The sequence below is a fragment of the Anas platyrhynchos genome, chromosome 2, assembly GCF_047663525.1.
Source record: "Anas platyrhynchos isolate ZD024472 breed Pekin duck chromosome 2, IASCAAS_PekinDuck_T2T, whole genome shotgun sequence".
NCBI lineage: Eukaryota > Metazoa > Chordata > Aves > Anseriformes > Anatidae > Anas > Anas platyrhynchos.
In genome coordinates, this window is record NC_092588.1 from 77,074,856 (window position 1) to 77,318,648 (window position 243,793).

A 243,793-nucleotide genomic window follows, 5' to 3' on the forward strand; every position below is an offset into this window, starting at 1 on the left:
AGGACTCCACTTAAGGAACAGGAAGCCTGATACATTGTCTTAATACTATGTTCCACAAATGAACAAACTTAAAAGGCAGAACAGTTCACATAGCTTGGGCTGAGTGAGGATGCGCTAAAAATTACATCTAAATCTGGGTATGTGTGTCAAAACACATGGAAAACGACAATCTTGTAAGATCAACTGAAACAAACTAACAAAAACATGCTTTTCAATGCACAGACCTTTCACCAAGTCTGAAATAGAACTAGGGATGTAAAGCCAAATATAGATTGAGAAGAACTGCTCAGAGCTTAATTTGATTGTATTAATTAATCTAAGAGAAAAGATTATTGGTACCAGCAGGAAAGAGAAGAAATATTAGTAAGGGCACAGATGGTAAGATTTGTAGCACATTAGACAGATGGGCACACAATTGCCTGGAGAACACTGAGGGCTAAGTTGAAGGTGGGAAAAATTACAAGGTATTAGAAAATCAATAGTGTTAGGATGGCAAGAAGTCCCCTCTAGGTTTTCCCTTGCCAGCTGTGGGGAAAGGATCCCAGGCCCTCCTGACCTTGAAAGTAAGTCATACATAAGAACTGTTAAAACTAAAACAGATTTATAGTCCTGCTCAAAGCTATATTTATCAAACAGAGGACTGCTCATCAGGGACCCCTAAACAAACCTGATCAGAAAGGTTTGTTTAACTGTATAGTGCCATTCCTCCTGCCCCTCAAGTAATTTCCCTCCCTTTCCCTCCACTTCCTCTATCCCCTTCCAAATACAGTGCTCACCCCTGAGACCTTCCCCATTGGCTCTGGTTTTGTTGATTTTCTATCATAATCTATTATTTATGATATGGTTGCCCTGTTAATATCTGTGTTGGGTATTAACTCTGTTAAACTAGAACCCTGCATACACTTTCTATAGTGGTTTTCTATAGTATCCTGCCATTTTCATCTCACTACTTTGTTGGTGATGTCATAGCCATGGTGTACTATCTGCATATATATCACCGTCCCTTTGTAATCTGTAGAATCCTCATGTTGTTATCTTGTTAGTGGTGCCACAGGTCAAGGTTAGCCATCTGCACACAAATCCTAATCCATAACTCAAGTGAGTTCCTGAATTTTAGAAGCCAATAAAAGCATGTATTTCAGTTTCAAGACTCATCTCTTCATATAAGTCCCTTGAAAATTTGGACATAAAGGTCAACAATAGAGGAGGTGTTTGTGAAAAAAAAAATTAAAAAATCTAATTATGTATTAGCGGGTGTTTAAAACATCATCAGTAGCCTTATGCAGGTGATGTTGAAAGATTTACCACCCCACTGTTGCCACTCCATTTTTTTCTTCCAACACATTGAGCTTGTTTCATCTTGTTAAAGACTTTCCAGTTTCCTGCTTAAATGCAGTTTACCTTACTTACAGACAGTATAAAGATACACAAAGATCCATCTGACTCAAAAAGATCCATTCACATCATTTTGAATGGAGAACATGCTAAGCATTGTTTTGCGAAGTTTGGGTCTAAATTTTGTGGTGATTGTTGATACTTTGATGACTATAGCATCATTTAACTGAGTTAGCTTCCTTAATATTGACTTAATTCTATGTCAGTCAATTGCTGATAACCTTTATTATCACAAACTGAAAAAGTGTTATTCTAATTATTGAGAGAGGGTTTAAATACAGTTTTGATTTTCATACACACTCCGATCACCAGTTATTTTAATCAGTTGTTCCCACTCTCTATATGAACACAAGTCTCTTAGTGGAATTAGAATTATCAACCTAAAAAACTTGATTAATAAGCAAACAAATATAAATACAATCAGTGAAAATCTTTTTAAATTTCTCAGACTCGTATTGAATATCAGAATAAAATCTACTTGGTAAACCCACCTCAACACCTCTTTAGATCTCTTTTATCTGCCAATTCTCATCGTCCTTTGTGCAAATAATGTTATAGTTCCAAAGAACATAAATACATTATCACTCCAATGTCTAAAAAGTGAGAAAAAAAAATGAAATTTAAGCAAAAACTATGAAGCATAAGGAGTTGCTACCACACATTTTGTTTGTTGATTCTCTCCTTTCTGAAAAGTAGTGTTTGACTTGTTAGTAATGGGTTATAGAGCTCTCCTTTTTTACATCTCTTGATGAAGTATTTTCCATTTGTTTAGTAGCTGGAAGTTAATATGGAACAGGTTACTCAGAGAAATACTTGTCCATGTTTCAGGCCAAGCTGGATGGGACTTTGAGCAACTTGGTCTGGTGGAAGGTGTCCCTGTCCATGGAATTGCTGGAGTGATCTTTTATATGTGAGTAGATTAATATCTTCTTTCAAAGTATATCTTCAGTTCCTTCAATATCTATTTTACTTAAGTTTCAAGACCTGAGGCATGGGATAGTATTAGGACCTCAAATTTCACAAATCTTTCCAGTCCTTGTTACTCAGGAAAAATTAAGGTGAAGAACGTAAACTCAAATAAAAGAGCCACAAAGAATTTTAGTGTTCTAAAACTCTCATCAGCCAAAAATGTCTTGAACTCTCAAAGGAGTGGTATCTGAAATAAGATCTTACTCTCCAAAAATGTCAAGAATTTTCTCAATGCTGAATACAATTTTCCAGAACATACATGGGGGGCAAGAAAGGGGAAAAAAAAATCATTTCAGAAGAGTGCAGCTCAGGATCTTAAATGACATTTTCTAATATGATGTTTTTGTTGGTTTTGTACATGTATAATATATTATTAAATATTATGTCACAATAGTTGCTGTTAATAATAATAATTATTATTATATATTAATGTATAACATGTTATTAGATGCCTTCCCTCTTCTCATTATTACTTTCTCCCAGACATTTCTTGTACTTCTGCTTACCTTTAGAAATATATTTTTTTCTTTTGATAACATGATGAATTACATAAAAATTTTCTCTAATGTACTCTAATACTATTTATTTTCAGTTGTTAAGTAAGATTGTGGCTTGGCAGCTGGAGGGAAAATGTCTTTTAGCTTCACTTAAGCTGCTGCACTCTGGATTGGGCTGAAATCCCTGTAAAAGGAGGAGATGGCAACTTGCTTGAGATCAGGTAAACAAAAGGTGACAAAAGGACTGAGAAAGCAGGGAGATAGATGAAAAGACAATGTCAGTCCAGGTAAGAAGGCCATGTAGCACTAACACAGGTTTATATACTTTACATAGACTTGCTTGTTCAGTTGCTATAACATCTCTTCCAGTGCACCTGGACCTCCTAATTTCTTCCAATTCCCACAGAAAGTGTTTCCAAAGATATTGCAACAACTAAGCAGGTAACCAGTCTTTCATCTTTCCATTTTCAAGTCAAAAGACTTTTGAGCTAGCAGTAAGTTCAGCCCTTGAGAAAAGGTTATGCTTTTGGAAGCTTATATCAAAGCTGATAAATACCAACAAACAACAATAAAAAAAAATTTACTTCACACTGCACACTCAGAGAATCATCTCTAGTGTCTATAGAGTTGTCTCATGTCTACATTTAATATTTTTTTTCCTTGAGCTCTACATGGATCAACTTCTGTAAGTTTTCATTTTGGAAGCTTCCTTAATCTGGATGGAGTTTTGCTTTCAGCTTCAGAAAAGACTCTGAGTATGCCTAGTAACTACCAAAACTTCCTCTGTTTTGGGGTAACTTTATAACACTTTTTGGTACTTCCAGATAAAATGTATTGCCCATGATTCAGTGAGATCCATAACTCACCATAAGTAACTGCAAGTTAACTCCCTGCAAGTTAACTCAGAGTCAGAAATATTCACCATATCACACACATAAAAACAGACTCTGATGCTTTATTCAACTTTTCTGAAAACCAAAGAATAAATAATGTTTTCATTCTTTTACACCTGTTCCTGTTCTACCAGCACAGAAAAGAGTAATCAGCTGTGTTCCCCAACATTTCCTAAATCTGATACTATTAAACAGTTTTATATTTCGGATTATGAATATAGTTAAAAGTTTTTTTGTTGTTGTTTTTTGTTTTGTTTTTGTTTTTTTTTTTAACAGAAACTACACAGTTTTGTACTATGAATCTTAAGGATAGTTTTTGAGAGCACAGATGCTAAACTTAAAAACTGCTCCATTATTACTAGTTTTAACTATCCAGCCAAATGGTTCCTGTCATGGCTCTTAATCAAGGTATGAACAACTGTACTGTGTAATTACACAAGGGTCAGTACAGGTGAAATTTTTGCTTTATTATTATTATTGCTTCAAATTCTGCAAGTGGCAACCACACAGCATTTATCACTGTCTAATTAACCGATTTTAGGGGCTTGGGAGTATCCCAAACTTAGGGAAGGGAATTAAGATGACAAACTGATTTATTCTGTGGTTCATTACTACGCAACCTGCTTTCAGTTCATCCATAATAAAGATAAAAAATAAAATAATAATAATAATAATTCAAAAAAAAAAAAAAGGAAAAACCTACACTGTAATCCAAGACGGTATTTTAAATTGAAACAAAGGGAAGAGACATTTCATATAGCTGTGGGCTGTGTGTGCCACCTGATGAAAAGGGACAGGAAAAGGACTAGAAGATTGTTCAATCTGGATGTTCCTGTGGCTGCATGCAATCCTAAAAAGAAATACAATACCTCTATTAAGATTATGAGTTTGATATTTTTTTCTCCATTTTGAAAAAGAGCTGCAACTAGACAAAAGATTAAGCAATTGTAGAAATCATTTCTAAACAGAGAAGAATACCATATATAACGGCTAAAGAAAAGCATAAAATAACATTAAACCTCATGGAGGTTATTCTTGTTCGAAGCAGCCTAATACAGGCAACCTCCTGAAAAGGAGATGACATGAAATTAAAAGGCAAAAAAAGAGAAAATATGTAAAAGAAAAAGCACACAAGTAAAAATGCATCTATATTTTGCTAATTCCATAATAAAACCATGGTCTAAAACATACTGCAGTAGTAAAGAAAAACTAAAAAGAAACAATGAAAAGGTACTGATAAAGTAAATGTAGCAGGTTAATGGAGCAATTCAAGGAACCTCACTGTTTCCATAATTCTTTGTGTTCTATTCATGAAAACGTTATCTGGTCCCTTGTTGATAATGTTAGTGATCTTTCTTCTCAGATATAAAAGTCATCAAAAAATGTTTCCCCTGTTTCCTTTGTGAAACACAAAACCTGCCCACTTACTGATTGCAATATAAATATGCATTTTTTGTTCCCAATCTCTACATACAGAGAGGAAGGGAAGGGGAGAGGAGGGGAGGGGAGGGAAGGAATCAGAAGCAAAACATAAACAATATTCAAAATATGCTAGGTGAATTATTTACATGACTATCCAAAGCTCCCTATTAGCTAGGCAAAATACTTTTGTCTTGCTTTTAAAGGCATTAATGGCTGTTTGTTTGTTTGTTTCTTGTGTACAGAAATATTTTGCCTATTAGAAATCTCTTTTTCATTGAGACATATTTTCATTTCAGACATTAATTCCTTTCCAGGAATTAAACTGCCTTCATTGTAAGTTGCTATACAAAAGTATATTACACATATACTGCTGCAGAACTCAATAGTTTATCTATATCATGATAAAAGTCCCCTCCTGGAAGAAAGGGATGCTATTTAAGAAAAAGATGACCAGGATTATAGACTATGACACTTCAACCACTTTATCTCAGGACAAATGAGTTAGAACTTCTTCCTTTTGCAAGGATTTTCTTAGAATAATATTAAAAGCAATAGAATTTCTAAGAGTTTTCCTACAAATTTGATATTTCTCTCTCATTGATATAATAAGCAAATGTGGAATTTGGCTATTAACTGAAATGACTACACGTGTACTAATCTACTCACTTCTCAGAATACAGAAAAGCTGACTGAAAATTCATTTATTTATTTGTCTTATCCATAGCTGCTCTTCTAAACTATAAATGAAGCTACTGAGGACTCAATTTTACATCTGTATCATTGCTAGAAATTTTTGTCGCAAATTTTAATTGTCATGACATCATTTTTGTAGAATTAAGATAAATGTTACACATTCAGCAATATTTTATGTGTTTTACAACAACACGTACAGATTTCTGATTTCTTATGTGATCTCCATATTTCCACAAAGCTTTTATTACATACATCATGAGCACAAGAAATTTACAGTTCATTTGTTTCATTAGGTCAGTAGCTAGTTCCGTGGTACTATTCCACTAAACGTGAGAATAGAATGTATCAACGTCAAATCATTAGACTGGAAAAAAAGACTGAACACGCCTAGAGAGAATCTACTGCATGGCATCCAGATAATTTCTCTGTTGAGAAGAGATATTTGACAACTCTTTCATAAAATGGTTGTTGAAAACAGCTCAAAGTTACTAAGCAGAGCAAACACTAGCCAGCCCTCCATGGATTTGTTTGTTTGTTTATTGTTTTCACTTCCCAGGTGGAATAGATGGCATGTAAAAGAGAAAAGATCTACCTAATATAGTGTCCTGGTCACAGGCGTGGTTAATTTTACATGTAATAAGAACCAGTAGAAAAGAGGCAGAAAGGGCTCTGACCTGTTAATAGTGGCAAAGGTCTGTTTTATAGAAAGACAGATTTAGATTCACAAAGCGTACAAATCAGAATTAACTTTCTCTGTGCAGCTAGCACATTTAACTTTCCTGAAAGAAGTGGATTTGTTTTAATTGTGCTTCAGTATTTTAGAAAATAGGGTTGAGCTGAAGCAAAGATGAAATCCTTTCCTTTGTCATACTGATTTAAAAATAATAATAAGCATTCAAATTTTTTTTAAAGCAGGTAAAAGACTGATTTACACAACAGCACAGGGACAAGAGATTCAGGTATCTCAGAACCCATCTTAGAGACTACTCAGCCAAGTGAAGTTGACAAAGATGACAAAAGTTGACACCAGTTAGTTGACAATAAATAAGTGTAGTCTTGGATCCCACACACATCCCCCAGGCAGGACAGCTAAGCCTAGGAATGTGTTTTCATAACCAGCATAGCATAACGAGCAACAAGTCATTAACCAGACTGAGTTGCCACAAAAATAGTGGTGGCTCCAGCAACTAGCTTCACTTGCAACACTGAAGATAGAGCACTGGGACACTTCTCCATGGTATGCAAATACCCTTTATGTAAGTCATAGCTGAAGTCATTCAGAACACGGGAGCAATAGACCAAATTTTCAAGGTCTCTTGCAGATTTCACTTCCTACAAAAGGCTGAAGAAGGCTCAGCCCACTCTGTTTCAAAGATTTTAACAAATTTAAGTTAATCAGAAATAAATAAATAAATAAATAAATAAATAAACCACAGTATTCATGAAGCATCTGATTCTATGAATAATATTTTATGAATATGAATATTTTTCCATGTTTTGTAATAGTTTAATTCCAAGCCACATGAAGAGTATCTTTATAAATACCCCAATGGCATTGCATAACTGAATGCAACTAACATCACAAAGAACAGCTAAATAATTAAGCCACATGCTCTTCTAGAAAGAAAAATATTTGGGTTACTTAGATTTTGAAGAAATGCTTTTTACCTATTCCCTCCTCTCTCCATCAGCATGTGTAAACAGCAGTATAAAAAAACATGACAAGAACAAAGAGAATAATATATTGCTACCAAAATAATGAGTTCTAGAGATCTATGTTTAGTTGTAATAACGTATTTACAAGTGGAAAGAATATTTCCATGTAGATGAAAACCACATGAGGTTATTAATTCTCTCTCTTGTAACATAGATCATCGTCTATCTGTAAAAGCAAAATGTCTTTTACACAGTGGGTAATGAATGCAAAAATTAGAAGGCACCAACACTAAGCAATTTCAACAAGGTATTTTTAGGTTATTTTTAGGACAGCTATGACAGAGCTGGTTGAGTCAGACATAGACTATAACTACAAGTACCAGTGTATTCTAGCAAATGAACAGTAGGGATTCCCCTTTGTTAGGCAACAGAGAAAGGAAAAACATTGATAAATTAGGAAATAGTATAATTAAATCCCAAAAGGTAAATAGGAAATGATGATAATTCAGTTCATTTGGTTCTGTGTATTATTAGTGACTGGAAAAAACTTGAAAGAGACATCTACCTTACTGTATACATCTACATTTTGTTTATCTGATCATACCTCAAGGGCTACTCCACAGCAATATATAATACTGTACAAAATGCAGTTCCTCATTGTAACCTGTTATTCCCTGTAGAAATTAAATCTCAAGAATGTATTCTGGCATGTCTCATGTCTTGTTAACTGGATATATTCTGCTATCACCACTTATTTTTTTCTGCACTCTGCTCATATCCGTTCCAGAGGTTAAGATAGGAATGAACTGTTCCTGTTTGTCAAGCATGAACAGAAACGGATGTTTCCCAGAACTGAAGATCATGTCATAAGCATCATTATCTGAACTGTGGAAGCTACCAGAAAGTGTTTCATTCATAACCAATATAACATTCATAGAAATAATAACAGATCTCATAACAGTGTTTTTTAATGACACCAGATTAGTAAATAGTGTGAGACAACAAACAGAAAAGAGTAGAACCTTCTGAAACTCATTACTTTTCAATCGCTACATTAAGAGAGACTCTTAGGCTGTTTAAAAGTTTCCTATGCTTTTCAGTAGCTGGTGAATAGAAGGTGAATATGGCTCAGAAATAGGGTTCAAAAATATTCTGAAGCCTGCTTATGATTGATTGCCATTAAACTGTGGCCATTACATTGACTACCCTCAATGCATATTAACATTGTTTTGATGGAAGTCTGAACTGATTAATTCTGTTGCTCACTCATACTAATAATGTAATGATTCACATAAAGAGTAAAGGTGAAATAACAGCTGATTTTCCAGCACACAGGCTTTCTAAGTTCTACTAGGCCACCAATACTATTTAGATGCATGCTCTGCACCTTACAGCAATTAGGTGAATGTCAAGTTCAAAAGATGTCACCCTGTTCTTCTAAAAGTTGTGACTGACCAGAAGTAGGTTTACTGAGAGATTGCCATATAATAAAAATAGGCAGCAGAGTGGCAACAGAATTTAGCAGCTATTTGGACAAGAAGAGGCCTCATTCTGTCTGGCAAAAAATGTCTTAAGAAAATGTTGGACTCCAGCTATAGTCTTACCTCATTAGAGTAAACCATACTGTTACAGAGCCAGGCAATAGGTGTGCTGTATCCTGATCATCATCAGCAGAGATCAATGGAAGAAATTTCACATCGCCCTAGAATGTTACATTTACCATCATGTAGTTGTCCTTCATTTTTCATGGGCTGAAACTTGCTTAAAATAGTCCGCAGAATATATATATTTTTTTCATTTTGAATTGGGTATGTAAAGGAAAAACACCTGTATTCATATGGAGTGTACTAGTATTTTTCTCCATCTTTCATAATTAATTGTTTGCATCAAGCCTTCAGTTTTAAAATCTTTTAAAAGTTTGGTTTTACTTTTTTATGACATAATGAGCAACTCCTGCCAAAGATCTGTCTTTAGTAATTAATTTAGATTTAATGTGACCTTTCCACCTGACAAAGGTGGAAAGAGGGAGACAGTTGATTTCGGCTGCACAACTTTGTTCCATGTATTGACTTTAATATTAATTCTGGTTGGGAAAAGTCTTTAAAACTGTTACTAATTTAAGCAATCTCTAATCAGAACCATGGCCAGCTATCAACAAAAAGGAAATTCTCTCATTTAACGATTCAACAGCACACTAAAGAATAATGAAAGACTTGCCAAGTAAGACTGTAGACAGAATTATCTGTTCATAAAATATAAAAAAAAAAATTAAAAAAAAAAAAAAAGAACATTTGTTATCAGGTGAAGTAGTAGTAATAGAATTAAAATTTACAGAACCAGGAAAATATTTTTTGGAAGGCACCCGTAGTGTCTCTAGTTCTGTCTCCTGCTCAAAGTAGATCTATCCCCAACTGAGGTCAACTGGGGCTTTGTCTATCAGTCTTGAAAAGCTCTGAGATCAAGATACCACTACTTGTTCCACTGCAGCACTACTGCTCTAGTAGTGCAAATGTTCATTCATACTGCGCAACATGAACCTCTCAAAGTGCAATTGTGATGTGCCAGTTATTTCCTCTTATTTGCTGTCATACAGAGATATGATATGAGTGCAGTCTGTCTCATGAACCAGGGCAGTGTTTAAGATACTAAATAACTTGGGCCTCAGTATTTACTCCTCGAGCATTCTGCTTCTTACCAGCAATCAAATGGATGTTCATGTATTGATTACTACATTTTAAACATGGATATCCACTCAATGTTCAGTCCACTTAACTACCCATATTTCCAGTTCATATTTTCTCAGCCTCCAAGAGAAAATGCTGTGACAGATGGACTAACTAAAATTAAGGTATGTTGCATGTCCCAGTTTTTCTATTTCCCTTCCCTTATTTCATTGTAGAAAGCAATTATGTCAAGCATGATTTACCCTTCATAAATCCATGCTGACTATCCCTGATGATCTGTTCACCCAAACAGCCAAAACTTAGATATTAAAAGGATGTGAAACTATTTCATGCAGAAGCTTACTAAAAACAGGCTGAATTTGCCATTCATTGCCAAAGTGTGGACAATCCAGACAGGCTCTAAACACTGAGAACAGAAAACTAAACCATGAAATCTGTAATGGACTTGGGGGACATGGCTATTAATACAAGATTGTTAAAATGTATATCACCTGAGAGAATACTTTAATGCTAATTAAGTTTTATAGCACACCATAATTCTAATGACTCATGGCTCAGTTACAAGGAAGAGCATTTTCTAACACAGACACTTAGTCATTCTAACTCCATTGCTCAGCTTAGAATCAGAAATCATTTATCACTACCAATAATTATAAGTTAAATTCTCTCTTTTCACCCTAAATTCTCTCTTTTCACCCTAAAATACCAGTTTCACACATATGGCTCTATGGAAGGAACATTATTCCAGACAAACACCCCTTGCTGCAATTCCCAGAGTTCCCAAATAAAATATTTGTTTCATACAATTACACACATTCTTCTCCTGAAAAAGGTGTTTTCGTTTTAAACTAGATCTTCCGTAGAAGGATACTATTTCTCCTGTAACAGTGATGTTAATAAGCAACAATTAGAAAAAGTTCAAGTCCAACTTTTACTAAACTTCCTGACTTTGAACTCAAAACTTGCTATCTTATGAAGCTCCATGGACTATTCCAGAGATTTTTGACTGATTTGACTGTGCAGACCCTGGACCATTTTCATTTTCTGTTATGCTCCGTAGTGGAGACTGAATACACTCAGGATTATGCCATCAGACAAAGTGATCTCCCTGGTAACTTAAGATAATGAGTTCTTTTCAAAACAGCTTAACTATTACTCTGATGGTGCACATACTCCTCTGCAGCCCATTGGTATAGCTCTCTGGGAGCTCATGGATGAGCTATCATTTTGTTGCTTGGTAGACTTGCGCAAAATCTGGGGGTGAACAACAAAATAAGAACGACAGCTTTCAGAACAGAAACCAAAAGAAAAGAAAGACAGAACAGAACAAAGGATTGCAGTTCAAGAGAACTACAATAATTCAAAAAATGATGCACCTTTTCTAAGACTAAATGAAGCATAATAAATATATTAAAATGAATAATCTATTTTTCTCATCACTGATCAGCAGTAGAGATTCACTCTCCTGTGAGCAGATAAAGGACAGGACAATCAAGTGTTAAACCTTCCACAGAGTCAAAATCTCTTAGTTTTCAGGTATGAGCAAAATGAGTTTAACTGAAACATGACAAGGCCAGCCAGGTCAGAATACACATAACAGAAATAGCACCAGAACAACAACATGCTGAGTTCCAGAATGAGAATTTGTAAGATGAAGAAACAAGAGAACTTAGAGTGGAAGCTGGTTTTTTTACAGTTTTTTGTTTGAGTAATTTTAAGAATTTCTTTCTTTTTTTTTTCTTTCTTTTTTTTTTCTTGATGAGAGAGGAAAGAAACCACAGCATTTTTGACCAGAAAAATTTCCAACACTAACAGAAAACCGTACAGAATGGATTAATGGATTCTGGGCACTTAGCAAGGCATGAAAATGCATTTCAGAATCATCTGTATATTTGATCTTCTAGGACGTATCTATTCTAATTGTCTAGTCTTTTATTTTCATTTGTTAATGAGAAAAATTTTGCATGTCAAAATGTGATAGATTCTTTTAAAAGTCCAGAAATTAGTTTATTTTTCTAATCATCCTTACTTAGGCTTTAAATATATAGTTTCAGCGAGCAAGACTTTAGCAATCAATTTGCAGTAATCTTACAAGATGCCTTGTGAACATTCTGTAAGAAAGAAAAAGGAGTGGACAGATGAAGAATAACAAATAAAACTCAAGTAAGAGTTGTGAGGAAAAGTTCTGGGATAGAAAATGGTCCAGAGTTGGAAAAGGCATTTCAAATACTTGTACTCTTTTCAAAGACAGGCAAATGACTAAAACTTAAGTGAAAGATTGGACAGGAAAGAAGAAAGTTTCACAGATTTTAGTACAAATAATCAGTCTCTAGCAAAGAGTTACATGCTGCACTGTATTCTGCAGAGTAACATATCAAATTATATATATTCTATTAAAATAACTTTGAGTCAAACACAAAACACATTATGTCAATTATTAGTCTGACAATTGTTAGATTTAGATTTCTGTTACCTTCTCAGAGACTCTTAATTACACTGGGAAATCAGAAAGATAACAGAAATTACCATTAAAAATTCAGGTGTGATGGTAACAATGTTTACAAATTTAGACCATAATAACACAATCAATTGTATTAGTGATGCTAGCACACATATTTAATATAATTGGCACCATTTACATGACTTATCAGCATTAGTCTACTAAATCTTCTATCAAGAAATAAAAAGACACTATGCAAATAAGTACTTTTGTTTCATATTTTCAAATGAAGAAGGACATGGAGAGCTATAGTCTGCACCAGGTACTCAAATTGAACACGTGTTTTTTGGACATTTTTCTCCCCAGTTGATTGAAATAATACCCCTCCTCCACAACTCAACCTTACTCTTCTTTCCCAGAACTCAAAAAATAATAATAATAATAATAATAATAATAAAAAGGAAATCAGAGGGGAAAAATATATATATATATATAGAATCATAGAATCATAGAATATCCTGAGTTGGAAGGGACCCTTAAGGATCATCAAGTCCAACTCTTGACACCGCACAGGTCTACCCAAAAGTTCAGACCATGTGACTAAGTGCACAGTCCAATCTCTTCTTAAATTCAGACAGGCTCGGTGCAGTGACCACTTCCCTGGGGAGCCTGTTCCAGTGTGCAACCACTCTCTCTGTGAAGAACCCCCTCCTGATGTCAAGCCTAATATATATATATATAATTTTCTTTGAGTTTCCTCTACACCTTTCAACAAAACAAAATATTCCATCATAAGAGACTTGAGAAAAAGCCTGAGTTTTGTGGAAGAGATAAGACTCTTATTTCCCAGATGCCACCATGCCAATGTCCATTCCTTCCACAGTATTTTTCTACACTGCTCTCCCACAACTTTATGTATAGGTACGTCCTTGTAACACCTCCCATTCAACTATATTTGAACACTTTCCTACAATAATACCTCTCAAGTACAGTTCTCAGCTGAAATGCATCTAATTGACAGTTCGCAAGAATTATTGCCATTCCACAGATACTTCTTTACAGCAACTCCAAGGTATACCTGCACATGCCTATGGTTTTTATTTCTGAGAAATGTCCTCTAGTCACACTAATCTTCTTCATAACTCATTGCCATCCATAGGACTTGCATACTCATTTGGAAAAAAATAGTTTTATAAATGTGTTTATTCCTTTATTTCACTAAAAAAAATAAATATATTATTCCTCAAGCTAGCAAAATTCCATGCCTACTCTTCTAGAGCATGGATTGGTCAGATAAACCAGGACAAGATGTCCCTATTACTCACCAGAATTTCTTTTATTGCACATTGGTTTCTTTTTGTCATTTTTACTTTTCTTTATTGTTATAAGCCATTTTTCCTAATTAAAAAAAAAAATCTTTTAATTATTAGGAAAAGAGAAAACATAATATAAAGGAAATATTACTGTCTACACTTGACAAGACATGGGAGATTCAAAATTATATACAACTAGATGTTAGTTATATACACACTAACAACTGTGAAGAATTTGGAGTACTCAAATATGTACCTGTGTACAGTAGTGTCTCCAAATGCCAGAACTTTTTAAACATACCATTTTAAACATACCATTTTTAAACATACCTTGGCAGACAACCTCTGCCAAGGATACTGAGGTAGTTGACATGTCTTTAATATCCCACTAGACAGATTTTTTTATTCCATCCATAATGTTTCAGTTCACCTCAGAGATTACTTCATGACTCCAAAGTCACTTAAATAAAAAGTAACATTTTGTCAGATCAAAAAAGACCAGTTCTCCTAATTATCTATCAATTTAAAGCATTTGAACATAGTAAAGAGACTATCATCAAATGTCACAAATGATCCCTTACTTAAAAAAAAAAAAAAAAAAAGTCAACATTTGGGCAGTCCTAATCCAAGGAAACCAGTATTATCTCCTATTTTGCTTCTCAGACATTTTCCAGTGTTAGTATTTTATCCTCTTAGGTTTTAACCAGAATAAGTAAAGTGCCTGCCTCACAACCTCCATATTTCATTTAAGAGCATCTCAGTCTCCATCCCTTCTTTTATCAAGGGAGTACTAATGTTGTTAAATTCACTTAATTAAGTTCACTTAATTCCATTATGTCTGTTAATCTGTATGTTTATTATATGGTATTTAAGATTTTGTGTAGCTGTGTTTACATTCTTTCATAACTTCCATTAGCTTTAAGAATGCACAATTATCTTAACCCTTGTACGTTTAAGGCTTCTTTTAACCAAAACTGTAGGATTCATTTTAAAATAGAATCAAGAAAACAATACAAGTGTAATGGACAGTCACAAGACCCTTCCTAATTCAAAACAGAAAAAAAAAAAAAGAGAGAGAGAGAAAGAGAGATAGGTAGACAAACAAGAAAGAAGTTGTACAAGCAGACACAATTGATTAGTAATAGAGCAGAAGGGAATGCTTGACCAACCCCATAATCTTCTGTGATGTAAAAAATGATTTGATGGATGAGGGGAGAGCAATGGATATTATCTCAACTTCAGCAAAGTATTCAGTGATCTCCCATAGTTTCTTCACTGAAAAACTGAAGTACTAACTAGAGAAGTGACTGGTGAGATGAAATGAAAACTGACTGAGCTGTCAGGCCCAGAGTGTTATGACCAGTAACACAAAACCCATCTGGAAGCTAGTCACTAGGAATGTACTCCAGGGATCAATAATGGGACCAATACTGTTTTGCCTCTTTATTAACAATCTGAATGATGGGAGAAAGTGCACCCTCAGCATATCTACTGATGACACAAAACTGGGAGGAGCTGCCAATAAACCAGGTGGTTTTTCAACCTTTCAGGGGAACTCAACAGGCTGGAGAAATAAGTCAACAAGAATTGCTTGAACAATTTGCTTTGCAAAGGAAATACAATGCTCTGCAGCTAGGTGGGAATAACCTCATGCACCTTTACAGGACTGTGGCCAACTAGCTGGAAAAGTGATTTGCAGAGAAGGACCTTGGGTCCCAGCAAACAACAAGCTGGGTATGAGCCAGCAAGGCACCTCTGTGGCAAAGAGTGCAAAGGGCATCCTGGGCTGCATTAGGAGGTGGAAGGAGATGATTCTGTCCCTCTAGGTGGCACTGATGAGGCCACATCTGGAGTACTGTGTCTAGTTATGTGCTCTCCAGTACAAAACAGGTATGGACATGATAGAATAAATCCAGTAAAAAAATAAAAAATAAAAAAATATTAAGGGTCTTGAATGTCTGACAAAGGTGAAGTTGACTGTGACTATTTAGTCTGGAAGAGAGAAGGCTCAGTAAGGATCTTATCAGTGTGTATGAATATCTGAATATCAGATGTGAAGGAGATGAAGCCAGGCTCTTCTCAGTGGTGTGCAGTGACAGGACAAAAGGCAACAGACACGAAGAGCTTGAAATTCACAACTGAATTTTTTACTTTAAGGGTGTTCAAAAACTTGAGCAGTTGTCCAGAGAGGTCGTGAAGTCTCCCTGCATGGAGATATTCAAAACCCAATTGGACTTGGTGCTGAACAGCCTGATTTAACTGGCTCTGCTCTGAGCAGGTTGGTTGGACTAGACTATCTCTAGAGGTCCCTTCCAACCTCATATATTCTGTGATTGTACCATCCAGCGCAGATAATTCCTACCTGCAACATATACATGTGTGTTTTATATATATGTGTGTGTGTTATTCTTAACGTGAATACATTAAAAACAACATAAGCCCCAACAGAGTTCTAAAATGTTGGTTTTTTATACTTTGTGAGTCATTCAATAAGGGAAAAGAAAGAAAAAAAAGTTTATCTAACCTGTCCGTTAAGCTTTATGCAGAGTCCTTCACATTCTTTCCCATCTTCAATATGACAAAGCATATGCAGTGAGTTAATATATAAAATGTTTCAAATGGCAACATTTATTAACAAGTACCAATACAAAGATCGAAACCTTTTTATCTGCTGTTCCATTATCTAGAAAGATGTGACAAAAATTATTTTATCTATTCTACCTTCAGAAACACCTTCCCAAATTGCGGGAAGGTAAACATCAAAACTCACTGGGAGGTGTATTAACATCTTCAGAATGATTCTTTGGCAACACAAACAGTCTTATAAAATAAAAATAAAAATAATTTAAAAAAAAAAAAAAATCCTTCAGTTAGTAACTGCACAGTTTACCAAAATAAGGCATTCATTATATGATCTAAAATCTTCACAGTGATAAAGACTGAAAACTAAAAGCTGAGCTAGACACAAAAATTCTCATGGATATAAATAGTTGAGAACCAGTGAAAAAAATTAGTAAGGATTTACCTTTTGAGGTAAGAAGCACTGCTGTTGCAGCCTTATGAAAACCCAGACAGACATATCACACACTGATGAAAAAGATCACTTTCATTGAGTACCATTCTAACTAGAATATTGATGTTCACAGGCAGAAGTACTTAGCTAGCTTTTTTTCTAGTACTTAATAACTAGTATAGACCTCTACCATCCACTTTTGATAAACCAGAAAAATGAAGTAACAATGTCAAGTGTGTTATTCAGAAGCAGTAGATAGTAATAGGAACAACTGCCTGCCTGCCTGTTTCCTTATTGCCTCCAAAGCACTGCTTCCCATAAAGTGATAGCCAATTGGGATTTGACATGTGCCTGAAACTGCAGCTCACAAAGTACCAAATATTTGAGAGCTGGGATAAATATATAGAACATATGCAGAAAAAGCCTGATTTTAAAACCACAAGGTATACAACACAGTTGGAAAGTCTGAACCTCTGTTTTAAAACCTAGACAATATTACTTAGAAAGCATGTGGTTCTTTGATTTGATAAAGAACCAGTGATTTCACCTTAACATCATTCAGTATTCCTAGCAAAAACATGTTTGGCCATACATGCAAAAATATTAAATTAAAATAAATAAATAAATAAATAAATAATAACAATAATAATAATAATAATAAAGTAAATTCATCTTCAACCTCAGAGAGGTTAAGCTGCCCTCACTAATGCTTACATTTTCTGAAGTATAAAGCATATATATCTTCCTGAAATTTAAACAGCACTCTTAGTAAATAATTAAATAAATAAATAATGGACAGATAACAAAGACAGCCTTTTAGCATAAGTCCCTAGAAATCATCAAACAACTTTAGTAATCATTTGCCTAGAACACTTCTGTCAGTTCTAATGAAATTGTCAATCATGCCATGAAAATTGTAAGAAGAAAAATCAATTTGTTACTACAGCATTATCCAGCAAATCTTGTGACTCTGATTTCAACTAAATGATCATTCCTAGGACTGTATATAATTCATATATCACTATGGTGGCTTGATCTTTGCTGGCTGCTGGAATCCTAACCAGTTGCATTCTCACTTCCCATCCTCAACAGTACAGGGGGTGAAAATAAGATGAAAAAACTTTTGGGTCAAGGTAAAGATAGGGAGATGACTTACCAGTTACCATCACAGGCAAAACAGAAAATCTGGAAAAAAAAATCATCTCATTTATTGTTATTTTAAGTAGATTTGGATAGTGTGAAACAAAGACAAAAGCTAAAACACCCTTCCCACACAACCTTTTTCCTAGGCTCAACTTCACTCTTTTATTTCCCACTCCTCCCCCAGCCCAAGCAGTACAGGGTGGATGGGGGCTCGGTGTCAGTCCATAACACTTCCCCTCTCTGCTGATCCTTCCTCCTCACATTTTTTCTCTGTTCCAGAATGGGTCTTTCATTGGGCTGCAGTCCTTCAGGATAAACCTGCTCTGTTTGTTGGTCCTCCATGGGCTGCAGAGTGGATATCTACTCCACTGTGTTCCTCTCCACGTGCCACAGAGGAATCTTCCCTGAAGCACCTCCTCCACCTCCTCTCATGCCATGGTGCTTGCAGGGCTGTTTCTCACACTTTTTGCCTCATTCTTCACTGTCAGGAAGCATTTTGCCCTTTCTTAATTACACCTTCCCAGAGGCCCATGACCGTCGGTGCCCACAGACACCCAATACAGTGGCACAAGAACTGTTTGATACCTATTACTTCTTTATGGAAAACCCTAGAAAACAGCAGCCCATGTGCTAACTTGCAACAAAAACCTCAACATTCCTGACATTTAGACATTGAACAGAAACATTTTAGAACGGGGTATTGTCAAGCACAGTCTTTATAAACTTTATTTTAAAAGAAGTCGTCTGCTGTCTCACAAAACATGCCATAGAATCATTTAGTCAGTTATTCCAATGAGTAGCATAGCACTTGATTAGCATAGTTCCTAATTTCTAAGTAATGCCTTATATTTCATAATGGTATATTAGAATTCCAAAACACTTTGGTCATGGAATAAAACTTACTCCTTTCCATCCATAAACCCTTGTCAACATAACACGTACAGCTTCACAGATATTCCTTTTTGAAATCTGCATAAAGTGTATTCTGTTTCAAACGTCTAAGGTAAATTCATGTACTTTCAATTTCTGCTCTCTTTCCTTAACAGGTAGTACAAATTCAAATTACGTAAAAGATAAAAATAAATTATATCTAAATCCTATATATGTGTTTCACACATATAACGAAAATAAATGTGTTTTGAATATGTATGATGTTAAGGAAAGCATCTAGGCCTATTATACTTAAGAGGAGACGTATCAGCGGTTATTTATCCTCCAATTTAAAATTCAATATAAAAGTGCAGTCAAATATTTACACATAATTGAAAAGGGACTGCTTCAATGCAGTAGTAAAAAGCATAATGCGGGGGAGATGGTGTATTTTTTCTAAAGAAGACTAAAAGCATGCATAGAAGAACAGTTTGAAGTACTAACCTAATGTTTAACTGTATCCATATTAACAAAACAGTGCAGCTGAGGCTCTTGTGTCAACTGCCTACTCAAGGACATCATACTTATTTCATTCAAAACAAAGCAAAACAAATGAAAGCTATAACTGAAATTCAAACATACTGACTAGGTAGGTGACTAACAAGTGATCTTCACTTTGAATTTGGGAATCTAAACTTACAGATCTGATGTTTAATTACCATTGTTTATCATCTTATGTAAAACACAAATAGCCATAATATTTACTAACATACAATTTTATATGTTCTCATACATATATTACACATATTTGCATATATTCACACATAAAATTAAGCAAAAAATATCCTCAGCTATTCTAGAAAATCAGCTGGAGTGTATATTTCAGGAAAATAAACATTTAAGCACCCCCAGTGATGAGGTTCCACATTTTTTCACTCTTAGCTAGTTAGTGAAAGGGTATTTGAGGCCAACAGCTGACCAGTTGACTCACTCCAAAATCAGATTAAATATCGTATAAAAACTCATTACTGGAAAAAGAAAGATAAATTTGTGTATGTCATTACTAAAAATGTGGGCTAAAATTGAACGAGGCCCACACAATCCTTGTTCTGTCATTTTGTCTTCAGTATGAAAATTTGGGGTTGAAATCAACTGCAATTTCTTAGTTAGTACTTGTGTTCTGGCAATACCTAAATAAGAGAATTTTCTTCTGCCATTTTCATTTAATCAGACCTTTCAAATCCAATGTAATCTCTCTATATATTTCTTTTTAAATTTTCCACATTACAAAATGAAATAAAATAAAGAAAACAGTTTGTTTCCTGGATCTTATACTGTGCAACAAGAATTGAAGCAATCAAGTCAAGTCTAACAGGAATTACTGAAGAAGGACACATATAACGTGTGAAATCTCATAACCTTTAATGGCTATCGTAAAGCTTTGTATGTGCACACCTTCTTTCTCTTTACATATGCTTGTAAATAGTTAGGTATACCACAGTGCTCTAACTGTTTAACAGCAACATAAGGTAATCCATTATTCCTTTAGGCCCCTACAAATCAAATTATGATTACCATAATTTCCAGTAACTTTCCTAGTTTTGCTTATTTGATGGGTCTATAAAACACATCAACTCCATATTTAAATGAAAATAAAAACACTAAGTAACACAAAATCACTTTTGCTGTCTGGAAAAAGGTAGGGGAAGTCCATAAATGTGAATGCAAGAACAAGGCCTCTTCAGAGGCATATAGCTAAAGTTGGTCCATGGGCTGCTTCATTTCCTATCAGTAAAATAACATAAGCCACTTAACAAATGACTTACTTTTTCTCCCAGCTCTTACAACACCACAATAAAGCCTCAAGAGTAGATGCCAAGACCTTTGTACTCTCTCCAAGAAAGATAAGAAAGAGTGGAAAATCAAGGTCTTCAGAAATATCTGGTCTTTCCAAGTGTGCTTTTAAGGAACGCACATCCAAGTGGTGAAAACAGATGTTTTTTAGTTCAAATTCCAAGGTCAGCACAAAAGTTAAACACAGATGGACCACCACATTAGAGACAGGTAGGTGGGTGACAAATTCAGTAACTTGCCAGGAGGATGGAAGCAGACAGTTTCCAAGGAAACATTTACATGACTGCAACTACAATGAAACACTGTGTGTGTGTGTCAACTCCTCTTGCTGTTGTTATGGGCCATGTAATTTACTTCATAGAATCATAGAATCATTAAGGTTGGAAAAGTCCTACAAGATCATCTGGTCCAACCATCCCCCTACCACCAATATCACCCACTAAACCATGTCCCTAAGCACCACGTCCAACCTTTTCTTAAACACCACCAGGAATGGTAACTCCACCACCGTCCTATGCAACCCATGCTTATATTTGGCCATACCAAGTTAATATAGCAATTTGCATTTTGTGGCTAGTTGCCTTCCCTTTTCATTTGAGTTACCATACTGTTCTATATGAGCATCCTGACTTACCACAAATGCAGCATTTCTGATATCTTATGCAAATATTTTATGCTTGCCTGACAATGGTCTATTAATCCTCCATTTTATCCGTACACAAAAAACACTGTCAGCTCTTACTTCCTAAATTACACCTCAGCAGTCTCAGGCTGTCCCCCATTCAAGAAAGTTAGTACCAACTAGCAGGATTTTAATCCCTCACTGGCTTCCTGGTGCTTTCTGAGAGGCCCACTACTTAGTCTGGTGCCATAAGACTCTTTGGCCTTGCTGGTCAATCCAATTAGCACTTCATACTAATATTAGTATACATTATATATATAGCTCAAAATTTTGTAACATTTGCTTTACAACTTTAAACACAAGATTTTTAAAATAGAGAAAAGAATTTTAATTCCAGGTAAGAATGTACCCTGGGCCATAGATTACTCCAGTGTACAGGAAGAATTTCCATGTTTAAAGGTATTAATAATTTTTTTTATTTAATATAGAGTCTAAATAGGCATCCATGTCTGCAGTACAAACTGACACAGTAGAAAGACCAGATAGGGACATAAAATGTTGCATGTTGTGGGCTTTCTTTCTGAATTCTATAGGAAAAGAAAAATATATATATATGTATTTCCAGTAGGAGCAATCAAGGTAGAAATTTACCATATAATATTAGAATAAAATAAATCCACAGTTGAAAAAAAAAAAAAAAGAAAAGAAAATCTGGCGGCTGGTAGTCTGGTAGTTATGCTTTTCTTGAAAACTGTAATCCAACTACGGCAGTGTTAAAACCACCAGAGACAATGTTTCTCTGTTTCCTACATGGAAAATTCTAACAAGGCTCAGATGTTATTCACCTTCAAACGAGAGGAAAAAAATATGGTTTCATTGATTTCAGGATAAAGGAATGCAGTTCATGAATGAAAAAGACTACATTGGAAATTTGAACCTAAATACAGGCATGTGAAGCAATAGCATTGGCTTGTGTCAAAAAAGAATATCAGCCCTTTAGAGGTCCAGGTCAGGGAACAGAGAACACTGACTGAACATACCGGGGAACTAAAAGGGACAGGTTTGTGAAGGCAGCAAAGGCACCCACAAGATATTGAGAACCGAGAACATGGAGGGCTAGGAGATCAACAAGACCAAAGAGACAGATCCAACATGTCAGATTCAACAATCAGAAATTGAAACCTATGAAAAACTTCTGTTTGTTTTTTTTTTTTTTTTTTTTTCATTTAGCTCCCAGGAGCCAAGAGAACACTGTAGAGTGAATACTACCACAGATTCCTAACAGTTTAATTTTTCTTGAATATCAAATTCTTACAGGATAATACAGATATTGAGAACTGAGATCTCATCACCTAAATAAAGCAAAAATACTTCAGATTATCTACGCTCAATTTAAAAATAGTTGTTTTGCAGCTTAACCACAAAAAGAGCTACGCATCTACTTGATGTTTCATTCCATGAAAAAAAAAAAAAGGCAGCCAAGTCAATTTAAACAAAACGAGTGATTTTCCCAGAGAAATAAGAAATGTTTTAGAATTAGTAGCAATTGAAGCCATGCTCTAGCCTTTGTAAATTTTGTTTTGCTGATAATGCTATCATAAGGTTGCCTTAGGATATAGTCATTCCTTTCTTTTTCTCCTCTAATCATTTGTTGCAAGCCCTGATGAGGAAAAGTTGTCAGATTCTAAAGGTGTTCCCAGATAAATTTTTATAGGCTCTTTCCAAAGAAAAATGAACAGTGAATACGGCAAAGTTAAGTGTAATACAATATATCTAGTGAATGCATGAGAAAACAACCTTAAAGAAAAAGGTTAGCATTTTAGCAGAAAATACAATTTGGCAGCAGGAATTATAACAGTTCACAATTTTTCTATTAATTGCACTAGAATATGTAATATGTTTTAAATGATTGAGAGGGACCACAACATTCTGAGCAATACTGAATGATTTCAAGAGGTGCTATAATACATCATTACTTATACAACCGTGTTTCTCCTAGTTTAAAGCTTAAAGAAAATCCTAGAATAGCAAACAAATGCCTAAACAGAAATAAAATTTGCTGAGTGAAAATTCAGGTACAGATCTGGAAATCTGCTACATTTGATGACAACGATAAACTTGCAGATTATAAAAAAAGTTTTATAAAGTAACTGAATAGGTGGAAAAATAATGTTTTTGAGTACTTTTTAAATAATTTTGTCTTCCAATGATAAATGTCAATAGCAGGAAAACGAGTAATGTCTTTCAAAAAAAAAAAAAAAAAGATAAGGAAACGGCACTGGCTGATGCTCATTAAGTTAACAGATCCTTTTTTTCTCACAAGGTACAACTTCAACAAGAAAACAACACTCATATTCAAAGTCTGAAACACACACTCATAAACTAGTGAATTTATAAAAAAAAATTAAAAGGAAGAAAAAAGAAAAGAAAAAGAAGCCTTGAAAAGATAAAGGTATTAAACAAGAATAAGGAATAGTGAATGGTTTAAATTTCTATTTCCTTCTGAGTTTAGCCCAGAACATGTCATCTAATCTCAGGGCAAATGAAATATGTCCCATTGGAGGAGAGTACTCTTGGCCAGGAAGAGCCTCATCTAGTCTTCACTAGTTGTAAGAAAAGAGAAAGTTTCAAAACTTTGAAGCAATCAATGGAAGAAATAAAGGAAACATTTATCATCCATTTAGATCAGGCCACAAAGCTGGTGGATAAAATAAACAAGTTTCTCCACAGCGATAAACATACGTGAACTCAGCCAGAAACAACTTCAAGGTTCTTTTGTGGTAAATTTCATCAAGTTTTTCTAGCTGTTTTTTTCTATCACTTTTGTTTAATATATAATTTACAGACAACCACACTACAAAGAAGAGTGCTGCAAATACCACTTTACCAAATAATGTCCCAAAAACATACTAAATATTAATGATTGTCCCATTCAGATATCTAGGTGTAAAGGAAAAGGGGAAAGGGACAAAGCAGAGTTTAAAGTGAATCACTATCCAATGTTTAAGGGAACAGTAAGGATAGTTTAGTCTAGAAAGGATGAAAATACCACATTTCTTCTGAAGAGTGGAAAAAGTACAGAAAGCAGCATGTAACATCTTTTACTAGGAATAACATTTGACCTATTAAACTACCTGTTGTCTTCCTACCCTGCCTGACTCCAGCTGCCCCACCCTGCCAGAAGGCAGCCTTGCCATGTTTACCAGAGATTGAAAGCAAACCAAGAGAGCTCTCATGCATATTTATTCAGTGGCATGTTACCATGCCCGAGACTTGTGTGTTTTTCTCTGCTATTCATTCCACTTTTTGCCATGCAAATAATTGCCATTATTGGCTAATTACTTTTACCTTTTTAGATCTTTTCCCTCTTTGTTCATTTCCCTTTCTTTTGCCAACTTCTCTTTTCATGTTTTCTTCATCTTCTTAATGTTCTCTTCCCTTGTTCTCTCTTCTCTTCCTCTAGAAAGGTCAGGTGTGCCTGACCCTCTTCCCAATTGCTTCAGTAATTGGTACTGCAGGTCAGACTATGCTAGGATAGAAGTTATAGTTTTGAAGCCGGGAAAATTAGGTGGAAATCAACACCAGAAGTAACTTCCAACTCTGCAAGACTTGAAGGAAACTTCAAATTTCAGAAAATTAAAACTAGCTCTGAGCCAAACAGCAATTTTCTTGAAACATGTTCAGGCTTCTGCTTGTTCCTTAGCTTCCCACTTCATCTTGAGGAGCGACTGCTCCCCCACCTTCAAGGAAAGAGCAGTCTGCAAGGACATAGGGAAGAATTCTTTTTTCTAGCCTTTGTCCTGGAAGTCTCAGGTTCCCTAACTGCAATCTTTTATTGCAAAGTCCTCCATCCTGTGATTCACAGCTGGAGAGTCACATGTGGATGCTGCAGAGCACATATCTGTTCTTGACAGAGATCTGAAAACAAGACCCGTGGCATGCACATTTTGATGTTTTCTTCTTTGCCTCAGAACTTCCTTTTAGCCCCTGGAAACAAGATCTTTGCCACAGACAAAGCAAGGGAGAGGCAACACTGAGAGATCTTCATCATTTCCATCTGGAAGGCTTCACTCAGCTGTGCTTGAAGAAGCTTTTCTTCACACATAAACACAGGCACTCCAATATATTATGAGAGTATTTCTACCTCAGCATCTGTTATATGCTGATATTTCTCATACCACCTCCTGAAAAACTTATGTGATCCTCTATAGGCAGAATTTTAGTACCATGGTCCAGAAGCAGATATAACAGAAAGGAACATCACAATGACTTCCTAAAATGACAGTGGTACTATCCAATGACTAAAAGAAATGCTTTAGTATCAATCTTCTGCAGCAGATACCAGTGTGATAACCACACCTTTGTAAGACAGAAGGAAAGCACAGCATTTGCCCACATCATGAGGATGCAGAGGCTTAAGGGATACCTTTCAAGCCATTGATATACGGACAGCATGCCGACAGTATTGCACACTAAAATATCAATGCACAGTAATACTTAGTGGGAAATAAGCAGTTAGCCAATTATATTTTTTCAGCCCAGCAATTTACTTCAAAAATAAAATTAAATGTGCAAGTCAGATATGCCCAAGGATGTTAGAGTTGCTGCAAAAATAGTGAACAGGCCTGAAAAACATCTTAATTTAGATACTGAAAGAGTTATTAATTTGTGAGCAATCAGCATATGTGACAGAGTGAGATATGCCTGTGCTGAGTTACAGTTTCTATTTGCATTCTGCTGAATACTAGTCTGACCTTGTCCAAAGAATCTACTGTACTGCATTGCAGTCACCCTGCTGGAAATTCATTGAAGGAATATAACTAAGAGGCTTTGGGGGCCATCAGCTTCACTACTGGCTCACCTCCAACAAACAATTTATTTTATCATCTGGATGAGTCAGTAGGTTAAAAAAAAAATAATAACCTTAGTGGAGCTTTTGTTTCTTAAGTCTCAGCATGTAATACTAAGAGGACATCCTATCTAACAGTGTAGTTCTTCTGCAACAGTGGCAGCCATTGCTACAAGTGAAAAAGACCAACTTGAAAGAAAGAGGACAGAGGAACTAGCTCAAAGCTCATACTCATCAAAGCAAGTCATGCTAAAGAGCAGCATCTCCTACGATTTTAATAGGTTTCAAGTGTACACCTGAACATTCAAGTTCAGTTAGATATCACGAGTAGAAAAATTCTGTTTTAAATTCCACCAATTCTGTCATACTTTTTCAAAATAAATTGTAATAGAAATTCAGAGTATCAACACCTTGAATGTAACATCTTTAGACAATGTAAAGACTAAGGAGTTTCCAACCCTAGATTCAGGTGATGTTGGTGTCAATATTCCAGAGGCAGATCAGTCAAAAAAGTGTGACAGTGTCCCAAAGCTATCCACAGTGATTGCACTTTACTGAAAAGGTGAGAAAAGTTGACAGACTGTACAAACATAAAAACAAAAGGTAGAAAATATACCTGAAATCAAGTAACTGAAGCATCCAAGATTGCATTTTCCAATGCACTAAGGGAGGAAAAGGATGTACTATAGGAATATGATATAATTGACAGCCTGACTTTTTACAACATTGAATTTGTTGAAGTAGTAGGGCTGGCAGAGGTGGGACTGAACTATGGAAGTTTAAATGAATAGAGATGGAAATGCAGGTTTGGGAAGCCATGCCACAGAAAATCAGGAACACAAAGGTACTTGCTTGCACCTATCATCAGTCTGGATTTCATCATATCACATAATTTCTAAGATTCAGAAACCTTTTTTGACTGGCTTTAATCTCCATGTCTAACTTCAAGAAACAGTCACTTCCATAATTCCCTGGCTAACAGACCCTCTAACGCCTGATTGCAAGCTCAGGTAGGTTCATAATTCTGCATCTCTCAAGTATGCTGTTGTTAGTTAAGCCTATAGGATTTAAACAGTTTTCTTTTATGGCACTTACACTAAAATAATGCAAAATAAGAGTCTGACTGAATAAAAAGTAGTCTCAGCTACTTTGCTGAGAGGATAATATACACGCATGACAAGGTTTTTGATCAATAGTTTAAACATTTAACACTTTCCTCCACACAAAACATTATCACAAGCTGCTGCATACCATTATATAGGAATATCAGTAAGATCTTTCCAAAACATAGTGAAAAAAAATCCCAAAGCTGTAGACAGTAATTTATGGAGGACCAAATGTACAGTGTACATTTTGCAAAACATCAAACCTGTCTGAAGGCAACTAATGGCATAAATGAAGTCTGTGCTCTGTGCTGCAACAGAGATTCCATGAATAAGGAAAAGCAGTAAATGAAGGAATTCTGTCCTTGTTTCCATGGAAGGAAACCTCAAATTTGCAGACTTTCAGCCATACAATAAATTTCAGAATTACAAGGTCTTTCATTAAATTAAAAATAACAACAAAAATCCATAACCTAAACAAAATAGTCACTTTATTAAATTATGAGACCTTTTTTCACTTAATATACAGAAGAAATTAAAGACAAAAAGAGAATCCCATCAAAATCTCTCCTTAGCTGGTCAAAGAAACTATAACTGGCTAATAATAATTTCCTCTACTGCAGCAATCTGCAGTCTGATATATTTCCTCCACCAAGATCCAGAACAAGTTTTATAGAAAGGCTTGAATATTGCAGTGAGATATATTACACATATGGACCCCTCTTTTTGTCCTGAGGCACACTGTACCAACAATTCTTCATTACATGATAGAATAGTACTGTGGGTGCCTCTTCCAAAAAAAATTTAATAGTAGATGTCAAGGTAAGTCTACTCTATATTTATGCTGGAGGTGATGTGCTTCATTTAATATCTGTTTTTAAGATGTATTTCTACAAGAGGTTGCAATAAAATTTAAGTGTTTTCAAAAGTTATTGTCACTACCTTCTTGCAATTTGAGTGCTGGCAGGCTTAATGTATGGCAAAATAAGTTTTCTTTAAAAAGCATTGGTTACACAGAGAAAATGCTGTATTTTAATTTGAGGATTAATGAGTTTTTACTATCCATTGCACTAGTTGCTATTTTCATGACAATTCAAAAAAGCAGAGGTCTGAAGAGATGCTAATCAGAAATGTAAGAATTAATATAGTGCTACTCCTGTATGTTTCTGGTATTTCAATTGGTCTCTCCTCTTTTTGACATAACAAGATTATGTTTGTCATACTTCACTATTACTAAATCAACCCATGTGTCCATGTAACAACACAGGAAAATAACTTTTTATAAAGCAGAGTTTACATTCTTGAGTTAGAGTCCTTTGCTGCCTGAGCTGTCATTCTGAGTCCTTTTCTAGCTCTGCTTTCTACACAGGAAGGCATAAATAGATGATTATGCTACTTTTTGCTTCCACTGTTCTCTGGAAATTGCCATGAGAAACTATTTTTTAACACTGCACTCCTAACTCTTTATACCTCATCAATTTGGAGAGCCATATAATTAGGAATAGGGTTACTACAATATCTGGCATCATTTTGGCTCTCATTTGTCTTAGAAGTCATATTAATTGTGAGTCGATAGTACTATTTCCCTTTTGTGTTATCAATCAACTCAGATATCAATACAGTCTGTTTAAGCATATTTTAAATATAATGATCAACTTCATGGCTTATGCAGAAGGCAAATCCAGCTTCTCCCTCATTTTTCTTTATGGTCAAGAGCCATAAAAGTTTTCTCATTCTGTTTCACCAACAAACCCTAGGATCCTGTTTGTGTCATTTGATAATAGTCTAATTTATTTCTCTTTGTATGTTGTTATTTTATATGTTAAATAATATAATTTCATATCCTCATGCTTTAATCATCTATAATATTGCCAAACTTTAGCATGATATTAAAAAGTAAAAAAGAAAAAGAAAAACTTTTCAAAAGGCAAAAGTTCTCCCAAGGAAGATGAAGAGAAAATAAAAATACAAGCAGTTCATACAGCATCTGAAATACTTGAAATGTTTGATATTTCTGCAGTATCACAGCTGTTCCCATACAGGGCAATGTATAATTTTTCTGGAGGAGGATTGTCAAGGCTGACTGCATTAACCTTGAAGTATTGTTCCCTTAGGTTATAAATTTCTGCAAATCCAAAGCATGGAACTGTTGGAAGAAAGGGGAAAAACTCAGAACTTGAAGCTGTATTAGTAGTCAAGGAGACTGTTGCCTGATACTAGCCTTGAATAGACAGTACAGGGAGAAATGCAGCCTAGAATTAAACTGCTCCATTACAATCTTGACAGTTCTGAAGCTGTACACTTCATATAATTGATGTCCAAGTATTAATGCCAATGTCAATTAATGCTACCTTTATGAGGCAGGGTCTTGAAAGGAAATCAAACCATGGTGAAAATGATAGAGTTCTCTAAAAATCAGAAGTCAGAGATGTTTGAAAAAAATATCTCAATTTAAAAAGAACTTAGCAATCAAGCAAGATATGATGACACTGAAGCAAGACAGCCCTTATGTAGCCCCTTCTCAGATTCCCCGTAGCATTACGGGGGTACAGAAACAGCCTTGGAAAGTATGACATATCAGAGGTCTTTCTTTTTATTTCAAGATAAATACAAATGGATCTGTTCAGTTTCTCATAAGTCACTTAAACCTGTTAATCTTTATTAGTAGGTTTACTAAGTAAGCTACAGTGGACCTAACTTCCAGAAGACTCCACTTAACAAAATCAAAATGCTTTGGTTAGTCAGCTGATTGGACTTTGGGAAAAAGAAGATACTGTGGGGTATTAAAGAATACTGCTGTTCAAAAGCTCTCCCTCCTAGAAGAAGGAAGAAAGAAGCTGTCTCTGCTAGGCCGAATACTTCTAGCAAGCCCACTTATACACTGTTCTTTCTTCATTTAGTCCCACTACACAGTATTATCCTTTTCCACCTTCATTTTTCTGATCAGAAGATCCCGTGTGTCAACTAGTATTACTGGTAGCACCAATTAACTACAGTTTTAGACCACAGTTTATTACAGTGTACCAGAATAACACTTTTAAGAATGCCAGAAGTGAATGTGGCATTTTAAATAACTAAAGTCAAGTTTTACATGCAATATTACAAACACCTAAAAATTGGTATTTGGCAAGGGACCATAACAATAATTGCCCTTGGGAGACAGTTTTTTCCTAGAAGAGCTCCCTCTTATTCTAAATTTGTTCATTTATTCCTGTTCTAAATTGCATTCATAGAATGGCTCGGCTTGGAAGGGACCTTAAAGTTAGGGACATCTAACTCCAACTCTCCTGCCACAGACAGGGATGCCACCCACCAGATCAGGTTGGGCAAGGCCCCATCCAGTCTGGCCTTGAGTAGATTAATTTAATTCACATAAATGGGCATAGCTTGACAAGGATGCCACAATAAGGCGGGCAGAGAAGAATCTTGAACAAGGAATAGGGGACCAGAATTGGAAATGGTCTAAAAGCAAAGAAAAAGAGATCACAGCTTTTTTTTTTTTTTTCCTCCACAGAACAGGACTAGATACAGCTGGAAATAAAAACTTGAAGTTGAGGAGGAACATTACTGCTTTGGTTAAGATACTAGCCCCTGTGACTCCACGGAGAAATGACTTGTTCCAAAGTGAGGATTCAGAACAAAAGCTGCAAACAAGAAGACGGAGGAGGCAGCCATTGGACAGTGAATAGCTAAGGCGCTTGCTTCTTACCAAAGCCCTGTGTCCTCAGCTGCAGAGGGATTGTGCACCCATCCTGACACTGAGGTAGGCTTGAGGAATAAAGCAACTTCTGACTCTGAACAGTGCAGTCAGGATTTGGCTATTTCAGCTAAAATAGATTTTCCTCAGATGATCAGCAGCTGTTCTGGGTACTTGCTTGAGAGCTCTAGTATACAGAAGTATGATATACTTTCAATGCAAAATGTTACAGAACACTAAATACCTTCCCAGAGCAGGTTCTGGTCTCTTCTAGAAGGCACTCCAATAATTTTGAATATTTTTAACTCAGTAAATTGAGAAGGGCAAAAATTGAGAAAAAAAAAAAATCTTCTAAGTGCATCCCTACAGTCTCTTTGATGAATGTATCCTTTCTTGTTCTTTTCTTTTCTTCATTAGATGTCACATTTAATGCCCTTTCATTCTCCCTCAGTAATCACAATTTTGTATTAGAAGTACAATTATTCCAAAAGCTCACATGCTGTGGCACTCAAAAAATATATATAAAAATAAAAAATAAAAAGATTTGCCATTGCCATTTAAAAGTCTGAAACAGCTACCAAATATAAAGGGTAAAATCCAACTGTCATTCTTGTTCTAAGTTGTTATTATACTCAGCACATAAATGGCCAATAGTTCGTAGCTGTAGGACAGCCCATTAATGTCACTCAGGGAATTTTTTTTCTACCTGGTAATAATCAGTATAGCCTCAATTCTCAGAGGTGACAAGAACTAAGGCACATCATCACCGGAGCTTGCTTCTGCTGACTTGACATGACCTGCAAGCCTCTATTAATTATTGAATGATGCAATACCTTCTATGTATCACTAAGCCACCACATTTCTGCTCCTCAGTAAAATTCTGTTTTACCCACTAAATTATTTATCAACCTTGGGAAGGGATGGAGTGCAAAAAAAGCAGCAATTTAACCAAAAGCATCTCTATTTTTAAGGAACATACTGAGACTCTTTTCTCTACTATCAATTGTTACAGCTTTGTGTGCAATCTTACCTTGGTTATGTCTACCACCACGAACAAAGTACAATAATTTGCCCTAATACATGAACTGCCTTCCCTGATATTGTGATCTAAACCTAAAAGAAGAAAGTAATTTCTTTACATTTTTCACTTAAGGGGAGAACCACTTTCATCATCAGCTGATGATTAGATGGCTTAAACTTTTGGCAGATATTTCACAGACATTTGAAATTGATTTAGTGCATTACCTAGTGCATCCAATGAAAACGTAATAAGGTATAACATTTAATGTTCAAAGTGGGAAACGCTGGTCAGGGAGAGATTAGTAACTGATCATGGAAAAGTTTAACAAGTAATGTGAAAGAATGGACCTTGTATTAAGTTTTCTCTTAAAAACAACAAAAAAAAAAAAACATCTTAAGAAAGTATATCCTAAATGTCACACTTGCAGTAAATGTTTTGAAATAATTATTTCTCTTCTTAAAATTAGGTGTCTATACCACTTAGAAGCTGTTAAAAACACACTTTCCTAACTTTAACCCCTACATGTAATGCTGAAAACTCTGCCTGAGCTCCTATAACCTACATTACATGGGAGCTCAAACTAAGGGATCAGAAACAGACACAGACATCTGTAAATAGTTAAGGCGCATCAAACCCTGAAGCCCAGTTGATGTAAAGCTACTGCAGCCCCGTGTGCTCAGACCTAAATGGTGGCTTGGCTGAGCATGCATCACTGGTACTGGGGCACTGCATTGCTTCTGTGTGGGGTGATGCCGGGGCTGCCCCGTGACAGCCCCAGCTGGCTCCAGCGGCCCCACCACAGGGCATGGCTGGGCCCAGCAGACAAGATGGCGGTGCCTCACCTCAGGGACAGCCTGGGGAAGAGAAGGAAAAACACCAGAGGGAGATGAAAAAGAAACAGTCCTGCAGAGAATTCACACCAGTAAAGGATGTAAAGGAGGAGGAGGAGAGAGCAACGACCATGACCTGACCACAGCCCCATCCTGCACTGCTCTCTGCCTTGCTGAGGGTCTGAGTGGGACCTGTGGCAATAACAAAGAGTTTCCATCCTTAAAAGCTTGCTTTAAATATTCCAGCTTACATCCATGAAACTTGCTGTCTCATTTATTTTTTGTCGTAAAGGGTGTCCCTTATAACTCCTTTATATATCCTCCATATGAGGGGTGCCTTATAAATCATACATCAATTTTTGAGAATACTTTGGTATCATTTTTCTGCTGCCAACTTGTTATTCTTCTTTATTGCAACTTGTGTTGGGTTACAGGGACATTTTTTTTTCTGATCCATTAGGCTTATTGTACTTTTTTCTGCTTAAAGTTCCTATTTCTTCATAAATCTTGGTTTGGGGCATCAAGAACCTTTATTTAGAAAAAAAAATATATATATATATTTTTTTTTTTTGCAAGTTCTGTTTTTTTTTTAAGTGATATCTTTCATTCCAGTGATGACTGCCTCATGTTTTGTCCAGTATGACAGGTGGAAAAAGTACTTCATTTTATAACTTTCAAATACTTTCAAATCTTCATACTAGGTGATATTTCCCAACTCTAGGATCCTACCATTACATAAACTATGTACTTCTAGACAAGGATTGAAACAGCACAATAGAAAAAAGGAAAAAAAAAAAAAAAAAACACCTTTTTGGGCTTGAACACAAATTGTAGTACCCACTGGATTGTAAAGAAAAGTTTTTTTAAAAGACTGCTTATTAAAAATGCCCAATCAATTGATAATGCTAGATCATACAAAAACATACTACTGTTCTTCATTGCAAGTAATGCACCTATGCCTATTTTTCACCAAAGAGACAAATAAAATAAAATAAAATAAATAAACCAACAGATGCAACCAATCACATCTTAAGTAGAACAAAGATGACAACATATATGTTTTCTGTACTTTATGTTGTGCAGACATACTTATGGTGTAGGTACATTTTTAATGTTTCCAAATTTATAGGATCAATACTTTTAAGCCTGCAGAAACTATTTATTTGGCATACAACTGGACTGGATTATACATTTATTGAACAATGAAATAATAAATTTTACAGGGTAGCAATCTTTTATTTTTTCATATTACTCTATTCAATAGCAATAGTAATCCAAAGTTGGACGTGTTGTTCAGAAGAGCCTCTTTCTATTTTCAAAAGATCATAAAATGCTATTATTAAGCAAATGTGGAGAACCAAAAAGCTTTTGCCTTGGGGCTCCCTGTCTTCTTTTTGATCAGTGAAATTAGTTTATCTTTGCTTTTTCTTCTCTTTATGTATGTTGAAAAGAATTCGAATAAAATCATGTAGGTCTGCTGGTGGTTAAAGAACTATCTGTTGATGTATATAATGCCTGGACATCTTGCAAGTGAATGCCTAGAATATGTTCTTTATCAGTGTAAATTTAAAATGATATTTTTAAGATCTAAAATCAAGTGAAAAATAAAATAGTGGATAATAAAGGCTTCCTATGCTCCCTATCTCACCAGGCCCAGTCAGTAATGATCACTAATAAGTCCCTTTCAGTCTCAATGCTTGTAAAAAGCCTGTTTCATCATTTCCATTTTGCAAAACAATTACCTATTTTTCCCTCCACTATTTGTAATGTAGTTCAAGAAAACCATCCCTAGGAATCTGATTTACAAAGTGCTTAAAAGAATCATCTAAGATCAAATACTGTTTTCTTCCTCAGTTAAGAAAGCTTTTTAAAAGCCAGAAAAATAAGTTTCTTTCATAGTTTCCCTTTCAAACTGAGGCTTACATACAAGGGGAAAAATAATAAAAAGAAATAAAAAGAAAATAAGAGAATGACTATATTAATGTATGTCACCTAATAATAATAATAATAATAATAATAATAATAAATACCAAATAAAGAACAGACCTGAAGTTTAAAAATTAAACAAATTTCAGCAGCTCATTTCATTTCATGTCAGCTCATTTCATTTCATGTCATTTGGTATGAAATGACATTAACTTGTGGTAAGGGATACTCATGAAGAAGAGAATAAATTCACCTGAAATGCACTTGAGCTATTCTCACAGAGGTACCATCAAATAAATGCAATTACAAAAAAAAAAATTAAATAAAAATAAAATAAATAAAATTTTAAAAGGATCAATGTAAGAATTTGTCAACTATTTCTGATAATGTTTAATTTGAAACAACTGTAAGCTATTTCAAATCCATCCACAATGCACATCACCAAATAACCTTTTGATTTTTGCTAAAATACATCACATATCAATTCAAGTCAGTTATCATTGTAACATTATCTGAAACCCAAATAATTACAGCAACAAAAAGATAACATTTTTTGAGATGTTAAAATCAGGAAATGGGAAAGTGACATTACTTTTTCAGCTAACAGACACAGAGCAGCTAAGTAGATTTTGTGCAGAAACTGCCCAAATAAATGGGTACAGTACCAGAACCAAAAATAATTATTCCTTCATTCTTTCACAGAACCTCTGTAACACTGCATTTCCAGAGCAATGTAGAAAACACCTCCACCTCTGATTTCCAGAGGATTGTGCTGAAGAATGAAAGCATGTACGAAGCAAATATTATAAAACCACCTAGGAGCTACCTACATCACAGACATTTCCGGAAACAAATTTCTCACTGAATTAGTAGTAGTGAACACAGAGTTACAATGCAGTCTTAAGTTTAACATGTTAATAAATCTCAGAAAAGGAAAATTAATTCTTCTCTAGTAAGCCTCAGGCTAGTCTGTTTTACCTCTCTTTAATTTTTTCAATGTCAAAATTAAATTTCATGTGGAAAACTATCCATGTCTCATTTCTTAAGAAGATCTTCATCACAAGAAGGATCAGCCCTTCGATATTCTTTGGCTAAAATTCTGTTTGTGACTACAGTTTGGGAGAGAAAAATTGAAGGGTCAAAATATTTATAAGCAAGGAAGTTGTTATTTTCAGTTAACTCCTTGTGACAGACTGGGTTACCTTTCCTAACAAAAAAATACTGTTAGTTTTATTATAGGCAGTATTATAGGCAACTGATTTAATAAGTTATGTACTTGGTCACTTACATGTTTCAGCTGAAGAAAAAAGTGCTGCAGATGGTGAAACTACTAAAACCAGTAGCAATATCCAATCCATGTAAAACAGAAATACCTAACCACAATGCAATTACTTTCAGACCTCTTTATTATATATCTGTAAGCTCTTTGATCTCATCTTCAGTGACCAAGACTGATATATTTATGAAAAACACCCACCATCTCTTCCTGAGATCTCTGTGCATCTCCTCCAGCATCCCCCAAACAAGCTCTCTTCTCAGAAAAAGTAAAGTCATTAAAAAAGCATTTGGGAATAAATTAAAGATGCCAGTTGATAAACTTTAGATATACAGTGAACTAATTTTTACATGGATTACATCTGAAATAGTCTTAGCACTTCCAGAGTGCACAATCTCATAATTAATGTTTCAATCACAATTGGAATATGTTATTATTAAGACTGTCAGTAGTCTTCACTTGATTGCAAATTTGTCAAACTTGCACAGCCTGGTGACCTTTAAAACACCCTTTCCAAAATGTATGTCTGTATGTTTTAGCAGGTAACCTGTTTCTCTCATTGAGGCACTGCGGAAACCAAAGTAATGCAAATAATGCATCAAAATGAAGGAAAGTTCTAAACCTCTCTGAACAGGTTAGTGGAGCTAGCAAGGATAAACACATCAGAGGAATGCCCATGAATCTCGAGGTAAGCAGGAAGCAGGAAAATGGGTTTCACAGAGTGACTTAAGCCAACTCCAAATTAATGGGACAAGAAGAGAGATGAGAGGGAAGACACAACTTACCTTGTGAAGAAACAAAGTATAGACAGACATACAGATATTGCAAGATGCCTGAAATCTGGAAGAAGAGGCAAGAGTTGAACCTATTGGAAGCAGAACAGAAAGGGTCAGTCAAAAGGAGAAACATGTCAAAGAACATGCATGCAACAGTCCAGTGCCTCTGGAGTCAGGGGCTCCCGTTCAAATAGTCTCAGCACTTTGCTAATGCTGGTAATCATCAGTGCAACCTATCACTTTGTGTCACAGTGGAAACTTTGATACCACTTACATTTATTAAAACTTTTCTGAAAAGATATTTAGTTGTATTATGGAGAAAAAAAAAAAAAAAAAAAAAAAGAAAAAAAAAAAAAGGAAGAAAAACCCAACTCATTTCTTCTCCAAATAAAAGACACTGCGTGGGAGGAAATGAAAAATGACACTATTGGACTCAAGAGTTTGAATGGCTTCTAGACAAAACATCCTACATGTCTGACAAAAATATGTTCTGCCATTGTATACTGTGGCAGGTAAGAGAGGAAAATTCACTGTGATTTTTTCAATTACACTGTCATGCCTACAATTCTTTGCACAGTTGAAATGAAAAGACCTTTTTTTTTTAATTATCATCATAGAATTGTACTACAATTATAATTGTAATATAATTAGAATTCTATGATAGAAACTGACAAGATTAATAAAAATATCAAAGTCGTTATTGCTATATCACTATCCTTACTCTGTCTGCTCAGTTTTTGGGGGATATTTTTCTGTGTGTGTTTTGCTTTTCTTTCAGTATTAAATTATTGGAAGATGCACTGTATCCCTTGTCATGGAAAACAACTGTTTTCAGCACTTTATTCACCTACCCACCCCTTTTATTAATTTAATTCTAACTAAATTTGCCTTCAACCTCATATATCTTAAGTAGTATAGAATCTAGCTCATTCTGTTGACCATCTCTTTTCCCTCAAATGTAGATGAAGTTGAGAATTTCTTGAATGAGACCAAATCATCAGAGTTGATTAACTGAGGATAAAGCTGGTATAATCATTTAGATGACTGATAGGTTCTGTTTCAACTAAGTCAGGAATGAGCGAGAATCAAAACTTAAAAGCTGAGTGAGAAAAATAAACAACTATACATGTATATAGTTTTACAAATGTAGGACCTTATGTTTCCTTATTTTTCTTTTATTATACAACAGCACATTCTGTCTCACAAAATTAGTTGAATAACATTTTAGGTTTGTTTCTGTTTTTAATAAACCATAATCACTTAGTCGTGTGAAGTTCAAGGATTACTTCATGTTTAGTATCATCTTGGCTTAAGTCCGTAATGGTTATAAAATCACTACAAAAAGCACCCCACTAGAAACTCTATATTCTATTGCAATATTTCGAAGCTAAACTTTGAAATTGCCATACCAAGTAAACCTTAATTTCTAAAGTGCAGCTGACAAGATTAACATAGTATCTTTGCATCTTGTGTACAGTGTAAGAGTTGAATAACCACAGAGTCAGAGAGTATCTTTATCACCTCTCTCCAGTGATTTAACTATTAGGGGCTTACATACAGCCAAAGTACTATTCTATAAACCACAAACAAAGGAATGAGAACTACCTTCTGGTCCAGTAAGTACAATTTTCTGTTGTTCGGGCAAAAAATGAGAATCTTTTTCATTAACAACTCTTTCTGCATTTGCCTCTTCTACTATCACCAGAAAGAATTCCATGAATCCACGTACTCCATTTTCAGTTCCCAGACTAAAATTATTCATAGTCACAAAGATCAGAGGGGTCTGTAAAACTGTCTGAGTAACTGAATTAGCACCTGGGTCATTTTCTTCTCCTGAACTCTGAGATGCTTCTGTGACACTTACTTCCAACATTATTAGGATTTGCAAGAACTAGCATATACCTACCAAAGACACGTTCACAACTGACAGAAATATAACCATATCTTCAGGTTTATCATCCTTCCAAACCTTTCCTACACCTGTTCCAATTTTAATTCATTCCAGTGCCTTACAGAATGTCATTAATACTTTTCCATTTTACCTGGAAACACCTTTCCTGATATAACTTAAGGTTACAATTACATTTTGCAAAGACATATGTCATGGACAATTCAGCCTCATTAGGTAATTCAATAAGAGCATTGAGATTTTAAAACCTTTAGTTATTTCCAAATCAGAAGCTTTCTTCTTCTAGTAAAAATTCTTCTTGTCACCACATGAATGACCTTGAATTTCATACTACTCAATTTAACCTAGTTTCTAATATCCTGTTCCTTAAAATGACTCAATCCATCATGTCTAAATTTCAGGCATTTTCTTTATGCATGAGCTTTCTAACTTTATTGAATCAACAAGTTTGATTAACCTATTTCTAATTATCTTTTTCTCCCCTGCAGGTGTGGTCAACTTGCAGTTCTTAAGGAATTTTGCTTGTAAACCATGGTCAAATCTGCCACATTCTCTCTTCAGCAGGTGTGTCTTGTTACTGTTACCCAGTAAAACAAGTTTTCTAATAGTATTCATTTCATCTAATTTGAAATAATATTTTCATTTTGTGATAGCATATGAGATGAATTAGTGAAATTTCAGTGATTCGGATCTTCCACATTTCTTTCCTCCTGATAATCAGTTATATTTCAACAGATGACAGATTAGGCTGATACCATCTACAGTTATGTGTATTTAATGTTTGCTACTGTTTCTCTTTTTCCAAGTTCTTTCATCTTATATTATACTGAATTGCTCCAGTTCCTTTCTCTTCACTGCTCCTGCTTATATATAGTTACTGTATCTGTTACTTTACATTCATTCACCACCACATATGAAAGGATCTAAATGTAGCTACTGCAAGAACTGCAATTTCACATGCTCGTAAATAATATATTTGGTCAAATCATAATTTATTAGCTAATAACAAAAATTTTAATGTCTGTCAAAAGCATTTAAAATTGATTTGCTGCTGGATACTTTAATTTCATACTTGAAATTAAAGGCTGGAATTTTGACTAGGAATCACCGGAACAAACTGAAATTGTTAAGAATTTTGAAGAGGCAGATTCTCATCTTGTTTTCCAAGCTGATGAGAATAAATTATATTTTATAAGCATTGAGCCTTGGTGCCTTTAGCATATGCTGAAGTTCCATAAAGGTTTCATAACACGCAAATATGTTCACATCACACACAGGAATACTGAAAATATTTTTCATAAATATCTACCTTAAGGATCAAAATCTGTTTATTGCATTTCATACCCAAGAACCCAAAGCCCTTCCTGTAGCACCAGTCACAGAGCCAATCATTTACAAACTGGATCCTTCTATTCCATCCCACGTCATCACCCCATAATGGAAGGAGGGAAAAGAAAATGATTTGTGCCCCAGACTCTCAACAACTGTCCCAAGGCTTTGAAATCTTTCTTCATTCCCCTCAGACTATGGGATGCAGCTTCCTCCCCACCTATCTGAAAGATCAGTAGTGATCAGTAGAGAGCATCCTGTGGGAGGGACCACACATGGAGCAGGGACATGTTCCTGAGCACTAGAAAGAGGCAAGCATTGGGACCACCTTCAAGACAAGCAAATAAAAGAGTCCAAGAAGCAACCAGCTGACCAGCCTCTCCTCTTTATCTGGGAAGCTTAGGGGCTACATCTGCCTGAAGATCTCTGAGTGGCACACCAAGAACAAGGTTATCTCTGGGAACATCCAACCTTGTTCAGTTAAGTTCAGGTGTCCCCCAGGACAGAGACTGTGCTGCCTATCTGGTCACCTCTTCTATCTGAGCACCCTTGTGGGAACAATCTGTTCCTTTTATCCATGGCCATGTCTCCATCAGCAAGCGTGGCCTTGGGGGTACTTGTCTTTCCACTGAGAAGTCTCAGGCTTCATCCTCTCTACACGCTCTCAGGAGGCAGCTATAGGCAGCAGTTGGGTCCACCCCTGAGCCTTCTCTTCTTAATGCTGACCCAAGGAGTTCCCTCAGCCTGCCCTTGTACGCCGTGTGCCCCGGGCCCACGCTGTCTTGAATGCCCTGGGCTGAGCACACTACACTACACACACTGCACACACATCAGTATCTTTCCTCTACTGGGAACACCCAGGGAAGGGGATGCAGCAGTACAGACGCAGTCGCTAAATTGTCCCCAAAGAAGAAAGTGGCTCTCTGTGATTTTTTATCACTTTCTTATTTTATTTTTCATTGCTCTTTATTGCCTGGTGTTGGAGGACCTCCTAATGAAGCTCTTATTTGTTCTCTCAGTGAACAGTGACGCTGCGCTCCAGCACCTCTTCCCGGCAGACGAGAAGTCTTCTGCTTCTTCAGAGGAGCAGCTGTCTCCCTAACAGCTTTGATCTGCAGCTCTTCTTTGTGCTTTGCCGTGGAAGGTGCGGCTTCCTCTTCAAGCAGCCATGGGGCAGCCTTCTTGTCCTCACACAGAGACATCGCCGGGCTCCTGGTCCCAAGGTCCAGCGTGGCTCTCTGAGGGGTTCCTTCTGCCGCCCTGGTGCAGCATCCCAGAGGAAGCCAAGTCCCCTCTCGTCCACTCCTTGAGACTCCCTCCGTGCAGAAGAGATGACACCTCTGGACGAGGTGGGGGTGGGGGATGGAGGATGGGGGAAAGGGAAGGGAAGGGAAGGATGGCCGTGCTATGAGGCACGGCGGCCGGGCCGTGGATAAGGAGCTGGTGGTCTGCTCCTGCGGTGCCGCCGATGGATCTTGGCAGCTGGGAGCCCAGGCACATCGATCTCCATTGCCTCATCTGGAGGTGGATCCACCTCCATCAGGTCTTCATCCGGAGGCAGATCCACCTCCATGGGCTCCACAGCGCCGGGCACCGCTCCTATGCCACGACCGCCGGCCCTCTTCCACTTCCTCACATAAGGCAGTGGCCGCCTTCTCTTTGCGTTGAGGACTGAGTCCTCTTTGGACCCACGCAAGCGTGGGCAGCCTTCACTCCAGGTCCTCTTCCTCCCATCCATGATGGCTGTAAGAGGGCCTGGAAGCTCAGCGAGTGGCGGGCCCTGCGCAGGGGCCTTTTATAGGGCCCGGCACAATCCGGGGGGCAGATGCCACTGTGACATCAGGAAGCCTCTGTGACGGTGGCCAACGCATGGCCAGACGTGGCTGTGTTGGGAGAGGTGTCGGTGGCCTGAAAGACGCCCTCACGAGGCGAGGCAGGAGGAGGAGGGTCGGGGGGCAGAGGGCCCCTCTCCTGGGGGTGGCTCTCCCTGGCCATTTTGCATGCCAGAGAGACAGGCTGCCCCTCGGGCACAGGGCCTGCCCTCCAGCCCCCTCCTCATCCTGTGCCTGGGCTCCCTGTGCCACAAGACGCTGGCAGCAGTGTTTCTGCAGGGGCAGGGCCTCCACTACCCCCCTGCCACCGACCGGGCTCCCTGCGAGTGGCAGTGGCGCAGCCCCCCATGCTGACAGCAGCTGAGAGGGGGCAAAGCACCCAGACAGCCTGCAGATGGGCAAGGGAGGCACGGCCAGGTGCTGCCAGGTCTCCCAGCAGTCAATAAAAGCTCTGCTGACACTCAAGTGCTGCGGGAGCCCTTCCTCTATTATTAAACCATTCATTAATGTGCTAGATAAAAACTCCGTTGCACTGAGAATCTGCCATGGCACCACAGAAATCAGAGAAGCGTAGCCTCATTTAGCTTGGAAAAGACTAAGATCATCAAGTCCAACCATCCACCTAACTATCAAGTCTACTACTAACCCATGTCCCTGTGCACCACATCCGCACATTTCTTAAATCCTCCAGGGATGGCAACTCCACTGCTTCCCTGGGCAACCCATCCCAATGCCTTACCACCCTTTTCTTGAAGAAAGTCTTCCTTAGACCCATCTAAACCTCCCCCGGGGCAACTTGAGGCTGCTTCCTCACGTCCTACCATTTGTCACCTGAGAAAAGAGATTGATACCATACTTGGTTCAACCTCCTTCCAGGCCATTGTAGGGAGTGGTGAGGTCTCCCTTCAGCCTCCTTCTCTCCAGTGTACCCTGCTTGGAAATGATGCAGATATGCCATGACAGGAAAACAATCATGCCATGCAACGTAGCATTAGGCTTTTCAACTTGTGGAAGATTTCTCTTGTGCTGTTTAGAACATACACCACAGTCAATTTCCGCTTTAAAAAAATCCTTTTTTACCAAAATTGAACCTTGGCACTGCCGTCTATGAAATGAGTACTACAACATGACGGAACACAAAGATGAAAAACTCTTAGTGTAGCATTCACTGCACTGACTCCGTGTCATTTGAAGTTCCTGATACACTCGTTAAATGTGCCTGGACAGCTTGAACTGTATCTCTGGTACTCAGCAAATAGCAAATGACTGTACTGAAAACACCTGAAACTGCACCAGCTTACATACAGAGTGCAGGGAGCAATGCACTTAGGCATGAAGGAGGCTGTCACCAGCCTTTTATTTCTTCAATATAATGCAGGAAAAGCCTATATTTCCAAAGCTAGGCTTTATAGCTAATTTCTTATACTACTATTGCAGTGTTGAAGCACCTCACAGCCTTCACCTCCTCTTGGAGTGTCTCTGTAAGATAGAAGAAGACACCTTGGACACTGAGATCAAACAGAATCACAGAAGCAGAGCATTCCTGAGTCTGGACGGGACCTCTGAATATCATCTCGTCCCAATTCCCTGCTCAAAACAGGGTCAACTAGAGCAGGTTGCTCAAGGTCATGTCCACTCAAGTTTGGAATATGTCCACAGAAGGAGACTCTACAACTGCTCTGGGCAAGCTGTTCCAATGCTCACTCGCCCTCCCAGTAAAAAAAAAAAAAAAAAAAAAAAAACAAAAAACAAACGTATACACATTGACAAGATCCCTCTGATCCTTCTCTAAGCTGAATAATCCCAGCTCTCTCAGCCTTCATCATATGAGAGACGCTCCCGTCCCTTAATAATCTTTATTACTTTGCACTTCACTCTTGCTTCAGGAAGTCCATGTCCTTCTTGTAGTGCAGAGCAGGGGAGGAGCCAGTGCTCCAGGTGGGGCCTCACCACTGCTAAGTAGAGGGAACATCATCTCCCTTGACCTGCTGGCAACACTGTTCCTGATGTAGCCCAGGGTCCTGATGGCTTTCTTTTTTTCAAAGGCACGTTACCGGCTTGTGTTCAACTTGGTGTCCACCAGGACCCCCACGTCCTCCTCTGCCAAGCTGCTTTCCAGCCAGTGCTGCTGCATGGGCTTATTCCTCTCCAGGTACAGAACATCCTATTTTCCTTTGCTGGGCTACTACTCTAAGAAACTTCCAGGTCCCAGGAACTGGGATCTTTTCATGAGTAAACAATGCATTAGCAGAGCTTTGGGAAGTCAGCGTTGGGCTTTGCACCTTAGTGCCCACTGGCATGCAAGATGCAACAAAGCCTGTGGGAGCATTTTGTTCTGCCCAGGCTAATTGGATTTGCTTGTCACTTCAAGTTGTGCCGTAGCAGAAGACAAGACTACCCGCTATATGACAAGGAAATCCTGGAGGAAAACCAACTTGTTTCTTTGTGCTTTCCAAAACATTAAATAGAAGGTGTAAAATGAAGCCACACGGTGGATTTCTGGTTGTGACCATACACAGAGGGGACATACTTGACAAGCAGAGTATTGTGGTACCAGTACTCTGAAAACTTCTGATGCAAACCTTGGAAACATTTAGTTGTGACAATCGATCACTTATTTACTGCCTTTTTTAATTCTTCAAGAAATTTGACAAACTAAAGCTCTGCTCCTCCCTATCTAGGAAAAAAAAAAAGTAAAAAAAAAAAAAATGTAAAGGCTAAGTATATTTCAAAAAAAAAATTGTTTTAAAAGCAGGAACACAGTTGAGTAGTACCTGAAGAGAACAAAACCAAGGGCCTGGGGTGGTTGTCGGCTTCTGTCAAACATTTATAACTATTCCGTCAAGACGCAGTCTTAAAATACAGAAAGATTATGTAGGATCTAATATTTGTCATATTATAGCATTTGAGCTATAATGATCTTAAAATTTAAAGAATCCACAGTATTTATTTAAACTGATTTTTATCTGCATTACTACTTGCAGAATCCTCGGGGAACATCTCCCATTTTCATTGCAAACACTGAAAATAACATCCACACATCACAGGCAACTGACTTAGCACCATTTGAGGGACAATAGTTGCAATAGTTAGTGGAGGATTATTGAGTTTATCACCAGGCAGACTCGAAAGAGAAAGTTAAAGCACATATGTAATACGACATAGAATTGTAGAGAACAAGACACGGTTTCTTACCACATCATGTGTATACTGATGTTCAAGTTAACAAATCTAATTGCATTCACTTTTCTCTCTGTTTGCAAAATGTAGGGCACACACACTATTAAAAACATAACTGTGTCACTGTAGCAGAATTTCGATTCTGGCAATATCATAACTCCATTTAATATCCTTAATTTAGTATTTTATGTTTAACACGCAGCTCTCTCTGGCTTAAAAAGATCTTCAGGTAGACTTATTAAAATTTTGAAACTGCATCTAAAACGGGCACAGATACTATAACATAAATAAGTTATTGTGCCCCATACATGCTATTATTCTGCTCATATTATCTGCAAAAACAAAGATACTTATGTGCTTATATTTTATTTGGACTTCCTGAATATCCACAGAGTAATGCAATGAAACATGAATAACCATAAAATATATAGTAATACAAATTGAAATTTTAAATTTATATGTGTTTTGTATTTTGCTAAGTCATTTCGAGTTATCTCCAGCATATCCAAATTGTCTTGAACTGTAATAGCTGTGTCACCCAGTTTAATGGCAGAAAAGTAGCAGCTGCTGTGGGTTTGGTTAGTGGAATTGTTAATCTTAAATCTCAGAAGAAAAAATACCATGGAACCTATTTTGTTGTTGTGGTTTTGTTTTTGTTTTTGGTTTGTTTTTTTTTTTTTTTTTTTTTTTTGTTGTTGTTGTTTGTTTGTTTTTTTTACCCAGAGGGATTGCTGAGGGACTGAAATTTGATTAAATTGTCTCTGAGTACAAAGAAGTTTTGCTCGCATTTGAAAAAAAAACAATAAAGACGAACTTGGTGTCAGATAGCTTTGACTTCTGGTAGACTTAGTCCACTGACAACTAACCATCAGCTGTCTAACTAGATGGTTAGGCTGAAGCTAGTCCTTTAACTGCAGGAGAGGGGGGAAAGTGGAACATTAAAAGTTGACCTCACAAATGACAGCTGTTGAAGCTCACATTGCAGGGGGCAGGTTCTCAGAGTTTCCTTTCTCCTGTCCTATCAATTCCTACATCTAACAAAGGTAAAGCAGTCAGGAGCTGCAGCGAAGCCTCCCACTGCCATGGGCCTCCTGGGGCTCCCTGCTCTCTGCGACACATTAGGTCATGTCCTGGGGCTGCACTCATGTGAGCAGAGAGGTTCAGAGGGGTGTGTGGGCCACACAGCAGGGAGATAGGCTCCTTGTCAACCAAGTTGGGCTACAGGGCACTCCCCAGGGCTGCCAGGTCTTTTCCTTGTCTGGAAATCACCTGGTAAGATCCAGTTCAACTCTAATTTCTGTGTGTGGGCCAGAAGTGAGAGCAGATGACATGAAGGATAGACATGGCCCTTCCCACAGCCACAAAATACTGTCCACTGAAGAGCAGTAATGCCATGGGTGCTTCCTCACTTAACCCCATTGCCTAAATCCCCTCTGCTCTGTCCCGCGGAGCAAATACCATGCAAGGACTGGCATGCATACAGTTGAACCCTTCCTGCAAAAAACAGTGTGGCCTGACCCATCATGACGACCCATAATGCTGAGTAGTTGATGATCCTTGCTAGCTCTAGACTGTGTCCTGGCACTTTCTCAAAGAGTACCAGCCAGTGCTAGCAGAAACTCTGGACATTCACCAGGCAACATCCTGGGAAGCTGTGTCCTTCCCCCATTTCACTTCTTAGCCAGGGTGCAGCCCCATTTCCTGCTAATCTGTGCAGGTTCACTTTGCTCAGCAGCTCTGGCTGCCTGCAGCATCAGGCTTCAAGCACAGGCTGCTGCGTCCTTGTAGCATTTCTCCACGAAGCTGCAAAGCTGCTGGAGTGCTTAGCTTTGAAGGAGCTTTAGGCAGAGCACACTGGAGGATGTCTTACTCCAAGACTGGCTCAGCACCATCAAGGCACGCTAAGCAGCATGTTGAACCACCTTCCATGCTCATGGAGACGGGCCAGCATGAGTCTGAAGGACATGATCTGTTCCCGATTTTACCTCACAGAGAGAAACTCTTTCTTTCCTTACCTATTTGTCTGTACCAAACAGTTAGTTCATATAAAAGATTTAAATTTCTAGATAGAAATGTTTTGGAATATATAATTATATGCATGTAAATCTACATTCATTTTACAAGCATGAGGACTTGATTTTTACAAAGTACTTTTACAAATGAAGTAAATTAAGCATCACCTTGGAAATGAGCATGTAGCTACCAAAATGAGAGATCCTGTTTCTCTACTACAGAGTACGCACAACCTAATTCAAACACTAATGAACACTAATGTTGTTAATCCCATTGCTACCTCACAGAGCTCCCAGTTACCCCAAGCAAAGGCTTGTAGGATAACCCGACCGAGAGCCCCGGGACAAACGGACACAACGACCAGCGTTCTGTGCCGTAAGCCAATTTCTTACAGCGTGACATTATCTTATCTAGTGTCAAAGCGTCCCACCCAGGAACCCAGGACCCCTCCCACTGTGCTCGCAGGCACCCCAGACCCCTCCTTGCGTGCACGCAGGCACAACCCAGAAGAATCCCACAAAGGCTTTCATGTTTCCAACCTGAAGTGTTACTATGGTATGTTCTGGGGCACTGGCAAGACCATACTAAATCAGTTGGGCTGGGAGCTGGACTGGGTTTACTTGGTAGCAGGAGGGCTACAGGCTTGCTGTACAGGCTCTCAGGAGGCAGCTGGAGGCAGCAGTCGGGTCCAGCCCTGAGCCTTCTCTCCTTAATGCTGACCCAAGGAGTTCCCTCAGCCTGCCCTTGTACGCCGTGTGCCCCAGGGCCACGCTGTCTTGAATGCCCTGGGCTGGGCACACTACACTACACACACTGCACACACATCAGTATCTTTCCTCTACTGGGAACACCCAGGGAAGGGGATGCAGCAGTACAGACGCAGTCGCTAAATTGTCCCCAAAGAAGAAAGTGGCTCTCTGTGATTTTTTATCACTTTCTTATTTTATTTTTCATTGCTCTTTATTGCCTGGTGTTGGAGGACCTCCTAATGAAGCTCTTATTTGTTCTCTCAGTGAACAGTGACGCTGCGCTCCAGCACCTCTTCCCGGCAGACGAGAAGTCTTCTGCTTCTTCAGAGGAGCAGCTGTCTCCCTAACAGCTTTGATCTGCAGCTCTTCTTTGTGCTTTGCCGTGGAAGGTGCGGCTTCCTCTTCAAGCAGCCATGGGGCAGCCTTCTTGTCCTCACACAGAGACATCGCCGGGCTCCTGGTCCCAAGGTCCAGCGTGGCTCTCTGAGGGGTTCCTTCTGCCGCCCTGGTGCAGCATCCCAGAGGAAGCCAAGTCCCCTCTCGTCCACTCCTTGAGACTCCCTCCATGCAGAAGAGATGACACCTCTGGACGAGGTGGGGGTGGGGGATGGAGGATGGGGGAAAGGGAAGGGAAGGGAAGGATGGCCGTGCTATGAGGCACGGCGGCCGGGCCGTGGATAAGGAGCTGGTGGTCTGCTCCTGCGGTGCCGCCGATGGATCTTGGCAGCTGGGAGCCCAGGCACATCGATCTCCATTGCCTCATCTGGAGGTGGATCCACCTCCATCAGGTCTTCATCCGGAGGCAGATCCACCTCCATGGGCTCCACAGCGCCGGGCACCGCTCCTATGCCACGACCGCCGGCCCTCTTCCACTTCCTCACATAAGGCAGTGGCCGCCTTCTCTTTGCGTTGAGGACTGAGTCCTCTTTGGACCCACGCAAGCGTGGGCAGCCTTCACTCCAGGTCCTCTTCCTCCCATCCATGATGGCTGTAAGAGGGCCTGGAAGCTCAGCGAGTGGCGGGCCCTGCGCAGGGGCCTTTTATAGGGCCCGGCACAATCCGGGGGGCAGATGCCACTGTGACATCAGGAAGCCTCTGTGACGGTGGCCAACGCATGGCCAGACGTGGCTGTGTTGGGAGAGGTGTCGGTGGCCTGAAAGACGCCCTCACGAGGCGAGGCAGGAGGAGGAGGGTCGGGGGGCAGAGGGCCCCTCTCCTGGGGGTGGCTCTCCCTGGCCATTTTGCATGCCAGAGAGACAGGCTGCCCCTCGGGCACAGGGCCTGCCCTCCAGCCCCCTCCTCATCCTGTGCCTGGGCTCCCTGTGCCACAAGACGCTGGCAGCAGTGTTTCTGCAGGGGCAGGGCCTCCACTACCCCCCTGCCACCGACCGGGCTCCCTGCGAGTGGCAGTGGCGCAGCCCCCCATGCTGACAGCAGCTGAGAGGGGGCAAAGCACCCAGACAGCCTGCAGATGGGCAAGGGAGGCACGGCCAGGTGCTGCCAGGTCTCCCAGCAGTCAATAAAAGCTCTGCTGACACTCAAGTGCTGCGGGAGCCCTTCCTCTATTATTAAACCATTCATTAATGTGCTAGATAAAAACTCCGTTGCACTGAGAATCTGCCATGGCACCACAGAAATCAGAGAAGCGTAGCCTCATTTAGCTTGGAAAAGACTAAGATCATCAAGTCCAACCATCCACCTAACTATCAAGTCTACTACTAACCCATGTCCCTGTGCACCACATCCGCACATTTCTTAAATCCTCCAGGGATGGCAACTCCACTGCTTCCCTGGGCAACCCGTCCCAATGCCTTACCACCCTTTTCTTGAAGAAAGTCTTCCTTAGACCCATCTAAACCTCCCCCGGGGCAACTTGAGGCTGCTTCCTCACGTCCTACCATTTGTCACCTGAGAAAAGAGATTGATACCATACTTGGTTCAACCTCCTTCCAGGCCATTGTAGGGAGTGGTGAGGTCTCCCTTCAGCCTCCTTCTCTCCAGTGTACCCTGCTTGGAAATGATGCAGATATGCCATGACAGGAAAACAATCATGCCATGCAACGTAGCATTAGGCTTTTCAACTTGTGGAAGATTTCTCTTGTGCTGTTTAGAACATACACCACAGTCAATTTCCGCTTTAAAAAAATCCTTTTTTACCAAAATTGAACCTTGGCACTGCCGTCTATGAAATGAGTACTACAACATGACGGAACACAAAGATGAAAAACTCTTAGTGTAGCATTCACTGCACTGACTCCGTGTCATTTGAAGTTCCTGATACACTCGTTAAATGTGCCTGGACAGCTTGAACTGTATCTCTGGTACTCAGCAAATAGCAAATGACTGTACTGAAAACACCTGAAACTGCACCAGCTTACATACAGAGTGCAGGGAGCAATGCACTTAGGCATGAAGGAGGCTGTCACCAGCCTTTTATTTCTTCAATATAATGCAGGAAAAGCCTATATTTCCAAAGCTAGGCTTTATAGCTAATTTCTTATACTACTATTGCAGTGTTGAAGCACCTCACAGCCTTCACCTCCTCTTGGAGTGTCTCTGTAAGATAGAAGAAGACACCTTGGACACTGAGATCAAACAGAATCACAGAAGCAGAGCATTCCTGAGTCTGGACGGGACCTCTGAATATCATCTCGTCCCAATTCCCTGCTCAAAACAGGGTCAACTAGAGCAGGTTGCTCAAGGTCATGTCCACTCAAGTTTGGAATATGTCCACAGAAGGAGACTCTACAACTGCTCTGGGCAAGCTGTTCCAATGCTCACTCACCCTCCCAGTAAAAAAAAAAAAAAAAAAAAAAAAAAAAAACAAACGTATACACATTGACAAGATCCCTCTGATCCTTCTCTAAGCTGAATAATCCCAGCTCTCTCAGCCTTCATCATATGAGAGACGCTCCCGTCCCTTAATAATCTTTATTACTTTGCACTTCACTCTTGCTTCAGGAAGTCCATGTCCTTCTTGTAGTGCAGAGCAGGGGAGGAGCCAGTGCTCCAGGTGGGGCCTCACCACTGCTAAGTAGAGGGAACATCATCTCCCTTGACCTGCTGGCAACACTGTTCCTGATGTAGCCCAGGGTCCTGATGGCTTTCTTTTTTTCAAAGGCACGTTACCGGCTTGTGTTCAACTTGGTGTCCACCAGGACCCCCACGTCCTCCTCTGCCAAGCTGCTTTCCAGCCAGTGCTGCTGCATGGGCTTATTCCTCTCCAGGTACAGAACATCCTATTTTCCTTTGCTGGGCTACTACTCTAAGAAACTTCCAGGTCCCAGGAACTGGGATCTTTTCATGAGTAAACAATGCATTAGCAGAGCTTTGGGAAGTCAGCGTTGGGCTTTGCACCTTAGTGCCCACTGGCATGCAAGATGCAACAAAGCCTGTGGGAGCATTTTGTTCTGCCCAGGCTAATTGGATTTGCTTGTCACTTCAAGTTGTGCCGTAGCAGAAGACAAGACTACCCGCTATATGACAAGGAAATCCTGGAGGAAAACCAACTTGTTTCTTCATCAGCTATATTATGAAAAATTTCTTTACTGAAGACTTGTTCTGGTGGGTTTACGTGGCAAGGTTTTGGTAGCAGGGGGACTGCAGGGGTGGCTTCCGTGAGAAGAATCTAGAAGCTGCCCCCCCGTTAGATAATGGCTCCACTGCTGGCCAGAGCCAAGCCAGGAAACGATGTCGCTTGTTCCTCTGTGAGAGCGTATTTAAGAAAGGAGAAAAAAAAAATAACAAAAAAAAGCTGCTTCCCAGGGAGAAAGAGAGGAGAAGCAGCCCTGCAGCCCCCCAGGTGAGTGCAGCAGGAGGCAGGGGTTGCTCCAGGCAGGCAGCAGCAGTTCCCCTGCAGGCTGTGCAGGGAGAGGCCCCCGGTGGAGCAGGCTGTCCCCCTGCAGCCCATGGAGCAGATCTCCACGCTGCAGCCCCCCCGTGGGTGGAGGAGCCCCCGGTGGAGCAGGTGGATGTGGCCTGGAGGAGGCTGCGGCCCATGGAGAGCCCCCGCAGGGCAGGAGCAGGCCCCGGGCCGCAGCTGCAGCCCCCCCGTGGAGAGGAGCCCCCGCAGGAGCAGGGGGTCTGGGGGGAGCTGCCGCCCAGCCGTGGGGGACCCGTGCTGGAGCAGTTTGCTCCTGGGGGATGGATGGATGGAGCCCGTGGGACGGAGCCGTGTGGGAGCAGTGCTTGAGGAGCTGCTGCCTGTGGGCAGCCCGTGTGGGATCAGCTGGGGAAGGACGGCATCCCGTGGGAGGGACCCCACGGGGAGCAGGGGCAGGGAGGGACCCTGAGGGTCACTCTGCTGAGTCTGCTTTGCCCGTCATGATACTTGTTGAGCCACCGCCCTGTCCTTATCTCAGCCCTGGAGCCCTTGGCATCGTATTTTCTCCCCCTTTCCCTTTGAGGAGGGGGAGTGAGAGAGCGGCCGTGGTGGAACTCGGCTGCCCACCCGATTCAGACCAGCGCAGTTGCAAAGGACTGGGAAAGATTTCTTTCAAGAAATTAAACAAGGTGTTTAACAAAGAAATGCAGAGTTTCCTTTTGAAGGCTTCCTGGAGAATTGGGCTTCTTTCCTATTCCCAGCTCAGAGGAAGGGAATTGTTGATTTCACCTTCTTTTTTCTGACATGGAAATCAAAGGTGAACTGCTCTACAAGGACGGGCAACGTCTCAGAATCAAGCTCTTTTGCTCTGTAGTCCTTTCTCAAGGAAAAGATTGATCACACACCTTCCTTCCACAGATGTAGGGGAGCAGGGAATAATGTATGAACTACTCTAATTCAAGGCAGTTTGGGCATAGTGGTACTTCCCTAGCTGTTTCTGAGACAGACGCGTTAGCAACAGAGAGTGTTGTGCCGTCACTGGGAGGCGCCTGCGGTGATGACTTCAGAAACAGAACGGAATTGTGTCACCACAGCACTGTGGCAACAGCTGCCTCCGTGCACGTTTAGCTGGGAGGCACAGAGAAGGGTGCTGGATGCGATGAAACCACGTGAGGATTTGTGCATCTCCCCTTGAGGTGCACAGAGAGGGACCATGCCCTTCTGTAAGTGTTTTGATGCTTGGCTGAGGAAAAAAATGGGGTTTTGTTGTGAATGCTTCCTTGTAGTATTCTGTAGTTTGTGTCAAGTCCTTACAGAAGCCTCAAGGTTGGTACTTTGCTCAATGATGGAGCTGCACAGAGTGAGAACAGACCCAATGTACGGGTGAGGGCCTCTGCACGCTCTCTTCTTCCTACAGACGATCAACAAATAAGGGGAGACAGAGAAGAGTGTGCTGTGGTCCTCCCATAGACCGCAAGTACTGAAGCATAAACAAGAGGCTTAAGAGTCCCCCTGTCACGTTAAAATTCAGGACAGCAATGGACTTCCTCACACGGGCTGGCCTGTCGACTAGTGTCTCAGGCTGTGGCGTATGAAGATGCACTCCATCTGCTTTCAGGGTAGCAATGGCAGTGGGCAAGCTGCCTGACCTTAACATTTGTCATTTCATTTTTCACCTGAGTTTTGGTGGTTCTCCACGATTCAGTCTTGGTCTAGGAAAAAAAAAAAAAAAAAGTGAATTCGGATCAAAATAAAAGGATTTCCTTTCCATTAGTTACGTGTTCTTAACTTGACAGATTTGATTATCGACTTAGAAGGCAAATATCTGGCCAGACTGCAAGACTTGTGCTCGCAGCGTGGGACAGCTCTCGTAAAGGTGAGTCAGGGCAGTTTCTGGAAAACAAGACATCAGATCTCCAAAACACTTTCTTTGTGCTAATGTAGGAAGGGTGAGTAAGTGTAAAGGTAAGAGCCCAGATACCGTAAAAAGCAGAAAGTGTGAAGGAAACTTCCTTCTGGCTGATACAGCTCCATATCTAGTTGTCAAGTATGAAGAGAGCAGTGCTAAATTTCTTGGGGAGAGGTAAAAAAGAAGAGACTGGGAGATTGTAAAAGGAAAAAGTGGGATTCCCTGTTTCAGGAAATCCTAGGAACTGGAAATAGAGATTGGAAGAGTGCTTTAAGCCAAGACAGACATGTTTTAAAACTAAAACCTAGGAGTTGAATGAATCATCAAGAAATGAATCCATTTTGATTATGCAGTTGTGTCCAGTGTTATCTTGGGAAATATGGTTTCCACATAAAACGTATCTGGGGCTTGAAGTTCTCCTAAGGCCCTTCTCTGTGTATTCCCTACTGTTTGGTAAGCGCTGAGGTCACACTGCAGACAGCAGCACGTCCTCTCCCCACTACTTAGCTGTCTGTTCTCACAACACGTCTAGGAACAGAATGGCTTGGACACAACTGCGCCTAGGACCGAGTTCATTCAAGCTGGTGGACGAGGTAAAAGCTCTGGACAAGCGAAGGGGAGGGAGGGATGGGTGGACATACAATATGATCACTTTAATCTCATTTCTCTAAGAATCCTGGCGGAGAAAACGAAACAAAACAAAACAGAATCAAAAAGAACAGAACAGAACAAATGAAGCAAGCAGCTAGCTTGCTGGAGACATTGTCTGGGAAGCAGTGAAAACACTTGCAAACAAAAACACGTCAAGGGACTAACTCTTTGAGCTTAATTCTAATCCAACAGCATAACCTCAAAGTCCTGTTTCTGTTCGTCACAGGCTGGTACAGTAACATGTCACACTGGATGACTTTGCAGCATAGATGTCAGGAATGCAGCTTGCGATCCCCTCCTTCTACTCAGAGTTCACTTTGAAGGGATGAGCAAGTAATTCTTCCTGGGTTGACGGAAATCTAAAGTCTGTTTTCTAACACTCTTGCAGACGCTTCTCTGTCCATCGGCCTGTCCTGCCAACTCTGGTGTGAGCGTGAAGTTGTGGCAAGAGGGATTTCCCATTCCTATTTGACCTGATGGACACCAGCTTTCCTCGGAAATGGCTGATGTTGCTGAGGAGGCAGCAGTATCAAAGCCCTTGTTGATGAAGGTACAACAAGCTGGGGAGGCTTTGGCATTTCTGCACAACGCTGCTCCCTGACTGTCACTCCAGACTCAGATTCGGAAAGAAGCAAAGCAAGCTAGAGGAAAACTGGATGTCCTGGTAATTTTCTTTTTCTTTTATTTCTTCATTCTTCACTTGTAAGAAAATCTAAATCTTAACCCTTTGTTTGAAAACACGGCTTTATGGAAATGCTTCTGGGTGTGCTCCTTCACCTTGTGTGGAACCTGCTTCACCTCGCTTCAGCTCTAGGACACCTATGCTCCAATTTATGCTTCCCATGAGAAAGCGCTGTTCTTTCGGTATTCTTTTCTGTGATGCTTGCAGGCGAGGTTGAAAAGAGTTGTCAGTAGGATTCTTCGTTTCCTTTGCAGGATCCAAAGCTCCGTATTACCGTGGATCTTCTCCTCTGATCTGGAAAGCTTCACAGGCCAAAAGAGAATTGAGATGAAGAAGGAAATAGAGAATGCTGACCAATATTGCCAAGTAGCACCCGTAAGTTTTGGGAAAGAATCCGGTGCATTTCTGTAGTGGTAGAAAGTTCATAAAATCATCGTCGTGCACTTGAAGGCAAGCAATGCTGTAAAAATGAAGAATGCAAGGCCCTGCCTAAGGACAATCTTCAGGCTGCTTCTAGATCAACAGCTTATTTGCTTCTTCCACAACCTCATCTCCGCTTGCTTAGAAGTTGTGAAGGTCAGAAGCACACTCCGTCTTTTTCATCCCCTCTCTGTATCTTTTCCCTGACAGCAACTTCTGTCTTGGCTCTTCACATCCAGCCAGAGCAGTTGCTTTGCCTCCGCAACCTGCAGGCTGTCCTCTCGTGTGTACCTGTGCTGGACTGAGGGTAATGCTTGTAACGCACACAGATGCTGCATTCACTGTGACTTTTAGAAAAGAGAGCAAGAAGCTAACCTGCACAGCAGACTCTTAGGTTTCTCTGTCTCTCTCTCTCTCTCTCTCTCTCTCTATCTGCATATATATTTCAGTACTTATTTACTTCTTTAAAGATACCTTCAATAGAATAGATCCTTTAAGAAAGCTTACTTGTTCTTCCCCTTTGCTTGTTTTTAACGTTTGCTTTTCTAACCAATCCTTAATGTTACAACATTGGATTGATGCAGTACTCAGTCCTTAGAAGTTCTCAACGCACATCAGTGATTTCTCTATTTCTCAACCTTTCCATCTGCATTGAGATCTCTCATCTGAATTTAGGTATGAGGTGAAGAAGAACACTGCGACCAGCTGAAGCCGTATCAGACACATGCTTCTGCTAGGAAGTCATTCCGAGGGATTCCACGGTGTACTTTAGACAGGTTTGCTCTGGTCCTCTGGACTCAGCATCCCCAAGGGATATTTCAAAGCTCTCGGAAGGACCCGTCATTATCTCTGACACTGCAGCCTCCAGTAGGAAGGGGTAAATATTCCTTGCCCTTGTACAAAGGAACTACTCAGTTAGCTGTTTCTAACCCAAATCTCGTTGTTGTCTTCTATTGACAGACACCACCCGGCTAGCCAAGCTAAACCACTGAAAATGGAAGGAGTGGGACATCTTCCAAAGCCTGCTGCTGCTTCTAAGCAGAACTGCGCTGTAGGTGGGGACACAGCAAGAGGACACGTCCAGGCCAGGGTGGAACTGCAAGGCACCCGTCTGAGCCACACAACGAAGTCAGCGATTCCCAGTTGGAGACTGTTGCTCGACCAGTGACACAGCAGCTGGAGCGCTTCTGGTTGCTGCTGATGGGTTCCCGTGAATCAGCCAGGGATAGGAGCTATGAGAACGACTGAAGCGATTTGAAGTTACCCGAAAGAAAGAAGAGAGGAGAGAAGAAGACAAGAGGGGAGGGAAGGGGAGGGAATAAAAGGAAGGGAGGGCAGGGGAGGGTAGGATAGGATAGGATAGGATAGGATAGGATAGGATAGGATAGGATAGGATAGGATAGGATAGGATAGGAATATAGGGTAGGGTAGGGTAGGGTAGGATAGGATAGGATAGGATAGGATAGGATAGGATAGGGTAGGGTAGGGTAGGGTAGGGTAGGGTAGGGTAGGGTAGCGTAGCGTGTTAGAGGGGAGGGGAGCATAGGAGAGTATAGGGTAGTGTGGGGGATCGGAGTTTAGGGGAGTGTAGGGTAGGATAGGGGAGGGGAGTGTAGGAGAGTGTAGTGGAGGGGGGCATAGGGTAATGTAGGGTAGTGTAGCGAAGGGGAGTGTAGGGTAGGATAGGGGAGGGGAGTGTAGGAGTGTGTAGGGTAGGATAGGGGAGGGGAGTGTAGCAGAGCATAGGAACAGGGAGCATAGGGGAGGGGATGGTAGGGGACGGGAGGAGACCGGAGGAAGGGGAGGGGAGGGGAGGGGAGGGGAGGGGAGGGGAGGGGAGGGGAGGGGAGGGGAGGGGAGGGGAGGGGAGGGGAGGGCAGCGGAGTGGAGGGAAGGGAAGGGAAAAGAGGGGAGGGGAGGGGAGGCAAAAGAGGCGAGGGGAGGGGAGGCAAAAGAGGGGAGGGGAGGGGAGGGGAGGCAAAGGAGGGGAGGAGAGGGGAGGGCAGGGGAGGGGAGGGCAGGGGAGGGCAGGGGAGGGCAGGGGAGGGGAGGGCAGGGGAGGGGAGGGCAGGGGAGTGCTACCATAAATAAATTTGCCAAATACATGACATTTTGGATCTGGAGCCAAATCTTTGTGTACATGTCCTCTCCCCGTAGCCCCACGTGCTGTCCACGCACCCGAATATATCATACTGTTGGTCAGAAAGAACAGGGAGCATAGGGGAGGGCAGGGGAGTGGAGGGAAGGGAAAAGAGGGGATGGGAGGGGTGGGGAGTGCTACCATCAATAAAATTGCCAAATACAATGAAGGAGCAGCAGAGCCTGCAACCTCCATTCCCCAACATCCTCCAACCACCCCCCACTGCTCCGTGGGAAATAGATAGATGAATCAAGACTGAGGTTTAGCCTGGGATGGAGGTAGTGTGGCGAGGTGGTTTTCTGTTTGCTTGGTTGGTTGGTTGGTTGGTTGGTTTGTTTTAAAGTTTTTAAATTCTCACTGTCCTACTTTGTGATCAGTTGGCAATAAATTCAATTACTCTTCCCCAAGCCAAGTCTGTTTTGTCCATGAAGCCATCTTCCAGTCCTGAAATAAGAAAGGAAACAGACCTGCAAGCACCTGTTACACAAGTGCAGGAAGAGTGACAAAGGAGGGTTTTGAGGCATGAAGTTACTGCAAGGATGCTCTGCTCTTTCCTCACTTCAGTATGAAAAGCATGGCACTAGTGGGTGGTCCTTGGTGGTAGTTGTTTTTTTGTTGTTTGTTTGTTTGTTTGTTGTTTTGTCAGCTCCACCCCACAGTATTTTGCTTGTTCTACTTGTTTTGGTGTGCCCCCATTCCCTCCCTCAAGGTAAAACATCCCTAGGGGCCATAACTTGCTGTTAGCAAACAAGATCTTGCAAAAGAGTGAAGTTAACATGGCACCACCTTCACTGGTGTATAAATAGCTCAAATATTTTCCCTCACTTTCCTGTAACTTTCCTGTAAATTGCTGGTCAGGAGATAACAAGTGGAGAAATTTAGGATAAGAGAGAGAAAGTTGTGTTTACTATTGCCCTGGAGTTTCTGTTGGTCTGGCCACGGAAATGGAGTACTCAAAGTCCTCAGGACACTCAGTTTATACCAGATTTATCCTAAAACTGCAGTATTTCTAGGCCCTTGGGATTCTTATCAATTAAAACATACTTTTTCACGCACAGAAGATGCAAAAAAGTGCATCTCCTGCAGTGTGCAGACAGAGCCAGTCCTGTCTCTTGATTCCTTCTGCCTTCTGCCTGAAGAGCAGCAGACAATCGAGTTCTCGTCTTCAGTAGCTACGGCCTTAACCAACTGTGCAGTCTGTCCATTCATCCACAGAGGAGGAAAAATAGCATGGAATAACTCCTCTCCTTTGTGCTAACAGAGGAGGGTACAGCTTCCTCACTCCAACCCCACCGAGGCAAACCAGTCAGCAGTGCACGCTAGAGCCTCTGTCTCTTCCCCGTCTCCTGATGTGCAGCTGGATCACTCTCCCTTCTAGCCCCAGGATCGCTTTCAGCACAGTCACAGAAGGGTCAGACTCACAGCTTTAGGACCCACCCATCAGAAGAGGCTTTCAGTCTTCTGCCACCACACCCCCTATACACATGCAATTTCACACATGCAAAGAGACACCATGGATTAGGGAGTTGCACAGAGAGGAGACCACACCCGTTTGCCTGCCTGCAGTTTGACACCAGTAGGGAGGTAATTCATGTCAGGAGTTTCCATAGAGATGACAGAATATGGCCCTAGGCTCCTGCTGCTTCTTTCAGCCCTGACTCTTCAAATCCATAGGAACGGAAGAAACCTTCCCAGCCAAGTGCTGCATATCTTGAAGGTTGGAGAAGCCACAGCCTTCTGCTTCATTTCATTTTAAAGATCAAGCCCAATGTCACTCCCATAGAAGTAGTGGAAGCCATCTGGCTGGCTTGGCTTTCTCTCCAAAGAAGACCAAATGAGAGTTGGTCACAGGTGAGGATGAGCCCTGACAGTTCCTGCCTTTTGGTTCTCCTGCAGCCCACAAAGCTCTCACTGCCTTGCCTGAATTTTAACCCCCTTGGAACCAAATCTACAGATTATCTCTGTCAATCCAAAACAGCACTTATTCACCATGTGAACAACAAATGCCTGGGATGGTTAACAGCACTTAGGTGCAAAGGTCAGATATATGTAGCTGCATGTTACACATTTTTAGTCTGAATAGCACAATTTATCCTTTGACTCCATTTTGCTGTCATGTGGATATCGATTTGCAATCATTTGGTCTGTCCTCCCTTCGGTGGCTTCCGTGAGAAGAATCTAGAAGCTGCCCCCCATTAGAGAACGGCTCCACTGCTGGCCAGAGCCAAGCCAAGAAACGATGTCGCTTGTTCCTCTGGGAGAGCATATTGAAGAAAGGAGGACAAAACTAACAACAAAAAGCTGCTTCCCAGGGAGAAAGAGAGGAGAAGCAGCCCTGCAGCCCCCCAGGTGAGTGCAGCAGGAGGGCAGGAGGCAGCAGCAGTTCCCCTGCGGGCTGTGCAGGGAGAGGCCCCCGGTGGAGCAGGCTGTCCCCCTGCAGCCCATGGAGCAGATCTCCACGCTGCAGCCCCCCCGTGGGTGGAGGAGCCCCCGGTGGAGCAGGTGGATGTGGCCTGGAGGAGGCTGCGGCCCATGGAGAGCCCCCGCAGGGCAGGAGCAGGCCCCGGGCCGCAGCTGCAGCCCCCCCGTGGAGAGGAGCCCCCGCAGGAGCAGGGGGTCTGGGGGGAGCTGCCGCCCAGCCGCGGGGGACCCGTGCTGGAGCAGTTTGCTCCTGGGGGATGGATGGATGGAGCCCGTGGGACGGAGCCGTGTGGGAGCAGTGCTTGAGGAGCTGGTGCCTGTGGGCAGCCCCCACAGGCTCAGTTGGAAGGACGGCATCACAGAGTGTGAGGGATTGGAAGGGGCCTTGAAAGATCATCTAGTCCAATCCCCCTGCCAGAGCAGGAACACCTAAATCATGTCACACAGGAATGCATCCAGGCAAGTTTTGAATGTCTCCAGAGAAGGAGACTCCACAACCGCCCTTGGCAGCCTGTTCCAGTCCTCTGTCACCCTCACCATAAAAAAGTTTTGTGTCATGTTAAGTTCCTATGTTCCAGCTTGCACTCATTGCCCCTTGTCCTGTCATTGGATGTCACCGAGAAGAGCCTGGCTCCATCCTCCTGACACTCACCCTTTACATATTTATAAACATTAATAAGGTCACCCCTCAGTCTCCTCTTCTCCAAGCCAGAGACCCAGCTCCCTCAGCCTTTCCTTGTTAGGGATATGTTCCACTCCCTTAATCAGCCTCGTGGCTCTGCACTGGATTCTCTCAAGCAGTTCCCCGTCCTTCTTGAACTGAGGGGCCATGAATTAAACACAATATTCTAGATGTGGTCTCACCAGGGCAGAGCAGAGGGGGAGGAGAACCTCTCTCAGCCTACTAAGCACACCCCTTCTGATACACCCCAGGATGCCATTGGCCTTCTTGGCCACAAGGGCACCCTGCTGGCTCATGGGCATCTGTCTGTCCACAAGGACCCCCAGGTCCCTCTCCCCTTCACTGCTCTTCAGCAGAGCAGTCCTCAACTTTTACTGGTGTCTGGGGTTGTTCTTGCCCAGATGCAGGACTCTACTCTTGCCCTCATTATATTTCATTAAGTTTCTCCCCGCCCAATTCTCCAACCTGTCGAGGTCCTGCTGGATGGCAGCACAGCCTTTGGGCATGTCAGCCACTCCTCCCAGCTGAGTGTCATCAGCAAACTTGCTGACGGTGCACTCCATTCCCTCATCCAAGTCATCCATGAATATAGTGAACAACACCGGTCCCAGTACTGACCCTTGAATAACCCCACTAGATACAGGACTCCAGCTCGACTCCGTCCCATTAACAACAACCCTCTGGCTTCTTCCCTTCAGACAGCTAACAGTCCATCTCACTACCCGATTGTCCAGACCACACTGCCTCAGTTTAGCTGTGAGGATGCTGTGGGATACGGTGTCAAAGGCTTTAGTGAAATCAAGATACATCACATGCACTACCTTTCCATCTTCTCTCCACCCGGTTATATCCTCATGAAAGGCTATCAGCTTGGTCAAGCACAACTTCCTCTTGGTGAAGCCATGCCGACTGCCCCTAATGACCCTCTCATCCTTGATATGACTAGAGACAATACCAAGAAGAAGTTGTTCCATCACTTTACTAGGGATGAAAGTGAGGCCGACCGGTCTATAGTTAACCGGGTCCTCCTTCTTGCCCTTTTTGAAGACAGGAGTGACATTTGCTTTCCTCCAGTCCTCAGGCACCTCTCCCAGTCCCCATGACTTACCAAAGGTGATGGAGAGTGGCCTAGCAGTGTATATCCCTTTGTCCAGCCTGGGTCACCTGTCCAGGCTCTGTCCCCTCCTGGCTCCTGCAGCACCCCCAGCCTCCTTACTTGCAATTCTAAATATCACATGTAAAAACTAGCAAGAACAAAAATTTCTAAATCTGCATCGAGAACTACATACACCCAGATTATGCAAGTGGATCACTTTTTTTCTTATTCATATATATAAGATTTTCAGTGTTATTTAGGCCTAAGAACAAGCAGCAGTTAAAAGGTGCTATTTAGGCCTAAGAACAAGCAGCAGTTAAAAGGTCAAGACCTTCATGTGGTATCTCAGCAGAGCAGGATTAAAAACAAACAAACAAACAAAACAAAACAAACAAACAAACAAAAAGTATAATAAACTTAACCATGATGTAATGGTGTAACTCTTATGTGCCTCGCACTCACCGATATCTGAAGGTCTTAACTGCACTTGTAGTTAACTTCTTGCAGTTAAGCCATAGAGCAATGGTCTGGTTGTGATCAAGAGCAACACAGGTAGCTTAACCCAGTCTTAATACACAAAATGTCTGTGGTTTGACCAGAGGAGCTTCTAAGAAGACAGAGGTGAGAGTCTTCTCTTCCTCCTAGGACTTCTGGTAACTGAAAGCTCTTTGTGGAAACTCTCTGCCAGGTCAGTCTAGACAATGGTATTGTATAAATATTTGGTGTGTACCACAACTTCCATATATGTAGTCATGTACACGACTTAAAGCATACATTGGTTGAGACACACAAACTCAAGTACACGACTCAAAGAATGCACCGGTTGAGACACACAAACTGAACAACCTGAAGTAAATGAACGTCAAAGTATTACTAAACTTATAATTTTGAATCTCAATTGTCAAGACCAATTTGTATGCCTCTTCTTTTCTTCTCTCCTCTCTTGCCCTTTTCCATACTTTAAATGTAAGCAAAAGCTATAAAGTTTCATACTTTTAATTATTTTTTTCTCTCACCAAAAGCAAAAATACCTCTGCTTCAGCTTCCCTCTGAGAATGCCAAAGTGATGGCAAAGAGAATTACATCTCCCCAGATACAAAAAGCTTTGTGACATGAGTGAGCTTACCTCTTTGACACACAATAAAAAAAGTCTTTAGAAGCAGTTCACATAACTCCAGGGCTTATGTTTCAAGTTTTTGTACCTTTACTCAAATACCAAGGTCAGCATTGCATTTTTCATTCCACAGATCCCATTCCCAGCTTGAATGAACACTGAAAGACTTTATATCCTGCAGTATCATCATGACTTATCCTTCAGGGACTTCTTTTCTCTCTTATCAAGGCTCAACCTGGCAACATGACTAAGCACTGTCTTTATGAATTTGCATAAATATGCAAGATTTTCTGTCTCTGTGGTTTGCGCTGAGGGTCAATGAAGGCACTGGGACTCTTGACAGCTGACTGATGATTTAGTCAATTTTGAAGTAACTATCCCCATCCTAGAGAATGATGATGCACGGCAGAACTCCATGTGATGCTGGCTTGTCTGCTGCCATTCTGGTGTTGATGATTGGTTTGTATTTTTATATTAGAAAAGATTTTAAACATAGTATCATAGGTCTAGTATACTATTAATCATGAATGTTTGTAGGAATTATACCTGTCTAAATTATGGCAAGACCAAAGGCAAAAGTGAAATTGATTGTGTACATTGTTCATACAAGTTTGAAACATGCAGATCTGAATTTACATCAAAATGGCTATAACTAGTTTGCTGTAGTAAGATTCATCCAGCAAACTTCATCTTTGACTTCTTTTATGTAATAAGACTAGCACTAATGGTGGGTACAGGCATTACATTCCCTGAAGAATTTTATCTCCCTATCCAGAGTTGTACTTACCACTCAACAGTACTGCTTGCTTGTGACTGAAAATGCATCAACTTTTGTTCCATTAAATGAAGATCCTATATAACCAGCTAAGAAGAGAAGGAGGAATGTGTGGAAGAAGAACACTGGGTTAGAAGGCCGTGAGTAATGATTAAGATGAGTACCATATACAGTAACAGATGTGCAAACATACTAAGTAATATGGATGCCAGAAAAGACAAAGTTGATGGAAATATCATAGCCAGTAGGATAAAGTCCAGGCACCTTTTTATGTACCAGCCAGCACATCAATTTTTAGTGAGTTTGACATTGCATTGTTTGAATAGGCTCTTATGTCACAGATAAATATTCAATGTTTGTAATATAAGGCAGCCTATATAGAGAGATTTATTTCCTCTTTCAGTGAAAAATGGCCAGCTAAAGCTCATCATTCACCATTTAAATGGCCACCAGCCACTGACTAACAGCTAGCCCATTTGATCAGAGTTGTAGCTTACTGATATGCAGTCATATTTCATGGCAGCTGCTGACTGATAAATAGAAAGAAAACACAGGGCTCACAAGAGGGCTTTTGACAGTTGCTGCCATGAAATGTTTTCATTTGTCACTGTGACAGTGAACAACAAGACACTGACTGAAAAAGAGGGCATGAGAACACAGCTGGCTTCAGCTAACTTTCACTGAACCCTGATATGCAAACAAATAAACACTGTAGGTTACCTGCAGACATGCATAAAAATGGACACAGTCCCAGTTTCATTAAAATCCATCTAAATCTAAAGGATTTTTTTTAAATCACAAAATTTGTTATGATTTTCTCTACTATTCTATGACATCTTCTAAGATTACTTTTTTTTTGAAAAAAAATTAATTTTGCATTTCTAAGAAAAGTCTTTCCCATTCCGGTTTAACAATGCTTTTTTTTTTTTTTTCTTACTCCTGAAATCATTTCTAATGTAATTTATTCTCCAGATAATGCTTAAATCAATGAAAGCAATAACATTAACCAGATACAAACCTACGACTTAAACATGAATAAAGCAACCTTATTATCTTAAAGTATTGTTAGCAACATGCCAACGGCAGTATAATATTTAAAGGCATTTCTTCCATGTTCTTTCCATTACACTTTCCTTAGAAGAAAACATTATTCTAGCCCTTACATTTTCAGTGATAATATGTTGGTGAAAAATAGGTCAAGATGAAAATATTCAAGTCTCAAATCAGGAAAAAAAAATAGTGATTAATAAACCATTCTTTAGGATAGGATAGGATAGGATAGGATAGGATAGGATAGGATAGGATAGGATAGGATAGGATAGGATAGGATAGGATAGGATAGGATAGGATAGGATAGGATAGGATAGGATAGGGACCTTCGAAGATAACAGAATCACAGAATGACTTGGGTTGGAAGAGACCTTAAAGATAATCTAATTCCAACCCCCTGCCATGGGCAGGGATGCCACCCATTAAATCAGGTTGCTCAAAACCACATCCAGCCAGGCCTTAAACATTCCAGGGATGGAGCATCCACTGCTTCTCAGGTCAACCTGCTCCAGTGCCTCATCACCCTCTGACTGAAGAATTTCCTTCTAATATCTATCTAATCTAAATCTCCTCTCTATTAGTTTAAAAGATAAAGTTATTTTATCTCTTTGTCCTGTCATTATCTGTCTGATTAAAATTCACTCCCCTTCTTTCTCATAAGCCCCATTTAAGTACTGTAAACCTGGAACAAGGTCTCCCCAGAGCCTTCTTTTCTCCAGGCTGAACACCCCCAGCTCTCAGCCTTTCTTCATAGGAGAGGTGTTCCAGACCTCTGATCATCTTTGTGGCCCTCCTCTGGAGACTGTCCAAACACCTCTTGAACACTGACAGGCAGAGGGCATCAACCAGCTTGCTAGGAAGCCTGTACCAGTGTATGACCACCCTCACTGTAAAGACATTTTCCTCATGTCCAGCCTGACCCTCCTCCCTGCGCACAGCTTTGCGCTGTTCCCATCCTGCTGTGGGTGACCAGGAACAGAGACTAGCACCTCCCTCTGGTCTTCTCCCCCCTCAGGGAGTTGCAGAGAGCCACAAGATCACCTCTCGGCCTTCTCTTCTCCAGATGAGACAAGCCAAGTGTCCTCAGTCTCTCCTCACCAGACATGCCTTCCAGCCCTTTTACCAGCTTTGTCAACTTCCTCTGGATGTTTTCAAGGACCTTAATTGTGTTACCTCTTGGCAAAAAGGTAATAAAAAGAAACTGCCTGAGATTATTATGCTCCTGACTCTACAGCTCTATCTTTCTTGAAGTACTCTATACATTGAAAATTATGATTTGCCCCACAGGCCAGAACAAAAGAAAAAGAAAAAAAAAAAACCACAGTACAGTATGCTATCAGGTTAGAATCTCCACTGGGATCCTGCTTATTAGCTACTTGAGCAGCAGTTCCAACAAACATTGCTTACCTAGTCATGGCCCTGAACTTCAAGCTAAGAAACATCATGAAATTTCACAATTGGTTAAGATTAAGCTTTGGTTTTAGTAAAGATGACAATATCTGGAAACACGACAGATCATATTAATAACACTTTGCTGTTTATAAGTTCTCATGAACTCCCTCAGCTGTCTTCAAGCCCCACTCTCCCTATGATTAAGCTTCTCAAGAAGGAAGGAAGCAGATACTCTCTCCAAGGAGTTGATCCATAGAAAGGTCAACATACAAGTGTCTAAAGCGTTGCATGTCACTGACCTAAGCAACTTTTCAAATTATCATCATTATTCCATCAATGAAAAATGTGTCCATTTTATTTCTTCATATACTTGCACCTCATGTTCCCATTTCCTCAAATGATTCTACTTTCCATCTCCTGTACCTGTATCTCCCACACGTTCATCAAAAACTGTTTTGCTCTGCACTCTTCATTTCCTTGGGTCATTCACTGTATTAGAGCCACTTTCTATTCCAAATGGGGAGAAAATGGGGAATAATTTCTCCATTTCAATAAACACTTCAGAGAAAGCCATTTTAGAATATCAAATTGCTCCCAGGAGCACAGACCACTTTTCCATCAAATAAAATCTGATTTAGTAAAGGGACTGGAATTATCTCTAATAACTTTATTTAGTAGCTGATATATAGCAAAAAGGAAAAAAAAAAATAGAGGGAGAGAGGGAAAAAAAAGCTATGTGATCAACTTCTGAATACATCTGTATCTTGATTTTCACTTATCTCTCTTCCATAAAGAAACTGGGCTTGGTGCCAACTTTACTATGTGAAATGACTTTTCTTCACATTCAGCAAAAGCTCTCTTGATAGAGAATCCCGGAAGATTATAATATGAATTCAGCCTTCCTCAGACATGTTACTCATAACCTGGGGGCATTTTCTTTTAAATAGTGTCAAAATCCAATAATTCTAATAAAAGGTGTAAATTCCCAGTACAATTAATATGAAGTTTAAAACCCCCACACACACAAAAACAGCCAACAATACTATATTGCAACTTATGATTCATTGCCCAGAGTCTGTGATTAGTCACATCTCAGTGCGACTATGGTGCTTTTCTCTGTGGTTACACGATCAAAAGTACAGATAATTCTTCAAGATTTCTCATCCTTGGATTAAATGCAAGTAGATCTCGAGAGAATTGTGACCTGGCTTACTGAATTATCAGTGAAAATAAAAGGCAAATTCAAAACAGTCACAGAGCTTCATGCTCCCAAAGCAATTGAACATAGGCAGTTAATTGCTCCACAGAGCAGCCAATGGCCTAGTTCAGAACCTGCCTTCCCAGCGAGCAGCTTGAATTGCTGGTTGAAGATCTGCCTCCAACAGCAAAGACAAATGTATTTCCCAACACCAGGGCGCTGTAGGAGCCAGTGGATCCCTGGGGCCAGAAGCATGGGGTCTCCCCTGGGAGAGCCGCAGCCAGGGTCTGTCCCACTGCCCCAGCCAGGGGCAGGGCAGCGCCTGCCTGGGCAGCTCCCCAGGGAGAGGGGCAGGCCAAGTGTCTACCTATAGGTAGGGGTTTGGGCCTGGGTCAGTAAACAGCCTATCATTATCTACTCGAGTAAAGAGTCCTCCTCCATCCTTTTTATAAGACCCCTTTAAGTATTGAAAGGCTGCAATGATGTCACCCTACAGTCTTCTCTTCTGTAGGCTGAACAGCCCCAGCTCTCTCAACCTTTTCTCATAGGGGAGGTGCTACTGCCCCTTGCTCATCTTTCTGGAGCTCCTCTAGACCTGCTGTAACAGGTCCACATTCTTCTTGTGCTGGGGGCTCCAGACCTGGATGCAGTACTCCAAGTGGGGCCTCACCAGGGCTGAACAGAGTGGGAGATACGTTTGCTTGCTATTTTAGCAGTTTGCCTTATTGTTGCTGTCACTAGCAGTCTTGCTCAAAAAAATTTCAAGTACTTCATTCTCAGAAATGAACTATATAGATGTAAGCAATGGGCATCCAGCAGACAGCAAATTGAAATTGCTTCACTAGACTTAGCTCTGTAACATAATATTTATCCAATCAACATTTTTATGTGTTGTTGTTTTTTTTTGTTTTTTTTTTTTACTCTGTTATGTTTCCACTTTAAAATATATCTGCCTCGCTTCTGCAGTTACATGAGAGTTACATGAGAATTGCAAAGTCTCAATATGTTATTTTTAAAAAGATCTAGCTAAATGTATGCTCTGTTCCTTTGGAGAATGAAAGATTTTTGCTTAAGCCTCAGCTAAAGCTACTTTTCTTCTGCATTAGTCTCTAACATTGATACAAGGGGATAATCTGCAGCAGAGTCAAAAGCATGACGCATAATAATGGCAGAAGTGTTTTTCTTTAGCTTCAGCAACAAAAACAAGCAATAGAGACAGAATTTCTTAACTTCTGATTCAAAATATAATGTTCAGAGCAGCCAGCCTGGGTGTTACAGTTATGAACATGCACCTATGTTATCAGCAGAAATGTTAAATCAGGAGCTTAATGCCTATAGAGGGATTTCACTCACTTTGGTTAGCTTGTTGAAACAGAGCTCCACATGACTCAGTAGACAATAATGTACCTGTTAAAACTGCATAAGCAGTTCCTTCAATATATAACATTTTTCCATATAGTATGTTTTATTACTAGTGAAGGAAGACTTTCATTCTGTTCTCTTGGTTGCTCTTCCCAGTTGTAACTGATTATCCATCTGAAGTGATGGTGCAGCTCTTAGAGCCACATGAGTTTCCGTATTTTGGATCTAAATCTTCATAGCCATCTTCTTCTCTTCTGAGATAGCAGTTGCAGCCACTAGTGGAAAACTTAATACCTTCATAATCTTGCATACTCTAAACCTGTTCATACTCTTGCTTCTCTCCTTCAGAATCTCTACAATTTGATTACATCTGTCCTAGAAGATCAGAATGTGCCAACTGCTTCTACCGTAGTGATGCTGGTTCCTTCATATTTTGCTGATGCTCAGAAGTGAAAATCTGAAACCTTGAAAACGACAAGTAAATATAGGCCAGCTTCAATGCAATCAAAACATCAGTATATGGGGAAGATCATTAGTCTACTGAAGAGTAAAGTCAACTTGTGGAAACTGTTTCTTCCCACTCTGCCTTGATTTAAAATGCATATATTCTCTCTTTTTGCTGCATTAATGTAGGCAAGTTTAAGCTATTTCTCTGCTGCTACCCCAATGAAGGTTTTTTAATGATTAGACAGTAAGACAGGCTGCATGCTTTCACCAACTTTGAACTAAAGAAAGAACCAATACAGCTACTTCACATCTTTTCAATATAAGCATTCACATAGTCATTCACATACATGACACTCAATCAACCACTTCATTTGATACTCAACCACAGCACTAATCACCAGCTTTCTTAATCCCTATTCCTAGTTTCATAATTAGTGATGCTTAGGAGCATCACATAACTTAATGCATTAATTGTAAAGAGCCAGTAATCTAACTATCACAGACCTTCCCTTCCGTCTTGTGTCAGTTGAGGCCAGCATGACAAATAAGCACTCAGCATATGTATCATTGTTCAGTGACACAAACAGCAAGAGGCATATGTCAGCAGCATCTGATTTTCATTACTGCACACACCATTACTCACTTAGTTTGTTGCACTAGCATCTAAGCCCTTAAATTTGCAAACTTGCTCTCTCCACTGCACATTCATTGCCTTTTGCTGTCAGTTTAGCTTTGTTTGGTAACCCTCAGCACTAGCTAATTGCTTAGTCTCTTCACTATCTCTTTCTTCATGCAATGAGTTAAACTAAATCAAAACTGCCACCTTTAAATTATTTTTCAGCCTTCACACTTAGTTATCAGCAATACATTACAATGCTATCTCCAATCTATTCTATTCTATAAAGTTTATTGTTTTAATTAAAATGTTCTCTGTGTTCTCTAAAGGAGATGATTGTTTTCCCCTTGCTGCTCACTTAATAATAAAAAGTTTCTAATTATCTATTATGAATTTTTGGAACAAATTCACTTCATTTGACTTACTCCGTTCTAGGGTCATTTCTGTGTATGTACAGCTGAATATGCTTTATCAGTGAATTAGACTTTTCTCCAGTGACAACTCTGGGACATCATTCTCAAGAAGGACTGATCTCATAGTTAAAGTAAAAAACATGAACTATCACAAATAACTTAGCATGGATATAAGAAAGGAAGGCTTTACAATAGAGATATGGATAAACAATGCTTTCATATTACGAAACAAACAACAACAAAAAAAGTAGAGCTGATAATGTCAGTCATACTTGTAGGAAATTCTGTATAATCATGGAAACTTCACAAAGAAATGTCCACTCTTAAGGCAAGCCAGTGCATATATTAAAAGGAAGGAAAGGAACGCATGCAAAGGTAGCTGAATCTTCTTAGATTAAAAAAGTTGCATATCATATTACATTTATATCAAATGCAGCAACTTTGAAATTAGGACTAATGCTTACTTTGTTCCCAGAAAAATCCACCTAGGTCTATCCTATCAATAATATAGGAATTATCATATTCTGTAGTCTTCCTTCTGCTCAGTAAAACCAGAAAAAAATAATTGTTATATTTCATATTTAAGCTGACATTTTGTTCAGTGGAATATACTATAAATTACATTTGCAGATGACACATCAACAGAATGTGTCACCAGATGTGCTGGCATGTAAGTGACTCTGATGATTTCTCTCACTGTCTTTTGTCTGGCGCTAGCTTTTGACCAGCTATTCCTGACCCTCAATTGTTGACCAAGCTGAATGAAGAAAAAAGGTGTGATTAGATTTAAAAAGGAATGTTAGTGGCAATCAGAATTATTTAGTTCCTCAATAAGAACTAAGTACCAGAGTGTCTGATAAAAAAAAATAAAAATGTGTAGGATGGAAACACCTTTAAGCACTGAAGACTCACATCTTAATTTCCAAAATGACAGATCTAAAGCAGCCCATTGTTCACACAGATGCTTGACTATGCAGTCTTAAAAAAGGGAGGGATTACACATTTGTAGTAAATTAAGAGTCCTTCTGTAATGAAGAGTCCATCAGGATTAACCACATATACTAGCTGCCAGCTGCTGCTGTTTACCATAGAGTTTTATATTTTATCATGTATGTCATTGGAAATTAAAAATCTGAATTTAAAAAGCTCAGATCTCCTTCTGGAGTAAAGAGAAAGAGAAAGAGAAAGAGAAAGAGAAAGAGAAAGAGAAAGAGAAAGAGAAAGAGAAAGAGAAAGAGAAAGAGAAAGAGAAAGAGAAAGAGAAAGAGAAAGAGAAAGAGAAAGAGAAAGAGAAAGAGAAAGAGAAAGAGAAAGAGAAAGAGAAAGAGAAAGAGAAAGAGAAAGAGAAAGAGAAAGAGAAAGAGAGAAAGAGATCCACTTTTCAGTTCTTCCACTGTATTTAATAACACTGGTCGAAACTCAGGAACATTATGAAACACGATCTCACAAAGAGTGAGGCTACTGCTGCACAGACACCAGACATTGTTTCTACAGCATTTGGAAGTAAGGAGCAATCAGAAACTGCTGCCTTTTAAAATTGCTTCTTTCAAGACATTTTTGCTCCCTTAACAGCACTTAACAGTGCAGAAAAGGGATTCTGCCCTACAGAACAACAAAAGTGAAGTTTAACACTTATCTTTACAGTCGTAGGTGGAAAAGCAGTCAGTGATGTCATTGAACAATTTACAATACAAAAGATGATAATACCAAAATTAAGAGAAAAAGGTATTTTAACCCCATATGCAGAATCCTGCTCAAACCAAAGCCTTTTGGGGGGAATAGAGTTGATTCTTTCCTCATGTTAGTTTTTTCCTCAGCAGTCTGATGTACAAAATCAGACTTGTATTTAACCAGTGCTGCCGTGAAGTGCCAGCACTATACAATACTAGATTATCTCAATTTCAGAAATCATTTGACTGAGATCGTTATACGCACACTTTCTAATTTCTGGCATTTTTATGGTGTAAGGATCACTGTTCCCTTACAGTGTTGTTCTCTGGCTCCTAAATTTGGACACTTCAGTCTGATGGGGGTTAGTGCATACTTTGCTGGTAGTAATATCATGTTGTTGACCTATAGAAAGATGGTGACTTTTTACTCAGCTAGAATCCACTTGGAGTCATTTCTATGTTTTTGGTTGTTTCAAGACTCAGGTTGTAATTTACTACTACAGCCTCTATAAAATTATGGTTGTACCATACAAAGATCAGGAAAGTAAAATAACTGGCCATAGTTACCTATGAAGTGAGAAGAGAAATTATTACAGCTAAATAAAATAAAACGCAAAGCCTCAGAGAAGTCAAGTCAGGCTCAAACAGAACAAGCCTGGCAATTCAGAGAGAGCAAGCCTCATTTCTGAGAGCTGGCAAATTTAATAATGAGCCTACATTCTGTTGCTAGCAAAGGCATTAACTGAGCTATGGGATCACAGTATATATGGTCAATGTATGTATGCACTTTCTGTGCAATATTGTCATCTAATGTCTCTAAACAGGCCAGATTTCTAGAGTGGTGTTCACCTTCTGCATCCATGCCAACATTGCACAAGCCGTATTATGTTGTAAAAAAAAAATAAATAAATTTAAATTAAATAGAAAATGGAAGAGGAAGAGGAAAGTTAAATTTGTATTTCAGTTTTGGAGTAGATCTCCAAAAAATAAGCTCAAAAGAATACAGTTACGGTGAGGAACTGTATGAATAGTTTATATCATGCATGTGGATATAGTAGCAAGATCTGGAGACAGGAATGAGTGCTTGTGTGAAGCTTTTAAATCCAGCCCCATCAGAGCAATAATCCCTATCTTCAATCTCCTATTTTTATTCCCCAAGGTTCCAGCTGTGACACCAAGTACGAGCAAAGTTTTGAACTTCCTTTGGCCTGGTGAACTAAAGCATCCTGCTGTTATGGCTCTATAAGGAACCACTTTTATTATGTGACATGCAATCAAAACTAAATCATCACAGCACACTAAGTTTAAACCCTTTCTAGATATTATCATCATCACGGTGCTGATTGAAATCCTGTGGTTTGAAATGACTGAAAAAATAAATAAATAGGGCTGTATTGTGCTAGCATTCAGTTCTTAAACCAGGAGTCCTCAAGTGTGAGCAATGACTTATTTGCAGAACTAAATAATGTACCAGTAGGATCCAAACTTGTTATTACCTAATCAATCTGGATAAAATTAGGTGATGAATTAATACAGTAACTTCATGTTTTTCAAGGACAAGTGAAAATGAAGAAAAAAAAAACAGCATTTTCTTGGAATTTATCCATTTAGAGAATTATTAGCCAAACTGCTTGCATATTCATCAAATATTTTAATCCTCACTACCACTGCTGAAATACATCTTCTTCAAGTACAATTAGATTTAGCCATTGTTTTGAACATGGAAATATTTTTAAATAAAAGGGAAATAATTAAATCCTTCTCTAGAGAACATCACTCTAAATTGATTTATGAAGTTTTCTATCAGTGCTCAATAAACAACAGGAGTTTAGTGTTTTGTTTTTTTTCTTTTCTCCTCAGATGATTAAGCATTTTGTTTGAATAAATGAAACATTATATTGACTGTTCTAGAACAGTTTCCTAACTTTAGGCTTGACATTGACATTCTACTTAATTGCCATCGAGAATGATGCTCTCTGAATAATTAGTTCAAATATAATTAAAGAGCAGCCAAAATTCCTTAAAGATTACATTTTCTAAAGCCTTTAAAAAAAAAATACACACACAAAAAAAACCTGCTTCATCCCTTCTTCACCACTTCTGCAGTCCCTCATTGCAGCAGGACTCATACAGGTGAGAGAGTCATAGACATCACTCATTGCACCCAAACTTGTTTTAATCTTTCTCTTTCACAAATGGTTTTCTTTTGGAATATAAAACACTCCTGATTGTCTACTTGATTAAACAGATATCATGACTTGGCTGTTATTCACATCCCAATAATTGAAATCCTGTTGTTTCCCATCATTTTCCCTTCCAGAGTCTAAAATACACCTGATTGTCAACCAGGTGTATTTTGATTGTAAAAATATCATGTAGCCTATATTTCCTCTTCCCTGCTCACTTTGGGCCTTTGGTTGGTTAGGTAACTTGGTTAGGTAACTCTTTGGTTGGTTAGCATTTGGATTTGTTTTTTTCTCTAGCCCAACTTATCTCAAGATGTGCAGTGAAGAAGGTTTATTTCTTGTATCCAAACTTCATCCCCACTACTTACTGCAATTGTTATTAGTGTGCCAATACATATTAATCAATAAGATGCCTCTTCTCTGCCTTTCATTTTATTTCTGAAAGAGATCATATAATGGAGAAAAATTTGTTTTCTTGGCTATTTATCTGTACAAGAAATCAACCACATGATCTTTAAAATGACAAGTTTTACTTAATTCATGCTCTAGTCCATTTCACTCCTTGCTGATTTTTTTTTTTTTTGTCTAACATTAGAACAGAGAGGCTTTCTCATTAGTTTGACTCAGACTGTTGAAACTATTGCTTAACATACCTAGTATTACTAAGCACACCGCACACCCAAAATAACTTGTAAAATCTTGTGACCAGTAATGTATCAGACATTAAAAGAACATCATGATGTTATGGTTCACTTTCAAATAAAGATCAGTTCCTACAAATATGGTTCTAGACTTCCGAATTAGTGGTGCTGCAATGAAGATTAATCACATAAAATTAATGTGCAAAGAAAGACCAAGTATCTTACCTATTTCTAATTTCATTTTCCATCAGGTGTCCCTTGGAGTTACTCAAGCTTTTGAGACTCAAAGAAACTAAAGGTGGAAGGACAGACAAAGACAGGCATCTTTGTGTTTTAGGTACACTAGCGATTATGGATTTTTTTGAAATGAGTGGTAGTATAATACCATACCTTGCAAAACTGTAGCCATGAATTTGCTCAACAGTCTAGATATACTGGATGATAACTCAGAAGATCTGGGTTCACATATCAGCTTAATCATACTTCTACAGCAAAGACACGAATAATTCATCTTCAGTTCCTCACAGTTCTTCTTACTGTATTTCACACTAATACTTACTATTTCACATCAGTTTGAAAGATAAAGACAATGACCAACAAGACAGTTGCACTATGGAAAGAGGCAGCTTTTAATACATAACATGCTTTTTATGCACTCTAACACAGATAAAAGGATGAAATATCTACTTCCTAAAATGCTGGCCTTCTTCCCATTGCCATATTATTTATGCATGCACATGATTTAACATTATCAGAAAGTTACAGGAGAGAGGAACCGCAACCGCACCGAAGGCTCAAGGAGTGGTATTTCTAGACTCACGGCCTCACACATACAACCTATTATAAAATGTTATATCCTTTCATCACAGGGTCTGTGTGTCTGTCAGCAGAGGATTAGGGCTTGGAAGCCTGCAGCGTGCTGCTTTGGCAAATGAGCAAATGGAGTTTGCATGGCAAACTTTGGCAAATGGAGCTCCGTGTTCTCTCGCTGCTGGATCAGTGAGTTCAAAAGATGTATGTGGCATGCTTATTCCAGTGACCTCTTCAGACATTGGTTCAACATGTTTAACCTGTGTTTATCAGCAAAGCAACTCTTTGAAGCAATTAAATACATAGTAAACTGCAGCGGGAGTTAAAAAACAAACAAACAAACAAACAAACAAACAAACAAACAAAAAACGTGGGGCTCATTTTTCAATTAAGAAAAAAATATGATTATATTTATATTAAATAACTGCAAATAAAGAAGTTATAGAAATTTAAATATATTGAGTCCCTAGTGATGCAGTAACAGATTTTTCATCTCAGATGAGGTCATAAGCAAAGCTTTTTAGTCTAATGCATAACCAGCACATCCCAACTTGATCTAGATTCATGACACCAGTTCACTTTTTAGCAGCACAATTCTACAAATACTACAAGATATTATATCCCCTAGTGAGGGCACCAGCAGCCCTCAAACAAGAGAAGGACAACTTTGTCAGATACTGGGTCTCTACTCACATCCCCCTTCGACTCCAAAACGCACAGTTCTGGTTCATCATTGAGGCATATTGGCAGATCATATCAGCCTGGGCACCACCATTTTAAACACTGCATTTGTTCTCCGACTAAGAAACATTCACAGACAAGCTTCTACCAGTCTGGCAGCTGGAAAGGGAATGTATTCAGCAAATTCAGAAAGTAAATATACACATTTATCAGGATCTATGCTCTTTCCATACAATCATGGGAAACCTAACCCACCAACTAATTTTAAATGTCATAGTCTGAGAAATATATCATTCAGTATGAAGCACTAGTTATACATAATAATAGTCTAAGCATAGAATAATCAGGACCATTCAGGCAGTTATTTCTGTAGATTGTATCTACTATACCAATTCCAAAAAATAATTTTACAGAGATTCTACTATTGGAAATTTAAAACAAAAGTTAGACAAATTTAGAATAAGAAATGTGGCCTTACTGAAATATTATTACAATTATTTTATACAGATGGCTTTTCTAATGATGGATCTATGATAAACAGTGATTAACACAAAGCCATAAATTGATTGTCCTTCAATTGCACCATTTCAAATCAAGCAAAAAAAATTACGTTAGTGAAAAGAAATAAATGTTAAGTTTATCTTTAGAAAAGAGATGTAATATTACATTTAACTATAAAAGCAAACCCCAGTGCACCATTAAAAAATAAAAAATAAAGACCTAGAATTTAAGCTTACTGTCATATCTGTTGCTGTACATTTTTCTTTATGCATTCAGAGGCTGCCTGAAAAACAACATTAATTTACCTCAGATATATATGTATTATTTTGTATGATTCCTCTTGGCCAGATTCTGTTTCTCTTAAAACCAAGCAAAACAAACCAAAAGTTGGCAGAAAACAATCCTATAACTCATATTTCAAGCTAATCAGTATATTTATATGGATTAAAAATCTATATCTTTAGTAGAAAAAACAGGTTCTCTTGTTTTCATTAAATGAAAGATATTCAAGTAGAATAACTGTTGACCTTATCCTTCTTCCTTCATCTCCCTGTTTCATTTTATATGTAGTCCATAAATCCTCATTGCACAGTCAATACAGAAACACTTAAAGAATGAGTAAATCACTAAGCAGATAAGAGGGGGAGAGGTGGAAGCACTGGAGTGATGAACAATGTGGTTGCTATGATTGTACCAGAAGTGAAGCACAGTTCAGGACTATCCCATATCACTTTAATCAGCCCCTTCAAAAAAGAAGGAAAAGTAGTCTATTAACTGTTGGTTCTGGTGTTACACATCATGGCAATGTAATCAGCATTTCTGTCTACCACTGATATACTAGGGTAACTGGGGGAAATCTCTTCTTCCTATCAGAAAAGCTGAGTAAAATCCTAAGTAAAATGTATGGAAAGAAATTCTGTTTCTCCATTGTTGCAAAGGGAAGCTTCCCAGTGTTTGAATTTCCACTATCACACTGCAGGACAATGGGATACCTTACAAAAGCAGAACATATACATGTAAGTCACCAGGAGATTTCAAATAGCTCCACAGTTGCTAGTAAAATAAAATACAAAAAAATCTTATTCCCTTTCTGTGAGAAAATACTCTGTAGTAGTATTCTGAAAACCTTTGCATGGAACATTGATCCCATAAAACCGCAGCCCTTCTGGTTATCAGTGCAATCATCACAATGCATTTTAACAGCCAGATTATTTTTATCCGTCTTCTGGATGGATGGCAAAGGGAAGCAGTGCCACAAAGGGAGGTCTCCCTTAACTGCAACCCAATATTATGGAAAGGATAGGTGGATAGGAAACAGATGTTTTCATGCTTGTTCAAAGTTGAAGTTTCAGAATGTTACAAACACCTTATCTCCAGTTCTTGTTAAACAGCTCTGTATCACATGATATCAAAAGAACTCATTCCTCTTTGCAAAAGACTGCAATGCTTTTTTCACAGAACAGCTTCCCAAAACCAGGCATGGCTACAGAAGAACCACCAGCTGTATTGCTCAAATACAACAACAGAATTGAGGGGTGGTTAGAAAGGAATACCATCCACATAGCTTCACCTTATAATGGTAAAGTGCAGAATTACAGCACTACCTCAACATGCATCTTTCCCCATCACTTCACTCCCTGTGACATTCTAAGATATAAAGAAAAAAAATGTACACACAACATCATCTCAAAAAGACTAGCTGCACAACTCTTCCCCTCAAACTGTACTAAAGCTTTACAGTGAAATGTTTTAGGGCACATCAAACGACCAGCTGTGTACTTCTGTGTCTTCGAGCACAGATCCTTTCCAGGAAGTCATCTGAAGATAGAGAAAAATTTTGTGTTACACAAGACTATATAGTTCTGGTAGCAAACCCACAGTTTGCAAAGAAGTATATCTTCTTTGCAACATCACATTTCATACATCTCTTTGCAATATCAGAATATTGTAAAAATAAAGAGAACATCCATGAAGTTACAAAGTAACTTGAACAGAAAACCTCATTTTCTTACATCCCTAGCACCTAGCTTATTTCCAGCCATGAGGAATAAGAATAGCTCGGCTCAAATTAGCAGATACCTCCATCATAGTCCCACCTCCATCCAAAAACTGACTTTATTATATGATTTCCCCTCTTGCTGTCACTCCTATCTTAGTCACAGCCCTACTTCTGCAGTACCAGTCTTGTCCAAATATATCTTCACCATGCTTCTGTTGCTAAGGGCCTTGCAACAGAATTTATTTGGCTTATTCTGACCCTGAACAGAGAAAAAGATAGGGATGAAAAGATTTTATTATCTTCATCTTCAGCTATCCCAATTTCAGCTCTGTAAAAGCCAAACAAAGGGAGCGTCAAGTGATGTTAATTTTGACAAACATGTCCTATCAAGCATTGAATGTACCATCTTTTTTTTTTTTTTTCAAGTGGGATTTCAAGTTTTAAGCTCAATTAAGTTAAGCTGTTTCTTCCTAGATTTACCAGCTTTCTAAAGAACTGTCTGCCACCTCTGTTTACTGGAGCTGTGTGTATTTACTGGGTCATAAAACAGCACATTTTTAAACCTGCCTCTGGCAACCCGTTTGTTCACATGGATCATGACAACAGGCTCATCCAAGGTTTCTTCCAAGCTTAGTTCTCATTTGAGAAAAACTGTCAAAATATTGAAGTTATGTACCAAATTATATCTCTCAAAAATCTAAAGGTCACATTGTACCATTTTAATTAACTTCTAACCCCAAAACAAAGAGGAAACAATAAACAGTGGATATGGAGTAATCACAGTTTAATAATGATCCTCAGATGACCATGATCTCAGTACAATGTGATCGCTGTATCACCACAAGTTCATTATAGGTTTGGCGCAGGACAGCATGCTGGCACAGCTGACACTGAGATTTTGATTCATTGCCTTTGCTGATACTCCATTAGTTGATCTTACACTGGCATTTCTATCGCAAAATTTTGACATTGTGCAAACAGCTGACTTTTCATCCTGCTGTATAACTAGTCTGCGCTGTGAACATCATCCTCCATGACATTCTTAACCATTCTGGCTCCGCTTCCCATTCTGCACTGCTACACTTTTATTTTACATCCTCTCTTCAAAAACAGAGGTCTCTAGTAATTCAGAGGTAAATCTGCATTTGCAGAAGCCTTCACTAAAGCGAATGCTGCAAATGTGATTTTTTTCTGCTGATAGGAAATTCTTGGACTCTCTGAACTGTCACTGGGCTGAATCCATCTCTGCTGAATCTGTCCCTGTGCAGGGGTCAGAATTCATACACAGCAGCACTTGACAGTGCAAATCAGCACCTCTCACCTCTGAGCTGCTTCATCTCTATACCACATTCTGCCGTGGCTCCAGGAATTTTCCTAAGGCACTTTCTCCATCAGCATGATATTCAAGCTGACAAAATTCATTGAGTTTTGTGCTCAAGTGCATTCTGAGCTGCAAAGGCTGTGGGATCTGACTGACTGAGAAATTCAGCAGCCTGTGAAGAGAAATTGTGCAAAAAAAAATGTATATATATAATCTTTTTTTTCATCATTTATAAGTTACATTAGACATTTCTCAGAATAAAAGGCAACCCAACAAAAAGTCGTTGGTTCAATACAACACAAAAATGGAAGAAGAGGAGGCAACATGCCAGCTTTTACTAGTGATATGTTCTTCATCTCTCTCCCGCTGACATCCGTGAGATGCAATCCATTAGCTCTTAAAAGTTACACTGCTCAAAACATTTCCCAAAAATCTTGCTGTTGGGCATCTGCATGTCCTTTAGGTGAAAGAGCACCCATTTGAGTGTACCCGTGAGAACACAGACTGAGAGGGGTTCTTTTAAGTTTAATCTAGTCAGCCGTGGTGGGTTACTACTTAACCTGTCTGGCTGCATAGTATTGATTAAAATGATTGAAGGATCACTGCTTCATTGCTCTAGACATTTTAGATTGATACGCATAAGTGCACACTAAGTAGTAGCAAAGCTCAGGACACTGCAATATTGAATATTGTTCAAATTTACCTCCTCTCCCTGCTTTTTTTCCAATATACCTCATCGCAATTAAATGTGCCTTGTCTGGTTAATTACTCATGATTATGCCATTTCTAGAAAAATTTAAACATTATAGGGAATTTTCTAATGCAGAAAGCTGTTTCTAAAATACCTCTTCTAATCAAGCAGCAATTATGTTATTCCCTACTAACACCATGAGCATGTTGACCCAGCAAGTCATGTTCTGGAAACCACAAAGAGAAAAAATACATAGCAACAGTGACTGCTCCATAGAAACAACAGCTGTAGAACAAAAGGAAAATCCACAGAAAGATTTTAAATGCTCGCACTTGGTCATTTCACTGCTTTTGCTTCTATTGTTTCAGCAAAAGGATTCTAGGAAAAAAAAAAAAAAAAAGTTTTGAAACAATAAATGCACTGTTTGTATCAAAAATATTTACAATAAAAGAGAAAAAGCTTCAAATTGTAAGTCCAAATGATAATAAATTGGGAAACTGGCCAAGGACAGGTTGTCTAAAAGAAACGAAGAAGTACAGAGCTCATTACTCATTTGAATTGAGACTGCAAAATAGCAGCCAACACTTCAGGGTGACTAACTACCCAGAAATTAATGAATTTTGAATTAATGCCAATATATGGGGGAGTATCTTTATGTATTACTAAGTCTGACTTCCACTTTTCAGCCAACAAATTAATATCCACACACAAGAATCACTGGTACAAAGCCATGGATTGCAATAGAACCCTATAGCTATTGCCATAGTGTCTTCATGTTTCTACGCTCCTATATTGTTTTTGGTTTTTGCGCCTAATTTCTGCACTAGTTTGTCCCTGTCATCTTATTCCCTGTTCCCATATCTTAAGCCTCTAAGTACCCAGTGTGCTCCTGTCCCTTCCTTCTTCCCCTCCTTCCACCTGCTTTTAACTGTACTCTGGATCTTCCTTATGTTGCCTCTTCCATATGCCAATGATGGCTTTACTCCCATACCTTTATTCTTCTCTTTATCAACATTTATCAACATTTATCAACAAAGCTGGTAGCTTTGTGTGTTCTCCTGCTTGTTGCCAGGACACCCTGCAAGGATGCAGGACCCCAGGGAGATTTCCTTATCATCTGCTCTGAAACCTGTTGTCCCAGAGGCTTCAAGGAGTCAGAAGAAATCACTGTGGATAAAGTGTCCCCAGTCAGCATACTGGAGAAGTCAGAGAAAAGCTAACGACCAGATGATCCATATATACTAAAAACAGCCTTGACAACTTTCTGCACTGCACATGTAAACCACAGTTTCATACTCAAATGTAAAAAATTGGCCAAGTTACCAGCAACTGCAAAAACAGTACCCTGTATGAAGGATCAAATAAATTTTGCCATCAGCTGGTCTATGGCTTATGCACCTTTTAAGTGGCTTCAGCTGGAAAGAAATGCATCTAATTGCTGAAGTTCATTCTCAAACAAGGCAGTTGAGAGAATTTGTCAAGCTTAAGACTCACTATGTAACCTGCATTTGGACAAATACCCAGTTTCTAGTCAAACATTCCCTGTCTTCTGTGGTCAACTGCCCTCACTTGCTGTATTTCCTTACAATCACATGCAGTGCTCTTGAAGAAATTTCCGTCTTCTTTTAAGAAAATACAACCTACCTGCTGTTAGTAGTGGGGTTTAGTGTATAGCATTCAAGACACCACGTGGCTTAATTCTAGTTAGTGCCTGTTCCAAATGCAAACATTTGCAGAATCACTGCACTAACTTGGGCTTCACATCTCTTAATGATACTTTTAATTTTCATTGGAAATAATTAATGAATAATTCTATCTTACAGGTTTTTCTATAGTTGAATTGCCAGTGTCTTCAAAATTTCTTGTCAAGCTTCCTGTTTGTTATGCCCCTCAAAGATAAGCCGTAACGCAGCTGTATTACATGGATCATACGTTGTGTTTTTACTGATCTAAATGCATATTGCTTGTTTGAATTATTTTTTTTTTTAATATCTCCAGAAAATGTAAGATGCATGTTTGCATACAACCTTACCTGTTTTCAAACATATTATGATTCGGAACTTCCCTTTTTAATTTACACTCCAGCATATACCTTTCATTCAGCATGAGTGAATAACCCTTGCTTATATCAAAGGTTCTGTCTTTTCCCTAACATAGCAGCATTAAGTCATCCTCTAAGTCTTTTTTTTTTAAACTGTTACTTTATTTCCTTTAGCATTCTCATAATGTCAATAAAGAAAGGGGAATGACAGGAACATGGAACTCTGACATTTTGCTTTCAAAATGAGATTTCATACTAACCACACTGTATACAAAACAATAATATTACCTAGAGGTTTAAAAGAACAATAACTTCAAGGAATCTTCTCAGGTATTTTTTCTGCTTCCATATTTTTCTTATGAAAATTTTGTTCTTGTACTCAGAGAAATCCATTATATTTTTAATTTCTTCATTTTTTTTTTTGAATGGTGGTTCTACAAAAATTAAGTTAATAAATTTTTATTACACCAAGAAAGCAACCTGCAATATACAGTTCTGCCCTAACAAACTAGCATCACAAAAATCTTCTACAGATAATTCAAAGAAATAACAGCAGAGACCTGAACAATGGTCTTAATTCACCTCAATAAATGGTCTTATGAGCAGAGATACACCTGGAACTCAAAAACCAAGATTTTATTCTACTATTATTTTCCATTATTACTGTTAAACTAAAAAGGTACAATAAATTTGGAGAGTTCAGGAAGTCAGAACATGCAGCATTTAAGACAATATTTTGCACAAATAGTGCTAAAGAAATTAAAGAAATTAAAGTTATTAAAAGCCAGTCGAGGCTTTACAGCTTATAAACTTCACCAGTTCATCTGCGGTGAGCTTCTTCCCTCTTTTACCCTGTCCCCAAAGCCTACTTCTATAAAGTTACACACTAGAGACCAAGCCAGGGTGCCTCTGACAGCACAAAAACTCTAGGAGAAAATGTAAAGCTGCTCACCTCCAAAAATAAAACACATTTTGTATGGGATATCCCTCTTCATCATGTTCCTGAAACTAAGGACTAAACTGCTTCACAGAATGCATGCTGCCACAACCCGAATGTGTGAGTCCCTTATTGACTCTGTCTCTGAGAAACATCAGTAGCTCGGGTGCCTGGCTTAAGTGAAAACCATTCTCTTGCTTGGGGACACTTCCACTTTCTCTATAATTAATGATATTACCTCTGACACCAAACTGTTTCTATGCATCAAAAGCTGAACAGACATCATGTAGCAATCACACTACACTTGCAGTCTGTTGTTCCTCTTTTCCATTTGCCAGCAAAATCGATTTCAGACGTTTACAATAACTCCTAGAACATTTCTTACAATATGAGAAATGATTTCATATGATGTTCCTAAGTTAACTATGGAAAGATGAAGCAACTACACCCTTACTACTACTACTCAGGGCACTTGCATCGATGTTAGATTTTCCAAAAATCCCTTACTATTTTCTGAATGGTGTCAACAAATCCCCATCTCCGGTCACAAGAGATGATGTGCTGTGCAGTATTTGAGAGACATGCAAACACAATTGTTAATGATTTTTATCATTTTAGCATGATAAAATCTCCTTTAAATCTTATGGAGATTGACATGAAGGAGCCTGAAAATGGGTACATTTGACTTATACAAAGTGAAGGAGCTGCTCCTCATAATGCAATATCCTACATATAACCACTTGATCATAAATTTGTTATGTTTAAAGCAGAAAGTGTCTGTACACAAATAAGTATGAGAATTAATTTTTGTCGAAAGTCAACTTAACATGAAAATAGCACATTTCCAAAAAAGCAAGCATGCAGTCAGTTGCGGTGGATTTCAGGATATTTAGAAGTTATTTTTGTATCCTGATTTTGGCTTGGATAGAGTTAATTTTTTTTCATAGTGGGTGGTAAGTGCTATGTTTTGGATTTAGGATGAAAATCATGCTGCTAACATGCTGATCTTTTAGTTGTTGCAGAGCAGTGCTTACACAGAGCCAAGGCCTTTTCTTCTTCTTGTGCTGCCCTGCCAGCAAGGAGGCTGGGTGGCAGGCAAGTTCATTACTTGTTTTATATATCTACTTGTTTGCTATTCTTTTAATTCCCTTCTTTTTCTGTCCTATTGTCTTTATCTCAACCTATGCGTTTTATGTGTTGTTTATGTGTTGTTTTTTTAATTCTCTCCCCCACCCCACTGGGGCAGGGGGAGTGAGTGAATTGTCTGTGTGGTGCTTAGCTGCACCACACAGGGTTAAACCACAACATTTTGGAAAATGATACAGATATTTAATTTTGTATCTGTATTTCTATGCATACTTCAATCCATTCATTTGTAGGAATTCCTGCTGGTTTTGTGAGCTACAATTATCTACGTATCTAGTCACAGTTTGAGACTTAGAAAACACCTCTTTTGTATTATTGACATAGAGGCTCACACTATTTCTGTTCTCAACTCATATAACACCTTTTTAATTTACAGTTGTTTATTTTTAAGCATATATATATTATTTTGTCAAAAAATAAATAATATACTCCTTTTCCCATATAAAAAAAAAAAAAGTTTAAACCATGCTATCCTTATGAAAAGAGAAAGCCCATATGTTTCTTTACTGAATTATCTCAAAGCAATTATTGCATCCTGAGCTTTCTCAGTCCAAATGTTCCAGATAAGGGAATGGCAAAAGACAAAATTTATTCTTTGTTCCGTGTAAATTAGATCACTAACAATGAAGCTTACATACTTGATACCTTTTAAAAGAAGTCTGTTCCTTTTAACGCAACAGAAGTTAAACACTGCTGTAGTCTGTGAAGCACCATCTTCAAAACTGTCTCTTCAAAAATAAATTTAAAGCTTTAAATACCAGGAATTATGTGAAGGTAATAGTAATTAAATTCGGTGTTTCACTTCTTTAGAGAATGCATCCTCATGAATATTTTTGGTAGCTTAACATTAAACAGCAGTTTCACAGACCATATTTAATACTGCATACCCTTAGATTTGGCTAGCTAATTTTTACTGGGACTCTTTCTTGAGCCTCAGAGGTCATTACTTCATGCCTTACAGCATCACACATCTCTAACTCAACATACTTCATCAGATACAGAGGATGAACTTTTCAGCCTCCTCAATAAGCCAATATATATGCTTTTCCACTTAGACAGAGGCTGAATCCATTCCATAAATAAATACAGCAATAAGCTCCACTTTCCACAGACAATTCCCTGAGCTGCTTAGCAATTGCTTCTACATGGATACCAAGAGTCTGGTTTAAAAAATAAGGAAGAAAAAAAAAAAAAAAGAAAAAAAGAAAATTACATTTGAGAGAATGCCATCTACCAAGTATTTCAAAATCTTTTAAAAACATAATATTCATATGCATAGTGATTTATATATACTGAAATGTATGCAACTATGCACCCTACATGTGGATTTTGTTGCATATCATGAATCCAAACTCCTTGTTCTCCAGGTGCAAGCTATGGCTGGTAGATCCAGGTAAAGCTGATTTTGTGAAGATTATAGAAAGGCTTTTCTGAACCATTTGGTTCTACTGAGTGGCAAGGCAAGCCTTTGCAAACACCCCTAAGCATAGACCAAAATGTTTAAAAGGAATTGGAAAAGAAAGGCAAAGTTCTGAGGGAGAGGACAATCTATCAGATAACATTTGTCAAGGAATAAAAGAAAAACCCACTGTTGAGCCCAGTGTTAGCCAGAATGAAGCGTACTCATGGAAGATGACATCTGAATGGCTGGCAAGCACAATTGCCTTGAGTGCAGAGGCAGATACTAACATCTGTGGCAGAAGCTAGCTGAAAGCCACAGAAAATACATCAAGTTTTTAATTAACTAGTGGAATCCATATCCATGCCTTCAGAAGAAACTGTGGAACCTAGCAACAGAGTTGAAAATGAAGAGGAAATTATTTGTGAGTGCAAACCTCTACACTCAACAACTAGGACATTTTAGAAAGTTCACACTTTCAAAAAGTGATCACTTTTCTACCAGCTGCTTTTCTCGTTTGCTGTGTTAAATGCACCACTTAGTCACTCTTCCCTAGACACACAGATGATACATAAAGAAAGCTGTTTGACTATGAAATAAAACTGAGCTAATGGCATAGAAAGCACTGGTTTTCTAGGTTAGGTTACCTTGAACTAAAGCAACTACCTCATATGCTTTAAAATTTCTGCTACATGCATGAAGTTCTTCTTCACACCCTTATTTAAATCTCAGAGAAAAACCTTTTTTCTAGACGACTTTGCTGACACCTAGTGAGCCACAGCTCCAACAACTTCAGGCACACAAGCCCCTGGAAAAAGAGGTGGTAACAGAGCAGCTGCTCTTTGCATGCCACTTGCAGTGAAATATATTTAAATGGCCAAGTCTGTGATTCAGCAGCAGCTTGAGTCATACACCAACTCACAGAAGACTGTAATACTCATGATGAGATGTGAAAATATGGAAAGATGGTAAAAAGGAGAAAGGGAAAAGAAGCGTGCTGAAAACAAGTAATGGGCAAAGTCTTCCCCTCCAGGCTTCAATACTTTTTACAAGGGTGAAAGACTCAAAGAAACCTGCCACTCGTTGTGACTTTAATCTTCTCCTTTTTCTGCCTTACTTATTTAACTGGGATATCAGTGCCCATAACTGATAATGGCTCAGTTAATGATAATGGCCCATAACAGTTAATGGCTCCTTTGTTGTTTGTTTTTAATGCAAAATATGAACTATAAACAACAGCTTATTAATGTTTCAAACTTAATTCCGATCTAATCCTATCATTACAAATGTATAAACATGACATTTGATCCTTGGCTTAGCCTGGGAGAATGGCAATTTCGCATGAGATTCTTTGCTTCAGCAAAGTGGCTTAACATTGCCTAGGAAACAGCACCAGCTAGATGACATGGCATTTTCTGGTGTTGAGGAATTCTGCAACTTATGGCAGATGCAAAACTAACATTCTAAAAAAATCACTCTCTCTTTTAAACAGAAATTGAACAGCAGCAGCAAAGTGCTGACAATCTGTGATAACAATGATAAGTAAGACAGATTTTTTCTTTTCTGATAATGGCCCTAAGAGGTCACGATCATTAGTCTTGCATAAAAAAAGGGAGAACAGAGAGTGCTACCTACTGCCAGATGAGACAGTCTTTTGAGAGCTGCTGGTCAGGAATTTTTAGGTTTCCCTAAAAGTACTTACTAACTGGCTTTCTGAAATCAACCGTTTAACTAGCTAAAATATTGTAAAACGAACACATTTCTGGGTGCTTAACAACATCTGTGCAGAGAGAGCTGTGTTACTCTAAGCTTTCAAGTACACCAGGCTAGGGTAATTGAATTTAACCTCACTGATATAAGTCACCAAAACAAACATTACATCCTTCACAGTTCCATAAACAGCAGGGATGCTGATGATTTTAGAGGCTGAGTATGAGTAATAAACAGTAGAGAACACAATTCTGTTAGGAAATGTGCCTACAGAGAGCACTTTTCTTACAACACTCACAGCAGTAGATGTGCTTCTCTTCTCAGACACAGCTGAAGCTGTCCACAGTGGCACCAAGACAGTCCCTGCTACCTTCCTTCCACATCAGCCTGATATCTCGGCTATGGTACTTCGGCCAGCCAGAAATACCATTTGTATGCATCCTGCATGCAAATGGGATGCACAGTCACTTCCTTGCTTTCTCCAAGGCACAATACTCAAAGTAGGTATCTCCAGATAGAGAAGAGACTGCATTTTAAAAATGCTCTGGGATTCTCACCTTAAGTCTTCTGTTCTGGCTGCTGAACCTCTGAGACTAGAAAGCAGATTAGGTAGAAAATACTTATAATCATGTCTGAAATTGGTATTTTATGCATGCAAATTTATCAGTTGTCAATGACAGATAAAACCATTCAGATGAAACATCAGTTTTGTGGTGTTATTTCTTTTGTTTGTTTTTTTGTTGTTGTTGTTGTTGGTTTTTTGCTTGTTTGTTTTTACATAATCTTGCCTTGCAGCTATATTAGAAATAATATATTTGACCATTTAGACCGAGATCTTAAAGCCATAATGCTTAAACTGTTTTCTGAAAGTTGCAATTAGTTGTCTAGAATTGTACTATACACTTTATTGCTTGCCTACATTTAATTGTGATTTATTGAACCTTTTGACTTATTGGTCAGACACTGTCACATGTTTCGCCTTTACTTGTGCAAACTTCCATACTCCAATTCCATTACACAACTCAATAAAATCTCTGTCATCTAAAGTCAATTTAAAACATTATTTTTTTTCACAAATATATTTTTATTTTAATTAAAGGTATTCTTTTACTTAGAAATTTGTTATGGAAAACAAACTTTCCTTAGCTTATTTCGTAAATGAGTGTTTTTAATTCAATAGGATACTTTCTACTTAGAGCAGTCACACGTGATCTTCTGTAATTAAAAAAAATTGGAAAAGATCTCTTTGCCTTTCTTCTATCATGCATAAGACAGCACTTTAGGTAAATTCATTCTCAGCATCATTCTCAGCACTTTTGCTGTACTAAACTCATTTCTCTTTAATTGTTTTCTCCTTCCAGCAATCACCATGAAAACAGAATCTGTAGATGATTACAAAGACAAATCGCTTTTAATTTCTATTAAAGGAAACTCATTTGGATATGTATTAATCTAACATAAATTTAAAACATAAAATATCTTTATGTCATTTTATAACTACAGATATTAAATAATATTGGTTAATGCCAAGATTGAGCACATAGAAGCATCAAATCAGATGAACACCTCACTTAGACAAGCTGTACCATTCCTAGAATTTTAGTCTTTTTTACAAGTTTAGTATTTTTCATATGTCATTTCCACGGCCTGAGCCACAAAAGATTATTGAAAAAAGAAGAACATTTAATACGTCATTCACTGAACTGTATATTAACTGTAATAAATCTATCTAAAATTATTAGCCACTTCTGCTTGTACCCTTTATAACAATAATTATGGGGTTTAAATACTTTAATCAAGGAAATAAAATATTCCCACTGAAAATAAATAAATAAAGGAAGTCAGAAGAGAAAGAGGGCAAGCAAGATTATTTTATCAAATAAATTCAGGAACAGAGCTGCTTTTATTTCAAAAGCTTCCACCCCTGAGCCTTAACCTTATTTAGATGAATGGCAGAAACTGCTCTGTTCTCAGTACCCATTTCGATTGTCTTGATCCCTCCTCAGATCTCTCTTATCTCCACTTAATGCAAGGAACAATCTCTTCTTAAGAAAAAGTACAAAGATGTTTTTTTATCGACTGTCCCAGTGCCACAGTGTGCCATGTAAAACCTACAAGATGCAAGATACAGTAACATAGACCAAAGCTCTGAATTGTCTAATTATAAAGACATTTGTACCGTTCCTACACTTTTCACTGTCAGCACATTTTGCAAATACCAATACCAAAAATTTTATCTCTGAAATGTATCTGATTTCCATACTCCCAATGCACAGGTGCTAGAAAAGGATACAAAACCAGTGTGATTAAATAGTGAGAACTGCATCCAGAGTCCAGATGCCCCCTGTTCCACAATATAAGCTGTGAAATCCTGCCACTTTCTTTATACCCATAGGCACTGTGAATCTACAACACAATCAAGTCATCATGATAATTTGGAACGGTCACAGAATCACAGATTGTTCTCAAAGGTTTGATAAAATATCCGAAAAGACAATGTCTGAAACTTTCCTATATAGTGTGTGAGAAAAACAGAAGCACGCTATACAGGTCTAATACTCAACATCTGCGTACACGTGATACCACAGCTAATATCCATGGTTACAAGTAATAGATCCAGAGAACATTTACCCTAAAATAAAATTAATTTAATAAATAAAACGTACAATAAAATATTGAGGTGATTCTGATCCCCTCTACTTTCTAACATGACTGTCCCTTGCATTCTTCTGAGCCTTTTTTTTTTTTTTTTTAAAGACAAGAACTCATTCTACACAATGTAAAAGCAACCTGCTCATGAAGTACTATTCTGAGAACATCTCTGGTTGTACTCGACTGCGTACACCAAACATAAAAAACCAAATGATATTGGTGGATGATATTGGATGATATTTCCAGGGACTAATTTTCCATCTGGTAATTTTAGTATTATAGAGACCAGAAACCACTGCATATCCAGTTCACACAACTAGCTGTTGGAGGAATATTATTTCCTTTTTTAATTTTATTTATTTATTTATTTTAATTGAATTAAAGGAGAAAAGATTCACCCAAATTTGCTTAAAAACTCAACTCATTATGCAATTTCTCATTCACTGTGTAGGGATCAAGCACAATTTTTATTATGCTGATACAACAGTGTAACACCAAAATCAGTTGATTGAATTTTTGCAATTCAAAGACAGTACTTTTCTTCATAAAGATTTCATTTCCATGTTTTGCTGTACATCCTCCTTTTGTGAAATTTCTCCTATTATGCATATATCATGTATTTCTTAATTGGCTTCTCACTTTATCCAAGTAGCAAACATACTGAACTTCAAATATAATTCACTTGAGACCTCTTGCTTTGGAAGAATAAAGAATAGCTTTATTTGTCCTCTGTAAGTAAGGATTACTATACAGAATTTGGTGACCAAAATAGGAAAACATCGAGTGTAAAGTGATAGCAAGAATTATTTCTTTGTTGGCTCACTTTTTCTATCACTCAAAAATGATAGAATATCTTCAAAATACTTAAAATGAAAACTCAACATGTCATTGCCTACTCTAATATATACTTTTGAGCTTGATTATTCCACAACACAGTGTCAAGAAGAAATGTGAAGCAACTTATTTTGTGCGTGAAATGAATTGAGTATCGTTTTTTTGAAGGCACAGTCATTTCAATTTTGACTGCAATAATTTATTTATTGTCTGCATCTTTTCTTCAAAACATCTCAATTGAAACAATATTGATTTATGTAAGTTAGTACAAAGGAATTGATTTTTGCAAATAATAGCTAAAAAAGGGAGATGTATTGAACACATATTATTTCACGCAGCTTCTATTCCAGGTTTGCACACCCACTCTTGCCACAATCACATACAGAGATAGCAGGCTTCATCATCATTCAGCATTTATTTTCTAAGTATGTATTGATCAGATTAGCAAGAAAAAAGAAAGACTACTTATAGTGCCCTTACCAAACTAATCTACTATTACTATACCGGCATCACAGATCACTCAGAGCAAGCAAGATAGATTTATGAGCTGTTTCAATTTAAATACAGGGAAGCATAATGTGACATATGATTTAGTAAGGCTAATTGAAAAGAAAGGCTAATTGAAAAGATATTCTAGCTTACTTTTTTCTCAAGGAAAAAAAAAATCATTTTATATTCAAGTTATGGAAGTTGGGCAGGATGGCGGTGCTCTGAGTGAAGAGCTACGTATACTAACTGCAGTTCTTCTAGTGGTTTAATAGAGAAACTGCAAACTGAAAGTTATTTGCAGAAAATGCATGCAAAAACACTGTCTTGCAAGTTACAGTACCTTCTGTTAGACCGTGCTAAGTATTTTTCTTTCAGGTGGTTTCCTGGCTCTTCTGTTTTGTCCAAAGTTTCTTGACCTCAGATAACACCTTTGGAAAAAAAATGTTTATAAAACACCAATCAAACATCTGCTGTTTTTCTTGCCAAAGTACAATGTCTCATATCCTCCAACAGCAAAAACTGAAATAGCTACTACAGTTCTCAGAGTGATTACAGCAGAAATAATGGCTTCACTAAAAAGTTGAGAGTTAAAAGTTATTATCCATTTCAAATAATAAATATTTAAAACATAAAATAAAAATATTTAATACATATTCCTTTTCTCACTCTTTCTTCTTTCAGCTTTCTCAGTGTTGGTTCTTGTTACTGTTCTCTGTTTTGAAAATATCTTTTTTTTTAAAAGATATGATATGCACATAACTACAAATTTCTATTCCTACCTATGTGCAGATTTCACAGGCAAATTCAGATTGGCAACTTGTATTCACTGGTTAATTTAAAAGCCAAGATTTTCATTTTCCTTTTACAAAATACATAAACAAACACACATACACCGTCACTCATGATGGATTTTTTAACTTTAAGCTTTTATAAGAACAAAGGGTAAAGAAAAAACTGGTATAGGAGTTGGAAATTTTTAAGAAAAAGTATATTGTAGACTGAAAGAAGATGCCAGATGATCCAGTAAACTGTAAATCAAGTAGATCTTAAGATCCATAAAGAACTATGTCATTTTTATTTTACACAACTGATGAGCTATGTCTCATATGAATCTAACTCTGCAGCATTTTTTCCTAAGCCTTATATATGTTCCAGAATCGTTCAGATATTTGTACACATATATCATGCTTATGCAATGCAAACATGATGTTAAAACATGATTGATAAAAATAAGAATGTTGTATATGAGCACTAGTCAAGCTCCATTTCAAGATTCATTAAGAAGCAACATTGCATGTTCAGCTCCAGCTAGTTAGAACAGGATAATTTTCCAAGCAAGGGAAGGAAAATAAAATAATAATAATAAAAATCAAAAGAATTTAATGAATGGCAATTCAGAATGAGATACTTTCTCTATAATCCAGTTAGTCCATAGAATTTAATAATGTACTTTAAAAATATATATATATTTGTAATGATGACTACACTTCTACTATAAAGACGGAACTCTATTGCCCACTGTGATAAAAATTTATTTTTTTCTTTCTTCCTTATAATCTCTGAAAGTGGAACCCTTCAAATTCCATGTATGGATTTGACATAAAATTGAGAACAGCTTCTCCATTGCAGCGTTTATGTACGACAGATGCACCAGCAATACTTTCTCTTTCTGCTTCCTCTTAGAATTATACTGTCACAGAATGGTTTGGGTTGGAAGCGACTTTACAGATTGTCCAGTTCCAACCCCCTGCCATAGAAAGGGACACCTCCCACTAGACCAGGTTGCCCAAGGCCCCATCAAACCTAGCCTTAAACACTTCCAGGGATGGGGCATCCACAACTTCTCTGGGCAACCTGTTCCAGTGCCTCACCACCCTCCATATAAAGAATTTTTTCTTAACATCTCTAACATCTAAACTAAACCTCTCTTTTAGTTTAATAGAATCTTCTACAGCACTTTTTATCATGAATGACTAGAGGCTCACTCTAAGTTCCATGACTTAATTGACTCAAAAAGAAAAAAACAAAAAAAAAAAAAAAAAAAGAAAGACTTTTTGATGACTACAAAAGTGTACTTGATTTGCAAAGCCAACAGTGTTCAACTAAGTAGAGGTATTAACATTTAGATAGACTCCCACGTGGACTTAGCTAGCTGAGATGCAAAAAGACTTCAGCACATAAGTAGAAAAGGATAAAGAAAAAAGAACAATATATAAAATCACAACATTGCAAAAATATAGCAGAAACAAAGCTAAAGCTAAACAACTAATAACCTTGACGAAGGTTACACATTTGGTGTAACAGCACATTAAAAAATAAAAGAGGAAGCAACACCATTTTTATGGAACGATTTTCTTCCTCTCCATTACTTATTTATAGGTCATGAATCAGATATTAAGGAATTCTGGCAGCTGTCAAATGCTTGCTTTCCTATGTAATACAATGAAATTGTTTTCCAAGTGATGGAACAGGTGCAACGTTGTTCCAGTCTTACCTTCCTTATTTAGAGAGCAAGCCACCTAGAAGACAGAAGATAATCTTGGAACATCATCATGAAGTATATTAACTAATATGAATTATCAACTCATCTTAGATTTCCATAGGCAAAATAAATAAATAAATAAATAAATAAATAAAATAAAGATATGTGTTTAGCTGCTTGAAGCCCTGATACAACCATAATTAACCACTGAAAAGTAACAGTGTTCAAATCAATCTTTATTCAGGATAAAATAAAGTACACATTAGTGAGATAGGAACTCTAAATATTTATCATGAAAACCAAGATTTCAAAGGTAGTGCTTGAATCTATTTACCAAATTTATTATTATTCTAAGATTGAGCCTTTATAAGCCTATTGTACAGGTTTATTGAGAAAAATTTACTGTAATGGCCACAATGGTGTCTAATACATAGAAAATACATTTTTATAAAACAATCTATTATATAGCTAGCTACGTCAATGCTAATATTTAAAATCAGAAAAGAATTAGTAAACCTTTTTCAGCATTATTTGACATCACACAGAAGTGCTACCCCACGCAGTACCCAGTGCTCTGGAGGCTGAAGGGTTCTAAGATCCATGGCAGCAATGTAATTCAGATCTGTTCGAACAGTCTTTTTGTAGACCGGACATGAATATAAACGTGGATCCTTTGAAGCTGAGAAGACAGAAAAGACATTAAAAAAAAAAAAAAAAATAATGAAACTGCGGTATGAAAACAGGAATCAAAGTTCAATAGCACACATTTCTCCATCACCACCTAAAAAAAAAATCATACTTGATTCTCACACTGTTCATCATTGTGCTATTGCCAGATGAAGGTAATATTGCAATCCTTGAAATTCCTGGAGGCTTAGAATTTAATGTCAGTCCTCAGGAACTGGATGTAGCAAGAAATGTAAATGGATGCTCTAGCTTGTTTAGCATAATTATTAGTTCAACCTGTCCACTGAGCAGTGGCTTAAAAACATATTATTATTATGTCAAAATAACAATATGCTCTACTCATGGAAATACACTGAACAATACATTTTGAAATTCAGTCAGTATTTCAGAATATAAATCAACATTTTCACTGAAGAATCAGAAAAATAGTCTAGTCTTAATAGTTCAGTGTTCAACATTTGGCATATTGGCTGCTTTCACAGTCATTATGTCTCTTATAAAAGATTAGCTACAGAAAACCCTGATAAAATATCATGTAAGCAGACTTTGCTTCTGGAGGTGGAACACTTTAAATGGAAACTTCCAGATTTACATTCAACATTGGATATTCCTATCCTATTGCACTATTCAATGTAATTCCCTATTTTATTCAAACACACACGTGTAATAATAATCTAAATCACACATTTCCATAAAACAGTATTTTCATTGTTCTTTAACTCCCTAATTTTCTTTCAGTTCTTACAGCCCTTTTGTTTCTCAAAGACCAAAACATTTTCCATCGCTTCTTGCCACTGCTTGCTTCCTCTGTTAACTCAAGCATAGCCTTGTCTAGGAAAAAAGGAGTGTATTTTTGTGTATATACAGCACATATATAACGTATATCACAGAATCACAGAATCACAGAATTTCTAGGTTGGAAGAGACCTCAAGATCATCGAGTCCAACCTCTAACCTAACACTAACAGTCCCCACTAAACCATATCCCTAAGCTCCACATCTAAACGTCTTTTAAAGACCTCCAGGGATGGTGACTCCACCACCTCCCTGGGCAGCCTGTTCCAATGTCTAACAATCCTTTTGGTAAAGAAGTTCTTCCTAACATCCAACCTAAAACTCCCCTGGTGCAACTTAAGCCCATTCCCCCTCATCCTGTCACCAGGCACGTGGGAGAACAGGCCAACCCCCACCTCACTACAGCCTCCTTTAAGGTACCTGTAGAAAGCGATAAGGTCACCCCTGAGTCTCCTTTTCTCTAGGCTGAAAAAGCCCAGCTCCCTCAGCCGCTCCTCGTAGGACTTGTTCTCCAGGCCCCTCACCAGCTTCGTTGCCCTTCTCTGGACTCGCTCGAGCACCTCGATGTCCTTCTTGTAGCAAGGGGCCCAAAACTGAACACAGTACTCGAGGTGCGGCCTCACCAGAGCCGAGTACAGGGGAACAATCATCTCCCTAGCCCTGCTGGTCACACTGTTTCTTATGCAAGCCAGGATGCTGTTGGCCTTCTTGGCCACCTGAGCACACTGCTGGCTCATATTCAGCCGACTGTCCACCATCACTCCCAGGTCCTTCTCTGCCTGGCAGCTCTCCAACCACTCATCTCCCAGCCTCTAGCTCTGCTTGGGGTTATTGCGCCCCAGGAGCAGGACCCGGCACTTGGCCTTGTTGAACTTCATACAATTGACCTCAGCCCATCGGTGCAGCCTATCCAGATCCTCCTGCAGAGCCTTCCTGCCCTCGAGCAGATCGACACACACACCTAACTTGGTGTCATCTGCAAACTTACTGAGGGTGCATTCAATGCCCTCGTCCAGATCATTGATGAAGATATTAAAGAGGACCGGCCCCAGGACCGAGCCCTGGGGAACACCACTAGTAACCGGCCTCCAACTGGATTTGACTCCATTTACCACGACTCTGGGCCCGGCTATCCAGCCAGTTTCTAACCCAACGAAGCGTGCGCCAGTCCAAGCCAAGAGCAGCCAGTATATGTTATATGAATACCATAAATAACTTATATGTGTGATATACATGTTTATACATGTATATATCATGTTGTATATATATGTGTATACATACATTTATGGGTATAAAAAAAACTTGTATGTTGCAGTGGATTTTGGTGTGGGGATTTAGGTTTCAAAGCTTATGTATGGTTTTATATTTTGATTCAACCACCTCATCAGTTTAGGAGTGGCATTCTGCAAATATCCAGGTTTATGATATATAAACTTCTGTTGTATAAGCTATCATAGCAAGTGTATACCTAGTACTTCAAAATACCAATGAAAAAATAGACTAACTCACTTAAGAGCCACACACTACCCATATACTTTTTGAGAAAAGTAAGCAACAGTATTTTCAGAGTTGTGTATTAAGAACATTACTAGCATCTACATTAGTGTTAAAATACAGTATGTATTTGCACCAGGAATTATGGCTTCTAATTGCAGCGAAAGACTGAATATGAGCATGCTTGTCACAAGGCAGAGAACTGTTCATCTGTAATGGGTTTTAAAAAGTTATTAACACCATTAAGAACAGAATGTGGAGACCTATCTAAATATTAGGGGAAGAAGTGCCCATTATTGATTATCAAGGAAGGCCACTAGCTCATTTTATATAGAAGACTGAGAAGCCTGTCCTGTTGAAAAAGATGCTGTATGTATACATGAATAGAGAAAGCCTGATGAAATCCCTGAAGCTCAAGAGACTTTCATGCAGCTGAAAAAAAAAAGAAAAAAAAGTTACATTAAAGTCTATCAAATTAATGTCCTTTATGATTCAGTTACGTACTGTTGTTCTCTGCATATATCCTTATAACTGGCATCATCTCGAAGAGCACCTTGGGTTTAGATTCAGTCAGTCTCATGTTTCTTCTGTCCCAGCTAGCTCCTTCCAAATATAGCCCATACACATAGACACCTTCCATAGGAGGGCTTGTGATATCATCTTTCATCCACTTAGTGACCTCGTTGCACAGCACAACACTGTCCAGAGCCCATCCTTTGTTAGCCCTTGTTATTTCCTGCCCAAAACAGATGAAGATCTGGAGGTTACGTTTTTACATATTCAGAGAACCATATTTTTCCAAGCATTTATTATATTATATATTTATATTTATTATATATATATTTATATTTATTATATATATATTTATATTTGTATGGTCATAATTTACCCTCTCAAATTTAACTTTTTATACTATACATGTCTACAGCATTAGCCTTCTCTCTAAGCCAACAATGGGATGGTACTACAAGGCTTCCAGTACTTTATCTGCCATATTTGATTTTTATTTTAATTTATTTTTATTTATTATTTTAATCTTTTTATTATATACAGTATGTTACAACTATACAGTAACACAACCAATAAATGCTGTTGTTGGCTCTTGTGAACATGAAAATTTCACAGCTTTCAGGAAATATGAAACCATTGTGACAAGTAAAACAGTTACAATGAAAAAAAGCAAAATGCATGTTTTGCTGCACGTTTTCTGGGATTGCCTACCTTTTCTTGTAATAATGGTATTCATTAATTATATTCTTAATAGTGAGAGGGAGCTCACTCAGCTCTAAAACTACTTAAAGTGACTGTCAAAAAAAAAGCAAAAAAAAACACTTGGAGATGGATGTGTTCAAGAGTCAACACATATTTCAAATTTAGTCAGTTAATTACTGCACTGGACAACACTTGCCCAACTGTCTTGCCCTATTCCTTATTATTTCCTGCTATTATGTCACACCTAAGTTTTATCCCAGTTTATTAAACTTTTTTTCAAGACCTTTGTTTGAAGTAACTGGAATTCATTTTGAAGTTAATGTTTACCCCATACTCCATTTAATTAGCTGCTTTAAAAGAGCAGAAGAGTTAAAGTTCAATTATCATTGTAGCTGTTCATTTTTCTCATTTCTATTTATTTCACAGTAGAGCTCAAGAGCAGAGCCCAGACAGACACTTTGTTGTTTACCTGTGACCTTTATGTTGTTATGTACCTCTCGTTCTCTACTAGGGAAGCAGAAAAGTTCAGAAGATTCCAGTTGTTTCAGATACTACTAATAAATCCTTTCCACAGATTTGGGTGCAAGATACTTAGGACTGCTTATTCAAGAAAAGTATTTTGTTATACAGTTCCAAGGTTATATGGCTGTGCTTTTAGTAGATCACCCACTGAAACTTCAGTTAGATATCCAAAGATTACACTGCCCAGATTTGAGAGAGATGAGGTTTTCCTTTTCTGTAAGCCTTAGTTCCGTCTCCTCCAAAAGTTAGCTTTTGTCTGAGCTCCCATTGCATTCCTACCTGAGTATTCTTTCCCAGTATGACAGAATTATCATTTCCAATGTATGTCCCAGTATGCTGATCAGCATAGATATTTATAGTCTGCTTTTAAAGGAAAAGTAACTCTGGGAGAGAACTGAACACAGAACAAAAGGAAGGGGGAAAAAAAAAAAAAGAAAGAAAGAAAAGTAGTTCATGGGTGTAACACCTCTTTTCAGGAATGTCTGAATAGCAACATGAGACATTACTTCTCCACTATACCTTAATAATGTTGTAACGTAGCCCTCATAGGCCTAGGATCAAAGTAGTGAAACAAAAATTAACATACTAGTGCTTGATAATGAAAAAGTACATGTGCTGGAAAACCACTTCACTCAGTAAGTCATAATCAGTTATGCAGTCATATATCTTCATTGTTGATAAGATGGAGCCATGTGCATAACTCAACATCCATCACACCAATATACATTTCAAAAGTGTATCTAGGAATAGGCAGAGCGAGGCTTTGAATACTGTTTACCTGTCTCATTGCAGTTAAAAATCCTTGAGGATTAAAAAATCCTGTCATCCAGAAGCAGTTTGGTCGTCTTTCAAAAATCCAACTGTAAAATTGGTGGTTTCTTTCTAGAAGTTCAGTAAACCAGAAACCAAGTGTACTGGAAGCCCAAGATGCCTAAAAATAATAAATTGTGTATTCATTTTTTAATCTTCTTCAACAGTTTTAAAACATCATATTCATGTCAATTAAAAGTAATTCATCAGTACACAAGGTAATAATAGTAAAGCATGTTTAAAGCTCATTTTTTATACATTAGCTTTTAGCCTGATAGTTGCCTCACACTGAAACCTGAAGCAAATTCTTGTTCTGTTCAAATTCATTGCTACCATTCCATTCAGATATGCTCAATGCTCCCTGTGGTAATTGTCTATTTTATGATGTTTTCACAAAATTAGATAGCTGTTTGAACTAGGAAGAAATATTGTCTACATGTCTTTCTAAAGTCAGGGTCATTGCTTCAAGATAATAGGATTTCTGCCAAAACTATTCAGCTTTTTCTGAAAAAAAAAAAAATGTTAAGGAAAATTGAAATTATACTATGGAAAGATTTATGACGATTTTTTTCTTTGAATGGTCATATCATACTTATTTTGTGAAGCATCCATTATGGTCTGTTTTGTACCATGAAAATACTTTGTTAATAAAAACAAAGCAAAACAAACCTCTCTACATTTATTTCCATCAGCTGACATTAACAGCTCTCATTATCCCTGAAAACAATTTATATTTCTGATTTGTAAGTGAAAGACTGGAATAATTGAATTACTTTCTTTAAATCAAAGAGAGCTGTCAGATTTCAACCCATGGATTCAGTACAAATGTAATAAAATGAAATCTTTAAATTAAAAAAGTTAATTGCCTTCAAAAGAATTAACTGGGTGACTGGTTTATGTTTTTAAATATAATCAAGTATCTCATTAAAATACATAAGCGAAAGAGTTCTTTGGTTACCCAAATAGCTGAATAATTCAAAGGAGGAGCAATTCTATCTGAAGTTGGAGGAGTGGGGAGGACAGTACCTACACTGCTCTGAGCACATCTATGTGTTTTTTATGTGTTTTTAACATCTCTATTAGAGCTGTCCAGTGAGTAGGAATTTCTCGATATACTAAAAGAAATTAAAAAAAAAAAATCCTAAGCAGCTTAATAGCTTAATAAAACCCAATGCCATTTCTATCCATTAGACAATTTCCCACTCTTTTCTCTGAGAAACATATTTCGTTTTACTCTATATTAGTGTATAATTATTACTGAAATATTTAATTTTACCCCTATTTGGAAATAACATCACCAGGACATACAGCCTAGCACAACGCTAGAATATGAAAATATTTAGGCTTTGATGAGACTTTTGTAGTTACCACATCACTATCAACCATACCATGACCAAAAAAAATGACATAATCAATACTTTGCAAGTCTTCAGAAGTGCCAGAAAGGTGGTTAAGGGATGGGAGCATCTACCATATGCAGACTGGCTGAGAGAGCTGGGATTGTTTAACATGCAGAAGAGAAGGCTCAGAGGAAATATTATCAATGCTCATACCATGTGTGGGGAGAATGATGGTGGATCCAGAGCCTTCAGAGTGAAAGGACAAAAGACACAAGATGAAACATGGGAAATTCTATTTAAGCTTAAGAAATCACTTCTTTTTTTTTTTTAATTCTTTACAGTGAGGGTGGTTGAATACCAGAACACAGATTTCTGAGAATGGTTTTAGGCTCTAGTCTTGGAGAGTCCTGTGACACCCGCTTTAGTTGATTTCACTTTACGTGGGGTTGGACTAGACTATATCCAGAGGTCCCTTCCATCTTCTACTATTCTGTGATTCTGTGACTACAAGTCCTAGTTTCAAAGAATAGCACCAAAATGGCCCAGTAGTGTGGGTGCTGTTTTTGAAAATCTATCACTGCATTTAAAGTTATTGTCTTCTCTCTAGCCTTCTAACCTGCCAGTACACATAGTCTATTAAAATGGGAAATATATGCATCTGCCACCCCCATTTCTATTTTTATAAATGAAAGAAGACTTGTTTTGACCGTTCTTATTTTAGCCCAAATTCTACCCCAGCAGTCACACCGTGTCCTGGTTAACATGGACACTTATGTTTAAAAAAGTATTTACTGTCTGTCTAGAAGTTCAATCTAACTCTAAAAATAATAATAATAATAATAAATAAATACTTATTTTTTTCTAACAAAACAAGGGATGCACACCTACTTTTGTCCAGCTAGCAGGAATTCTTCCATCATACATGCAGTCTAAAGCATCCCTCAGATTTTCACTCATAACAATTGTTCCATCAATGGCAAGTTTTAGATCAGTCAGAGTGCTTCTCACTAATGAAATAACTCTCTGCATTTGTTCAATCTCCTGACGTAAAAATATGTTCATAGGCTGAAAAGGTCCCATGTTCTTTAGTTTCTCTTTTACCTGTAAGTAGAAAACCATAGAACCTTCAACAGAAATAAAAGCCAAAGCTGGATTTATGTCGAGATTAGGCACCAATACAATTTTTACGCTATATTAGCTTAACTAAGTGGTCAGTTAAGTGGTCAGTTTGGCATAACCCTGAAGTTCTCTGCAACAGAAACATAGGATTTTGTTCCAAGTGAATTCTACAATGCTGAGACTGCCTCTATTTTTAGCCTAAGTCATGATTTAGTATATATATAACTCTACGAGCTGAAGTCATTTAAAAAGCCATTTAAAAGTGTAATGTTAACAATTTAACAACAACTGTAGGGACATAACTAGAAATTTTGTAATCTATATGGCTCTATTTGTGCCAAAGATCAAAAAATTATCTATCATATCATATATCAGTATATCATGTATACTGAGTTATATATATATAGTATCAACTCTCTTAGAAATACATGTAACATTTCTAAGTTTATCAGGATTTTGCTACACATTTATTCTAAAACAACTACCAAAATGAGGACTTTAAGTAATTTTCAACTAGTGAAAAATTTTATTACTGCTCATTCACTGTTATTGTTATTTTAATTTCCCCTCTAATTTGAGACAGATCAGGATCAAAGCTGATCTTCCAAAATAGATCTTCTGCAAACTTAATAGAGATAAATGTACCTATACAACAACAGTATGCAATATATGCCTTTATTAATCCACATATTTATTCTTGAAGATGCTAGGTAGAAGTTGAAGAGAGATGGACTAAGAACTACCAGGAGATTTAGCCCATCACTAAAGCAATACCCTTCTGAGAAGCTGAACGAATTGCAGTTCTTTGCAGATTTCAGACTTCTGGTTCAGCACATATGGTCTTTTGGAAAGTCATAAAACTCAGGCTTCTAGGAAGACTATAGGTCAGAAACTTCAGGAAGTACAAACGTTTGGAAGACTGCTAGATAGTTAGTGTTCAAAATTTGATACATGACTAATCCGTTCAGATAAACTACATTATCATAATTATGTCATTTTTGGGGAAAGAAGGCTATGAAACTCAAAATGGGCTATAGAAAACACAAAGCAACAGACATAAGACATGAGTACCTGAAAAGAGTCTATACTCAAAAACTTATTACTGTGGAAAAAGAAACGGAAGAGTGTTAGACTGTACAAATCTCTTTGCTCCTTTCTCACAGCTCAGTATCCTAGCAGGACAATTTAGGGGTTCATAAGGTACTTAGCTCTCTATTAGGTCTTTGTGCTAACTTCCATTAAAGAGTAATCAAAATGCCAGATGACTAAGGATAGGAAGATAGATCTTCCTCAATAAGGAGATGGCAGGATTTAATTAGTAAAACATCTTATTGCCTAAATGAGCAGGTGGAAAGTTTGGGAATCTGTTAAAGCTAGCCCTTGCGTAAAACACAGGTATGATATTTTTTCCAATGATATATTGCAATGATTCACATCTATTTCATAACAAAACTACTGCAAATGCTTTACTAGTGTCATAATCAAACCTTCTTGCTTTCATGCTTTTGCAGATAAACACAAAAGTTCAGCATCCTCTGATATGGGAAATATTGGAACCATACCTATTTTACAAGCACTTTCCTGTCATTATGTTTGTAACCAGCTTTATCTGGTAAGAAATATGTCAGTATCCTAAAATTCTGGGGTACTAAAGTACAACTTAGATGCAGAAACAACACTTTTTCAAATACTCAGCTAAATTGTAGTCTTGAGGATGGGGACAGAGTACAGTCAATTCGTGTGTCCGTGTTATCTTGTCATCAGTAATGTTTTCTAACTTTTTAAGAAATCTCTCATTTCTAGAAACATCCCATCTTCCACATAAAAAGAAGTTAGTATTTCAGAAAAGAAACGACTGTGAGGCCATTACAAATAACATTACATGGGCTACTATGTGTTAATATGAGTTAATATGAGATAGCAACACTAGGTTTGAAACAATGAAAGCTTAAAAAGCTTTTCAAGCTTTTTGGCATTCGTTTCACTGGAGAAAATCATTGCCTACCATTGGAAATTAAAACAACCTAAAAGTATGTTCAGGTTGTAAGCCGAATCCCATGGTAATACGCATATTAAAGTGGTAATACATTCAGAAGCATAACTACATTTGTAGCACCACCTCAGTTTTCTACTACAATGTCAACAAGCTTGTCTGAAAAACTGATGACCTCCCCTAACCTCCATAGTGCAAATGACAACTTAACCATTAAGTAGTTTAATATTTTGAAAAAGCTCTTATATCAGCCCTTCAGCATATACCTAGTGACTTCATTATAGATGTTAAGAGTTTGGTCAGGCCACTTTACGTTTTTGAAGTATTTTTTGCATAAATTAATTCAGATACAATTTAAAAAAATATATACTTTTTTTTTATCCATACAAAGCAAAAAAGAGCAAATGTCTTTGACAGAATTTTAATAACTCACTTCAAATGGTACATAATCATCAGGAAGCTTTTCCAGCATATCATCAGCCAGTCTGGCTACAACTGCCTCCCTGGTTTCACCTCCTCCACCAGAGCGGTCTTTAGGCTGAATACAGAGGATGATATCCAATACATCTTTGGAAAGCTTACTTTGGTAAGTGATATCAGCATTGGGGTGCAAACCAAATACCTCTGGTGTGTCATAAGCAGGAAGGCTCTACATAGTGAAACATAAAAAGAGCACAATTTGAGATAGATTTATATGCTAATTATTTTTAAAAATAACAAACAAACAATCTTACATGGTTAAGTAAGTAGCTGGATCTCTTCACACAGTCTTACTGCAAATAACTTTCTGCGAGTTATTTGTCATGTCATGGCCCAAGTCACACCAAAGTTAACAATAAATTTAGTTTTTACCTTCATACATTATTCCAATAGTCAACTTGTTCTCTCATATGTCTATGCTCTTTGTTTTTGTGAGGTTGTACCCAATAGCTGGACTCCATTCTTTAATAACTCTTTAATAACTTAAATTATCCCTTAACTTATCCCTTCAGCTACATCCCTCAAGTAAATCATGTGAAAAAGAAAAGGGTACTGACGTGATAATAATGATAACTAGTACTGTAACTAAAAAATACACATTATTAAAAAGCAATAAAGAGTCTGTGAAGAAGAGACAAAACACATACTCAGAAGAAAAGACGAAATTCAGGAACAAAGAAACTTGTGAGAAACTTAAGTGAATTATGTTTTTTCCCCTGTTGAGAAGCTTTCATTTACCAACCTGTATGTACTGAAGATATTGATCCACCATAGTACATTTGGGTATGCTGTATCCTTTGTAGAAGCAGAATTCTTGGCTGAATGTATTTTCACTGAACCAAACCTTTACAAAGGTGTTCATCAGCCTTTTATCATAGTCATCTGTCACACGGCCACCATACTGAATCTCACCTATCATGTAACAAACAGTACTCCAGGAGATCCCCTGAAACCAAACAGAAAAAAGTGACTTCAGCTAATCCTCTTCTCACTTATGTATATCTTCCTTAGTAAGAACATCTGATATACAAAGTCCTGTAACCCTGTCCCTTTTGAAAGCAAGTTATTTTCTTACCACTCTTGTGTTAATATAACACTGTATTCCCAGAACAACTTCAAGGATTTCTCAAAATATAATTCATTGGCAACTAATTAAAGAGGCTAAATCTGGCATCTGAGCAAGAGTGATACAGCTACATTCCAATCACACTTTCAACTTCACTTAAAATGCTAACTGCGAAGTGATCTGCCACATATCTCTCTCTGTACAACTGTCCAAATGAAAGTGAGGACTGTACGTAAGAAATCCTACGTAGTCAGTAAAGGCAACTGTCCATGTCTTTATGCAGCCAAGACAGCTTGGAGCATACTGATTTAAACAAAATATTAAAAAAAAAAAAAAAAAAAAGTGGCCCATTTTTAACTATTAGACATAATTAGCTTTGAAATGAAGGTCTATACTTCTAGGGTTTATACTTCCAAAGTTTTAGGGTGAGAAGGCCTGGAACATTGGCTTTGGTTTGTTTTAACGTATGGGTTAATACAGAAATTCTGCATGCACAAGATTAAAAGTCTAATTTAAACATGCTGGTCTACAGACATGTATACTTGGAATACTGATGGTTTGTGGAAAATAAATAATAATTTAAAATCACATTTGTGCTTCAATTATTAGGAACTATGCATATATATTCTGCTATTGGAAAGTTTTATAACCTTAATCCACCTTCCCCAGAAATGTTAATTACCTTCTTGGCATCCACACCATCTAAGTGGTTTTGAATGAATTGCACAGTGGCGTTGAAATCAGCTTGGTTAAACTCATAGGGTATATTCCAACCCAGAGATCCAAACTTGCGTCTTTCTTGAATAGTGGAGTGTAGAAAAGCTACGGCATACAACATTGGTTTCCATTGTACCATGTCAGTGACATCTAGTAAATCCTGGCTGACACCTATTGATTATAAGTGGGCTTTATAAGAAACACAGCAGCAGTATTTTCAAAAGTACTTCAAATCAGTACTAAAACATCAGTCCTAGAGATATTTATTTGACTACCTACCTCTGCCTAGAGGCAATTACTGTCCTACAAAATGTTCTGTGCTGGAGACAGTTCATAGCAGTATCCTAGATTAAGAAACTTCAGAAAATGAACAAACTTGCTAATAGTTCACTTTGCATTGGGTTGCTTTTTTCTAAATACTCTTTGACTACAGACCTTTGTTGAGTGCAGTGTAAAGGACATTTAATAGCCAACAAAGATTAATATGTTGCTTTTCTGCCAAATGCACGAGGAGATTAACAATTTAAATATTTAGAAATGAGATAGTAGAAGACAATATTTGAGAAAATAAAAAGCATTTCCATGTTCCGCTGTCTAATTAGCTCTGGAATCAGAACTTCAGCAGATTTCTTCCTTCTAACTTTCATAACTTTTAGCTCAAGCAAAGAATCAAGATGCGTTCTTGCATTATCATAATCAGTTCCTCATAGTTGCTTCCACCCATTACCAGTGGCTACTGAGCAACTACACAATAACAACAGACTCCAAAAAAAAACAAACAAAATATAATTTTGAATTATCATCACTCTAGCACTTACCACTGTATGTTCTCTTTAGTCCAGCTCTGAGCCCTTGTGGTGGCTCATTGGTAAACTTAATACACATTTGAAGAAGCGTGATGGGGAACTGTTTGTGAATTTCAGTTGTCATCCACAGTCGAAAGCCTTCATGGACAGTCTCTGTCTCAGTTACAGTGTCCATCAACTCATCCAAAAAGTCAAGTCCAAGGTGGCAGTTTTGCAGAAGTGCCCAACCCCCCTAGTTCAAAACAGAAGAATATAATGTTATTGATAGTGTTTGCATACTGAAAGCACTAAAATCAATCTTTGTTTACGATGTAGGTAAAGAACGCAGCCAATGTACCTAAACTATAGCAAAAGATAATATAAATAGTGTTAAGTGCTTATAAGAATTGTTAAAGGAATAAATCCTCCACAGTTTTGCACCACAGACCCACCAAATCAAAACCAAGGCCTTAACCATTTGTTTTCATGTACACTTCATGTACAAATGGAGACCAGTATCCAAAGCAATGGTAGATATACAATTAACAAAGTACTTTTTCTCCAAGAGAAGGTTCATGTGAGCTAAGCTGTGGGAAGCTCATTCTGGAGTTGTTATCTTGTGTGATTTTATCATTTAAATGAGAGGTTCTTATTTGTCCAATCTGGTCTTGTCAAGTAGTCCCTACATTTAAAACATATCTGGGTGTGACTATAACACTGAGAAATAACAGAAATCTTGACTTTCTAGATTAACCCATGATTTCATTGATCATGAGTAAAGAAACTCAGAAGTATAAAGTAACTCAGAAGCTCCACAGACAAAACAAACTGCTCTTTAGCAGCTTGCTAAACCCGGTTCCTCATAAGGGTCATAGGTTTGGGAAAAACAAATACGCATCATCTTAATAAACTGGTATCAAACATCAAAACATTCAAAATTGATTATCGTTGATATCAAAACATTACCATATGAATTACTGTACCTCATACATACCTGTACCAGTCTCACATACCTGTTCATTAATAGGGTATGTTAGACAGTGAGGGAAAGTAACTACGTTTCTTTTAACTAAACAAAAGGAGCTCTTTAACTTTGGAACATGTTTCTTCTCATCTGATCTGCTAATTAGATTTTAATGTGAAGTTGTCAAATGTGAATTGGAGGCAAAAGTCATAGGAAAACTGATTATACAGACTGGGAAGAAGCATGTATCTCAGAAGCACAAGAAGCTTAATCTGTTCATGTCAGCTGTACTATCATCTAATGGGCAAAGTTCACTGAATGGGAACATGTTAGCATTTGTTACTGATATAGGTAATTTTATTCTTTAATTCTACCATTTTTCAGTTGTAAAAAAGCCTGTCCTATCAAATTGTCCATCCCTGTTCAAAATGTACGTTACAGCAATACAAGCTATTTTGCTATACAGCCTTGTTTTTCCCAATGTTATGTAATTATCAATTACACTTGGATATATTATACTTATACTATATTACACTTCCAATTATACTTCAAATTCATCTTCATTCAACAAAAGAGGTTTGTATTGCTAAAAGTACAAGAAACTAAAAAAAAAATGTTGTGAGATGCTTGCTGAAGAACTTTAAAAATTCATGCAATCCAAATAATTGAGCAATTCAGATATGTTCATCAGTCAACAACCTACAGCAAAAACTCTATTTCCTCTGAAAAACAGCCATGTCAGCACAACGTCAAAAAGTTTATTATATTCAATTTAATAAATGTGAAAAGACAGTTCTATTGCTTAGGACATGTATTTACGCAAATAAAGACAGGTTCTTCCATCAGCATTAGCTGCCCAACAAACATCTTTATTTCATGACAGAGTTTTTATTTATAAATGTTCAAAAAAACAAAAATGTGTCTCTTACATGAGCCATTGTCTGATGTAGAAGTTTACGAGCATGGACTTCTTGTCCCTGACCCATGGAAACATAACGTGTCTCCACCTTCAGCCTTTTTCCCAAAGCAATAATTAAGTCTGTAGGATCAGAACCCATGGAAAGAAAGCATATGAGAGGAGTACGTGGATCTGACTCTTCCCATGTCTTCTCCAAGTCCAAGATGACTCCTTCTGCATATTTCTCCCCCATAGTGTCAACAATGTATTTTCTTGCCTGTATTAAAAAAAAAAAAAAAGTAAATCTTATCATACCGTGTAATTACTTAATATAATTTTCTGCCCAGTATAAATACAGCCAATATATAAGCTGAAGAGCAAAGGCTGCTAAAATTTACATTAGCCTTTGCCTATGTAAAATTTATAAAATATTAAATGTTGTGTTATATAAATTTAATGGCTGAAATAAAACCATACAACAAACTGTTTATATGTTAACATACTACACAGCCTTTGAAGGTGTTATTGCTTACAGCTTTACAAGACCGGTCAAAGCTTATAAATTATTCTATTACATATGGCTGCATGCATTGTTACAAATATTATATATATTACATATAACACCTACATATATTACAGGATAATAAAAACAATAATCCTGCTAAATAGAATAGTTTTAATGATCTGAAAATATTATCTTAGGGGGAAAAAAACAAGGAAAGGATATAAGATATGTTTTAAAGTCATTAGGTCTTTACCACCTTTATGCTTAAACAAATAATTAGTCAATATTAATAATGATGAAAAAAAAAACAACTGTCACTACATGAAAGACCCAGAGGAGCAGGTGAAGACCATCTCTGTTATACTGTGGAGTACAGCTCCCTGAAGCAACCACAATGTAGTTTTCATTGTGTCTTAACGTTGCACCTTGAAAGAGAACCAACACAAGGGAGCGGGCCTTGTGTAGGCAGTGACTGCACCTGAAATAAGGGGGGTGGAGAGGATAGAAGACCACCATGAACCCGGAGAACTATCCCAGACTCATTTCTCTATCATTCACCAATGTGAAACATGCATACCCAGGAAAGGGTGGTCCAAGACTCCTGAACCTGCACAGAAGCAGGGACTAAGCTTTAAAAACCCTGACTCTAGAGCATCTGAGTGTGCACCCACCAACTGAGAACCTGAAGAGGACAAGTCAATGCAGGACTCATGGGTGGTTATGTATCAATCTCTCTCTCTCTCCCTATACTTCTGTTTTTTTATTTGGAATGCATGTGCTTCTGCCAAGCCTCTAATAATGCCTCAGCAAATTATCAGTAGAAGTTTAACCTTGCTAAAACCCTGAAAGACTCATATGGTCTTGCCCTCCAACCCAGAGATTCAAACAAATCTCCACCCTAGCTGAGCAGAATGAGACATATGCCTTATTTATATACTGGAAAAAAAAATAGATTATTGTTCCTTATTAGTAAGAAATTTAAAAGGATCTTTCCAACAGTCTGAGATAATTTTTTGTGTATTCTTAACCAATAGATTGCTTCTCTTGTAGAGTAATCTCTCAATTGATATCTTTGGGACACTTCTCAGAAAAAGATATTCAGCATTTAGCATTTGATTAACTATCAGTTATCATAAAACATCATAAGATGAAAGGTTAACAAAACATTAACAAAACTGAGGACCTGATTTTGCTTGATCAGTTTCATATACATTTCACACATCTGAGATATTCATTACACAGTACCATTTAACCTTTTACTGACTGCAGTTATGCCAATAAATGCCAAGACCTTCTTTGAATCCAGTCACAATGTCTAAAGTTTTGCATCCATAACATGAAAACCACACTATTAGTGATTTATTCTGACTTCAGTAAATTGCCAGATATCATACTGAAATAGCATAAATGTATTATTTTGCACTGGAGAAACACAAAGACTAAAAATAGGCTCCTACAATTTCACTTTTCTTAAAAATAAGTCTTATCATTTTATTAAGATTTAATTTTATACTTCTCTCTTTCTAAATAGATGGTTTTAAATTAAAAATTTTGAACAGACATAATTATAGGTTTTTCTAAGGTTGGTCTTACAGTTGTTCCATTCAAGAAATGATTCCACAATTAAATTCTTTTTATGTTTTGTTTTTCCTCAACCAACCAAGTAATGAAAAGACTTCACTGCACTCTAACATGAGGATTAATTTGATTGCAAGAACAGTCAAAAATACCATCTGAACTAATAAGGCAGAACTGGATAAACACATAAGCTTCCAGACAAAATCCCATCTTCATAATAATATCTGTGACTAATACTCATTCAGTATATTGGAATCATTTTGCTAACACATGTAAAATATGATAGACTGGCTATCTGAGAAGAACTTCAGAAAATTCACTGAAAAGGTCCATAAGAAAAATGCTTTTATCATGAAATTAAAAGGTACTAAACTGCAATACTTTGATTATTATTCTGTCAACACCTGGATAAACTATGTGATGACATAAATGTACCTGAGCTATGGTCCTGTCAGGGCACCAAGATCTGATAAGAAGAAGATGTCTGAAGCAGTCCAGGGATTGATCATAGCCACAAGGAACTGGTTCTTCTTCGGGATTCTCATTATCAAACCAGACTTTCCATTCTTTCTCTGCTTTGGAAATCTGCAGTTATACCATCAAAGGAGTAAATCTCAATAAACAGACAAGTCACATTTCAACTACAACAAACTCAGAAACTATTAATGTTTCTATTAATCAATATTTCTATTAATATTAAACTATTAATACATTCACAAGCATTTGTTTATCAGTGTTACTACACAGGTTAGCAAGGGTATTAAGAAAAGAGACAATAAGCCTTCAGATTTTAAGCACAAAATTGTACAATGCAACAATGCCCTCAAGTACTCATATTCAGGAAAGATGGACTACTACTAATTATTCTCCATTACTAATGTAATAGCATAGCAAGGTCAGAACACACATAGTTAGGCTGTTAGCTTTTGGAACACTATGTACATATCTGCTCCTCACAGTACAGATGGTACTCTTCACGTATAACAAATACAATTTACTTACTCCATTTTACCATACACTTAAGTGTTCATTAAGGTTATTCATGTGAGTGTTGAATTTACTGAGCACTCATTCCCTCATTCTTACTGCATATAACCATTGAAATATTGGAACAAACATGATAAAATATGTGTAAGAAAGTACAACAGGGATGCAAGAAAGTCTAACAACCTTAAGGAAGTAGTCAAATTCCATTACGTGAATTGGATAATGTCAAGTTGTATCCCAGACTAAAAGCAGTATAATTGTAGTGTGTGAAAGTTTCTACTTTCTTCTCATTTTACTGTGTTGTTTTCGTTGGTGGTGGTTGTTGTTTTTTGTTGTTGTTGTTGTGTGTTTTTTTGTTGTTGTTTGTTGTTTTTTTTTAATTCTTTTTATACAGATTGCTAAGCAGTCAGGGCCAAAACTGACTATTTTGGGGCTAACATTTCCATTCATAAAATAAACCAGTTTCTCATTCCATGTCTTGATCTTGATCCTTGTCATTATCAAATAATCACCTTCAAAGAAAAGAGATTCCTTTTAAAAAGCTGTTGCTTACTTGGTCAAGAATATCTGAAAATTGGCTAAGTTTACTGAGCTCCACCAAGTTCAGCCAAGTCATATCCAGGATCCATTTAGCTGGCTTGGGAGGACAAGCTTTAAGGTCCAGAGAAGCACCACCTGAAAGAAAATGGGAATTAGTTATAATCCGAATTCTCAGAGACATCCCCCCCAGCCCAAAAAAAAAAAAAAAAAATTAAGCTAGATACAACACGACGAGAAAGTCTTCCCAGTCTGGAGAAACACATTATCGTATAGGATAGTCATAAAGAAATTTCTGAGTAGGTAACATGTAAAATTTATTTTCAAATCTTATTTTTCATCCCACTTTAAAGCATAACATTTTAAAATTCATATCATCTTCCCACCACACGCTAAGCCTATATTTAATGTAAAAGAATAAGCTTGAGTTTATGAAGAAAGAAGTTATGAAGCTGAATTTCCATTTTTTCTTCAAATTTTTATTGTTGTAGATAATGTAATAATTTATTCAGTATGTGCATTTGCCTTCCTTGGAATGCTACTTAAACTAAAAGAAAACAAAATAAAAATAAAACACAGGTTACAAGAATCAAGATTTTTAACCACCTGTAAGTTAAAACATCTTTGGTGAAGTACAGTTTGCAGTTTGGTTTGTTTACATTAAATTTGTTCATGTACCTTCACCTTAATCTTTGTTCTTCTTTGAGGATTTATGTAACTGTTTCTTTGTGCAATATGCCTGAAAATAAGTGCTTGTTGACAAATGCACATTTTCAAAATGATTTTCTAAAGATTCAACTTGGAAAAATTAATTATAACCCATAAGTAATTGTTGCCTAGAAAATTAAGCATATTTTGGAAGATCTTGGAAAACCGATACAAAGCAACTCCAAGCTATTCAGTGCAGATACAGTGTTCACATGCAGAGAAGATTAATGCCATAAGCTTGTCATGTTCAGCTAAAAGTCTGATATTCTTCTAAACTGTTAGCATCGTTTTCTTCTTCTTTCCACTCTTGTCTGCCTTCAATTACCAATAAACTAAAAGCTGTAAAAGTGTAAAGTTTTTACAGTCAAACCGCATACGTGGTGGTATTTGAACAGTAGACATAAATATCAACTGAAAGGATACTTAGCAATTTTCCTTTTAAATTGCCACAATTCTCAAAGCTAAACTTATTAAAATTCAATGTGCTTCTATAAATTAGAACTACTATATGATGTTGTGTGTCACCAGAACAGAATGATAAGCATGCATTCTTTCACTTGACTGACTTTACCGAAAGGGTTGTTGGACATTGGAACAGGCTGCCCGGGGAAGTGGTGGAGTCACCATCCCTGGAAGTCTTTAAAAGACGTTTAGATGTAGAGCTTAGGGATATGGTTTAGTGGGGACTGTTAGCGTTAGGTCAGAGGTTGGACTCGATGATCTTGAGGTCTCTTCCAACCTAGAAATTCTGTGATTCTGTGATTCTCATGTTCAAAAGCAAGCAATAGCTTGGCTAAGAGACACAACCACAGCTCACAAATTTTCTGCAATAACGTATGTGCTCTATTTAAAACCATTCTGTAGTTCAAACCTTTTATAAGGGTCAGAAATTCTTCATGCTTCACTCTGCTTCTTTGTATATCAATCTTCAAAGCAAGTAATAATGTGAAAAGAAATTTGTGCTCCTCATAAAGTCCTCGGGCTGTATATTTGAACACTTCATATGTCATATGTTCAATAATATTAGTAATCCTCTTGCTAGTTATGGGGCTCTTGGTAGACCTGTTGGAAGAAAGGTAGGTAGTTCAATGTCAATTTGCAGGTCTTATTAAAGACAATGCTATGTAAAAGACAAAAAGCCAGAGCTCATAATTCTGAAATATCAGAGAGCAAGCTAGCAACAACTTTCAGACTGAAAGAGCAACAACAAAAAATCCTTTCCTATTCCACATAGCTGAAAATCAACACGGTATAATGCTTTTTAATTACCTAGTACCCAATTTTAAGGATTGTAAGTACAATTGAAGGTTCATTGCCTTGGTTACTAACAGACAAAGGCCTATGGGTTTTTAAACTGACAATTCCTGTCAAGATTGTAACTGGCAAAACTTTTCTTTCTGATACTAGATTACAACAAATCTTTACTGTACTACAACCAGCCCCAGGACTGGATATGTATAGATGACACTTCTGCTTAGCCAAATTACCTGGCTAGGGAGTGGTCAAAAAGCCCCAAAAACTGCCGAAGTGAAGTCTGATACATCACATTGACCATGCTCATCTCAGTAATGAGGAAGTACAAGATGCTACCTCTTGTTGCAACTGAAGGATATAAAACAAGACTGTGTTCAAAGCAGAAATGCAAAGTAGAAAGCTTTAAATCTTTACAGCAAACACATTGAGTTTGAGAACATATACTAATCAAAGGTCTTTGAGTTGCTCCATTCTTTACTGGCCAAAAATAATTAAAATGTTAATTTAATCTTCATTATGCATTAGCAAGAAAATAAAATAAAATAAATCTTTTTGCAATTCTGAGTATATTTGGAAAGCAACTAGATGGTATATTGAAATATTCAGTTCATCAGTAGACCATATAAAAACTATGACAGTTTGAAGTACTGTCTGAGTATCCAAACAAATTTCTCTTACCAACTTTTACAAGAGTCATATAAAAACCAAATGGATTATATTGAATTAACTTACTTTCAGCAGCCATTCAATTTTAAATACAAATATTTTATAAAATCTGCAGTTCTTTCTGCTACATTAACTGTACAATTTCCTAAAATGCGTGTATAACACAATTCCAGAGAGGACCTTCTTTCACTTTTTTCACATGGCTTCACTTGTCAGTTAAAAGCCAAAAGACTGATGAAACATGTAGACTATAACTTAAGGATCTGTGACAGAATAAGTAAAACATTCACCAAAACAGATTCGAAGCATTTACCATTATATTGCTTCCTAAAATAGAGCCATTTTGAACCCAATCATACAGTTACCTAAATACCCTAAAGACTCACTGAGAGTACATAAAAACTGTCAATGTTTTAACAGCTGAGAAGTAGCAACCAAACCTTCTCAAGCTTATTTCTCCAGTAGACTAGATAGACACTTACCCTCCTGCATGGAGCAGTAGGAAGTCTAGGGAGAAAATAGATCATTCCATTTTATAAATTTCACATGAAATACAACATTGATTATTTTGTCCATCACAGCTTAACACACCGTTTCCTAGATACTTTTTACTTACAGGAAAATGCATATGATTCCCAACCACTACAGCCCTCCTGATTTCATCCTATCATTTCTCTTATTCTAGATATTGTTCTTTTAACTGTATTCTCCAGTCATGTGCCTTTCATCACTATCTCATACTCACCGGGTCTGTACTCTTCACGGGCTGAGTTGATCTGTACCTCTGTTTCAGCAGAAGTTTGCAGTTTCTGTGTTACCTCCTCAGCAGTCTTTTTAGTCTTACTCAGTACAATTATTAAACTCTCATCATCTGCCAAAGAACCCTTAGTGCTTGTAAGTCGGAACAAAAGGTTATCTTCCAGCTCTTTCATCCTCCTTTTGTTTAAAGTCACATCTTCCATAAGATCTGTTCTTTCTTTCTCTAATTCCTGTTGGGATACATGGTAATATTTGGAAAAAAGCAATCAAAAGCAAAATATAACAAGGTATTTAGTTTTAAAAGTACTTATCCTACTGAAACAGTGTAGGTCAAGGTAACTGCACTGATTTGCAGAAAGAACTCCAGTGGTATTTCTGACAGTAGGTCTATTGTCAGGTTTCCAAACCTTCTATGTAAGTACGTGTTAACAAATTGTTTCAGCAAATACTATAGAGAATGCTGATATCATGTCCTAATAGAACTAGAAGTCCAAAAAATTAATTGCTTTTCTTCTCTGTTTCAGACAAAGACAGGGGCAAATACCATTCCAAGGACAGGTTTAGATTTAACTTAACTAATGTTTTCTTCATTTATGCCCTGTTTTCCAATCACCATATTGAAAATATATTCTGTTTAACAACGAGCATCTTTAGTCAGCTAATCAAGCATCAAAGCTTCCAAGCTTTCAAGAAGCTTTCAAGAAGCTAAAATATTCCTCCATTGGACAGGGATAACTTTAGGCTATCACTAAAATCTTTCATTGTTTAAGAGAAGAAAGCATGTAGAACTCAAATTTATTTCTTTATCAATAGTTATTTAGTTGATTATTTTTAGTAATACAAGCTATGTGGTTTATATAATTACTTTGTTTCCCAGAAGTCATGTATAAAAGATAGATAAATGCTGATTAACAGATTTACATAAAAATGAAAAGAATTGCTGCTTAAAATACTCAGAAAAAAAATAAATTGTTCAGAGATACAATGTCTTTCCATTTATTCTTCTATTTCTCATAAAATTCAAAGAATTTTTAAAAACATTACAAATTCCTCAAAAAGATAAATACTCCATTGAAACAATATATATGTTTCAATACAGTGAGCAAAAAGGATGAAAAAAAAGTGAAAGGAAGGGATAACAGTCTTTCAGAAGATGAGGATAATATGAATCTTTTTCTGGTTATCAATAACAAGTGAAATGGATGATAGATACATTAGCTATGTCTACACAAGTACTCCTGCACCGTTTACAAAGCTGTCACTGGTTGAAGTTAAGCTGATTGCACAATGAAGCAGTCTGACAGAACGTAAGTCTTCATAGAATGAGCATGGTTTTTCTCATGAGTTCCATGGACTGATCAGAGAAACGCAACTACTTTACATTAACAAGATTACTTCAGCCATTACATTGGAAAATATTACATGGAAGGGGAAGAAAAAAATAAAATAGCTCAATAGATGCCACAATCACATTCCTCTCCAGTGAAGGTAAACTGGAACTGTTGCCAAATAGTTCTAAAGATCCAGAACTGCTGGTGGCACGCTTACTGGCATTGTCATCCTGAACTTTGACTTGCTTAATTAATGAATCTGCAGTGTCAGATTAGTTAGTCAGACCATATCTCCTTGCAGCAAGGAAGTAACTAAGTCCTTTGCACTAGGTTACATTGCCACGAGTTCCACAGTGTCTAGCCAGAATCACACAGACACAGAATCACACAGAATTTCTAGGTTGGAAGAGACCTCAAGATCATCGAGTCCAACCTCTAACCTAACACTAACAGTCCCCACTAAACCATATCCCTAAGCTCTACATCTAAACGTCTTTTGAAGACTTCCAGGGATGGTGACTCCACCACCTCCCTGGGCAGCCTGTTCCAGTGCCTAACAACCCTTTCAGTAAAGAAGTTCTTCTTAACATCTTCCTAACACGATGAAGAATATCAGTTTCTATTTCATGACATTATACCTCAGTGAGGCAGGAAAAATAGAGTATGGTATGGTCGCAAGAGTAAAGACAGACAGAAAATTCTGGTTGACTGAGTGATTTTTCTTCTGTCCCAGCTTTTAAACCATCTTAACAACAGTCACAATAGAGAGACAAAAAATTACTCTGCAATATGGGAAGTAAGAGTAATAAATTGAAATGAAAGTGAAATCTTCTACAGGTAAATATAAGACACACAGTCAAGAGAAAAATATAATTATTTTTTTACCTGTTTCTCTGTGAGAATGACTCTTCCTAAGAGCTGATTTTCAAGACCTTTCATGGTTACAGTAAAGTCAATGATGGAGGTTCGAGCATTAATTTCAGGAGAGTAACCTGGATTTGGCAGTTTTGTGGTAATGTAAAGTCTGAAGCCATTCATCACATCTACTTCTTTATCACCAACCTTCACCTTAAGACAAGTAAGAAATAGACATCAGGTGACAGTGCACATTCTTGGAGGTGCTACATATAGAAACAAAGTTTACATCTTTCTGTTCAAAAGCATAAACATCCAGCTAAAAATTACATGTCTGATGCAAAGAACTTGTTGAAAAATATCCATGGAACAGTTTAACTGATGTGTTCACAGATTCTTTGAATTCCAGTTACTTTTCATCATTCCATCCCCTAAACGAAAAACATTACACCAGGCTAACAGAGATCTTGGTACCTTCTTCACTTAAAATTGTCATAAACAAAGGGATAACAAAGACTATAGGTTAAATATATTAACTATATGTGAGTTTAAATTTAACCCCTTTTTAATTTTGTATTAGCATTGATCAAATTTAAAACATTTTAATCTTTTGGAGGCATATATTTCATAAAAGTTATTCTGTTGAGGGCAAGTAGGAGGCAGTTTCCATTTGTTTGTTCATTTGTTTTGTTTTTACCTTATTGGTGGAACCTGTTTTAATGAAATTTCTTTCCAAAATATTATCTAGTGCTGGGTCAAGCTCTTCTCCAACATCTTCTATCAAAAGAGGTCTTCCCAGAGAAAGACTGTCTTCTAAGTGATTTCTGAAATACTTGTGATTCAAAGAAGTGATCTAAAAATACAAACATGGACCTATATGTTATGTTTCACCCAGTAACCAAACTTAATGCTTGTCTTATATTCAAAGATTATTTCATTTTATTCAGATAAACTACTGACAAGAAAAATGGTCCTATAGCTAAATTATGGCAATGATTGTGACTACAAGAGATAAGCATCAGGGTATTATATTCTCAGATGTCACTGAATGCAAACTGCTAGTTTTTGACTACAAGAGTAGGAGTAAGACAACACTAAGCACATAAAATTTTGATAACTTATGAGTGCAACTAGACAATAAATTCACAGGAACCTTTTATCAACATCAGTTTTATCCTGAATAACTTACCTAAGCCAAACCACAGCAAGGCAGATCCCAAGATTAGGGCTTTTTCCTCAAAATTAGTGGTTTATATATTGAATATATTGAATGAGACATTAAATAGTCTTTGCTTTAAAAAGTTATTAGTTAGTCGCAATTGTGACTAACTTTTCAACACATACACAAAGCACATTCAACTTACGTTGTTTATAACTCTAAAATTAAAGTCTAATCACCATTTATTTTTATTTTTATTTTTTTAATATGACTAGCTAGGCAACCATTACACGGGTTCCACGCTGACAGAGGAATTAATATGAAGGACAAATATTTCCTATTAATAGTCTAAGAGCCAATTTATTATCATCCTTCAAACTCCTCTACCCTTTTTAGGGATACCTTAAAAAAACAGGTTTTGTTGGTGGAATTATTATTGCAGCAAACAAAGACTTTCTTCCTTGTACTTTCCTGATTGAATTGATTTTGTGTATCTTGCTTCAAACAATATGTTGGGGCAACTCTGTATTCACTACATATTTGCAGAATATTTAGCAACTGACATCCATACTAAGACAACACAAATTATTAATAATTTCTGATTATGAGAAAATAATAATATCATGTCGTGCATCCTTTCTTAAACATGTATATGGACTTGTACTACTCATTTGTTTTCTCTGACGTTTATAGTATTTTGCAAATGTGCTTCAGCCTGTATCAGACATTACACATTGAGGTTGGTTTCCAGTAGTTTATGTTTCTTTCAAACAAATTCCTTTAAAAAAGTGGGCTACTGGTATTAATAAGCTTCAAATGTACATTTTTCATATCTAGTCAAATCTCCAATCTACCTAAATACATATACATTTTATTTTTATAAAAACTGCTTGCTTATTTTTATCTGAATCATAGATATTTTTGTTTGTTTGTTTTGTTAGCTAAGAGTTTCTAGGGACTATGAAAGCACCAGAATTCCTGTTACCTGGAGTTCATTTCTGACTTCCTTATTCTTAAGCCAAATTTTACCCTGTGCCTGTGGATCAATTAATAAAGGATAACGAGATGCTTTAGTGGCAATTATTCCATTCTGTATGGATAAGTCATCATTTGGTAATCCTTGCAGGTTCCATTCACTGATAGTAGGAGCATCAGTCAACATTTCAATGAGGTTCAGGTTGGTACTAAAGGGGATTTTCCGGGCTTTCATTTCCTTTTGCCAGTCATTTAATAGCAGACTGCGAAACTCTTCGTTGAACGGACCAGAGTAGGACAGAAAAGCTGTAGCCAACAGTACATCACCTTAAAAGAAAAAGAAAGAAAACAAAAATTACAACTTCACAGATTTTATTCATGATGGAGACACTTCCTTCTTGATTTTTTATGTTTTTGATGGTAACTGGAAGAATGCACTTTGGCTGATAAAGATGATAAATGAGCTTTTTTCTCCAAATTCATTGCATAGTAAAGCAATGCTACATTTCACTAGATGTCGTGTTTACCATACCCTTGCAGAGCAACTCCAGGAATCAAGACGAGAAAAAGTTAAAGTAATACACTGAGTTAGGTTTACGTTTAAGGGTGTTGGTAGCAGGGGTGGTCTCTTAAAAGAGGCCAGGGGCTACTCTATGCCAGAAACAGATAATTCCAGCTGATTCCAACAGCCCTACTGCAGGGCACAGCCAAGCCCCGCAGCCAAGCTGGTGGTGCCTCTGGGAAACCGAAAAAGGAAGGGCAAAATGCCGTGCTAATGCTAATGCTAATGTTTAATTAGGTAATGCCAATGTTTAATTTGGAGTGCCAATTAAGATCAACTGCAATTATTACTACTAACAAGAAAATGTAGTAACACACATCACTATGGAAACATTGTGTGACACAAGTTTTAAACTTCTGGTCAGCCTCAGAATTTCCTCCTCCCAGACTAAGTCTCATGACACTAGTAGATTTTTTTGTGCTTCAGAAATAAGAGTACAGGACTGCAATCTGGAGAAGATATTGTGGTATTATACTGAGTACTAATATTTTTTTATATTTTTCCAAGTTATCTATTTAAAAACATGATGAGTGTGTGGGGAAGGTATCCTGTACTTTTAGTAAGTTAATAATAAACACACACAACACACACACAGACACTGTGCCAGCAAATAATACACAACCACTGCTTTTTGAAGAACTTCAAGGCAAAGGTCAGAGAAACAACTTCAGGCCACAGAAAAGGACAAGATAAATTACATTTACTTGGTATAACTATTCAATACATCCTTACAATAAAATAATTTTATTTCCAAGTGTTTATTTACACAATTAAAAATTATTTTTAAGAAACAAAAGTTTCATGAACACTGATAAATGCATTTAAAATTCTTAACTTCTATACTTAGAAGTCAATATGACCGAACATCTTTCTCTCTTCCACATATATTCCGTTATAAACATTTTACTGGCTCTTTCTTACACGTCAACACGTCACTTTTGACTATAGTCTACCAAGTTAAAATGTCAGTGTCCCAACCATTCGATGCACCTTGTGTTAAGGTGCATCTTCACCACAGCATACAAAGAGTATTGTAGGGGTTTTTAAATATAAACCTCAGTCTCATTGCAAATTTCACCTAGCTGTGCTTCTGGAAGAGAATTATCTCAATTTTAGCAACGGTAAATCTGTGCTGCAAAGGAAATATTTGAAATTCCAAATGTTTTTAATTTCATTATCCATTACAATTCAAGCAGCTAATTTACTTCTAAGCTCAAACGTGTCGACAAATGCTTACCCACTAGTCTCTTGGTCTGAACAGCAAATTCTTTACTCTGTTTAGTCCATCTCTCTTTTTCACCTGCTAGACCACTTATAAGACTTGAAGCTGTTTGCATTTTATGCCGGCAACGTTCAGCATCTTCAAGCAAAGTCTAGATAAAACCATCCACCAAAATATATGGTTTACAGCCATGTATCTGATAGGACAGAAAAATCTCTATGCCTAATTAAACCAGTAGAACAAGAGTTCAAAAATATATTTTCAGTAGCCTATATATTCAGTAACATATAATTTCAGTAATATATATTTAGTAATGTGCTGTGTGAAGGAGGAGGGAAAATGGGAGGGTAGAAGGATATCATGACAAACTATCAACATCTGCCATAAATATGATTCAACCTTTTAATATTCCTACTCTTAATTTTCATATTGGTACATATGTTAACAGAAGCATGAGATGCCTGGTACTTATTAATTCTGGGAAATTCTGCCCAGAATTTCAAATACATTATGCACTGATAATATATATTAACAAAATTTGATGTTACAGTACTAGGCCCTAAAGAAATAACCCAATTAAAATATTTTTGAGGTGGTGGGAAGGAGGAGAAGGAGAAGGAGAAAGGTGGGATCCAGAAAAAACATATATATACAAAACATATCATCTCTTTTTCTCAGTCCATCAGTGCTCTTTTTCCAAGGAATAACAAAGAATTATGAGAGGATGCATTAAGTTTTGCTCAAAGGATGGGTGGCAACCTTCTCTAACAGTCTCTTTTCAGCAAAGATACATTCACCTGTTTTTCTCTCATGGCTTTTTCATACTCTGCCTGCACAATATCTAACTCTTCTTGCTTGGCACCCAGTTCTTCCTGAGCTCTATGCAGATCCAGCATAGCAGTGGTTAGGCGATTCTCCTGGATTGCTAAATTAGCCTGTGAAGCATACAAATAAAAAAATATATTTCCAAATACATCTCAAAACATTTGCTATAATGTATGGCAAATTGAGTTTCATTGCACTGTATCACAAAAGCAAAATGTTCAGCAGAGATTTCATCATTCATTAAAAACTTTTATTTCAATTATACAACAAACTTTTTCTTGTAGGTAGTTAATTAGTTAGTCTTATATAAATTTGAAAAACAAAAAACAACAACAAAACAAACAAACAAACAAAAACTAGAAAAACTTCTGGGCACATCAGCTCTTTTCAGCTGGCACAAAATTATTCTGAAATGGCCTTTAGAAAGACTGGTGCCATGAAAAGTCTGTTTTAGTTTGTTATTTTATTTTTTTTTCCACCACCTATTTTGCTTTGTTTAATGAAAGATACTACCTGTAATCACAAATCTTCCTTCGCTCTAGATCATTCCTGTAACAAATATCGAGCTATTCTTTCTTAAAATCATGCTTGACCATGTCTTTCCTGACTTTCAGTCCTGCCCTTCAACAACTACTTAGGCCTGCTTTTCTGATAACACTAATAACACTGATGAGCAGAGACTCTGTAGAGTCTTATGAACAGATATACTGAATATTAAATGAATCAGATCTCAAGTATTTTCTTTCTTAAGATAAAGCAATTGCAACTGTGAATTAAACTAGATGTCTGCTTCAACCCCATTCAAAAGGGGCCCAGAGGCATAAAACTGCATAATCTTTTTAATGATCTTGACAGCCTACAAGTGGTAGTACATTTGAAGCATATTTCATTGTAGTTACTATTTTCAGCATAGTAAATTCCTACCAAGGCAGGCACCAGTTACAATAAGGCAGCTGATGTTTCCAGCAGATGAAATCCTCAACTGCTCATGGGCAGGGAGGAGAAGAAGTGAAAGGTGTTTGTGTGCCTCCCATTGACTAATAGACTTACCTTTAAGGGTAATACTTCTTTGTTGATGGAAAAAAATACAGCCATGGCTTTGGTCCACGAGCAAAGCCCAGCAACATTCCCACATACTCTCTTAGCTGTCTCAATGTTGTAGTCCACCATTTCAAAATAAGGGCTCAAAAGCTCCACCACTTCTTCATTAATTGTATCCTTTGGAAATTGCTAGAAAAAAAAAAAAAAAAAAAAAAAGTTTGTACTATGTATGCACATAAAGTATACATATATAAACTTTAGCACACACAGAACACTACTGGGATCACAAATGTTATTTAAAAACAGATAGTATGAAGTTATCTGTTATATTTGGGAGCTTGCCAAAGTCATTCTACTCTATTCTATCTTCATACAAAATGGAAAAGAGTTTGCCTTCATTTATGATCTTCTCTATCCTATCTTATCCACTAACATTACGCAACTGGAAGTCAAGTATATCACTGAGATTCAGTTTGAAATTCCATTTTCCTTAATACTGAATAAATAACAATATTCTTTAAAAAGAGAGAGAAAAAGATCTGGTTAATGGACACACATTCTATAAGACAGTATTTTCAAAGGGTAACCAGCTACCTTTAATCATTAATGCAATATATTTCAATTTTAACAATTTGGTTTGAGCCTCTTTTTTCTTAAAACAATGCCTCTTCCATTTTCATCCCAACAGCTCTGAAATTTCTCCCTTAAATTTTTTTTGATGGCCAAATACTCTGTATTTCAAATATTCTGTAAGTTTCGTTACCTTCAGAAGTTTATTTACAAGGTATTTCATTGATGAACTTGAAAAATAGCTGTTTCCAGAAGCATAAATAGGTTTATTTATGTACAAGCAATAAAATGTAGAAGTCCTTCAGTAAATTCATGGTACTACCAGCCATACAAAGCTGATCGAGCTTATTATTTGTTATTTCCCACTGGACCAGAGACACATGAAGTAAACTCAGAGTGATTATAAACGCAGAAAATTATTGCTACCTAAGAGGGAAGCTTTAACCAAAGAATAAGCTTTAAGATTTGTTTATATTCTTTGGTTTATGAGAACATTATTCGTCTAAATAAAGAAATCAGATTATTAAGTCCAGTGGTACAGGACAACATATAAACTATTCTCTAAATAAAGTAATCATAATATTACTAGCTTAAATTGTGAGATAATGGATTTATTTGTCGTAGCTCTTTACATTTCTGTGGACATATTATGCAGCCGAAAATCCCAAATTTCAAAAAAATCATAGAATCATAGAATATCCTGAGTTGGAAGGGACCCTTAAGGATCATCAAGTCCAACTCTTGACACCGCACAGGTCTACCCAAAAGTTCAGACCATGTGACTAAGTGTACAGTCCAATCTCTTCTTAAATTCAGACAGGCTCGGTGCAGTGACCACTTCCCTGGGGAGCCTGTTCCAGTGTGCAAACACCCTCTCTGTGAAGAACTTCCTCCTGATGTCAAACCTAAATTTCCCCTGCCTCAGCTTAACCCCGTTCCCGCGGGTCCTGTCGCTGGTGTTAATGGAGAAAAGGTCTCCTGCCTCTCGACACCCCCTTACGAGGAAGTTGTAGACTGCGATGAGGTCTCCCCTCAGCCTCCTCTTCTCCAGGCTGAACAGGCCCAGTGCCCTCAGCCGTTCCTCGTACGTCTTCCCCTCCAGGCCTTTCACCATCTTCGTAGCCCTCCTCTGGACACTCTCCAACAGTTTCATGTCCTTTTTATACTGTGGTGCCCAGAACTGCACACAGTACTCGAGGTGAGGCCGCACCAGCGCAGAGTAGAGCGGGACAATCACCTCCCTTGACCTACTAGCGATGCCGTGCTTGATGCACCCCAGGACACGGTTGGCCCTCCTGGCTGCCAGGGCACACTGCTGGCTCATATTCAACTTGCTGTCTACCACGACCCCCAGATCCCTCTCTTCTAGGCTGCTCTCCAGCGTCTCATCGCCCAGTCTGTACGTGCAGCTGAGGTTTCCCCGTCCCAGGTGCAGGACCCGGCACTTGCTCTTATTGAACTTCATGTGGTTGGTGATCGCCCATCTCTCCAACCTATCCAGATCCCTCTGCAAGGCCTTTCCACCCTCAACAGAGTCCACAACTCCTCCAAGTTTGGTGTCATCAGCAAACTTGCTCAAAATACCTTCTATTCCTACATCCAGATCGTTTATAAAAATATTGAAAAGTACCGGCCCTAAAATGGAGCCTTGAGGGACCCCACTGGTGACCGCCTGCCAGCCTGACGCAGCCCCATTCACCATAACCCTTTGGGCCCTGCCCGTTAGCCAATTGCTCACCCATCGTATGATGTTTTTATTTAGCTGTATGGTGGACATTTTGTCCAGTAGGATCCTATGGGAAACCGTGTCAAAAGCCTTGCTGAAGTCCAAAAAAATCACATCAGCTGGTTTCCCTTGGTCCACCATACGGGTGATCTTATCATAAAAGGAAATCAGGTTAGTTAGGCAGGACCTACCCTTCACAAACCCATGCTGGCTGGGACCAATGACTGCTTTGTCCCCCAGGTGCGCCTCAATACGTTCGAGAACCATCTTCTCCATGATTTTACCAGGCACTGACGTGAGACTGACAGGCTTGTAATTGCTAGGGTCTTCTTTCTGACCCTTCTTGAAAATTGGCACAACATTTGCCAGCTTCCAGTCTACCGGGACCTCTCCAGATTCCCAGGATCGTTGAAAAATGATTGAGAGAGGTTCCGCGATGACGTCCGCCAGCTCTTTCAGCACCCGGGGATGAATCCCATCCGGACCCATGGACTTGTAGGGATCCAGGTGGAGTAGCAGATCCCGCACACGTTCAGGGTCGGTTGGGAGTTTGTCATCCCCACCGTCCCGGTCCTCCAGCTCAGGGCACCCTGGGTCCCGAAGCCCATCATCGGCATTGAAGACAGAGGCAAAGAAGGCGTTAAGCGTCTCTGCTTTGCCTATGTCATTGTCTGTGAGGAGACCTTCCCTATCAAGGAGCGGCCCTATGTATTCTTTAGTTCTCCTTTTTCCATTCACATATCTAAAAAAACCCTTTTTATTTTCTCTCACAGACACAGCCAGCTTCAACTCTAGGTGTGCTTTAGCCACACGAATTTTCTTCCTACAAACACGAACAGCATCCCTGTATTCTTTCCAGGACACCTGGCCCTCCTTCCAGTAGCGAAACACTCTCTGTTTCCGCCTAATCTCCATTAGAATGTTCCTGGTCAGCCACGCCGGCCTCCTGCCCCGCCTGCCTGACTTGCGGTATTTGGGAATTGCCTGATCTTGTGCTTCTAGGAGGCATCGCTTAAAGAATGACCAGCACTGGTGGACATCGAGGCCTTCAAGAGCAGTTTCCCAGGGGACCTTGCTGACTAGTTCCCTGAGCAGCCTGAAGTCCGCTTTCCCCATATCCAGGGATGAGGTTTTGGTGGCACTTTTCCTTCTGTCACCGTAAATTTTGAACTCAACCACTTCATGGTCACTATGACCGAGGCGGCCACCAATCACCACATCTCCCACCAGACCCTCTCTGTTTTCTAGCAACAGGTCTAGGAGGGCACCTTTCCTAGTTGGCTCCGTTAGCACCTGCACCAAGAAGTTATCATCTAGGTGCTTCATGAACCTCCTGGACTTGCTCGTGTCAGCCGTGTGGCACTCCCAGATAACGTCTGGCAAGTTGAAGTCCCCCATAAGGACAAGGGGAGTTAAGCTCGAGGCCTCTCTTAGTTCTGTAAAGAATAATTTATCGGCGCTATCGTCCTGGCCAGGCGGTCTGTAATAGACTCCCACAACGACACCCCCTTTATTCGTTCGTCCCTTGATCCTTACCCAGAGGCTCTCAACTTTGCCATCGCCGACCTGAAGTTCCACACAGTCCAGCCCCTGCTTCACATACATCGCCACCCCACCACCTCGCCTACCCTGCCTGTCCCTCCTGAAGAGCCTGTAACCATCTATCGCAACACCCCAGTCACAGGACTCATCCCACCAGGTTTCGCTTATGCCGATGATGTCGTAGTTGCGGGACTGGGCCAGTACTTCTAGCTCATCCATTTTATTCCTCATACTGCGTGCGTTCGTGTAGAAGCACTTCAGGTGCGTCTCCTTACACTCAGCACCTTGTGGATCTAACCGAAGGACCTCACTGGCACACAGCCCCTCTGATTCTAGCGTAATGATGGGCCATACGTCCGGCCATATGTCTGGCAGTATTGCGAGGGGGGTTCTAAGTCTTGCCAAATGCCCTCATGTGGAAGGAGGAGAAAGGTCAGGGAGGCCAAGAAACCTTTTCCTGGGAATGGCTCCCCTGTGCCATGTTCCTTGCCACAGAGACAGGCTGCCCCTTGAGCGCAGACACTGCTCTGCACCTCTCCTCCTCTGACTTGGGCTCAAGATCACTCCTCATCCCGTGTTGGGGTCCCTGAGACACAACATGGTAACACGCATGTTTTCAAAGGGTTACAATTCCTCCATCAGTATCCTAACAATGACATGTTTGTTGGAGGGCCCCCGAGGTCCTCAGGCCCGGAGGGGGTAGGCCCTCAGGCTGAAGCTCCTTCCCATGGCAACACGGCCATGTTTGGCTACAGGTGTGGGCCCCCGTCACAATGGCCATCACAGTGGCCTGCTTCTGTCACAGTAGCCACCGCGCCTTTCCTGCTGGGCCCTATAAATACAGAAGCCCCACAGGTGGCCCACCACTTGCGAGGCTGCGAGGCTTTCGAACGCCAAGGCGGAGCGGAAGCAAGAGGAGCCAGAGCAAGAGGACGGGTGGCTGCCCATCGTTGAGTGAGGCATTGAAGAGTCTGGTGGTGTTCTCAGACCCAAGGAGGAGTCTGCATCATCAGAAGACCAAGTGGAGTGAGAGGAGGAAGATCAGCTTGCTCACAAGAGCGATAGCCAGCGTTCACGTCAAGAGCGGAACGCAGAGTGCGGCTGTGAAGCCGTCAGGGAGCAGTGTGAGGCCCCAGCATCCCACAAAGCAGACCGGGACGATGAATGGCTACTATGGCAAGACGGTGATGGCCAGCATCCACGTGCCCAGCGGAACGCAGAGTGCGGCTCTGAAGGTAGCAGCAACCAACACAGGGCCCCAGCGTGTTGCCTGGAGAAAGAACGGTGTGGGACCATGGCCCTACAGTCGTCCTGCCAAGAACCACGGACGTAGCCATGTCCATCTGCTAGCCAATGGGGAGGAGCCCATGGAGGTGGATCCCCCCCAAGACGTGGTAGAAGACATGGAGGTGGATCCCCCCCAGGATACCGAAGAAGACATGGAGGTGGATCCCCCCCAAGACATGGAAGAAGACATGGAGGTGGATCCCCCCCAAGACGTGGAAGAAGCCATGGAGGTGGATCCCCCCCAAGACGTGGTAGAAGACATGGAGGTGGATCCCCCCCAAGACATGGAAGAAGACATGGAGGTGGATCCCCCCCAAGATATGGAGGAAGACATGGAGGTGGATCCCCCCCAAGAAATGGAAGAAGACATGGAGGTGGATCCCCCCCAAGATACCGAAGAAGACATGGAGGTGGATCCCCCCCAAGATACCGAAGAAGACATGGAGGTGGATCCCCCCCAAGACGTGGAAGAAGACATGGAGGTGGATCCCCCCCAAGAAATGGTAGAAGACATGGAGGTGGATCCCCCCCAAGACGTGGACGAAGCCATGGAGGTGGATCCCCCCCAAGATATGGAAGAAGCCATGGAGGTGGATCCCCCCCAAGACATTGTAGAAGACATGGAGGTGGATCCCCCCCAAGACGTGGAAGAAGACATGGAGGTGGATCCCCCCCAAGACATGGAAGAAGCCATGGAGGTGGATCCCCCCCAAGACATGGTAGAAGACATGGAGGTGGATCCCCCCCAAGAAATGGAAGAAGCCATGGAGGTGGATCCCCCCCAAGATACAGAAGAAGACATGGAGGTGGATCCCCCCCAAGAAATGGTAGAAGACATGGAGGTGGATCCCCCCCAAGACGTGGTAGAAGCCATGGAGGTGGATCCCCCCCAAGATACGGAAGAAGACATGGAGGTGGATCCCCCCCAAGAGGTGGATGAACCCATGGAGGTGGATCCCCCCCAAGATGAGCAAGAACCCATGGAGGTGGATCCCCTCCAAGATGACCAAGAAGCCATGGAAGTGGATCCACCGCTGACACAACAAGCATGGAGATCCCCTGGCACGTCTTTCGTGTCCACCGTCAGAGCCCGGCGAGACCATCGCAGGAGTGCCCAGACAGCACCCTACGCGCAGCAGAGCCTGCGTGCCCACCACTAACGTGGGCAGAAGCGCCAGACTGGATGTCTTGCAGGATTGCCTGTAAGACACTGTGTAAATAGATAGTTGTTTTGATAAGTGTTGAGGCTTGTGTGCGCTCTTCTTTCCCATCGCCCTTGAAGAAGTGGCATCTCTTCTTCTTCGTGGAGCCCCAGGGGAGAGGGGAGGAGGGGACGTGGCTGCTGTACTGGTGTCACAGGAGGAGTCCCTCAGAGGACAACCATGGGCTTGGGGAGGGGGGACGCTGGGAGGTGACTCAGTCTGCCAATGTAATATCAGGGAGCCTCTGTGCTGCCCCTGTGATGATCATAGAATCATAGAATATCCTGAGTTGGAAGGGACCCTTAAGGATCATCAAGTCCAACTCTTGACACCGCACAGGTCTACCCAAAAGTTCAGACCATGTGACTAAGTGTACAGTCCAATCTCTTCTTAAATTCAGACAGGCTCGGTGCAGTGACCACTCTGATTCTAGCGTACCATCCCTTAGGTCTTCACCGGCGTGCCTGGTTTTAGCCCCTTCCCCCTTCGACTCTAGTTTAAAGCCCTATCTATCAGCCCTGCCAACTCCTGACCAAACATCCTTACCCCTCTCCGAGAGAGGCCCTTCCCATCCGGCGCCATCAGGCCCAGTGTAGCATAGACCTTCCCATGATCAAAGAACCCAAAGTTTTGCTGGTCACACCAGTCTCGAAGCCACGAGTTTATGTGAACAGCACACCTTTCTGCTTCGATCCCCCCTATCGGAAGGACAGAGGCAAACACAACCTGCGCACCTGATCCTCTAAGTAGTCGCCCCAAATCCCTAAAGTCTCTTTTGATCGCCTTCGGACTTCTCGTTGCTACTTCATCGCTACCAGCCTGAAAGACCAGTAGCGGGTAGTAGTCAGTGGGCCATACCAGGCGCTTGACTTTCTTGGCGACGTCCCTGATCCTGGCCCCAGGGAGGCAGCAGACTTCCCTACGGGTAGGGTCAGGCCGACAAATAGGACCCTCTGTTCCCCTAAAAAAAAATCTGACTTTATACATCCTAAGAGTAACCCATTCTTTTGTAAGCCACTACACAAGTTACAATGCTCAAAATTAAAGAAAAGTTAGAAAACATTTTGTTTCTCTTTCCTATCAGCTCTAAGCAAACAGATAAGTAATGTCTATTCAAATGCTTAAAGCTCTACATCATTTGTCACTGAAGGTAATTTCATTGCAATACTTAGGAGAAGCTGTAACGGATTTATGACTTGACTTTGCCAGATGGATTCAAATCTATTTTATAACAACATACTTATTTTTTAAGCCCTTAATATTTCAGATCTATTGTGTGCTTGATTTGCCTTGCACATTTGTTTTCCTATGAACACCAAAGGAAACCTTTCACCAATTTTCTTAAATTTAAAACAGTAATGAGCAGAAAGTTATACAAGTACCTGTAGGTTTTGTAAGAAGTTTCCTGCTGTCATCAGTTTCAAAGATTCTTGCCATGATGGGGTGGTACAACATTTTTCCTGATCAATTTTTACATTGTTCAGTTTCCTCTGAAAGAGCAGTAATACACAATCCATGATACGCATAATAAGGTGAGGAGGTCGACCAAGTGTTCGGACTGTGGCAATATCTGCAGGTTTTATTGTCTACAAAATTGAAACAAATGATAAAACAATTATTGTTATTATTTATTATATATGACATAGAACACAAGGTCACTGACAGCATTAATCCACTGGAGAATAAAAAAAAATATATTTTTTTCATGATATTTGATTGAAAATTATTTTATAACCCAAAAGCATGAAGCTAGAAGGACCCTTCAGCCATATTTTGGCTGCAACTTTCTCCCAACTGCTACAACCACTTTTGACAAAACAAAGACTAAGATAGCAATATCTTGTAATTTTATCTAATTTTTATTTTAAAGCAAACTTATTGAGCAGAAACACAATCTGGAATGGGAAATGCATTCTGTTGATATTTGGTTAGTAAAGTTGAATGAAGAAAAACAGTGAGCAGTCCTGATAGATATAGAGATATGCACCTTCTGTGTTTTATCATGCTGGAAATATTCCTGGTGTAGAAGCAAGCCTGTGAGACTATATACATATATATATATATATATATATATATATATATGTATGTATATGTATATATATATATATATGAGAATATATATATATATATATATATAAAATAATAATGTATGAAAAACTGGGCCCTATTAAGTATGGAAAAGAAATTCTAGGGTGCAAATGTAACACTATAACTTGCAAGTCTAGTGTACATCACAATTTTAAAAGGACTATCAGAATGGACTAATGAAGATATCTCCTTAGAAAGGCATCAATCTGAGCAGTTAGTGCACTGAACCACATACAGAGAAAAAAAAAAAAAAAGCCACTCAAAAATGGTCACTTCCAATGGGGAAGCCCACTACTATAACAGTCATAACTTCAACAGAAAGTAATAGGTTATTGCAGGAGTGATATGTGAATGAGTGAATGATACTTTGCAGCTAACCTATCAAATGCCTCTCTTGGAATTGCTAAAGGAAGTTTTAATTACTTGTGTTTATACTTCAACAATGGGATTGAAAATTATTATAGGTTATTCTGATTGCCTTCCTTTCGCTTCCCTTCAAAACCATGCTGTTTGTTGCATTCAGTGTGCACATGACAGTTTAGCAGAGTTTTTCTAGATATCCAAGCAGAAACTTTAATCAGTGCTTATTAGTGACCCTCAAGAAATTCACCCCAGCCTTTTTTCTACCATACAAATTGTGGCAAAAGAGTTGCATTCTATTCTATTCTACTTTTTACTAGTAGTTGTGCATTTAACATGGCCTTTTTATTTCAAATGCAACTAAGTTTTAATGAACTTTGACAATTCTTAAACTTAAAAAAAAATAATAATCTTCACATATGATAGAATATCTTGGGTTGGAAGGGACATTTAAAGATCATCTAGTCCAACCCCCTTACCATGAGCAAGTACATTTTTCACTAGATTGAGTTGATGAAAGCCCAGTCCAACCTGACTTTGAACATTTCAAATGATGGGAGATACACAGCTTCTCTGGGCAACACTTTCCAGTGTTCACTGGTTTGGGCTGGGATTGAGTAAAATATTTTTCATAGTAGCTTGTATGGTGCTATGTTTTCGATTTGTGATGAAAAAAAAAATGTTGATAACGGAACCAAAATTTTAGATGCTGTTGAGCTGTGCTTACACAGAGTCAAGGTTTTGACTGCTTCTTACACTGCCCTGCCAGCAAGGAGGCTGGGGGTACACAAGAAGCTGGGAGGGGACACAACTGAAACAGCTGGTCCCAACTGAACAGAAGGTTATTCTGTAGTATATGGCATCATGCTCAGCAGTAAAAGCTAAGGGAAAGGAGGAGGAAGGGGGTCATTTGGAGTTTGTCTTCCCAAATAATCATTGCCTGTGATGAAGCCCACCCTTCTTGTAAACGGCTAAATATCTGCCCACCAGAAGCAAGTGAATGAATTCCTTATTTTGCTTTGCTTGCATGCACAGCTTTTGCTTTACCTATTAAACTGTCTTTATCTCCATCCACAAGTTGTGTCACTTTTACTGTTCCAATTCTCCTCCCCATCCCACTGAGGAAGTGAGTGAGCACTTGTATGGTGCTTAGTTGCATAGCAGGGTTAAACCTCAGTACAGTGTCTCATCACCCTCATCATGAAGAATTTCTTTCTTATATGCAGTCTAAATCTACCGTCTTTCAGTTTAAAACCAATGCCCTTTGCCCTGTCACTACAGGCCCTGGTTAAAAGCCCTTCATCTTTCTTGTAAGACCTCTTTATATACTGAAAGGTCGAAATAAGGTCTGCCCTGGAGCCTTCCCTTTTCCAGGATGAACAAGCCCAGTTATCTCTACTTCTGATCATTTTCATGGCCCTCCTCTGAACCCACTTGATCAGCTCAGTATCTTTTTTGTACTGGCAACTCCAGAGCTAGATACAGTACTTCAGGCAGGGTCTCATGAGGGCAGAGTAGATGGGGAGAACCATCTACCGCATTGACCTCTTGGCCATGATTCTTTTCATGCAGCCCAGGATACAATAGGTTTTCTGGGCTGCATATGCAGCCAACTCATAGCCAACTCATGTCCAATTCTTCATCCACCACCATCCCCAAGTCCTTCCTTGCAGGGCTTCTCTCAATCAATTCAGCATCCAATCTGTACTGATATAGGGGATTGTCCTGACCCTGTCAAGGTCTTTCTAGATGGCATCCCCTCACAGTGTATGAGCTGCACCACTCAGCTTGGTGTCATCTGAACTCTTGCTGAGGATGAGCTCAAACCCACTATCTACATTATAAATGAAAACATGAAACAGCACTGATACATGTTTTTAAAAAGCTTATAAACTGTTCTGTACCTAACAGTTTCTCAAAGCAGCATTAACATTCCTAAAATATGTAAAATTGAATGGAATAACGAACTATGGATTTATCATCTGGGAAATGGCCTTTATATTTAATTGTATATTTTAGTAGACATTTGTCTACTTTGCAAACAGAATTCCATTAAAGGAATCCCTCATGGGAAGTTTATAAATCCATAATCATTGTGAATTCGTTCCATAAAAGATGCAGCCCTATACAGACTTATACAAAGAATTTGCTTAAATGAGTTTCTGAATGAATGAATGGATTCTGAGAATACAGATATGTACGCTGAACAGCTGAATTTTATGATAGTATACCAAATGCAAAAAGAAAGAAAATCTGGAGACCAAGTAAGCACAGCTAGTTTTCTCCTTTGTGAAATCTCAAAATAGTGGTATTACAGCTTTTCCTTAAAAACAGATTTTCATTTATTAGAATACAAGATTTCAAAAACAGCAGTATTTCTTTGGTTTGGTATCTTTGGCCAAAAGCAGAATATAAGCTGCAATAAGACACAGGATAGAAGACACGTCACCAGTGTTCTTTTCATACCTCAGATACTGCCCAGTTAGCACTGTTTGCTTATACACTTGTCAGAATAGTCACACACCTCTACATTTTTGCTGTTTCATTTTTGTTTGTTTGAATGTTGTTCATTTGTTGTTTTTTGTTGTTGTTGTTGTTGTTTGGTTTTTTACCTTCTCCTGTAGCTGAGTATCAGAATCTTATGATTTTTATTCCTTATTCCACTCTCATCAGCTGTAATATCATCAACTTTCATTTAGACATTTCCATTCTGCCTTTCCAGAATCAAGGCAGTCAGGAAGTGCTAAGCATTTCTCCCTCAAAGTAAAGTTCTACATTCAGAAAATCCTTGAAAATTTATGCATACTACATTTTCAAGACTTTGATTTGAGGAAGCATCAGAATGGTCTTTAACCATAACCACTCTTGGCAGACTCCCAAGTAGAAAGGAAAACCTTCCAGTAGATCTACATAACGACCATCAAGATTTAGCCATCCTTCATGGGTTTTGTTCATTTTTTTTCTGTTTATTGAGACAGCAGCACCTCACCAACCCAGATCCAACTTCACAGAATCACAGAATCGAAGGGGTTGGAAGGGACCTCAAAAGATCATCGGGTCCAACCCCCCTGCCAAAGCAGGTTCCTTACAGCAGGCTGCCCAGGTAGGCGTCCAGACAGGCCTTAAATATCTCCAGAGAAGGAGACCCCACAACCTCCCTTGGCAGCCTGTTCCAGTGCTCCGTCACCCTCATTGTGAAGAAGTTCTTTCGCATGTTGGTGCAGAACTTCCTGTGCTCTAACTTGCAGCCATTGCCCCTTGTCCTGTCCCCACAAACCACCGAAAAGAGGTTGGCCAAATCCCTCTGTCTCCCACACCTCAGGTATTTATACACATTGATGAGATCCCCTCTCAGTCTTCTCTTCTCCAGGCTGCAGACCCAGGTCTCAGCCTTTCCTCACAGGGAAGATGCTCCAGGCCCCATATCAGCTTTGTGGCCCACTATTGCTATTCACAACATAAATACCTTAAGGGACATTCTCGTACACATTCAGATGAAAAGATATTTAAAATACAATGCAAGATCTGCAAAAAATAGTATTTGTTTCATCACTAATGATGAATCATGACCAGAGTATTATAATTCAATTAAAAAAGCATCACAAAAAGAGTGGGTTGAAAGACTTGAAGTCCCATGGTGATTGCTATAAATTTGAGTGATTTAACATCTCAAAGGACAGAAGAAATTTTTTTGAGGAAGGCAGAAAGGAAAGAATCATCAAACTCATTCAACATGAGTTCATTGGCAAAAACTTAAATACAAAACATGAGGTTTAGATTTGGATGTAATTATAACTGTTTTTACAGGAAAGGCACTCACTCCTCTGCTCATTGCACACTAGTTGTTATATAACAGTACCAACACTCAGTTACCAGTGTAATATCAACCTGCAGCACAACATAGATAAACTACAGTTTCAAGTGGAAGTTAAAATTTGCCCTTTGCTGAAAAACTCTCCATTTTAGATTTGATATTCAGGTGGAAAAAGACAGACAAAACAAAACCTAAACCTCAAAATATGTGTATCTATCTGTACTCATCTTCTGCCAGTTACATGGTGCATCTGCAATCTTACATGCAAAGAAGAGAAGCACATCTCAGGGGAAAAAAATGTGACACTTGGTCCAAGATTTTTAGCACTAACCTGTAAGGCTGCTTCTGCTTCCTCCAAAGCAGGTTTAGCAGCTTCCAACTTTTCTTCAGCAATGGCTTTGTCAACTGAGATGCTGTCTACAATAGCTTGGGCTTTGTCTTTCACTTTCTGAACTTCACCTTTCACCTGCTCAGCAGCCTGTGCTTTTACAGTAACTTCCTTTAATACCTAGAATGAAAACCCACACACTAAATATTCAAGAAAATACATGTATCTAGCTGGAAGAATGTATATTTCTGTTGTAAAATTTTATCTGTTGTATTTAAATTCCAAAAACCAGAATGTTCAAACAAAATTACTTTTGTTGTTACTGTTATGTTTCCAAGATCCTTTTTTTCCTTTTTTCAACACTAAACTTCCTATTACTCAATTAATCTTTTCAAAATTTAAGAAAAAAAAATCTAACCACTATACACTTCGAAGTTTGTACATACCATGTCAGCTTTTTCATTGGCAATTTGAAGTTCCTTTTCTTTTATCTCCAGCTCTTTGCTCAGAGCAGCCACTGACTCAGAGGCTTCTTTCAATTTTTCCAGTCCAGTATTCATTCTGGAGTTAGAAAGGAAGACAAAAAAAAAAAAAAAAAAAAAAGTATGTAATTTCTCAATTTCCAAAATTCTCGATTCTCAGCTTTCCAAATTATTCCATCAGTAGAATGAATCAGATGGATCTAATACCTAAGAATGTTTTACACACAAAATACACAGTTCAGAAACTTCCACATACGCATCTGATGTATTCACAATCAAGAAAGTGAACTATAAATAATTGCCTAAAGAGAGCATATGCTCCACATATGAAATGTTCCACACTTTTAAATCAAAGAGTATGCCTTTATTATTGCATTAAAATTGTATATGCTAGTTCCACATATGTCACTGTCCCCATTGAGCTCTCCATTGAGAACTTAGCTCTACGGAGCAGAAAGTATTTTCTGATCACTAAAATCCTAAGAAATATCTTAAATCACTATTTCTTGTTTGAAGAGGATGTTGAAGAGGTTAATAAAATCAAAATATCAAAATCAAGAACAACCAAGAGAGATTAACAGGAAAACAGCACTGAGATAATACTTCTATGATTGAGCATTAAATTGGCCCTTCAACAGCACTTTTTAATTTATCAAAATGTAATTCCTCATGACAATGACTTAAACTTAACTGAGCTGTAGACTAGGAAAATATACATTTGGCATAGGAGGGACAGAAAGAACTACAGAGGCTACAACTGCAAAGGCTAAGCAGGACTGGGAGAGGTAAATCAAAATACAGAACAGATAAAGAGTAACACCTGCTAAAGTCCTTGACATTCTGCAATAAAGGTGAAATAAAACAAATTTCTATTCATGAATTAATCTGGTACATGGGAAGCTCAGAAAGCACAACACTGGAGCATCTCCATGTCACAAGTCTTCACCTACACCATAACAGCAGACTTCTAATTCAGTTTGGCTTTCAAGTTAAAGATTTCAAGGTGAAATAAATTAGTTTGAGTCCAGCTCTCTGTGCCAGTTTTTCAAATCAAGGAAAAAAGTTTTCTTAAGGATGACACCAACTGATACAGTAAATGCTAATTTTACATTCTAGTTGACTATTATTTCTGACATGAAGTTAAAATCTGTAAACAGACTGCACTAGTTTAACAAAGTACCTAAAAAGAGAAATATATAAAAACACTTCATAAGCCAGAAGTAAAAGGTTCAGCAGCCTAAATTACTCATGTAATGACAAACCAAAAATACCAATGATCTTTTTTACATGTTCATATCAGATCAATACAACTGTTTACCAAGAAAACAAAAGTTGCTCTTGGGTAAATCAAATGTTATTTTGACTATATTAAATGTATTCAATAAAATTGCATGGTAGTGGTTTATATTAATTTATTTCCACCACCTTGCTCTTTAATACATCACTACCTTTTAGTCTTTAACTTGCATGTGAAAAGCAAATCTAACATTTGTTCAATTACACCTTTACACAATTTTAGGAAACCCCAAAGAAAACTTCTGCTATGCAGAGATAAGCCATGCATTGAAATAAGTACAACAGAAAATACCTAGGTAAGAAAGAAAATTACAAAAAGACAAGAGTAAACTGAGCACTATACCTGTTTGCTAATGTCTGCACTTCTGCATGCTTTTCTTTGTATGTAGTTTTATATCCTTGAATAAAAGAGAGGTAGGATTTGGGAGTCACATGTGTAGAACGTCTGTATCTTTGAAAGTAATCAGAACACTTCTCCGCCACTCCATCCTGGAATGAGCCCATACACTGCACAATTTCCTTTTTTGTCTCAGCAGTGCAGTCCATATCATATGAGGACAGGAAATGTTCAGATACTTAAGAAAACAAGAACAACATTCAAATAAGTAAGTGTTCAGGAAGGACTCTTAGCTTATAAACAAATCAACATGGATCATCACTATGTATACATGGCTATGTATCCATATCAGTCTCTTCCAACCTAGACAATTCTGTGATTCTGTGATATATATCCACTGGCTATATCTCATGACAAAGAGAAGTATTTCACCCAATTTATATCATCTGCTAAAAGCAGATATCTAAAAGCAGATGATATAAATCATCTTTGCACCACTTACTCAAATATATTTGGCTCAGTATGTGTTTCAACTTTAAATTGCATTATATATCTAACAGTTCACAAAGCACTATTCTGTCTTTTAAAGGATGGTATAGATTACACCAGGCAATAGCTGCAGAAAAGAGAACACCATAGGAAGAAAAGTCTTTATGCAAATGTTACTGGCAATCTGAGATTCATCTTATCATTGTATTCTATAAATTTAGAATGTAAAGATCAACCAACTTATTGACAGTTGTGACATGGGAGATACTTTCACATTGCATCAACAAGATACTGTGTTAGATCTCACCCAGCTTCTGAAACTCTGGTCTTCTTCATTCTGCACCAGCAGATTCTTAAATTCTTCCACACTTTCAGTAAAAACATTATAGCCAACAATCCAGTTGGCTATATCCTTTTCTCCTCCAACATGTGCAACTACTTTTTCTCCCTGAACCTGTCCAACTGCTAGATATCAAGGATTACATAAACACAGACTCCCTCTCTATGCCTGATCATAAGCATAGTTACTAAGTCACTTTTTTAGTGGTATCTTGCTTTCTTTGTTAATGCTTTAAGCCTTCTTTAAGGTGATTTTTTCTTCTAATGGTATTCAAAGCCCTTCCTTTGTTAAACACATTTCAACAGCAAGGAGAAAACATGTCCATCAAATTTTTGAACCAAGCAAGTTTCTTCTGCTAGTGTGCTGGAAAAACAAGTTTTGCTTGCATTCAAAGCGATTAAAACAAGTTCATGACCACCAGTCACAGAATTAAATATCTCTGAAGACAAAACCTACACCTACCTGCCACTAGAGCATCCTTAGGCCACCGGCTGAACCAATCTATAGTGCATCCAGAAATGAGAGCAGGGAACTTCAGGGCCCTGTTTCGAAACTTTTCACCTACTGGTGAAAAGCAAAGAACCACATGGAGGTTCTGACGGACTCTGGTCATGAAGTAGTCATACAGAACTTCACTGGTTGGAGGTCTACGTGGATGTTCCTTTTTCAAGGCAGGTATGAGGTCACTAATGATCTCATCTATTTCATCCCGTGCAAATAAGTTTGACACCTTTGAGAAAAAAAAGTTTGTTTGTTTTTTTTTTTCCCTTGTTTTAGGAAATCATCGCAAATAGAGTATATAAACAAGACTGATTTAATGCATAGTCTTTCAGGAAAGAATACTCATTTCAGATACACAAGTTATTAGGACCCAAACCACTCCTTTAAACCAGAACTTTTTCTGAAGTGACTCCATTAAGCACACTGAAATCCAATTTGCTGTAAAAGTAAAATCCATTTTCCCATGTGAAAAATAGAGCATTCTTGTCCAATGACATTTGCTTACTTCTCTTAATATCCGACTAAATAGTAGAGATTATATAAAAAAGACACACATCTTGAAAAAAAAAAAAAAAAAAAGAAAATTTTTAAAAACAGAAAAAGATGAACAAAAGCTACTCCATCCATTCTGAACAAAACTTTACCATACAAAAACCAAATGTATACTTTAATCGAACATAAAATTTTGTTAACCTTCAGTGATATTCCTTAAGTCTTTTTTTTTTTTTCCAAGCTATTATCACGTCCCTGACAGATTATCAATTCACTTGGAAGGAAATGACAGACAGTTTCTCTGTATGGAAAGATGATGCTCATTCTAAATTTTACCATAGGTTTGTCTCACTCTATAACCTAATAAAAAGGTTTGCTTCAATGTTAATAATATGGCAATGATAATAAGTAATCAACTGTTATTTTGTGAAAGTGAGCCCTTAGACATATAAAAGAATATTAAAATAAATTCATTTATTGCTTCTTTTCTTTTTTTAAAAAGCAAAAAAAAATCTCATCAGAAAGCATCCTACCTCCCCTGATGATAAAACATTGTTCAGGTATTCCAAGAAAGACTCATCTTTGACCTCATTGTCTGTAAAAAGAAAACATACACCTCTCCCTTGCAGTCCTGATGTTCTGTACAAGAGTTTCAGATCTTCCATCAAGTTTGAAGTGCTGTACGATCTACAGGAAAACAGTCCTATTAATATTTAATCCTTTTAAAAAGGGTATCTAGTTAAAAGGAAAAAAAAACAAACAACTAGCAAACTTGAGAAAGAAATAATGTCTTGGAACTTATGGCAAAAATGTGCCAACTGTCCAAGAATTTTGATTTAGATTATCTGGAAATACATTGCTCATTTCAAATTTTCCCATTAAATAGCTAATCCATTCTTCTCTTTCCTGATCTCTTTTTCACACAGCAGCAAAGGAATTCAAAACATTTAGCTTCTCTACAATGAGATCTTCTTATTTGAGTGCTGAAAATATTCCCTGATCATTGAGATGTCCTGTAGACACTTTGGGAGGCACTCATATTCTCATAGAAAGATTTATAATTATTTATTTATTTTTAGTTTATTTTGTGAGTTATTCAAAAAAAAAAATGGACTGAATACTATAAAATAAGGTAATATATACCTGGAAAAAACTGTCAAAATACTGGTATACATCAAACATCATATTTACCAAATTAACAGGCAGTGGATAAGTATTCTATCTCCTCACACAAGGCATTACTTCAAATATTGTAAGATAAACTCAGAAAACATTATGGATAGATACCACATACAAATATGTTTAGTTCAGTGCAGTGCACTGTATAAAGACAGAGTATAATAATAACTTCCTACTGCCAATATTCCTTCCCACTCAGTGAAACATACAAAAAACATTACTATTTTGAAGAAGATAAAAGCTTAGACTCACTGTATAAAATCAAGTAAATTTAGACAATGTGAAAGGATTTTTCATGTTTTTATACTCAAGGCAACAGTGCTTAGTCTACATTGCACTTGTTCTTTCTTCCACTGCAGAGAATGGGAGCCTAATTTATTTAAAGGAAGACAAAGTATTTATTGGCTTAAATTTTAGTTTACGCTCACCGTGTTAGCGTGATCTGGAATGTATCATAGCCAGCTATGAATGATGCCAGTCTTGTCAAGCTCTGCTTTCCTGAGCCACCAACTCCAACTAAAAGAGCATTTCCACGAGGAGTACGAATCACCCGAGAAATCTGTAGATTAAAGCCATCTATTGCTAAAATATGTAATAGTTACATACCCCAAAAAATCCAATGCTACTGCAGTAATAAAATTATGTTAGAAATGCAGAACAAACTGAAATTTTAGGTTTTAATTCAAGGAGTCTATATTGCTATTAATTATATCCTGTGGGCATTTGTACTTCGCAGTATTTTCTGTAAACCTGCCAGTAGTAACCGCTTGATCCCACCACTGCAAACTTTCAATTATCAACAGAACTGCATCTCACACTTCCACAAAGCATAAGCAAATTGCAGTAGTGATGCATTCTCATAGCATTTAAGATCCTTTAAATTGTGAAATAAATTATAATTTCCACAGTACTATAGTCTCTGGACAACTTTTGTAAGACTCATCTCTCCGGGTTCTTTCATTGTCACCAGAAAGACAAGCTGTCCCAGGAGTATTAAATTCAGGAAGAACAGTCCCCCACAGGAGGTAGAAATTTTATATTTATAATCAAACTTTTTAAGCTTCTAGTTTACTTGATTATACAAATGCACAATATCAGTATGAATATTTGTTCTCTGTGAAACATCGCCCATGTAGGTCCCCCTCTCTTTCCCGTTTGTTATTTCCCTTTTCAAGTGAAAGGCAGTAGTTACTTACTACTCCCCATTTCAACTCATCACAGTGCACTGTAAACAAACAGACCCTTTGGAATTCAAAGCAAGCACATTTTCAGTGCTGTGAACTGCATGCAGAACTTGTTCCACTGTCCACTGCCAAGAAACAGTACCAGAAAATCTGGAAACAGGTAGATGTTGTCGTATGCTGAGAAAATATGCCTTTAAGCATAGGAGAGGAACTTACTCCACACCCTACCAATTGCACATGGACAGACGCAGCACACAGAGCAGCCTGCATTCATTTCTGGAACAGCATGGAGCCACTTGCCCAACCAGCTGGCGAGCAGCCAGTCTCCTCTGAACACGCAATGACACGCACCATTGGTTCCAGTTCTCTTTATTACCTTCAATATCTCTCTGATGCCTCTAGAATTCCATCATGCCATTAAGCAGTCTGTCTGAAATGCAAGTCTATTTACTTGCAATTCCTGTAGCAGACTTTTCCACAAGTTATTAAAAATCAGCATGTCTGCTTCTTGCACTTTTAAAATTATATGTCATATATTGAACACAGTGTAATTGCTGTTTTTCATAGGTTAATGTTTACAAGCAAAGATAAAATCAAGTATGAAGGCTTATTCTAAGCATACGCAATATTTGACCTGAGAAATAAAAATACACCACCCTTGGAATATTACTCATCACTTCAATTATGCCTAGTTGTTGTTTTTTTCTGGCAGAGGCACACAGGCTGTACACTCAGAAGCTTTGTTCTAGGGTTAACATATTCTTCAATTTTAACTCATTCAAGTGACGCTATGTCAGCTCAGATTAGGCATTACCTTAACTCTGCTCACCTAGCTTTCTCCTAAAGCCTGGTCTCAACTCTAGCTAAGGTATAAAGCTCAGACCTGCAGAGCTGTAAATGCTGATTTCAAGAATATGGGATCAGACAAGCACTGTCTATTCATTTTATCCAAGAGAACAGTAAGACAATGTTTCAAGTATTTATCAGCTATCAGAGAGAGAGAGATTTTGGCCAGATCCTGAATTTATATAGAACTTTTTACTAGGAGTAAACCAGAAATTTGGTAGCAATTGTGATGATGATTTAACAATTTTTAAAAAGAATTCCCCAGCAGAATAGCATCTATTTTGCTTTGAAAATTGCAGATGCAAAGTGTTTGCATAACTCAATTTAAATTATTTTTATATTTATTTTATCATTTGTTAGGATAGTGCAACCCAATATACAGTTCTTACATTTTTTTATAAGAAATACTGATAACTTCATTGCGCAACTGAGAAATAATAGTTTTCCTTTGTATGAAATCTATTATATACGAACAACCCTATCAAATTATGGCTAGGTCTAATCCATAGTCAAAGAAATTTTAAAAGAAGTGAGCATACTGTGGATCTACAAAGAAAGTTCAGACTAGATTTATTCCCGTTCTTCTGTACATACTTCTTCATCAGCAGCCTATTATGTCCTAACCTGAATTTTATTTCACTCATTCCAAAGAGAGGAAGGGCTCTTAGAAGAATTAATGGGAAGAAATGTTGAAAAAGAGTTAGATACTTAGGACCATGATCTCACTAGATATAAAAGATAGATATAAAAGAATAGTTCCATCTGGTGTATTTTCAGAAGACTGGAGTTTTAATACTTGGTCAAAGGGTGAAAGAAACTTTTATAGCAAAAAATGGCTTGTTTCAATTTTAGAAGTATTTTACCTTGATTTGTACATACCTTCACTCATTTTCAAACACAACCAAGTTCATATCTGTAAGGACGTGGAAAAGAGCAGCAATGATAAAAAATGTCAATCCAATAAAACTGTACCTTTACTAAATGAATCATAGCATCCTCAAAGAAAACCATGTCCATTCCGGTACCACGGACATTCTCATTGTATGTTTGTAAAAACTTATTTAAACGATTCCGTAGCTGATGAAAGCAGTAAATTGGCTCATAGATTTTTGGGATGCCCAAATTAACTTCCTCTAATTTTTCACCTAGAACAGAAAACAAGTAAAAAATCCTTAACGGTTTAAATGACTGAAGAAGGCAAAATGTAGGGATGAGTAAGACAAAGTAATTAAAAATCACTAAGCAAACAAAGCAAGATTTATAATACATAATATTGCATATTAGATATATGTATAAGAATGCTACTTGTACTCTTTCTACAAGGAACAATAAAGTTCAGCTACTTAATTTTTAAGGGCAAAACCAGCAAAAACTAAGAAGCCTTCTTTCTCTACCTCTGAAACATGAATAGTGAAAATCTGAAATTAACTTAGATGCTAGAAGCAACAGTAGCAACAGAAAATAAATAAATATTGTAGACAAAAACTGCAATTTTTTTAATAGAAAAACATCGCAAGTTGATTAAATCTCTGCACTAGAGAAAAATACTACTAAAATTAATAAATTTACACACACACAAGAAATGTATGTTCACTGTAAAAAGATAAATATTTGTTTCGGCAGGGATCTGAAAACCACAAGAAATTGTCTCCTTCTTATCCAAAGGAGGAAATTGTGCTACTGTCTCACATTGCCATTCATAAGCATTAATCATGCTTATAGCAGTCATGAGCTCCACTAGGAAAAAATGTTAGAGCAAATAGAATCAAAGCATGGCTGAGGTTGGAAGAGACCTCTGGAGGTCATCTGGTCCAACTCCCCTGCTCAAACAGGACCACCTAGAACCTAGGACCATTTCTAGGTGGCTTTCCAATACCTGAATAATTGAATATTCCAGCTGCAAGTAAGTTTCTTAGAAGTTGAATGAGACGTTTAAGCAACTAAGTCTTACTCAGCTACAGATGAGGACCTAATAAGAAATACAGCAAGGAGTTAAACTGTAGTGATGTTTTTACATTTCTGAACCATTTAGGAGAATTATGTCAGCTTTATCTTGTTCCTGCAGTTTTATTATTAATGACAAAAGACATCTTGATCAAGTACCAGACCTAAGAAAGGGCAGACATTTAAATTATTTACAGAGGCAGCAGGTATAATGTATTAAACTTTTCCCTAGCCCCAAGATTCAGAATCACGAGTACTAAATAGCAATGTCAAAGCTAATTGATAAAAAACACCTTCGTACAGTTTGAAGGTCTGCAGAACACAAGCATTACTGATGATTTTTGTGAAGCTAAGGTCTGAAAGTTGAGCTAAGTCAAAGTTTTTTGAGCTACTTCATCTCATCTCTGTGTATTTATCTCAGGGACAAATATATTGCAGTAGTACAAACCAAACAGATACAGGGCATATATGTCAACATTAGCCTGAGGATAGCATTATTTAAAATTATGTCAGATGTCTTTTTTAAGTATTTAAGAGCTCAGAAACACAGCTCCTGCTGTTACACTTCATCATAATGCTCAATACTAAATTCTGTTACAGGGACAGTTAAAACAAAATTACAGCTTTTATGCTTTCCACTTAATGCAACAGGAGGGGGTTCTCAAGACTGACACACATATTGAGGATGAAACAAACCCTTTCTAAATTCAGGCCTCTGACTTTGTATTTAGATGAAGTTTCACGTCAAAAGGCATATTACAGAGGCACACATAGTTAAATGTTGAAAGTTATTTTGAGAAATACATGCTTCTTTTTACATTTTTTTTTGATAATGAGGATTCAAATTTTCTCATTAAAAGTCACTTCTCACTCTCTCTGTATGCATTCTGACTTAGATTTCAGTCCTCTCTATATTGACACAGTTCACAAGTCATTTAAGGACATAATTGGCTGCTTTCTCACATGAGTTTGCTTTCTACATGTATTTCATTACTTTAACTCAAACATTAGCTTGAGTTAAAGTAATGAAATACATGGGAGTTGGGAGTTGGCTCCCCAGGGAAGTGGTCACTGCATCGAGCCTGTCTGAATTTAAGAAGAGATTGGACTGTGCACTTAGTCACATGGTCTGAACTTTTTGGGTAGACCTGTGCGGTGTCAAGAGTTGGACTTGATGATCCTTAAGGGTCCCTTCCAACTCAGGATATTCTATGATTCTATGATTATATGATTTCCTACCCTTTACTCTCCTATTGTCACTCCTTTCTGAGTATTTAAATTATCCAAGAAATTTAACCACTTGCATTTAACCACTTATGCCAACTTTTTGTTCTTTCCACTACACACCAATATGATGATATGAACATATAATTGAATCACTCAGTAGTTTAATAATGACTTTCCCAAACCAAAAACAATTATTCCCTGTTCTTATGTATCTACTAAGAAATAGTATCTGGGTCTGCAACGCACTGTTTTTATTTGAAATACACAAAGACATTGTTACAAGCTACATGAAAAATTCAAAAGGTTTTACTAGTTTTCCAGAGATTTTGAAGCAACTCCTATCTGCTATAAAAGCATGTATCATGTATGTCCTAGAAGTTATTGAGTAAGCCCAGAGACATTCGTATACCAGGTTTCTATGGGATGGTGCTTTTATCTAGTACTGCAATCCAATTCAAATCATTTATACCATATTTCTTTCAGCACTTTAAAATAAGGGACTCACACTCACTCTTTGTCAGTTTTGTCAACCTATTATGTTCATGGCTGTTCTATACAGATGACCAGAATAAATATACAGACTTATCCCATAAACATAATCATGTGCCACAGACGGTAACATAGACTACACTGGACAGTCACTGGACAAGACAGACACCTTTGATGCATAACCTTACCACGCATGTTGAGACATATTTATATTAGTATCTATTTCATCATACCCCCTTCCCTATTCTTGCCATATCCATGGTTATCAGAGCAAATCCTTACCGGTTCTTTCAGGTCCCTCCCTTAAGAAGTCAACAAAGAATGCATCAATTTCAGGACTCAGCAAAGCTTTTTTTTCTTCAAATTCCTCCTCGATGAGTTTTACCACAACTGTGTTAAACCACTTTACATCTTCTGAGGTTGTGAAACGATCGGCAATAACACACTTACATTCATGCTTCCACAGTTTTATCAGTACCTATTTAAACAAAATACAAGATAAGGCTTGCAATAAAATACGTATGTCAATAAAGCACATGCTTTTAAAATATTTTTAAAATCATATTAAAGCTGGAAAAGAAACAGTGGTATGTTTGGTTACAGTTGGCAAAGATGGCTTGGGCTCTTTTTACCAAATAACCCTTTAATTTTATATTAACTGTGCCAGAAGCCTTTATCTACCATTCCAAACCGGAGCATATTTACCTAACTAAGCTGTAGCCTTAGGACTAGATCCATACATGGTAACACATGTTTATACACTGGTAAATTACTTCTGTAACCAGTTATATTTGAAGTGGAAGGTGGGTGGAAATAACAGCATAACAGCATGAGCAATATCATGCCAAACATAAATGTCACACCCAACAACAAAACCAAATTAGTTAGAGTAAAAAAAAAAAAAAAAAAAATGTATAGGTGTTTATATTATTCCTTGTCCAAATTTAATTTACCTTTAAAGTCCTCCTGTTTGGTCAGAGGATGGAATAAGGAAACCTAAAGGTTTTTAATTCTGGCAGCACTGCTTCTAATCCTATCAAATTAATACACAGTAGTAGAAAAAATTCCAAGCATTCCTTGAAGAACTCATTTGAGCCTACAGCACTTTGTATAACTGATGCATACTATGTCAGGTCTCAGAACTAATATGTAAATTCATACAATCAGATTTTGAGCGATATTTATATGTAAAATCACATTTGTGCTGTATATTTTTAGTTTTGAAAATAAAAAAAAAAAATTCTAAAATTTAAATTTCAGATATAGTAGAATGCAGGAGCTTATTCAACAACCAGGGAAGCACACTAAACATTAAGTGATTATGTAACCCAAACATATAACGATTTTTTACCATAACCATTGTTTTTCCAGCTCATCATGTTTCAGTGCTCAAAACACTAATTGGCTTTTCCTTAAAATACCTGAAGGAAAACTGATGCATAAAATACTCTTTTTTTTTTTTCCTGGAAGAAAGGTGGATTATGGAAAAAAAATCGCATTGACTTGTTATTTTCTCTTCCTTTTTAGTTGTTAGCCAGAAATCAATTGTTAGACAGATATTAGGCAATGACTGAAAGTCTCAAGACACTAGTTGGGAGAGGAGAAATGTTCATCTATTTTAACCAAGATAGATGCACTTTTATCTATTTAAAATGAAGTTCATTGTCTCTCATAACTTTCTTTGCCCCTTTTTTTAAATAAACTAGCATTTGTCAGGAACAGTATAAAAGCTAGCCTTCTCTCATAAAAAAAAGTTTGAGTCATAGTCTAGAAACAAAGTTCTTATTTGAGGTGGCACTGTAAAAACTGAAAAAAAAAATATCCTTGCCTCAAAAAAAGATTAAAAATGTTTTTCAGTCAAAAAGGATTTGTTTCTAACACAAATTTGTTTCTAACACAAATTTGTTTCTAACACAAATGCCAAGAAGTTAGACTCTTCATCCTCTTTTTTTTTTTTCCCCCACTAATTGTATACTAATTGACTATATAACAAAAACACTAATGTGATTCACTTACCTTTGGTTCATTGATGACTTCTGATGTAGTATTCAGCATTCCTTGCCAAATTCTTGAGAGATCTCTAAGGTTGAAGATATAATGGAACTTGGCTGGTGTGGGCAACATTTTTATCTTGGTAATCTGCCACAGCCTGCGTGTCAGTGGCACTAGCTTGGCTACGGTTTCTTTCACATCTTCTGAAAATCCCCTCTCACTACAATAATGCCCTTCTCCAATTACACCTTTGAAAATGAAAATTGCCAAATGAAAGATTTTCTAAGAGGCATTAGCACAACAAGAGTTATGATCTTTTCAAGTGCGTTTTTATGTTTGTTTGTTTGTTTTTTAATCCCCAAAATCTTAAAACAGAAACAAATAAACAAAAAAAAAAACACTTGTTGGAAAGGCTTCCCAGTCTTCCTTATTCAAATCCTGATTCTCTTGGTGTTACAGCATATCATGCCACAAACACACTTGGACATTTAGGTTTTAATGAACCAGCCTCTGAAAGTCTACTTTAGTCTACCAAAGCAGTTCACAAACCCTTCATATATTCAATCACTTCTCTGAGAACAGTATGTTCCCGTCTTTTGCAATAGCCTAGCTACTAATCACTCATTCTTAGCACCAGTAGCACCTTAACAACTCTCCAGTAATGCCACCAAAATAAGAAATGGTCTTCATGCCTAACCCTTGGCATACCAGTAGATCCTGAGATATGACTGGGTCCAAAAAATGCAGATTACTGAAGATGCTTTTGGGGAGCAAGTGCTGTAGGAAAATGTGTTAGTAAGCAAATTAGAATGGTATTAAGCCTCAATGTTAATCACAATATTTAGAGAGGGGGGGATAAAGAAAAAACAACTACAATTTTCAGTAATTGGATAAATACAAAGCTAATATATTTTTTTTACCAAAAATTTTGTCAATAGAAGAATTAGACGGCAGAGTACAGTTGAACACAGAAAATTGCCTCTTGAGTCTCTGTGGAATGTCATTGCGGCCTCCCCCAGGATGGATCATGGCAGCCAAAAACTGAATATCCACAATGTTGGTAAATTCGCCTGGCTTTTCCAGATTATACAGTCCTTTCTGTTCCATAAGCTGTCTTACTATCTCATTAGTAACCTGCAAAATAGCCAGGTAGTACGTAACAGAATATTATACACACAACTAAATGAAATAAAAAACATACTAATGTACTTGAAAGTCCAGTAAAGAATATAACATTATTTTCTCCCTAAAGTCCTTGCTTTTTATTTGTTTGTTTGTTTCTGGAGAAAAATGTACTGCTAGGAATAAGCATTCTTAAGTTGTCCTTTCCATTTGTAATATCTATGGACAAGAATCCTGGTGGAAGTAGAACTCCTAGCTTAGAATTAAACCCTCATTCCCAAATTCAGTCTTGCTTGTATCTTCGTATGTTGCATCTGCTACCAAATATTTTGATGAAATTTCCATGTGTAACAATCAGAAATGAAGAATGCTTTTTCAAGCTGAAAACACAGGATTACTTCCATAAAAAAAAAAAAAAAGAAAGAAAAAAGATTTCTTCCTTTTTCTTCCTTTAGCCATAAATGGAACCCCCTACTTTCTTGTTTGACCAACCCATTGACAGTACACTGTAAGAGTATACTTCTCTAGAAATTCTAACATTTAATTAGTTTCCAATGCAGTATACTTCAGAAATATTTTGCCAATATAATGATTACTTCAATTAATTTCTGAAAGCAGAAGTCAGTTCTTACCTGTCAAGTTCATAAATTTTAATTATTGTCTACAGAGACAGTTTGCTATCACAATTTGTGTGCAGAGGTTTATTTTAACCAACATTTATTAATTTTTTTGAGTAAAAAATGAATATTATTTAAAAAACAGTGTTAAAATTATACAGCCATGTTTTAACTGGCTAACTGAGCATCTCCAAGGCTCAGTTCTAGAGCCAGTCTTGTTTAACGTTTTTATCAGTCATCTAGATGCAGGAGAGTCGTGCATCTTCAGCAAGTTTGCTGATTACGCTAGAATCATAGGGAGGTACAGGTGACTGTCTGGAGTGATGAAAGACTTTGCGGAGGCATACAGTTAGATTGGAGCACTGGGTGATTAGCAACAGCATGCAGTTCAACAAAGGAAAATGCCAGGTTCTGCACCTGGACATGCGCAGACTGGGAGATGAGTGGCTGGGGAGCAGCTCAGCAGAAAGGGATCTGGGAGTGCTGGTTAACGGCATGCTCAACATGAGGCAGCTGTGTGCCCTGGCAGCCAAGGAGCAAAACACATTTTGGAGTGCATTAAACACAGCACAGCAAGCCAGTCAAAAGAGGTGTTTCTCCCGCTGTATTTAGTGTTGGTGTGGTCTCATCTTGAGCATTGTTTGTGGTTTTGGGCTTCACAATAGACATGTCCAGAGGAGGGCAACAAAGTTCATAAAAGGGCTGGAAGGCATGTCCTGTGAGGAGAGGCTGCGGACATTTTGGTTGTTTTCTTTGGAAAAAACAAGGCTGAGAGGTGATCCCATGGCTCTCTGCAACTCTCAGAGGAGGGGAAATGCAGAGGGAGGTGCCAGTCTCTGCTCTCTGCTCCCTGATCACTGGTGGCAGGATGGAAACAGCACAAAGCTGCACTAGGGGAGGGTCAGGCTGGAAGTGAGGAAAATGTCTTTACTGTGAGGGTGGCCACACACTGGAACAGGCTTCCTAGAGAGATGGTTGATGCTCCATGCCTGTCAGTGTTCAAGAAACATTTATATAATGTCCTCATTAATACAACTCAACTTTCATTTAGCCCTGAAGAGGTCAGGCAGTTGGGCTAGATGATCTTTGAAGGTCCCTTCTAACTGAACTGCTCTATTCTGTCTATTCTAAACTGCTTTAGTCATTACACTTATTTTAATTAAGTTCATGATAATATTAAGCTGGATGGGTTCTTTAAAAAATACTTTAAAAACTAAGCGTAGATACCTTGTTTATCCTTTTATTGCCTGCCTGAAAAGAGAAGCCATTTTACAGTTTAAGAAGGAAACAAATATTTTGTCTGCTTCTTTCCTTTTTTACAAAACTAACCTGATCTCCCCATTCATTTATTATGGGCATATTCACATCATCAATGAAGACTGTCATCTTTTTGCCTGCAGGCGGACCATATGTTGTTCCCATGCGCTTGTCCACATAACTTTCTATCGTGCGCTGTTAAAAAGCAATTATTAACAAAATTAGCCCTTCTTTTTCATACATGATTCATTCATTAACCATATTATAGGTAAGTATATAGCAAGTTTCTGTTACATAGATTTTTACAAATTTTGATTTAGAAGATTTAAACAACACATGCTAGAGGTCATTGCAGTAATCCAGCTAGACTGTCTGAAATCTCGTGCTATACAGCATTAGGTTGGCATCAGATATATGAAATATACAGTGTAGACAACCATGCCTTAGTTTCATAATTTTGAAGCCATCTCAAACTTTTCTTTTTAAGTTTCAAAAAAAAAGAATTATTACAAGCAATAAGAGATAAAACTGTGACTACTAATTTTTGCCTGTTTGCTGATCTTCTCAATTTTAGGATATCATTAAGATGCTTGTTGCATTATTGCAAGAAATTAAGAAATCACCAGGCTTAGTTTTGTATATACAAACACTGAAATGGACTGGGACAACATTTCAGTTCTTTGATGTTAATGAGAATTGTAAAACGTATGCATCATCTTTATCTGCATTTGTATTCTGCTAATTTAATTTATAGTCTGTGTGGCTGAGGAGGACATTAAATAATCATTGCATCCACGTGTGAGGGTAAAGGGAGGAGTATTCATCTCATGAGGGAGCGGAGAGGAAATTGATAGGGGAAAACAGTCATGCTCATCTGTTTGAAATGTAATGCTAAAGCTTCCGGTTCTGAAATTCAGTTTTGTTAATTACTAGTCAGACACTGAGAGCTTCAGCAAAGCTAAGACAATTTTTTGTCCTATTTTGCATAGAATAATGCAAAAATATCATAAAACTTCTAATGAATTTTAATAATCTTTTATTGTGATATATGTTTATTTTGTCTGTCTTCTGCCAGTTCAACTACCTGCTAGCTAGTATCTGTAACACTATGACAAATTAAACATCTGTTAATATTGCAAGATTAATATTGCAATAATCTGTCAGATCTGGCAGAAGTGATTCTTGATGACTTTTCCAGCAGAAAACAAAATACTTCATAAAATCATTAAATGATAATTCACAGACACAAACTGAAGAGACTTAATGAAATATCTTTGTTTAGAAGCATGCTTACCACCACTTTTTTTCTTTCATCTTCTTACTATATATAAGCAAGCTATGTATGTAATATATGTATATATAAGCTATATCTTGTAGATGACACATTGAGTATAGACAGCACTTCTGCTTACAGCACAGACAGTGCTTAGGCTTGGCATATGAAACCACATTAAAAATATTTCCTGTATATTTATCGCCAGCAGGTTAAAGAAATAATTCAAAGTAGCTCAGCAGAAATTTGGACAGGCAGTACAATGCAGGATTTAAGGATTCATAGTTCTGTTTAGAGCAGCTGCACTGCATGTGTTACTTTTTAATGAGTAATATAAATTACTCAAAATTAAACTGCAGACAGCGCACACTATGACAGATTGTTGTGGGTAGCACTTACTTTAAACATGGATTTTAGTGAAATCTGAGTGAAGTTGCCGACAGCTCTACCCAATTAGTGAGAACTGATGTATTTGACATTAAAAATATTAAGTATGATGAAGGAAATAATAAGCATGGTATTGATATAGTCTAAAAATAGCTCAGTAACTATCAAAGAAGTTAATGGACACACGGTTTACAGAAGTCTTTTTAAATCATGTGCTTCATCCATTTCAGCAGGTTCTTTTTTGCTTCTGCACTCATCTGCAATTAAATAAACCACTTTCAGCAGTATCTTCCCAATAAATTCTCAGTACATCCATTAGTCTCTGATTCCAGCCATGTTATTAGAAAGTGAATGACTACTGTACCTGGAAAATTAATGGTGTAGTTGCAGATGAAAAATTCAAGCTCTTAGCCATGTGGCTTTCAGGGTTATATTTTGACATAAAACCTTTGATGATAACAGTCTTTGCAGTTCCTTGCTCACCAATTAGTAGGACAGCCTACACAAAGACAACACAGAAATAAGATGACACAAAAGAGCCATGTGTTTTGGCAACACCTCACCAATCCCATGTACCTTTTACGCAGAGATGAAATTAGAAAAATTTTAACAAGGGATGTGTAGAAGCAAAATAGTTGATGTCTTTGCAGGCTTCACTAGTTAAACATGTGCAGCTAATGGTCTTGCCAGTTAGCAGAATTTAATGAGCAAAGAAGTAGATCATTCAAATAACAACAGAAAAAAAGGAAGTACTGCCTAGAACCTCATCATCTGAAGGATTTCAGTCACTGCTGTTATTTTCTATATACTGCTTATTTGACATAGTTTTGGTGAAGAAGGGGTTGCATACCCTAAATAAAGGTGTATGAATGCTGTAACTGCTTCATCTGGCAGAATTCCTATCAGCAGAGTCTGGCACTCCACTGCTCTTTGTTCTCCCCAGAAATCACAGGACAGAATCACTTCTGCTCTGACCTGGCTACATTGCATTCCCATTATTTCTGCAACTGGAGGGATGGGTGTTGGAAAGACAGAAAAGGCTGGAAGCATTAATATTCCACAACTCATGTAATATTCATATGAACATAGCCTCTGGAATCACTATTATTGTTTTATATCACACACAAAAAAATGAAATTCTTCTTCTTCAATAATATCCAGTTTCACTTCTAATTCAAAAACGTCATCATGCATACTATTATCATAATTTTGATGTGAAATACTGGCAAAGTACCTTGCCCTGTTTTGCAATAGTTTCAATAAGGAAATCCATTCTCACGTTGTCAACATTTGGAACAAGAATGGAGCTGTACTCTGGAGTGCTGCTACTAGGATATACGTACTCTTCAACACGTGTATTCCAGTGCATCCAATTACCTAATAGAAAAGAAATTAACTTAATGTTTTATAAATACAAGGCCTTTTCACTTATTTTATTTTCCATCAATGCATGGTATTCTCTGTAAATTCAGACCAAAATTATCTAAGAGTCTTACTCCTATTGAACCCCTGAGAAAAGCAACATGGTCCACTGTCCCAGCTGTTTCCTAACATTATGACAAGAACACAGTTTTCCAGCTTGTCTGTTTTTGTTCACTTGACAATTCATTAGCACAAAATCCATGTAGATTTCTGTAGCATTGTATCCACATTCTGAATTCTCAAAGGCAACAGGGAAAAAGCTTTATGCAGCATTACTGGTAAAGTGTAGTTGTAAAACTAAACACAAAATAAGCTACAAAAAAAAAAGCACAATTTTAAAATAACTTCTAAGTTCTACCCCAAAGCACTCAACAGGGTAACTAACCATCAGATGCCACGTAATAATCAAATATGGTATCTTCACTGCCTTCTGGAATACAGGGAAGATCAAGCTTTATTGTTGCATGATTTCGTAGCCAGTGCTCCATTTTGCATCTGTCTTCCAGTTCTAGTAACGCTCCGACACTCCACATAAGAGAGAAGATATACAACCTTTCCAAGTATTTTGGAGTCAGTTCCCCTCCTTGCTCCTAAAGGATTAAGTTAAATTTTTGTTTTATTTCAATGTGTTTTTAATAGCCTGAATATTCTACTTGATGATAATCGCTAGTAACATCCGGTTAAAAGCCCTCAGTTATGTTTAAATTTAGTGATGTTGTTCCCAACTAATAGACTGAATCAGTACCTAGTGGACCACAAAAAAACAGAAAACCACCAGCAAATACCACTTTCAATCACCCATTACAGCATTTGATCTGTTTATTTTATAGTTTATAATCTGGTAACAATCCATAAGATAAAATAAATAAATAAACACCCTGAAGAAAAGCTGCTGATACGAGTATGTATCAACACCAAATCCAAAAGTGAAAAGAGGACACAGACTAAGTACTGTTTTCAAAAGAAAAAGAATATATTCCTCACCATCCTGCATCTTCATTTATACTCCCAAGACATTAAAAAATCTCTCCACATAACTGCATGACTTACAATTATATCCATTAGATAAATAAACATGAAAAACCCTACACTACTTTACCTTAGGTGGGATAAGACCTTGCAGCATGTTAATGCTCTGCATAATCACAAAGGCTTCCAACATCTCAGTCTTGCTCTGCAGAGACTGAATACTGAAGCGGTGTAAGTCTGGGAATGACGAAGAATACAGCTGACGTAGAATTTCAGCTTCTTGGAAGGAATGCCTTTTCAAAAATCCCTGTTACAGAGTACGGTGAGAAAATAAATTTAATTCCTGATGAAAGTCAATCAGTTCGGCTCTGCTAATTCAAAAGATCCTGAAAGCATGGAAAGCTGATTTTTCTTGAGAGGGATAGGGGACTCAGTTCCCTGTTTTTTGGGCACAGTTTGGCTAGCAGAAGTTCCAACTCTTTACTCAGGGTTGGATAACCACCAGAGGTTCAGCATGGATACTGAAGAATAAAAGCACTCAAAGTTTTTAACAGCACAAAAAGCATTCTTTCAAGTATTTTTTAATCACAGTTGCTGTGATTAAACTCTGCAAAGAAAGAATTGATTTGTTCTTCACAATGTTAGCATTTAGCAGTGATGCACGCTACCCCTGGAAAAATCTGGCAATTGCGGAGAAAAAGTATTTCAGAGGATGACTGCCGAGAGTCCATGAACTTATGCTGTGTGTCTGAGTAATAGTAATATTTTTATTGGGCATCTCTGTATCTGTAATGTTGGATAAACAAAACCTAATTAAAACTGTTTTATAAGATTGTAGAACAGTATTTGTTCTTTGACGTCTTTAGCTGAAAGCAGTAACCTGCTTCTTAGATTTACTCAGAAGTCTTCCATCATTTCTGTGGTGGAATGCTTCTTATCTATTTCTCTTGAATTTATTTCCCACATAAAATACACTCATCAGCAAAAACACTTGCAGATTCTTGACCAAAATTCAAACTAATACTTGGAACAAACTGAAAAATAGTAAATACAATCTAAACATAACGTTTTTCTCTTTCTTATTGTAAGGGTGGTTTAATACTGAAACAGGTTTCTCAGAGAGTCTTCTGGTGTCTATGTTGAATGTTGGAACTATGGAGATACCCAAAACCCACCTGGACACAGCCCTATGCAACCTGCTCCAGTTGTCCTGTATTGAGTAAGTGAGGTGGGTTCTACTACATGGTCTCCAGTGACCCTTTCCAGCCTCAACTGTTCTGTGCTTCCATGATTGCTTTCCACACATCTACCTACATAATCTTCTGAAACTTTATCTTTTAAAGTCCAAAGTAAATAAATTATTACAAATAGGTAGATGTATGAAAAAGCTTTCTAGAGACAAGTACATGGAAAACAAAGAGCAAAAGATTAAATGGCAATACTTAAAATACATATCTGGAACTTAACAAGCTGTTCAGAAGATATTAGGGTAGATTAGAAAAGCTGGTAAAATATTATTGTTTTTCAAGGTGTTGGTGAGTAATGGAACAAATACCTTTGACCACTTTGCAATATCTGCTTAAGAAGCATGTTAGACAAGACTACCAATATGGCAAGTTTCAGATCTCTTTCAGTTAATTTGGAAATTGCTTATGCCTTGGTATATGATATCCCAATAGGTTACTATATTTAGTTATTTATAAATTATAATCACAGGAAATCTGAATATATACAATGTTCTCTTAAGCTACCTGTATTTTATTATTTTTCAAAATGCTTTTGAAATATCAACCAAATCTATGTTCACTTCAGCATCTAAGAATTAGGAACTAAAGAAAAAAACTTAATTCTGTTAGTAAAATAAGTAAACAATGCAAGATTAACAACTACACTGCCTGCTGGAATATGTACTATATATCACTACAAAACAGATTCAAAGGAAGATGGACTGGAAAAGACATCAAGATGTTTTGTTATTGAAGTAAAAACAAAACAAAAACACAAATATGCTATTGGCTCAAATGATAAATAACTACAGGTTGCAATTTCAAAGTCAATTTCTTTTTTTTTTTATGTAGGGAGGGTGGGGGAGTGAAAGGGAGGTTGAAAAGGTTGTTTCACGACTGAAATTAACTTCATTTGTTTTGTGTTATCTAAAAGCAATAAAGAAAAAAAAAAAGCTTCATGTTTTCCTTTTAACTGTTGCTACCACCAAAATAAAAGCACAAGATCATTATGGAATAAGTGAAACTACTTCTGTGCAACGCTTACATCAAAACAACTAAATTTAGTCTCTGTATCACTTTGAAATGGGGAGGTAAATCAGGTCTGATAAAGCAAAATTAAATGCCCATTTTCTTTGGTTTTGCTGTCTTTACAGCTGAATCTATAGCTTGATTTAAACTGAAACATTCAACAGGCTGTTGTCTGCAAATAAACAAGGAATATATACCAAAACAAGGAGGAAGATTTGTGAACACCTAACATCAGTAGGCCATAGGCAATGCTGTAAGTATGGAAAGGAACGACACAAGTGGAATCTCATGGAAGTCACTGTCCTAGATTCATATTTTTTCATTTACATTTTTCCAAGTATCTGTACTGATAAGGAATCATGTGTTTTGAAGTTCAGTGGATTATCTCTCAAGCAAAATTGGTTTGGAATATTTGCAAATTGGGTCTTTCTGCATTTAAAACAGCTAAGCATCCACTATTTGGAAAAAAAAAAAAAAAGAGAGATACAAACTATTTGAAAAAAGCACATGAATGGAAGGATTGAAAACCAAACCAAACCAAACTGTAATATAAAAGCAAAAATAATTACATTAATAACTGTGAGAAAATCCCTATGGAAAACTCAGGTAAAAGATTTTGTGTGCTAAAAGAAAAGATCAAGAACAGAAAATAACAAGGAGGATCGTTAATAAAAGCATAGGTAGAGTACATGAGAAAGCATGTCTTACTAAGAGTTGCACTGCCATCTTCTTTAAGAAATAGAATATATCACGTCTTATGACGTAAACTGTTAACATTTGTCTCCAAAGATATCAACATTTTCATACCAAAAAAGGCTTTCCTTTGTTCCTTCAGGTGTGAAGGACCAGAATGAAAACAGTTACTATGCATTATCACTACAGAGTCCAAGCATAAACACCTCACTTTTTTTGTTATACTTTCTAAATGAGTTGGAGGTAAACTCTCTTAAATGCAACAGCAGCCAGAGCAGTAACAGAATATTTGTGTTTCCTGGGGGATTTCTGAGAGAGATGCAGTTTTATCAGATCATACACTTAATTGAGGGAATGCTGGAGATTTTATAAAGGTTGGAGAGCATAAAAAAAATGAATATTCCCTGCTATCCCTAACCTTCACAATAAAAATAAATAAATAAATAAATATTTCTAAAACTATGGTGAAAATTTTGTAGAAATCTTTCCTCTTACCTTAATTTTGCTGTCCTTGCAAAACGCTTCCTCTTGTCTTTACTTTTGGTTTGTTGTGAATAAAAATATGAATATCCCAAAATACTAGATTCAAAATGCTAGGGGCACTCCGGTAGAAAAAAATAAGATTAGGTACTAGAATAATTAGGAAAAAATATTTGACTCAGGTGCACTAGCATCACTAATCAGACTGGGGAAAAATTACAGCAAAAGGTCCAGAGACTCTTTCTTGTGCTTTTGGATGATTTTCAGTAGGGAACTGGGTTGGAATTGAGACATTTTGCTATAATAGTAGTTTGTGCAGTTCCTAACTAGAGGTTGTGTTACAGATTGGTGTGAAGCTTATTGAATTATCAATTAATAAAAATAAAAAACAGGGAAGAAGACAGCATGTGTGTTACTCTTTCAGTACGAAGAAAAATATATCCTCCGGCATTCATTAAAAGATTTAAAAAAAAGAGAAAATGAGAAGCAGCTTATAGGGGTTTTATGATTTTTTGAGAAATCTGCTTTCTCTACAGAGAAGCTTTTGTAACAACAGTAGAATGCAACTGCAATTCAGTTCCAATAACTGTATCAAATCTGCCTCCTTAGACCTGCTGGCCATTCTTCTTAGTAGATGTACAGTGCAGGATGCAATTGGTCTTCTTTGCTACAAAGGCACACAGTTCATCTACCAGTACCCTTCAGCTCCTTTTCTGAAGACCTACTTCCTAACCAGTCAGCCCGCAGCCTGTATTGCTGCATGGGTTTATTCCATATATCTTGCATTTGCTTTCATTGAACATCACAAGGTACCTGTCAGCCAGTTTCTCGAGTCTGTTCAGGTCCCTCTGAAGAAGCTGTTTGCAAACATGTTGAGTATCTACTTCATCCCCTCATCAATGTTGCCTAACTTGATGAGAAGAATTGTGTTTCTATTCAGCAGTCGTTGTTCCTCAAAGTCCCCTGGTCACAGAAATCGAGCCTCTGCCTGTGACAGCTGACACACACTTCAGTAATGACCTGTTGGATGCACACACTCCTACCTGAGCTTTTCATCCTGAACAGCAGGATCAAGAACATCACCTGGGTGCCCTTGCCCTTCATCCTCAGCCCCAACAGCTCTGCAATCACTTTTGACAACCTCAGCATTGTCCCTCTAAGTTTCACTGCACCCGTACGTATGAGCAACTTGAGTAAGGATGCTGAGGACAGGAAAGCCTTAGCAGTCAGTCTGCTACCAAACTTAGTTCCTCACAAGCACCAAACCTCTGTTGCTGAGTCACAACAGAAGGGCATCTCCAACACAGAAGGGAGTCTCTGATGACAATCACACTCCTTTTCCTCTTCATTGGTTAAGGCTAAGCCAGTTCTAATGTCTTCCCACATGGGTCTTGTTTCTCCTCACCTGTTCTCAAGGCATTATGCCTCTTCTACCATTGCAGATCTGCAGGTGGAGAAGCAGTCTCCCTTCTGTTGCCAGTCACAAGTTTCCAGGCTTCCTTATCTTGGGAGTTTCTGTTCACCAAACCTATGAATTCAGTCTATTACAGACTCTCTTTCTTACCGTTAAAGGGCTCTGGATCTGGATGCTGCAGTATCTCTGCAAAGACCCTGCTGATCTCCTGTTTGTCTTCCCTGAAGGCACATGAGTCTCCTCACTTCTCCCCCCAACTCCTTCACCTGCTAGTTCCATGCCTAGGACACACCTCCCCGGGGGCTGCACTTACTCCAGACACTGTCTTCTGCTCAGGCTTTGGACAGGTGCATAGTGTCTCTCTCGTGATTTCTGTCTCTACTGAAATCACTCATGCACTAAGAACAGCTAATCCAGTCAGTACTAGAGACCATGTCCTGAGGCACATCAACTTTTCCTTGATTGCCAGACAAATCAGGAATTTATGGACAAGGAATCCAGTTAAAGCAAGCAAATAAGACTTACAAGCATAAGAGGCTTTATGAGTTAAAAAGATATGAAATTTGAGGATTTCTTGAGGATTGCTAGATTTCTGAGTCAGCCTGTTTGCTCTTTCTTCGTTGTTCTGAAGCTGCAGCAGAAGCTGCTAAGAAGTCAGTGTTTTGACAGCTGAGCTGTTCTTCAATTGCATAAATTACCTTGAATTACAGATTTATCCAAATGTGAAATTTATTAGAGTTGCTATTTTTTTAAAGTGTAATATGTTTACCATGTTCCCCCCAAAAAACATACTTTGTGCAATCTACCATAAACTCTGCTATATTAAATACTCAGCTATTTATTTATACAGCTTAAAGGCTATTTCATAGCTAGAGTCACAAAATTACATCCTAAAGTAGCAATAGTAGAGTGCTGAATAGAACCAATAGAACTTTCAATATATAAACAAATATAATTACTTAGGTACTGTACCTCAAGGATAGGGCTCCAGCTGAGAACTGAAGAACTCATGAATACCATCCCATTCCTTGAAACTGTTGCCGGAGAAGCATTATCAATATTATGAGGCTCAAAGACTATTTTACAATTTGGTGCCATAGGTATACGATCTCCATTTGCAAGGGTTAGAGTTCTGTTATCATCCAGGACAGAATTAAGGTTCTCAATCCAAATAGCATCAACTGGACCATCAAGAACTATCCAGATGTGGTCGCCTACAGTCCAAAATAGAAGGCAAAAATGCCTATGAAAGAAGTTCTAGTTTCTTTCATGGACCAGTTTCTTCTCTCTTCAAATGTATTTTCAATTAATTCTGAATTCATGCACACAGCTACAATCTCAGCTTTAAATACAATTACCATTTCCATTACTCACTTTCAATTAAGTACTTCAGTTTGTCACCTTATCATAATAATTATCCGTTACTCAGTATATAAAGTGTCATAAGCATAAGTCATCAGTTTGTAATAGTCTGCAACAGTTTTATGATTCCAGTCTTCAATTCAATAATAAATCAGGTTTATTTCAACTTACATAAAGCAACATAAAGATAGAAACTGCAGAACTATTTAAAACCACCATTCATCTGTTTCCAATACGCTAGTGTAAATGTAGTGAGATTAACTGAAAGGAACACTTGAAAAAAACACTTTCTCAAATAGCATGCTCACTTTCGTATATAAAAAAGGACCATTAAGAAAAGATTATTGGTTTTGATTCCCCTGTTTATAAACTTGATCCAGCTCCTTTGGGAGCTGTTCCAGCTCTTTCCACTTAGTACTGCGAATGTATCTTAATGCATGCTTGTGTTTCCTGGGAGGGTCTGGGTCTGTGCTGCTCACCTCAGCTAACTACTGGGCAACCAGCCCCAGCTGGCAAGGCCCTTGCCCTGGCAGTCCCCTTGGCTTTCAGCTCCCCATCCGTCAGGATGCCAGCCCTGCTGTGCATTGCCAGATAGCTCTGTAGTCAGAGAGTCCCACTCTCATCTGCTTTCAGAGAGAATCTTTGCTGTCTAGGTGCTGGGTTGCTAGGCATGAACCAAGAAGGTTCAGGATAAGAAAACTCACTTCTTAGCCAAACACCTTTATATTTAAAGTTTTTTCATAGCTATGTTACAGGCTTCTCAGGCATGAGATGGTCTTCATGAAGAGTCATTACAGGAGTACTGCAAATGGTGAATCTGACTGAGAAAGTCATGTGAGTGTACTAACTTTATATTTCATGCTGAGGGAAAAAACAGTACCAACAATTAATGAAATGCTACATTCCCCAGGGTACTACATTTCCAAATTTGAAACAAAACCAATAAAATTAAATCCAAACATTTTTTCTATTTTAATGAATCTGTATCCTCAAAGACTATGGATTTTTTTTTAATTGAACAACAAATGTTTGCATTTTCTCTTTACACCTTTTTCTTCCTTTTTAGTCCAAATGGTCTAATGATAAGGTCATATACTAATATTCAGACAAAACAAGGAAGAATCTATCTAGCACCAAACCACCAAGGCCTCTCCTTTAAATAATATAGCAGACTACGAATATGCCAGAGTTATTTTGTATATGTCAGAAAGAAATTAGTTGCCTAAATGGAATTATCTAGCACCATATCAGATGGCATGTGGCCACATTACTGTGGCATGTGCAGGGCTGGCAAGATATGATACAACTTAAGAAGATTCACACCCTTCTATTATGGCAGTTTGAGACCTGGTAGAAATCCTGACAGCACCAAAACTTTATTTTATAGCAGTGCTGTAGGAGAAGATTCTGACTTTTCACTTTCTTTCATGCAAAAGCCTATCATTTCAAAGAAAGGAAAAAGCAAAACAGTATTTGCTACTCTACACGGTTTCAACACAAAACATTTAGACCAGAGACTTTTTAAATACAATTAATGGAAGTTCTTATAGCTATATTCAAAAATAAATAAATAAATAAATCAGCTTTAGAGAGACCTTCAGCTTGTTTTGTTTTGGAGGAAGGGTTTTCTTTGGTATACCTTTCTTGGCTCTTAAAGTTTTTCTCCAGAGTGTTGAAAATATTCCATCTGTCCAATCATTGGTTGCCACATCAAGACGTCCAAACATCTGTGGTGCAGTTATAGCTTTAGGATTCATTCTCATTTCACGATGTGGCTGTCCACAATCTATGCAGGCAGATCATCAGTTAGTTGTGGCATTTCATTTCAACAGTCAGAGAACTTCAACAAATTCAACATCATTACACCCATGTGGTTGGTTTAATACGCATTCACCATTATAGTGAGACTGTGTGCTTACTTGGAAAATTTTCTAGCAGCACAAAATGATAGAAGTAGTAGTTATTTCATCCTGCAGATAAAGACCCTGTCTTGTTCAAAAAGGAAAAGACCTAACTACTTACGGTGAGGGGGAGCTTTCAGCATTTCCTCAGCTGAACAAGATGCTTTAACCATTTTTTTCAGCTGCCTACCCAGGCAGTACTTCTCTTTCTCAATGTTTCTAGAATAAAAATTTCTGATATATGGAAAACAGGATGTATATATTGTATGAATTTGAATGTCAAGTATTTTTAAGTTTTTAAAAGATGTTACCATGATAATTTTTAGTATCACAATACACTGAAACTGATTTTCCAGTAAGTTATCCTCACAGTGAAGTAATTGAGGCTTCCTTTGAAGAAACAAAGCAAAATTTTATAACATTTATAATATAAACGTTCACATACCTGTCATGGCTTTCATCAAAGTGTGAATGCAAGTAGTTTTTCCTGCACCACTAGGCCCTAATGTCATCAGTCCATGTCTTACCCTCTGAGTTTCAAAAAGCTGGATAACTTTCAGTTTCCAAGGAGGATGACAAACAAGTCCAGCATCCTCCACCTATAGATAGCAACAGAAATCCAGATTACCACCACTTTAGTACACATGATACTGTGGTATTTTAATAATCTTTCTTCAATAGAAGACTACACTCTTTTTAAAGGTTTTGTATATATAACAAACTATTTGGAAAAAGCAGAGTTTTTTGGTGTTCAAATATGTATTCAGAACAATAAGCTAAGATAAACCATTTTTTCTAACTCTTTTTTAGGGTTAATGTATCATTTTAAGAAAAAGACAAGAATTTTAGAAATACTCTTCCTAGCAATGTCTTTCGTAGCTACGAAATGTCATTCACTTACCAGTCAGAAAGACTTTATTATTGTTATTATTATGGTATGTTTCTTATTATAAAGTTCCTTAAATGCCTACAGTAGCCTAAAGTTCTTCTGCATATCATTTTGATAAATATTTTTCAGTGTGCAGAGAGATCTTGGAGTAACTTCTGCATGTTACCCTTCTGAGAAAAGACATGCTGTTTCAAAATCGAATATTATATGATTGTTCTATACCAGTAAGTTCGCTAAAGCTTTCAGGCTAACCTTCCTGCCATGATGACCCCATGAAATCTCCTGTTCGAAATCAACTAAATTCTGAAACCAGAGGACTGCCACAGTATATATGTGTGCATGTGTGTATTTATGGGTATATATATTTTTGAGACAGAGTGCTTTTCTCATCATATATTAAATCACGTCACTTTGTATATTAAAGAGAACTTTAAAACTGCCAGTGCTTAGGCTATCACTAATACATGCTGTATCACTCATGCCAGCTCAACTTATTTACTCCACTCTGCAAGGAAGCCAAGAAAAGAAGGCTGCACAGGATGAATTCATCAACACCAACCACTAAGTACAAGCTGCCACCAACTCTTCAGCACCATCAAGAACACAACTGCTGAAGCAATGGAGTTTGCAAAGCACATCGTGTGTGAAGACATCATATGCACCATTTTCATGGAAACACGACAAAATTCTGCTATCATTTACATCTTAACAGCTCTTGAAGCTAACAACAAACCAATCAAGCTGACTTTCAAGTACTGATTATAGCTTTTAAACTTCTTTCCAGAGTCCACATGTATCCAGTAATATTTACTGGATATTTAATATACATAATAAATAAATAATTTTTATCCAGTAATATTACATATACAAGGTAATGATGCACCCGAAGAACATATCTGAACTGATTTCCATCTTCACATAAAACAAGATGGTCACTTCAGTTATTCCTTCAGCCTAATCAAGTCCTAATGGGCACTGATCTTTTCTTAATGATTTCTAATACACATGGTTTCTGCAATAATCTTGTAGACTAGATATCACTCATATTAAAGAGAAGCATGTTCACAAACAGACTTTATATGTTCTGAAAAGAACCTCTGTTAACAGCTGTTACACGTACTGGATCTGGTTGGGATGGAGTTAATTTGCTTCATAGCAGAACATACGGTGCTGTGGTTTAGATTTATGACCAAAACACACCAATGTTTTGGCTATTACTGAACAGCACTTGCACTGCAACAAGGCCTTCTCTATTTCTCACAATGCCCTGCGAGTGCGTAGGCAGAGAGTGGGCAAGAGGCTGGGAGAGGACACAGCTGGGACAGCTGACCCCAACAGAGCTAAGGGATATTTGTTACCATACGGCATCATGCTCAGTAATAAAACTTGGAGGGAACTTAACTGTTGCTTGGAGACTTCTTTTTTTTCTTCACTTACAAAATGACTTTATCCCATGAGCTTATTTTTCCTCATTTTTGTCCATACAATCCCTCCCCCATACTACTAGGGGAAAGTGTGCAAGCGACTGTGTGGGGGCATAGCTGCCAGCCAGGGTCAACCGACCATAACACATAAACACAGGAAAACATTTTTTTCAAGTAATGATGGTTTCTTCTTGATGATCTTTTCACAACAGCTTCTGTTTCCCTTCCCTAATAAAAGCAGCCCTCTTAAAGTTGACTCTGTCCTAACCTAGCTGTTTTCATTGTACTGAATCATTGCAGCTCCGAAAACACAACTAAAAGCTCCATTCAACAAATCATTGATCCTCATCCAAGACAAACAAAACTTGGCTGACCACTTTGGGTTTCTCTAGATTCTAAGGTTTAGTAGAATGCAAAATAAAGCACAGCATTAAGCAAATGCCCCAAATAAACTACCAAAAATTTCAACACTGTCACTGCACTAAAAAAGAGGAGAAGGAGGAGAAAATACAATGGAAAGGTGGAAAGGGCTCAAGGGCCAAGATAAGGACAGGGAGATCACTCACCAATTATCATCATGGGCAAAACAGACTCAGCATAGGGAAATTAATATAATTTATTGTCTATCACTAGTGGACTAGAACACTGAGAAACTAAAAAGCAAGCTAAAAAACCTCCCCCGCCCAGCCACCCTCTCCTAGCTACTATCCCCAGGAGGCACAGAGGAACTGGGACTGGGCGCTGTGGCCAGTCCCTGGCACTTTGTCTCCGCTGCTCCTTCAGGGTCCCTCTCTACCCCTCCTCCACATGGGGTCCCTCCCAGAGGACGCTGTCCTTCCCAAAGTGATCCTGTATGGGCTGCCCACAGGCAGCAGCTCTCCAAGAACTGCTCCAACATGGGTGTGTGCTTTCTTCTGCACTGACCTTGGGGTCTGCAGGGCTGGTTCTCACTCCTTTCTCCCAGCTGTTGCTGTACAGCTGTGGTTTTTGTTTGTTTTGTTTGCTTGTTTGTTTGTTTTCCGTTTCTTCGATCTGCTCTCCCAGAGGCCCAACAGGATCTCTCCGTCTCAGCTCTGGCCAGCAGCAGGTCCCTTTTGGAGCTGGCTGGAGCTGGCTCTAATCTGACATGGGGCAGCTGCTGGGCTCTACTCACAGAGGCCACCCCAGCAGCCCACCTGCTACCATGCAAATGCAATTGCTACATAAACCCAATACAGTTTGCTGTTAAATGTAATACTTTTTTTTTTTTTAAATGGAAGACCATACCTTCTATGTCTGGTCTCGTAGTTTACCAACAGCAGAGCTATGAAGACCATGTTAATATCACCTCTTTTTAATTTACTAGGAAATGACAGTTTAAAGCATAAGATTCAGGTTTCATATAGTTTCTCCTAATGGAAGCTTAATTTAAGAGTCTTTTTTTAAAAACAACTGTATAAACTACAGAAAGCAAAACAGTTTTATAGACATTAGCTGATGATTCAACTTTTCCTTGCTAAGAAATCCATAAACAGACCTACTTATTTATAACTAATCATATTAAATATAAGTAAATGAGAAGTCATTTACTCAAATTCTTCAGAAATGTGTTTTTTCATGCTGTTTTTTCTTCTTTTTCTTGATTTTTTGAGCTTTTTATTTCTCTGTTTAACTATTAGATAATTATTCGAGGAATTATTGAAATTCTGGAGGAAAGTTTAATAAAACTGATCATTTAAGTGTTCATACTTCATTAACTTTCTAAATCCCACTGATGTTCTTTAGTCAGCCCTATCACAATGTTCCATAAGATCTAATGGAAACTGAAATAGAGGAAATGCTATTTTAGCAAAATCTTTCCTCAAGCTCATATTCTGTTGATTAGACTTTATACAACTATTAAATCCTGATTCACATAAGGCAAATGTACATACATATGTTTTTCAGACCTATCTCCACAAGTGATTCACAAGAAAACCACAGGACACCACAACAATTCAGTGACATCCTTAATGATAAGACTAATATTAATATGCCAATGATAAGGATTTATGGAAAAGCTTACTCTTACCAGCTGGGTAGATTCAGCACCAGTAATTACTAAAGACATCTCATCATACTAGTTATGCTACAACAGCACATATCAGGAGAAACATTACCTGTTTGTCAATAGCAGCTTCCAGTTCAGGATACTGTACTTTATCAAGGTGGATATCTGGAAACAGATCTTCAATTAGACTTAGGAATAAGGGTTCATCTTCATCAATCTAGGGAAAAGCAGGAGAGAAAAAAAATATCTTTTTTTTTCCATTTATTCTAGCATCTCAAAAGACAATCTTTAATTATTGTGGGCTAAAGAAATATTTAAAAACCTAAGGAACAATCTATGGTAACCCTTTAGGTGCTAAACACACTAGCAGGACAGAGCAGAAGGAGATTGTGTGATGCCTCCAATAATGAAGTTATTGAAAATAAGCCACTGAGATACCAGTTTAATTTAATAAAGTATATTTTAGTAATGCCATTTATACAGATAGATTTATTTTTTTTGTCTAAGGTGTATAAAAGATAATAAAGGAGATAAAGTATCACATCAGAAGAGGTTTTGTTAACTATTTAAGTCTGTTAAGGTAGTACTCATTAGTATAAATAACATATTTAAAGAGTGACTAAATACAATAAGTAGAAAGCTTTAGGCCAAAACTTCCAAAGAGGCTATTACACAGAGTTCTATTTGGCCATTTCTTTCTGTAGGTAGCAGTGAAAATAAGTTTAAAAAAAAACAAACAAATAATCTGAACAAATCAAGTCATCCAGTGAATGCAAGATTTCCAAGCTAGAATTAGAGTACAGGCCACATACAGTCTGCTAGTGATCACCTTAACAGATTTAAATTGCGAGCCCAGAAACAGTTGGCTCCAAAGTATAATTGGAGCCATTAATTTAATTAATTTACTATGTCCTCAGATCTTACCAGTTTAGACAGGTTCATGTCTCTCAGCACACGCATGACTATGGTAGACTCAGTATCTGTGGGATTTGCTCTTTTTGCCGCTCCCAATGTGCGTAGCACTGACAATATATTCCGCAAACCAAAATCATAATGCACCTAAATTATATACAAAGTTTGGGAAAAAAAATTCCCTAGTTTATGGGAATGAAACAATTCAGACTTATCATTCAAGGTATGAGAAGCGGTACTTGTGGTACAAATGTCTCCTAAAATCTGTGTAACCCACAATGCCCCCTGAGAACCACAGAGACATTCATTCACTCCCACGGTAGGATGGGGAAGAGAACGGAAATGAAAAAAGTGAAAAAATTCATGGGTTGATATAATAAGTAAATGCATAAATTAATACTAATAATTTGTGTCACCATTTATAGTCTTTCCTTAAGATAATTTTTCTGCAAATGAAAACTATCACCTGTTTTGAAAGCTGTTCTTCACACAGCTTGTACAGTGTGAAGAACTTCCTTGCCAATACAACATTAGCAATAAAACCACAGCTAGCCAACTTGACACGAATTATAATTTGACGATCAGGAACCATCATGGCCACTGAACGGAAGTTGATCTTCAAGTTTTCAGGAAGTTCTTGCCGTCCAGCATATCCTGGGTTCTGGAGAGAAGAAGAAGTTCTGATGGTGACTACTGTGCAGAAACCAAAGAATCAGCAAAGTCTAATTTGACAAAAGTAACTTCTTGGCTTTAAATCCCATTTTAAAAATGAATTATCAGCTAAATTTATCACCATATCTTTATAGAATTTTAGCCTGTCATATATGAGGTATGAAAGATGTGACACCTGAACACTTCAAATCTAGATTTCATTTGTCTTACAGGTCCAGTTCTGACTAGCTACTTTTAACTAATGTCAAAGAAAAAGACTCAGTAAACTGTCTTTGTTAGCAATGCTCACATCTCAAATTGTCAGTGAATTCAAAGAATGGAGTGACATCAGAGTTAGCAAGTACATTTAACATATCAGGTTAGAAGCGATAATCATACAATCATCACTGGCATATCAGAAACCTACTGAATACCTACCATAGTAAGAAAGATGCCAAATTCAGGGTTCATTTCCACATTATCTCCATCAGTAAAAATAAAGCTTTTTTTATGTTCCTTCTTACATGTCAACACAATTGCAATTTGCTGTGCAGCTACTGATAGTACTGGTAAATCAATACGATTGAATTCATCAAAGCAACCCCAGGAGCCAGACTGAGCAAGACCTTCAAAGAGAAGAGCAACTAAACATCTGACGATTATGTTGCTAATCCTTTTTTGGTATAATTCATAAGACAAAAAAAAAATCTGATTCATCTGCCTTAGGGAAAAAAAAAAAAACGTCTTTTGGAAGGCTTAGTAAGGAACAAGCAGAAAAGTTTGATTCTTTTTAAGGTAATAAGGTACAAAGTTTCTACAGTCCTCAAGCTTTTCAATGTTCTCTGAAACAACAACATTAGATTTCTGCTCCTTTTATCAGTATCTTCAACATTTTTTCTGTTCCTCCCTATCTCCAAGAAAATCCCTGCAATGAGTCTATGAAAGTATGATGTAATGTCAGTATCTTATTCCACATAATAAAATGAACAGTAAAGACAATTTCACTCAAAAAGGAGCTAGAGGCCGCTCTGTGCCAGAATTCCATTCTTCCACAGCTATCTGGGGGTGGGGATGGGAATCATCATCACTACAGTTGGTATCAATTTCTGATGATTAAAATAATGTTTGTATTTACCTTCAGTGAGCTGCGCCAATTGTTTTAAATGTATCTACTGCTATTCATGTATTTCTTTCAACTGGTAAGAACTTTGACATTTGTAATGACAAAATACTAAAATCTGAATCCAACACATTCCACCAGTCCAGTAATAAATTTCACACATGCATACATTGGCAGTCCCCCTTGATTATTTTAAGGGTATTTATATGCCCTTTCATAAACTGTCTAATCTTTTTAGACACATCTATTTCTTGGAGAGAGTGTTGCAATGGTATTTTACATTCATATCAAGATATTAATTACTTGTGTTTGTTAAAAGACAGAGAACCAGCTGCTGATTATGTGTTAATCTTGACTTACAAAGTTGTTCTCTAAGCATTTGTAACCTTCATATAGTCCACATCTTACCTTTGAATATCCTCCCAAGTCCTCGGAAGTCCATCTGGTCTGAACAGTTGAAGACCACTACATATTTACCAAGACACCGTCCCATATCTTTGATGGTTTCAGTTTTCCCAGTTCCTGCAGGTCCCACAGGCGCTCCACCCATATTCATGCCTAAAGCTTGAGCCAAAGTGATATAACATCTAAAAGACAACAAGCTATCATCACTTAACAGGCAAAGTACACAGTTTTCTATGTTGTGCCAGAGGCTCTTACTCAAGTGTGTCACATGAAGAACATATTTAGGAAGACAGGAAAAGTACTGAAATGACATGCCTCTAATTACAATTTAAATCAGCCAGAAGAAAAACCCTTCACTCAGCCTCTCATGCGAGTAATACTATGGTTAGTCTTCATACATAAAAAGCGGAAGAACAGATAATCTTCAATAACCAGCAACCTGAAACATCACAAGGGAAGAAAAAAGTTACAGCTACTCTGCCTAACCAGTTTGGTTAGCTTAGTTCCTAAATTGCTTTATCTAAAGTAGCTCTGAACTACATCATACTGCGTAGTACAAGAATAAAGGACAGATATCTTTGACATTTTATCCACCTTTAAAACTTGATTAGTGTATCTCATTTTCATAAATGAGATTGGTGTGTGATGCTGTAGAACACCATCTGTCAATTGTATCTAAAGAGAAGCTGCAGAATTTTCTGTATGAAATAGTTTTAAAAATCTATTTATTTCATATCCCTTATTTTGTCACTTATTTAGTCATTTTCTTTATAAATCTTTTTGTGTGTTATTAAAGTTAGGTAGGTAGGCCTACCAGTTTATTGCAACTGAATAAACTTGATTGTCCTGTTTATTCTTCCTTAGCTGTTACCATTACTTGCCTGTAAACATGTATTTTGTCCTCTCTCTCTGCATACTGTTACCTGTTGGATGTACCTGATCCTTGAGTATATTAGCATCGTATGCACACAGATCATAATCCCATGCTTTATATACATAATGAACACAAAAGCATGTGGCAGAAATAAAGCTGGTTGGAAGGTAGTCCATATTGTATGGAACAGAAACAAAAATATTAACATATTTCATGTAAATTTATTGACTTTGAAAAAGACTGGGAAGGACAAACTCTGCTGAGATCTATTTTGCATATAATAAGAATGACTAAATTGCTCTTGTAAATGCCTAGATGTGGAGTGAAAGAATAAACAAATAAAATCAGTCTTTGTCACCTGTCTGTAAGAGGAGTTATGACAAGCCTGTCAGTACAGCCCAAGAATTCATTCTGGTACGTGAAACCCACATCAGTGATATTAATCATCATTTTATCAGAGTCTTCATTAAAATAAAATCTACACTGTTTCAGCCACTCGAAGTCTGTAGGGCTCTTGATATGCTTGCAACACTAAGAAAAGAGGAAAAAGAGAAAGAGTGTGGCATTCATGGTTAACATTTATTTCTGCATTTATATTAACTCATCTAAGTGGTACTGTAGAGGCAGCACTGCAAACACAATGAAAGACACCGTGTGAGCTAGTAGCACAAGAATAGTGGAGACCTTACTTTGATTTCTACCACAGAAAAATCCTTAAGTGTTGCTGCTGTCCCTGGAACCACACAAAGGGAAAGGAAATTCTAAGTACAAATGTAGCCTTACACAAAAGTCATTAAGTCATTAAGTTAACATTAAAATTCCTATTTCTACTATTCAACTCTATCATTTTATTTTCATATCTGAACAGAAGAAACGTAATTAATATCTGCACACCATGACACTGTCTTGAAGTACCTTTTTTTCCTGATTTACATTGTATCACAAAGCTCATGATTTTTTGTTTGTTTGTTTTTAATAAAGTATTGTGTTAAGAAATACAACAGAGCTGGGAGAATTCAAAGTTGACCAACCGAATATTAAAACACCTATCAAAAAAGAGGCCCAATTTAATTGTATCTAGAAGTGTTACTTCACACAGGATTGCTAGGGTGATTTTAAGTGAAACAACAGCACCTGCACTGGTGCCTGCCTATCCACAATGGGTTAAAACTCAGCAATCCTTTCCCCATTAGAGTTAAGTCCAGAGCTTTCCCCATAATTAGAGTTAAGTCCAGAGCTTCCTGAAGGTAAAAGGCATGATAGCTTTTAACTTCAACTGTTTAAGGAGTAAATGCTTTAACTTTCCTAATTTCAGTATCCTGTGGCTGCATAAGAAGGTGTGAAGTGAATAAACAAATTTCTAAGTAATAATTAGGTATGCTACTGAAACTAGAACAGTGATGATGGCAGCTTCAAGAAACGTCAGGCTTGCTCCTGTACTGTAACACTATACATGTATACTCATTCTATTTATTCCTCAAGACTCCCAAAGTAGTCTATAGAAAGGATGATTACCTGCCACATAGCAGATGAGGAAAAAAAAGTCCCTAAGTAATCACACAACAGACACATCTGATTTAAATGGGCGAACACAAAGCTCTATAAAATTCTTCTATGGCTGCGGGGAAGAGGGGGAAGCCAACAACAACCCAATTACTTAAAGAGAAGCTATGACACATATTGAAGCAACACCAGCATTTCTGTAACATTCCAAGTCACGCAGTCATTACGATCCTGAAATTAATTGTTGGGCTTAAGATGCAGGCATTCATACATCGAGTACTGTGTGCAGTTCTGGGCACCACAGTATAAAAAGGACATGAAACTGTTGGAGAGTGTCCAGAGGAGGGCTACGAAGATGGTGAAAGGCCTGGAGGGGAAGACGTACGAGGAACGGCTGAGGGCACTGGGCCTGTTCAGCCTGGAGAAGAGGAGGCTGAGGGGAGACCTCATCGCAGTCTACAACTTCCTCGTAAGGGGGTGTCGAGAGGCAGGAGACCTTTTCTCCATTAACACCAGCGACAGGACCCGCGGGAACGGGGTTAAGCTGAGGCAGGGGAAGTTTAGGCTTGACATCAGGAGGGGGTTCTTCACAGAGAGAGTGGTTGCACACTGGAACAGGCTCCCCAGGGAAGTGGTCACTGCACCGAGCCTGTCTGAATTTAAGAAGAGATTGGACTGTGCACTTAGTCACATGGTCTGAACTTTTGGGTAGACCTGTGCGGTGTCAAGAGTTGGACTTGATGATCCTTAAGGGTCCCTTCCAACTCAGGATATTCTATGATTCTATGATTCTATGATCATAGCTACACTGTCTTCTTTCACATTGCTTTACATGACTGCTGCCTCGTATCTCAATAAATTTTTCAATACTTACCAGACCATCAAAGATGTCCCTCTGATGCACGTGCACAGTGATTAATGTCTCATATTTAATTCGCTCGACTGGGTTAAGGTCTTTTGTTGTCATATCTATCAGCATGTTTAGAAGATCCAGGAAAAACTGATTTGTCTTTCGCATAATTTTTTTATCATACCTGGCATTAGTCAAAGCTTCTTCTGAGTCTCGTGTCCAAATCATTTGGATCCCCAACAACCCAACCTTATGAAACATGAAAGAGTATGCTTCATCATCTTTTCCATTTCACCTTAAATGTACATTCACAGAAACAAATGACATAAATAAATGATTCTGCCTACTTGTATAAAATTATTTTTCCATGCTTCCATATAGAGGTCATTCAACCCATGCATTTATTGTGTCCTAACTCCATTCATAAGCACCTAGTAAAGTCCACATTTAGGTCTCATAGATAGCGCCCATGATGCACAGCTGACACAACAATTCATTATAATTTACATAAGATATAATTAATAACAAATCAGTTAACAGAATAATTAATGCTTCAATTTAGTATATTCCTTCAGTAATTCATGAACTTTTTATTCCATTTCCAAGAACATTCCTGATCACAAGTGAAGAAGCTCATTCAGAGAAAATAATTTTCCCCCAATGTCACTCACAGCTTTGAGCCTTTGGCAACATACAGTGTTTTTCTGAATGTATAAATAAACATACAATTTTACTACTTTTCCTTCAGTACTTAGGTATTAAGTGTGTAAAGAAATAGTGTTAACTCTATTGTGTTAATTTATTGTATTCAGCATCTTTTTGAACAAGAGCTTCAGGGTAAGTTTTGATTTTTTGGTTTCAGATATGTAAATTGGAATTTAAAAGACTGGAGTGATTAAGATAAATTTAAATGTCAGTTTTGCATTTGTATTACTGGTTGCAATCTTAATTGCAGAGACAAGAAAATCCCTCCAATGTGCTAACCTATCTGTGAGCAATTTTTCATTAATTTAACAAAGATTTTACCTGGGCTGGGTAAGTAGAAAGAAATTCAGTCAGCTGGAAACCAGTTTCCTGGATATGCATAGCTGCCTGGCGAATGACATTATGCAGTGACAGCTGGGATTCCTTCAACAAAGAATTCAGCCAAACTTCCACATTACCTTCAGCCATTACAGGTCTACTCAGCTCAATAGTCTCACCCTCTCGTGAGCTAATTGACAATATACGATCATATACCTAATAAAAGCAAGGCAAGAACAGTTTGTGATTTACAGATTTATCATCAATTTTATCATAACTGCCTGATTTTCCTGCTAGCATTTCATTAAATTTATTAAGGTAAATAAAAATTTTACCAATCTTTTAAGCAAATGTGAAAATAAAATCATTGCTTTCAGTATGAAGAAAGGCTATAAACAAAACATTGCCACCTGAACATGATGGCAAACCCCAATTCACTGCCAACTCTTGAATTTTACTTTTTTGTAAAATTTCAATGACAGCATACATTTTCCAGTTACAGTAAAGGAATCTTTCCCTCATTAGTGGTGCATTAATATCATAACATAAGTTGCCATCTTAAATTAAAAAATAATGGAAACACAGAAGTTAAAATACATGGTCATTGAAAGGAATTTCATGCATGTGGAAGCAGCAAAAGTCTAAGGACATGCATACATACAGAGGAAAAAAAATATGTGTCATGATATATTTTTTCCATAAAGGGTGTAATAAACTTATTCTTCAAATAGCATGTTTCCAAGCAATCTAAACATACAAATATGCTCAAAAAGAATCTGAAGTTCATCTGAGAGGAAGCTAGCCTATATTAAGCCACAGAAGACAGTTCAGTACCTAGGTATGTTTTTTCTGAAACCTAAGAACTGGTGAAAACTTTTGGTTTGTTTTGCTGTTCTATATAAAGTTTTCCTATTAAACAAATGAAGATATGAAACTAGACTATATATCAGGAGAGCCTATGCAGCATCATAGTAAGTGATGAGCTTGGTAAAACAGTCAAATGCCCTATACACCCAGGTAACTTGCTATTTAACAGGTATCACACACTGTTTAACAATTTGAATAGAACTCTGAGATTTGGGCAGCACATACCTTTTCATGGAACTTGACAGTTTTAATATTGTCAAAGACATTCAGCAGATGTGCCTGTATAGTGTGAGAGTCTGATGCCTGGCCAAGAATTTCTAAGAGGGCGGGATCTGACACAAAGAAGAATCGTGGAAATAGGAGGCGTTTTTTTTCCAGGTATCTATACTTGTAAATATTTAGGGGAGGAAGTAGACAGAAAGTGAGTTAGGTTACTTTATACATCCTTTCCTCTTAAAAGGTGATATTTCTCACAATGCCATTGTGAGAAAAAAAATAGCAAAAAATGCAATTTATGTCATTGGTAACTCCAATAATTCTTATTCATTGTACCTTCATGCAAAGCACCTGCTTTAAGATTACACTTTTAGTATCAAAAATCATTTAATTGAAAGCTTTTATTGTTAGCTATGATGTAAATACTACTAAAATTAAATTAAAGTGAAGTGTTTTTTTTTATTAGGCCAGTAACTTCCTACTTAGGTACCTCATGCTGAATTTCCCACACACATGTGAAGGATCTGAAAACAACATATAGACCTAGACACCCTGCTGTATTGAAAATAGGCAGAAACAGCTTCAGTATCAGCAGAGATAGTGACAGCTTAGTCAAGTACTTACTAGTTTGGTACTAGCAATTTCTCTGGAGGTGTTGCACCATCCTGATACCTTGTTTGCCCAGTTCAACTGAATTCATAGTGAAATAAACACGCAATCTTTGCAAAGTCCATGGGACAGTACTTCCTCTATAGCTAGTTAAGCAGTTCACGACCATCTGCCCAAGACTGGTCTTGTGGTAATCTTACCCTGTGAGTGATTTCTGACAGATTTCAAGCTGTTCTAGTAAATGTGGTAGTAGCTGTCCCATGATTTCATCTCCAACACAGCACTGAACAACATTAGGTGTTTCATGAGCTCGGGTCATGATCCTCACCCAGGATTTATCAATGTTAGAGAAACGCTTTGCTTCCTGTCAAAACATAGGGGTAAACATGGAGAGGGAAGGGATGGGGGAAGGAAGAGAGAAGAGGCAAAAGGAACTTGCTAGCAGAATTGGCACCAGTAATCTTCTCACAAGTAATTACCAGAGTCCAACCCCAAAGATTTTTCAGTTTAGAAAAACACAAATCTTTCTGCTCATGTAATACAGCTTATTTTATACTTCACTGCCAAGCCTGCTATCAACATTTTCTTCAAATCATTCTTAGAGTAAAACACAGAAAACTCCTTATGCTTGAATTGCATGATCCAATTTGAAGAGTTTTTCTAAAAATTGAATTAGTTCTAATTCCAAAAGCAATATAGAAAAATTTAAGACAAGTATTCCTAGCAAACGTGCAGATGCTGTTGGGGTACAGGTAAGTACTACAAGGCTAGCCTCACTAGGCTTGGCTACCACTAGGCAAAACACACAAATATGGGTTAATAATTTAACAATCTAGAAATAAAATGATAACTAGGTAAATATGTCTTAGCAAGTCTAATTTTGTTAAGCACCAAAACAATGAAGCTTATGTTACTGCACCAGTTACATCACAATTATTTTTTTTTTCTTAAAATTTAGAAAACCAAACTGAAAAAAGGCAGGTCTGAAAACCTTTGGAAGCTGCTTTGCTATGTCACCGCCAACGAACACAGCTTCTAAGTAAATCCACAAGTTCTGCACAGTCATCCAGTTCTCAATGATATCTGTTGTGTTGGAAAGATACTGCACCCATTTTTGAATCTGTGTCTTGAATGGTGTGTTGTATCTAAAATTAAAAAAGATACTTGCTTTACTTCAGGCAGGAAAAAAGTCTCCTGAGACCCAGCTCAGTCTTCTAACATGAAGAGGAATAATTTTGCTATTTGCATGTTTGTCAAGTTAAAGTATACTATCCCATACCTGACTCAATTCAGTTAGTTTGGGGCTAAAAAGAAATCAGCTCCAACTTGCTCCTTTGTGCACATAGTATGTAGCACACATCTGAATAAGCACGACGTGAGTGGGAGTAAGATTTAAATTTCACTCTAAGGTAAAGCGGTTTCAAAAAGGGACTATGTAATCTCTTCAAAGCTGCAAAACTCATAGTGACCAGGTCCTTATCAACTGAACACTTGCTTCTGGACATCTTCCTGATGATCAGGTTCGGTATTATTTATTTTATCCAGGAGCTTTGACATGTAAAACCAGACAAACCAGAGTTCATTTTAACTTGGATTTTCAGTACCTTCAGCAAAAGTCTGCAAAAGAGGTAGTGGTCTACCACTAGGGCAGAGTAGTAGTGCCTGTAATACCAGTAGGACCTCTGCCACAACCATGCAGTGTTCCCTTTTATGTTTATCACCACTGTCTTGCATCCATGGAAACTGTCCAGCTGATTAATCAGAAGTCTGAACACATTATTTCAAAATAACTTAATGGAGGAAAACAGTCAATGAGAACTAGCCCATGAACAGCCCAAGGACAAGCAAGCTTTTAGTTTTTATCTAGATGTTTACTTTCCTTCTTCTTTGTGAAAGATAAATTTCTTCAATAAAACAAAGCCTCTTGCTGATATTTATAACTCACACAAATACACAGTGCTTTTCTTGTTACCTGTTACTCATGAGAGAACCAAGAATCATCAAGCTGTCCTCCATGGTAGCAATTGTTTCTGATGTGCTGTCTCCTCTTAAAAGAAGTTCCCCACGGGTTTTAAAGTTTGCAAAGATAAACGTTTTGTTGTCCCATTCAGCTATCACTTGTTTTAACTTCTGCTCAATGTCTTTCTCCTTCACAGCACTTATGCAGATATCCTTTTAAATAAATAAGATGTCAAAACAAGCTATCACCTGTTCAGGTCTTTGGTATCCAAATCTAACTGGCATTTCCTTTAACTCTATTTAGTTTGATGAGCAATTATTTATCAACTGGAAAGATTTACAGACATAAAAACACCATAGTTAATAACCCACGTACCACACCACAATATGGTCAAGTTTGTGGAGACTACAAGAATAATACAGTGATTATTTTCATAACTTTAATATTGCAAAGCATCCTCATAAATTAACTCCTGAGCCACATGGCATGGTTTAATAAAGTTCACACCACAATACAGGCGTCATTATTTTACACAGAAAACTGAAGTGATAGACTATTTCTCTGTTCTTTCTTTGGAAATACTGTTTTCCTTCTTACTACTGTTACTCAGAATATTACCTGAGCAGATTGCTTAGTTTCACGCATCCATTTCACAATACCTCTATTTCCTCTTTATATCTGAGTAGTGGAGCTTCCATAATATTCCTCAGTTTGAAAGTTTCACTTTCCACATCAAAGCTGTGCTCAGTGAGATCAGTAATCCGCTTCCAGTGCCGAGGCATCATTGCTTTATTTGACATATGCTCAAGCAGTGGACAACATTCACAGAAGTCCTCAATAGTCTTCTTTAGGTCAAAAAAGGCCTGCCATTGCTTTACACCACGAGGAAGTTTACGGCATCTACATAAAAAGAATCCAAGTTTTCTCACAGTTTCAGATATTCGTTTTGTTACCCATTTAACCACCGTATATAGTTTTAACGTTAGACTACATACCCTCCAAAGTCAGGTTCCCTGTATTTTGAAGATTCTGTATGTGACTAAATATTTCCAGTCAATTTCACTGACTGGAAGGTGGACACCTACAGGCTCACCCTAAAAAGAGTAGCTGTATAATTCCAATAGACTTTGTCCAAGTGACCTTCAAAGACAACTAAATCACTTTATTCTTTATTTCATCTTTTGGTGAGGCTTATGAGATGAACTGCTCTATTCTCTAGCAAAACCACTGTTCCTCAGAACAAGCAAATTTAATTCTTTAAATCATTTGATTCCTGGTTTCATTGAAAGTTCATATTCTATACAGGCAATACATCCCATTTTGTAGCAAAAATACTCAGCAATTCACTAACCTGCCTTCGATATATAGGGTGAATCTCTCTCATGACAAATAACATTAAAACAAACAAATTAAATTTCAATCATGAAGAAAATAAATAGCAATTTTAACGTATATTAGGAAGGAAGGAGGGAAGGAAGTGCTACCCAAACTCTCAAAGGAGAAATAATCCTCAACATTTAGAGTCTAAACTGCCTCCCTTAAATTATGAATTGGTAATGGACATATTTTTCCAATTAAAATTAATGATACTAACCAATTATAATATTTAAGATGTAACACAAGTATTTTAGCCGTCTTTTCACAGAAACAGTTTCTCACCTGTTCTGAAACTCCAGAAGTTCACTATTAATTTTTCCAGTGTCTAATTCTGACCAAAGAATATCATAGTAGCCACTGACTGTGTCAAGGACATTGTTATATAGATTATAGAGTTTCTGTAACAGAGTCAGTTCCTTCTTTATTTCAAGTAGCTGAGGATATTGTGTAACAGGCAAACCAAAAAGATCTTCCCCACCAGTATAAGCAATATATTTCCGAAAGAGATTATCAAATCGATTCTAGAGAGAAAGCAAGCAATTAGATGTAATACATTTAAATACATCTGGCATTATGCTTAGAGCTGCATTAGTGGTTAAAATCTAGTAAATACTAGAACGATGTACAGGAGATACTAACAACTTACTGTCAACAGGTTTTGGTTGAAATTTTCATGTGAAAAAACTTTTTAGGAGTTTGGAATTTGGAGACACATCTCTACAAGTTGACAGGGAGGTCACTTATTCCATGTAGCACAGAGACAGAACAAACAGTATATGGTAAGCTTGCATTTGAAAGAGGTTGAGCATGATGTGGAAAGCAAAGAAAGGTGGATACTGCAAAGTTTAACTCCTCAAGTAATCTGTGCAATTCTCATAATGAAGGGTCGAAGTAAGGATTATTACTGCTTAAGCACCAGAAAGAACAACAAAATTTACTTGACAGCTCTTATGTAACCGAGGAAACATATAAGAAAACCAAATAAATAACACAATGGGAAAAGGAAAACAATTAGAAGGCATCATTACAGGAGAAGAAATTAACCACTGCACAAAGAAACATTTCAACAGTAGAAATAGTCAGTTTGTATGGAAACTTTTACAACTTTTTTTTTTTTTTTTTAAGTGAGAAAAGGAGAACAGAAAGAATTGGGCAAAATTGCAGTCATGCAAAAGACACTTCAATGAACATAAGAACAGCCTATCGCCAAGTACACTCAACTTGAGAGTAGGCTCTGATCCAGACATGTGAATCTAGTTATTATTACTCATTACCTATGCAGCTGCTCTTATGAAGCTCCTTAAATTATCATTTTAATCAACATTCCTTGAAGATGCTGAAAAAAATTCCACCTATTTCATCACTAAGTTAAAATAAAATGAAAGTCAATGAAAATTAGTTCAACTACCCTGGATTTATTCTCAGAGCCTTCAGTTGCTAGTTTATTTGCAAGAAGCAATAAGAAATATTTTAGAATGAATAGTACCTGAAACATAGTAAGCCTGTCACTGGCTTCATGAGGCTCTAAGCCAACCACCATTGGCCCATTCTGGAAAAAAAAAAAAAAAAAAAAAAAAAGAATAGAGAAAAAATTAGTAAAAAAAAAGAGTTAAATAACCACAAATTATTTCTAACCAGCACCAGCGTTTAAAAAAAAAAAAAAAAAAAGATTAGAAATGCAAACATTTTTGTGGTTGCAAGATTCCATCCTTACATACATCTGGTTGCAACTGCACTGAGAGACTACAAAATTACCTACTAAAACAAAAAATTACTTTCAAAAAAGAACAAAGACAAGTCATTTTCTTTTTAAGACAGAAGTTTTGTTAATATTGGAACAGGTAGGCAAGAGTTGCACCTTTATCAATAAAAAATAAGCATTAGTTAAAACGCAAGTTCAGCTTGCTTCATAGTCTACTGAGAAGAAATATATGAGCTGAAGTCATTTCTGCTTACATTAAAGAACATAAAACTCTTCTTATATTCTAACATAATTCCTCTTTAACATCAGCCTTCATGTTTGCACATGCTCTGTATCATGAATTCTGTGTGTCTCCAGACTTTCTTTAAGAGCTGGTTACCAGATTTAAATTCAGTCACACACAAGGAAAGAACCAAAGTCTGTCCTGCATTGAAACTCAAATATCATACTAACAAGAAAAATATAGTCTTCAGATAGCAGAGAAACATTCCACTATTTAGTCAACTCCACAATCTTTCCATGCCTCCACAGCTCCTCAAAAACTCCTCTAACACAACATAACACAAGCTCTTACCTGATCATAATCTGAATAGAACTGAGCACAGTCTTCAGTAAAAATCTTCACAGTGCTAATAAGTTCTCCTCTGAACTTTGGCTGCAAGGCGATGAGCTCATTCTGCACTTCATTTGCTCGGAGTAGCAATTTTTCCCAAGTGTAGTGCAAAGTATCCACCTTCTCTGACTCTTCCTTGGCCACAAGTAGATCATATTTGTTTAACATAGCATAGGATTCCTGTCGGAAGGTTGGACCAAGATAAACAAAAGATGTTAAGAGATGTTAATTTTAGATATATATGTATATTAAAATTTTAAATGTTTAAGATTTGCTAGAAATAACAGCAAAATTGTTCTTTTTACATAGCAATTGGCACAATCCGGCAAGCCAATGCCAAACTGGAAGAAATATCAAAAGGAAAACTAGCTTGCACTCCTTTACTCCTAACTTTTAACATAGCATTCTGCTTTCTGACAGATTATTTGCTCTATTGCCATCTGCATCCTTAAAAACTATTTCTGGTTAAAGTACTCCTAAAGGCTGCATGTTTTAGTTTCGTTTTAATAAGAATATCATTCAGATTCAGATTACAGGAGGTGAGCCAAAAGAGAATAAGTAACCAGAGGACTTCAAGTTAGCAAAGCAAACAAACATCCGTTCAATACAGACACTGAAGCCCCACTTCACATCTTCAACAACAAAGTATTAAGAAACCATTTCAAAAGTTACAACTAATATGTAGCAGCTATTTCAAAAGTGAAAACTATTCTTCTACAATAGAGTCACAGAACAATCTGGGGGGACCCTTAAAGATTAACAACTTCCAACTCCTGTGCCATAGGTAAGGACAACTTTCAGTAGATCAAGTTGCTCAAAGCCCTGTCCAATCCAACCTTGAACACTTCAAATGATGTTGCATCCATGACTCCTCCAGACAACTTGTTTCATCTTGAGGCTTCACTGCCCTCAGTATGATTTTTTTTTTTCCTTATACCCACTCTAAAGGTACAGTCTTTCAGTTTAAAACCTTTTGCCTTGTCCTGGGGCAGTTCCTACTCTAAAACACCTTTTGCCTCAACAAGTTTACTACAGGCCCTGGTAAAAAGTCTCTCTCTGTTATGACTTCTTATGACTATGAATCTACTTAATAGTCCTTTGTTTTCCAGGAACAATGTTCTCCATTTGTACCAACCATGTGTTGTTAACGCTCCACGTTCTAAAATCCTTAGCCAAGTCTCACAAAAACACAAATAAAATTAACTTACTGTATTTCGACCTAGATAGTAGATGAAATTCACTTACTGTTAACTAGCATAGGGTAAAGTAGCAATGAATTTTTGTGGCCTAATAGTTTAATCTGCCGATTTTTTTGCAGAAAGTAGAATTATTTCCATTTCCATTTTCCGGTTTGATCACCTTGCAAACAAATTATCAAAATGAAAACATAACTATCTGTGTGCCACCCTACTGTGAGGGAAATTCATCAACCTGTTTCAAAAATCTGAAGCATGACTCCTTGCGCCTATGGACTCCAGCTCCTGCTTTTATAATCAGAATTTTAGGAATATTTGGTTACCAAGGTTCACGCCTAGGCTCCACGTCATATAGCAAACCAGGCCAGGTCTTATTGCAAACTTCTAAAATGTCAGCTCCTAAGAGACTTCAGTACCTATAAAAAATATCACAGATGTTTCCAGCTTTGGATGTGCTTTGCTTTTCACCATAAACTACTAGTACTAGTTTGCTCCTTCACAGAACTAGGGTGACCCTCACAGCTTCTAAGGCTGAGTGTTTTGTTCCTTCTTAGGTTTCTTCTGTGAAATACAGAAGGGCTCTGGCCTGATTTCCATTATTTGCACATACTGCATTTCATAAATTACCTCAGCTCAGCTCAAACTAGGTGAGAAAACACAGGTGTGAGATAATTGTCTGACAGCAAATACACTTGGCATTTTCAAAATAGAAAAATAGATCTGTTGATATTTTGTAGATATGAATTCTGTGTTAAGTTTCAATATTAAAGAAAAAAAAGAAAGACAACCCTGACAAAAAAAAGTATGGGTAATCAGTAATCATGAATGTGTCTTACAAAAAAAATTCTTCTGAACATCTAGACAATTGTCCATTTTGCAAAACTGAAGTATTAAAAAAAAAAACATTTATAGGAACACAACAGCTCTGCCACCCAACATTTAATACATATGAAATCAAAGTGCACTGTTAAATTCTAACCCAGAAAATAATTGCTCTGTAGAAACGTTACCCATACATGCAACATTCCTGTTAACTACCTCAATAGGCCCGACTTTAGAGTCTATGGAAATCTGTAGTTCTCTGATCTCTTTTAATGCAGACATTGCTGTTCTTATATCATCCAGATCCTCAATGCGTCGATTTAACTTCTTGTCAGTTTCCTCTATAAAAGTGAAGATTGTCTCCATCTCTGTTCTGTACTTCTTATTACAATGATAACCTAGGACAGTCATCCAGGCTTTGGTTTCTGCTCTCAGTGCTAGCTTCAAATCAGCTAAAAACATTGAACACACAATAGAAATTTAGATATAGATATTTTAAGATGTACTTTTAATTTTGTTTGAATATGTATTCTCTTCACTCCCAGTTCTAGTTTGTTGGTTTGTTGTTTTTTTTTCAGTCTAAACATGCATGTGCAGAAAAGACAAAACCATTTTGACACCATCAAGTGGTTTATAGGGTTACTTGAAATTCAAGATTTTCCTCCTGTCTCAAGATACCTTTCCGACTGGAAAGATAAGGCTGAACTGCACACTCTTTTCATCTCATTTATACATCATTACACACGTTTCTTTCCTACAAATCAATAATAAATTCATTAATATTCTCATCTATGTCTACACCTTTTCCACCCAAAAAATAAATAAATAATCACATGGGGGAGGAAATGTAAAAGTCTCATATGGAAGCTGAAGAAATAGAAAGTTAGACCTGACGTTTAATGAAACCAAATTCTCCATCAGTCATTTAATTGTTAAAAGAGTTATATCTATACCATCAGTGGAACCAAGTGACAAATACTTAGAGATAAACTTGAGTCTGGATGAGTTCCTGCCCACTTTTGCAGCAATTCAGTCCATTTCCCTAAAGTTTTGCCATTCAGTTCAAATTTGTTCCTCACTGTTCTCAACAGAGAAGTCAAAAATCAATACCACTATAAGCACTACATTAATTTTAGCTGGATATAATTTCAACCCTGTTACTGCTACATGTTCATTTCTGTGCATATTTCACTTCTGTTTCTTCCTTTTAGCGGGGGTAAGCTTACTGCTGAGGCCACGGGTTGCCTACGGAGGGGGGGGTGCACCACGCTCTCCTCGGGGAAGGTGGGCTTAAGTTGCGCCAGGGCAGTTTTAGGTTAAATTTTAGGAAGAACTTCTTTACTGAAGGGGTTGATTAGACACTGGAACAGGCTGCCCAGGGCAGTGGTGGAGTCACCATCCCTGGAAGTCTTTAAAAGACGTTTAGATGTAGAGCTTAGGGATATGGTTTAGTGGGGACTGTTAGCGTTAGGTCAGAGGTTGGACTCGATGATCTTGAGGTCTCTTCCAACCTAGAAATTCTGTGATTCTGTGATAATGTCTCTTTCCATGCTTTGCTTTCACACACAATGTCCTTTTCAATTTATTAAATATCAGACCTACTCCATCTAAATCATGTTTCAATGCCAATAGCCAAGCTTTGCTATATAATAAAAGACATTTGTTTCATACTCTTTCCTACTGAAGAAACAAACCATGTTGCTGTCTCAAATTTCACTTATGCAGACAGGGGAAGAAACATCAGATAAGCCTCATTGATACCCTTATTAGTGGGACTTTTTGCTTGCATTTTACAGCCAAAATAACAAACAGCCATTCCATGTTTCTGCTTTACATCTTTAACATAGTTCACTCACACAAAACTAAACATTTCTCCTTCCTACAGGAGCCAGAAAGAATGTGCCTCTGGAGAGAAGTGGAAAACTGTGAGAAGTGGAAAATCGAACTTTACCAGTGTACAGTGCAATAGCTCCCACACAGATGTATTCAGGCTCAGAATTGATTTTCAGATCCAAGTCTCTGAAATGCAGAATTTGAGATTCAAATTCAGAGAGTAATGGGTTTTCCATCATGAATTTATCAATGGTTTCCTCCTTGTCTCTCTGCCATATATGGTGGTAACAACTGAAGCTCTCCAAAGCTGTAAGAACCTCCTGAAATGCAATAGAAGTTCACAGAAAGATTCTCAGAGAAATATAGTGTACACATCATTTCTTATCTTGTGCTATTTTGAACACATTAAGTACTCAGTAGTGGAGCAGGCTGCCTCATCTCAGTAAAACACAAGGCTGCTGGTAAATTTATGCTAAAGCAGACTCATTAGCAATCATGAGCCTTGCCAGACACTGTATACTAATCACATTCAGTTTGTCAAATCAGTTACAGTATTTTCCAACGAAGTGATTCTTCAGTCAATAAAATACTAAGGATCAATGGGAACTAAAATACTCCTTCAAGTCTAAGACACAGTGCACTTATCCAACAGCAAAAGCTCATGTAAAGATGCCTTCTTCTTCAATTTCCTCCAGTATCCTTCTCTACAACTCACCGGACTAACAACTGAAACCTGACCTCCAGGGCCCAACATAACAGGAACAGCAGTTACTCAATATGTTCTTGAATAATGAAATTATGAGAGATTATTTTTTTAAAACACCTATCACATTTGCAAGGTTAACAATAAATTACAAAGTCAATCCAGGTATCTCTGATTTGAAAATCATTTAAGGAGTGTACAATACAATTATTTTCTGATTCTCAAGAATTTATAAAAATGTCAAAGATAAATTGTCATCACTTCAGCTCATTAAAAAAGTACATGAGAGCTGACTATCATGAGAGATAATACTCGTGACAACTTACAATAAGCATATTGTTTGAAGGATTTAACCTGGCAAAATGATAACAACTTCCAACTACAATATATTGGGTACCAAAATATCAAGATAACTATCCACCGTTACCAACCACGCCTTGGTGTCTTCAGCACAAACCTGTATGTCATTATGCTAATTATAATTTAATACTACTGATGTTACAATGCATTGAGTCAAAATTTTCCATCTGTCAAGGCTGCATTGTAAGGTTGGACTGGCCCCAGGAGGAACTGGTGCAGAGTTGCCCAAAGAAATACCATTTCTAGACACCTACTAGACACCTACTAGAGAGTGCAGGGAATTAGAAAAGGGCAAAGAAATCATGCATACTCCTTAAGCTGTCTCCTAGTCTCCAGTATCAAATCCTAGTCAGCACTCTAAAAACACCAAGCTGAAAGCCAGCTTTCTTCTGAAAAGCTTCACAAACACTTTACATTGGGCCAGAATTCATGCTGGCTTCATTATAATTTCTATGTGAATAAAACTGTATTTTACATGTTTGTACAATTACTACTGGTTCTGTACTAAATATGCAGACTCTATTATACTTAAGATTTTTAAAATGATGTTTTACAAACTGGAGATACATTTTTAATCATACTTAAGCTCTACTTTATATAACACTCAAAGCCTCATAAGCCTTTGAACACTGCGTACGTTTTAACCTATGTTACACTCTCAAAACATAAATGTAAATTTGCAGCCACATGTTTTTCATCTACCACCCTACACTTTCTAATTCAGATGTTTAACTGTGCTTTCAGTGCCTACCCTTATTGTCCAAGGATATTAAAAGTCATACATTTATATTTATTGGATAGTAATATAAAATTAACATCCCTATTCTCTTACCTTTTTTGTAGAATTAATAGCAGTGGTGAGTAAAGATACCAATTTAATAATTTCTTTGTTCTCTGAAACACTCTTGAAGTAGTTCTTGTTTTGAACTGAATCAGACAAATTGAGTGATGCTGCATCTGATGTACTATCTACAAAGGCTGAGTCAAATACAAAAGCAGTTTTAGGACAAACATATTGCTTACACTCAGCAAATTCCTATTGACAAAAACTAATGATCTGTTTTTCAGTAAGTATGCATTTTAAATTTATGTATTCTTATTAATCAAAAAGACAACTAGAAATCTAAGTAGCCAGCTAGTAGTTACCACATATTCATAAACTTCTCTATAGTTGGGAAACTTGCTTCATCTGGGTTCTCTATGAAATCTGGAACAAGTTTCTCTCTAATTTTTCAAGTATTCCCCTTTCCCTTCCCAACCAATTTACTTTTTTCCTGTACTCTCCACCTAAGTGGAGAGTACAGGAAAAAGTGATTTACTGATATGTCAGCACTGACTGAATCTTCAAATATTTTTATTTTCTAAAATACTTGGGATAGGCTACAATTACAATTTGAAGTCAAAGTAAACATTAAATCCTAGAGGATTATCACAGTCAGGCCTCAAAAGAAAAGAATGATAAAAAGAATGTCCATTAGTTAGGAAATACCTATAGGATTGAGTTTATCATCATTGTTTTATTTCATCTCAAGAAAGAGAAACTCTTGTTTTTGAAATAACAATTTAATTTATTAAACAGTTCAAATATTACTACCCTATTTTTTAGGTGTATAAGAGGAATCTACCCTAGAAACATTCAATGTATTTTGAAGTACCTGAAGTGCAAGGTAGACTAATTAATTTGGCTTGATTTTGAAAAATTTCAGATAAGAAAAATTCAGCAACCAAAGACAGCATTTTAAATTTCCTTCAATAAGTATCTTCAATAACTTAACTTCATGCCTGATCACAAAACACGTTAAGTCCTTTTAACAGTTTCAGTCTACTCGATCCTACACAAAAATCTCTCCACCAATATTGAGCTTTTATATTGGTATTTATTCAGTAACAGTCTTTCTTTAGGATCAACTTACCTAAAGAAATGTCAACACAAGCTTTAAAACCATTTCAAGATGTGAAGTTACAAACCATGCTGGCAAATCACAAAAGGTCTTTTGTGCAGTGGTAGTGACTATAATTGTTTTACAAATTCACTCAAAATATCTGCTATGTTACCCAAGCTGGCTCCATAACAGCTTCTCACACATTGCAAGAACCCAGAGCAGTGTAACTGTATGAGGCACACACAAAATCCCCTTTCTCAAATTCCCACAAGGACAAGTGTCTTCAGGCAAGCAAAGTTTTTAATCACAAAGAAGACCTCACCTTTTTCTACTCTGAGGTGGTTTAAAATCTATAAATCTTCATTCTCTTCCTTTTGATGCATTTCATATTTAATACCCTTTTTTATATACTGTATAAATCACATTTACCTAAAATTAAAATTGAGTTTATCATTACCATGCATGTTTTTCATTCCAATCTCTTTCATTCCATCATCAGAATCGCTGTCTCTGCTCTCACACTGCAACACAGCCACTTTTCTCTCTAACATTTTCTTCTGTGGAAAAAAAAAAATCATTTTCTATTTGCAGCAGTTTTGAGACATTAGTTTTAAGTATAGTTATTAAAGACAAACCTTGGATATTCTCTCCTTACTCCACTGTCCAACTCCTTTCATTACTTTCACAATGCTGTCTACAGCTTTATTAAGCGTTTGCTGTACCTCATCCAAAGACGGAGTCATGATGATTTTAGGGATACATAGGTTAATGCTAGTCCTAATAATAGGATGTGCACTTGTCTTCTTCTTAGAGGCACTGTGATTTTCTAAATGAAAGACAATAACAGCGACAAAAAAAGTTCACAGTTCTTTTCAAGACCTCGTTCTAGGATTTATAATGATGTAAACCAATATATACAGCACAACATTGAGTACTTCTTAAGGAAAAAAGACTCCTGGGTAATTTATAAGACATATTGGTAAAGTCCATGCTAGCATCGACAATATCTATGTGCCATGTTATTTCTTTCCTCATCAAATTGTTCTGCACAGCTAAGCTCTGTTTAACAGAAATTTATCTGGCTTGTACTCACAGTCAGCATATTAAATTGGGCACAAAAACTTATCAGAATCTCTTCGTATTGGATGCCTTATATGCTAGAGAGGCCAAAACCAAATGTTTTTGTTTTTGTTTGTTTGTTTGTTTCTTAAAAATAACTAACAAGAAAACACTTCAAAAAGAGTGTTGGAGCATAACGTATAGAAGATCTTAAGACAATTAGTAAGAGAAAGATAATACACCTCTTTCTCATACATTTCTCAAATGTTTTTTCATACATTTTTATATAAAAGCCAAAGTCACACAGCAACCACTTAACAAGCTCCAAATATATAATCCATCTCCAGAACAGTAGTGTCTGTCCTAAGAGAAACAGTATCACTATGATACATACCTACTCTTAAAGGAAAGAAAAATTCCTCTGGAAAAATACCATGTTATCAGCTGTGATTTATCACGACAGCTTACTCAACTTCCCATATTTTCTCCTCTTTTACATATCTGTCTCTTTTTGATACAGTTTTGGTATATAACATCTACATATTTCTTTTCAGAGGCTAACTAAGCAGGAAAAGTACTAAAATATGGGCACCTAGGAAGCTGATGGTGGAACATGCGTGGATGCGCTTGCGTATGGTCTCCAGAGTGTTTCGTGTGACTTTTAAAAGAGCGTCAATATTACAACCATTGAAGTAGGAAAGCAGTTCATTGGCTTCTTCCTCTAACACTTCTAAATCCGTTTTCTTCCTCTTTGCTGGAGGGGATAGTCTGGCCCATATCTCACTGGAATTGTGGGAGGAAATCAGGCTTTTTGATCTTCTTTCCTCCTCTGTTGCTAAAACATCAAAAATCTAGCTAGTTAGATTGATTTAGGAGATACAATGAACCAACATACCCACAAGTGTCTGAACTAACAGCTAAATTTTACCGAAGTGTAAATATCCATCCGTACCTCATTCTACTGGTCATTTTACCCCTATCCACCTTCTCTACTCAGTTCAAATTGGCATAATTATCACAAACACACACGCACACACAGACACACACACACACACAAAAATCAGAGAAAGAATCTAAGAATCTCAAGGCTTTATCAGCCTGGAGAAGAGAAGGCTCCCGGGAGACCTTACAGCAGCCTTCCGGAAACTAAAGGGACCCTACAGGAAAGCTGGAGAGGGACTCTTTGTCAGGGAGTGTAGTGACAGGACAAGAGGGAATGGCTTTAAACTAAAAGAGGGTTTAGATAAGATACCAGAAAGAAATTCTTTACTGTGAGAGGGTGGTGAGGCACTGGAACAAGTTGCCCAGAGACATTGTGGATGTCCTTTGAAGTACTCCCTGGAAGTGGATAGGGCTGGAAGTGGATAGTCCAGGTTGGATAGTGCTTTGAGCAACCTCGTCTAGTGGAAGGTGCTATGGGCAGGGGGGTTGGAATTAAATGATCTTTAAGATTCCTTCCAACACAAGCCATTCTATGTTTCTCTAAGTCCAGCACTTAACCAAGGCCTGTAAGTAGTTGTTTCTAATGTATTAACATTTGAACACGCAAGTTAGACTATTAACGTTGATGTATTTTTCAGATGATTGTTAGATGATCTATCATTATCCAGACAAATTCAAGTAAAACTCTTTAAACATTAGATACTGACCGATACTTCAGTCGGCTGAGCTACAATATCCTCTCAATGGTATCAAGCATGCAAAAGAAACAGAAACATAGAGGTACAATATAATCTTACCTGTATTTTTTTCCTTTATTTCATCAGTGAGATCAACTGGCTTCTCATCTTCTTTTTTGACCTGTACTTCAGTGTCTAGTAACATGTTAATCAGCTCATTAGCTGCTTCTTCTACCAGTGAGCTTTTCAAATGTAAAGTCTGGGAACCTTTTATACAGAGCTCCTATTATCAAACCAAAACAAACATATGTTCTCATGGTTCCTGGTACTTATGTCTATTTCATGGTCACAGCAGCCTTTATTAACACAAATTTCAAGGCCCATATTTGTGAAAAAACTTGATCAATGCACAGCATTATTTTTAAATTGGTTTGTTCCACATTTTTTAGTTTTGAGCTTTTTGTTCCGACAAATAAAACAACATAAACATCTTTCAAAATTGCTGTGAGTTGTTTCCTAAAATACACAACTCATCCAGAGTTAATATTATGAAATAATTTTTATAATGCACAGCTACATCAAAGAGCTCCCAAAAGCAAGTATTTTGTAATTTTCTTATTTTTTCAGTGTAGATATGGGAGACATTAACCTTTCATTTAATCATTTCCATTTTATATTACTTGACTGTGCCATAAGGAGTATTAGCTAATTGCATTTTCCTTTTATAGTCAGATAGGAGATAAAATCCATCAAAGTTGTATTTATTATTAGAATAAACAAGAAAATTATTAACCGGGGGGAGAAGAAAACAAATAATGAGATTTAATAAAATTCAGAAATATTTTAGAGCATTGTGCATTTTTTGTCTTTGTTATGTCCTATTTCTTTAAGCTTACTCAAACCTGGCTACCTCTGTTTAATTAAAATCAGTAACTGGAAGAATTCAGATGTTAGCAAGTCTCAATCATTTCCAAATTTTAAGACATAATACTTGGTCTTCCTAATGATTCATTCTATTTGAGAGATCTGTTCTGTAGCATCAGAGAAAATATTTAAACAAGCTACTTTGGTGTTTTGGTTTGGTTTTTCCTCCCATAGTATATCACTTTTTGTTGTAGCAGCATCTTTGGAAACTTAAAGATATCTAATACATTGAATTTATTTCTAGTATTTTCTAACAGGAAAATGAAATAAGCTTACTAATCTTATTATTTTAATTGTACCCATAACTGGGGTTAGTATACAATTTACTCTGTTAATTCAAAATGATCAGCTGTTGTGGTGCTGTAATTGCTAGGCAGAAGTTCAAGCTTTCATTTGCGCTCACTCTCACCTATTTTTACTTTAGTGAATATATATTTTAGTACTAGCCCTATCAGGAGAAAAAGTAGCAGCAGAATCAACAACAAACTATGGATTTTGAGGTTTACAAAATACCATTCATTCCATTAAAAAAAATAAATTGTAAGTTTTTCTTTCGAATTAACAATAAGGAGAGTTTTTACATGAGACAAAAGAGGAAAGACCAAAAGGTACGTATGCTAAGAGAAACAAAACTCACTGTAGTGTTTATTACTACAGGAGACCAGGCATAGGGATTTATTTATATGATCTACAATCTTTTCAAAAGCAAGGTTTATTTCAGGAGAAAACACAAGTTAGACATTATATCCTAAAAGGACACAATATCTCACAACATTCTGATAAAAATAACGTTCAATGTCATTATTAGTTTAATTATGTTTCACCTACTAGCAACTTAAATGCTTATGGTTAATCCTCCTGAACACAGAAGTATTTTGATGAAGCAAATGAAGGGGCTCTTCCCAGAATACCTTCGCTCAGGCACTTCTGAGTATATTTTGCATACATCAACTCAAGACAGCTCAAGATTTTGAAAGATACTATGGCAATGCTTATGTACTGAGTATTTTCTCTCCTGGGCAACCAAGTGCACTTGTTATGGATGTCATTCACAGGCATCAGCTGGGCAATTCCCAATGCCAGTAAAGGCACTAAACAAGCAACAGTTAAAAAAAAAAAAAAATCACAGAGGAAAAACACTTAAGTGGTATCAAAGCATAAAGGAAATAGCACACAGCAGTTGGCTTGGCATTAGTAAACTCAGAAAAGAATGTATCAGCTCAGACATCTTTGCATTTTGTATTTTTGTTCCTTTTTAATGTTCTAGCCAAAAAAAAAAAAATTGGAGATTTCCTTACTTCACTTTCCAACACTTTCTTCATTAATTCCACAGTGGTTTTATCTCATAAAAAAATGAACAGACTTTAATTCAAAATATTAAATACATCTTTATGAAAATTTTATGTAATAACCTTAGTCTTATGGAGAAATTCCTCACAGTCCAGTGGTTCATCTTCTGGCAACTTACAGAGTGGCACACTACTCATTTCTTGAAGGACAGCATCAATACGAAATTCAATCAAGTCATTCACTCGATCAAGTAATAGCTCCAGGTCAGCTTTTGACGCAAACAGAAGATTCAAAACAAGTTTAAAAGTTTGAAATAGTAGTTTTTGCAGAGCCCTGCTAATTTTTTTTTCCTTCAATAGACTAACTTATTCAATTTTATATGAACTCTACACCTTAACCAGTTTATTTCAAACATCTAAACTTTTATGGCAAAGTTCACCACTGAATTCATAATTGATGCTTTGCATAACATACACTCATCTAGTACATGCTGTACATATCCTAAAATATAATAGGTGAAATACCATAAAATACACAAGAAAAGCTTTAAGTATATGAATTTGAAAAATAAATGCAAAAATATAACAACATTACAATTCAGTTGAGGTGTTCTTCCCCTTCTCCTATAGCCTGAATCAGTTATCACTTGGCAAACCCACTATCAACAGAAATTTTTGACAAATAAAACATCCATCCTTCAAAAAATGTTAGAAGCCAATTAATAGTTATCAGACACCAATCAGTAGAATTTTCACAGTTGTATAGCAATTCATTTTTAATGCTGAAAGTGAAATAAAAGCAAAGTACCTGTTCCAGACTCAAACTATTTGTGATATTCAAAATTAAATTGAGTGTAATGTCGGGCTAGCATCCAACATGCTTTTTAATTTTCCATTTCAGCTAAAGAAAATTTCCACTATAGTGACATACATAATTTCAAAAAGTAGAATCTGTATTCAATATAATATTATACATGAAACAGAAGGAATTTGGTATCTTCAGAAACAATATGCATCTCAGTGCAGTCTTGTGATAATCTTTTGAATAAAATAAAAGTTCATCTGTTTTGTAAAGCTGTTGCCCAAACAGATGTGTGTGCATTAGTGTTAAAGACACTTTTTTTTTTTTTTTTTAATAAGAGTAATAGGAAAAGCTATTAGGTACTGACAGTGCTAATTCCATGAAGATATTCCCTCAGAACTTGTTTTGTGCATGTAGAAACAAAAGGCAAGACTAGGAAAGGTCTGAAACCTAGATATTCTTTAGGGAAAAATATAACTAAAATAGATATCTTTCTCTGATTTCAAAATACACAGGACCTTGTACATACTACTTTATGCTTGCTTAAGCCCTTTTGCCATCCCATTCATTTAACTAAAAATTTGACAAAGATGTTAGGAAAAAAAAAGATGTTTTTTAAAGCAAACATTTCATGAAGTACAGGACAGGCAAAAATTCTGATTTCTGTCACGTATGAGTCAATTAAGTGCAAATCATATCAAGGACAGTAAGCTTAATAATGTAACTTGCATACCTACAGAAACAAACCAGCAGAAGTCAGAGGAAGAGGAAAGTGACTTACCTAGTTTGTCAAAAACTGTATTAATATATTTCTCAATATTCAGTGATGTCCAGGTCAGTAACATCAGACCTGGCTGGATAGCATCATCTACGTTTGCTAACCAAGGGATCATCAATTGTTCAATAGGATGTTGTATTTTCAGTTTAATTCTTTCATATTCTGCCAGAATCATCTGAAAAAAACAGGGAATGAAAACATTTTAGTATACACTGGTCCAAATCTCTTCACATACACTCATTATGACTTAAATTAAGACAATTCCGCTGTATTTACATTACTGAAATTCTTAAGAAGCTCTAAAAAATTGTTTGGGAGGTGTTTTTTTTTATTATTGTTGGCAAAAGTTCTTTGTTTGCTACTTTTCATAATAGTACAAGTACTAATTCACAGGGAAATTCACTTTCACATGTATTAAAAGGGTGGGGGGTGGGGGGAGTTGTTCGTTTTTTGTTTTTTGAAGTAGCTTGCACATTTTAGTCCCTAAATGGATGCTCCAGGAGAAAAAAAAAAAAAAAGCCCAGGAAAAAAAATCATCATCTAAGTTAACTCTTCAGCAGTTTTATTAGAACAACCGTACCAGAGTCTTAATACGGTATTTGGTTTTAAAGACATCTTTAACCCACTGATCTACTTTCATATTTTGCAAGAAACTATCCTTGTAATAACTTTATAATGTAGCATGACATTTTTTCTCATTTGAGAACCAAGTAGCCCTGTGAAGTTATAGTTTTCCAGACACCTCCTATCTTAGAATCTTTGTCGTCTTCAGTTATCTAGAACCTTGTCTGTTCAAGGGTAGACAAAATAATCTGATTTAAAAGATAAGAGAAGGGGAAACTTACGCTTCTCTTTTTTAAACTGTTCTATAGGCATCTATGTCAAAACACTGGTGCAGAAACTATGCTGCTGTATGCTGTTTACTGGATTTTACACTTTTTAAAGGCATACCATCTGTTCCTCCATCCTAATTATCCTCTCAAAACAAAGTGTATCAAATGTTAACTCCATTGTTGGATAAGAGATGAACTACTTCTCATCTAGAAAGCTGGCAATGGAATGAGGAATCTTGTTAAGTCTCCTTTTCCCCCCATCCATATCTCTTTCCCAAAGTCTGTAGTGCTTTCCTAAACCTGTGCAACCTGGAAGCAACTTCACAGAAGACACAAAGCTAGGAAATTCTTTTTTAAACATCTCAAGACAAAGTTATAAAGATTCAAAAATAAAATAAAATAAAATAAAAAGACTTGCTAATGTTGTCTTAATGTGTAACAGCTGATCATCATTTTTAACTTTCCCATGACTACAGAGCCTAGTCATTTTAATATATGCTACACATGTATAAAACAACTAAAATTAACCCACCTGCAAATCGTAGACAATCTTCTTATACCAGTCTCTATTCTGTTGAATAGCAATCGCAAATGGTGGGATTTCAAGGCACATGTGAGCCATGCAATCTGTTTCTCTAATTAAAGTTAATATTTGAGGGTCAAAATTCACTAATAATTCTCCTGTTTCTGGAGCTTTTACCAATAGAGTTGTGTGAAGACCTGTTTTAGTTATTTCAATCTGCAGGAAAAAAAGTCATCACTCCCGATCAGACAAGCCAGTACAACAAAATACTTAGTTTTGAATGTAAATATCAGTTTGGTACAAAGAAATACTAAAATCAGATATTGTAATCAAGATTGATATCATATGAATCAAAAACAGGACTTTATCGATGCAATCTGTATGTACCCGAATACTTAACAGTCAAATTAACTGTTCTTCATCAGACAGATATTTTTCAGTTGGTTCCTGGATATCCTAGGCCCCATTCCACAGTCAAACATTGAAGCCAAAGCCATAGATTTTTTTTTTTAATTCTGTCCTCTGAAATCTCATTTTGTTAAGACTTATCATGCATTCTGAAGACTGCACAACCTCTTGGATGAATTGCGTTTAATCTTGGATAATTTCTTCAGGCATCTTTTGTAATTGATTCCTAGTTTCTTCTTCTACTTTTTTTCCACTAACAAACAGCTGTATCACACTGCAGTCTTAATGTCTCTGTAACTGTCAATTCCACCTAACTTCCTGGACACTTTTTTTGAAAGATTAAATTAATATTTATTAAAATTATTTTGTTCTTAACAGGGAAGCCTAATCACATTAGTGATTTAACTGCCTCATTTGAGTATTTCAATACCATTTGTTTTCTGTTTGAGTGTAAGGAAGAAGATTCCTAAGAAGATCACTCATGGATACCACTCACGTCTTGCTGCTATTTCTGTTTTCCTGTTGTCCTTTCTCTGACATAACTTTCTTTTTCATTATTCACTTCTAAAGTTTCATGTATCACTTTACTTTGAGATGGAGCTTGTTTGTAAGCAATAGCTTTAGAACCCAATGATTTGCCATGCATTTCTTCCTTTTTTTATGCAACACACAAACTTTGCTTCCTCTTTCAGTGACTAATATATGCTTGACTATACTGCTTCCTTCAACAGTTTCATATATTATAATGACATTAAAGACAATTTTCAAGTAAACATTAGTCAACTTTTGTCAGTAAAGTTGTTGTGCTTTATCCACTAGCAATGAAGTTGCTTACTCTGTACAACTGCCTTAAAGCGCAGCTGAACTTTTTGGGATTCAGGGACTCATTATTCTTACTTTCACTTTCTTCCTCTCCCACTTATGTTTTGTTTTTTTTTTTTTTTGTTTGTTTTTTTTTGTTTTTTTTTTGTTTTTTTTTGTTGTTGTTGTTGTTGTTGTTGTTGTTTTTTTTTCAGGAAATTTTGATTACTAAGGTAGTACACATTGTTAACAGAAATAAGGGGTATGTTGAAGGCATGAATCTTACACTGCCCTAGAACTGCACTTTCATACTTCCCAGTATTTTATTATTTCAGTATGTCCAAGTTGAATTGGGAATAGCATGAAAATTATGGCTTTACATCTTATGCTATTAAAATAAGTAGATAAACAAAGTGGTTGGCATTCAGGAACAAACAGACAAAAGGGAAAAAATATTCTAAAACATGAGAAAAAGACACTAAATTTAACTACTTCCATTGTATAGTACGATAAAAGGTAGCATGCCACAGCCTTATTCTGTTGCATTTGTATTCTGCACAGGACACTCGCCCCTCTCGCAGCTTCCTTTTCTTCAGGAATAGAGCATGAGCTCCACCTTGTGTTCTCTGACATTCATGTCCACATCACTCTGTGCCTTTGATACCTCAAGAAGTGAGAATAGACTACTGAACAGTAATCGCATTATTTTTAATCTAGTATACGAGTACATTGATGTGAGTAAATATGCTTTTCATACGTTTTCAAGGCATGTCTTTTCGTTTCAAAAACTTGAAATTGTGTTCAAATTCACCCCTCTTTGCTCCCAAATTATTGAAGCAATCTTGGTGAGTTTAAATGGCTGTCCAGTGGCTGTGCTACTGGAGAAGCCAGACTTACTTTCAGCACAGTTCAGAATAGGGACTAGGACCTCACAAAGCCAGTAACCAGTACAGGTGAGAGCCTCATGCTTTGGACATTTTAGCCATTCTGTGAAAGCCAAAAGGAGAATGTAGTTTAACTGTTCTGTAAAGGCATGCTACATGTCAGAAAATCTGATCAGTAGATCATCTAGCCAAAGACAACATGTGCAGCCCCACAAGAAGCACACATCCTCCTTAGTCTTTACAGCTGGGATAGGGAACCCATCTTATAAGTGCCCAATCAGGGACTTACCTCAGGCATAGTTCAGTGAAATCTATCACCAGTATACTTGGAATCATGCAGATATCCAGCACAATACTGGAATTAAATCTGAAACCAAGTTCAGGATGGAAATACCAAACAAATGCCAAAGGCTTTCTGACACACCACAATTCCTTTTCTGAAAAGGAATGATACACATACCTCCAGGTAATATTCTTCAGGATCCTTGATTCCCAGTTGGAAGTTGTTAGTACTAGATTCATCATCATCAACATACACCCAGCACCAAAGCCAAAGCAGTCTGAATACAGCATATAATGCATCCTCCAATATTTTAGTGCCTTCTCCTGTTTTAGCACACCGAATTGACGCAAATTCTCCAACTTACAGAATTGGACAATCAAAGTTAGTGATCCCTTAAACCTTCGTGGCAATTGCAAATGTGAAAGGGAAAGGAAGAGTATATTTAGATTGGGCAAGAGACTGCAGGAGCCTCTAGTCTCAGATCTTGTTTAAGACTAGGTTTGAGAAGACTGATATTTATCTGCCTCAGAGTTTTTCATATTATACAAAAGTTAGTGTTGAGCTCCAAGAACAAGAGGCAGCTGCATTGCTAACTATGCCAACAACTTCAAAAGAGTTATCTGTAGATTGTGATCCCTTTCTTTTGAGATTTCAGAGGCTGAGGCCAATTTTTCTGAAACAGGCTCTTTGCCAAAGCAACAGAGAAACTGGAGGTGGAAAATATGCCAATAGGATAGTAGAAACTTTCAGAGATTTCATAGCTAGAAAATAGACCTTACAGGCATTGTTTAATAATATGAAGGCATTCAGAGGTTCTACGTTCAAAAACCAAGAGGATAAAATCAGTCAAATGAGATTTAGAACTTAAGGTAAACCATGATTTCTGAAGAATATTCAACTACAAACTATTCTGCCTTACCAGATATTTGCTAGGAAGTGAAATAGTGCAAAATACATTTGTGCAGTGTACTTAATCAATAAGACGCTCTATCAGTTGAAATTAGATTCTTTTTATACGTACACTCACTCTGAGGGTACGTATGGATTATCACTTAAAAAAAAGAGAATCATATTATTCAGATCAGAGGAAACTTGTGTCTACTTTTATCATAAGCCAACCAGCTGACAAAGCTCCTCTCCCCATGTAACCTTCTTGCACCAGTCAGTAGGATATGAAAAAGATTGAGGGGCAGCTAAGGCTAACACTGGATTCTCCATTATGTATTTCCATAACAAATATTTTTTCATTATAATTAACATGATCTTTCAAGTGCTCCTAAATTCAGCTAAATCTAAAGCTTAGCATACCTGACTATTAACTAGAAATTCTTTCACACTGCTGTAACCCAGTGTGTCAATGGTGCCTGGCACAACAGGAATCCAGTCTGGTCTGCAAAGCTAGATTTTATCAGTCTACCACAAACAAAAATCCACCATGTTTTTTTAAAAGAAATATGTAATCAAAATCTGCTGTTTTACCTGCTGAAGCCATCCCCTGTGATAGATCACTTCAAACTCCATAAGAACTTTTGCTACTTTGTTGTAGCTGCGGATTACACGCTTGCCATCAGGTGTCTGCAGTACAGATGGGTGCTTCTGGAAAGACTCCATGGGCTCCTGGATTCTCTGGAACAGGTGGCGTGCCCACAGGATCTTACCAGCTATTGGAGGCAGATTACGAGCCAATGGAGGGTTCTGCTTCTGCTTAGTATAGAGTTTACAGATTGCTTCTATGTCATGTCCATAGTTCTGAAGGATTTTCTGATATTTTTCATCAATGCCAAGATTTGGGATTTGTAATCTGTTTTGAAAAATAACCATTAGAAAAATTTCTTCAAGAACCCTGAAATTCTTCTGATGCGCTGTTGAAAATTCTTTCCCAGATACCCTTGCATCCCTTAGAAAATAACTACTCCAGCAGAAGATTTTTGACTAGAGCTTGAACAAATACTGTCACAACCTGATTCCAAACAACCAAGATTTAGGCCAGATGATAAAAGTTTCCAAGTAACCAAGATTTAGGCCAGATGATAAAAGTTTCCAAGTAAGCCTACACATTTTCTGTTTTGTCACTATTTTCAAATACCGAGCTAAAATTATATGCAAACTGTAACTGATCTGCTACTATCGGCCTATTCTACTAAGCAGAATATTGTAAGAAAACTGACACAACAAAGACTGAGGCTGCTTTGCAACAATCTGACTTTATCAAGACAGATTTCGCTATTTTCTACTCAAGCATTCTAGCTTTACTGTGTGAACAGATTAATTTCATTAAGGACAAAACTAATGCGAAGATGCCAACAACCAGGACAGGTTTCCTGTATGTACAGTAATTTTGAAATATAGTAGTTGTACATATAGTAATTTTGAAGTCCATTCATATTTTATATATTTGGATGCATAAAAATATGTATTTTTATTCATCCACATAGCTGAGGAGACATCTCTTATCAGAGCTAAGCAGCTGAGGGAAAGGAGACTGAGTTGGATTTTGTTTGCATTTAAGGAGATACCTACTCTACTCTCCCCTTTCTCACCACCCTCAAAGCTTTATTTCCATTGTCTGTCAGAATTCTAGCAGGCTAGATAGCACATAGTACCTTTCAAATTTCTTCAACATGGACAGTGCTCTTTCAGTGTCCACAATATTTTCAAAGGTGTTGTCCATAAACGTCTTTAACTGATCCTGGAGTAGAACACATAATTCTACTGTGAAGAACTACATAAGGTACACATCTCAAATACAACAGATGTTATTTTTCAGGATTTATAATGTATTTATTACATTAAAACAAAGTTTATATGAGAGCAACCTCAGTAAGTATCAATTTGACCTCTCTTCCACCCACTTTAAGCAAAATACAGCCAACTTTCAAGGCTTTTCCTTCCCCCTGTTCTCTCTGTACTTATGCAACAAGGAAAAGCTTTTGAACCCTCCAAAGGAAAGTTAACTATTTATTTGTTATTGTTTATTTGTGCTATGCTCCCATTCACCCAACAAAATCAACCATTTTTATGTTATTCTTGCTAGCATCTGTACTTTTGTTTTCATGAGGAATCGTTACTACATTTAATACTTATTTGATTCATAAAACCTACATGAAGATCATTTATCTCTTTGCAAAACTCTTCATAGTCTTGGTCAAAGTCAGCCTTCCGTTGATCCAAGAAATTGTAATGCTTTTTCTTCATGATGTCAACAATACTCTACACAGTTTCATAGAAGAAAAAAAAATCACCAAAAATGGTCTTAGCAAAAACTTAACACATCAAAATATTTAGCCCAATGGTTTGTGCACATTCACATTTTAACTTTTGCATTAGTTGCCATTATTTGTTCACTTAAATGAGATCACAGATCACTTAAATGATGTATTTGCAGGAAACGAGTTTGTGCAATGGCCATATGACTTGCAGTTATATTACTTACTTCTGCTTTCAGTCAGTTAGAACTGACAGTATATTCAGACTCATGCTTATCATAAAAAGCATTTGTTACTCATTGTTACCCATGAAACATTTTCTCATGTAGAGGTTCATTAGTTCTATTTAAAAGTTAAAAAAGTTCAATATAGGAAATTATTTTCACGGTAGTATTTTCCATGTCTTTAACTCGTATCATAGAAAACTAGATTATTCAAAAGCCACAGTAAGATGCAGGATGTCACCAGCCTGGGACTTATTATTCCTTCTTTTATGTAGCTGCTGTCCATTTTAAGGAAAGTACATCTTAATCAGAATCTCCCATGAGGTATACCCACAGGTAAAGATTTCTGATGATGGATCACTGTTGAACATGCTAGGAATTTACCACAATAAACTATAAAGCTCAAAATATTTTCAACACAGCAGACTTCTGCCGTTTGATTATAAGCCAACTTAACTTCACTTTTGTTACTTGCCTGTAAAGAAAAATCCTATGTTTTCACCTACAAACATGCAAATCCTAGACAGCAACTATATGGTAAAGCATGAAGAATTGCAACATGGCAATTTCCTACTATACAATTTTTTCAAGTTACTTAATCAGTCACTTAACTATAGCTAAAATCCATAAGAAATACTTCAGTACCTCAATTTTGCCACCATTAAAAAAGTACAATCACTTTCTATCCTTTATGTGTACTATCCACAACCTTCCATGTACTACCTTCTACATAAACACGCTTAATCCTCCCCTTACAAAAAGCTCTTACTTTAGGACCTGAGTGCTGCAGTCAGTGATGTGGCATACCTGTGGAGAGTTTGCAGACTGCACCACAGTTGGCTAACAGTCACATGTAGGTTCTCAACTCAAAAAAGCCCCAAATAAATGAGATGCTTGTGTTCCAACCTACGAAAATAGTATCTTCATAGTATGGTCTAATAATTCTCAGCAAACAGAGTTGCAGAGAAGTCTCTTGGCCCAGCTTTAGAGAACAGCTCTCAATGAAGGGAACAACCTTTAGAGCAGCCCACACTCATCCAACCTATTTGATAGAGTCCTTGGGCCAAACTCTCCTTCCAGTTGCACCCAGGTTTCTTCTCAGAAGACTAGAAAAGAATCAAAACCCTGGACTACAACATGTATTGAATCACATCAGGATGCATAATGGAAGGCTCACATTTTACCCTATGGTTACTTAACTACATCAGCAAAGTAATTTATTCGTGGCCATAAAAAAGGAAGAGGACAGTGTTATGCAAATTAGAATGCCACATTTGCTGCCACTGTATGGTGTGATCTCTAAAAACAATCTACAAACTCAATACATTTAATACTTGTGATTTATTTTAGTATTTATAAGTGCCACAATTATCATGACACTGCACTAAGATATAAAATAAGGTAAGTTAAGTCAGGCTCAGAAAAAGCAGGGAAGACTATACTTTTTATTTAAAAAATATATAAAAATCTCATCACAAATGGAAGACAAAAAGAACATAAATTTGGCATATTGAAATTCTTAGAAGAGCTCTTTGTTATTCAAGTCTCACTCCTACTAAATAAAATGGCCATGAAAGAAACCAAAAGTAGTAATAAAACAAGCAAGGGATTAATCTGTTACATGAAAAAAAAAAAAAAAAAAAAAAAAAAGCCTGAACTTGGAGAGCCTTCCAGAGCAAACCTGCTAACTCATTTCTCTCCATCCTTCACCCCAAAAATAGACATCTGTGAGTTGACTTTTTTTTCCTCTCCTGAAATGCAAAGTTATCAATAGCACTTTAGGTGAGTACAGATTTTAAGTAAATCTATTTATCTGCTTTGCTGGAATAAAACTATTTCCCTAATGTAATCAACTAAATCTGAGAGTGCAAGGTGGTTTGGTCTTTGTGTTTGTTTTTTTTTTTCCTCTTTACTTGAAGGAACTAAACTAGTATTTATTTCCTTTTATGCGTTACGGAAATGGAAATGGGGTTTGTTTTCCCTCCAAGCTGCAAGGAAGATCTGGCTACAGCATCAACAAGCAGAGCAATATTAACTGTCCTCTGTGACAGGCCCTGACCAGATGCCCCTTTGAACAGTGGGCAAGAGATCGAGCAGTCACAGTACACTTTCATAGTTCACAAAACATTTTTAAAGAGAAAAATTTTCGACTTGTCACTTTTTCTACTGATCATAATGCAAAACCATGACACCTGTGACAAAGTCCTCCTATTTAGTTCATTTTGCAATCAACTTTGATTTTAACACAGATCCTTCACATGGCCACCTGCTCCTTTGCATCGTCTGCTCCCAGTGGTCATGCACTTGCAACATCAGCTATTTCCCAGTAATTTTAGCACAGCTTGCAGAGCTATTTTTTCTCTTGATAAATGTTTTCTAGTTTTCCTAATCATTTAATGTTTCATTTTCAAGTCAGACTGAAAGGATATCCAAAATTACTGTGTACCTCGTATTTTGCGATCATTCCTTCCAAACCCTCAATCTTAGACTCCTGTAGAACCGAGTAGGTTTTCATAGTATTGAAAACATCTATTATCTTTACCAGACGTCGATGAAAGCTTTCAAATTTTCCAAAGATATACACCTCACTAAAATTAAACTGTCTTTCAGCTGGATCTTGCTCCAGTTTTTCTTTCATATTGTGATAGCAATTTTGATACTCCTAAAAATAAAGAAGAATTTCAAAGAAGAATGTTGAGCATGTAATAAAAAACATTGCCATAAGATATAACAAAAGTTGTGCAGACAGATATGATCCCCTCTAACTCAGTAGCAAGTAGAAGTTTGATCAATAAATAGTCATGAACAATATCATTATCGGGTCACACTTTTCATCAAATGAATAAATTGCACATATATGCACAAATATGTGTGCATTTCATCCTTAACTAGTGTGAAATTTTCTTCCCCTCATTTTATAGCAGGGCTTGAAAAATGGGTCCACTGAACATCTAAGATGACAACCCAGATCTCAGTTTTCAGAAATTCAAAATAAGGTTTGTGCACTGAGCACTTGTATTGGGTAAACATATTTCAGATTATCTAAAACTACTGTTCAGAATAAAACCCTCCTAAAGTTAGAATGCTGCTCTATTGCAGCTTCCATTTTTCTTTCTGCTTTGTTAACTGGGCACAAACCTTACTCCAAACATGTTGAAATTAAATTCTTCTCAAAATCACATTACATAGGCAACAGATTTCCTTGGGATGGTTTCTTTCAGGAGCAGTTCACCTCAAAATACAAGCTTCATTATTTTCTATCACATATATGTATCAATAACCATATGTATAGGTATTAACACAAAGGGCCCAGAGTTTCCTAAAGTGATTTTATGAAAGCTTTTAGACTTGGTAAGAGTCAAATAAAAACCTAATCCTTCAACATATTTTAACGTTGCAGCTGAAAATTTTGTTATACCTTTATAGAAATATACAAGTTTACTGATTGTTCCTGATGGTAAGAAGCTGTCATATAAATTTGCACTAATCTGTGCAGTAACTCTGAAAGATTTGTTTCTTCAAAAGGTGTCAGGATAACGTTTTGTTCTTATAGGCACATATTATTAAGAAATGAAAAAGTAATAACAGAGAAAACCTAAGATGAGCCTTATACCTGCAGGCAGGCTATCAAAAAGACAAAGGTAGGCTCTTCACAGTAGTACATGGACAGTGGCCAAGAGATAGTGCAAGTAAACTAAAACAGAAGGTATTTTGACTGGATGGTAAGGAGAAAATTCTTCATCCTATGAATAGTCAAGCAGCAGAAGGTATGCAGTCTCCATCCTTGGAAAATTTCAAGGCATAACTGGATAAAGCCCTGGGCAACCAGGTTTGAACTCACAGCTGCCTCTGTTTTAGCTTTGAATAAGAGATTGGACAAGATAACTCATGAGGACCCTTCCAATGTAAATTAGTCTATGATCCTATGTTCTAAAAATTCTCCTATGGCCCTGTGTGAATAATATTAAAAAAAAAAAAAATCCCCAAATGATCATGGAATTGTATTAAAAAAAAAAATAGTGGTGTGTCTTCCTAACAAGCCTAGGCAATGTGAACAGCCAAATTCTTCTGTTATTCTCAGTTTAGAAACTGCCTTTTCTAAAGATATAGGTTGTCCAGATATCTTCAGAATATATTTGGCTAAGTGAGACCCTCTGCTTTCCTTTCTATTATACATACATGAGAATAAATTTTATAGAGAAACTCAGACATGAAAATCCAAGTAATTGTCATGTAAGAAGCTTAGTTAAGTTAGGGTAATGATGGAAATCCTGTTTCCAGAAGTTCATCAGACACTGGACTAAATTCTTCATTGGCTCTAATAAAAACAACCCAGTGTCAAAGGGTATTTTTCTGTTGCTTCATTTTCCTATACATTGTAACATTCCTTCTTTGTATAAAATACATACTCCACTATTTATCATGCCCACTGAAATCTCACCATATATTCTGTTTTTCAGATGTTCTTTGCACATACCTGTTTAAGCCGAATGGCTGCAAAAAGCTTTTCCATAACTGTCTCCTGAGGTTGGTTCCAGATGGTGGCAGTATCATTATTTGTGATATAAGATTTACATGCTGTGATCATCTGATTAGTCACCTATAAGCAATTTTAACCTCGTGAAAAAAAACTGCTGCAGGACAAAGCACATATTACTCTTCATTTAATCTCATTCCATACCTCTGATTCCACTGGCCTAAGACCTCCAAAATAGCAAAACCAAATACCAGCTGCATAGACCATGTTCCTTGCAGTATATGGCCTGCGGACTATTACACTGCCGAAGTGTTGTTGATTAACTGCACTAATCCTAAACCTAAACACCTTTTATCAACCTTGAAATTACACAGACTACAAAGTCATAAGACTTTGGACCTTCTAAAAGAAAAGGAAAAAGCAAGGGCCCATGAGACTATAATAATAAAAGAACAAGTTGTCCTTCCAACTTCAGTTCCTTCTTTATGAAATCTTAAAAAGATTTAAGGGCTCTATTAATATACGTGCTTTGTAAAGCACGGTTCACTGTAGGCAAAAATCATTCAAATAAAAAAGCTCCTCAGATCTGTGCATGTCATGGCTGAAATTAACAATGATCTTCAAGAAGTCTGAAAAAGTATTACAATTCCTAGTCATTTCTAGAAAAATAATTTCTAACTTTGGAGAAGCTTTGTCACTATTTCCAATTCTTTATCCACTCAAAGAACAGCATAAAACTGGCCAATATGATGGCTCTTAAATTGCTTATTCCCTTTGCATATTCTTTCTCACTCAACCAACAACAAAACATTGCTTTGTACCTACCTTTACAAAGAGCGAGGATACCTTTTCAGAGGTATTGTAATACTGAGAGATACTCTGAATCATTTTAATTGCATTTATAAGCCCTGGAATAGCATCCACCATGGACACCTGTAAAGGAACACACAGCCTCTGAACTTATCTCAATACTTTTATTGTCTCACTTTAGCAAGCTAAACAACTACTAAACAACAACTGTTTAGAGAATCCAGCTGCGTTACTAACACAATATTTTTAACATTTCTGCTTCTGTTTCCCTGGGCCTGTCCTGTAAAACATAACAGTCATATTTCAACATCCAAGCCCTACAGCCCAATTTTGGGAAAACAATTTGCCAGAGGCTTGGCTTGAAAGAACTCTGGTCAGTTAAATAAATTTGATATAGAAAAAGGCCTCTTCAAAATTACTATTATTTTCACTAAAAGTATGTTTTTACACCCCAGCGCCATGCCCCAGCCCCTGCGCTGCACAGGGAGGTAGAGGAGTGCAGAATGGAGGGGTGATGTTGAGCATGGGAAGAACAAGTGTGAAAGTAGGTGGGTTTTTTTTGTTTCTCACTACCCAAATCTTTATCATACTAATGTTTCATAAGTGAGACTCAAATATTGGACTGGGAAACACTAAAAGAAAACAGTTTTATCACTGTCCAGTAAAGGGAAACAGACTGCATCATGAACCATACCAGGGTTTCCCAGAGCACTGTTTGGAAGCAATTTGGGAAAAAGTAAAGAGAAAGCAGAAGATGGGCAGTCAAAGCTTTGAGTTTTCAGGACTATTCATTGTATTTCTCTAACTAGCAAGACACACAGCCAGTTACAAAACCAGTTTTAGTAAAAGCAACCATTTGCAACCTACTTTCGCAGTTAATGGCATAAGAGAATCCTTCCTACTCCATATTACTCAGTACTCCATATTTACTACAATATACTTGCATCAGTTGTTACTAAAGCATGGGAAGGTGATTTATATTTATATGTTAATGTTTAAACATATTTGCATTTCCTAAACCAAGAAGCTGTAAATTGCCTTATAAATGTTAGTCTAAGCATGACCTGGCCACCACCACAAAGAGCAAAGCCCATCCTTTGTCTTCAACATATCACCATGTCCACTTTTTTCATTTATTTTTTTATTTTCAAATTTTTCACTTCATTCCATAGCACAAAATCCAGTTTCATCATTAGACTGAAAATCTTTTATAGCCAGAAATTCCCATTAAGCCACTTATAGCATGACTGAACAGTCCTAAATTGAAGATACATACCTAAACTGCTATCTAACTGTCATTTCCAAACTGATCCTATAAACTACAAACTACATTTATTTCAGTTGTCTCAGAAGATTTACATTAAGATTTGAGAAGTTTTGCTTACAGGGTCAGCATTGTATAATGGGTCACAACATTTCTGCAGAGCGTAGAGGTATTTCACATTATCTTTAGCTTCATTTACTGCATTTGTGATGCGAATATCCAACACTCGCCAATTCTAGGAATAGAAAGTTGAAAATAATAAGAATAAAAAACACATTTCAGAAACACTGTTTTGACTAAGCAGTTTTGAGATCACCCTTTTTTGTCCTTAACCTTTTAACTACTTTGAAAGCACACATCTTGCACTTTGAACAACGGGGATTCCCCCAAAAAATTAAAACAGATTTAAACTTTACCTGCTCAAAGTGGGGAATGTGGAAGGCAGAAGAAAATAGAAGTCACAGATACTTCAATATTTGGCCTACCAGCAATGTTACATACATTACCAAAATGAAGTAGGCTACACAGAGAATTTCTATTCTTTACATCTGTCATAATTCAAAATAGAAACCTTCAGCAGTTTGGATTTAGCAGCAGTGAGTACTCCAAGCACTGCCTTCGTGTCTGGGTTCTTCAGCTGGTCCATAAGGTAACTGAATTTAGAAAGTCTTCTCTTCCAGTAATCAAGCTCTGCTCGCGGTCCAAGGTCGTCAGCTTCCCTTCTCAATTGGTCATTTTCTGCAAGAATCTTTTATCATATAATAATATTAGTGACTGATGATAATATTTTTTATCTGTATGGATAGCACAGATTCATTTATAATTTAACCGTCAGTGTTAACTCCTGTGATAAACTATCTAACTCAGCCACCATCTCACATGATCCATCTTTAATTTTTTGGTTTGAGTCTAAGAGGGAATATCTCAGGAATGTTGTTATAGACATCTTCTGCAAATAAGCTGCAAATCAGGTTTTGAAGTATAATTTTGACCACTAAGAATAGCAATCACTGTATTAAAGTGTTCATTTTGCTTTCCTTACATCCACTAGGAATCACTGTTTTTTACTTTTTGGTTTCTTGGATAAAGTGAATCTTTTCTAGCAACCTACTTATTCCAAGAGCAGATTATGAGGTAGGGATACTCACCTTAGTAACCATAATATAACCATAGCCAGAATATTTTCCCTTACACAGTATGGGCAGGTGGAACTCACAGTATATGTGGAAGTATGGATAGGAAGGAGCATAATCACTGTAATCTTTCTCCAGTGGGCATCATACTACAAGTAACCAGCTACATTAGAATATACTAAAGTCAAGATTGTTCTAGCGTGCTTCTCAACATTTTTTGATAAGCATATTTTTTGTAAGATTTTTGATTCAGTGAAAAATTTTACTATCTGATTCTACTTAATATTTTACAACACTTGAGTCACAACAAATACAAGAAAGCACTGCAAATCTGTAACAATGCAGAATGTGAAAACTTTAATCGTGAATATAATTAAATATAATGAATCGTGAAAATATTTACAATAACTTTGAAATGGTAATGGTAAAACAACTCTTTTTACTATTTTGAAATGTATCACTCAAGATTTTGAGGATTAAGATACACTCAGGTACATTTCAAACTACTTTGGAGACTTCTTTATCCCTTTCATCATCTCAGTGGGGACAGCTTTTCTCTCTCAGCTCTGTAACATGGGTTGAAATAATTTCTGGCCACATCATTATGTTTCCTGTACAAGCTGTAGGGGAGACTGCAGATATTTATGTAGAAAAGAAAACCACAGGAGGTTACTAAAGTAAAATAAAATGAAATAAAAAATAAAGTAAAATAAAGTAAAATAAAGTAAAATAAAGTAAAATAAAATAAAATAAAATAAAATAAAATAAAATAAAATAAAATAAAATAAAATAAAATAAAATAAAATAAAATAAAATAAAATAAAATAAAATAAAATCTCTAAATTATAAATCTTTAGAGGCTGGAAGAAAACTGATGGGTGGTACTGCCTTACTCTGCTTTTCTACTCTTCACCAGTATCAGCTTTTGCCCATTGTCAAAGAGATGGCATTGGTTTGAAAGAACATTTAGTTCAACCCAATCACGACGATTCTCACAGTAATTTCTTTATAAAGGATGAAGCCATGCTACAGAGAGGAAATGCAGATTCAAGTCCCTTGGAGAACTAGACAATGTGGAGAAAAATTAGCCTGTATAAATAATTAATAATTATCAGCTTAAATATAGACAGTGATTTTCTTGGGATTGCTTTGACCCAGGTGCAGGACCTTGTTGAACTTGGCCTTGTTGAACCTCATGAGGTTCACACAGGCCCACCTCTCAAGCTTTTCCAGGTCCCTCTGGATGGCAACCCATCCCTCCAGCATTTTGACTGCACCACATGGCTTGGTGTCACTGGAAAACTTGCCGAGGGTGTGCTCGATCCCACTGCCCATGTCACTGACAAAGATGCACTGGTCCCAGTACTAACCCCTGAGAAACACTCCTTAGCACTGATCTGTACTTTGACACTGAGCTGTTGACCACAACTCTTTTGGTAGAAGTGCAGTTCACTGTGATACATTCTACACACTAGTTTCAGCTTATAAATTCAAGAGATTTGGGTTGTTTTTTGTTTTTTTTCTTAAATTCCTTCCTTTTAAGAGGTATAGACCTTAATAAACACAGAGATGTCCTTCATGGAACTGATTTCCTAAAAATAAACATACTTCTCTTATAAAATCTAGGCAATAATTTCTACATGCAGAACAGAGAATAAGATAGCAACTAAGTTTCCATTTTCCAAATTTAGAAGTTAATCATGCTGTTCTCTTCCTTTTAATTTTATTTATACTTAAAACAAGTACACTGATCTTACAACCTTACAGTATTTCTAACCACATGAAGATGCTCCATCAGTGTGTGGATGAGGCAATTAAGCAGTAACAGGGAACTAAGCTTCCAAATACACGTGTACACTACATTTAAAAGTGGATGGAAAAAGCTGTCTGTAATCTTCTAATTTAGAAGTAAAAGCATGCTAAGTAACTTAAGACATAGGGATCAATCACATCTAACTTTATAGGAAGGTAGCACCAGGATTAAATTCAACCTGCCAATACGCAAATGTGTTCATATTTCATACTTCTGCAGTGTGTATCACCTGTTCAAGCTGTTTGATCCATCCTTTCATGCAGACTTCTATTCTCTCAAGACTGCCTATGTTGTTAGCAACCGACAGATAATCTGAAGGTCCTTTTAGATTTTTCAGATCATATGTTTCACATGTCTTCAGATTAACCTACAACACAAGTTTAAAAAAAAAAAAAAAAAAGTGCTGAAATTTCTGTGACAAATAAACCAAGAAATTCACATAGTGACTGATTTCCCTGCTTGGGGTATCTGACTTCATATTCCCACTTCATTTTAAATTTGTTTAAATTCTGTTTTGAGCCCAGAACTGGACTTCAGAATCTGAAGAGCTCTTCAACCTAGCAGCTGTGCTCTCTGTCATTTCCTTAATAAAGAAAAAATAGAAATCAACAGTTGAAGTAACTGTTTGTTGTACATTAATCATTCTTGGTTTTCTTTAAGAAAGTCCACAAATACCAGAGCCAAGAAGTGAATAGCTCAAAAGAACTAGCATGAAAACAAACAACAACAGAAGCAGCTGCAGAATTGTTAAAACCACAAGCTTTCGGAGATATTAAAGCCACAGGTCAATGTATAACAAGTCAGTAATGACATCAAACAGTATTCAGAAGCATTATTTTTTCTCCAGCTTAACAAAAGCAATTTGTATTCTACAAGCAAAAGTATTTTACAAAACAGTAAATTCAAAAAGTCCAGGCCGAGAGACATTCCACAGCTAGCTGGATTGCTAGTTGCTACTTGAACATATTACCTTTTCTAGCAGACTTTGCTGAGTTCCTGAGAGCACAGTAACAAATGCTTCAAGGGAAGCAAGAAACTCCTGCTTAATACTGGAAGCTTGTTGAGGTTCGCCAAGTGCAAGCCACCCATAGTCCGTATTCCGTAAGGCTGGAATGAAGATTTCTGATAGCAACTGCTCAACACTTTCCAGTAGGCCATCTTGACCTACATCCATCATATTAAAATTTACTTCCTGTAAAAGATATGCAATAAATATTTAAATGGAAAATAAGATTTTCCCATCATGTATTTTACACTTGATAATTGGGTGTTGACTAATTACTTTTTGTTATCGTTGCTTCACAATGATTTACTTAAAGTTGCTGCCACTGGACAGTGTCACTTTTTCTATTTCCCTCCTTTTGTTGTCCTGCATTTCATTTAGGCAAACTCCATTCTTTTGCTCATTCACCATGCCAAAGGCTGTCAATCTATTTACTATCATGTGCTGATAGTAAATAAACCAAGATGAAAATGAATTTTCAACAAGCTTATGCATACCAAACAGCAGTCACTGACTCTTACCTGATAGATGTTCTCAGCTGTAATGGCTTTCAAAAGACTAGATCTAATGAAGAAAACACACACACCAGTTAAAGCAACGTCTTTTCCTTCTGTCACAAACACTTTAGGTTTCTTCTTCTTTGTCAAATGAGAGTTGATTCCTACTCCTGGAAAGCTAAAATGTTCTGTAGGTTGAAATAAAATAAATATTTAAATATACTGATATATATATTAAAATATACTGATATATATACTAAAATATACTGATATACTGATGATTTATTCAAAGAAAAATTTCCTAAACAAACAGTCCAGTCACCATTTGTGTATCCATGAGTCCCAGTCCCCTAGAGCTTCCCCATGTGACTTCTCTAGGAAGGTACACAGCACCCACAGTCCTAACAGCACCATAAGAATTATTTCATCTAATTTTACCATTCTCATATCAAAAGCCTTTTCTATTCATTTATTCGTTTTCTGTTCCTTCTAAAAGAATGTTCAGGGTCAAGGTCCTCCTACATGTCAATCCAGCCCTATTATGTAGTTGGAGGCAATGTTCAAAAAAAAGGAAATGCAGTTCACCTCAAAGGAGCCATTATCAACTAACTGTCTTTCCTTAAGAACATGAACACCTAAGTCTAATATGCAGTAAAATAGAAGCAGAGTGTTTCAGGAAACAAGGAAAGACAGGCCATAGTGGATTCTTTGGGGAGACACAGAGATGATGAGGCTACAAAGGGCTTTCCTTCCCTTTCTTCTTTCCCAAACATCAATATGCTGCTCACAGATTTATGCTATTGATAGCATTTTTAAAGAGTCACCAAGAAGTAGCAATAACTTTGGAGGAAAAATAATTCTTTTAAATTGTGTATTATTTTTGTTTTGGCTACATTCATTTTCCATTAATGGTTTTAATGGAAAAATGAAAAATTTCTCAGAGAAAAATGAATGCATGCACATGCATGAACACACAATTACTTCTCAGTGAACCACTGCAACAATATAAAGATTTAAAAAAAAATGTTGTTTATATCACTAAGTAAAGAACAACATCCAACCAAGGCAAAAAGTGACAGTGCTACTACCCCTTTTTTGTTCAGACACATGCCCATCATCCCCAGTGTTTTCAGTGGGTTTACATGGCTAGGTTTTGGTAGTGGGGGGCCACAGGGGTGGCTTCTGCGAGAAGAATCCAGAAGCTGCCCCTTGTTAGATAAGAGCCCTGTCGCTGGCCAAAGACAGGCCAGTAAGTGAGGTTGTAGGCTAGTAAGTGAGACTGTTTGCACATCTGTGAGAACATGTTTAAGAAAAGGAAAAAAAAAAAATGTTGGGGAACAGCAGCTAGGAGAGAGAGGAGTAAGAAATAGCCCTGCAGCCAAGGTGAGTGCAGCAGGAGGGCAGGAGGCAGCAGCAGTTCCCCTGCAGCCTGTGGAGAGGCCCCTGGTGGAGCAGGCTGTACCCCTGCAGCCCATGGAGCAGATCTCCACGCTGCAGCCCCCCCGTGGGTGGAGGAGCCCCCGGTGGAGCAGGTGGATGTGGCCTGGAGGAGGCTGCGGCCCATGGAGAGCCCCCGCAGGAGCAGGGGGTCTGGGGGGAGCTGCCGCCCAGCCGTGGGGGACCCGTGCTGGAGCAGTTTGCTCCTGGGGGATGGATGGATGGAGCCCGTGGGACGGAGCCGTGTGGGAGCAGTGCTTGAGGAGCTGCTGCCTGTGGGCAGCCCCTGCAGGATCAGCTGGGGAAGGACGGCATCCCGTGGGAGGGACTCCACGGGGAGCAGGGGAAGAGAGTAACTGTGAAGGTGTGGAGGAGACAAAGTGCTATAGACTGACTACAGCCCCCATTCCCTGTTCCCCTGCACTGCTCGGGGGAAGGAGGTGGAAGAGGATGGCTGGGGGGAAGATGTTTTTGGTTTCTTTCCTTTATTTCTCATTTCTCAAGCTTGTTAGTAATAGATAATAAATTTTACTATCTCCCTACTCTGAGTCTGTTTTGCCCATCACGATAATTGTTGAGCGATCTCCCCATCCTTATGTCAACCCTTGAGCCCTTTCCATCGTATTTTCTTTCCTTTTCCTTTTGAGGAGGGGAAGTGAGAGAGCGGCTGTGCTGGAGCTTGGCTGCCCACCTGAGTAAAACCACCACACCCAGAGATCCCCATTTTGGATCACATGGCCACCCACGTGTCCCTTCCCCTCCCTTTTGTTAGCATCACCTTCCTCCTTCCCATCTCCTGAAGAAGTCTCTTTTTGTTTTCCTCAAGTAAATCAAGGTCTCTGTCACCACCAAAACAGTATTGATTCAGAGACTTTGATTAATTTGATTTATTGCCAATGAACACAAACTTGCACAATAATCATAAGTTAGTAATTACAGAGGCCAGACCAAAAACAGTCATCTGTTTTTAGGGAATTCCCACGATGTATCGAGCTAGAGTAGATTCTGCAATCTCTTTCGGGAAGATGTGCTGTTACTGAAAAGGATTCTAGAAGCTGTTAAGCTGCGCATTGAAAGTTACACACAAAATTTGCAAAAATGTGACCAGACATCTCTCAGGCTGTCATGGACATAATGGGAACACCAGCAGAAGACCCCTGGCTGATCCCAATGGGAGCAACACTGAAGGTTCTGGGACAGCAACCATGGACAAATGATGTCCTCAACACGGGAGTCACAAGTTGCCTCCACAGAAGGTGAGAAGGAGGCTTCCCCCAGAAGTGTGGTAAAATGGAGAGCCCTGGGGCAGGGAAGGGGATATGAACAGAAGTGAAGGAGAGGACTTCTGGGGTAATGGCCTTGTGACCCCAAACAGGGGCCTCCTGAAGCTGGTTTGTCATGTCCCAGGACTACTGGAGTGGATGGTAAGAAATGGGGAGGGCTTCCAGGGCGAATTGATGGTGTGACTGGCAGGGAGGGGGCAGAGCACCTGTTACTGTTTGCCTTGTGTGAAAGTTGTCCTTTAACTACCAAAAAAATGTTTCTCAACCCCTCAGGCAAGAGCTGCTGGATTTGCAAGGAAGTACCTTGCTGTTGAATACTAACAATATGCAAAAGTGCGCTAACAAGCTCCTGTAATTTCATCAGTCTTCACTTCGTGAGCAAAGATGATGTAACCTGACTTGCCTTAAACCCCAGTTAATAAAATAAACTTGACCATGTTTTTTTTTGCACATTTACTCAGCAGTACTACAGTATGTTGCAGGAAACCCAAAGTTGCTTTACCTGCATCATTTGCCTCCACATCTTGATAGTAGAACATCAGATGGCGCAGACCTCCAGGTGCCAAGAATTTGTCAATGCGCTCTATCTGTTTGAGATCATGTTGAATTGTTTATGCATGGCATACACACTATGAAAAGTTTAACGTGCTCAGTTTTTTGACAAAAAGTTATGATAAATACACATCACATTATTGTTGTTCAGTACTAAAATTACACCAGGACCTCCTGTTACTGCCTTCCAAAAGGAAAAAAAAAAAAAAAAAAAAAAAAAAAAAGGTTTCTTTTTCCCTTTAGTAGCACATACTACTTAATTTAAACATTTGATTTTTTCCATGCTGAACAGAACTGAATATAGCCGGGCCATGTTCCAATTTACTGAAACCACTTACTGCACATAATCTCTCAATCTGAGGGCACAGTGCATTTCTTCATTTACTGAAGTGCAGCAGCACCTCAGTGAAGGCTGAAACAAGCTCTGTGTTTTAACCTGTGTGACAGCGTTCTGCACAGCTCGTTTTCCTGTTTCATGCAGAATCACAGATATGTTGGAAGGGGCCTCTGGGAGATCACTGGGCTCACCTCCTCTTTTGTCAACAGTAGCTTAGCTCATCCTCTTGAGTAACTTACTCCCATGCTGCTTTACCCTTCTGGCAATGAAGGGTCTCTTAATGTGTGATCTGCAAGCTGTGGCTATTACCCCTTGTTATATCATCTGCCACTGCTAAGAATGGTTCAGCTGTCATCTTCACAACTACTCTTTAAGCAATTGCAGGCTATTACATGACTGCCCCTCACTTATTCTTCCTCTTAAAATTAACATGCCCTTTGCTCCTGACCATCTTGGTAGTCTTCCACTGGACTTTCTCCAGTTTCCCAATGTATTAGCACTGAAATGAGAATGCCTCCATTTTAAAACTTAAGTTTCAAAAAAGAGTGATTTATTTTCAAATCACAAAATGCATCTCCATTGCATATAATACTCACCATCACTTTGTGTTGCATCCTTTCCTCAATATACTTATTTCCAAGTGCTTACATAGTAACAACACTAACCCTCACATACTTGGTGGGATCACTAGCCACTCTATTTTGTCAAGTAGTTTCTAGCTGATTTGATTTCCTAATCTCACAAATTTAGTCTCACAAATGCAGGTGGCAGCCTAATGGAAACAGCAGCGTTCAGTGGAGTGTGGATGAGCATGACTCTTCTGAGCCTGTGAAACCACAGTCTGACAACCATCTCAACTATCTCAATAAGTATTTGACGGTAACATCAGTTCTAAAGCAACCTATAAGCTTCATTTATCAAATTAATCAGATTACCTGGTTACCATCAAGAATAGCATCTTCTACTTCTGCTTTGTCCAGATTCACACAAGTGGCAACAGTCTCCAGTAAGTAATCATGTCTGTCATCCAGCCGAGCACGTTTAGCCTCCCTTTCCTCCTTTAGCTTTTGCTGTTATAAAACACAAAGCGAACAACAAAAAGTTCAAAAAAAAAAATCAATTTTGAAGACAAATATAAAGCAAATTTATTTATTTATTTATTTATTTATTAATGAAGGCTATTGCAGTCTTCCATATTTGTGGTTTACATTTTTAAGGCATAAAATTTCCAACACCCGCTTTTTGTATGGTGTTATTCATTTGCTGGAAATCTCTCTAGGAAAAAAAAAATAAAACTGCTTTATATGTACAGGTCCATCATCATGCAAGTCATCTTCAACAACCAAAGTTATTAGTTCTGGCTTTTCAGTCTATTTGCATTTGACCATCAAATCAGCACAGGACTTTGACTCAATCTTTGTTATTTGTGGAAGATATTGTAAGCATTCTCCAACACAGACAAATGCTGCTGGAGGAAGCTAAGATTTCATACATTATCTCTTTAATATAATGAGAAGTAAATCAAGCAACAAGCCTCAAGGTACTCAAGTGTTTATAAATGTGCTTAACTATTGCTATTATACTATTCTTCAAGCAGTATGCCTACTCTTCTAATTAAATTGAATTCCCATATGTAATACACCTCATTACATTACAGACAAAATAGCCTTCTGGAGTAGTTACTGCTTCTATTGTGCTTGCGGATTACAAGATTTAATATCATTTCATTTTCAAAAGAAATTTAGAATTATATTTCACTGGTGGTAAATTCAATCTTTATTTCCCCTGTGACTACAAAAAAATCTAGTAACTCTGTAAAGTATGCACAAGTGATTTATCTACAAGCTTCCGAAGAGCCAATAGGACCTGCATAATATACTTTATACCCTTATGTAAATTTCTTTGCTTCTTCCTGAAGGAATTTTCAAATATTTGGTAAACTCATTATTACCATCATGTCTGCATAAATGCTGATTGTTCTGGAAATGTTTTTCCATGTTAAAGACAAACGCACAAATTACGTTCTTTATGGAGATATGCCTGAAGAATGCAGTAGGAGATTAATTTGTATATATATACTTCATGCTATTTTAGCTCTGCCATTCTCTGTCATTGTCTCCACTTTTCCAGAAGTGGAATGTCATCACATTACTGGCCTGTCCTACACCTTTTCAGAACAGGGTAGAAATTTTTCTACTAATTAGATACACAAAAAGCAACCTTTTTTGGCTGACTCAGCCTCACACTACAAGGCAGTGCCATAATCGTTAACACTGATGAGCTTTGTTGTTTCAACAATTTGAGCACAACTGGCAATGGATCTTTAGCATGGAAAAATATAGCCACTGTGCCAATTAGATAGTTTTTATGTAATTCAAAAGAAAAAAAATGTGCTTTTATTTTGCTTAAACTACAGTGAGGCTACTTTTTGTACTGTGCTATGATTCTAGCACACGGCTCCAGATATATTACAGCACAAAGTATTGATCTTACATAGGTTATCAGTTCTCTCCTACATACAGGAGACTTTTGATATGTTCATAGCTGCTATTCCTCCTACAAGTGGTTGTTTATATAGACTGAAAGTATAAGAAACATCACAACTAGGCAATCATCCTCATATTTTCTTCACTTCTTTTAATATTTTCTAACCCTTTAGTTGCAATCTCTAAAGTCCTATATCATACCTGCTATCTGTTGTGTATAGCTAAAATTATGCAGTATCTAATGTCTATGCAACCACAAAACTTTAAAAGTCCAATTACCAAAAAAAAAAAAAAAAACACTCTGTCCCTAGAGAACAGGCAGTTATTAACAGAATAGTAAATCCATAGTTCTCTGCAAACTAAGACATTCACTTGCATTCATCATTTGTCCCTTTGGGATTGTTGTTGGGTATATCTCTAGTTAATGCGAGTTGTGTGCATTTTTTCCTGATAGTCTTATAATGCAATTCAAGAACACCCTGTCATACTTCCATATCTTGATGATCTGCTATCATAGAATCAAAATATCTCAGGTTGGAAAGGACCTCAAAGCTCATCTAGTTCCAACCCCCCTGCCGTAGGCAGGGATGCCACCCACTAGATAGGTTGGTTACTCACGGCTTCCTCCAGCCTGGGCTTCAACACCTCCAGGGATGGGGCATCCACAGCTTCTCTGGGCAACCTGTTCCAGTGCCTCACCATCCCGAGTGAAGAATTTCTTCCTAACCTCTAATCCAAGTCTCTCCTCTTTTAGTTTAAAACCATTACTCCTTGCCCTAACATCATCTGTCCAAGTAAAAAGTTGCTCTCCACCTTCTTTTTAAGCTCCCTTTAAGTATCGAAAGGCTACAAAGAGGTCACCCTGGAGCATTCCCTTCTCCAAGCTGAACAGCCCCATCTCTTTCAGCCTTTTTTCATAGGTGCTCCAGACATGCTCTAGCCCTCCGAGCATCTTCATGGTTCTCCTCTGGACCTGCTCTAACAGGTCCACATCCTTCTTGTGCTGTGGGCCCCAGACCTGGACACAGTACTCCAAGTGGGGCCTGTTTCTAAGAACGTTTTCTCCTCACCAGAGTAAGTGTTCCCCAGTCACAAATTCTTACTTCTCAGTTGTTTCAGACATCAGAAGAAACTTTTACCTCATTTTTAGGACTAGGCTGCCCCAGGAAACGTACAGGAAATTTAATTTCAGTGCTTTCAAGAGCAAGTCATTAATTTAAATATATAAAAGTACTCAGAAAACAGACTGGAAACTGCTGAAAATATTAATTTTGACGTGCATATTTTGCAAATATTTTGCAATATTTTAAAGATATTATTTACTTAGGGTGGGGAATCTCAGAGAATGAATGGCAAGAAAATATTGACCTTTTCATCCCCATTTTCACTTTCTTCATCCCATCTTTAAGGATCAAACATCAGAGAGCAAAATGATATGGAGGAAGAAGTAAATTTCTACAACTCCAGATTTGTTTTCTTCCCTATTTTTGAGTGGGAGTGCATTTCGGGCCCTGAAGCACTCAGTCCTATTGTATCGACCATAACTTCAGTGAGTGAATTCCGTAATCTGTTCTCAAAATTCTTTGAACTTTAAGGTGCTGACTTTGACTCCCCCCACATCTTGCTTCTAACAACAGTATGGTCATGCCCTAGGAGTTTTTGCACAATGGTGTTTAGGGATACATACTTTTGTAGTGAATTCCGCAGGACATAAAATACAGACAATCTCAAAGAACCAGGTTTATGTAATTCAAATAAATGTCATCTAAGAGAACACTGAAGGAGCAAGGTTTAAAGATGAAAGCGCTGTTCACCCACATAAGCTACTGCTTGTGTATTTAAGTGAGAAGCAGCTGGTACGTGCAGTAGCCCTTATGAGCAAACCCTGAATAGGATCAGCTAGCAATTCTGATCAAGGTTGTATAGCAAAGCCTCCTCGTAAATTTTAGTGGCATGGGGGAATCCAGATGGATTGGCATTCTCAAGGCTAATGTCATTTTCATGAATTCTCACTTAGATATGTGGAAGGATTGTCCAAGTTTTTAAATGGTACAGCTTAACTTCAGCTCTTCATTTAAAGAACAGCCACACAGCCACTTTTAGTTTGTTGGTTTTTTTTCCCCACTCGATCCCCTGTCCCTTACCTCAGAAGATAAAAAATAATCCATGACAATCTCAAAACAGATGCAAAACCAAAGTTAAAACAATTACCTGAGAAGTCCTTTCTGATGATTAGTCTAGTTATAACAAGTAACTTGCTTTATTTTACACAAACCCTTAAAATTCCTAATATCTAAATCCCAAAAGTTTAGAACAAGAAACATACTTCAGCAGATATCTGCTCCTTAAGCAGAAAAAGGGGATATTCTTCCATAATAAAATGGGATAAGTCCATTTTAACGCTTACCTAAACCCAGAAGCATCACACCACCAATGTGAAGCAACAAATAGGAAGTAAAAAAAGTAAAATAAAATAAAAGCCTTCTAACTATGATAGTATATAAGCATATATATTTAAGTAGAAGATAACAAAAAATCAGAAGTCAGAGATGCCTTGGGTCTTTCCTTTGAAGCAATAGCCTCAGAAAAAACATTTTGACTGTTGTCAACTTCTCCATTACAGAGTGAGCGCAGTTACTGATGTGTCTGCAGACTCTAAACAGTATGAATGTTATTTAGTATGCCAGCCGTACCTGCTCAAGTTAAAACTTGTTCCTGAACACAGTTTATCCAGCAGGTAATGTATTTGGTTGTCAGAATATTGTGCATCACTGAGTTTCAGCACACACTGATGAAAGTCTTACGGCTAAGCGAAACATGAAATTTACTGGGAAGTTCAATAGTAAAAGAGCCAAAAAGAATGAGAGGTCTATTGTCAATTTACTGTCTTATCTGAAATGTATTTAACCAACACAATAGTCCCCTGTCTCTCCTGTAACACGCTAAGATGCTTTATATTGTTCACAGACTTCACTGTAAAAGTGAACTGCAAATCATTTTCTTACACTTTCCAAGCAGCTTGAGTGTTCAAAAAGCAGGCACCTTTTCATTCTGTCCTCTCCAGAAAGCACACACCCTAAAGAATTGGGGAAGTCACCTCAACTGACTCTTAAATGTCAAGTAAGCAGAGCTTTCCAATGTTTGTTATAATGTCATGTTAACAAAAGAAGAGTTTGTTCAAACAACCAGCTTTTATGATTAGTCTAGGGGTCTTAAAGACCGCTATATTTTATTTTGTTTTTCAGTACTTTGCATGTGCGTTCAAAATTCAATTCCCATATTTACAAGGACAAGAGTGAAGTTAAATTTCAGTTTTCCTTGGTGGCAGAGCGCACCCTTGTTTTGTTGGCAGATCCAGCAACAAGCTGTTCATTGTACAACTGTAATATTTGTGAAATTATACCATTGCCAGACCACTCTAACAATCTGGACAAGATATAAGTACCAGTACTAAATGGATAAATATGTCTGAGTGCAAACTTGCCTTTCAAAATGAATCATGCAACTAAGCCTTAGCTGATACCCTACCAATTAACTTATAAGACCAGTTGCACCGTAAATAAATAAATAAATAAATAAATAAATAAGCAAACTACTTCACCTGATAAATACCTAGCCCAAATGCTTTTTTGCTTTAAAAGATGTAATTTACTCTTTTTTTGTATAATTAGAATATTTTATGAAATTAACATCATCCACTTATGTCATTTTAAAATATGTATTTGCCACCCATTCACCTTCAATTCAAGCATTTTTTCAAGCTGTATGGTTACTAGTCTGGACCTAATCCAAAGTTTAGTTTTCCTTACCTTTATAACTCTGCCAATGCTCTGTTTCCAAAGTTGCTTTCTTCCAGCTCTAAACATTGTAGTATTTGATGTAAAAATCAAGTACTATTTTTCAACACTAAGCCTTAAACTGTGGTGCAAGCTTCTTCATTCATCATTTTTCCCTCTCCCCCCAACCTTTTTTTCATTTTTGTTTCATTCCTTTTCTGTAGGAACACCAAAAAAGACCTAGCAAATACAGTGAAGACCTAAAAAGCCAGCAACTATTAAGCTTAGCTCTGCATCATTTTTTTTCCTTAATTCAGCTCTAATGTGCATTTAAGTTAGTTCAAGACTAAACTGGACAACTTGAGAAACTAGAGGGCTCTAACAACCAGAATTTACTGCCTACAGACCAGGGGCTGAAAGTCATTGCTACCAACCTCAGTGTTGTTAAGGTGATATTGTTTATATACAAACACCACTCGATACAATTCATCATGCTCAAGGGCAACATAACCATTTGCAAAACTCAATTTAATAACTGCTTATTTGATTTGTGTTTAGCCTTCTTAAGTAATGCTCATGTCAACAGACACCTTTGTTTCCTTGTCGCAGGTGACTGGTTAAATATATAGCAACAGACGTCAAGCAGCTTTCAAATAGCTATTACCTACCAACTACTGAACTACCCAGGTTTCTATTCATATATTTTTACAAGCACATTCACTTTCAGTTATTTTTCAGTTGTGCGATAGTTGCTTAACACAGCGATTTTTCTTCAACAATGAACAAGTTTTTTCCTTTTAAAATAACCTTAATTTTTTCAGCTTCAGTGACAGAATCCAATCTGATGTCCCATTGAAAATGCCAAGAGAAACAAGCTAATGATCCAATATTAGGAGCAAGATACCCAAGACAGTTTTTACAGCTATTTCAGGCTTAGAATGCTCCTAAATATTTTTGCCTTCACTAATATCCACATGAATCGTATCTACAATCACTTGACAACCTCAGTGTTGATAAAAATCTCATGAGTAAAAGCCATTTTCCCTACATTATCTGATTTTCAATATAATTTTCTCCACCTACTACTATCAAATCTGATTTTATATATATATTTATGTGAATGTTTGAAAGAGAAAAATTGAAAAGAATTGCATTTACTGTACCATTCATAGTTTTCTCTGAACCCTTTACCTCTCTTAGAAATTAAACATGCTAGTAAATATTACACAAGTTAATTCTTGATATATTTCAGAACACTAAAGAGTGTTTTTATTTTGCAAAAATTTAGACTTTTTTCATTTTTTAATAAACCTTTTTCTTTTTTTTTCCTTCCATTTATATTATTAGCAATCCCCAACCAGGCCTTTAATTAAAAAAAAAAAAAAAAAAAAAATTAAAATACCTAAATGCCTTACAAGGTAAAATCCATGGTGAAGCCACACTGTTTGTTTTTTTTTTTTTTTTCGTAATGTAATATATACATCAAGGTGGATATACAATCTTGTATTGTAACTCAGCATTCTCAGAATAATTTTAATATGGCACATATCTCTGGATAGCCATGACTACATTCAACAAAATGTTTGGGGTAAATCAACACTATACAGGTCAGTAAAACCAAGAAGTGAAGAATCAATTGAATTAGTAAAAACATTTTCAGATGAAAACATTTAGTTGTCCTATTATTTGATAAGTTATGCAAGTTCATTTCACTGTGTCAAGAATTTTTGGACTGCGCTGCACTGCGGAGCTCCAACGAGTTTCTTTCTTTATGGGTAATTACAGGTAGTAGTTAGCTGCCATCTAGTGGTTGAAAGCCTCGTGTACATTACTTTTATGCTGCTTTTTCACAAGACCACAAATACGGCTATGACGACAGTATTTGGCAATTGAAATACAAACGGAGTTGCCCCTTAACAATCTAATTTTATGAAAATCTACCTTGAATGAAAGTGGAACATAAAGAAAAGCTCATCATCCTCAGCTGACTTATTTTAATATAACTACAATGAAAACAATCAAAGGTAAAGGTGAACTTTCTTATGGTACCTGAACTGCTTTTGAAAATCAGGTAACACTGAGGTTTTAATAACTTTAACTGAGGCAAGGATTTATTATTTTTTTTTACTGCTTTGCTTTCATAGCTGAAAGATTCAATTTCTCCTAAGTTAGAAATCCCTTAAACCTTCTTGTTTGATGAGGAAAAAGATATGACTAAGGTTTTAAGCTGTAAATAATGTCATCTTGCTGCCCAACAGGCCTTTTATGGTGAAAGATGGCACTGCTTAAAGAATTTAACTACCATGTGGCATGTCCTAGTGTAATTCCTTGTTCTGCTTTATGCAAGACATTAGTTCTCCAGGCTCTGCTTGCCTATTTCATGCTGTGGTAGGAAAATAAAAATTAAAAAAAAAAAAAAAAAAAAAGATAGCACAAATACTGAGTATATAAATAGACAGATATATATGAATATGTAAAATAAATTAATTAACCTTCTGTTTACCAAGATACACAGGATGTTTGGGTCTTATTAATTAATTACATTATTTTTATTATATTATATATAATATACTGTATATACTATTATATTAATATATTAAATGATTAATTAAAATATAAAGGTAAAAAAAAAAAATTTTAAAAGCTACACATTAAGCGACGGCATTCTGGGGACAGAAAATTTTAGTTCAAATAACCATGCAAATAATTTATTTTCCATTTTAATGAGCTACAGAATCTGACAGCTTCGCTGCCCTTTTCTACTACCAGTTATTTGGACATTGTGCCCATTATTTTCCGTCAGAGTAAGGTATGGATCAAGGGCAAAAATACTCATGTTCTTCATGTGTTCCTCACGTTCTTCAAGTGTCCCCAGCACTGCTCACCTGCTCACAATATCCCATGCAGTGCAGACTAAAGAGAGTGATAAATTCTCAACATGTAAGTTTAGACTGGGAGAGAAGCAAGGTCCAGATTAATTGGAAGACGGAGATACAGCTGAAACAAAGGGAGTGTTTCTCGAAGAAGCAAGGAAAATCTATACCTCTTGCCCATGAAAAAGAAGATTGGGTTTTGTTTTTAAACCCAGCCTGAGGACAAGCTAGCAGGCATTAAAGAGCATGTGGTTTCAAACATATCTGCTTGAATAAAGTGCCAGAAACCCCACATCTTCAAGGCACATGATAGAGCAGAGGCTGCCACCTGCCATGTTGGAAATCATAGCAAAAGGCTGGAAAAGGTATTGTCCCTTTGAACAGGTGGAAGGAAATAGAAAACCAAAGAGGAAACCAAACAAAGTGCATACCTGCTTACACCTAAGCCCAAGAAGTCCTACAAAAATGTTGGGTAAAACTGAAATGTGGTCTCTGAATGGAGACATCACTATAATAGCACTAGAAACTCAGAATAAGGGAGGTATCACTGGTACATTGCACCATACCTCTAGGTATTTATGATACAGAAAAGATGAAAAAGCCTCCACCGGTGTAAAAGAGCTTAGTGTTCAAACAATTTAACAAGGCAACCAACCAGAGCCTAACAGAGTGAAGTTTCAGTAGTCACAAATAAAACAGACATAGTGTAGGATATTGGTGACAGGTTGATTAGGAAGGAATTATTGACTGTGACATGCTAGTAGTGATCAGGGACAAGCCTGTGGCAGGGAACAGTATCAGTAGGAAACCTCAGGGGGTCTCCACATACACTAGGGAAATACCATCATGCTACTTCAAAACAAGGAACCACTGAAAAAAAGGTAAAGAGAAGCAGTCAAAAGAATAAAATGATTGTAGACAGCAGGCAAAGTATTTAAGAACAGTGGAAATGCAGAGCAACTGCACAGCTTCTACCAGAAACACTTGAGGAAGCATTAGCAAGCCAACATAGATAAATGATGAAGTAAAAGCAAGAAAGCATACTCCAAAAAGCTGGAGTATGATATAAAGAAAACCCATGTGAATTAAAGTCTGGAAACTTAAAGGAAAATGCAATGAGGCAAGGTGAAGCAATGTGAAAAACACTTAATAACAGATACAGAAACCTGAACTTTGGCTTGGATCCTGACTTAATTCTTCAAATTTGATTCATCAGGAGTGGATACTTGGATGAGAAATGCACCAGGTAAATAACCATAAAAATATACAAAGTGCTGATAATGAAGTTAATTTCATGGTGCATCACAGAAGCAGGAAACTTCTGAGAGTCTTTAAAAATAAATAAATAAATAAATAAATAAATACAAAGTATTGCTGGAAGGCAATATAACATTACTAGGTTTATAATAAATTTTTGATGCAGTTCAATATTTCCTTCGTAGGAACCTCCCACACTCCCACTTAAATAGCAACACTTTGTGTCTATACAATGATATAAGTTGATAAAAAGAGAAAGAAGCAAAGAAAGAAATAAAAGGGAAAAAAAATCAATGGTAAGTAATGATTTAGATGTTTAGTCACCCAAAAATTCTAACGGAAAGCAAATTCAAAAGAGCAGAATTACTTAAAGTGACATGCAATTTGCGTCAATATCAAGAGGACTAGACCCTGGCTTATAAAATGTACATGTTCAGGGTCACAAAGCTTGATGAGAAAAAAAAAAAAAAAAAAAAATGAGAAAGACAGACAAGGTAAAATGGCAGAAATTATAATGAAGAGAATTAAGGGCCAGGTAATTAAATTAATTTCCCAAGAAAAAGTCAACAAGGTTTTTGTAAAAGAGAGAAACACTCATCAGGATCTGCTGAGGTTCACTGAAGGGATTAATAAGAATTTGTGTAAAGGAGATTGATCTAAATGACCTGGATTTGCAAAAAGCTTTCAGAAAGATCCATTGTCAAATGCTTTTAAGAAAAGCATAAGGGAAATGACCCTTCAGCAAAAAAAAAAAAAAAAAAAAGAACTCAACTAAATAGTGGGAAGGAGAGGATAGGAATAAAATGAACACTGAGTCATTACAGCAACAGCAGGTCATCAGTGGAGCTCTCCAGGCATCTGCACTGTTCAATATATTCAGGTGGAAGAGGGAAAAGCTGTGAGGATGACAAAGTCTCTGATGAAGCCCAGTTATTCAAGGTAATAAGGATGACCACAAAGAATTACAGAACCTTCCAAGACTGAACAACTATTTGTGAAAGTGACAGATGAAAATTCATTGTAGATAAACACAAAAAGAATAATCCTGATTTCATTTGTAAAGTGAATGTCTCTGGTCATTACTGTCATGAAGTCTGTTTCTACCTTTCTAAATAACAGGCTAGGCTAGAGAAAGTAATTATCATCCTAGATAAGGGCTCAGTTACAGGTGACATCATGTGAAAGGAAAACCCGGCCCCGATCTGTCAACTCAGAATTAAGGTTGTATTTTACTCTTTGCCTTTCCAGTTCTAGCTTTGGCCAGCTGTGCCAAAAAGGAAGCCGTGAATGCCCATTGCTTACTAGATACCAAAGAAAAGAACCTTGAGTTTTGTGTTGGCCTGGGTTTGGACAGGGTTTTTTCCTGCTTGATTTCACAAGGCAGGCGCAGCTGCAGTTTGAAACAGTTTAGCTTTGATAAATTCTCCCCAGTAGTATAAATACAGAAAAAAAATGCAAGTTTCTTTTAGTAAGCCAGCACTATTTTTACCGCAGTAGTCTCCGTATTTTCCTTTTTAAACCCTAAGCAGCACCCTGTGCATCTGAGATGCAGAAACTTAGATCAACAGCAAGTACAATTTTCAGTAATTCAAGCACTCAAAACCCGACTGCTACAGCCAGAAGAATCATTTGATGAGATCCTAGCCCAAGACAGCTGAGACTGAAAAGTTGACTCCATTTAATCATTTATGGATCCATCTCAGTGCATGCGATGCTGTAGTGGAGTTATTTTAGCTATTTGTTTTTCTGAGAAGATGACAAGTTAGGAACAGTGGGGTATAAGGACAGTAGGGTCCAGAATGATTATTCTAGCTGGATGAATGTATATTCTTCTTTTCATAGAAGGCTGAAATCTGGTGTGGTCTGAGAATATCCTATACTTGCCATAGCACTGAGATGAATGTTAGGCCATCTTCAAGGTGAAACCTTACTTGTCCAAAAAACTACAGCATGAGGTATATCCTGTGTCTAGTGGCATCTGCACGTATCCACTTCTGTTCAGAAACAGATTTTACAGCAATGACCACAAAATTTGTTACAGGGCTGCCAACAGCCAGCTGTGTCTCAAGGAAAGAACGATTTAAGCTGCCATGTCTTAGGTACAAGCATATCAAATAGAAGTATGACAAATTAAGCTGCCTGAGCAACCACAACCTTGCATTGCATTACTGATCATTAAATTTGGTTTCCAGTTCCAAAGCCGATGTTTGAAGAAGTCTGGTAGCCAGACCTAACTATTGTTTTCCTCTTACCTCTAGCTCCAGGATAAAATGTTTTTCAATGAAGGATAGAATGAAATAGATTTACATGAGATTTAGAAGAGACTTGCTCACACTTCAATATAAACAGCTCCTGCTATAGAAGAGTTACACAATGTCCCATAAATAATGTACGTGAAAAGCAGCAGTGGCAGAGAGAGATTCTATTGATAACAAAAGGCAAACACTGGGCAATATTTCCACAAAAATCACCATGGGGCTAGAAATGGCACCTCAAATTCATGAAATCACAACAGTATCAGTCTCAACGCAAAACTTCATCCTGAAGTTCTCCAGCCTGCCTAGCTTGTATGGATTTCTTTTTCCTTGTGACCACCAGTTAAGCATGCATTCAACAAAGGTCTAGAACTCACCCCAAATTTTGCATCTGTTCCTTACATTTGTATGGATGGAGCAGCCTATCACATAAGGTTTGCTGGTTGTTTAGCATTTCATGAGAAGGCATTTCTTTCTCTTCTCCATGCTACAGGGGAAAAAGAGCTGTGGGGTCCTCATTCTCTCATTCCAACATTTCTGAAGTGGAACTGCAGGCCTCCCGCATAAAATGGGCAGCCAAATCCATAGTCTCTTTTATGGAAGAGGATCCAAAACTTTCACTTTGCTTTTTTTTTTGAAGAGTTCTTAAGGATTACTTCCCTTGAAGGTAACATCTACCAATTAACAATTCAGTCCTAAAAAACTTTCAAGCTACCATAGATCACCTTTCAAATACAAATGCAGTGGTATCTATTTTCCTCTTCTTATAAGCACCCACCATTTCACCTCAATCACAGCAAAATTTCTTAGAAGTCTATGTAAAATAAATAAATAAATAAATAAAAATAAAAATAAAAATAAAAATAAAAATAAAAATAAAAATAAAAAAGAAATAAAAATAAAAGGAGATAATAGAAGATTCAGGAAGATTTTGGTCAGAAAAATCTCTAACAAATACAAGTTGCCTATGTATGTGTATGTGTATACACATATTTACACACGTATACATCTATATCTATTAACATATGCGTATGTTTATACGTATAAATAGCTCACAGCTTCCTATACAGAGACGACACTGTGATACCATCTGCAGTGAAAGTACAAATGATAGTATTCAGTAGCTGTTGCCTAGCATTAAACAATTAAAAGATTCACTTTTCAAGCTGTTGCATGGCAAACAAAGCATCACTGTAATAACAGTTCATGGACTAATTAACTTGTTGCTCACTTAACCTTTGAAATAAAGTTGTTTTTCTTCCCTGCAGGCCCCAACAGGAAGCTAAGGTAGGGTGTTCTTACTCGTTAACTTGGCAGCGTGTTTTGAATTGAGCATTTTTATAATTAAATCAGAACTGCTATGATATTAAGTCATGCATTTGAAAAGCAAACTCTAAACTCAAGAGATTCATGCTCATGCAACTCCATATTTCATTAATTGGTGATAATATATACCTCGGATGTTCAAAGACCAGTTCTTAGAAGATTTCACTGGTGTATTAGGCACAGTTCAGCTTAGAACCACTGCCAGCAGGGCAGGCTAAATGTCTTTTTTCCTTTCCGTACTACCAAAAGGGAATCTCTCCTGGGGTCAGACTGCATATTAACCAATTAACCCACACTGAATAAATTCTGAAGTTTAATTTTTCAGCTCTAGTTGCATACGGAATCTTGCTTTTGCTTAGTATGATTACCACTTCCTTTATAATGTAATGACCAAGCCACCTATGGGCATATAACTCTACAAATTGATAGGGAAATATTAGTTATAACATAAACTGATTTGAATACTCTCAAATCCCTGTGAGATCTAAGTTATAAAAATACTTAACGTTTGGCCTCCTTTCCAGTTGCCCATAGAACATTTTGGAGTTGTTATCAAACTGCAGTTAGGTCCCCTTCCCAAGGGGAAAAATCCTAACTCTTACAGCTATAATATGCTGTACTGCAGATACGCTACCCAGAACTTCAAAGGTTCTCCCACCAGCCTGAATTCACACTGAGCAAATCAACGATTCCTACAGATCACTGTTCATATTTTGCAGTAAAAAGGCAGTCAACGTCCTTGTTATCATAGAATCATAGAATATCCTGAGTTGGAAGGGACCCTTAAGGATCATCAAGTCCAACTCTTGACACCGCACAGGTCTACCCAAGTTCAGACCATGTGACTAAGTGCACAGTCCAATCTCTTCTTAAATTCAGTCAGGCTCGGTGCAGTGACCACTTCCCTGGGGAGCCTGTTCCAGTGTGCAACCACTCTCTCTGTGAAGAACCCCTTCCTGATGTCCAGCCTAAACTTCCCCTGCCTCAGCTTAACTCCATTCCCGCGGGTCCTGTCGCTGGTGTTAATGGAGAAAAGGTCTCCTGCCTCTCGACACCCCCTTACGAGGAAGTTGTAGACTGCGATGAGGTCTCCCCTTAGCCTCCTCTTCTCCAGGCTGAACAGGCCCAGTACCCTCAGCCGTTCCTCGTACGTCTTCCCCTCCAGGCCTTTCACCATCTTCGTAGCCCTCCTCTGGACACTCTCCAACAGTTTCATGTCCTTTTTATACTGTGGTGCCCAGAACTGCACACAGTACTCGAGGTGAGGCCGCACCAGCGCAGAGTAGAGCGGGACAATCACCTCCCTCGACCTGTTAGCGATGCCGTGCTTGATGCACCCCAGGACACGGTTGGCCCTCCTGGCTGCCAGGGCACACTGCTGGCTCATATTGAACTTGCTGTCTACCACGACCCCCAGATCCCTCTCTTCTAGGCCGCTCTCCAGTGTCTCATCGCCCAGTCTGTACGTGCAGCCAGGGTTTCCCCGTCCCAGGTGCAGGACCCGGCACTTGCTCTTATTGAACTTCATGCGGTTGGCGATCGCCCAGCTCTCCAACCTATCCAGATCCCTCTGCAAGGCCTTTCCACCCTCATTCGAGTCCACAACTCCTCCAAGTTTGGTGTCATCAGCAAACTTGCTCAAAATGCCTTCTATTCCTACATCCAGATCGTTTATAAAAATATTGAAAAGTACCGGCCCTAAAATGGAGCCTTGAGGGACCCCACTGGTGACCGCCCGCCAGCCTGACGCAGCCCCATTCACCATAACCCTTTGGGCCCTGCCCGTTAGCCAATTGCTCACCCATCGTATGATGTTTTTATTTAGCTGTATGCTGGACATTTTGTCCAGTAGGATCCTATGGGAAACCGTGTCAAAAGCCTTGCTGAAGTCCAAAAAAATCACATCAGCTGGTTTCCCTTGGTCTACCATACGGGTGATCTTATCATAAAAGGAAATCAGGTTAGTTAGGCAGTTGACTCCTAAGAAAGGGATTCCCTTTTCTGTTTCTCAAAAGGCCTAAAATTATGTATGTTTTTCATACAAGCAATTATGCCTACGCAGATGAATAACTTACAATACCAGAATACAAGATTCAAAGAGCAACACTGAAAGTGTGTCAGACAGCCATCAAATATGTGGTTTTTATAACAGGCTTGGGTTGTTTTTCCTTTCCACAACTGGGATTAAATAGTCTGTTCAACCCATACAGGATTCCAAGTCCTTCACGTGTTATTTTACTACCTCACTGAGTCACCTTGTTATCTTAGCAGTAGCTATCTCCAGAGGAGGAAAAAAGAAAACATTATTGAAATAACAAAGCACCTGACTCTGCCTTACTGTTGGCTATCTATGCAGCTAATAGAAGCTGCTAAATCAAAATTCTGCAACATGGCAATACCCGAGATAGATCACTGTTTCCTTGAAACATCTCTAAGAAACTTGTCAGCAGTCACAACAAAGATCACAAGTCCTGGAACAGATAATACAGGGAGTGTGGAGGATACAATTCCTGTCTTCATAGTCCTGCAAGGTTTCTCTTTTGTAGACAAAGGGAAGATGCATCCATTCATCTGGATTTCAAAGTCAACAGAATAGCACTTTTAATAAATTCATCTCTGGTAATTAGCTAGCTGTAAAAAGGCTGCATATTCACATATACTTTCTATTGCATCTTGAGTGTTTTTATTTGCTGATTGAGTCCCCAGACTTTGGCCATTTTCATTAGATACAGAGCTTCCACACTTACTTTACTGCAGTTTGCTTCTCTCTCTTGATGGAGGAAGGAGCAACCTGCCTACATAGCTCACTACAGACAAACCAGTAGTAAGCGTGACACATCATCTCTCATCAGACTGCATGTTCTGTATTACAGCCATCCATTCATTCATCATTTGTATATTGAAAATATAACCTTACTATTAAAACAGCAAAGCCTCAAAAAGTCAAGGCAAGTATTTCCAAGTCAGGAGGAATTTAAGATAGCTTTTAATTGGTTATAAGTATTCTCTTTGTTCCATGTTCACAAGTCTAGACGTAACATTAATATTCAAGTTTACAACTATCCAGCATGTCTAAGGGGGAATGACAGAGTTGAAACCCAAACACTGAATTCCTATGTTCATCAAGAGATCTCAGTAGAGTCAGCATAACCTTTGCATCAAGCTCTAAGGGTATGCAACTACCTTACAGTCCTTGAGGATTCCTACTTGAGGAAGGGATGAAAGTTAGGTTTATTTTAACTACTGTAATAAGAGCTCCACAATAAGAAGAACACTTTAATGCTGAATGAACCTATCAGTCATCTATAGAGCAGCAAATACTACACTAGTTACTCCATGATGACAAAATTTATGTTGAGAACTACTGTACTAGAATGATGGTTACCTACAGCTATAACTAAACTTGAGTTTTAAGTTTCCAAAACAAATTCCTAATAGACATGCTCACTATCTTCCAAGTTGAATACTAAGCATGTATCTTAGGTTCTTCACTGAGAGGATTGTTGTGCACTGGAGCAGGCTCCCCAGGGATGTAGTCATGGCACCAAGCCTGTCGGAGTTTAAGAAGTGTTTGGACTGTGCACTTAGTCACATGGGCTGAATTTCTGAGTAGACCTGTGTGGTGCCAGGAGTCAGACTCGATGATCTTTATGGGTCCCTTCCAGCTCAGGATATTCTATGATTCTATCAGCATCAGCCAAAGCTGTATTATCAACATTCCTTTACGCTGATGTTGCTTTTTGTAGTTCTTGAGTTATACTATTGACTATACTATTCAATTCTTTTGAAAGCTTTTCCTTCAGGTCTTGTTTGCTGTATGTCATGGCTATCTAGATTTATGCAGATTAGAACTCTACTCCATCGAGATGTCTGCTCCGCGTACATTTGTTAATGCTAGCTTCTTCATCCTTCTCCCCAACAGCAATACATTTACCAGGTTGACAGTGGGAAGGAAGGATTGCTACATTATACAGCAGCTGAAATATGTCTGTATTCCTAATCCAATTTAAGCATGTTTCATTCTGCAGGAACCTCCTTTAGATGTGCTGTTTATCACCATTTCTCTGTACGAATTGACTTTCTCACTGTATGATATGCAAGTTATCCTGCAGACAGGTTAGCACAGTATCACAAAAGAACTAAGCACATTCTTATCCTTCCTACAGTTAAAACCTCAGCTTCTCAATCAGCACAACACCAGAAGATGTAGTACTTTATTTCCAAAGAATGTTTTGTCTCATGCCATGTGGGGTCAATAATTCAATGCTAACAGATGCTGTTGGTGTATATTTTCTAGAAAGCCATAAAACATTTCTTTTCTGCCACCTGCAGAATTTCAGTATATTAAAAGAAGTTTTTAGTTTCAAGAAAAGAAAATAATCATGATTTTTATTGCAAAGAATTGCTAATTTTCTGTGTAGCATGTAGTGTTAAGTCAAGTGGTGTTTCTATTCTATTTGCTTCACGTCTGGAGATAACATTCCCTCCAGCAGGCTGTAAACAGGCCAGATCAGCCTTAACAACCATGTCTTACAGAAATGTTGCTTTTACTTTTTCATTTTCAAGAGCTATCCACTGAGATCACACGTCATGTGTACAGCCAAGAGCTCAACAACTTCTTTGTTTTGGGTCGCATCTCTGCTCAACAACTTTTTAACCATCTTACAGTCTAAAACAGCCACCTTTTGTAGCACTGAGAGTCTGAGAAAGGGTCTCCAACACTTAACCACTGGATCACTTATAATCATTTCTCTCTTTCACTAAGGCAGCACCATGTCTAATAAACATAGGGGATTCCTGGAGACAAGCTTCTGAAGCTAAAACATCTCCATTTTAGGCAAATTAGACAAGGAGATACAGATTCGGTAAAAAATCCAACTTTTTTTGCTAAAGTTATCACTACAAAGACAAAAAAAATATATATTTGAATAGGTTTGCAATATACACATGATAAATAGAACTAACTTTCAGATTGTTGCCTTTCAGTTTGGGAGAATACCTTCCTTTACTGATGTAGCCTATCAAGACATAATTGATGTACATTTGCCAGATTAGCGTGGCAAGCTGGACAAATTTACCATGGGTGATTTATCTCTGTGTGTGGTAATACATACTTTCACAGGTGTTAATTGCTTTCTACAAGCTGCTTTGATACCCTTCTAAATGAAGACAGTGACATAGTGGTTCATATTTTGTTCTACTGCTTTTCATTAATTTTACCTGGAAGGGAATTCAGCAGCAGAAGCTTTAAAGATTCATGTCTGATTTTTTGCTAATATGCATATCATGTAAGATAATAAATCAATAAATAAAGCTTAATTGTACTAACTTGGGATGCTTGTGAGTAGTTGGTATTAATAGCAAACTAGTGAATAGCTTGTTTTCCGTGGAATTACCAGCCTTGTCACTAAAAAGCTCACCTCTTGCCTGGTTATCAATGGCAACCAGACAAGACCACTCGGTTCTGGCCCAGCAAGTTGTTCCATGGTCTAAGTCAATATTAGACTTAGTTGCCAGCACTTGAAGCTCACCTGGATGCACACAGAAGCAAGTAAAAGCATTCCAGCAATGGAATTTTTACATCCCTTTTAATAAGCAATATTAACATTTTGATGGTTTTGATTACTTGTGCAGAATTCAGGCTTTTTCCCCACACATGCTTAGCACTTCTGTGCTGCAATCAAAGGCTATTACAGTCATTCACACACAGCTAAACTAAATTGATCTAAATCTTTTTAAAACTCCACTCACAGCTGTGCTGAGCTCACAGGAGTAACTCGTGGGACCTATGGGTCACAGGAAAATCACATCTTATGCTGGAGATGTAGATGCTAGCTAAGCAGCAATCAGGACACAAATAACCTGTGCACAACATACCCATACCATTACAAATCTCAAGAAAAAGGTATTTCCACTATACTTTATCAGAAAAAGAAAGTGATTACTGTATTAGAAGCAACACATTCATGAAAAGTAATGAACGAATAAAAAAGATTTTTCAATCTGTACATTTGGAGTTCTCCGTTTACCACTAAATGAGATTCCATTTAGCGCAACTTTTACTTATTAATTTCCCTACAACTTTAAGTTTGATAAGAATTCCCTGAAAGAGACTTGAAACACCTAAGTATATTAGAAAAAGCTACCCAGTTATTTGACTAATAACAAAAAACACCCCCTTAATAAGTTTTAGTAATAGCAGCTATGGCATGAAAAACATACCACACACCAACCAGCCAACATAGCAGTTTTATTCATACCTGTCATATTGTTGTTGCTTATTTGTTTTATACCTGTTTTGTTGGTGGGTGTTTGTTTTGTTGTTGTTGTTGTTATTGGTGTGTTTTGTTGTTGGTGGTGGGTTTTTTGTTTGTTTTTTTTGAGGGGAGGGGCAGTTTTTTTTTTCTCTCCAGAGAAAGCGAAAAATATTAAATAATCATAGCTGGGACCCATCACTGCTCCACCTGGCTGCCCTGGGCAAAGCTTTCCCTTTTCTCTCTCTCCTCCCATTGTTTTTTCAAAGAAAAGAAGATCCACTAGAATCAACATGTCCCATCAGCTAAACATCATGCTAATAAATTCTGGTGGGTCTGAACTTTTTGTATGTCCTCTGTCCCTCACTCTAAAAATTTACAGAAAATTAACCACATGTGATGATTCAGTGCAGAGGAGTTCTATGCTTTTTGACCTAATTTTTATTAACAAACAATTCATCACAAACACATTTTTTAAAAGATACAGAAATCTTGTAAACAGAACATCATTTCTTTTTCAAACTCATGATCTTCAGAAACATACATAAGAAATCTTGATTTCCATGCTTTTCATTTTCCTGTCTTAAAATGTGCCAAATTAACTTCATAAAAGGCAGAATGGGTGTCATCTTCCCCAAGCTGCAGGTTTACAACGGCTTTGGTACATAAATTATCAGTGACAAAACAGAAACTGCATCCTACCCCCTCCAGCTTCTGGCACCTGGTTGCACACCAGGCTATGTTCTCCTAATACCTTAACATCTGTAGCTTCAACCCTCCACCCAGCATTATCTGTTAATAAAAAACTTTTTCCTGTAGTCAAAAATTGATCATTCTTTAAATTTGCTGTGCTCACATGTGCTATGGAAAAACTCAGTATATTTTCTTTTATAAACAATTATCCAACATGCAGGGTCTCAAGTCACATACTTCATTTATAAAATACCAGCTTCTCTACTGTTCTACGAAAAGTAAAATCATTTAAGGTATTCTAAAATCAAACAGTAGAATATTCTTCAGCCTGCCTTAACAACACTTTGAAGTTTATGGGTGCAAGGCACCAGGACTGGGAATGGCAGGAAAAAAACTGCTGCAGTATAGAGTAGAAGACACAAAAACATGCCCACAACACCCACAAAGGATTTTTTCCTTCAGGAATCTGAAGTTTCTAATAATTTTTATACTACATACTAATATACTATTTTTATGATAATATTTTAGCAAGGTCTTCAGCTTTTCTAGGGGTCCTGAATGCCTCTGATGTCTTTACAGAGAGCAAAGAAAGACTTCAGCCAAGCAGGAAAGACAGCTCCAGCTATCAACCAAATCTGAGTATGAATTGAGTATAAAATTGATGGCAAACCTCTCCTCAAATTATTTTTAGTACAATGAGCAGAGATTTGCAGATATTAAGAGATGGGTTTTTTTGTCCTGAAGTTGTGAAGGAGTCCCTAAGGACTCCTCTGTAATTTGGCCTGACTTTCTTTACCCTGGAAGACGTAAGCAGTGCTAAATGCTACCATCTGCATTTAACCTTTTGGTTCACTGTTAACCTGCTGCTCATAGCGTGCTACAATCCACAGCCCAGGATAGCTATTGTTAAACCACTGTCAAGATTACTTCACCCATCTTATTCCAATATAACAGCTTTTGCACTGTTGCATGCTTTGATATTGAGTAATTGTATCCAGTGGTTTACTGCCACCAATTAGCAAGTAGATACTTTTTATCTGATCAAAGACATCCAGTCATTGCTGGGAAAACTTACACAGAGATAAGCAAAGAAGTCAGTAATTTCTCTTTTCCTCACATCCTTCCATCCAGTTTTTCTTTCCAGTTTCCACACCTGACACCATCTGTCCTTGTGTCTCTACATACATGTCTCAGAAAGACACAAATTATGCAGCCTTCTGTTCATTTTGCTGTACATTGCTGAATATGGGATTTTTCTTAGGAACAACGTGCCAGGTTATAACTGCTGCAAGATATACCTGCATTCAGTGACTTAGTAGAAATTAAATCCATACCCTCTATGGCATTTTGTTTATTTCATTAAGATTTAGGTTAGTTTCCTTAGATTAAGGTTAGTTTCCCATCAGGGCAACCCAACACAGTCAATGGGTTTAAACATCCACCCTTATTTTTACCTTTATTTCATTTTATTTCATCAAATCCTTTCTCCCTGTTTACACGATTTTACACCTGGTATTTAGAAATGTCCTAATTTTGTTTTCCTGGGAAAGTGGAGATACTGGAGAGGCATTACATACCCCCAGTTTTTATTTTACATACATGCATCACACTGGGGAAGTAGTGGGAAAAGCTCATATGGAAAGAAAGATTCTAAACATCTGAATATTTACGGTAGACTTGAAAAGATAAGCAACAATTACATCAATCTATCTAATAAAAACTCCCATCAAGGGAGGTCACCATGAGCAAAATAATAACCCAGTTGCTTTCTTGTCCTCATTGGTTAAACTGCATTGCTCAAGTGTTGAAGGAATCCTCCTTTATTGTGACCTTTCTTCACTCTATCCACCAAAAAACATAGGCTGCTAAACTATCAAAAATATCCTACAATTAAAAAGTTACCTCACCTAGTCAGTTTTTAAAGAAAGAGAGAGATCAAGACACACATACTTGCTCATAAAGAGCTAATTTCCAAACTGCACAAGTGCGAAAGTCTCCAGCCCACCAGCCCATGAAGGCATTAAATATTAAATATAATCTGACTAAGCACCACGTCCAACGCCTCGCCCCACAAAAACCTTGCGGGGAAAGAAGGCAAAAGCAAACCAGGCACCAAGAAGAGTCAGCCTAAAGCTACCCTTCCCACACAGCCGCCGCCAAGCCCCCCTCCCCACCTCAGCCCACAGCGGGGCGAGCCCCGGTTCCCCCCGGGTTGCTTTCGCCCCTCGGAGCCTTCCCGCACCTGGGTCTCCCTGCAGCTCTCCCCGGGGCCCACGGCACGGCCGGGAGCCCCGCGGCGGAGCCCGGGCCCTGCGGGGGGCTGCGGGCCGGGGTCCCTCCGGGGGGCAGCGGGCGAAGCCCCCGGGTCCTGCCGCGGGCCCTGCGGCGCCGCCATCACCGGGAGCCGCCGTCCCGAGCCGCCGCCGTTGCCATGGCGAGGACAGGGCCCGGGCAAGGCGGCGGGGGGGTCGCTGAGGGATCCCGGTCTTCTCCCAGCTTGTCCTCGGGGACTCCCGAAAGTGGGGTGTTTCTGTAGCAGGAGGCAGGAGGCTGAGGAAAGGAGGGAGAATTAGGCAGATGGAAGCTTCAAAGGCTGCCGTGGCAAAACGGCAATGAAATTTCAGGCGTTTGGATGCTGCCGGTGAACATAATGCTGCCTTCTGCCAGCTGGATAACGCAGTGTGGGGTGCCCTCCTGAATGAGCAGAGAATATCTTGTTTCTGTCCTGGTCCTTTTGTTGTAACTGGAAATGTGGACCAGGGAGCCTCCTGCTAAGCTTTCAGTGGAAAGGTGCATAACTCTACAGAAACTCCAGGTCTTGGCCCAACAATTCCTAAACGTCCCCTAACGGGACTTTCAGCCTGCTCTTAAAAATCTCAAGAAGGCAGGGACTACACAACCCCCCCAGGGAGCATAATGTCTTTCTCATTTTATCCGTTTCAATAATTTTTTAAAATAATATAAATTAGTCCTTCATAGTAGACTTTTAATCACCTTTCCTTTGGTGGTTAGGCAGAAAATATGACCTTCCTAATCGTAATATTTAGTGTATTTGTTGTGAGTTAACCCTGGTAGACAGCTAAACCCCACACAGCTGTCCCCTCACTTTCCCCCAGTGGGAAATGTTGTTTTCTCCTTCCATTTATTTCTCCTAAAAAGAAGCTAATTGCTAATTGTTTCAGCCAAAAGCTAATTATTTCAGCATCTCTTTGGAATTTATAAATTCTATTCTTCATGAGTTTCCAGTTTGTTGGTACTGTTGCTGAAATGTGAGATGTGAAGAGTGTCCTTAGAAGCCACAGAGAAGAAAGGAAAGCTTTCTACTAATGTATATATGGTTTAAATATAACCTTTTAAAACACTGCCACACGGAATCTATTCTTTTAACTCTGGATTGTTTCCATATTCACATTGACAGCTGCAAGATCTCACATGTTGTTTTCTGATACACTTTGTATATCCATATTTTTTACCTTTTTTTTTTCCTTTCTAGAGTACTTCATATTACATTACCGAATTTCAGAGATTTTCTTTCATGCTCTGCTTCTTTTCTTTCATGCTCTGCTTCTTTAACAAAAACTATTTTGAGTTTCATTCCCATCCTCTGATCCACATCTGGATTAGCTCTCCCAGCTTGGTCCTGCATGCGAACACACATTCTCCATTCCCTTATGAGCCTGACTTTCCTAAAAAGTCAGGCTCCTGTAAGACTGACTTTCATGTGATATCTTCCCAGAGTTTCTTGGAAAATAATTTATGGCTTGT

General features: G+C 37.6%; 1 protein-coding gene and 1 long non-coding RNA gene across 7 annotated transcripts; one reads left to right on the forward strand and one right to left on the reverse strand.

Annotated features, from left to right (window-relative positions):
- Window positions 1-51,695: 51,695 nt before the first annotated feature.
- Window positions 51,696-56,773, forward strand: LOC140001726 (uncharacterized). 2 transcript variants are annotated; one of them, XR_011807230.1, is made up of 6 exons: window positions 51,696-53,000; window positions 53,574-53,653; window positions 54,726-55,001; window positions 55,274-55,394; window positions 56,115-56,316; window positions 56,400-56,773. It is a non-coding gene; the product is annotated as an uncharacterized lncRNA (long non-coding RNA). The 2 variants fall into 2 exon arrangements; XR_011807231.1 differs by lacking the exons at window positions 56,115-56,316; window positions 56,400-56,773 and adding an exon at window positions 55,650-55,749.
- A 34,555-nt stretch (window positions 56,774-91,328) lies between these two features.
- DNAH5 (dynein axonemal heavy chain 5) lies at window positions 91,329-243,580 on the reverse strand. Of its 5 annotated transcripts, XM_072034973.1 has the most exons (81): window positions 242,271-243,554; window positions 220,044-220,178; window positions 218,722-218,806; window positions 215,524-215,687; window positions 214,970-215,191; window positions 214,229-214,366; window positions 211,625-211,801; window positions 211,175-211,288; window positions 209,805-209,912; window positions 208,980-209,102; window positions 206,949-207,164; window positions 204,175-204,282; window positions 203,676-203,761; window positions 202,552-202,873; window positions 198,706-198,912; window positions 197,344-197,515; window positions 195,884-196,029; window positions 193,668-193,830; window positions 192,521-192,763; window positions 191,505-191,695; window positions 191,327-191,426; window positions 189,819-189,964; window positions 188,042-188,243; window positions 186,307-186,542; window positions 184,034-184,252; window positions 183,244-183,306; window positions 182,040-182,278; window positions 181,040-181,280; window positions 180,393-180,592; window positions 179,412-179,565; window positions 178,621-178,784; window positions 177,821-177,977; window positions 176,732-176,944; window positions 175,730-175,954; window positions 173,711-173,883; window positions 172,482-172,660; window positions 171,392-171,579; window positions 170,769-170,963; window positions 170,315-170,449; window positions 169,500-169,607; window positions 165,494-165,647; window positions 164,787-164,933; window positions 162,758-162,999; window positions 157,074-157,250; window positions 156,360-156,564; window positions 155,787-155,929; window positions 154,917-155,051; window positions 152,965-153,087; window positions 150,817-151,030; window positions 149,921-150,144; window positions 148,187-148,382; window positions 145,217-145,389; window positions 142,643-142,773; window positions 141,569-141,722; window positions 140,505-140,772; window positions 139,220-139,451; window positions 137,545-137,659; window positions 137,102-137,278; window positions 131,891-132,094; window positions 124,191-124,370; window positions 123,113-123,250; window positions 122,331-122,466; window positions 120,542-120,858; window positions 119,095-119,250; window positions 118,428-118,610; window positions 116,198-116,441; window positions 115,020-115,134; window positions 114,404-114,594; window positions 112,841-112,962; window positions 111,736-111,885; window positions 109,249-109,494; window positions 107,389-107,608; window positions 106,536-106,741; window positions 105,530-105,733; window positions 104,741-104,956; window positions 102,084-102,296; window positions 101,409-101,441; window positions 99,824-99,976; window positions 97,816-98,047; window positions 94,852-95,014; window positions 91,329-92,281 (listed from the first exon to the last, which is right to left on the reverse strand). In XM_072034973.1, exons 1-80 carry the CDS (start codon window positions 242,421-242,423, stop codon window positions 94,863-94,865), a joined length of 14,031 nt encoding a protein of 4,676 aa, XP_071891074.1. In that variant the 5' UTR covers window positions 242,424-243,554; the 3' UTR covers window positions 91,329-92,281; window positions 94,852-94,862. The 5 variants fall into 5 exon arrangements, with proteins under 5 accessions (XP_071891074.1, XP_071891073.1, XP_071891076.1 ...); XM_072034972.1 differs by lacking the exon at window positions 91,329-92,281 and having other exon boundaries at window positions 94,551-95,014; window positions 242,271-243,552; XM_072034975.1 differs by lacking the exons at window positions 91,329-92,281; window positions 192,521-192,763 and having other exon boundaries at window positions 94,551-95,014; window positions 242,271-243,552.
- Window positions 243,581-243,793: the final 213 nt, after the last annotated feature.

Bases quoted from the DNA above. Each gene is read 5' to 3' on its own strand.
- DNAH5 (XM_072034973.1), bottom strand. From the start codon at position 242,423: ATGGCGGCGCCGCAGGGCCCGCGGCAGGACCCGGGGGCTTCGCCCGCT. The intron at 215,192-215,523 runs GTAAGAGTCAGT...TATCTTTTACAG, and splicing joins CAGCTGAGAACATCTATCAG to GAAGTAAATTTTAATATGAT. The intron at 209,103-209,804 runs GTAGGTACAAAG...AATTGCTTATAG, and splicing joins TATCCTCGCTCTTTGTAAAG to GTGACTAATCAGATGATCAC.